Source organism: Festucalex cinctus, chromosome 11 (genome assembly GCF_051991245.1).
Source record: "Festucalex cinctus isolate MCC-2025b chromosome 11, RoL_Fcin_1.0, whole genome shotgun sequence".
Taxonomy (NCBI): Eukaryota; Metazoa; Chordata; class Actinopteri; order Syngnathiformes; family Syngnathidae; genus Festucalex; species Festucalex cinctus.
Window position 1 is genome coordinate 8,450,849 of NC_135421.1, and position 252,204 is coordinate 8,703,052.

Here is a 252,204-nt window from a genome sequence, read left to right on the forward strand (position 1 = left end):
CCCAATTCTTGATGCCTTTTTGATGACATGTCCAGATATCCAAGAATAAACTTCTGCTAAATTTGCGATTGAAGCATAAAGTGCACCCCACCCCCTCCCCCTTTCCCTAGTAGTTTGTTTCGTTGGAGCAAAAGTGCACCCCGCAGCCCTCCCCCTTTCCCTAATAGGAACAAACTACTAGGGGAGGGGGGGCACCAACGTAGACCAGCGATACCGCTCCTCCAGTAAATAATGCTACGTTATTTTTTGTATTTATTAACATGTTTACAAGCTTTTATTTTAAATATTAGACACCGATATTATAATTACTAATATGATTATTTTTACGGGCTTGATTTGTTTTTTGGTGCCCCCTTAGGCAGTTGGTGCCCTACGCGCAGTGCGTGATCAGCGTATGCGGAGCGCCGTGTCTGCATAGAAATGTAATGTACAGAGGCAGGAAGCCACCAACTTACTGAACGCTGGTGTCTTCTTGCCACTGTTTTATCTACAAAAATGTCCAAATGTTTTACTTTTTTGTTCAAAATGTCTTTAAAGCCACAGTATATAATCTTTGGCATATACCCCATAGTGTCGGACCCAATAGGTCGACCACCGCTTACCTTCCACAGCTCTCACTAGCCACGCTTGTTAGCTGCTCCGGCTAAATGTGACTCACTCTGTCTTTCGGCGTCACTCGCTGAGCTTCACACCGGCTGCCAAGTCGCCGTCGCTTGCTGAGATCTTCATTCGTTCACGCAAAATAAGAATTGGTGGTAGGCTTGCAAAATGTGGTCTCTCTGAGCCACCAGTGTGCGTACACTTCGACATGTATGCGCTTCGGCAGCATTCAATAATATACCGACATCTAGTGGTCAACTATTACACACTGTCACTTTAACCAGCATCCCGCTTTGCATTAGGTAGAATCCATGTCAGTCATTGGGCCTATATAAGTCCCATTTCCTGTTCTACGGCTTTCATCCTCATATTGTATCCTTGCCCTCACTCACACACTTCGCCACTTTTGGGGAGTTGAACATTTGAGGTTTCCTTATAACACAAATTCCTCTTTTGCACGTTTGTCTTCCAATATGTTGTCCTCTCAACCTTTATCACCATCATCATCATCATCTGTGTGTGCTTGCATGTGTGATAGAGAGAGAACTGATCTGTTGACAGTGAACCTTTCACAGTAGCAACAACACAACCCTTTGGCTCACTGGCCTACTTTTGTGTGTATGTGTCTTGGTACATGTGTGTGTAGGCACCCTAAGGGGTGTGTGAACCGGTCATGTGACCCCAATGTTTGCATTTGTGCACAGAGATGCATCTTGTGTGTCTTTGCGCGCTGTCAAAACACACACGTGTCACATGGACGCATAGGCACGCTTACTCGCTGTGACAGTGTAGCCACCATTTTACTGGGGCCTCCGGATCTCATGTTTTTGACATTATTTATAACATACGTTTTGATTATGTTTTACTGTTTTATATGTTACTATACATTGTTTTAGAGTAAAATTTTCCGTATTCGAAAAAAACATAAAAAAAAAATGTGTATTGCTGTTTTGGATAGGCTGTTACAGATTTTTAGAGTAAAATTTCCATTCATAGTCAGTGTGCCGGTGAATTGTATTTTGAATAATTTGCTTATGCGGTGCTTGACATGAGTTTAATTCCTTCCTTCCTAGTTGACAAATCAACAAAAAAAAACAACAACAACAACTTTTTAGAGCTTCATTCGCCCATCTCTGAGAAATTCGAGGTCATTCTGCTCTCCAAGAAACAGTCCCTCCCGACCTGAGAAAATGAGTGGTTTGCACTTGTTGACGTCATAAGGTGCGGACACCCCCCCGCACCGCCTCTGCGGACTAAACGCACGCCCACATTCTCTGAGACCTCCATGGGATAGTAACAAAAGTAGCCCTTATCAGTAAACATTTTGTCCAAATGAATTTATAGCAATCAATTAACCTTCACATTTGCAATGCCAAAGTGCAAAGACAATTGGCAGTCTTAAAATCTGTTCTGGCTGACACTTGTGTAAACTACAAGTAAAACGTTTGAGCTGCTCAAACTAACTGAACGAATCGTATAGTGTTTAACGCACTCACCCTGTAAACAGCAGGAACCTGGTTCACAAACCCGCTCGTTTTTTTTTTTTCTTGCTTCTTCTTTGCTCTCTCTTCTTGCTTGTCCTCCTCGCCTCCTCCACAATTTCCGTTTTGTTTCAAAAGATTATTGCGTGGCCATTCAGAGGAATGCTCAAATGCAGAGTTCGAGTAGCAGGCTGCGGCCAGCTCTCTGGGGGCACGGCAACCACACGGGGAGAGGCGGGGTTTTACTGAATCGGGCGTTTTAGAAAAATAACCATTAAGACACCGAATATTTAATTTTAAAATGTATACATCACCATTGTGTCAAAGGTAAGATTTAATCATTATATGCCCGTAATTAACTATGGAAGGGCTTAAAATACCGTGATGTAATTCCTTTAATAGCATCTCACACCCCCATGACCGCACATCATAATTTGGGGGTGGAGGGTGTCACAAAGATACACGATTGAGGGTGCAAGGCAAGAACAGGCAGTTTCATTTCTATAGCACATTTCATACACAACGCTGCTCAATCTACAAGCATCAACAAACTCAACACTTAACAATATTCAGAAGCAAAGCAGAGAAAACAAATGTAGCTTACATCCATACATCCATTTTCCGAACCGCTTATTCCAAACATCACTAAAAGAACCTACATTACAATGTTAAAACACATGATCAGAAAACGTTAAAAATATTTAGAGTAAAGCAAAGAAATAAGTCTACTTTTCTAAAATAATTAAAATAAAACACCACGATTTAAAAATGTTCAGGGGACCTTCATCAAAGGGAAAGGAAAAAAGCAAATTAACCTATAAAAGCATTTTTACGGCTGACGTCACTTGTGTTAGCAGCTTAATCCATTTGTGTGCAGCATAACAGCTAAATGCAGCTTCACCGTCTTTACTTTGAACTCTGGGTTCCGCTAATTGTCCCAAGTCTGCAGATCTCAGAGCCCAGATGGATTTATATTCAATCAGCTTTTCTTGAATGTATTCAGGAACCATTAAACAATACTACCTGATGCTCTTTTGAGATAGTCCAGTCAGAAGACCGTTACAATAATCCTGTCGACTGCACAGATGCTTCTCAGCCATCTCGACAGCAACATTATCCGACTGAAACGCTCATCACCTGGCCGGCCCGGACTGTACGCAGAGGACCACTCAGAAATAACGCTTTTTTTGTAGAAGGGTGACAAAGTCTTGCTCCAGTATCTCTGACTGTTTTTTCAACACGTCAAATAACTCCTGTATGAATTACAACCGCTCAGTAGCAATCTTGTTAACTTTTTCAGAAATATCCGACACCATGCAAAACAGAACCTTTGTGTCCTTTCTGCTACACGTCGTTTAACATGAAATAAGGCTTTGTCACAAGTACATCACCCTCAAGGGAACAGTTTTTGTGTGGATCAATATATAGTCCTACAACCCACATGAACTTAGCTACTAGTAGGAAAAATAATACAATTATTTTGATTGATACTGAAATCACGATTAGTAAAACGATTTTCATTGATTTTAAAACTACCAATACTCCATCCATCCATCCATCCATCCAGCCATACAGCTGCTTGCTCCTCTCAAGGGTCGCGGGGGGGGGGGTGCTGGAGCCTATCCCAGCTGGCTTCGGGCAGTAGGCAGGGTACACCCTGAACTGGTTGCCAGCCAATCACCACCAATGCTCGACTACTTAAAAACTGTTTCCTGCCTATTCATCCATGGATGTTGAACATTTTATTTTTGAGCACGATATTCTTTTTGTCAAGTACAAAATGACCTTGTAAATATGTGAAAATCAAGCCTCTAACTTTTTCATTCTGCTGTAGCCACTTTTCTATTGGACTCACACAACTTTTCTGAATCTTCTTCACACAGCACATTCCCATATCTCTTTATCGTACTTATTTTATTGTGTGGTTCTATTTTATTTTTCACAATTTTAGGACTTACTGGGCTAACCTGGGACCTCGGGTATCTTATTTTGTGCCATATCATGTGGAAATATGTGTAGGTATGACAATAAAAAAAATAAAAATCCTTAAAATCATTGAAAATTCAATTTTAAATATAACTTGTTAGAACAACCTTAAAATAAATAAGTATAAAGTAAAATAAGATTTTTAAAAATTAAGTGAAAACGAATACTGACTGCTGTGCTAACGTTGGCCTCTCAAGGGCAGTGTGGTGCTGTGTCTGCAAGGAGTACAAGAAGAAAGTTATGCTTAAGCTGTATTAATATCACTCCTTTTTCACAGATAAGGGAAAATATAATGTGCCTTCAGGTATTGTTATGTAAGCTGACCTGTCTGGATTTACCACAGCGTTTGTGAGTGAATATATCATTATTTGAAGGAATATCACTCCAAAAAATTATGCTAATTGCCATTAGCATTAGCACTGGTGGTGTTTTTAAAAACGAAGCATGTCTCGTATTTCAATATACAATGTGTATAATTCCTTTTGGGCTATAGCGCTAATATATGATCACAATATTGCTTTAATGTTATAGGCAATGACTTCTATCAGGCCAGTTGGTTAGAGCATGGAGACTCCATCGGAAGAGGCAAGTTGGAGGGGGAGCGGGCGGTGGCTCAATTTGCAACTGCAGACTCGAGGCAGGCAAGGAGGAGAGGAGCAAATGATAGAAAGACTGCTGCCAAATATATTTATTTCATAATAAATGTAGACCCATATGCCTTACACGCAATTATGTTAAAAAAATATGTACATAAAAAAAAACTTAAAAAAAAAAAATTCTACGTAAATGTTTACATCACGTGACTCCAGACTCCAGCGTGGTCTTGGCCATCGTGTTATGGTGTCGAGATGAAGATGATGGATCAAAAGTACAAGAGGAAAGACGCCATCAGGTGCCCAGTTTAGAAAAAAAAAAATAGAAGAAGAGGAGAAATGTAGGCCAATTTCTACTGAATGATGCGAGTGAGGCTTTTTATTAGCCTCTTGCTAATATGTTGGAAAGCCACAAAAGACGACTGTAATTCATTTGGTGCCAACGGAATATTTCGCCCAGAACACTAATCTAGCCAGAACCACCTCTGATTTCATCCGAACATACAAAGGCCTCCTGAGAACAAAGTTGCTCTTTTGCATGAGGCAAAACCTGTCATTTAAAACGCAGCGACATTTTGAAAAACGCCAGTGATAAATCAGATTATTTTAATGTTATTGTAGTGGTTAACCCCCCCCCCAGCATAAATCATTTAAGGGATATTAATTTGTAATGGCGACAATTAAACACACGAACGGATATTTTTAAATAAGATAACGTGAATTATCAACAGAAAGTTACAATCAAATGCGGATATAATTGACATGTCATGTAGTTAAGTCTCACCCCTGACCCATATTCACACATAAAACCTTCATCGCCCATGCTTCGCGCTCATTGGTCCTGCAGGGTCGCTCGGGTTCGCGCTCACGTGCACGCACACGGCCCATGTTTCTAGGAGATTCTCCCTCGTGCATGCGCGCGTGCGGGCATTTATAGTTTCCCATGCAGTAAGCGAACGAGATCACGCGCTCGTCGTCAATCTGTGCCGGGCGTACCCGCCGGTGGAATGCGCGCCCCCGCGGACCTCCACGCCGGCCCCTCCCCCTTGCTTCCACTGCCGCTTGCATCCGGGCCGATAATTTCGCAGCAGCACGGCGCCCATGTTCGTGTATAACATTGTTTTCATATTTGCGACCGTTTTTTTTTCTTTTTTTTTTTTTTTTTTTTTTGGTCTAAGTTTTTTTGTTTGTTTGTTTTTTGCCATCTTTAACTAGGATGCAGCGCGCGTGCGTGTACCTGGCGCATCTTTTGTGACAGCCGTGGCCGAGCGTGGACGTGACAAGTTGAGCGTGCGTGCTGGAACAAGTGCATCTATCCAAATGGGACAACTATTGTGGATTATCCCGACCTTCATGGAGCATTTTGCTGCATTTTAAAAGAGGGGAAATCCGTCCAATTGGGAGCTCTCTTCGACCGCCACGCCTGCGGTTTCCTTCGATTCTTTTTTTTATTTCAATATAACATGTTTTTATAGCGTTGATTTGTTGGAATAAAAGCGGAATATTTGCGCTGGTCGTCCATGTAGCCCAAAGAGGCGCAGAGTGTTTGCGGCTCATCAGGCTTACATAAGCAGCAGCGTCATGTATGCAGGACGCAAGAGGAGAAAACCGGTACAGAGAGCGTAAGTAATTAATTCGATTTTATTTTATTTTTTCCTTATTATATTTACTGCATACGTTAATTAAAATACTAGTGGAAAATATTTTTTGAACAGAAAAAATATCACATAAGTCACCAATATGCAATTTCACACCTTTCAAATATGCAATTTTCTAACTTAAAACGGGAGAAAAAACATTAACAACATACTGTAAAGAATATTTTTCAATTTATATCGAAAGTGTTGTTTGTTTACACGAGCTTTACAGTCAATGTTGTGCACCAGGCTGCTTTAATGCTTGAGGATTATATTGCAGGCCTGCCATTTCCAAGGCCGGATTTTGACCTTCAAAACAAACATGCCATGGAAAAATAAATAAATCCGCGCACAATTTTAACACATTGCTTCAAATACATGGAAACGAACAATGTACATTTTACTCTTTAGATTGCTTTATTCAGGCTGCTTAAATTCGTTCGGTCGAATGTGTTCCCGTACGCCCTTTTGAAGATTATCGTTATTTAAATTATTGAAAAAACACGCACGATGTTTTATGTAACATTAAAACAATACATGCATTTTAAAGTAAAGTAAAATATTTGTATGGCTTGCAGATTTTGTGTTTTCCCCTGCAGCATTTTCAACTAATAAAAATAATTGACGACGCATATACAATTCATGACCATGAAGTAGCAAAAAAAAAAAAGGGAAGTTGACTATATTGGTGAATACAATATGTTTTTCTGCTTTTGGAAACGTTCTCGGCTGTTGAATACATCCACTTTAGTGAGCATATGCGACGTGACGTGTCAGTTGAAAACAAATAAAACAAGCATGAAGATAAAAGGCCAGCAGAGCAAAGCAGGCCAAGTATGCTGACATCCATCACAGATGCAGTCTAAACACATCTCATGGTCACTGATAAAAATGATAAAGGAACTTTTTTTTTTTGAAAGGAAGAAAAAAAAAATAATCTTGTTTGCGTATTTTTGTAAGGGACAATGTCTGTTCTTTATAGCAATTATGTAGTATGATATTTCATTTAATGTGCCATCTAAATATTTTCGTTCCAGTCATTTTAAACAGTATATTGATTTTTTATAGAGGAATACATATTTAGGCCCAATTGAAACATTCATCTAATACTGAATTACAAATACCTTATAGCAATGTTCACTTTTGATTGATATTGATTGGTGGATGCAGGGCATACATTGCAGTCGTCTCCTACCATACATTTGTAATTCCATCAATGTGCTACAATGGTGTTCAATTGTACTGCATCATAATGACATCACGTTATTTTTTTTTATTTTTTTTTAAAGAGCTCAGAATTGTTCATTCGGTAGTCTTACCGATTCAACGTCTTATCATCATTGCTCTTTTTTTTTTTTTTTTTTTTGTGTGTGTGTGCGTGCGTTTGCGTGCGTGCGTGCGTGCGTGCGCGTGCGTGCGTGCGTGTGCGTGCAAATACGTATAAATTTATACTCATTAATTCACCTAAAGCCTTATAAATATCCCATTACCCTTCGCCTTAACCAGGTACTTCAGAATCTTGCCAGAGTCGTGAGGTTTAAATGGTCAGGAGACCAGAGAAAAGGTCAGAAAAAAATAAAGAGAAAAGAAAGATAAATCAAAGTGAAATCCAGCACCGACCAAACACTTCCTGCCTTCCCCATGATTACAAAATCAAAGTCTTACGCCAACCCCGGAAGCCTCTAAATTCCAGCAAATTTAGCGAGATCTCAAGAGACCAGAGGAAAAACTAAAGAGAGGAAGGAGGGAAGGATCGATAAGGCAGAGTGAGATCCATAGAAGCCAGTACATCCAATCCATCAAAGTGAAATCCAGCACCAACAAAACCCCTCCTGCGTGGTTACAAAACCAGAGTCTTATGCCAACCCCAGAAACCTCAAACTTCCAATAAATTGAGATCTCAAGTGACCAGAGGAAAAACTAAAGAGAGGAAGGAGGGAAGGATAGATAAAGCAAAGTGAGATCCACAGACACCAGCACCCACTGATTCAAGGGGCTGTGGGAGGGAGAGGCTACTTCTGTTGAGTTTCAGTAGATGCTGGTGCGACGGATCTGGCATGCATAAGGACCACCACCAAAGAAAGAAGCCGTCAACCGCGGTCCAGCAAAGCGAGCACCGCCCCCCTCCCCAAAATCCCCAGGCCGCGGCAGCACCAAGGCCACCCCCAAGCCACCCGAGCGGACACCGGTCGGCGAGCCGACCCAGACGCCCGGAACACCCCCGCCCCAGCCCCGGCCCACACCCCCGAGCCCAAGGCCGCAGAACGAGGCCCAGCGGGCCCCCACAGCGCCCCACCGGTCCCCAGCCCCCATGACCCCCCCGCACCCCACCCAAACCCGCCACCCACCATGACCCAGGCCCCACCACCCCCGGCCCCCAAACCCCCGAACACACCCCGACCCCCAACCCCCCACCCACCCATACCTCCACCCCACCCAAACAAGCCCCCCCCCCACCCCCCCCAATTTTTGTATTTAACAATTGTTTTTTCTTTTGTCATCACTTTCATTTTTGGTTAATGTATGACATCTTTTTTTGTTTTTTTAATCTGAGACACGATGATGACCACAGAATCACTACTGTTTATATTTAGTTTTTTGGGCTGTCGTAATCGCGGGCACGTCTCAGTTCTCCGATCTGCTGCTCATGCTAGTTGTAGACATTGACAGGGAGCCACAAACTGAGAAATGAGATACTTGCAGTGTGCTTTTAGCTTAGCTGGTGTGTTGGCTGTGGGACATACCTGTGTCGTTTGAATCCATGCATTGGATCGTCACGGGAGTTATTCTTTTTGGCTCGCGCGCAGTACCAACGCCGGCCCGGGACATACAAGTGCACCGAGAGGACTCGATAGCCATGGGAAATACCGAGATGTACGGCACCGGCTTCTGCTAACTGTCTCCATTTGTATGTTGTCACTCGTTGCGCGCGCGCGCGCCGTGTCGCGAGCACGGAAACACGGAAGTAGCTTGAATGGTGATGCTACTGAAATGTAAACAAAACAAGTAGAGCATGGCGCAGAACTCTTGCTATTGTTATGAAAACCATAAAGCCTCACTCGCAACCGATACGGTCGTTTAGCTCCCCTTGACGAACGATGGTTCGGTCAATCGTTTTTTTGTTCCACCCCTACTGAAAACGTAACTTGTCTGACGTCACTCCCCCTGGCGAGAGGGCGGAGACGACCTCATCCCATAATGCTTCACGGACCAGTTGAGGATGGAAATAAATTATTTTTTTTACCACTTTTATGGTCCATAATGCACACTTTTTTTGTTGTGTTGTGTGCCTGTTGGTTAATAAAACTAGTAGTAAAAGTATCATCACTTTTGTTTTGAATGTGCAAACCATTCATGACCAGACCATGGCTGAATTCAGTGTGGTGATCAATGACTTCTGCCTCATCTTCGTAGTTAGCAGTAGTTGTTTGTGACTGTTACAACAGTGAGATAGTTTGCCTTCTTCATGAAAATGTGGAGTAACGCATTGATTCTCTGGACAGTAACTTTAATCAGACTACTTTGTAGAATAAAGTAACGCGTTAGACTATTAGTTACTTTAGAAAGCAACTTTTTTGAGTAACGCGTACGCGTTACCGGCAACATTGCTAGTGACACCTAACCCTGTTACTGAGTCCGCCAGCTCGCCGACTGGCGAGCTCTACACTTACACCGTGAATGTGGCCCCACCCAGTGTATATACAAGTGTGTGTGTGTGGTGCATTAAAATTGGGAGCATAAAATGGGGAATGACATCACGTTCTAATATTTTGGTGAACTTTAATCTTGTCTCCAAAAGCAAACCAAATAATAAAAATATCAAAACCAACTGTCAATTTGGCAAATTACAACCACAATCACCCATTAATGGTCATTGTTATGCAGTGTGTAACCTTCCCAATACGGAATGAGAAATTATTATATGTTAATTATTGGGCAATATTCTACCAATTACAAGCGCTAAACATACATACTTTTCTATTCAAAGATGTCTACTCAAAGTCAAACCAACAATTTAGCATAAAGTACTGAAAAGTAATGCACATTCGAAAACATGGCAACAAAAAAGAAAGTGTGCTAGTATAATTAATAATAGTTTTGTCCCATCTGGTAGGGTGAAACAGCCGCCTAATGAGGGGGCAAAGTCCAATCCGTCCAAGCGGCACCGGGATCGCCTTAATGGAGAACTGGAGAGGCTGGCCAGCCTCCTGCCGTTTCCTGAGGAGGTCACAGCCAGTCTGGACAAACTGTCCATCCTGCGACTAAGCGTCAGCTACCTGCGAGCCAAGAACTTCTTCTCTGGTACGTTCGTCCCAACGATGCGACAATGTCAGTAGCTGAATCGATTGTGTTTTCTGCATTGACGTATCTCTATAGATTTTGAAAAAGCGCACAAAAACAGGACAAGGGACAGGACAGGAACTAGATTACTGCAAAAGGGTTGCAAAAAACTGAAACAAAGTAATCAAGAAGATGTACAGCTTTTTAGTCTACTTCTTAAAGGGTTTCGAAAACAATCAAAACGATGTAAACACGTAGCTAGCAAGACAATGGGAGACCATTTGCTACTTGGCAGCAACCAGCTGAGCTCAAAAGTTGGCCTCTTGCCTGAGTGGGTTTCAATAGAATTCAAAACAAAATGCAGACAAGAATATGGCAAAACTGGTGCAAGACCTTGGCAGCAACCATCTGAGAGCAAATGTCAGTTATGCCCCACAAGCTTGCTCGCTAAATGGGTTGCAATAGAAATCCAAGCAGAATGCTAACGAGCAATTTGCATAGAAAATGTGAGATAATGGGGAACCTCACGATACACGTCACCACGCTTAATTAATATTCATGAGTCTAGCAAGAAGGGTCAAACTCGGCATGTTAAATGGATGTAAACAGTCTTCTAGCGAGATGCCTACTGCGCAAAATCTACTAATTCTGTCCGAGACTGATATCCCTGGTGCCAAATTCACTGGTATAGACGTCAAAGAACATACTAATGTTCAATTGAAGAGATGGCTTATGTGTAGAGGTCTGAAACAGACGAGGAAAAGAGCCAACCTGAGCCACAGGTAAAGATTGTTTTCTCCCCCTCGATCCTCCGCAACCGACATTGATATTCTCCAGTTTCAACAAGCTATTCTTCTTTTCCCACCATATGCCTTGTCTGTCATATCTGGTTGTCTTACGTCTTTGATAGTTGTTGCGGGTAGATTTTGATTGCTTTTTTGTGTGTTTGTGTAACGTGTGTGTGCGTGTGTCTCTTGTGCACAACCAACAACACTGCTATACGTCAATTCTTTCAATTATTATATCCTTCCCACTTATAAACCTGTTTCCTTAATTCAGAAAAGACCCTGTGGATAAATTTGGCAACGGCATTTTTCCTCGTCATTCATTATTGTCGTCCGGCAGTCGGGGTAGTGCCAAACGCAAAACAAAAAAATACATGGAAATAAAGACAATCGCTTACTTCTTCAGGACAGCGGTGGCCGGCAAGGGCAGGATTGTCATCTCGAAGCAGGCATGCATGCCCCCCAACAAAATGTTTACTCCATATTAAGGTGAAAGGCTTCACTTCGTTGGCGTTAAACTGCTCTTTTGGACGTCCACATAAGTTGATCCCCGTTCACATTTATGACTCTGAATTTTTGGCTTCGGGAAACAAATAAAGAATACATACTTCATATGTGGACGGTTGTAGTGTCTCGAGTGGTTTCTGCAAGTACCATAACAGTTGTACTTACTCGGCACGTTGTTTTTCCGGAGATAAACGAGAACAAAACAAGCACTATTTGCATGGCTCGTCAATGAGCGGTCTAAAAATAGAATTTGTGCGGTTCCCCATTGTGTTGTATATGCAGTATTGACAACTATGGAATTGCTATACCACTGATTCTATTTATTGAGCTAAGTTAGGCTAGGCAAGATACCAAATACAACGGATAAACAATCGTTTGTTTGCTTTGTTTTTTGTTCTGATGCTGGGTGTGTTTGTTGGCCAACATCTTCCAGTTGATCGGAGTTGTTGTGATGACAAGCGCAAGCAGCCACCGCCTTATTCCGATGATTTCATCGCGGGGGGGAAGTAGCTCTCAATATTTAATTGAGACAGCATGTCTATGCCCGGCGGTGACGTCAAGCGATTCGAGGGCGAGGATGAAGGGCAACCATTAAAAGTCGGCGAGCGCGTGCGCGTCGCACGCCAACTGACGAGTGCGTACGCTCTCCGGTCTACCAATCGCAAAGGCGTTATTTCAGGCAATGATCTTCCGGAGAGAAAAGCTGCAATGCGGCCGTCGGCTGCTCTCCACGGATGAATAATTCACAGGAACTTTTGACGTTTAAAGAATTTATGAAATGGAGGCAGAGCAATGTTTGTTTAAGGAGACTGCTGTTTGGGGCAAGACAGAGGCGGGCAGGATAGAAGATCCTTCGATACGAACTCGAGTACACGTATACGTTGCCTTTGAAAGTCCTCTGAACAGAAACCAGGGTCTTCATTTTTAATTTTTCATAATCTTCTTTAGGTTTCCTCTCCATCAACATATGGACATATTCAGCTTCGTCTGACTGTATTATTGATTATGGGTTTTTCCATAACGATAGGTCAAAATGTCTTATTAGACACGTAGACGAGTCCTCTTGTCTAAATGCATTAGCCTACTTCCTGTACACGCTTGCTAAGTAATTAACGAGCTCAAGGACGCTTTCGTTAAGCAAGCAGCTCCACTTGAGGGCTTCGTCGCTTTGGGCTGCCTTTGCGGTCAGCCATAATTTGTTGTATGTAAACACACTAAATCTCGGTTGTCAGAGGCATCGCAGTGCAGACACTCCGAGGAGGAGGAGGGGGCGGTGGGTGCGTGTCATCTGCTGGGTCTGTCGCGATCGCTGTTGTTATAAAAACATCTAAACGCTTGAAAATATGCCTGTTGTTTTCAAAACAAGATGGTGATTCTTCTGTATGTATCCTGCGCGGTTTTGAACAAAGCCTCAGCAGTTAAGCTGGCATTATCCAGCCTGTCGGCCATTTTGTTTGTTGTCAGGAGCTATAATGGACTGGCACTTCTCGACCAGGCTCAAGAAGGAATAGCTGGGGTGTTTGGTGGGGGATGGAGGGAGGAGGGTTAACGCATTAAAGCGTACAACGCAACCTAGGATGAACCCAGCACAAGCATCATCATCATCATCAGCAGCAGCAGCAGCAGCAGCAAGCTGCCATTTGAATTGGAAAGTGTTGGATTTTTTATATTTTTTTAAAGGTGAATAACTTAGATTAGCATCCACTTTTTTAGGTCTTAGTTGTATCTGTAAACAAGTGACATGTTTAAAAGTAAAACAGCCTTACAAATCTAACAGTGAAGTTTTAAGAGGTCCACATTCCAGGACTCCTCAATGGGATGCCACGGGGTCCCCAGAAAAAAAGGAAAGACAAATTTGTGACAATAATGTCCAACTCCAGTAACAATTCAACACTCGTATGAAATGAGCACTCATAAACTCCTCCCTGCCTCAGTCATAACAGACGCAGCCAGTAGACTGGTGTGTGACTCCCGTGAGCTGCCAATGAGCAGAGTTAGAATGTTTGGAAGACAGTAGCGAGTGTTGCATTTAAGTCATCCAATTTGCAATTATTGTTAAGTTGCCCTGTTAGCTTTTCTTGGAAGATGTCAACAAACTTTTGAGCGTGGCGACATGTTCGTTGTTCGTCGCACACGGAAATGTTGCGTGCGTGGTGACGTGACGTCATTGTCCCACACGGAAACAATAAGGGAATCGTTAGCAAAAACGGGATTCGATGCCAAGGAATTGAAACACTGGGAGCCGGTTCCTAACAAGAACCGGTTTTTGATTCCCATCCCTAGTGGGAACTGTGTAGTGGGTTCGTCATTAGGACTCAGTAGATGCCTAACTCGCCCTCAAAAAACAAACAAAAACCGTTTTTTTTTGTTGTTGTTGTTTTTTTGTAACAGCCTCTACTTCCCGCATATTCACTTATTGCACATATATATGTGTGTCTTCAGTGTGACTTTTTGAGTTCAGTTCACTCGTGTCTTGTTGGTTGATCGCCATTTTGTCATTTATTAATGAGGCACAGCTGTGTACTGTAGCGCTAATGCTATCCAAAATGGCAGCGCACATGGTTGCGCTGGTTAACAGATAGATATCTTTTCCGGTGCTCCTTTCATACTATTTCAATGCTTGTTTGTTTATGCATTGCTGGTTCTGGGATGCCTGCCAGGAACTTAAATAGACTTGTAAACTGACGATTACCAGATATCTATTTTGAATGCCAGAATTGACTGCAAGACTAGCGCTAGTGTACCAATTCTGTCTCTCTTGAAGGCAAGATATCTGGTGCAGAGAGATTTTGAGTTCAAGGGCCGTCGCTATCATTTGGGACCCAAGGTGAACACAACCAACACACGCCGCCCCTGTACTTTTAGTCCAGTTTTGACAAAAGCGAGCCCGCTGATTTTCTCTGAGTCGAACCACTGGTGGTTCAGACCAATCACAAAGCGACAGTGTCTTTGGGGGGCGGAATATGCGCCTGTGATTAAAACAAAAAGCGCAGAGGCCAGGGGAAACAAAGAGACCAAACATAGCGACACTTTTGGACGATTGCATGACCGCTGCAATTAATTCTGTTCTCGCAAGATTACCCACAGTTTCCTTTTTGAAAGAACAGCGACAGGCACTTCGTGCATTTTTAGCTGGTAAAGATGGTGTGTGGGGGTGTGGGGGTGTGTCTGTGTTTTTTTTGTGTTTTTTTGTTGTTCTTTTTTTACGACGACAACGTTGATGATGTTTTCTTCCGTTGCCGTGATTGGTCAAAGCAAAAGTTTGGTCGGCGTGCACCAGTTGCCGCATCGACCAATCGGCTCGAAGTATTGAACTGAGTGTCCCGCCTTTGCGAGAAAATCACCGCGGAGCAGTCACAGATTGAGATTGTGGAGAACTCTTTTGAGTTATTCACTTTATCAATCTGACGTTTGTCAAGTTATTACCTCCTACCACCTCAGGCATTGTTGATCCAGATACATTTTTTTCTGTAGTCACTCTCCAAGAGGGTTAATTCTTCATACTACATTACACTTTGCTGCTATAAAAATATAATGCTCCCCTGGTGGGATGAATAATATCTGATTATATTCTCTAATCTACTCACTTTTTAGGCGTTAGCTGAATGAGAAGATATTCTAAACAGTTTGGCTTTGATGGATCAATTGTTTGTACAAAGTAGGCTACGCTCTTTGTTGTTTATGGTTTTCCCAGCAAGTGTGATATGGCTGACAGATTAGGATTAAAGGGAAACAAAGATTGAAGAGTTCTAAAATCCATTTTGCTGACTAATGTGTGTCATTATCCAATGTGACAGATGGCTTGCTTGTCAGGGTTTGCTGTTACACACATCACTTGTTCGAAGTAGTTCCTGACTGCAACCTGATATTTTTGGTCTGGTTGAAGTTAATCTGGTTTGGACTGCTTTTCATTTGGTATATTTACAACATGCAGAGTCAGCGGTGGTAGATTTGTGACCTGATTTGCCCAACCTTTTTACACAACCCAATCAGACAAGATGGATCAGTACTTCTGTTTCTGGTGGTGTTGCTCCACCGCCAAGGTCCTGATGAGATCCAGGATGACACAAGTAAGCCAATGAGGGCTTTCCTAACTTTCTCAGAAGTACCCCACTCCCCGTCACCCCCTCCTTGCTTTAAACCCATGGTCACATGACCACCACAGCATAACTGCCATTCTTCCCGATGCATGCTGTATTTTAATATTAAGTGTTTACTTGATACAATGTCCTATGTGCCGCTGTGATATTGATACCATTATTGAGAATGAAGACCTTACCGGTGGCATAAAACAATAACAGATACCATGTTGCAAGGCCTTCTGCTTGACTAAATCACATTATTTAATAATTAGTAACCTACTTTGTCCTTTGGAAATGAGGTTTTTCCACATATGCTAACACATTGCATTACTGTATTACAGATGAACAAAAATATTTTATAAATTTAAATTATTTCATGTGTACCTATGTCTTTTCCCACAGCAATGGTGCACAGGTGGTATTGACAGCTATTGTGGCAGGCCATATAAATTTACAGGAAAACACACTGGTGTGTGATAATTATGTAAGGTTTTACTAACATAGATTCACACGGTACAAGCTGGCATCCCTGACACATACATATAAATTGCGCTAACTTTATATTAGGAAACTATGTTCCCAGGTTGAATTTGCCTGGAGTCATCCTTAAACTGGCTAATTACCTGGCTATCTAGCAAGATGACTAGGTGGCAAATTAGCCAGTAAGCTAACAAACCAAACCAAACCAAACCAAACCAGCTAGCAAGTTCAAAACTAAAATGACAATAGATATTGTGAACAAGTTTCATTAAGTGCATCAGTGAATGGCCGAGACAAACAAACAAACAAACAAACAAACAAACAAACAAACAAACAAGCAAACAAGCAAACAAACAAACAGATTAATATCTGTATCAGTGTTTGTGTGTTTCAATGATAATGACTAAATGGCTAGCTACATTGTTAGCCCAACTTACCAACGGGCCCTAACGATACCACACTACTTCAATCAGTAACGAAACACAAACAATGCGAGTTAGCGTTCACAAAATCATGAATTTATCTTCCCTAGAGGATAAATTCTCTCAGTGGTAATGTGTGCCCTCACGGAGACTGGACTGGCCAGGTGAGGAGACTTAACTTGAGTGAATGGAAGTCTGTCGATGTAATTCCAAAGCAAGACAAACCATCTTCCAAGTCAATGCCAGATACTACTGGGTAGAACATTTTATAACCCAGTGTGTGAATACATCAAATAATATATATTGGATAGAGGGATTTTGATCTAGTGCCCTGCGATTGGCTGGCAACCAGTCCTGGGCGTCCCCCGCCTACTGCCCAGAGCCAGCTGAGATAGGAGCCAGCACCCCCCGCGACCCTTGTGAGGAATAAGGGGTCAAGAAAATGGATGGATGGGAATAAGCGGTCAAGAAAATGGATGGATGGATGGATTTTGATCTAGCTAAAAAACAAAAAAAAAACAACTAAAATGGATTAAACATGTAATAACCCCACAGTTGGGTAGATAGATAAAAGGTATAAATATTTAACCCATAGGCAGTATTGTGACCCGCCTTGGGCTTTATGATGGTTCTGACCAAGTCATTTGAAAATAAGATACTGCATAGGCGTTTTAATATGTATCCGTAAGGTAGTGCATTATCCATCCATCCATCCATTTTCTTGACCGCTTATTCCTCACAAGGGTCGCGGGGGCTGCTGGCGCCTATCTCAGCTGGCTCTGGGCAGTAGGCGGGGGACACCCTGGACTGGTTGCCAACCAATCGCAGGGCACACAGAGACGAACAACCATCCACACTCACACGCACACCTAGGGACAATTCGGAGCGCCCAATTAACCTGCCATGCATGTCTTTGGAATGTGGGAGGAGACCGGAGTACCCGGAGAAGACCCACGCGGGCACGGGGAGAACATGGTAGTGCATTATATTACTTATAAATGCATTCCATTAATAGAACGATGGCAAACGTAGTGTTACGCACACATTATGTAAGTCAATCAATCAATCAATCAATGAACTTTATTTATATAGCACCTTTCATACATTTAAAATGCAACTCAAAGTGCTGGACATCCATAATGCAATAAAAGAAAAGAAAGAAAAAGCCCCCCCATCCCCATGATCGTACCCACAGACACACCCAAAACCCAACAAACACATGAAAACCACAACATGGCGGGGCACAGATGTACCCTGTAAGGAAAGGCACCCAGGAGGAGTTCATCCACAGTGAGATGGATGAAGACCAAGCATCCCTCTCACTGTGGAGGCTCCCCCATGAGAAAACACTGGAGCTAAAAATTTTATAACTACCAAATAAAAACATTTAAACACTAAAAGAAAACGGTTAAACACGATAGAAAAAATAAATAAATAAAAACAAAGCTACAAGACAATATAGATTAAAAATTAAATAAATAAAAGGGGATAAAAAAAATAAAAATAATAATAAATAAAATAAAATAAAATAAAATAAAATAAAATAAAATAAAATAAAATAAAATAAAATAAAATAAAAATAAAAAAAAGGTCAAACTAAAAAAGTAAGTCTTAAGCCTCCTCTTATAAACATAAATATTCTCTGCAGACCTGATGCTCTCTGGCAGGCCATTCCATAGGTGAGGACCATAGTGGCTAAAGGCAGCTTCACCATGTGTCTTGGTCCTCACCTTTGGAATAGTTAAAAGGCCGCTGCCAGAAGACCTCAGAGGCCGCGAGGGGTAATAGGGTAAAAGCAAGTCAGATAAATAAGATGGGCCAAGACCGTTAAGACATTTAAAAACTAATAAAAGCACCTTAAAATCAATCCTGAAACGCACGGGGAGCCAATGCAGCGATTTTAAAACTGGTGTAATGTGCTCCCGCCCTCCGGTCCCCGTCAGCACACGTGCAGCTGAGTTCTGAAGGAGCTGTAGGACTGAAATATTCTTTTTGGGAAGACCAGAGAGCAGGGAATTACAATAATCTAAACGACAAGAAATAAAAGCATGCATCAGCACCTCCGTGTTGGCCTGTGAGAGAAACGGGCGGACTCTGGCAATATTCTTAAGATGGTAAAAACCGATCTTGGCTACATTTTTAATATGAGGATTAAAAGTTAGCTCAGAGTCAAAAAGGACGCCCAAATTCTTTACACATTGTGTGGGTTTAAAATCTTGTAGTTTAGGTAAAAGTTTCTCTCTCTGACCTTCAGGACCGATGACTAAAACCTCTGTTTTGTCCTGGTTGAGCTGCAGGAAATTTTCTGCCATCCATGACTTAATATCTAAAATACAATTTAAAAGGGTATCAATAGGCCCCATGTCATCAGGTGACACGGCGATATACAGCTGTGTATCATCAGCGTAACTGTGGAAGTTGACGGCGTGTCTCCTGATGACTTCCCCAAGGGGAAGCATATAAAGATTAAAAAGTAATGGGCCTAAGATTGAGCCTTGGGGAACCCCCCATTTAATTTCATGGGTTTCAGAGGAACATGTATCCATACTTACAAAGAAATATCGGTGTGTGAGATAGGAATAAAACCAGTTAAAAACTGTACCAGAGATGCCCACCAGGCTTCTAAGTCTGTTTAATAAAGTGTGGTGATCTACTGTGTCAAAGGCAGCACTTAAATCCAGTAGCACCAAGACTGTAAGCTTTTTCATATCTTCATTACACCTGATATCATTTAAAATCTTTAAAAGGGCAGTCTCGGTACTGTGGTTCATCCTAAAACCAGACTGATATTTCTCTAAAATATTATTTGTATCTAAAAATGAATTCAATTGAATAAAAACAATTTTTTCTAAAATCTTACTTAAAAAGGGTAAGTTGGATATAGGTCGATAACTATTAAAACTGCTGGGGTCCAAATTGCTTTTCTTCAGAAGGGGCTTCACCACCGCCGTTTTAAAGGCGGCAGGAAAGACACCCGTCTGAAGAGAGCAATTGACTATAGTTAAAATCTGTTCCTCAAAAAATCCATAAAATGTCTTAAAAAGTGATGTGGGAATCGGATCTAAAAGGCAGGTTGTTGGGTTGACCTGGGAGAAAACTCGACCAAGTGTCCTTGCATCAACCAGGGTAAAACTTTCCAGTGTTTCCTCAGGTAAAAGTGACTGTCCATATTTATTAAAAATTATATTTTGATCAACTAAAAGACTGGACCTAATGCCATCAATTTTACTTCTGAAGTGGTCTGCAAAGCCATCACAGAGAGTGTTTGATGGAGTCTGTGATGGCTTTTTAAAATCAGGATTGGTTAAAAGATCGAAAGTGGAGAAAAGAAATTTAGGATCTTTTGAATGAACTGCGATTAAATTTGAGAAATAAGATATTCTTGCCTGTTTGACTGTTTTATTGTAGGATTTAAGTTGTTCACGTAAAATTTCATAATGTATTGAAAGTTTAGTTTTTCTCCACCTCCTTTCAGCACACCTGGAGATAGCCATAGATATGGACAATTAATTATGCACATTTCCAATAAAAAAAAATAAATAGCGCATACTCATGAACTTCTGCGACATATTGAACAAGTTAAATATGGCCTGCGTCAATGTAATTTAAACCCATATTAGCCTAGTAGCATTTCCCAAGTCATAAGCGAACGTTCAGACAAGAAAAAACAACAAATTCATCAAACAAAAAAGTGTCTAGTTGATTTGATTGTACTTTTGCAGATAATTATAACCTGGATGTCTTAGAATTTAAAAATGCATCAAGAAAAACATAATTTTTAGCAAACGCTCCGTTTTTTGTTTTTTTTAATTTATTTATTATTGATTTAAATGGCAGCTATTAGGCTAATGATAGGTGAATGTGGCGACATAGCACACTCATGTTCGCCATACAGCTGCAACGAGACGGGGCCAGCCATGTTTTTTGGAGCATGTGGAACAACTCGACTTCGCCGCTGTGATCATTCCCCCCAGCAGGGTTGCTTACGTAAGCTGTAAAGTCCTAACATGTCATGACATTTGTTTGTTTTGATGTCATGTATAAAGCGACCATCCCCCATATCTCCCTGTAGGGAGGGCTATGTGGGCAAAATAATCATCAGTGGGTCATCTCATCATAACCAACCCCCATCCTGCCCTTCTGTACGTCCTTCCCCCACCCTCCCAGCGACATAATACGCCATTGCAAGGAATGCAGGCTAACAAAAGGGAGAACTTGTTAATCACCGGTGACCAAATCCCCCCCAACACCCATAAGCCAATATGCAAGCATGTGATGGAGAAAACCTCAAGAGATACGAAAGCCTTAGTGACTGTGTTCTTGTTCATGTATGTTCCATGCATCCATGTGTATGTGTGTGTTAGGGCAGTGGGGGTGGTACGCGTATATCACATGTTCAGTTTTGTAATGTTTGAGTTGAAACGTTCTATATTTACTCGCTGCCATTCACACTCGCTGCCATTCACTTTTGTGAATCAATTACCGGTACTTCATTTGAGGAGCAACTTTCTAATTTTGTGAAGCAATTTTATTTTGTTGTATTCATTTTTGACGTAGTTTTGTTATTCAGTGTGTTTAAATGAGGCGCAAAATTCAAATCTTAACCTGCAAATTGTGAAGCGAAAGTGCTTATTTCAAGCCTTGAGGAACTGAGACGACGTAGTCAAAATTACACTTTGCTGTACACAAAACGACTTTTAAATGTGGAAGGAAAAAATTGGCATCTGTGTTCTTAATGTTATTACAATGTGCGTTGTAATTGAATGATCACCACACGACATACGGCAATATCTCCACTGATAATTGCGAGTCTCCTCCACCAATCTAGATGTCTGTCGTTGTCCGAAAACTGACCAGTGAGGAATAACATGGTGCATAACAGACTTCTGGAAATTAGGGATGCACGATAATATCGGTGGCCGATAATTATCGGCAGTTATCGACGAATTTGACGTCAAACAGATAAAACAGATAATAAAGAACTCTGCCGATAATTATTGGCAGTTATAGACCAATTTGATATCCATCCGTTGTATTTGTGGCTCAAGTTGTGCCCAAATCTTCAACCCCTCCCCTCTCCTACGGTTGTGTTGCATATTTGTGATGTCATGATGACCTCATATTGACAGACGGTGCATCATGGTGACATGGCAGTCACCAGTGTGGGCTTTCTTTATTGTGTCTCCACAAAATGAGTTAGTGTTTGTCTTTGAAGCAGAGATATCAATAAAATCCTCTCATCACCCACTCTTTTTATTTGGTTTTCACGCCCATAGTTCCATGGATGTTCCAACCCTAAAAATGCAAATGCAATGCACAGTTGGAACACAGTGTTGAGTGGAAGATTGCTGAGTACATGTGGTCAAGTTTGTAATCATTCGACTTATAGGGAGGACTCGAAAGTACATTTGTATTTAAGTTAATTTTGCAAACAATTATCGGCTTACTTTTCGGTTATCGACATCGGCACTTTCTAAATAATTCGTTTATCGGTATCCGTTGAAAATAGTATTATCGTGCATCCCTACTGGAAAGCATAAAGAAGAATAAGGAATAGTAATAGTTGAAGAAGAAACAGGAGAAGCTAGATATCTGGAATATATATTGTAAACTTCTCGTCATTTATACTGTTGTGAATGACTTAGGAATTACGTTAAACGAACGCTCAACAGAACCAGCTGCTCCTCTATTTGTGTCAAGCAACAGCATAACCTCGGGGTCACATCCTGATTGGCATTTATCATTTCACATCACAATCCATCCTTTCAAAGATTGGCCCAACTTGGTGTCTACTGCATTCACACAAATAACGATTTGTGATCGTAAATGTTGACCAGGTGCTTTAAGTCTTATAGACACCTCCAATGTTAGTGACAAGTAACTCTACTGACCATGTCAGTGTGGCAGCTGAAATGCTGCCGAGCTCTCCCAATGCTACGCTACTCTCCGGTCGCAATTAGCTCTGCGTCTAAGCAGCATGGAAGCTGAAGGCAGCTTAAGCGTGTTTAGTTTCGACTCTGGGAACAGCCAGTAATCCCAAATCAGCCGACCTCCAAGATGTCTGCAATGTTTTGTAATGGGTCAGGAGATCCGATAAGTATTTGGGACCTGAACCATTCACTGGTTTTGTTTTGAGGTTGATTCCGTGAGAAACTGGCAGTTAGTTAGTAGCTCCAGTTGCAGACTCAAACATTTTAGTTTTTTACTGCTAATATTTCCGGCTACTGAAATTCTTCATAAGTCGTATCAGCAAACGTAAATATTCATCATCCAGGTAGGCAAGTCTGGGGATTTCAAATTAATCAGCCTTGTGGCTTCTTGCATAAAACAGCAGCAACGTTCTTTTCTGCACAATGATGCCTACTTTGTCCTGTGGCCTACATTTTCAACTCTGGCTTGCAGCCACGACCGATTGCAGTCAACTTTGCTGAACTCACGGATTTATTTTTAATTTTGGCACACATTCTGACATGTTGCGTCTCGGGACATTGGATTTGGATCATTTGCCATAAATCTCTGAATGACTCTCGGTTATTTTGACCTGAGAAATGATCCTTGGATTCTGAACATATTCTGTAGTCTTAAAAGCATTGTTGTCACACCACTCTATTTCCATCCAATACGCAATTATTTTGGTCTGTGTGGGCGGGGTTCATCTTGTAATGGCCCCTGTCGCTGTTCATGGCCAGCCCCGCCTTTATCAAGCTTAATACGGCAGGTTAATGCTGTCCAAATATAGCAGCGTTTCATGATTCAGAGCGCTGCTATTGTTATCTCATGTGACCTGACAGTGGAAACATGCAATATGCGATGAAAACAAACAAGTTAACTCTCCACAAACAGTACAGCGGTTGAATTATGTATCGTCTTTTACAATTTAAAGGCACCCACCACGCCACAATAGGCTACAACATAACAAAATTGTGTCCATCTTGCTAATGTCAAATGAATCCATCCATACCTTCCATTATAGGAACCTAAAACACTTCCTTAATGACTAATAAGTGAAAATGTTGTCTTCATTCCAAAACAGCAGCTTGTTGTTGTTGCACATCCAAAGTTAAAGAAGATTTTGCTAAGTCTCCTTTGGCTGTGTTGTATGTTTTTGTTATCAAGTGGCATGCTGGAGTGACGCCAAGATGACATGTAGGGATTGGAGAGGGAATTGAAGCAGCACAAGGCCAGAACATCCCCGCTAATCCGGTTGGAAATAGCATGATGGGACAAATTGAAAATGGTCAAATATTTGGTAAATATTTGCCCTTGCTTAATGTTTTTATTTTAATAATGGCTAACCGAGGTTGGCGCCGGCTCTGCATGACGCCATGTTACTAAGCTCGTGCTGGAGGCTGTATGACCAAAGCCAAGATGGCCTTTCTGCCAAAACAATAATGCTCATATGCTCGCAGCAATTCCTTAAAGGTCTTTGTTTTTCAAGCACCATTTGCTTAATATTTAGCAAAGACAATGTTTGACCATGCCAATGTATTCACTGGAAAAACATTTCTACAAACCACATACATGTGAAATCCATCAGTAAGTAGGCAATGTACAGTTTTGGTTTTCCATGTGAGTCAAATGTTTTACATTTGCCATGTTATTATATATGGAAGGGTGGAACTTCCTATAGTAAACAGTTTTGACTGGGCTACGTTGTTTGAACGCAATACAAAGTCATTTTAGCGTATTGATGTTATTCAAAAATATTGGGAAAACATAGGCTAAATGCGAAAAACATTACGGCCTGGGGAATGTTGGTCCATGTTTTCAGCTTTGAGGAATTGTTTAAAGCAGGGGTCTCCATGTTGGGTCCTCCAGAGCCCCTATCCAGCCTGTTTTCCATGTCTCCGTCCTTCAGCACAGCTGAATCTAATGATCAGCTAATCAGCAAGCTTTGCAGAAGCCTGATAACGATCCCGATCATGAATCAGGTGTGTTAGTGGAGAGAAACATGGAAAACAGGCTGGATAGGGGCTCTCGAGGACCGAACTTGGAGACCCCTGTTTTAAAGGGTCTTGCAGTGCTGGAGTAGTGCATTATCATCATTATCAATGGCCTCAGAATTTCATCTGTGTGCATTCAAAATGCCATCAATAAAATGGAACTGTGTTCGTTGTCCATAACACGTTTGCTCATTCCATAACCTCATCTCCAACAAGTGCCACTCGATCCTCACCGTTGACAAGGAGACTGAAAAAAAGCCTGCCTGAGAAGGTTTTGAGATGATTGATAGAGAGCCTATTGGTGGAGATAGTTAGCCCATATCCAGGTGGCTCTCTCAGAGGTGAAGAAGTGTTCTGTGGTTGTGTGTGAGACTGGTTGGATCTGTCAAATTCTCTGACGCGCCTTTGACGATGTCCTTTGAGAATGTCATGGCAGAAAAATGAAGTTTGAATTCACGGTCCCTCAAAACTTGTGACGACTGTGGCATTGTGCTATGTGATACAATAACCTAGTGTTGTAGTTCTCGAGACCGGTCTCAAGACCACTTTTTAAGGGTCTCGGTCTCATCTTGGAGCCAAAGGCATCTTTACTTGGTCTTGTCTCAGTCTCAGACAGGACGGAGATTGAGTGGTGGTGGGCGCGCCTGGGAGACAAAGAGGGCTACATTCCCCGCAACCTTCTTGGGCTGTACCCGAGAATAAAGCCACGACAGAGAAGCCTCGCTTAAGGATTCCTGCACATTTCAACATGCACACTAACACGTACACACATACACTACTTGGTTGAGTATGTGCTACTACTGTAATCTGTGAGAAACAGAATGTAGAACGCAATGTGCAACTTTTTTCAGGACATTGAGAGGAAGCATGAAGACGGGTAAAGTAACCGTTAAATTAGCTATACTGGGAAAGTTAAAATCAGAACACCTCATTCTAAGGCAATGAATGAAAATAAGCTCTTTCTAGACCTCCATCACTATTTGATAATATTCAGAGCTAACGGTGATCAATTTGTTCTATTTTTCATAATTTTTCATTGATATATGCAGTCTTGGTCTTGTCTCAGTCTTGACCTCCAAAAGTCACTATAATATACTGGGGTTTATTTGACAAAGCAGGTTTAGTGAGAACCCTAGTTCAAGAAACCCTGAAATGTAGGTAAGTCTGCGTTTTCCCTTTCAGAAAGGGAGGTAACTGAAACTGAAGCCATATGAAAATAGGTAACAACTCTTCATAATTTTCACGTTTCATTTTTGTTTGCATATTACTGTCACATTAGGTTTACCGTAAATGTGTAAAATTGATTTTTGGCTATAACTCCAAAGCTCCCCCCAAAAAATACACTTCGTATTTATAGATCTCTATCATAATTATTCTTTGTTCCGCTACAACCTCACTGATGTTTATAGTGCTTCTAATACAAAGTCAACATCATCAAGGACAAGCAATGAATTAAAAAAGCTCCTTCAGGCAGATGATGATGATGATGTCTGATTTTCAGGGTCACTGCTCATCTGTCAACTTTCATGTATCAATCATCAGAGCATACGTCAAACCTCATTACATCTTCCTTGTCGTTCAAGCACATTAATGATGATATCAATATCTTAATGCACTTCATTTTATTCAATCAGGATCATCGTCTGACAGCAATCAGGTGCTAAGCTGCATTTGTATGCTAATGGTTAGCATGCACAGATGCAGTAGCCTTAAGACTTTACTTATCCACTCACTGGTAACATTTTAATGAAGAAATAGCCTACAGAATTCCACATCTCGACCAACGTCTGCTTGGATAGGCTCCTAAATTACTGAAAAGTCTGTTCGTGTTACAGTCAAATAACTTGTATTGACATACGATTAACTTTGTTAAATTTCAAACGACCAGTAATGCTTCAAAGTTGCGTTGCACTTGTTTTCCAGCTTTACCTTTGTGACTTTGATTATTGTCTGCTTACCATACTGTAAAGTAGTGATGTGCTTCTCGGGTCGAATCCCTGAAGCGTGTGCCGAGTAATGCAGATGAGTGGTTCATGAACGGCGTGTCAATGCGTGTGTTGATGACGTACGTGGTGACGTTTGAAGCCCCACGAAGCAGGTGTACCACGTGACTGATTCGCTAGGTTTGAGTGTAGTTCGAAATAAAAGCGGCAAAGAAACGCTATGGATTCCCCTTCACTTTTTGTGTTTTCGGGTCCCTTATTGCGCTACTTTTTTTGCTTTTGGCATTCGATTTGACGAGCCTCTTTTTGCGATGGAACCAGCAAGAAAGAGATTTTCCCTTGTTTAGGAGCACTTTGAGCAGATCTCACCTCAGAAGGTAATGCACTGCAATTACGGTACTATTTTAACAGATTCCAATAATAAAATAAAATAAAATGTGACAACACATAAAATTCACATTTTTCTGTTCACAGTTGAAAGTCCCCTTCAGTACTGGGAATCACAGAAATATACGCGTCCAATTCTATACAAACTTGCTATCTCATATCGATGCACCCCTGCTTCATCAGTACCATGTGAAAGAGTTTTTTTCCAAAGCAGGTGAAATTCTCTGCAAAAAAAAGAAACCGCCTGAGTCCAAAAACTTCGGAAAAAATATTGTTTTTAAATAAAAATGAATAGGCACTTTATTTTACCTCATTTCACATTTTCACTTGTTGCATAAGCACAAACATAGACAAAGTAACACAGAACAATTCATGTTAAAACACTCTTCAAATATATATTCTTTTGTATTTAGAGCATGTATTTTACACCCCACCATTTTATTGCATGCACCAAGCATGTTATACATTTTCTGTCCACATGATGGCGTAGTCGAGGAAATGAATCATCTTGAAGCCCCTACGTGTGTGTGAAGCATTTCACTGCAGGGCTTCACTGCTTTACGGGGCTTCATTTTGCCATCACTACTGTAAAGTGTGACCCTTCAAAATCAAACCCGTTCAAAGGAAAAGATCACGTTTTAATTGCTTAGCTAGCTTCTTTTGTCGTAAATTATTGAGGTGCAGCGTAGCAATACAAACGTAGTGATGACACAATGTAGTGCCGTGTCATCCGAGGTTACTCGGGTCTTTTCCATGAATGTTCTTTGTTTTCATGGAACCCTATTATGCTAAGGCAAGCCCATTTGGGAACGGCAAGATGTTCCATGCAGTTGACTGGAACCGCCCGTGGGTGACTGCTGCAGCGCTAGCTATTATGCCACATGTATGTTATGGCAGCGGGGAATGTAAATTTTTCATAGCGTACACTTCTGCCCACTGAAGCTTGCTAACGAGATCTGCTCTTTGTCCTCCTCTGGCCATTCAAGAGGCTTTGTGCTGGCCCACTTTTAAGAGCAGTATTCAGCTACTATCCACATCAACACATACCTGCAATGTACCATGTGCTGGAATCAACAAAGAGACTAAACAATATTAATAGTAATACTATTACTCTATAACATTTTACACCCAGGGTGTAATGAGATTGAAATTAGCTTTTTAATTAGGAAACAATATAAGTTCCCATGTCTGTAAGTAGATTTTCACCTATTTTCTCTATCGCTGACTTTGCACAGGTGGCAGGGCACACACCATAGGCTTGTTCCAAGCCATTTGCAAGGCATGTCTAGTATTAGGGCCCTATTTTCGTGGACAGGCGTCCATGCACTTGGTGTAAAAACGGGTGTATCTTCATTTTCGTGCTGGGGCAAGTCTAGTTTAGTGTGTTTGGGATTTTGGGAGATCGTGCTACGCCTTGATAGGCGTTCCGACATATTCTATTGCACACCCCCAGCGCATCTGGCAATTTGGTGACCAAAAGTAGACTAGATATTAGACTACCTACAAGCATGTCTAAATTTTGGCGCAGATGGTGTAACATGATTTTGGTAGATTTTTAGTGTAGTTTCAATCATGCTTGCAAGATTTTATCATAGCTAGTCAACCTCATCCCGTTTTTATTTAGTCAACTATAAATCTAGCATTTCAGTCTTTATTTTAGTCCATTAATACATAATTGCATCCGTCTAGTTTTAATCAACAAAAACTGTCAACATTTTAGTTTAGTTTTAGTTAGGACAACCATTTCAAACTATAGTTTACTCTTTTTTTGTTGTTGTTGTTTTTTTAACCTTTCATTGTGAATCCACCTCCTGTCCCATGTTTGCGCATGCACTTGCTCGCTGCAGATTTGAAAGGGGGTGTGTCACTATGTGTCACATGACAGTGTCACAGTGACAGATTAGCAGAGACAGGATTTTACAAAATTAAATAATTTTCATCTCGTCTTTGTTTATGAACTAAAGCGTCCATAGATTTTAGTTCAGTTTTTTTTTTTTTTTTTTTTTTTTTTTTTTTTTAAGTGGATACATTTTCTTCTCGTCTGCATTAGTCGACGAAAATGCATATTGATTTACTCCCAGTTATTTATTAATGAGGATTTTAGTTTAGTCTAGTTTTTGTCCGTTGGAAAATACGTGTTGACGAAAATATTATTATTATTATTATTATTATTATTATTATTATTATAACACATTCGCCCTTTGACTCAACTCAACATTTTTATTTTCTTATTTTATTTATTTATTTATTTATTTTTTACAACACTTTTACAAGAGATGAAAACATAAGCTAATAGCAATAATCAAATAATAAATAACCAAACAAATCTCTATTTAAAATGCACCAGAACTCCTTCCACAATTAAACGTCGCATATATGTGGCGCAATTTCATTACCATTTTCTGCACGTTGTTTGACGTTGTTATACTGTAGAAGAAGGATGGGATGAGATTGGAGTTATCTTTTGTCCAGACAATGTCACCGGGATCATAGATGTTGCGATCATGGCCCGCATGATGTCATTCATGTTTGCTACAAGCTAATTTTGAAAAGAAATAAGCAAGTGGAGCGTTCCATCATCAGAAAGTTGGTACGTTAGTGAGCGGACCAACAAATATTCACCTTCACGTCCTTTGGACAATTTCGCGTTTTTAGGGAAAATCCACACAAATTACAAACAGGAGGTCCTGAACCGAGTTTTGACGCAGGACCTCTCAACTCTGAGGCTGGGATGCTACCCGCTACTTGACCACAGTGCCTCCCATCTTTAATTGTGATTATTGATTAATTCAAGATTAATCTGAAAGAATATTTGATAAACAGCAAATATCTGCATTAAAAGTTCCCAAAATGGATATGAACTAGAATGCTCATGAAGGAGGTCTCAATGTGAGACAGTAGGCCTCGTCAGGCTAGCACATTAATCTGTGACCCTTGCAGGAGCACTGTGCTCTGACCCATGATGACCGTTGACCTGGGGGCTGAGGGGGCATGACGTATGACATGATGGGGCAATGAGCTTTCTGGGTCAGCTCTTTTGTTGTCTGCAAAGGAGGGTTAACAAGGAGTCCATGTGTGAATGGCGGGGTGAGCTTCTCAACTATGGACTTGATGCGGCGGAGTGCTCGGGCCTTCACACGGGACACGGCTTTGGTCTGACACCCCTGACCTTATTCTCAAACAAACTGCATGTGACATAATCCAACACGCTCGTCAGCTAATGGTGTGGGGAGTTGTTACTCATACTAACTTGTTGCTGTGATTGCCTTGTTATGACTTTTGGAAGCTCGTGGCAATAAACCCATAACCCCAAACCGTAGGAGCATTTTAGCCAGTCACGATCTTGTATAATGTCATTTCCAGAGGAGGCCCAATAACTGTGGAAAAGGGCATTTTTGCATGTGGACTGACAATAAACGCTATGAATGGAAATACTACCTTTTGAGTGGGAAATGACAAAACTAATTGACCACTAGAGTTAATTGGGATGCAGTAAGACAGCCTGTATATACGTTCACATAAAATAATTCAAATAAAAATGAGGTTCAACTTAGATAGGCTAAAATGGAACTGTTATTTGCCAGGCTCAGCTCCAGCGTTTGGGAATCTAGGTCCAGAAAGTAAAAACCCTGAAACAGTTTGGCTTTCGCCACAGGTGCTTCTATTCAACAGGTGGAGATGAGCATGTTTACCTCTCAGTTGAGGAGAAGCACCTGTGGCTCAAGACAGGGTTTTTACTTTCTGGACCTGGATTCCCCAAACCTGACCCTAATGAGGACTAGTAAAGATCAATGAATTATATTAAACTTTTTTCCTATGATGACATCTCAAATACTACTACGGAAAGTAGCAAAATGTCAAAGTGGTAGAAAAAAATAGTACACAATTTACCCCAATACTGTTGTGGGCATAAAGTCTTAAAGGCGGGGTCTTCTGTTTTCATTCAGGAAAATGCACTATATAAATACAGGATGTAGATAAATATGGATTTTTTTTGAGTGAGTGAGTGAGTGAGTGAGTGAGTGAGTGCAACAAATTAGCCCAGGCCCGTCTGCAGACAGTGACTGACACGCCCCCCGCTCTGTGATTGGCTGGAGGGGTAAACAACTGTCTGTCCACATAAACGCCCCGCTGTTGACAAAACAAACACAAAATGGCAAAATACACCACCACACATTAACAGAAGCCCAGGTGTAGATTGAGAAAGAGTTCACGGGTATACAGTACATCCTGTATTTATATAGTGCATTTTCCTGAGTGAAAACGGAAGACTTAGACTTGACTTTATTGATCCCTTTGGGATGGCTCCCTCTGGGAAATTTTTTCACCCACTCGCCTTTAAGAATTAAGGAACATTTTTTGGGTCATTACATGCAAAAATCCCCCCCCCCCCCCCCCCCCACACACACACACACACACACACCCACACGCCCCACACCCACACGCCCACACACACACACTCAATCTCAAATTTTAGGCCAATCAGAGAAGGAATTTGGGATCAACAATACACTGAATTTTGCCATTTTTTGTGTCAAAAGCAGCGTGGCCAGTAAACGGGAAGCGATAGGTTGAATCCCACCTTAGACTGATTATAATTTCTGTTTGTCTTTTTTTTTTTTTTTAATTTATCCTTAATCTACAATTGATAGTAATTTTCTAATTTTAGTCATTTATCTTTCAGTTTACTTTGTAAGCATTTCACAAGCATTCCACATGCATTCATCTTTTATTAGCATTCAGCTTTCAGCATTCACACGCAATTTCTACAGAAATTGCACTTTGTCTAGTTGAATGATGATTTTCATTGAATATTCAACCCACTGGGTGATTTAGCATGAAAAACCCCAATTAATATTTTGTCTCTAATCTTAATAATATACAGTATCATTGCAACCCCATCAAGTTAGCCAACACATTTTTGATTTGTGAATTAAAAACGCATTGCGCAAGAGTAGACTGGCTTTCGCATCCTTAGGATCCTAGAGCAAAGCGTGTCTGCACCACATCACCCCTCTCCAACCCAGCTTCATATGTCTCCTCTCTCCACAGTGGCCCTGACCAACCGGGACAGAGTCACTCCAGTCAGCGTGAACAATGTTGATGGAAAAACAACAGGAGCCGTGGACGCCAAGATACCTGAAGGAGAACTTTTACTGCAGGTCAGTCAAGTTGGAAAGTGATCAAAAGATTATTTTATGACGTCACTGAATCCCAACAACTGTTTATGGTCCAACAACATGTCCCAATCTCCCCATGTATTTTTCAATCTCTGAAAAGTCCCCAAAATTCTATTTAGGCCATCTATTTGGATGCCAAAATCCTCAGGGTGGCTTTTCAATCGACACATCTGGCGCTGTCTGCCGCGCGCTCATGCAACAATACCGCACTGTTTTGTGCACTTGCACAGTCTGCTGCTTGCTGACTAAAATACTTCTAATCTGAACCTGCACTAAAGCACTCAGTGTTTGCGATTGCTTACAGTGACCTACATTTGTTTGTTTGTCAGTAGGATAATACAAAACTACGACTAGGCTGGTTTTCCAGACATTTTTGGGACAAAATCAAGTAGGAAGCCTTTACAATGTACGGCAGAGGTGTCAAACTATGTTTTCTCTCTGGCCACATCGTAATTATGTTTTCCCTCAGAGGACTGTGAGCCCATATAAATGTATCATCGTCTCATATTACTACTGCATACACAACTAATTGATAGATAGTTGGTTCTGAAATTTATAATCCGGTACACATGCTACCTTCTTAGTCGCCTCCAGCCAGCGTGATGTCACTGCCCATGCACAAGCCATGTAAACTGGACTCGAACAACAAATATACAAATTCAAACAAATATAATAATTAAATTGATACTTGACTCATTTAGCCATTTTCAGCAGTAAGAAGTTCATATTTTGTCTATAATTAATTTTATTATTTTTCATGTAACACATTTTGCCACTTGCTGTCAACTGAAAATGACATCAAAGCTCAGGTCGGGTAACAACCAATCATGGCACTGTTTGCGAACATCACATGACCAAACTCAGAAAACAGGTGAGTCATAGTTGGTCGTTACCTGAGCTCTGAGCACCTGTGATGCCATTTTCAGTCGACAGCAAAAGGCAAATGTGTTATTATTGTAATAAAATTTATTCTAGACAAAACATTAACATCTTACAACTGAAAATGGCGAAATGAGTCAAGTATCCCTTCTAAATTTATAGAGACTAATATATTATTTTCCCTAAAAATCGAGGAATTTGGGGTGTTTTCCATAAGCTGTCTGGCTACCAAAAACACAATGAAAAGAAACATATTTCAATTAGGGTGTGCGCAATTGATGACTTTTTCGAGACAAACAAAAATGTAAACAATGCTGAATACTGTGATGGCAGGAGCTTTTTCCAAAGCGAACATTTTGACAGTGCTAGTCATATTTTTCTTTCCCAATATCAAGGTAGCGTCACATGTTTTCTACTAATTGGTTGATCTAATTGAATGGGACACAACCACAACCTTTGATTAATTACTTTTCAACTTCCTGTATTAGTGCCTTTCCCACAACTGACATTGGGACAAAAGCGAGCTGACAATTTCCCAATTTTGGTGGCATCAAAGGCTCAAAGAGAGAAGGGGAAGTGCACAAAACTGGAACGGGGGGAGTTTAACACCTGACTGACACTTATTTTTCCCACTCTGTTGTATTGGAAGCAATTGTTGCTTGTTTGACAACTCTTTTATGCATCACACTAGAGACTAACTTTGTCACAAGACTAATTATCTGAATGCAAAATTCCATATTAAATGTGGCACACAATCTAGGGACTATCTAGTAATACTGTTGTCATGCTTCAAATGTGGTGGATCTCTGTTGTAAAAAAGGCTTTATTGAGTCACCTAGTGTAGGTTCTATGGGCTCTTTTCCATGTGGACAAACGGTTTTGTGATACAAACCATCTGGCACATCAGGTTAATTAAATCTGTCTGATGTGAACATCTGCTGGAAGTCTAGCTTCAACTTTGCCCCAAATTCAACATTATTTATTACTCTACTTAATACTGTCTGATCTTATCATCGCACAAACATTTTAATGACAGCTAATCATACATTAAATTTGGCCATACTATATTGATACTTAAAAAAAGGCTAAACAATGCATCCAGTCTTGGTTCATGGCAGTTTTGGACTGTATGTGTGATTGGATGGAGCGAAAACCCACTGGCTGCCAGATCGCTTTTGATCTGCTGGAGTCATTGATTTTCCAGTCCAATTCCCCCCAATGTGCACCAAACTGGCATTCCAGGAGGGGAAGGAGCCGCCTACCCACTCACAGCAACCCGATCCTACCGGGGAGGTTTCGTTATGTCGTTCTAGTCTGCAATTCTTTTGGCTCGCCCGTAATGAAACATGAAAGCTCATATGGAGAAACGGGCTCGGTCAGGAGGTGACCATTCCAAAAAGGGGGCCTCTTCCTGCTTGCTTCTGCTTGATTTGTGAAAACAATATTTTTTCTTTGATTCATATCATTTTATATATGTCTGAAATACATAATGCCGCTATTGCACATACAAGTGAAAATTCTCTGTTGGCCAACCAAGAACAAGTTGATGAATGGGAATGTTTATGATGCAGATGATTAAAAATGGGTTTGACATATTAAGTTCATCCAAAGTACAGACTCCAGTCCATTTTTTGGTAGTATAGCAGGTTTACCAATACAAGTATAAAGTAAAGACGGCCAATTAGACCTGTAATGTAAGGGTGCTGAAATGTAGGAACGTAATTAGCAAATTTGAGATTTTTGGGAAACAAAGGAAAATGCTCACCATGCCGAACATTTCTGTATAGTACTGCTCGTTTGGCTACATAACATTATTACTTCAATAATATGTAGTAAAGCCATCAGTGGTGCTGTAGTTTCCCCCCGGCAAAAATAATCTTTCTAGGAAACAATCCCTCCCCCAGAAAATATCCAATCTTAACTAAATAGTGTTGGTAAATGAAAGCTGAATGCAAATAGCTAAATGCTAATAGTTGAATGCTAATGAAGGAAATAGATAAATTTTGTGAAAATTACAAAGTAATTAACTATGAATTACTAGTAGTAGTAGTAGTAGTAGTAGTAGTTAGGGCTGGGTATTGCCGCTAACCTCACGATACGATACGTATCACGAAACAGGGGTCGCGATACGTATGTATCCCAATACTTGATCGTCAAGGCGATACGTATCCCGATATATTACATTACAAGTTTCTTGCATTTTATGACAACAGTCATATGTATACCTAAAGGATATGTTTGTTATGCTGACTGACAAAAATATTTTTGTTAGCAGCTCTTCTGGTTTACCACCTATCGGCATGCCTGGTCTAAAATATGTGCAGAGCAAGGAGCAGCTTTCACAGACACACCGGGAACATTTATTAATAGGCATGAGCCGATTGAGCAAAAATATCAAAAGTATTAAAATTACAGCTCTAAAATTCTGAAATCTGAAATTTTTTTTCACGTAACACATTCTATTTCGTTTTTAAATAAAATATACGAAAATTGGTACATTAAGACACATGCTATGTTAAGTTTGTAAGTAAATAAATGTTGATATTCTTCCTTGCTTTCATTTTTCTTAGCAAAACACCGTGTCCAATCACTGGTAAGCTATTTTTGCATTAATTGAAGGCAATTAACTTCAAAGACGCTGCTGGTTTTTATTTTTTAGGTACAATGCAAGCTGCAAAGGCAAACGTTAACTGCCTATTTAAAGTTAACGAGCAATATCGATTCTGACGCCAGTGTATCGATACATGTATTGTAATGAGGCCCGCAACGATATATTGCCGTATCGATTTTTTTGAGCACACCCCTAGTAATAGTAGTAGTAGGAGAAACAGTAGTAGTATTACTAGTAATTATTAAGTAGTAACTTGTAGTTAAATGACAAATACAAATTTACAATTTCTGATATGCTGCGATTGGTTGGCATCAGTCCAGGGTGTCCCCCGCCTACTGCCCAGAGCCAGCTGAGATAGGCGCCAGCAGCCCCCGCGACCCTTGTGAGGAATAAGCGGTCAAGAAAATGGATGGATGGAAATTTCTGATATGATATTCAGTTGGGATACATGTATATCCCTTAGCATAATGTCCCTGAATATATTTGCAATGTACAGTCGGAGGGGAGATTTGATCTCTCGTCCTCCTGGGTACTGAACAACGCACTATACCAAGTGCGCTACTGAGCAGTATCAGAGAACAGCTAATGCCAATCAGTTGTTTGTATGGCGTGCAAAGTGGGACTTAGAAAAAAATTCAGTGTCAGTCCATTGAAAATCAATGAGGAAAAATGTATCTTTAACGTTAAATTGTGCAAGTACTGTAAGTAATGTGGAATCAGACGCTACATAGCCCGGAAGGTGTGAATTTTTGAAGCAAGTTGAAATTTGAATGGTGTACATTGGAAGTATTATGTGGGAGTTGTTTCTCTGCAAAAAAAAAGTGAGGAGAATAAAAATACGAATAACATATGTGGGAATCGCAAAAGTAGCTTATGTTTCTTTCATACAAAACTATACCCTTCGTATCATTAAACTGCTTTTATCAGTTTGGTGGCCGTTAATGTGAAATCCTCAGCTTTGACATTTAGGTGTTGATGTTTATCGTGGAAGAAGTGTGGCAGATAATTGCAGTGACTCTGTGTGTGTGTATGTGTGTGTCCAAAAGAATAACATGAAGTCTCCAGCATTAGTCACTTGCTGAACCCCCGCAGCCGCCCCTGGCCTGGTTTGGGAATGAGATGGCTGTGCTTCTATGCATGTTAGTGTTGACATTTTTGTGTGTTTGTTGTGACCCGTTTGTTTACGGAATGTTGGTAAATGCAGAAAGGGCATGTGCGCGCTAGGTGAGCTGGAAATATCAGTGCTCCGATTCACCTAAGAGGCTTCTTTACATCCTTTTTCAACCTTTATAGGTGTTGCCATGCTTAGCAACAAATAGCAATAGATAACAAAAAAAGAAAAAATACAAAAGGTCAATGTGTTGGGTGAAAATGACGCAAAGTATACTATATAACTAAAGGTGGTGGAGTCAGGTGGACAAAGCCAGGCAAAAAGGACATGGCAAATGCTAAAATTTCGGCAAAATGTCAAATTGGACCTGCGCAAGAGACAAATGAAAATCAAGATGTTCTTACTATAAAATGGTGAAAAAAACAGTACACACTGAAGAACAGTAAAAATACACAGAATGCTAAAGACAAACAGTTACGAGACCAACGGAGGTTAAAATTTGAACTATATCGATGTCTCCTTTCTGCCACAGCTGCACCTATAAACCAGCTGATTGCCAAATGGAAAGCAGGTGTGCAACAAGGAGGCTCCACCCACCAATACTCATCAAGGCAAATAAAACACAAACTATGCAACTATAGCCAATAGTACTCTAATTACCCCGGTTTAGTGCCTGTATGTTGAGTAGCTTCTCTCTGTAGCTTCTGTTTGTTCCTATGCACCGATGGAGCAATTCTTTTTGGGGTCCTTCAAGGAGGTGCTGCTCTCCCACTTGGGAATCCATCGTTCTGCTAGGCAACTTCAATGTACAAGTCCCCTGTGGGACTCAGGACAGATGATGGGTACCTGTAGGCCAATGAGAATGAGTCTTCAGCGGTTGCTTTGGCCAAAATTCAGGAAGTAGTTCAATGAGGTCATGGAGAACAACTTTCAGGCAGTTTTGAGGAATTCCTGGTCCATCATTAAACGCCTAAAAAGGGGTAAACAGTGCACCATCAATACTGGATAGGGCACTAAAGATGTTGTGGTGCAGAGTAAGGGAGAGGGACGTTTTTGTTGTGGAGTTCTTCTAAGATGGGTTCTTGATGCTTGGGTCCTGATAATTCCTTGGTGAGTGGGTGTTTTCAGTTGCTGTCATTGGACTATGTTCATATGTCATTCTACTACTTCTTAACAATAATCTGAATTCTGTGGCAGCTTATATCTTCATGTAGGCTTCCACTTATACAAAGCACCAACACACTGCCATCGCCAGACAAAATAAATAAATAAAATCAAGGACATTGCGTGCCTTAAATATATTTGAAGAGAAACACTTCTTCTTAATAGCCAATTAATTGTTAGTGACATGACCCCAAAATATAATACTCTTAACAGATTCCTTTGCAATGCATGTTATTGTACCTTGAGGTGACCTAAATGTGCACACTGATGTTTGTTGTGTTAATTTCATTCTGGGTAAACATTATGTAACAATCATATGTGACTAAAATTAGCAGCATGACTTTGCCACTCTGTTCACTGCTGCTAGACTTAACATAAACTCTGGGTTTCTTCCTCTAGGCTCTCAATGGGTTTGTCCTGGTCATCACTGCCAGTGGTACCATCTTCTTCTCCTCGCACACCATCCAGGATTACTTGGGCTTCCACCAGGTCACTGATCACATTTATCATTCAGCTTTATGATTTATCACCTCACTTTTGGATGAATAGGTTGCATGCAGCATCTGCTGTTAACTGCTCAACATAGACGTGTCGTCGTCATTTTGCGCAACCTCCTTAGCTTGTTTATGTTTTTACAGCAAAATGTTTTGCGTGAAATTGTACTTGAATCTCCCAGCATTGTCACTTCTCCTGTGTTCATCTCACTGATCTGTATATATTACTGGATATCCGATAGCCCAGAGACGCCCGCACAAGCCGTTGAAGCGACAGGGCAGCCATCTTACTCCTCCCGTCTCGCGAGCAGACTACTTTTTAAACCACTTTGAAGACCCAATTTCTTTTATCACTCTGTTGCTAGACCCCTGTTGTTTCTACTAAGTACTATCTTAAATGTTCTCTAATTTCGAGACTGTGAATGTATAGCATCGTATGCCGAGAAACGTTTCTTGGGAGGAGTATTATTATATATAGGAGCTATTCAGATCAGTGGTTCATCTTCTTCGCTGATTATTCTTCTACGCTTTCCGTTAACTCCCTGTGGAAGTGCTACAGCTCCACTCCAGACTTGGCATATGTATTACAGCCGCTAAACGTCCTAGGCGTCTTCTTTTGGGTACTTGCATATCTTGAAACATTTCTGTCTGTACAATATTTGTTTGAGGAATGAAGCTTCCGTGTGAACAGGGCTTTTATGAGTTAGTATCAAAAATCTTAAAATTGCATCTCAAGTGGACTGGGAGCCAAAACAAATAGGCTAGTATCAGAGTAATATGATGAAACCTTCTTTTTCTCGTCAGGAGTCTTGCTGCAGCAGTTTGTATTAAATGCTGTCTTTTAATAAATATGCAGAGATATAATAAGGCAACTCTGCCAATTCAAGACATGCATTGTTTAATCTCAGCAAGGCATGCCTACAGATTGCAGCAATCGCGCGGGTTAGTTCGCTCTCATGATTTATACTGTATAATTAGGTATCATTGGCACATATTATATTTATGTATAATATGAACAAGCAGAAGCATGTAAATGCTGAGCAATTGAGGACTGAGTACTGATCCCTGTGGGACTCCACAGAAAACATTGCAATATTAGAGGTCATATTTCCATGGATTAAACAGTGTGTCATTCCTTAGAGAAAAAAATCTAAACCAATAAAGTGCTGAGCCTGTGATAGCAATGCACATTGGATTGCTGATCTCTTAAGCCTAATTTATGCCTCCACGTTTGCTCTCGCGTTGATGACCGGCGTAGATCACATGATCTACGCGAGCCATGAATTTCAAGTGCCGCGTAGCTCGTGGCCGGCTGCGGTGCACACGTCGCCAATCCTTGCACGCCGTAGATGGCGGGGCGTAGCTCGCTCGTGATTGGTCCGTTCGATGGTGTACTCGGCTTTTTTTTTTCCCTCTTCCCACCCCCAGCCCAGATAGTTTCCGTGAAGGCAACTGGCGACGCAAATCGACTTCCTGCTCGGAGACCATGGCTGTGCATGTGTATATGTGCCTGGGACGAGAGGCGGAAAACAACAACAACTTAATAAATAAAAAAAAATAAATAAAAAAATGTGTTCGCTAAGCGCGTGGCTGTTGTGTTTTGGCGAGTTTACGGCCGACACCGGTGCAAATTGGCAATAATTAATTGCCACGGTGATGAGCCGACTCTCCCCCCGGCTTTGTTTCGTGTTTCTGAATAAATTGAGCTTCCTGTATTCGGCATAAAATGGAGAGGAATCTCCACTCTGTGGCGTCCCAGCCATAGCGACAGCGGGACTTGGTGTGAAACTCCAGCAGACACCGATGTGTATTGCGCACAAGTTGGAAGGCAAACGCACGAGCGGAGCTCCGCCGTGACGTCTCCGCGTGAGGGTGCCACGGCCCTCTGGATCGGAATCACTGATCTCGGATTAAATTCATGTATCCAAATATATCCAATTACTATTCTTCAACTAACTGGAGGGGAATACCATATCTGTTAAATTTAGGATGCTGTCATGCCTCACTTGGTCGTGGCTCAGAATTTGACTCCCCATTTCATCCTTTTTTTTTTTTTCTCTAGACCGATGTCATGCACCAGAGTGTTTATGAGCTGGTCCATACGGAAGACCAGCAGGAGCTCAGGAGGAACTTACACTGGGCGTTGAATCCACCTCCTGCAGCACCGGCCGCCATCAGCCAGGATTCGCCTCCAGGTTGTTGTCTCTTCTGGATGTTATCACTTCATCAATTAAGACCATATCAGAAAGAAGATCCACAAACTACACAAGGGGGCATACAATCTTGAGGGTCTTTCCTCCTGCTGCCTGCCAAAGTGCAAGAGTAGGACTAGTTAAAATCTCTCAAGATGCCATGGCACGTCTAACAACTTTCTTATATTAATAATGAGTCAGAGAATGATTCTGAGATACAATTGAGAGAAGGCTCAATTGTTATATTATATTTGTACTGAACCAGTTGAAATACATTCTCTTCCTTCCTCTTCTTCGTTGGGACAAAAAGGGGACTCCCTTTTTCGATGATGACTTAACTACAACAAAGAGCCCTTGTTGGCATACACACATTGGGAATTCAAAATCAGACGGTTAAGTACACACAGTTTAGGCAGTAAGCCATAAGACTGTCCCTCAGGTCAGGTCACATGACCTCCTAATCTTCAGCGGGCTTACGTGGTGAAGTGGTCCCCATCTGTATTTTGGTTGTAAGATGCTTATGTCTGTGTCTTTGGATTTTAGCAATGTGTTCAAGATAAGACCTATAGCTCTGGCACAAACTGTTGATCCCAAGCCACAAGTGTTATCGCTGTAGTACAACTTGGACAGTGCAACAAGGTGTTTTTAGTGATAAATTTGTCATTAATCCAAAGGTTGAACATGATTCGGACATTAGGGCAACCAAATCTTTTCTTTCTCTTGAATCTTACAGCACAATTGACTGTGTGAAAGACCGGTAATAACATTCATCATGTTTTGTGCTGTATTTGCTAGCAATTTCATTTTCTTGCATTCATAGAGGTGGAACCGGACAACAGCTCATCCATGGTCACATATAACCCTGAGCAGCTTCCTCCAGAGAACTCGTCATTCCTGGAGAGGAGCTTTGTGTGTCGCTTTCGCTGCCTACTGGATAATTCCTCTGGCTTCCTGGTAGGTTATGCAGCAAACCATGCTATATGTACAATATCTACAAAGTCATTAAATGAATACTGAATAGACTCCAGTAGGACTGGGAAATTATTGATCAAGTAAAATCTTTGGCTCATTTTTTTCCTTCATGCCCAGTTAAAGTGCAAATGATTATAATACAAAAAAACATGGTCGCAACAGATAAGAGCTACTTTCGAAAAGGGGCACCATTTTGTCGGTAAAACCCCCTGTAGCAAAAAAAGATCCGCAAATCAGCAATATTAGTTTTGAATTATTGACAAACATACATTTTTGGACAAAAATCTCGATTTTGAGATTTCTCAAAAAATAATCCCTATTGTGAAGGTTGTTAAATGCCTTGTACGTAATAATGTATTATCAATAACAAAATGTTTTGATCATTTCTTGATGTCGTCAATTTCATGAGATGCCTATGGAAGATTACATGCCACATCATCGATGCATCACAAATGAACCGTTTGCTTTGGTCGCAGAGTATCACCACAAATTTCCACTTTATGCTTTTCTAAGTGGGGTGAAATTAAAAATTAAAATCAAATATGAGCTATAAAATGTGAAATTTGAAGATGAGACAAACAGTCTCTTTCAACCACTTATAAATACTGTACACTATATAGTGTTCCTTATGTATTTAACTGAAAAAATATGCATTTGAACAATTAATATATTTTCTTTATGTGACCAAATGCATTTGAGAAAATCACATACATAGACTATTATTGTCATAGGCCAGCCAAATCTTTTAATTAACACAATTATTAAAAAAAAAAAAAAAAAAAAATCACATTGCGGTAATTTGACCTAATGTAAAAAAAAAAAAAAAAAGGATCAACAATAACCAAACTTTGGCTGATGCTGCCTCAGAAGATGAATTGTAATGTGATCTTCAATGTTGAGGCTGCTTTCATCTGTTGAGTGGTCAGACTTCTGAAATTTTTAATGCGCTGAAATCTCGGACAATGTCCATATTTGGTATTGGAATTGACTTTCCAGTTGCATGCCAACAGTTCCTGAAGGTTTGGGGTCAATGAACCTTTGAAAGATGTATGTACCAAAACTTTAAACCTTTTTTTGATAAAACTAGGGATTTCAACTCTGTAACGTTGCCAATTTTTGAGATATGCCCATGTATTATGTTTGTCTGTGTGCCCTGCGATTGGCTGGCGACCAATTTAGGGTGTACCCCGCCTACTGCCCATAGCCAGCTGAGATAGGCTCCAGCACCCCCCGCGACCCTTGTGAGGAACAAGCAGTTCAGGAAATGGATGGATGCCCATGCATTATGCATCTTTTTAAATGGAATTAAGTGTAGAATTACAATATTAAATAGATATCTCAATATTTATTATATTTATAATATTTTAGGACCCTTTTGCCATAGCCGGTCACAATTTGGAATTGGTTCAGGTTTGCAGCAGTCCGTTGCAAAGTATGTTTAAAGGTTAAAGCAACCAAAGGGGGGGTAGGGGGGGGGGGCATAGCCTGACCAACTTCTTTCTAGGGATATTGATAGATACTGCAACCAACAATCTCATTATTAAGAATGTAACCACTTTGCAGTGTAATCACACCAAAATGATATTCAATTAATGTTTTTTTTTTTCTCTTGTTTTTTTTCTCAACCGGCACCCTCTCACTCTCACTACACACACTCCCATTCCACTTCACTCATCCAATCACAAGCCACTGTCACCTTTTTCTTCATCTCATATCAACTGTATGTACTGATGTCCTTTTGCACAGTGCCCCTTAGTGTTCGGACTGAGACACCACATCACTCAAGTCCACCCAACTCAGCTTTATTTATAGAACACTTTAACAACTGCAACTATAACAGAGTGCTGTACTCAATGTTGAAAATAAAACATAGCATGCTACCATTTAGCTGAATGTATTCTAAAACATGTAATATTTGAGTGAAAGTTATGCCATGTTCAAGAAAAGTTTGTAGTGTGTATGTTTACATTTAAAAAACATTAAGTATCAGTGCTACCCTGCATCGGCAAGCAAATCAAATGAGCAACCAAGTGTCTGTATTTTGAACAAACAATCAAACTAACATAAATCGATCCATCCCATGGTTTTTAGCATCTAGTTTTTATAAATGCTAGCTAAGGTGTGACAATAAAGTTACAAATCAACATTCCCTTGTTTGCAGGCTCTGAACTTCCAGGGCAGGCTCAAATTTCTACACGGACAGAACCAACGGCAAGAAAACGGAGGAAAGGCGCCACCGCAGCTTGCGCTTTTTGCCATCGCAACTCCTCTGCAACCTCCGTCCATCCTGGAGATCAGGACCAAGAACATGATCTTCAGAACCAAGCATAAGCTGGACTTTACACCGCTGGCTTGTGATGCAAAGTAGGCTTCAAAATATGGTTCCAGTGCAGGAAATGGAACATATTCAGATTGCGCCAAGACCACTGATTTGGATTGTATGTCTCTCTTCAGGGGGAAAATAGTCCTGGGGTACACAGAGGCTGAACTGCGGGTACGAGGATCTGGTTATCAGTTCATCCATGCCGCAGATATGTTGTACTGTGCAGAAAATCATGTCAGAAGTAAGTTTTGTTTTCTTTCAATTCAATACACAAAGCATACCATGAGTGATCTAAATCAGCGTTTATGTGTTGCGTATCAGTTTCACATTTTTCACCGACTAGCCTCTCACGTTCGCCTCATCGATGAGTCCAACATGTCTTCGTATTACTGTAGGTGCTGAATCATCACTGTGGCGTTTCTGACAGGACGTCACGCTTTGACAAAGCCTGTAAACAATGAACTGTCTGGTATTGTACAGCGTGAAACGATCCACAATTTTAAGTTGAATTATTTTCCTCGGCCATGTTTGAATCCCGTCACTGTTTTTCTTTACTAGCTGTTTTCGCAATAGATGATACTCCTGCCGCTACTCTGTTCACTGTGTTCATCCCCTGGCATGGCGGCTGACTGACGTCATAAATGAATCAATAACGAAATTTGTTGCCAATACTTCAAAAACATATCAATTTTTAGTAATTTTAGCGATTTGTTGCTGCTGCCCTTATTCAGCCTTTCTTTGTGTGCGGCCGGTCGACTACTAAATGGTAACCTTTCTCTGCAAGGTGAATTCCCTGCGATATTTGTGAGAATACATCATGAACTAAACCCCCATGATTGTAGTTTGGACCAATCACAGAGCACATTGTGTTTGATGCGTAATATGCAGCTGTGACGAAACCAGGAATCCAGCGCCGATGCCAGGGCAAACAAGCAAACCCGAACGTGGACAATGGACTCTGCAATTAATTTTGTTCTTGCAGATTTACTCACCGTTTCCTTGTTGAATGCTTTGTGCATTTTTAGCTGGTAAAGATGTTTGTGCTTTTTTTCCCCCTTCGAGGAGAACGAAGACGACATTTTCATCCATGGCCGTGATTGGTCAAAACAAACATGTAAAATACTACATCGTCCAAGCAGCTCGAAGTATTGTACAGAATGTCCCGCCTTACCCGAGCAAATCACCGTGAAGTAGTCCCAGATTGATATTGTGGAGTGAGTGAATCACAATTTCAATCTGGCTATTGCCAGGTTTACCAAATGGCTCGCTGATCAAAATCAACTGACACTTACATGCTAGACAGTGTCAGTTCATGAGATGTCCGTTCTATGGAATACGTACGGAACACAGCATATTTTGAATGTAGCCTTGTCAAAAAAGTTGAGGATGCCGGTCCAACCCTGTCAGAGAGTTAAAACAGCTTTTGCTAGTAATCCCCGGGGATTACGGAGCAGATTGAGTAAAGCTGTAGAGCTGCCAGAGAAGAAGATGGGAACGGGAGGGGCGGGGGTCTACAAATCCACTGCATAAGCAAAGCATCACAGATGACCCAGCACTAACACATTGTAAGGACAAATACCTCAGAGGCCAGATATGTTACGCTCACCAGTGCGGTTCAAGGGTCAATGTACTACTTTAGTCAATGTGCAAAACAAACAAACACAAGATTAAACATGAAACCACACTGCCATCCGTGCATGGGCCACCCGATGCAACAACACTGACTGTATGTGTTTGTGCTGCAGTGATGAAGACTGGGGAGAGTGGACTGACCGTGTTCAGGCTGCTCACCAAGGAGAACCGCTGGAAATGGGTGCAGGCCAACGCTCGTCTGGTTTACAAAAATGGCAAACCCGACTACATCATCGCCACCCAGAGGCCCCTTTTGTATGTTTTTTTTTTCTGTTAAACTCAAAACTGAAAATGAAGTTGTTATTCGTACACGACGACCAAACACATTCCACTTCATAATCTTGTTTTCTTGTTTGCAGGGATGAAGAGGGAGGAGAACACTTGCGAAAACGCTCCATGCATTTACCCTTTACATATGCTACAGGCGAGGCCTTGCTTTACCAGTCTAACCATCCCATTGCGGGCTTCAGAGATAGCGTTTCTGAAAAGAACAGTACTAAGTCAAAGAAGAGTCGGACTGACAGGTTGTTGAGGGATGGTCTGGACCCGGGCTCACTTCTTGGGGCCCTCATGAGCCAGGATGAGTCGGTGTACGTTTGCCAGCCTGCCCTAGAGCCCAAAATCTCCTTTCACAGCAGCTTTTTTGGAGACCAAATGGGCTTCTCTGACTCTAAATCCGGTTTGCACAGAAGCTGGGACACACCAAGCAATGGTGAAGTGGATCAAAGTATCACAGAACCTGTTACCAGCTTTGACCCACTGCTTGCTACTCTGGACTCTCTCTCACTGGAAGGGCAAGGTGTCGTGGATTCGGAAGATGGCGGCTGTTCAAACGGGGAGTTGTTTGGGGCTCTAGAGGGTTTGGGGCTGAGCGCTGAGGATCTTGAGCTTCTCCTGTTGGATGAAAGGATGATTCGAGTTGAGATCGACCCGGAGCGTGTGCCCACCTTGGATGACCTACTAACAAATGATGAAATTCTTTCATACATCTATGACTCAATTGAAGGAAAGACTGATTCGGCTGACCAGGGAGGACAGGTACCCTGCAATCCCTCAGTGAGTGCAACAACTGTGTCAGTGTCTGAAAGCACTCTCACCTCTGACCCAAATGTGAAAATGCAGTTTCCTCACCATAAGCCTGCTGTGGCCGGGAAGGCTCCCATCGTCCAGTTGTCCCAGCAGATGCAAAAGCACCTCAGCACGTGCTCAGGCAAAGGGGCACACAACTGGGACCACCAGAGTGAGCATTTGACCAATACCTTAGTCAACGGAGACCTGATAGGACATGTTGAAGCTTCCCCCAACCGACAATGGTCAGCCCAAGACATTCTCATGAATGTGGGGATACAATTGGAACACGTGAACTCACCTCAAACTGTTTTCAATGGCAAGACGTCAGAACTAGATGGGGAACTTCTTCAACAGCATGCAAGCTACCTTCAGCAGCAGCAGCAACAGCAGCCCCTGATACAGAGCCCGCCCTCACAGCAGTGCCATGCCAAACAGAAAGACGCCAACCTAAACGGACTATGTGGCATCTCCAGCACAGAACAGTCGGTAATAAAATCACAGTGGCAGGACTTTGGCTTCGGAGAGGGTTTGGGTCCGTGCCTCAATAACAGCCAAAAAACTCATGCGGACACATCGTTAGATTCCTGCATGGATTACAGCATCCCTGACATTGACAATCCGGATTACTCTGTTAACGGCGGTGGTTTGTTCGGGAGCAGTGGACTTCAGCACAGGGCCGAGTCCACGGTTTCAACATTCCAGGGGATTACCCAAAAGCGGCAGCAGGAGCCGATTCCGGTTCCTTTAGCCCAGGTCATCTCCAGCCTGTCCCAGTGTCCGCCTCCGAATGCCTCACTGGAACAAATCTTGGCAGTTGGCAAACCTTGTCGGCAGTTGGACCATTACAGCATGGTGGCCTCGGACATGCCTCACGAACCCAATCACGGCAAGGTAAGAAACAATGAACTTGGATCTTTCAGTACTCAGGGAACCGCATGGTCAATCATTCTCAGGACTTTACTTCAATTCTTCAACACCAAGTTTTTTTCATTAATTAATATTTATTTCAGGTAGCCAGGGACAGACTAGCAAATAAATTAGTCTAGAAACCAGCGAACGAGTCTGGACACAGCTGCCCTCAAGCGCATTTCTGAGACCAAACAGACAGCAGAAAGAACCAATCAGCAAAGAGTGGAAGTTACATTTTTGGGAACTTCATATGTATTTTGAGTTTTGACCTAGTGGAGTTGCCGTAGCTGACGAACAATTATAGCCTCAGATCATGTAATCACATTCTTACTAATTTAATGTGCATGTTGCAAGTTGTCTCCGTCCTATTGGTGGCATTTTCACCGTCACCACGGAAAATAATGCTGCGGAGAAATCAATTTAATCATGTTAGGTGGCCTTAGCGATAGTGTTGTTCCGATACCGTTTTTTGGTCCCCGATACCAATTCCGATACCTAGCTTTCCGGTATCGGCCGATACCGATACCTAAGGTTTTTTTTTTTTGCAGTGAACATGTCACATATCAGTGAATGTCGTGCACCAGCAAGACACAAGATGCTGCATCCAAAATCCTATATTAGCGCTGGAATTGTTTTAATGCAGTATCGGCGCCTCTGCCGACTACTTAGTGAGTGGCAACCCAAAATGGTCACCGGTGGCTTCACTTTTCGCGACGGCGAGTGAGCGTCATTATTAGTCTTGACACACGTTATCGTTTTAAATAAATGCTTCCAATGACATCAGCTGCTGTTTTTTTTTATTTTATTATTATTTTTTAATAACTATGTTGTTCTGGTCGTTTAACTCATTTGCTCCCAATAACGTGAAAATACGTTGTTGTTGTTTTATGTTTTAAGTGTCCCAAAGACGTATTTATACGTTTTTCTTGTTTGTTTGTTTTCGGTTTTTTTTTTTATACTAAAGCATACAGAAGGCTTTGATGCAGCTCTCAACTGCAAAGAACGGTTGCAGAAATGGTAGTTATTACACAAAGTGCCAGCAGAGCAAAGGAGATCAACCAGGGCCATCTAGAAAAAAAGCTGAATTACTTACAATTTTAAATAGATTTGTGAAAACTGATTAAACTTAGCTCTCTTCTAATGCTATTTTCTGCATAACGGAAACAGATCGAAACATACTTTTTTTTTCCTGATGAAAGAAGAGACTTTAATCTTTCTTTTGATAGGTGCCATGCTTTTATAGCAATAGAACACAATATTCTGCGGGCCATGCAAAATCAGTCAAAATCCAGTAAAACAGCCGGGAGTGAACGGGACTGCTTCTGTGAAAATGGCTGGGAGTGAATGAGTTAAAATTGAGTTTAATGCTGAAGAAGAAAAAACGGCGTGGGGGGGGGTCGGGGGCTTATTGAGGTCTACGAGATGACGGACATGCACCAAATCGTATTTGTCAGTGAGATGACATGCACAGAAAATGATTCCAAAAGTACTGACTCTTGGCTACATATGTATAAACTTAATACTGTTGTAATCAAGACTGCCTCAGCTGAGACCAAAGACATAATAAATAAACCAATAAATCTCCTCTAAATGTCAAAGTGTTTCAATCCAAAGCTACATAATTTTACATACCCGCAGCATTGCATCACTTCCCGCCCTTTTGTTCTTCCCTCCCGGACTGTGCAGATGGAGAATGGCAGCATCCTGACCACAGCGTACCCAGCCATGCCCAATGGGAATGGCACAGCGCCCCCTGCTGTCCAGATACCCTGCCCGGAGACTCTGCCTGGCCTCCCCGATCCGCCAGCGACCGGCTTCTACCTCTGACCAGCTGGCCGGTTCACTGCAAATGGCCAGAGACATGAACACACACGCACACACCCACATCCATGCGCGTGCACACACACACACACACTGACTGAACCAGCCTTATAACACGCAGATAAGACAACAAACAGAACTAATAATTGCTGTCATGTTTTTTTGTTTTTGTTTTGTTTTTTTTTGTTTTGTTTTTTGTCTGTTTGTTTTGGCCAAGGGGGTTCAGCGATCATTGTATTATTTTTATTATTTTTCAAGTCATATTATCATAAGAGTCCTTTGTTTACAACAATGCAGTTCTAGAGTTATGTGAATGAATACAGATGATGACAGATGATTCAGGGTTTTCTTTTTAGTGAAGGAGTAGCAGATGAACAAACGGGTTTGGTGTCGGGGTTGTTTGTCTGCGCTTCATGAATGTACAGACACTCAAGCGGAAAAAGGGAGGGAGGCTTTAGCACTAAATGAAACTTTTACTTTATCCATACTTCCATCAAATATCATTCACGTTCACAAACACTTCCTTAGATACACCTGGGTAATCAAATACAATGTCAAAATCTACCTTTTTGAAGATCATGATGCTCATTTATGGTTGACATGATATAGTCAGATATGGCTACCTAAGTCACCATACGCTAACATTTGGAGAGGAGTGGTGCATGTTTAAGATGATGGATGGATTTAAAGTGTGACCCAAAATTAACCTCTACTTCATGAAATTCACAAATCATCATCGATCATGGAATGTTTCACCTGCAAAAAGTGAAGGAACGTTGCAATTTTAACATCAAAGAAAACATCATCACCTTAGTGGAGATAATACTTGATCATGTTTATGTTTGAGAAGGCAGACTTTTTCACAGCTTGTGCAGGCGTACCTAATGAAGTGTCAAGGATGGGCTTCATTTGGTTAGAATGCTGCATTCCAGGATTGTCGGAAGTCGGAAATATCCGAGTTGAAATTTCCCAGTTCCGACCTCAAAGCGTTCGAGGTGAAAGTAAACTACCAAAATGGCGGATAGTGATAAATTGTTTTTTTTATTTTGGTCCTCAAAACTCAATTTGACCTTCAGAAAACTTACCTTTTTGCAATTTTGCTTCATTTATTGTTTTAATCTTATTTCATAAGCATTCCATACAGTTAATAGTTTACCGTATAATTTCATGCAGGAATATAGCGGCAATTGACCTTTCGCATAAGCTCCGCCCCCCTTAGTTACTGTTGCTAGTCCGTCAAGCTTGGTGACTCCGACAGCACAAGCCGTGACGGGAAGACTTACACCGGCGTGTATTAGTGATTTCTTTTGGAGCAATACCAGTGCAATATCCTTCAGATCGAGGCAAAAAGGTTTACAATATGCAGTGGAGGGTTATAGTCATAATATTAAATTAGCCAGCGAAGGGGACATACAGGACGCACGCTAAATCTGAGAAAACCCCATGACCTATACTTCAGATGCAACCAGCACAGCATTATGGACCAGTCGTGCTCTTGTACTACTGGGTAAGTTTTCTTACTTATATTAGTCTAGTATTGTTAAAATATGAGGATTACTGTTAGGTCAGCAAGTTAGCTAAACCTCGGTGTTTATAGCTAGCTAAACATTAGTGTTTTTGTTTTTGTTTTTGTCTTTGAAAGCATCAGATCAGTCATTGTTATTCTTTGTCCATCATAAAAAAAATATTTATGTCACCCTAGCCATGGATTTAATTAAGGTTAACAGCCTTCGAGCTGCTCCCTTGTCTGGTTCAACACTTGTACAGCAAGCACAAGGTTGGGATACTCCGGAGACGGGTGTCCGTTCACAAAATGCTGCATGAAAAATGAAAACAAGATAAGCTCGGGGTACTTATTAGGACGCTAAGTTTTCCAAAATTGACGAAGCTTTGTGTTAACGTTAGCTCGCAACATTTAGACAAATGCAAAAGCTAACAGAAGACATTAAACTAACATTAACCACTGACTGAACAAGCTTAACTTAGATGGCAATGACATTCTAGTAATATATATTATTGATTAATAGTAACTACAATAACTTTGATATCGTTTTGTTATTGCCCCGAAAGCAAACTACACTACAGCTAGCTAGTTAGCCCGATAGAGTTAGCATAGTCTTAGCTTAGCACAGTCCGATTTACATACTCCGTAGGCACACCGCTTCATCATTTTGGAGGTCCGGAGCTTGTTAATGGTTGTCACTCTTCTTCCGTAAAGTTTTATGGTGGTTAGCTGTCTCGTAAGCCATCAAATAAAATCAATCAGACTATGGACGTATCGAGAGCTGAGTAAAGCGTGACGGACTATGCTTACATAGCAACGGTTGATAAATGTGTGATTGGTCAATGCTCGTTTGGGGGCGGAGTTTGCGAAAGGTCAATACTGTCACGTACGTTGCGTTACTGAAGTTGTGTCAAATATTTATGAATGAAGAAAGCTATCCAGTTTTATACTCGAGTAAATTGTGTTTTGCCATTTAGAGTGACGTCACATTGTAGTCCGCCGGTGAAGTCGGGGTCCTTTTTTTTCTTCCAACTTCGCAAGTGGAATTTCCGAGTTCAAGGGGGCGTTCCCGCACACACTTCCTGGTTTGAACTCAGAAAATTCCGACTTCCGACCGTCCTCGAATGCAGCATTATTTGCTTCATTTTACATCTCAATGCTCCAAAAAAAAAAAAAAGCACAAAATCGAGCAAACAAACCAGTTGTCCATGCAACAAGAATGTAGTGCTTCATTTCATTGTTGAATAGTTGTCCCCCATCAACAATGAGATTAAATGTTTGAAAGAAGTATAGAAGATGGAGGAAATGCTTGGATGATATCCCGCACTTTATTTCAAGCAGCCATTCAACGCAGCAGCTCTGCAGTCAGGTCATAACAAACTGATTTGTTTTGCTTTTATGTGATTTCTGACTGATTTATGACATGACTAATGGCATCCACTTTCAGTAGACGCCCACACAAGCACAAACATTTCTATACAATTGTTCGTGTTCTCTTTATATTTCTCAAGTTGAATTATACAGTATATATGGAGTTGTACTTTTTATTATTATTATTATTATTATTATTATTATTATTATTATTGTTGACCATGTTGAGCAACGTTAACCTTGAGATGATTTTGGTGCGTTAATGCGTTGAACTGACCTGATTAGAGGATTTATTTGGAATGTCTGTATTTATTCACAATAATGGGTTCTTGATTGCTCTGAAGATTTAAAACAACATTCTCATCTCACCTCAAATTTTTGGAACAATTGCAAGGTGACCCACACTACATAAGTATTAATTAGCATTTTAAAAATTCAAGCCATACACCATCCTTCTTCACTTTGATTTTACTTTACTATTCACAAATACCACGAGAATTCAGCTAGTTGGCAAGGTTACTCTTCATCCACGCCAGAATCCATCGCAGTGCCAGTTAGGAAACTGGGAACCGAAATGAATAGTCAATGAATTGATTGTTAAAAATCTGGGTGATTGTTTGGTAGTGATGTTTGACAAATGGGCGCAAAGGGGCGTGCATCACTCAGCTGCAACCAGAAAAGGCGTCGTTGAGGCAGTCTTGACTAGTTTGTGGTCTGACGAGAGTGACCTCAGCTCATGCCATTTGTTCCATTTAGCATTTGTTGATTTTTGTTTAAAAAATATAAACAAACATATCTACGGGGAAAAACATACATTAAACATTTAAATTAACATGAATACTATTTTACACATAAATACGTAAATGATCAAGCAAATGTTCATCATGACCCCCCTGCACGAGTCATAAGAACTGAATATAGATATATACAGTACAAGAAACTCAACACACAGAAATAAAAATATTGTGTCAATCTTGTCATCTGAGTGACAAAGAACCTACTTCTCAAAATGGCACGCTTTTTAGAGCGATACTTTTGTGGCAAAAAGCATCCATCACCAATATGAGTTTTGGGAGCAGTTAACGAGCAGTTATGAGCAAAACCAAATGTGAGGATTCAGTGGAGAGCCCTAAAGGAAGGAACACAGTTGTGAATGTTTCTTATTCTTAGCTAAAAAATAAATAAATACATAAATAAATGTTTTTTTACAGAATGGCTGACGAGTGGCGTTGGGCGGCGGCGGCGGAAAGATGCTGAAGAGATTTTAATTGTTGAGATAATGTCATTACTAGTGGTATTAATATTATTGTTCTCTATGTTTTATGTTAAAATGTGATTTACACGTGGTTACGTCATTCGGATTGATTCATTTCCCTTCCCGATATTTTTTTCTTATTTTTTCTACAGCAGAACAGTTTGTTTGTTTGTTTGTTTTGTTTTTTTGCTATATTTAATATGATTGATGTGACTTATTAAAGTTGTGAAGACAAATATGTGTTATGTAAATATATATTAAAAAAACAAACAAATACAGGCGTGTACATAGTTTGGCGTCACTAGTTTCATACACTGTTTTCGCGACACTTGCTCCTTTGTCCCATTTTTTTTCTTTTTGCTTTGCTATTTTTTCTTTTCTTTTTTAAAGATGTGTAAATAGTGCAGCTCACACAACTGAGAACAAAACACTATGACAGCCTGGAAATGGTGCCATAATGCTGATGCTTCTAACGTAGGCGATATAACGTGAAGTCAAACACGCTAATGACAGGATAAAGTTGTTTGTCTTCTCTTCTTCCCTCTTACAAAAAAAAAAAAAAAAAGTTCTCAGTGATCATTGATCATGTTGTTGGACAAATTAACACCATCATGTTTGAGAGCCTGTTTGACTGACGCCCTCCTTCCACAAGGGGGCACCCTACAATATCTGTCAGTGTCGCTTTCCTGTGTGGAGCCCAACATGTGAAGGTGCTTTGTGTAGCATTTTAATTAACATCAATAAATCATCATTGCCACATTAAGCATGGGGAGTGTGTGGTACTGTTCATTTACTTGTCTGGAAAGAAAAGTGCTCCACCAACTTCACGTCAAAATTGTTTAGTTCAGTGAAACACAAGCTAATGTTAGCTAACATAGAAAGAGCGCTTAGTGGCTGGCAAGAAAATAATGGATGGTAAAGTATCAAAATCTATAGACATGCCTTGGATACATGTGAATTTATTTAGCTAGGAAATTTATCTAAAGTTAGCAATTTTGCATTATTCTACAAATATGACATTTTCAAATTATGAGAAATCCTGCAAAACTGCTTTCCTTTAAGCTATGTGCCCACTGGCAACCTTTGTTGCCACTCACAGAAATAAGCGCATGAACAAAATATATGTATCCATTCCCAGGTACAATGGTTATTTTTTGTTTTGTTTTGTTTTGTTTTTAACTCCAGTTACCTTTTTACAGGTAGATTTGCATTCGCCATGTGCTTGGAAACTTTTTTTTAATTGTTTTTTTTTTTTATAAACCAAAACCTTTGCCAAAGTTGTCTACTAGCATTTAAGTAGAAAAAGTTGTTTTGTTTTTTTTCTGTGAAACCGGGCCTATATGTTTTGTGACAAACTTCCAAAGGATTGAGATGTTTAAGAATTCTCTTCATGAAGCATTACATTGGTTTGATGAGATTTCTGAAGATTCCTGCCAAATAGGGGTGTTAAAAAAAAATCGATTCGGCGATATATCGCGATACTACATCTCGCGATTCTCGAATCGATTCAATAATCGGCAGAATCGATTTTTTTTTTTTTTTTTTTTTTTTAGGATTCACACCTTGAGCATGGAATAATGTTATATGAACGGCACATTAAGCCTTAATATTTTTATTTTAATGCTGTTCAAACATGAAACAGATTACAACCTCTATAAGACTGAAATTTCAGATAAATAAATAATAAATTTTCATATAAATCTTACACTCTACAAGCTTACTGATTAGTATTTTCTAAATATGAATGAAAAAAAATCGCAACAATCGACTTATAAATTCGTATCGGGATTAATCGGTATCGAATCGTGACCATTCGTATCGGGATTAATCGGTATCGAATCGAATCGTGACCTGTGAATCGTGATACGAATCGAATCGTCAGGTACTAGGCAATTCACACCCCTACTGCCAAAAATAAATAATGATCTTCAAAACCCGCCTGGTCAACCAATTCTAGCCATTATAGGCTCGCTCACATCGAATTGGTCTAGCTTTATAAATTATATTATTCGATTTCCAACAGGTTTTGCTTCTTGTTTAAAGGACACTGAACAAATTAATTTCATCTTGTATGATGAAGAATTGTATTCAGTCTCATTTGTTATTAATTCTATGTATACATTTATACCCCATGAGGAAGGAATTGTTAAAGATTATATCTATAAAATTGATTATGGATGTCAATTTACATATACTAACTATTTTGAATTTGATTAAAAAGATACTTTACTTATTTAGCCATTTTTGGCAGTCAAACATTAATATTTTGCCTATAATAAATTTGATATTTTCATTATTTTTCATATACAATTTGTACCTTTCAAAACACATTTTGCAACTTGCTGTCGACTGAAAATGACATCACAAGGGCTCAGGTAACCAATTACAGTTCAGCTTGTGAATGTCACATGACCAAACCTAGAAAACAGGTGAGCTGTGATTGGTTACCTGAGCCCTTGCGATGTCATTTTCAGTCAAGAGCAAGTTGCAAAATGTGTTTTTAAAGGTAATAATTGTACGTGAAAAATGATGAAAGTATCAAATTAATTATAGACAAAATATTAACTTTTTATTGCTATTAATGGGCTAAATAAGTGAAGTATCCCTTTAATCTTATACTGAAGCACAATTATTGGATTTTTTTCCAAATGTCTTCTATATTCAAAAGCATGCTGTGCCTATGGTTAGGCCTTTTCCCACCATCATTCTGTAATTTGTATATGGTCTTTTTGAGGAAGACGTCATCTACAACCCAACTGGCTTTCAGGAGAATGTATATTTTTGGAAAAGCTATATGAATTATATATATATTTTTTGCCTGTTCAAAGGAGTAAAACCTGATCTTGAGACATTTATGGCATATTTAATTACATTTCTGTTGTCCATTTTTTATCATTTTCCATGGACTATCACAAACAATGATTAAGCTTTTGGGATTTATGGATCGTAAGAATCGGCTGGATACAGATTTGTTTAGTGTGACAAGGTGATTGATTTCACCTGCACTAACTTAACATGATCCTCTATTGGTTAGTCCAGTTCAACGTTGACTATAAAAACTGGCAGATTACTAGTTTGCGGACGGACTCTTTGGCGTGGAGGCCCACCCACTTCCGGGTCTTGCCATCCTCGGCGTTTGTTACCATGTGTGCATCAGGTAGGTTAGCGAGCGTCTTATTGATCGCTTTATTGGTGCGATATATTTTTGTTCTTTTTGGTAGATTGTGCATGCCTGGTTTACCAGAATTCTCCTCCCTGCCCTGCCTTGCGGTCTTCATTGAGACTGTGCGTGAAATGTTGCCGTCTCCTGCGGGTGCTGCGGGTAGGTGGATTTTATTGTATTTGTAGGATTTGATATTAATCGCTAACCTTGTGACAGGGACGGGCGTGTTGTGGGGAGCAGACGGACATCGCCGTTAGATCGCGGCTGCTTTGCTTTGCTTACTTGTTGCTGTGCTGTGTAAAACATTTTGCTGCTGTGTGAAACCTCGCCGTCTGGAGCGCGGCTGATCCCCGTGGTGCCGCACCGCCTTCCCTTCCTCCTGGGCAAGCCTGTTTGGCCTCTCGTCGGTGACAGCCAGCGAACTACTCAGTGGTGTCGCTAATGCCGATGTCAGACTACAGGAAAACAGCCCGATTTCAGCCCGACCGACGTGTCGCCGACAAACGGGGCATGTCGTAAAGGATTTTGGGTTGTCTTGACGTAGCGTCGCCCGTGTAATGTGACACGTTCAACGACTGGTCGCCTGTTGTCCGGGACGGATCACGACGAAAGTAGAATTTTTGCTCGTCTTGACGCATAATGCCAATGTCAGACTACGCGATTTTGTCTTACACGACAGTTGCGCTGTCACATTACCCGACAAATTCGCTCTGTGTCGTAGACGAACACAACAAGACACCCGCCGATCGTGTGTTGTCTTGCCAAGAGAGAAGCGTCGGCCACTGGTTGTCGGGGAGGTGGGACAAAAAAAAAAAAGATGCAGAGACAGGGAGTGTTTGCGTGAATGGAGCACGCATGGGACAAGTGTGATGTGAGCGCATTGCTTGCGTTCCATCCATCCATTTTCTTGACCGCTTATTCCTCACAAGGGTCGCGGGGGGTGCTGGCGCCTATCTCAGCTGGCTCTGGGCAGGAGGCGGGGGACACCCTGGACTGGTTGCCAGCCAATCGCAGGGCACACAGACGAACAACCATCCACACTCACACACACACACCTAGGGACAATTCGGAGCGCCAAATTAACCTGCCAAGCATGTCTTTGGAATGTGGGAGGAGACCGGAGTACCCGGAGAAGACCCACGCGGGCACGGGGAGAACATGCAAACTCCACCCAGGAAGGTCCGAGCCTGGACTCGAACCGGAGACCTCAGAACTGGGAAGCGGACGTGCTAACCACTCGACTACCCTGCCGCCATAACTTTTTATATTTTGTGAAATTCAAGATCAACACAACAATTTTCAGTTTCAAGTTTTATTTTTTCACGTACAAAACTTTTGGCCCCAATTTAACTCCATAGACTACACGCCTCGTCCACGACACGGAGCGAATTTGTCGTGTAATGTGACAGCGCAACTGTCGTGTAAGACAAAAAAAATCGCGTAGTCTGACATTGGCATTACACGTTCCAGTTCGGCTGACTTGGCCAGCGACCTGTCTGCGTGGACTGTATTTTAAGTAGCTTTCTTAAAAATATATATTTTAATATTTCCCTATTGTTCGATTGGGGTTAATTTGGGTGGGTTTGTTGATTTAAGTTGTTTTCGTTGGATTGATTTACTTATTTGTGTTTTTTTTGTTTTTTTCCTTTTTTCCCTTTTTATCCAGGCTCAAGGGTGGTGGCGACCGCTTTTTGTGTGCTGTGTCCCCCTGGTTGTGGGTTCACTTCCCCCTCCTTCACTGGCGTGAGTGTGTGACTGTCACATTTATTGGTGTGTAACTTTTTTTTTATAGGTTTTCTCCCCCCTGTCAAAGGGCCTTGACACAATTGTTGAGCTCTGGACCAAGTTTGTTTTTGGATGAATTAAATACATTTTCATTTTGTGTTCTTTTTGTATCAACACCGTCTCATGCTCAGTGACTGTCGAACCTGTGTGCCTTGTGTTTAAAGGGATCGTTCGGCTTTTTTAACATTAATCTCAATTTGATCCTCACCCCCCATGTGTGCGATCAGCACTGACTTACCCCTGACAGCGTTCGGTGACACCAGTTCTGGTCCGGCGTTGGACGAGAGGAAAATAGTCCAGCAAGCTGGCTGGGGTCTCGGAAATAAAGCGTTTTTCTTCTAAAAACTATTTGTTTTCAAAAGTGTGATACATTTCCATCACAATACTCATTCCTGAAAAAAGTCAGACGCAATTACCGCCAGCCACTACTTTTCTGTTCATTCGTATCACTGCGCGGCGCCCTGTAGAGCACTAACCGACGCACTGCAGCCAGCTAGCTGATACTTCCGCCTTCGAAAAGGCAAACAACTTCAGGCGGAAGGATCAGCTGGCAGCAGTGCGTCAATTCGCTGTCTACAGGGCGCCGCGCAGTGATACGAACGAACAGAAAAGTAGTGGCTGGCGGTAATGGCGTCTGACTTTTTTTCAGGAAAGGAGTATTGTGATGGAAATGTATCACGGTTTTGGAAAACAGTTTTTAGAAGGAAAAACGCTTTATTTCCGAGACCCTAGCCAGCTTGCTGGACTATTTTCCTCTCGTCCAACATCGAACCAGAACGCGTGTCACAGAACGCTGTCAGGGGTAAGTCAGTGCTGATCGCACACACTGGAGGTGAGGATTAAATTGAGATTCATGTTAAAAAATCTGAACGATCTCTTTAAAATCAATTCCTTGGGTGTCTCCCCAAGGTGACGTTGTCAGCCCATTCCATCACATTATTGTTAAGTCGCCACATTAGGAAACCTATAGCTTGTAATTCCTTATTGAGAACTAATCAAAACATGCTTCCATTTAGTCAGTTTTGTAGGATAAGATTACAATATGTAAAATTAAAAATATTGATACCAACTGAAATACTATGATGATGAACTTTGAACAAAGGGCTATTCTCAATGATGAAAAATCAGTTAATTTTATGTGGCTAAAACAAGTAGGGCCCTAAAGCATGCATTGCAAAAGAGAAGTACATTAAGATGCAAAACCTGAATTGTTGCAGTTGACATCTACCTGCGATTATGTGTTTCGCCACAAGAAGGAGCTATTGTTTCTTTATTAGCTATTTCTATATTGTTACGTCTGTTTACAATACCTAATCATCTACTTGGCTATGCTTCCATTCTAGTTCTTCACTTTCTTTTAAAGTAGGATGATATAAAATAATTTTACATGTTTTGTGATTTCCCTTCAAAATAGTCTTTTGACATTAAAATGATTCTGGAACATAAATTTGATTTCATGACACAAAAAACAAGGAAAAATGGCGTTGTACATGGCTCTAGTGCTAACAGAGGCTGAGATCCACCATTCCAGTCTGGCCACCACCAGGTGGTCGTTTTTGAAAACCTATACGTGCCTATATTGCCATATAAAATTACAAAAACTTCTAAAGTGCACAATTTGCTCAAATGTTCACAAATTGCCACTCCGCTAATAGAAAACTTTGTATACAAGCCAACCTGTTGATGATGATAAAAAGGGATGCTTGACAAGTTAATGTGTCATTCTGTGCACGACAGTTCATCGTTTGACTGTCATGTGTACTTCCTCCCACTAGATGGCAGCAACAGCTCATAACGGAATTAAACTGCTATCTCTTGTGCCGTATGTCGAGACGTAAAGATAAACCCAGGACCGCTGTTTTGCTTTTTAGAATGAGAGTATCTTCATAATTGCCTTACCTGGATGAATAAAGGTTGAATAGTACGCCCTAGATAGAATTGTAGTCTCTCTTGTGAGGACAATGAAAGTACTCTAAGGATATCTAATCAATGCTCAAACTCCTTTCCATAGCATAAAATGTTGGAAAGTTTGAGTGTCTGGATTTTAGTTGCTTCGTTGGTCCAAGTCAAATTTATTTATTAGGTCGTTATTGTTGGGGGGAAAAAACTTTTGAATCGAATTTCACTCAGGTGTGAATTTAAATCCAAACACCACATTTTTAGGGTTTAACGTTTCAACACTCAGAATGACATACACTGTAAAAAAATAAAAATAAAAAATAAATGCTGTAAGTCTTTGTAGAAAATCCACCATGATGTGCTAAGTTCTTTGCATATACATATATGTTTAGTCAAAAGAAGAAACAACGTTATGAATTGTCTATAATTTAAAGATATAAATTGCTGCATCATAACAGTATGAGTTCTGACCACGCAGGTGACTGTTCCATTGAGAAATAGTAGCAGATAGCAAAGTAAAGGAGACTGTTCTTGTTTGCTCTTCTGCCAAGTCACCACCTTTGTTCAGATTAAAGTTCAAAGGCCTTTTTTTTTTTTGTTAATTTTTTATTTATTTATTTTTTTTGTAGGATGATATAGTGTTTTATAAAACGGAGGCTAGTTGTGAGAGTTCAGACATACGACTGCATTTTGAGGCTTTTTTTGCAAGTCTGTGGGAACGGGGATAATTTTTGACAATGCTCTTGATATTACGCGAATCATGGAGAGAAACAAAACGGAGGTCACTGTCATATACGTACCCATAGATTTAAGCTGACTGCAGTGAACGCAATGTTTTCAATAGGATGCCGCACAACAATCTGTGACAAGATCTGTCAGACAAATAAACAATGGAGGTTTTCACCTGTTGTAAACGAACTCTGCAGTTAAAGATGATCTTGATTATGGCGTGACAGAGACTATCGATGAACAACAGACTGATGCTTTCTTGTTACCTTCCTGACGTTTTACCGCATTTGCTAATATGTCCTTTTTAATTTGTTTTCACTCCTTTGTGTGCATTTCCTATGTCAAAAGTGTTCAGCAGTATTGGAATAAGTCATCTGTACCCATTTTTGGCACCCTAAATTCAGTGCACCAGTATGGAAGCTTGGAAAACATACCCGACTGAAGAAGAAATATGAATGATGCCATGCAATGATTAGAATTGATCATCAGCATGCCTCACAGCTGTCTAATGAGGAATAATAATATTGTGTGGACACAAGCAGGACATTTTATTTTAAACATCCACTAAGCCGTTGCCGCAATTAATCAACTTGTAGAAACAGCAGGTCTTGATATATGGTAACATGTAAATGTATGCGCAATATTATGTGCAGCGCAACTTGAAATATGTTCGTCTTAACTGCACCTTCATGAAAAGCAAACCACCAAAGACTCCAGAGAGGTCAGCTGTTAGCCGCCTCATGATTCATCTGCTCCGCATATTTTGACAAGAGGAAGACTTAAAAAAAAGAAAAAAAGACTGTTTCCAGTCTGCCCGACGGCAAGCAGTCTATCTTCAAGTTTGACGAGCATTGACTGTGACATGTTGTGTGAAAAATGTGGTGCAGTTATGTTGACATGCCGCAACTGACTCCAAACTTTGTTTTTATTTAGCTCCTGTGGCTCCTTTGACTGAGGAACAACATTATCATGTGGTTCCCTATCACTTTTCTTAACGAAAAAAGAAAAGAAAAAAAGAATCATTTAAAACAGCAAAAGAGTGTCAAATTAGATAATGTTCATTTATGAAATGAACACTCCTGACTACTTTCTCAGTCAAACTAGTCAAAACACATAACAAAACAAGATCACTCAACTTGTAAATAAAAACAAAATGCAAAATTCTTATAACACTGTTAAAAAAATTATGTTTCAGCCATTATGTTATTCTAACTTAAGCAATACATCACTCAAAACTCATTTTCTAGTATCAAAACAATAACATACCCTCGGCAGCGCCATCAAATAAAAATATATTTTCTGGCAAATTGCTACATAGAGCAGCTTTAATGCAAGTTTAAAAGACCGGCTCTTGAAGCCACATTAACGCCATATTAACGCTTTGACCCTCAACATTCATACATGAAATAAACAACTTTATTTGATATTTGTTTGAATGATTGACATTTACTAGATTAAAAAAGAGGAACAGGGTTTTTGATGCATTTTGTAAATGATTCACTGTCAGCATTTATACAGTTTTGTATAGTTGTAGAGTTTTCTAATGCACAAATTATATCCATCCACTTTGTCCTTACACAGATGTCCTTATGCTCCAAATAATACGCATTGTCCTAAGATAAAAAAAAAATATATATGTATCAGCAATAATAGTTAGTCTGAAGGACAATATGAGTAGCGCATGGGTCTATTTAAAAAAAAAAAACTCCAGTGATGGAACACTGTAACTTACTAAGAAGAATTCGCACAGAATAATTTGTTTATTTAATCATTTAAATATTTATTTATTTAAAGTTAACATGATACACATTCTCACACTTTGCTGATCTTAATTTACTAGACAATGACATTTTATTTGCCGTTGCTTTGCTTATAGTTGTCATGACTGTGTTTTGTCTGTTTTGTTTGGGACAAGGGTTATGTTCGGGTCATGACTGTGTGGTCAAGTGTCTGTTTTGAACTGATGCATTCAGCATGTAACCGGCATCCAGTTTCAACTGGTAAGAAGCTATGTGATGTCAGGAATCTTTAATCGCTTTATCTGGTCAGAAACCAATCAGAGAAATCCATGTCAGTCCTGTTACCCACATGTCTAGCCACAGCCAATCTGATAGATTCACTGTCTATATAAACCTGACAGAGAAGTGTGTGTTTCCGTCGGATTATTCTTCTGTTCCTCTGTGCACCTCCACAGCCCAAGTTAGCTATGCGTCTCTTGATTTTAATACATTCTCGTTGTTTCTGGTCTAGTCAAGTTAGTTCCATGCCTCTTTGATGTTATGTGAATAAAGAGTTAAAATCTTATTTGTGTCTGAGTTTTTGGGATCCAATTCCAGAGCAGAACAATAGTGTACTTCTTTCGTGCATTTCTTAGCTAACAACCAATCAGTCAACACCGTTTTGTACACCGCGATTCATGGCCCATTCATTCAAATTATATCCAAAAACCTATTAATTCTTCTCATTTCTAAGCTATTTCTATGCTTTTTACTTAGGTTTGTTCCTGCTTGTATTATGAATGTGTTGAGCAATTTTGTGTGCATTTTATTGAATGACCATGACTAAGGATATATTAAACAATGAATTCTCAGCCATGTTGGTTGCTTGCTGTGATGTGAAAATGATTCAATTAATTGAACTTCACTGCAAGAATCAAACGGTCTATTCTAAACACATCCATCCATCCATCCATCTTCTACCGCTTATCCGAGGTCGGGTCACGAGGGGAGCAGCTTTAGGAGGGAAACACAGACTTCTCTCTCCACAGCCACTTAAACCAGCTCATCCGGCGGGATCCCAAGGCGTTCCCAGGCCAGCCGAGAAACATAGTCTCTCCAGCGTGTCCTGGGTCGTCCCCGGGGCCTCCCGCCGGTGGGACATGCCCGGAACACCTCCCCAGGGAGGTGACCAGGAGGCATCCGAACCAGATGCCCGAGCCACCTCAACTGGCTCCTCTCACACAGAGGAGCAGCGGTTCGAATCTGATTCCCTCCCTGATGACCGAGCTTCTCACCTTATCTCCAAGGGAGAGCCCGGACACCCTGCGGAGGAAACTCATTTCGGCCGCTTGTATCCGGGATCTTGTTCTTTCGGTCACGACCCACAGCTCGTGACCATAGGTGAGGGTCGGAATATAGATCGACCGGTAAATCGAGAGCTTTGCCTTCACCACGACGGACCGATACAGAGTCCGCATCACTGCAGACGCTGCACCGATCCGCCTGTCGATCTCCCGCTCCATCCTGCTCTCATTCGTGAACAAGACACCAATATACTCCACTTGGGGCAGGATCTCATCCCCGACCCGAAGTCGAACGCCACCCTTTTCCAACTGAGGACCATGGTCTCGGATTTGAAGGTGCTGATATTCATCCCAACCGCTTTACACTCGGCTGCGATATGCTCCAGTGAAAGTTGGAGATCGAGGCTTGATGAAGCCAACAGCACCACATCATCTGCAAAAAGCAGAGATGCAATGCTGAGGCCACCAAACCGGAACCCCTCAACGCCTCGGCTGCGCCTAGAAATTCTGTCCATAAAAGTTATGAACAGAATCGGTGACAAAGGGCAGCCTTGGCAGAGTCCAACCCTCACTGGAAACGAATCTGACTTACTGCCTGCAATGCGGACTCTGGCAATGGTCATATAGGGACCGAACAGCCCATATCAGGGGGTTCGGTACCCCGTGCGTACTCCCGAAGCACCCCCCACAGGACTCCCCGAGGGACACTGTCGAACGCCTTCTCCAAATCCACAAAACACATGTGGACTGGTTGAGCAAACTCCCATGCACCCTCGAGGATCCTGCTGAGAGTGTAGAACTGGTCCACTGTTCCATGGCCAGGACAAAAAACACACTGCTCCTTCTGAATCCAAGATTCAACTTTCCGACGGACCCTCCTCTCCAGTTCACTCTGAATAGACCTTACCAGGGAGGCTGAGGAGTGATCCCTCTGTAGTTGGAACACACCCTCCAGTCTCCCTTCTTAACTCATTCACTGCCAATGACAACTATAGACCTAAAAAATCCAAGTAAACAGCCAGTGTTAATTTTGGAAAAAAAATAAAATTAATTCATTAAATTAAATTAAAATTTTAATTAAAAAAAAGAAATTTCAATTTAGTTTTAGTTATAGTCTTCTGACTAAATATAATTAAAGCCTTAGTCATAACTTAGTCACCTGATTGTATTTGAGTTTTAATCCAACCTTTAGTCGACAAAAACAAGGAGCAATTTTAGTCGACTAAATTGACTTCTGGAGGTCGAGACCCAGTTTGTGGTCTCAGTAAGACCAAGACCGATCACTATGCACGATGGTAGCACTTAGCAATGAAATTGTTGTCATTGTTGTTATGAAAAACAATGGGGATTAATCACTATGAATGAAAACAATGAATAACTAAAACCAAAATTCAAATTTCTTGCCAAAATTTGCACTGGCTGTTTGCTTGGATTTTTGACGTCTATAGTCGTCATTGGCAGTGAATGAGTTAAAAAGGGGGACCACCACCCGGTCTGCCAATCCAGAGGCTCTGTCCCCGACGTCCATGCGATGCTGTCGAGGCGTGTCAACCATGACAGCCTCACAACATCCAGAGTCTTTAGGAACTCCGGGCAGATCTCATCCACCCCCGGGGCCCTGCCACAGAGGAGCTTATTCTAAACAGTTTCTTATAAAAAAAATTGTATTCACACATGCCGCCTTGCTGCAACGTAGCTCTGCCACTGATGTTGGTTGATTTAGTTTGCTGTCTACATGGTAAATGGATCAATGGGTTGCACCCTCTAAATTGTGGGCTGGTATTTTGGGTTAAAGTATAGGAATAGAGGTTAAAAAGATGCTGGCCCACTGAGCAATCAACCCTGGATGCCAGATGGCCAGCCCAGTCCTGAGTAACACAGAAAAGAAGACATTTGAATGTAATCCATGTGATTGGTTGGTTTTAGGAAATATATTTTGGTGTGCAGTATCATTTCTTTGAAACTTTTGACACTCAATTAATAAAAAGAAACAAGTTTTTCCACACAAGAGTGTGAATGGCTGACTTAGATGAACTTAAGCATAAACACAGTGAAAAGGCACTTATTTATTTATTTAGCCTATTTTTTTTTAACAAATGAGTAAACGATTGACTCTCATCTTCCATTAATAGTATGATGAAACAAAGTTTTTTCACGCACATTATGTCTGACTCTCATTCATCATGAAGCTCCTTCGTTGCCTGTCGAACTTTAACCAACACATATGATGCTAATAAAGGTCAGTGGACTGAATGGAGAGAGGGGAGGGGATGGGAGGGGAAGGAGGAGGCGGGCGGCTGGAAGGAGGGAGGGGGAGGCAGAGAGACCCTGGCGGAGCAGCGGGGAGGTTGGACGGGGAACAATAGAGAGGAGCGTCGCCAGCCTTCAGGCTCCAAACAATCGCAGAAGGCGACAGAAAGCGAGCCCGGGAGCGGGATGGAGGCCACCTAAAGTGGACCCTGGACATGTGAGGACTAACACCGAGTGGATTTTTGTTGTTGTTGGTACCTCCGCGTCTCTCTTTTGTTTTGACTCATTTGTCGGTGGGGTTGTGTCGAACCGGAATCCGGCATGAACCCCGCAGAAGCGGCCGAGGAGGCGCCCAGCGACCCCGACACTGATGCTTTCTTCAAAACAGGTAGGAAGACCGGGGTGCAGTGAAGGGAGGGAAGGACATGCCCAAAAACTGGGCCAGATATGGGACCTCAACGCCTGTTCTCAACGTGAGGAGGGAAGCTCGTTTGTTGCACATCAGCCTGGTGGCGTTCTGCAGCTTTTAACATCTCTCTGTGTGCTTCTTTGCGTGGGTGCATGTCCACTTTTTTTTGTGCGTGTGTGTGCTCAAATAAAAAGCAATACGACTCCCATGCTCGAATCAGCTGCTCCAAGACGCCAGGAAATGTGTTCCCTAATGTGCAACTCAATGACGTTATCGCAATGATGTTCAAGCCTCTGCAGACGGCGCGTGCGCGAGCGCGCGCGTGTCGTCTGTGTTGATGTCTCCGGTGTTCACGGAGACATCACGTGACGGCGTGTGTATGTATTATGGTAAAAAATATACCCTTTAAAAACCTCTCAACTTTAATTAATAAGGGGCGTCGCTGGAGTGTCAATCAATCGATGGGCTCGCTCTGGGATCGATTGGTTTTCTGGGTCAAGTGCAGAAATTGGTAGACTAGAAATGAAGTACTAAGAAGGGAATGAATAGCAGCTTCACTGCTGAATCTAGAGCATTTTTTGACATATGGGATATGGACCTAGATTTGACTGCTTCTCCGTTTTCTACTGCACTCGTGACTAACTGCAAGTTTTGGGCTTGCCTTGAGACTTGTTGACTTGCTTGAAAGATGTAAGCGCATAGTTACAGTAGTATTCGACAGTGCCCTGTCAGCAAGCCATCCTATGTCAACTTAAGCGGCACTGTGATGCTCTTATCAAAATACCTGCAAGCGGCAGGGCCAAGTTGCCACGGCAACACGATGTGATCAAGTTAAAAGCATGGAGCATACTTCCTGATGGGGGAATGATTTACATCCAAACCAAAGAAAGATTTAATTGTGTTGGTTTCTATTTGGGTTAGAGACAGCATTGATATTCACCGAAATGTGTGCCTTTCACTTCAAAAATCGGTGTACTGTTAATTATGAACTCTGCTGTGTTAAAAATCCCAACCTAGCAAAAACGTATTTTTCTCTTCTTGTGTTTTCATAAAGCCATAACGTTGCATAGCACATATACAGGGGGTGCACATCAGTGGTGCGCCGGTGAACAAGAGGACTGAATGTTGGGCTCAATTTCAAGTATGTCACCACACTTTGGCGCACCAAGAATATGTCAGGTGTGCCACGATGATTGCTTTCGAGGGCCAAATTAAAAAAAAAGCCTAAGTGCTAGGCATGTACAGTATAACTTTTCCCCCCATTTATTTTGACGTCGTGCTCTAGCTTATTTGAAGAAACGTGGTTTCTGCCTTGAATAAGCTGCCTCACTGCGAACAGGGAGGTGCTTATCTCTGCGTCTTTGTGCCGCGGTTTCGAGTTGTTCACAGGGTCCCGTGCTGCAAGTCAGAAGTGGGCATTTAATTTTTCAAATGAGCCATGCAACTCAATTGTGTTAAATCTGAATTTAAGTTTTGAGTTAAAAAAAATTATATTTAAATAAAACAGTAAATTGTGTTGTTTCAGTAAGCTGCCATTGTGTAGCTCTAGTTTATGGAGTTGTTAGGAAATTAATACTGAGAGCTAAAACAAAAACAAAAAAAACAGGAAAATGTTTATTTAGTTAGATTAAAATGGCATTTACAAATATTAACAATAAATGCCTATTTAATAAAGATTCACAAAAAACATTTGTGACCATATTTGTTTCCATTTTCTTTCTTTTTTTTTTTTTTACTAAATGACTAATAGCTACTTGAGTCCATTATGCAAGCCGATTATTAATAAATTGAGGATTCATAATCCTCATGTGTGTACCCGGCCTTACGTTGTATGTCAGTCATGAGGAGGGGCCTATATGGTTAGAAGTAATATGGTATAAAATCTTAATCTTATCCAAAATGGTATTTGTTTGTTCTCACAATAGTTTTCCTCAGTTTTGATTTTAACAATTGAGGACTCATAAACACCACAAATATTCTCAAAATTACACACAAAAAAATATCAATTTAGCTTTGCTTCAAAACAAGAAAATACAGTTTTCTGCTGCATTCAATTTCAATTTATGGAATTAAAAACAGCGGATTAGCTATATAAAGAAAAAGAAAAGCAAATTTTCATTTATTTTTGTGTCTTATTTTTAGTTTAAGATTAACCTGCAAAAAATTTGCTCTAGGAAATTACTAAATTGATCCTCAAATAGTCATTGAGTCATTGCAAAGAAAAAAATTAATAAATCATGCAGTGGTCTTTTTTCTTCCCTTTTTGACAAGCTTGTTAAAACCATCTTGACAGAGAAACATAATATTTTATCAACCAAAATACAGCACCCCCATTTCCAAAATGGTTTGATCCACCTCATTCCTCCCACCTCTTCTCACTGAAGCTATAGGTGCATGTGTGCACTCTTCCACATGGGGAGTTTGAATGAGTAACCCACCCATACCTTTTTAAACAAGGATACAGTATGTGGCAAATTTCTTAACACATTATCATTAGCAGACCGATGCTAATGTTGTTAGTTAGAAATTAGCTGGGTTAGCTATCTTAAAAACAAAAACAAAACATAATTTACGGGTAGTTTGTCCTTTCTGAAATTGCAATGAGAAAAGCACGTGTTTGACATGCTAATGTATTAATAATAAAGCCAAAGTGCTACTGAGTAGCAGGATGCCCATTGTCATTGAAATGCATGTTTGTGTGTGAGTGTACATGCGTTCTTTTGAGCTGTAAAATGTGAACCTCCAGCTCTTGCCAACCTAAACCTGAAGTAGCCATATTTCAAGTTTCGTAGCAGCACATCTGATCCGTTGGTGGCGCCAGAGTGCTCACAGCACAACAAAACGCCGCGTCACTCGCTCGTTTGTGCATCTGGGCATGCGGAGCTCGTTAACAAGGCGCTCATGTATCCATTTCCTTCAAGTTCCCGGCGAGGTCTCGTTAGTTGTCTATTATTCATCTGAAATGTATCTCGGCTCCGCTGCCGCCCTAATGGATGCTCGCTCTGCGTCTTGAGTCCGTCAGATTTAATAACGTCTTTTCCGTGCCAATCCTTCACTTGACACTTTGGCGAGATCAGATTAGTAGTGGTGGCAGTGACTCGGCTCCTTCAACAACCCCAAACTAGCCCTCATGGAGCCTTATAACTAGGTCAGGCCAGTTACTTGCTACTTATTGCTATCAAAATAATAGTAAACTGGCTTAATTTTTTACTTTTTACATTCATGTGACAGTTAAAAATATTAAAATGTTACATTAAACCAGGGGTGTCAAACTCTATACACATCGTATAAATACGTCTTTGGAACACTGTTAATATTTAAAATAGAACATATTTATACGTTTTTGGGAGCAAATGAGTTAATGATGTTATAAGGATTTTAATCCTTCTCATATCTATTGTGTTACCAGTAATTAATTTGTGTCATACTTAACATGTTTATGTCGGTCTATGATTTAAAAAATAAATATAAAAATAAACAAAACGTAACTAAGTTGTGTGTAAAATAATGACATCCAGGACGATTCCCCATACAAGTTGCACTGCTCATCTGAGGAATGCTTGTGAAATTATACATTTATTTGTTTTGATTGTGGCCAGCTGATTAATTGATCTGACATTACAAATTATTTTTTACTTTACAAAATCATCGGGCCTGGTTAAACCCCTTTGCGGGCCTGATCCGGCCCACGGGCCACATGTCTGACACCCCTGCATTAAACACTATCTGTGTGGTTAATAATGAGACTTTAATGAGACCCCCATATTTTTCTCATATTCACTCAACCTCAGTAGTTCCAGTTCTCCTACAAATGTGTGCAAATGAGTCACATGTGCTGCTGAATGAATTGACAAATGCGCACAAGAGGAGTTGATTGCGAGTATGTTCACATATCGGCACACAACAGAAAAATGCTGCATGTCAATGCTAATCAGCCGTTTTATAAATAGAAAGTAGAGTTATCAGTTGGAGACAGGATGTGACGCACACACACATGCCTTCATATCTACATGTTCTCTTTAGCAGACGTCAGCTGCTAAATGCGTTAGCATGTCAATGCTGTCCCTTCGAACTTTACAATTGAAGACTCACCTGTTGTACTAGCAAAGGTTGACGTGTTGAGTTAGAAAGTCAAAGAACAGGATTATAGTTGGCTCTTTGCTGAGAGTTTGTTGGGTCATATAATTCATGGGGTTTCTGACATATTAAGGATGCATATTCAGGAGGGAAACACACTGGGTTTATGTTGTCTTCCGATTGGCTAGCAAGGCCAGCGAATGGGGGCTGCGGCAGCTTCATCATGCTGAGTGGCATCTTGTAGCCTGGACTGAGATGATGTCATCGCTCTTAAATTCACCTCAGATGGGACATTTTAATGATTAGGTGATCTATTTCATCACAGGGTATCAATAAACTCCAACTGAACATCCATATTTGCGTTACATAAGTGCACTCATGATTTATTTGGAGCGTCGAGTGTGATTTCATTGCTGGCTGCAAATGACACTTCAACATGACACAAACATTGTCGGCCCATTTGTAGATGCCAGAAGTTCCCATAAGATTATTCACATGTCAACAAGCTGCAGCATTAAAATGGGTGCATCTTCATTTTCGTACCGGGCAAGTCGAATTTAGGTGAGCAAAAGTAGGCTCGATTTTAGAGTAGCAAAAAGGAGGTCTAACTTGTGGCGCTGGAACATGATGGTGGATTTGATCAAGGCGGAGGCAGACAGATCCCGAGCTCCGTGGACGTATGTGGTGGACATGATTGTATTTTATTGCCACCTTATGCATCACAATGCATTTTGGCTGGACACTTTCATAGACATTGACCTGGGCCTGGAAGTGGTTCAGTCTGCGTGTGTGTGGTGGTTGGAGTGGGTGGAAGGTGTATGGGTGTGTATGTGTGCCTGGTGAACAGAGACATTACACGGCCGGGTAACCAGTAATCCGTTCATTGAATTGGATTCAGGCACACATAAAGCACATTGCTTTCCTCCATCTTTCAGCCAGATGAACCTTCAATGTAAAGCAGATGGGGGAGGGAGCGTGTAACAGCGTGATTTATTTGGGAAAGGTTTGTGGTGGGGTTCATATTACTAATCAGACTCCCAAAGGCGGCACAGCGTCCAATTTGTCGGTTCAACTTAATCAATTAGTAAGTTCATGTAAATGAGATCATGCGTGTGACAAAGACTTTTGTTTGCACACACAGATACGAGATCAGCTCAGGAAGAGATTAATATAAATCAATTCATATGCTAATCAGTTTGAAACCGTTTCCCCCATCCGTGTTAACTTTACAGTTACACTTATAGTAAAATTTTAATTGTTTTATAAGTGCAAAAAAGTGGTTAGGTTAATAGTAAAGCCAATACAACCTTAACCAAGGTATGTTTCAGATAAGCCTCATTCATATAATATCTTTCACATTCATAATTGTTTTCAACTTTAAACATACAACAAAAGTAAAAACAGCTAAACTAGTTTCACTCTGATAATAATTATAGAAATTGTCCGTTCAGACAGAACTCATGGAGCCTTTTATTATCGTACTTGTGTTGTTTTACAGTATGTAGCATTGTGATAAAGATGCAATGACAGACAACTGATTGATTATCAAATTAATTGATAATTATTTTGATAATCAACTAATTGTTTAGAGACGTTTAATATAAACCTCAACAATAAATATTCTTCAATTTCTCGACTCATCCATGAAGGGCTGATTAGCTTTGTTTATGTGTGTGTGTTTTTTGTTTTTGTTTTTTTTTTTTTCAAAATAAGACATTTGGAAAGTAACATCTGCTTTTACTTTGCAAAACAATGACCAGCATTTGTGCCAATTTTCTGATGGATGTTTCGGACCAAACCAGAAAATGAATCATCAACAATTTCATCATCATTTGTTTATGCATTTTCTGCACTTTTAATATGAAAGAATGCCCTGGTTTTGAATAAAGGAATAGAAATTGAGAGAAAAAAAAATCTGATTCATGTACATTGCAACTTGTTAACTGTAAAGGCTTTTCACGTGTGATGTTGGTGTCCAGTGCAAGTCTTGCACAATATGCGGTCAAACTGTGTACATGTGTGAGGTTTTCTTTCTTTTGCTATTTTCATGGATGGGTACAGTTGCGCCGTTGTGGGAGTGAACAAAGCCAGCTTGTTTCCCAGCCAATGGATACGGCTCCCCTCATTCCCTTTATTAATTTCAGCACGAGAGAGATGACTACATTCGCTGGAGTCCATTCAAAAGATCAAAGCATGCAAAGTACACTTAGAAGGAACTGCAGCCAGTAGGGGTGTCACGATTCGCCAACTCCACGATTCGATTTAAATTTCGATTTTGGGGTCACGATTCGATTTTTTTTTCGATTTTTTTTTTTTTTTTTTTCGATTTTTTTTTTTTTTTTTTTTCCGCTCCCCCACTTTATAACACAGAGGCATATGCTTCTGTAGGCTAAGGCTAGTCTATGATCATTGGTTCTATTCATTGTACAGTAAATCTTATTTCAAAAGATCGGCTACATATAGGTGATGCAATTTCCATATTATTTTTGTGTAAATTTATGTAATATATGATAATTGACATTAGGCAGGAATGATCAAATTCAAAGAATTTATTTACAATATAAAGTTAACCGTCTTGTTCTTACTGAAGTGTAAAATAAAAAATAAAAAAACAAAAACAAAAAGTCACAGTGGGTGCCTGCCATCTATTGACTGTTTTTGGTTACAACAGTGTGCTGTGCGTTCCTCTTAAAATAATGTGCAACAACAACAAAAAATATATTGTATCCAAAGTCATGGAACAAATACAGCCTGAACAAACTATATCCCAACATTTACAGTTGCTGGGCATACTGTAGCGTGGTTCAAGTACACTAATTAAATGTTTGAATCCAGCGTTTTCCAAGGCTGCAGGTCTGATGCTATAAATAGACCTATGGATCTGGCGTTTCGCGCGAGCTGAAGTGTGTGGAAGTTTCACTGTAAATGAGGATGAAATAGTTGGTTGGACCGTTGTTTTCCCACTTCTAGTTGAATTTGATAAATCTAAATCTTTGTGATGCCTGCGTAAATGTCCCGTCATGTTTGTCGTGTTTCCCGTTGTTACGGCTGGCGGCTCGGGCCCGCCGCCGGCTCCGCTCCCCTAGTATGTATGTGTGTGTTTGTGTCGGCTGGTGCCCGTATAATGGTACTTCAGTTTGAATGCGCCAGCGCGACACTCTGATTGGAGGACTGTGCCAGCGCGACACTCCGATTGGACGACTGTGCCAGCGCGACACTCCGATTGGACGACTGTGCCAGCGCGACGCTATTGTGTATCCGTGTATTATACCCCTATTGGTTATTGTTGTTTCTCCTCCGTTCTGTCAGTTCTGTCAAATGCGGTTATTATTTGTTCACCTTCCACTTTCACTCCCTTGTCAAACCCCTGCCTGAAATTTCAATTAAAACTACTCAGATGTTAAAGTCGACCCGTGTTTATCTACTCTATATTTTCTGTTATTGTGTTACTTCCCTTCCCCTTGACGAGCCGGGCGTAACACCGTGGCCGAGTACAGTACGCGCACATAGCATATCTTGCAACTGTGGTCTTTTTATCGACAACGTGAACGTTGTCGACATAACTCACCGGGAACGCAAAATGTTTCCAAACTGGTGACGAGAGAAGCGGGAGCGGCTTGAAGCACCATTGCTGTGTCTGTCCGCGCTTGCCATCATGACTGCAGGAGAAGTCAGCTAACAAGTGCCGTTAGCTAGTAGCTGAATGGCTGCGTCTCATTTGCTTTCCTGGGAGGTGGCGGTGGCGGCGGTGGCGGCGGGCGCGGGGGGGGGGGCATCGAATCGTGTGTCCTCTCTTCTATTTCGATGCTCGAAATCGTGACGTAATTTCGATCGATTTCGATAAAAAATCGAAATCGTGACACCCTTAGCAGCCAGACATCCACAGTTTGATGATGCAAAGTTGCTGAGGGTGATCACAGTTCATTGCTCTGAAGTGGGCACTTTGGAGACCGCCTTCCACCCCCAACACCCTTGCATATCTCTGACGGGGATTTTTTTTTTTTTAAATAAATGTAATAAAGATGAGAATAGTAATGCAATCACGCCGTTGTCAATTATGGATTCAACACACTGACATGCAATGCACATACCAGAGAATCTGTCAAGAATTTACAAAACTCATATAACAAACTCAGGTAACACCACCTGCGTCGCAGCTTAAACTTGTTTTCACCTGGTTTTAGTCTATTCTACTTTCACCAAATTGTCAGGTGTGCCGGGGCGTGTAACCGAAAAGACCCTTGGTCCGCCGGACACACTAAACTAGACTTCCTGTACAAAAATGAAGAGGCACCCGTTTTTGACGGGATCAAGATAAGTCCTATGACGAGGGTTGCCAACTTTCTCATCCCAAAATAAGGGACAGGTGCACGGCACGGTGCCATGGTGGTGTGAGCATGATGTGTGAAATCAGTGTGAATCTGATTAGATTTGAAATGCATAAAATTTGTACATTCCCTTTAAGCCATCATTATGTAACCTCATACAAAACCTCAAAGAAACCAGAATTTGCCTCTTTACCTAAAAAAAACAGGTGCAAAAAAAAAAAAAAGAAATGGAATAGAGGAGCGTGACTCACCAAATCTACTTTTTCATGGAGACTTTTCTTTCTTTTCTTTCTTACAGGTTTATCCATTCTCTCTTCCCCACCGACCGGACAACACTACACATTATTACCGTATTATTTTTATTTTCTAGCCACTACACCGTATAAGCCGCCTTAACAAATGCACGTGACGATGCCTGATGCCAGTGATTGGCTGACAGGTGCCGTGCTTCGTGACATTGCCGTTTTAGCTGCTCTAGGACCTGTAGAATGCGATTTGCTGTGTTAAGCGCTGATTGCGAAACTTGCCAGCAAGCTAAATTTTTGCAGTATTTGTTCATAAATAGTACGAGAATACATCTTGTATCGCTCCCGCTAATACGTTCGCAGCCGACGTATTAAGATCGGCGTTTAGAGTGTAGGTGACATGAAGCTGTGACGAAACCAGGAAGTGCCTCACTCTCGCTCTAGTTGCCTCTCTTACCTTGTAAGATCTCCACATAACGTCACACCCAGCGACTCATTTTATTGGCAACCTACGGGAGCAGCCATGGTCCAAAAATGGCAAATATGCCGTTCGTGTAAGAATTGCTAATTATTTTACGGGACTTTTGAGGTCCCATACGAGACATAACAATTTAGCCCAAAATACGGGGCGACACGGGACAGTTGTCAACCCTACATATGACTGAGATTGAACGATGTTGTCTTGCAGGTACAAATTACATGTATCATTGGTTTAACGTTTATTTTTATCAAAGTGTAAAACATGGATGAACTTGCTTTGCCACGCTAATGCATAAACTGGAATATTGTGTCACTGTTGTAAACTGAGGACCCCTATACTAAAACTTGAAAGTTGAAACAACCAGGTTGATTTACTGTACACTAGGTGCGCATTACGTGTACACATTTAGCTGGGTATGAATCGGCACACCAGCTTTTACATGTGTAATCTCCAAGCGGTTTAATTCCCACAGTTGTATGATCTGCTAGCTAATGCCTTGCACGACAATGTCATCCTCACAATCCGTGTTGGGTGTCATCTAATTCCATACATTCTATAGTCGACGCCGAATGTGTACAATAAATCAGATTGCATCAATTATAAACATGAGAATAAAAGAAGCGGAAGAGCTATTTCAAGCTGCTTGATCCGGGTACTATTTAAAATCAATGGAGTTCTTGCTTTGTTAGCTTGTTGAAGCTTGATTGAAAAGCGTTCTGGCTCTGTTATTACCTCAGAAAGCAGCAAATGGCTGCTTTCTTTGTTTCAGAGTTGTTTAAATAGAATAACAACATGGAAAAGTGGAAATGGTGCCTTGCACAGACAATGTAAAAAGGGCTACAGATGCTGTGACCCCCTTTTTGTTGCAGTGACGTCTTTGCAGACGGTGTAAAACACATTAGAAACATGTCTGCTCCAACTCTGGTACTCACTCTGAATGCAGATAATAGTCAGGTCAACTAAATCTTTTTATTTTTGGCAGCATGTGCAACAATTGGTCAAGTGTCCAGACTTTGATACTATATCAGAAGGCAGAATACTGTTCGGATGATTTTGCCCTCCACCCCACACACCATTCCATGTCAGTGCCATTTAGACACATACAAATGAATGTCAGCTTATACAAGCAGTGTAAAAGGAGCTACAGCCACCATCTCTTGACCATTTTACAGCTCTGATACTGCCTCAGAAAGCGGAACATTCCTTGCACAATTACCACTCTCTATCACGCTCGACCCATCCCCATATTGTGTCAGTGTCATTCTTCTGCTGCGAGAGCATCACAGAAGGAAATTGGAAAAATGTCGGCTTCGATAGACGGCATAAAAGGTGCTGATCCCCCTCTGTTACTGATAATACCTTAGAGGTCCGACCACCTCCCATCCCATTCCATGTCGGCACCATTTATACTGGCCAGAGGGAAAAAAAAAAAAAAATCATGCATTTTACATCCACGTGATCCAATCACTTCCTGTCACATGTTCAGGGTCCAAATGTTCACCAGCAGGCCACCGCCCTGATTCCTGAGTCACGGCGAGGACACACACAGGGAGGTGCTACTGAACTGTGATTTATTTATGTGTATGCGTGTGCGCGCCTGGCGCGTGCGCGTGTCCGCTGTCATCACAGACAATGCGGTGGTGCTGAGGAGAGAGCAGGGAATCCCTCCCTCCATCCATCCCTTTGTCTCTCGCCTACACACCCACTGGCAGATGGGTGTGAAAAAGCGTGTGCGTGCGTTTGTGTGTGAGTGTCAAGCAGACACAAGTGCTTCTTATGTGGATTAGCCCTTATTACCCACCGGGGGACGAGTGAGAGTGTTAAATAGATAAATACAAAGAAAGGACTTCCTTTCCTCCTCTTCTTCCTCCCCCTCCTTCTTCTCTTTGTCTGCTCTCTTTCCATAAAAGCTTCCTTCTCTCCACGCACACATGCAGCCATATGGTGTGCGCGCGTGGACTGTGTGTTAGTGTAATGAGCATCTGTTTTCAATGTAATCGATCACAAAGAAATCTGGTGTGTGTGTTTGCGTGCGCGTGTGTGTGTCTCTAGCCGGTTAGCAGTGCTAGCTAATCGACGCTGATGTTATTAACCGCTGGGAGCAGGTGTGTGCGTGTGACCTGTGTCACAGGATGCTTTTATTTTCATTGACAGCTGATGGATAAAAGCCTCACATGATTATATTAACCCACTATAAAAAAAAAGAAAATACACTGGTGACTTGAGATGCTTGAGACATAACATCCATGATGTTACCACACTGCAAATTAAAGCTATCTAACCTAGACTTAAACACTTATATCAAGCCATAAAGTCTTCTTGATCTTGTTATGAGAATTATTTACTATACAAGAGCAGAATTTCTAAGATTATTAATTTTGTTTTAAGATTGTCTTTTATTTCTTACTTAGTTTGTAAATCCTAAAATTTGTTAATTTTCACGCATAATAAGCTAATATGCTCTAAGAGTCTATGTTCACTTAAAAAAAATAAAAAATCAGATATCTAACCTAGACTTAAATGCTTATATCAAGCCATAGTCTTATTTGTCTTGTTTTGAGAATTATATACTTTGCAAGAGCAGAATTTCCAAGATTATTAATCTTGTTTTAAGATTATTTGTCTCATTTCTCAAAATTGTTTAATTTTTATGCACAATAAGCTAAACTGCTGTAAGAGTTTGACAAGTTATTTTTACTTAGAATAAGATTGTCAGATATCATTCTGCTTATTTTAAGATACAGTCTTCCCTCGCTATAATGCGGTTCACATTTCGCGGTCTCGCTGTATCGCGGATTTTTTTTTTAAGTGCAATTTTGCATATTTTTTTACAGTAATATACCCATTTTATAAAATTTATGAAGGTTTGAACATTGTCAAAGTTTGAACAAGAGAGAAATGTGAGAACATGTAAATGCCTCAATGAGAAAAGTGTATAAATTGTGCGGTCGGGGATTTTAGAGCCTTAAAACATTTATAAGAATTGTAAAACATAAAGCTAACTACTTCGCGGATTTCATTTATTGCGGGTATTTTTTGGAACCTAACCCCAGCGGAAAACGAGGGAACACTGTACTTATTAGCCTTGAGCCTTGTTAACAGCCTGTTTTAAGGACTGTGAGGCTCAAGACAAATATTTTCCACATTTTAAGATGACTAACCAACATCAAAGGGCCTGAACTGGGCTTTCATAAATTTAATTTTCTTATTTTAAGATTTTGCAGAATGTACTAACAAGATAAATGGAAAATATAAGTGTGAAAACAAACAAAAGCACAATATAGTAGGGCTGCTGAATTGTGAAGAAAATATTAATCAGAATTATTTTGGTAATAATTGAAAACACGAATAGGAAGATCATTTCTTTTTGGTAGAAAATAAAGTGTTTAAACATAAAAATATTCAGACAAATAAAAATCTTGACACTATAATTATGCAAGTTCCCTAAACTAAACTAAATTGAATAGTTATTTTAAAATAAAAAAAAAAACAAAAACAAGACGCAAATGTATAAATTTAAACAACTCAAAATTAATCTCTTTTTTTTTTTTTTTTTTTTTTTTACAATTATACTGATTTTGTATATTGTGGAGTATAATAGTATAATAATTAGGGCCCGAGCAGCGACCGCTGCGAGGTCCCTATTGTTTTTGTAAAATTTCTTCTTCTTCTTCTTCTTCTTCTTCTTTATTCTCCGCAAACGAACGCATTTTTGAGGACCTAAACATTTCCGAAAACTCACCGAAATTTGCACACTCTTTGGGCCCGGCGGAAAATTTGATATTCTGATGTTGTCATAACAACAAGACTCTATAGCGCCCCCTATCAAAAAAAAAATCAAAACCAATCCCGGCACGTTTGACCTAGAGCTACGAAAATGGGCAGGCACTTGTAGCACCCCGGGACGCACAAAAAGTCAATTGGGAACATGTAGCAAAAATGTACAGCAAGTGAGTTATGAATTTTTGAATGTCCAATTTTGGCCCATTTTTGCACATTCACTGTGGTCATACTTTTCCCCCCGTTGCAAACAGTTTTAATCCGATTGACTTCAAACTTGGCATGTATCATCTCAAGACCTGAGACAACAACTGGGCAAAATATCTTGACTATTCGAAATACTATATGACGGGGGCGGGGTATCAAAAATTGCCTTTCAAATTTCATTTGTCCAGAAAGACAAAATGCTTAATAACTCCCATGTACAAGCTCCAAAAAATCTCAAACTTCTCATGCAACTTAATAGTCACGGCCTGAAAACATCTATATAATAAAATTCAGTTATACATTTAGCGCCACCTAGTGGTGACAATAAATGTCATACTTTACGTTTTTAGCTACTGTGCCGAGCTTGTTGAAGGGATCCAGTTGAAAATTGGTCAGAAAAGCCTTAAGATGTTGATCTGAAAATCTGAAAATTTTTCGTGACAATAAAAGTTGCTTTAACTTGACCCAGATGATCCTATCTTCTCAAAATTTCACACATTTGATGAGAGTCCAGGCCTTAAGACATCTACGAACTTATATTTCATCTTACTTATAGCGCCACCTAGTGGCAATTTTTTTTCTTATGAATTTTCTTCAACGTTTTTCTCCAAACACATTAACTGGACCTACCTCATATTTGTTCAGAAGAGGGTTTCGGCCTTCATGATGTCACAACACGAAGTTTGTGAGTTTTCGCAAAACGCTGTGGGCGTGGCTAAGCACTGTTCGCCAAGAAAACAACGCCGATTTAGAGGGTCTAAACATGCACAGAAAGTCATGAAACTTGGCACACACATCTGGCCTGGTAAAATGAGTAATATTTTATCATGTATTGTGCTATTTTTACAAAAATGACTCAATAGCGCCCCCTAGAAATTTTTAACTAAGCAGCCCCGCTTGTACGTTTAAGCAAGATCTTTGGAAATTTTTTAGGTGTATGAGGGAGCCCAAGACCTACAAAAAAGTCTCATGGACCCATGTGCTAAAATGAACAGGAAGCGAGCTACGAATTTTTTAATGTCCCATTTTTTACGATTTTAGCACATTTACAGGGTCATAGTTTTGCCCACTTCTGCTACACGTTTCATCCGACTGACTTCAGACTTAACTTGGACCATGTCAAGACCTGAGCCAACGACAGTGGGAAAAATCTTGACTTTTCGGAATACTATATGATGAGGGCGGATCATAAAATTTTGTGTTTCGCAATGAAAAAGGATATGCTTAATAACTCCCCGGTACATGCTCCAAAAAATCCCAAACTTGACATGTGTGTTAATATTTAAGGCCTGAAGCTATCTCTATGACAACATTCAGTTATATATGCAGCGCCACCTAGCCCTTGAGGAATGAAAAAAAAATACCCCACTTACGGTATTTTTACAAAAAATGTAAACTCATTCTAAGTGTTATAACTAAGTCATTTATGAATATTCTTGTACTTTCCACCACTCAAAATGTTCACTGGCATCAGACCTAACCAAACATACATATTTTTGTTATTTAGTTTTATTGATTTTTGATAGCCTCTATGGACATTAAAAGCAATGTTGTTAATGAAGGATATGCTTAATAATTCCCAGGTACATGCTCCAAAAAATCCCATACTTGAAATGTATATTCATAGTCAAGGCCTGAAGGTATCTCTATTACAAAATTCAGTTGTAAATACAGTGCCACCTAGTCCGTGAGTCATAAAAAAAATGCCTCACTTAAGGTATTTTTACAAAAATTTTAAACTCATTGTAAGTGTGATAACATAGTCATTTATGAATATTCTTTTACTTTCCACCACTAAATATGTTCACTGGCATCAGACCGATCCAAACATATGTAATTTTTTATTTAGTTTCATTTTTTTTGATCGCCTCTATGGACAACAAAAGCAACATTGTGCAATGAGTACGAGCGATGATGTGTAAATGTACTTTTGCAAAAAATAGCAATCAGGGCAACTCATTGCCTATAAATAAAAAAAAGACGCTGATTTTTGCAGATCTTAACAATCACCAAAACCCATTGAGTTTGACACACTCATCACACCTGGCAAAAAAAATAAAAAATAAAAATCCAAATGTAAAGGTTTATCATGGCATTGTCAAAGAAATTCTGCTTCCAACGTGCAAGTACCCCAACGTGGCCCGGGCTGCGAGGGCCCTTTATAGCTGCTCGCAGCTCTAGTTGAAATTGTAATTGAATTTCGATTAATTGCACAACCCTACAACATATACAACATACGGGACTGTCTCAAAAAATTAGAATATTGTGATAAAATCCTTTATTTTCTGTAATCCAATTAAAAAAAACAAAAATGCCATACATTCTGGATTCATTACAAATCAACTGAAATATTGCAAGTCTTTTGTTATTTTAATATTGCTGATTATGGCTTACAGCTTAAACAAAACTCAAATATCCTATATCAAAATTATAGAATATCATCAAAAGTATACTTGTAGGCTATTCAACTAATCACTTGAATTGTCTAATTAACTCAAAACACCTGCAAGTGTTTCCAAGTGAATCCAGAATGTATGACATTTTTGTTTTTTTAATTGCATTACAGAAAATAAAGGACTTTATCACAATTTTCTAATTTTCTGAGACAGTCCTGTAGCAGTTTATTGTAAGCAATTTCCTGGTTTTGTCATACTTACTAAGCTCATTTGCCCTCTTTACGGTGACCAGCCTACTAGCTCCGTGGTCTAGTGGTAGCGTGTCTACCCTCAGATACAGGGGACGTGGGTTTGATCCCAGGCTGAGACAAACCTAATACAATTAAAAATGGTGATATCTCCCTGCTTGACAGTCACCTTGAAGTTAGATGTGCTTCTCTGTTTCAATAGTGTTTTACGCTTTTAAAAAACAAAACAGATTTAATTTACTTGAAATAAGGCCATTTAATAACCTTTAAAAAAAAAAGTGTTTGTGGCTTATTTTAAGATTTAATTGCTTGTTTTGTTACTTAGAATAAGTGCATACAGCTTATTTTTAAGATTTAATTTCCTTGATTTGTTGCTTAGAATAAGTGTTTAGTTTAAAGCTCATTTTAAGATTAATATAGAGCTACACATTTTTCTTATTTCAAGAAATCTAAGTACCGGTAAGTAAAATGATCTTACTGCACAGGCAGATAATTTCACTTGTTTCTAGTAAATTTACACAAAGAACAAGTGTATTTTATCTCATATTAAGCAGTCGTGTTTTTGCAGTGCAATAAACTGACTTGTGCCACAGATAACACCAAATGTCAAATAACTTTTTAACTAAAAATTAAGTAAATCAAATTTCCTGTGGTAATACGATCTCATTTAAACAGGAAAATATCACAAGGAGCATCAATAAAAGAACCAAACATCTGATGATGATGCCTCAGAAGATGAATTGTAAGCTGAGTGTGATCTTCAAAGTTGAGGCTGATGTCATCTGTGGAGAGGTCATCCATCCATCCATTTTCTTGACCGCTTATTCCTCACAAGGGTCGCGGGGGGTGCTGGCACCTATCTCAGCTGGCTCTGGGTAGTAGGCGGGGGACACCCTGGACTGGTTGCCAGCCAACCGCAGGGCACACAGAGACGAACAACCATCCACACTCACAAGCACACCTGGGGACAATTCGGAACGCCCAATTAACCTGCCATGCATGTCTTTGGAATGTGGGAGCAGACCGGAGTACCCAGAGAAGACCTACGCAGGCACGGGGAGAACATGCAAACTCCACCCAGGAAGGCCGGATCCTGGACTCGAACCGGAGTCCTCAGAACTGGGAGGCGGACGTGCTAACCACTCATCACCGTGCTGCCCGTGGAGAGGTCAAACTTCTTACATTTTTAAAGGGTTCAAATCCCGGGTGATGTCCTTCGCTGCTATGGGAATTGACTTTCCAGTGATCTTTCAACAACTCCTGAAAATATGGGGGTCATTATTTTTTTCCTAAGGTACTGGTTGGTATTTTACATTTGAAAGATGATTAAGTGCAGAATTCGAATATAAGAATATCTCCGAGGACCCTTTTGTCAGAGCCAATCACATATATTCCAATATGGCAGTTTCCCTTAATATTGCATGTAATTTACCTTTCGCAAACAACAATGATGTGTGAAAGGATGGTGTGTTTTTTTTCTTTTGGTATTTTCCTATAGAGTAGTGCGGATAATGTTGACATTTATTCCATTGTCCACCGTTGTGGGTGGGAACGTAGCTGACTGAAGTTGTTATCCTCATTCCCTTTAAATGCAGGGTAGCGAGAGAGCTGCACCGTTACTTACTTACATTGGATGTTGTGGTGGTGATGATGATGATGATGATGATGATGATGATGATGATGATGATGATGATGATGATGATGATGTAAAGTTGGCCACTGTGGATGAGCAAAAGTCTCCCTCCACCACGGATCGTACGTCTATGTGTGTTTACCACTGCTCTCTTACATTTGCCCATCAGAAAATTTCCTTAATTCATTCACCTTCATCTCAATTTGGGCGTTGATGATTAAGTTTTCTAAAATATACATTTTTAAAATTCTTTTTGCAAGGCATTAGAGGTTATTTCATGCTTCACGGCAATTATGCATAAAATATTGGGACTGGTTTGATAATGTGGAACAATAGTGTAATTTCCCTTTAATTCAGCCAGTTTGGTCCAAATGCTGCATTCGAGGAAGGTGGGAAGTCGGACAACTCCCACTTGGAATCTCCCAGTTCTGACCTCTCAAAGTGTTGAGGAAAATGTAAACAACAAAGATGGCTGATTCTAGGGGTGTGAATTGCCTAGTACCTGACGATTCGATTCGTATCACGATTCACAGGTCACGATTCGATTCGATACCGATTAATCCCGATACGAATTTATAAGTCGATTTTTGCGATTTTTTTTCATTCAAATTTAGAAAATACTAATCAGTAAGCTTGTAGAGTGTAAGATTTATATGAAAATGTATTATTTATTTATCTGAAATTTCAGTCTTATAGAGGTTGTAATCTGTTTCATGTTTGAACAGCATTAAAATAAAATATTAAGGCTTAATGTTCCGTTCATATAACATTCTTCCATGCTCAAGGTGTGAATCCCCAAAAAAAAAAAAAAAAAAAAAATCGATTCTGCCGTTTATTGAATCGATTCGAGAATCGCGCGATGTAGTATCGCGATATATCGCCGAATCGATTTTTTTTTTAACACCCCTAGCTGATTCCGATAAATTGATTGTTCTTCTGGTTAAGACAATCAGTCAAAAGAATCGTGTTGGGGTACATAAAGTTACTTTTTTTTTAAATAACTAAATTAATGTTATAATAAATAAATAGATACATACGTTTATAATTGTGTAAATTTTGTTTTGCCATCCACAGTTTTGTCTCTATGGGTTCACCATTGTTGAGTGATGTCCGATTTAAACCAGTTGAAATTAAACCAGTTAAACCAGTGAAGTCGTGCACCTTCATTTTTTTCTGACTTTTCAACTCAGATTTCCGAGTTCAATGGGGCGTTCCCATGCATAGTTCCTGGTATGAAGTGGGAAAAGTGTGATTGAATCCCACCTTCTTTGAATCCATCAAACCTGCTTGAGATAGTGATGTCAACTGACAGAGGCAAAATATACAAAAACGGCCCCAGAAAAACTGCAGTGTTTTTTTTTTTTTTTTTACTTAAATCCTCCTATGTGCACAATAATCTTGTTTCTTGCCCATTCCCAGTCTTTGTGTAGGTTTTGTTTGGTCCATTGGGATTGACAAAAATGTGCCTCGAGAACGAGGCAAGAATATAAATGCGCTTTCTAGCTGAGCCTCACCATGTGCGAGAAACCCATCACAAGTCATTTCTTCTTCTTACCAGCTCATCCCAGCAATCTCGACTTGACCATTGAGAGCGTGCCTTGAACACAAACACACACGCGCACAAACGACCAAACATAAACACGCTGTCTAAATAGAGCTTGCTTGAAAAGCGACAGCATGCTTGACCCTGCGTAATTACTCTACACCATTCATTTGAGTGTGTGTGTGTGTGTGTTTGTGATAACTCCCCCGTGACTGGCTGAGTAGATAAGAATCCGTGAAGCCCGTTGGAACCGAGCACCATTTAGTTGACGTCCAACACTCTTCAGACCTCTATCACATCCAGTAATTGTGTATTACCTCCACAAAGAAAATGAAGATATAAGCGCATTTTTATGTTTGTTTATGACATCTTGGACTTATTTTTTTTGATAGCAAAACCACACCAGCTGAAAGAAATTGTAATTAGTAAAGAGCACAGACTTATGCCAAATTCCTCATTAGCTAGAAGGCTATTTGCTAGTTCATACAGGATGGCATACAAAAAGGAAAAATGGGAACAGTTTTGATTCTGAGGTTCTGAGGAGAATGATTACATTATGACTCAAAAGACAAAAATAGAAAATATATTCGTCAAGTAAAATTGACAAAGCTTCTTATGTATGTTTATACCTATGAATCCACTTCCTGATTAAGGAGAATGATTTAAGATGTTTAGAATAGACTGACCGATCACTACTGAATTCTATGTGGAAATGGTAAGATGGTGGGACTAGATGATATGTGTTGACTTTTTGGGTCATATCAGGTGGTCTTTGATTTCACCGATGACTAATGTTTAAGCCTTGATCGGCATTTCTTTTTGCCCCGTACTGCTGAAGCCACTTGTCAATAAGCGTGTGTTGTACTACAAATGAGTGATTCATTGTCACGGCTTGTCTTTGTGTGCAAGTATGAACGGTACATTCATTCTCCATTTTTTTGTTTTAAACAAATGGAGAGTTGATGAAATTCTGCTCATGAGTTCTACTTGGAAGCGATTAGGCTACGTTCACAATTGAGCTGCAGTGTGAATGTAGCCAGAGTTTAGAAATAGAAACAGAGAGATCTGAGCTATGCTGTCACGTGGCTCAAAGTGTTACCAATTAGGTTTTGGTGCTTTTGAGGTTTATTGCGGTTTGAATTACGAGCCTTCACATAGCTTGCAGCCAATGCTAATTGGCGCGTTAACCCGAGCTATGCCGCTAGCAAAAGACTTAATTGACTACTTTGAATCAACAAGGAAATGACGCTTGTAGTATGTATGTGCTGATAAATGTGTGTTGTGGAGAGACACAATGCAATTAGCATGTGTTCTTTATAAAATTTGACCACAAATTAAATGTAATTCTTCTTTGTATCTTTTACACATTCACAAGTTAAAGTTATAGTCTGCTAACAACTGCTCATTAGGAAGTGTTACGACTTGAGGACTTACTGATGCTGATACCTACATTTGTCTCACAAAAGATGGCACAAATTTCAACTTTGAACTTTCAAAATAAGATACCCCAATGGAATCCTGCAAAAAGCTAAGACGCACAATATAATTGGAAAGTAATTTTGTTGTTTTGAATATGAAGCGTACAATTAAAAAAATAAAATAAAAATCATGCCTCTATAGAGTTTTATAAGCCTATAAATCTAATCATATTGTACCCGATACTTATCAAATAGTCTTTTATTGGAGAGTGCACTCCCCTATTTTCTATTCCGCTTGTCTTTGCTAGGGGAGCGGCTGCGCTGGTGTTGGTACCAGATCTGCTTGGGTGGTTAGATCGGCTCGAGGGTCCTTTGCTGTTGATTACATAACGCTATATGATTGGATATTGGATATTATATTGGAAATTGGTTAGATGACGTTGAAGATTGTGGTTGGTCCAAAGAAAACATTTTTCGCGGGAGCAGGTTTTATCCGATTTATGTATTTATTTAATGCTTTATTTCGGAACACAAAACATGACTACATATTGATGCAACAGCCAGAGGGAGACAAACACGTTATCACTGGAGTGGGGTAGAAATTCTTTGGAGCAACGGAAAAATTTTATGGCTAAATTAAACAAATTAATCAAAACAGACTTTTGCTTCCAAACGTCCTGAAAGGTACTTCATACAGTGTGTGGTATAATGTTAAAATGTTTTGACTTTATGGTGGGTGGTCACTGCCTTTGATTAACAAAGATATATATATTTTAAATATTGGAAATAATTTGGTCCAATAAATACATCCCAGACTGCCCATGTTAAATAAATTTAATTATCTATAGACTCAAATAATTTGCACACAATAATTTGCCAATATGTTTGTTACTATTAGTAAGAGTTTTTTTTTGTTTTGTTTTTTTTGTGTTTTTTTTTTAACGTATTTCAGGATCATTTATAAATGGTCTAACACATGAAGTCATAGAGGCACATCATTAACCAAATCAACGGAAGAATAATCAATACATGTCATTCAAAAGGGTTTTACAGTATCTGTATGGTGTTTGGAAAGGTTTAGGAAATGTGAAAAAAAGCAAATAGCCTATCAATTTATATTTCTTGGTACTTTAAAAAAAAATCATGTTTAGAAGTTTTTATATACAATTAAAACCATTTCAAAATTATAATAATTCTCTGTAGCCTACTCTATGGAGTCAAAAGTTTGATCGGAGAGTAATTGACACGATACCAAAATTTTGACTTCGATACTATACCTGCATAAAATACCTCGACACCGGTACTGAAGTGGTACCTCAACAAAAATTGAAAACATCAGCAAAAACAGCAATATTAAAACTGACAAAAGAACTTCAAATTATTTTTTATTTTTTATTAATTCAAAATAGTATGATGTATACATGTTAATTTATGTACATACTGTATTTATGTATATACTGTACGTGCTTTCACATTGCATGCCATATTCTTGAAGTACTCTATTTGACTGCATTTATTCCAAACCAGCAATCACACTCACATTCACACCCCTATGGACAATTTAGATTGGTCACTTAATCTAACATGCATGTTTTGGGAACCGTAGTATCTAGAGAAAACCCAAAGAAGCACGGGGAGAACACTACATATGAAGGTCTGAGCTACGAGTTGAATCCCAAACCTCAGAGATGCGCTAAGCACTGGTGCTGCCCTCACATTTTTCAAGCTTTTTTTATTTTTAATGCTTTGTTTGTAAAATGTTTAAAAAGATATTAATCCATAGTATTGTTGCAATTAAAACACAATCAGCAAGAAAAAGTAATGTTTTAAATGTTCAAGTGCATGTGATAATTGAATTAAATCCGCAAAACCTGTCATTCATTATATTGTACATTTCTCTTATGTATATTTGTCAGTTTTAGGCTCTTATAAGTCGACCGGGGAGGGATCACTTTCCATTTTTTTTTTTTAACTTTGTGCGGTTGGACCTTTAGCATGATGTTCAACTAACCTCCATCTCACCTAATGACGATGAAGTCAGAAGTGTAATTGCTGGCAAATACAATCGTGAGTAAGAAACGCAGTGGAGCGGCAAAAGAGAATGAATACACGTCTTGATTGGTTGCAGATACAAATCCGTGCAGCGTGTTTCTGCGTCCGAAAATAGCCAAACCTTCCTGGATCTGTTCCATTCTGGGGAGAAAAACAACAACAAAATCAGCCACAAATCAGGGGAGGTCAAATGTGGGAGAAGCAAATGCAGGAAGAAAAGTACCTTGTAAAAGAGTCGGGATCATGTTGAAATTGTCAAGAGCTGCTTGCAACTTGCTTGCTAAACTTAAAGACGTTTTATAATTTAAACCACTGGATTTTCAATGCTGATCTGAATTAAGAGTAGTGTTGTTTTTTAGCCCCCGATACCGATCCCGATACCCAGCTTTGCAGTATCGATACCGATACTTAAGGTGAAACCAACATAAAAAAGCTGCCCTGCCATTGGTTCAGAGCATTCAAGGGCCAATAGGATATCTTAGATCAGCATGCAGTGAACATGTCACATACCAGTGAATGTCGTGCACGAGCAAGACACAAGATGCTGCATCCAAAATCCTATATTAGGGTTGGAATTAATGGTATAGGCATGTTACTTGTGAGTACTCACCGATACCGATACCACTGTTTTAATGCAGTATCGGCGCCTCTGCTGATACCATTATCGGTAACGGAACAACACTAATTAAGAGCTATGAATTTTTATGCTCAGGGGGATAAGTAATATTGAATCTCCACAATTAAAATTGATTAGAATTGTATTGAGGAAAAAAAAACAGCTGGCTGGGTATTATGTAGAAATGCGCTTTCAGGATCAAACTAGCATGGCAGCGTAGAGAGTCAAAAAAAAAAAAGACCGTTTTCAGATTCTTTAATGAATTTTGGATGAGTATCATTAAAGCATCAAAAGGCGAGACGTCGTTGCCAGAATATCTGGCAGATCACAGCATAATTGCGCCCTCCTCGACCTGCTCACAGCCCGGATGAATGTTTCCACTCGCACTCGCTCTGTTCTATTAATATGCTACACCCAGCCAGGTTCTGTCCGCTCAATTACTGCCTGACACATATGTTCCTCTGCATGTGCGTGTTGGCTCAGGTTGACTCTGCTTTCATTCCAAATCAAATGCAGGATTAGAAAGAAATGAAGCCATGACAAAAGAATGGAGGAAAAGGCTGAGTTCCATGACAACGCAAAGACATACAAGAGGAAGGAGATGGAAGAAGGCGTGTTGAATTGGGCCAAGATGATTCATTCATTCATTTACTCACAACTTTTGGAAAATGAATGAAAATCGGTTGGCTTTAAAATGCATGATCACACACCATTGCGGCAGTATGATGCTGCAAAATGTGGGTGGTTATGATGGAGTTCTTGCCAGCTGTCACATACGCACGCAGACACACACTACACTACACAACGGTACATTCCCTATGCGCTTCTGATGCGCCATATTAACATCGCATTTAATGTTCTGTACAATCTAATGAGCCATAGTTACATCAAATTTGATGGTCTGTGCACCTCTAATGGACCACATTTACCTCATATCTAATATCACTAACACAATATTTGTTGTGTGCTCAGAGGTTTGGATCCCAAAGGCGCAGACACAAATAAGATTTTATCTATTTATTCACATCGAGAGGCACAGAAACTCTGAGACGCTGTACACAGGAACAGGTGGACAATAATCTGGCAAAATACACACAATTCTCAGACTCATATAGACAGTCAATCAATCTCATTGGTTGTGGCTAGACATGTGAGTACCAGTACTGACATGGAATTCTCTGATTGGCTGTTAAACCAGTAATTACAGATAGTTCCTGACATCAACAAACATCATCTAGCATAAAAGATTCCTGACATCACATAGTCCAGACATCATATGGCCTAAACTAGTTGAAACTGGATGCTGTTACATCAATACCCAAAAAAGACGTAATGGGTCGTGAACTCTTCTCAAACTTAAGCCAGGCGTGACCCCAAGACATGAGACAAGACCCAACCATTACTCCTGCATGACTCGAGTCATGACAATATAAATCAAAATCATAATACTTGTCCAGCCATTCACTTTCTATACCATTTATCCTCATTTGTATTGGCGAGGCAATCACAAAAAAATAATCCACGCCCATGTTCACATTCTCATCTATGCACATTTTTTAGTCTAAAGTATGATTTTGGAATGACAATGGATGAGAAAACCCACACTAGCATGGGGAGGGCATGCTAACACCATACATGATGGTCAGAGCTGACATTCGAACCCTCAAACTTCAAAATTGTGAAGCAGACGTGTGCACCTCTTTGTCACTGTGCTACTCTATAGTACGCATAATTTATCTAATATTTAATGCTGTGTAATGAATCAATACAGTACATACTAACAAAGTGTTTTGCTAGCACAAGACTCAGTAGGTTTGCGTATTTATGTGTAATTGTTGTCTTTTATCGAAACCTTTCAGAAGGCACACACAGCAGCTTGGGAATTCTCGATGATGCAATAAACTGCTTTGTGTTTTACAGATTAAAAACATCTAACTTCCAATGTCCGTCATCTCCACAAGCACACCAAACTGCAACCGTCCTTTTTTACACACGTGTACACAAGCACACATTCCACATTTGACCACTGCGTCTAAGTTTTTCCTCTCCACGGACAGCTGCTGTGTCTGCACACTTGAAAGTGGATCTAGCGGGTGAGAGACATCGGAGCAAACAGAGCGTTTCATTTGATAGCTGCAACACGTGTTGCGTGTTTTAATGTTCACTTCCTCTAGGCATGCACCTATATGGCATACTCTTGACCTTTGACCTCACCGCTTAATTGAGCCCACATGTGTGTACACAGTGAATGCTTGTGTACACGTTGGGTCCTATTTTTGTTGACAGGAGCCCATCCGCTCGGTGTAAAAACGGGTGCATTTTCATATCTCAGTTCTAGGGTCAATTCTAGTGTGCTCGACCTTCAAGATTGGATCCGGGTCTAGCGCGCTATCTCGCATCATCAATTCAACAAGAAACGGAATATTTCTTTTTTTCCCGTTAACCTTGTTCACTTGTCTCTATACAAACACAGACAGTTGCATTTGGATGACTGTTTTAAATACATCACTTTCTTTTTTTATTTTCTTTTTTTCTTGTGAGAGCTCAATTTTATTCATTCGGCAGGCTTCCCGAATCAACATGTCATCATCATCATCGTCGCTCTTTTTTTTTTTGTGCGTGTGTGTGTGACTGTGTGTGTGCGTGAGTGCATGCATGCAAGTTTGTGCTCTTTAATTCACCTGAAACCTGTTTTAAATCCAAGACCCTTCACCTTAACCGGGTACTTCAGAGTCCTGCTAGTGTTATGTAGTTGTCAGGAGGCCAGAGGAAGGATCAAAGGAAGGAAAGATGAAGCAAAGTGAAATCCATCACCAACCAGGCACCACCCTCCACCCACAAAGTTACAAATCTAGAATCTTTCACCAACCCCAGATACATCTGAGTTCAGGATTAGGGAGACATCAAGAGACCAGAGGAAAGACTAAAGGAAGGACAGGTGAAGCAGAGTGAGATCCACAAACGCCAACCTCCACTGATTTAGCGACCAGTGTGTTGGATCTGGCATGCATGACAACCTCCACCAGAGGGAGGCGCCGTTGATCTTGGCCCGACAAGGCAAACACAGCCTCCGAGGGTCCCCCAGGCCAAGGCAGCACCAGGGAGCAACCCCCCGGGCCCCGCATGTGCCACTGGTCAGAGAGCCCACCCAGGAGTCCGGAGCGTCCCCTCCTTCAGCCCAAGCCCCAAGCCCAACCCAGTAGAATAGGGCACAGCAGGGCCACACAAGAGTCGGAAGTGTTCCATCCCACAACAGCGCAAACGCTTGGGAATGCTCTTTTCTACCTTAGCCTGATTTACCTAAATACCAACAACCCCACCAATGATCAAAGTTAGACTGCACTGTCTTTGCGCTAGGCTTGCGCTGGTCTTGAAATAGGGCCCAAAACTATATGTGTAGAAGTGAACAATTACTTTCTGTTCAGGTGTTGACAGGTGATGGCTCAAACACGAATAGCAGATAATTAATGCACTTTATGTGGCTAGCTTCTATATTTTGTGATACTGGAGTGTTTATCTTGCTCATCCCAAGGATAAAATGTTGAATACTGACTAATCACTGTGGGAGCACTCTGTTATATATGTGTGTGTGCGTTGTGCTGAGTCAGCAGCATCCAGATGGCATCCCTGTGTGTGGTTCGATCGTCGCACAAATGACTTCACCCTGCACCATCAACGCAACACACTCCCACCATCCGCTATTGACGCTTGATGTGATTGGTTCAAGCTGAATGACTCACACGCTGTCAACAATAAGAAGAGCGGATCGACGCGCATGAAACGAAAACAGACACGGTTGTTGTTGTTTTACAGGGCCGTTGAGAGTTGTTGTGTTGGTCTGCATTTAAGGAAGCGTGTCACTGTGCATGGATGCCAACCTTGAAATTTTAATAGGAGGAAGAGACCATTGTTATTCTCTTTCTTTGGAAACATAAGTCAGTGCCAACCTAACCTGACACGAAGGAGCTAGCTAGCTAGCTAGCTGCTAGATAGATGGAACTTTAGATAGCTAGATAGCTAGATAGCTAGATAGCTAGATAGATAGATAGATAGATAGATAGTACAAACAACAGAAGTAATAGTTTGTCCCCAGCTACACGCTACTTTTTATGCAAATACCTAGACAGCAAAACCTCTGGCTAGCTTATGTCATCGCTAGCGATATCCCTCCTTTGGCAGTACGTCAAGCATGTTAACTCATTTGAAACGGAATCACAGGATCGCAGTGCAAACGCAACTCCTAGCCTCTTCCAGGCTCTTCAGATCAAGGCAAATAACAACAACAAATGCCATTGGTGTTTTACAGCGTAATAACTCAGGCTCTGGCTGATACAGTTTTGTAAAAGGGGAGGATTTAAGATGTTTTATGAAACATCACAAAAAAAGTAAGGACATTTGTGTTTGGTAGATTATTTGTTTGTTGCAACAGTGCTTTTTTGCCAATAAATCATACCGTTAGAAAGCCTGTTTATTTCACTTTGAGAATAGAACTTGACCATTGTGGACACAATCAAACTTTTAGCAGCATCCATACCTTCCGCTCTATTGTAAGGAACATGCATTTCTGGGATGTTGCTCTTGCTTTTAGCTTTTGATGCCCCCGGGTGAACTTGGGCCCTGTTACAGTGGTCAGTTGGTGCCTGCTCCAAGCGTCAGCACGCCACATTTGTCTGATCTGTATAGGGCTGAATAGGACAGACTCAAGTTGACGTTTGCCGAAGCCAAGTTACTTAAGCTTTTGTTTGGAGTGAGCACGTAAAGAATTTATTTATTTATTTATTTATTTTTACCCTTACTAGACCTGTCAAAATTAAGTTTTTAATCGACAAGTAATCAATTATCAAATTAATCAGCAACTATTTTAATAACTGAGTAATCATTTGGAGCCATTTTTTATTTAAAAGGGTCCAAATCTGCTGATTTCAGCATACCAACAATAATTGTTCAATAATTTCTTCTGTCCCTCAGGAAAGAAGGCTGATTATCTTCTGTGCTTAATCAAAATTCAACTTTTGCAAACATCTGTTTTTACTTTGGAGAACAATGACTGAATCGGTAACAGTACAACATCAACAACTCCCCCCCCCCCCCCCCTTTTTTTTTTAAAAATCACTACAGAAATATGAAATAAACACCAATCACTGGCTAATAAACAGTAATCAATTTAAAAAATGCTTTTGTAATTCACCTTAATGGAATATAAAATGAATCTGATTAGTCGAGTAATCGATTGAATAATCGATAGATTATTCAATTCTAAAAATATTTGATAGTGAGAGCACGAATGTGAACCAAACCATGTCCTTTAAACCAAGGCACCTACTGAACTGTGGTTTTTGGCATACTGTTACATCACGAATACTTGATATCATAGATTGATACGATAAATACATGCCATAGACATACCGGGTATGTGCTATATGTCATTGATACCATATTCAAAATTCTATTGGTTGATGCCATAGATCGATCCCATATTTTTTTCTGCAGTGTGATGCCTGGCAAGCACTTAAATGCTACAAGCACTGTTTCTCTTTGTGTGTGTCCACATGCGTGCGTGTGTGTGAGATCAGTGTGTGGTTTGTGTTCTGTAGAAGACTGATGGATGTGGTTTTCCTCTGCAGTGAAAACCGGAGCCAAGACCATTAATGTTTGCGTGTGCGTGTGTGTGTGGCAGGAAACTGTCACACTGAGCTTGGAGCATTAAAAGTACATTCGCGTTTTGTAATATGTTATAATGTTTAAGAAATGAATGATCCTGCATGGAGGTATCCATTTGGTTCCTTGGGATGAAAACCACTGTCATCGCCATCGTGGAATTCTGATTCATTATCATGCAAAGATATACACCAAATACCTCCCATCGCTTTGAATTTCACCACATGGAAACTTTTGTCATCTGTGAATTGATTTAGAGGCACTCACTTATTTAACTCATCGACCAGCACGAAAAGGTCACGATATGTATTAGAAACAGCCCTTTGACTCAATATGATGCAAATCATGCATAGATGTGTTGATAAATGAAGACCTCTGACAGTGTACGTAAGTGAGCAGTATTGTTTGTACTGGCATAGTAGACCTATTTGTCGAAGAAAAAAGGTCCATAAGGATTGTTGTGGAATAAAGTTAAGTAAACTACAATTCCCAAATGACTGTTCGACCTTCCGTCTTCTGAATGACTCAACAGTAATAACAAAGTAAATCCATTTAAAATGAACCCCGAAAGCTCATGTATATTAATTGACAAAAATGAAAATGAAGGATATGTTCGCTATATAGTTAGTTATAGTTTTATGAGTATAAAATGTTTCAGCTAGTTTTGTTTTTTAAAAGACATTTTCGTTTTTATTTCATTGATGGAATTGTTTCTTCAATTTTACAATTTTTTTTTCCATCAGTTTTCGTTAACCATAACAACCTTCCTTGTAATGCAGATAAAGAAGAGCCACTCTCTTCTCTGTTTGTCTGAGTGGATTTATTAGACTGCCCCTGGTGGCCAAAGAGAGACATCGTTAGGCGTAGCAGAATGTATTGAATTAAAGCATGAAGCCATGTTGCACATATACTCTTCAGTTGTTTTATATTTGTTATTACTCTATGTTTTTATTAATAGCAATATGATAGAGTGCTATTTTCCTCAAAAAATAAATAAATAAATATATTTTTTTTATTTTTGTTGGGGGGGGGGCTTTATTTCATTTCTATTCATTTCACTCGGGAAATATGATTTTTAAAATGATTTTTACATTTTGCAGTTTTGAGCATGGTCATCGAATGAATTAAACTCCTATTTTAAAGTATAACTGTAGTGTTAATTAACCATTTTCCATGTAATATAAGAAGATGGTAGCGGACGCACAGTATGTTAATATTGTCTGCATTTATACATATCACAATTATCTTGTTATGAATAATTTACACTTGTTCTGCTGTACGTGTGTGCCGTCTGAGCTAGTGGATCATCATCCTGCGAGGAACACACTAGGGAGGCCTGGACCATTGTTATTATATACTAATGTCTAGGGCTGCACAATATATCGAAAAAATATCGATATCGCGATATTGTCCCTTGCAATATGCATATCGCAAAGGCACGCAATAAGTTTTATATGGAATTTCATGCTTTTTATATGAATTTGACCAGTCAAATGCTAACTAAAATGTGCATCGCCATTCAATAGTTGAAAATTATCAAGACATAATTACAATTAATGAACTACGATTACATGAAGGTTGCTTATTTTGCCCCATGAAAAATGTTTTTCTTTCATTAGGTAATAAAAATGTAATTTCTTTAGGTAAATGTTAAATATCGCAATAATATCGATATCGCTATGTTCAGCAAGTATATTGCATATCGCATGTTTTTCCAATATCGTGCAGCCCTACTAATGTCTATAAATATGATGTTAATTGGAAGCATACGTTTTACATACATAATGGTACAAAGTTTCCTGGTGAACATAATAGGTGACACAGTTTTGCATTCTTGCACGTCAACAGGGTCTCTGATTCAGTCGGCCGCCTCCTGTCACCGTGGCAACACAAGTTCTGGCAGCCGGTTGTCGTGGCAGCTGTTTCTAGGCTGCTCGCCGCCTCACCTGTCGCCCTCGAAAGACACGTAGACATGCAGACACACACACAGTCGAATGGGCGTGTATTATTCTTAAGTGCCCCGCCAAAATGTCTGAACAATAAAAGTTGACATGACATGCACACGCACACACGCACATACAATTAGTAGTATGAGCGTCATCAGTGTGCTGATATTATGTGAGCAAAATTTGAAAGCTGGGAACTTATCACCATCCCCTGATGCATTATGGGTAAAATACACTGGCAGTTCTCCTACAAGTAATGCTGGGTGTAAGTGTTAATGGCTCCAGCAGGACTGCGTGTCAACCTTTTAACATGGACACGTCTGGACACATTGAGTGGGTGTGTGCGTGATTGTGTGTGTGTAGTAGCTGCTACCATGACCTTAACCCCGCAGTTTGTCATTTGAGCAGTCAGCGATAACATACCCCCCCCCCCCCCCCCCCCACATACACCCACACACCCACACACACACACACACACACCCACACCCACACACACACACACACACACACATTAGGTACACTAGTGCAATCTTTTGACCTCCTGTTTAGTTTAGCTAATTGAAATATACGTACTTTTCAACATGTGGGGGCAAGACTTGGAATTCGGCACATGGTTGCTTTCTGTTGTTGACATGTGACCTTGTATACTTCAAACATACACTAGAGTATGATGATTGATTGGTCATGTTTTCATTTGTTAGTTTTGTATCAAAGGTATATTCGTAAAATCAGCCACCAAATTTCGAACATTGAGGGGGCTTGACTCACCGACCGACAGCAAGTGATTACTATTACAAGAATCGGAATTATTATTATTTTTCTTTGCTGAGCCATTTTGCGAATCAATGACTTCCTTTGACGAGCAACATTTTCAGAGTAATTTGTTGCTTTGTTTTTGCAGCTGGTTAATTCCACAGATGTAAAGCAAGGGTTTGATTAATCAATAATAAAATGATAATATAGTCAATGAACATTTTTTTTCTTTTTTATATAATAAACAGTTTTTATTTCTTAAATTCACGTTGTGTAAAGTAGCAAACTATTTTCTTGTCCAGTAGCAAAGCTAAACAGGCTAAAAACAAACACACTGTTACGAAGTTTTAGGAATGTTTATTGTGCAGACCTCAAAAGTCAAAATCAAAATCCAGGGCTCTGTTGTGAAAACAAGCAAATAACATTACTGCTGTTATAATTATTCTATTCTAATACACTGTAGCGAGGGTGGAACGATGGATGACTGGTTAGCCTCCCAGTACTGAAGACTCGGGTTCGAGTCCAGGCTCCGGCCTTCCTGGGTGGAGTTTGCATGTTCTCCCCGTGCCCGGTGGGTCTTCTCCGGGTACTCCGGTCTCCTCCCACATTCCAAAGACATGCATGGCAGGTTAATTGGGCGCTCCGAATTGTCCCTAGGTGTGCTTGTGAGTGTGAATGGTTGTTCGTCTCTGTGTGCCCTGCAATTGGCTGGCAACCTGTTCAGGGTGTACCCCACCTACTGCCTGAAGCCGGCTGGGATAGGCTCCAGCACCCTACGACATGCAACTCGCTTTGGGGAGGGATGAGTTGAAATTGCAGATATGAGAGAGGACATTTGGACCCTTGTCTCAATACCTACACTACACACACTGCGCTATTCAATGAAGTGTTCACAATATATATATAAATAAAGATGACTTGACTCTCGAATATTTTTAGAATCGATTAATCTACCGATTATTCAATCGATTGACTTATCGGACTCATTTTAATTTTGCGTTAAAGTGTATTACAAAAGTATTTTTTTCCCACTGACTACTGTTTATTAACCAGTAGGCATGGGATGAGACACAAATCCCACGAGACGAGATGTCACACGAGATTGAGTCCACAAAAACGAGACAAGATTTTCGCAAAATTTGTAATATAAAATAAATCCTAATATACATTTTCCAGTTTTCAAAATGTTTTCTTTTGATTGAGCAGACTGCAACAAAATTAATGACCTAGCTCTAAAGCACAAATGTAAACATAAACAGGAGAGTCACTTTTGTTACAGACTCATTTTTCAAATGCTGCTGCAATAATTGCACTTCTGGCTCCAAAAAAAAAAAAAAAAAAAAAAAAGGAAAATAAACAGACTAGCATCAACTTTATGTCTGGCGGGCCGCTGATCTAATAAAACGCTGGGGTAAAGCCTGCTTCTTCACCTTAAAATGTGTATTTGAAATTCATGAACAACATATTTAATATGACAGCTCAAACTGGACCAAAATATATTATTTCTCCTCTCAATTACTGATCATTCATATTTTTTTCAAATCTAAGGTCCCATGAGCTCAACCGGAAGGGGCAGCAAACAGCTTTGTCATTGATTTATATGTTGAGACTTTGTTCTCAGAGAAAAGGAAAAAGGCATCTTCAGGTTCAGTGCTGAGTTCGGTTACGTCATGTGACTTACCAGGGAATATTTGAATAACAATATTACACTCTAATAATACTGTTGAATACTGTGGAATCATGTTTTTACTATATTGCTGTGATATTACACACCTTGTTGTGATAGAACAGTTTTTTTTTAATTGCAGGATATTACTGTAAAATAACAGGTAAGCTATTCAATATTTTGAATGCTGAAACAAGATTGCAAACTTTATTGAAGTTAAAGAGCAAATTCCTTTTGTTTTTGGAGCTATACTGGTCATAATTTCCTACCAATTTGCAAACTTCAATGGTTATAACTTATTGATCAGTCGGCACATGTACGCTACGCTCTTGATTTGGACTAATCCCTTGCACACACGGCAGTGTACTCAATGGTCAGATCACATTTATTTTTGGTGCTTACCGGTCACAGTCCTGAGTCTAATGTGCCTTGATTGAAGCAGGCCTAATTTGTATTCCCTCCTTTCCTCTGCTGCCATGTAATTGAGAGTGAATGTTTAGTTGGACCAGTCATTCATTCACGCTTATTAGACTTTCATTCAGTCCGTGTTTTTATGCTAACTGGAGAAAGTCAAAGAGTTCCAGCTTCACAGAAAACAGAAAAGAAGCTGGAACTCTTTGTTTGTTTCTTAGCAATGTTTGTGTGAGTCTGAAGGCTAAAAAGAACCACGAAAAATACAGATTGTTGTCTTTTGTGTCTTGTATTCACTGAAAGACATAAAGCATCCGAAGGTTTCCAAAATATCTATTCTATTCTGTGCCGTTTTCTGGGACCCGTCCATCGAGATTCTATAGGCACAGTGGAAGCCTAACGAGAGAGCTGAACTAGACACTTGGGGACAGAGAAAGGCCACTCGCAGATTGGGAAAATGAAAAAAAAAAAAAACCCAAAAAAACAATGCTCATCTTCTTGTAGAGTGATCAAATCAAATTACAGTAAAGTATAGAGTTTAAAATATAGAATTTAAAAAAAAAAAGTATCACAGATTTTAAATTTGTATTTTACTATCGTCATTAAAGGAGGTCTAGTAGGCCTTTTGGAAAAAAATGTCCACATTTTGTGGAGCCCTCAATGTCTCTGTTAGGGTATTCTAGAGCCATTTTAGGGTAAGTATTTCACTGAGGTAGGCGGGGGCAATTTGCTTAATGCATTTATGGGTGAGAAGGAGCTAGTGTATTTTGTATTGGATTGGCAACCAACGGAAGGATTTGAAAACTGGGTTGATCATGGTCATATTTGCGCCTCCTCGTCAGGACAGTTCTGTATGTGGTGGAGTTAAGCTTTTTGAAGGCTCTTGCCGAGGAGGGATTGCAGTAATCCAACCTGGAGGAGACAAAGGTATGGCTCAATGTTTCAGCATCCAGATAGGAGAGAGGGGGGCGGAGTTTGGCTTTGGTTTTGAGGTGGTGGAAGGAAATCTTCCAGAGGTGGCGGATGTGGGTATCAAATGAGAAATGCGAGTCCACTCCTAAGTTTGTAATGGAGGAGGACAGGGAAATATTATGACCAAAAATGGGGATGTTGCTGAGGGAGAGTGTTCTGGTTTGATGTAGGTCTTATTGCTGTTGTTTGCCAGCCAGGCCTTCATGTTGGATCCATTTTCATGTACAACATGAGTATACAACTGAGTACCATCAGCATAAAATGTGGAAAGGAACATTGTGTTTATGGATTATGTGACCTAAGGGGAACATGTAAATTGTAAAGAGAACTATACCAAGGACTGAGCCTATAATCACCAAGGTATATAGCCTTTATTGACCGTCCCAGGACTGCATGCTCGACTGTGAGGTATCACTGGAATCAGCTTAATGTGGTCCCAGAGAGTCCAACCAATAGTTTGGAGCCGATGTAGCAGGATGGAATGATCCATAGTGTCAAAAGCAGCTGACAGGTTCTGTAGGAGAAGAGATGGTGAGCCCATATCAGCAGATGTGGAAGAAGGACGTACCAGTACAAATGATACAACAATGAACTAAACTACAATTTGTGGTAGACATGGGGATTTTGGTGAAAACGAATAACAGTGTGAAAAAACATGGTGGATATGTGGTGAAAACATGTTGAGAATGAGAATGTGTTTGTAATAGTGCTTTTTTATTTTTACTCAATCGATCAATTGCCACCCACCGCCCAAAAAAATCCACTAAGGTTAAACGTGAATTGAATTTATCCTCTGCACACATATGCACATATTACACAAACACCAACAAAATTAGCCCATGCTAAATGATTAACAATTGCGATTAGCATTAGCACCGAGTAAACTTGAATGGTAAAACTAGTGCACTTAAATAGCGCTTTTTCTTCATCACATTTACTAAGCCTGATTTTTTCGCTCGTCTAGTTCAAACATATTGAGTTGTCGAAGCTTACAAGGGCTATTGATGCAGCATGCTAACCTCACAAAAAGGTTTTTCAAATAACTTACTTTATGCTCCAGGATACAGTCCATTTTAAATCCATAAACGTCATGAGTACTCGCTTATTGTAGCTTCGTACTTGATGATAGTTAATGGTGTTGCAAAGTGAGTTCATGTCTAAGGTTGCAAACTCCTTGCGTCTGTTCTTAAGCACATTGTTTCCAACTCGGTCAATTTAGCTCGGTTATTGCACACTTTGGTGGTGTGAAACCGTAGTAATAGTCCTTATGGCAAATGCTGGATGGTTTTGCCTGCATGCTACTTAGAGGAGTAAAAAAAAACAAAAACAAAAAAAACTTGGAGGAGTGAGTCTTGCACCATATTTAAGATAGTAGATAGCGCCTTCCTGTTGCTGACGCACGTCGGGCCAGCATCTTATAGTCCGTGTGTTTGGCTCCAATAAATTAGTGGGAATGTTGTGGAACCATGGTGAAAAATTAGTGGTGCCGTATGTAAAACGTGACAGGAAATCGCGGCAAGTGGAGGAAATGTGCTAATGGGGTATATGTCACGGAGGAGGCGGGACTTTTGACTTCTGTAAGTCACACACACCTATGCTGTTGTCATGGTTTGGGTTGGGTTTTTGTTATGTTTTGTCTTTGTTGATCACTTCAGTTGTTTTCCTTGTTTGTCAGTGTCTCGTTTTAGTGTGATAATATTCACCTGTGCTTGTCATCCCACACCCTTGTGTTCAGCCAATCAGTTCCCTCACCCACGTGTGTCTTGTCCAGGTGTCCCTTGTCATGTAATTAGTTTGTGTGTATTTAGTCACCTATTTTCAGTTCGGTTCTTGTTGGTCCATTGTGGATTCCATGTTTTGCTGTTTCTCCCGTCTTGCCATGCTAATTGAGTTTGCTTTGATTTAGGATTTTTGTTGTCATTGTTTCCTGTCTGCACCTTGTGCACCACCTTATTTTTATATAAGTTTTTGTTTGGACATTGCCTTAGCCTCCTCGCTCTGCCTCCCCTCGCTTGGGTCCGCCACCTCCCGCAAACCCTGACAGCTGTTTCCGGTTACTGTTGCAACATAATAGGCCGTGTCCGAATACTCACACTGCCACCCTTGTGGCCCTCAATTGCACGTTCCCGTTCAATGGGTGCGAGTGTGTCTCAGAGTGCTTCGGAGAACTAAGACACCCTACACACTCACACCCATCAAGGGGAACGCGCAATTGAGGGGCACAAGGGTGGAAGTGCGAATGTTGGGACACGGCCTAAATGTCGTAACAGTCACTGCAGGAAACAGGGTAGGTGTGTGACTTGCGTAAGTCGGAGGTCTGTGGCATCTACCCTATTACACAGCAGTGAATTACACAGCCATTGCCATCTGGAACCTTCCAAATTGTACCGGTAGAATCTTGGCGAAAACTGTGAAAATATATCCATCCATCCATCCATTCATCTTCTTCCGCTTATCCGAGAGTGATTTTTTTTTTTTTTTTACACCTTTGTTGTACCGTTTAGTTTATTGTGAGGATTTGTTTTAATGACGAATTCTGCTGCCATAAGTACATAGATTCAGGGGTGGTTGAGCTCATTAGGGGCTGGGGTTTGTATTTATTTATTTTTTGTGAGGCATAAGAGTTTGTCTGCTATCACAGTTGTCACCTATTCCTTTTTCTACATTGTCAGTACCAGGATTTTCTCATCTCATATTGTTTTACCACATTTTGTATGTCAGAGTGCACGAACAAATGTTAGACCTCGTTTCAGCTTTTACAGAAATCCTTTGTTTAATTTATAGTGGTACAATGTCAATCAAAATTCCGCGTTGGCAGCATGTTTAAGGTTTGACCAGTTAGAGGGCACTTTGGAAAAGGCACTTTGTGAAAATATATTGGAAATTTTAAAAAAACATTAGAATCGTAGTAAAAACTTGAAAACGTGGAAAACATTACTAAAACGTGGTTAGTAACATCGTAGTGGAAATACTGGAAACACGGTGGAAATCTCTCACCGATGATGTCATATTTCCGTACATATTGTATGTACGTTGCATGTAAATGCTATTTACGTAGCAGACACAGCTATTGCATGTCAAGATTTCTACTTCGAAACTGTGTTGGGATGTGGTGAAAACTTGGAAACATCATGGCTGTGATGGTACAATTTAGGCAGCGGATGCCTCTATCGACATCACAATTATTTACCATTCCAAACTACTGCAATATGGAAACATTGGGGAAATGCAGTTGAGAGATACTGAGAAAGGAGATGTGAGATCATGATGTGGTTAAAACTTGATCAAACAACAGTGAAAGATTAGTAGAAATGTGTCGCTTGGTTCCTCAATGAAGTATTGCATTTGGTGCTGCGTGATGACAATTACGATAAAAGTCCAAGTGTGAATGTGGAGGTCATTTGCTTTCTTAGCAATGATGTTTTTGTGTGTCCAGACAATTCATGGCCACGAGCTGTTTAGTTTAACATCCATATGCATATGCAATCAAGTCTGTAATGCATGGCTACTGTGCACACACACGGATGGAGAAAACATATGCTTGATGAAAGTTGTGTGGATGAGACAGAAGAAAAGTGTAAAAAAAAATATGGAAAAAATATTGTAAGAACAAAAAGGTTTGATGAGAACCATAAACACATTGGTGATAAAATGCGTGGATGCAAGAGAGATGTAAGGTTGAGGAAATGGTAGCTTCGACATGAAAGCAACATTTTGGCCATTCTTGTCCTGCGGGAGAAGCAGCAGGAAGTGTGTATTTTCAGTTTACTTTACTTCCTGATGTAAAAAACTTCCACAGACACCGTCACAGTCAAAGCAAATCTCAAACTCGCCTATTATTATTATTATTATTATTATTATTGCAGCTTTCTAATGTGGTGGGAGGCACTTAGACAAACACTCAACACAACCAGCTGCTCAGTCTGTTTCTGTCCGGCAAAAGTGCAACTCTATCCTCCCTTTCACGTTACAATCACGGAGTCCATGGGTAGGATTTGCCATTATTAATGCTGAACATACATACAGTTGTCAGCTGACTGCAGAAACTCAGCGTAGTTCAAACGTGCTGTTCAGTGACGAGTCATTCGGACTGCCCCAAAAAGTGAATGCCTGAGCGCGCTTTAGACTTTCCACCTGGGGTAACGTAGCGCCCAGACCATCAGGCAGTACAGCACTGATGGAAACAATTTTCACAGTTCTCTTGGAAACAACATTCATTGGTAGTATTGCACCAAGTACCAGTACCAGTATCGTACCATGTATTTTAGCTGTCAAAAATGACACAATACCATAATTTACAAATACTGGTCCTTGGTATGCAAAAAAAAATAAATAAATACAACAGTTCAATTCTTTGTCAGGGCGGAAGTATATAAATAAAGATACCTTGACTTGACTTCTTGTTGCCAGCCATGATTAGCTAAAGAGGCTTCTATTTTTTTTCCCAATGAACCAGAACTTTACTTAAACAAACAGTATACATAAGTTACACAACATGTAGACTCCGGGAGGGATAAGATGGCCGCCCTGTGGCTTCAACGGCTTGCACATATAGGCTATCGACTATCCAGTAATACATAAAGATCAGCGGTGTGTGCAAATGAGTTGCTCCGTGATCTGTTTCTTCTTCGGTAGCTACTTCAGGTATTTCCGGCGTTGCTGTTGATATAGCGCCTCCATAGTGGCGCAATGCTGCACCTGCAGTTAAAATATGTTGCTGCCGTGCTTAATCAACACAGTGCTGTGTTTAGCAATATCAGTCGCTTTGGCTAGAGGCGGCACAAAAATTAGCTGGAGGCAGCCGCCTCCAAAGTTTGAACACAGGAAAATCCCTGTAAATGCCCGTCTGGTTAAGTTTAATTGCGTCCACCTGTGCTTGTTGAGCTGGTCCCTTGTGTCATCCAAGCAGCTCGCTCGACTACGTGTCTTGTCCCGGCATCTCTCGTTATCTGGTCAGTTTTTATGTATTTAGTTCCCTTTTTAATCCTTGTCATGCCAATACGTTTGTTTGTGCCTTTAGTTCCAATCTTGTTATAGTGTTTCTGTAGTTACTTTGAATCCTGTTTTTTTTCTTTTTCTTTTCTTTTTTATTTAAGTGTTTATTATTCCAAATTTGCAGTCAGCCTGGCTGCCTTGTTTCCCTGCATTCGTGTCCACATCCACACCAAATGTGACATAAACTAACCATCCAAGCCAGCCATCCATCCATGCCAGCCACCATCCATCCATCCATCCATCCATCCATCCATCCATCCATCCATCCATCCATCCATCCATCCATCCATCCATCCATCCATCCATCCAGCCAGCCAGCCATCCATCCAGCCAGCCAGCCATCATTTGCCGCTTATCAGGGTCCAGTCTCAGGTGCAGCAACTTTAACAGGGGAAGCCCAGACTTCCTTCTCCCCAGCCACTTCAACCAGCTCCTCCGGCGGGATAATATTCATTAGGTCAATATTTTTACAGTATTTTTTTTTATTAATATAAATAAAACAAATTTGAAGTTGTTTAGCTGAAAGCTATTATTTCACTACTTTAATTATGTACAGGACTTAGCATAGCATCCACCCTCAAGCAGCTCTTTTTGTGCACGGAGAAAAATCAGATAGTTTCCCGTGTGTGTTAAAATGGCAAAATAAATAAATAAATAAAATCTGCACACAATTTCTTTCGCACTCAGACATATGCATGCACTCTCATACTCACACAGCCACACGCGCAGTTGCGCACACACATGCCCTCGGACTTGCTGATGTTGGCAGCAGACTCGCTGCTCACTTTTCCTTCCTTCATTTCCTTAACACATAAACAGTTTTCTAATGCGCATCAAATCAGTTCTAATGTCAAATGACTAAGGGCAGCAACAGCATATTTGTGTTCTAACAGCTGTGAACAATGGCTTTATCACTGAAATAGTGTTTCATTTTTTGTTTGGACAAACATTTTGTGACACATAATTAACTAATGAATTAATCAAGTGTTGGGTGAAATTTTCATTTGCCAGTTCATCTTATCAAGATATGTTGGACAGATGCATGCTTTTAGATTTTGGGGACAATTTGAGGGCGACACTTTTTTTGTTTGCACAAAGCAAGGTCTATAAAGGTATGCTTGATTGAGTTTGCACCTCAGGTCTTCAAACTGAAAAACTCACATTTTCTTGATTCTTCAAGTGCAAAAATAAGTTACCTATAGGAAAATGGAAATATGAATGGCAGAGATGATATGCAGTTGCGCCTCACTTTTAGCATTCCTAATTGCAAGTGCAAATCTACTGGTGCTATACTGGGAAAATTTTCAATGCAATGCAGTAAACAACATTTTGTAAGTGTTTCAACGTGTCAAATCGTGTAACGGCAGCAGTGAGAACTCCATCTTGTAATCCAAAGAGGGATTTAAAAACGTTCATCTTTATCACAGCAGGAGTTGGACATTGGGTCACATCCCCCAGCCCTCATGAGAAATAATTACGATCTTGAGAAAGTGCAAAATGATGGTGGATTACAAACCACATTCTGTGTGCAGAACTGTCCCGCAACTGCTGAAGTTTCAAGCGTTGCTGTTATGAAACACAAAAATGTTGTTTGAAAGGCAATAAGAAGCAGCACGGGAAAGCTTTTTCCACCGCATTTTCAGAAAGCGCTTGTGTCAGCGTGCGGCGCCGAGTTTTTTCCCTCACAGGAATGTTGATCTGATAATTGGATTAATTATAAAATCATAAAGCTCCACTGACTGTCTCTTCGTGTTTTTTTTTTTTCATCTTGCTGCAGGGTCTCTGAGGACTGAAGGCATCAAGGCGTCTGATGTTCTTCCTGTCTTGAAGGAGAAAGTGGCCTTTGTGTCCGGTGAGTTTCACACAAATCATCACCCATTAGTAACTGTTGCGAAGGCTGGTAAACTTTCAATCTAACACTGCCAAGAGAGAAATATGTTTTTTTTTAAAAAGCACATGTAAATGTCAAGGTGTACAGTATTACTTCCATCAAATCAAAGTGATACAATGAAATAATTCAAAACAAAACAAGATGGAAGCTAATGTAGTAAACAGATTACTGAGGAAAGTCATTTAACACAACGATTCACAATGGAAACAGCGGTAGGGATGTAACGATTGGGCAATATCGTGATATCGTGATATTAAAACTGCCACAATATCGTTGTCGTCGTCATGTTCACAATATTTAAAAGGAACACATATGTTAAAAAAGTCAGGTTGATTTCCATTTGTGCAGTTCTAGCACCCTCTAGTGGCTAGTTTATTAGTGCAATTTTATTTTCATTAGGGATGTTTTGGCCTTCTATGTTTAAAATCTATGCTAATTTTCAGATGAAGGAAATCTAATTTGCTTGTGAAGCAATAAATGTGTGCTTGCATTAGCAAATAAATGCCTCAATATTGTTATTAGAGATTGTAGGTGGTTTATGTGCATTGCTGTTATGTACAAAAGTACAATATTGTGCTTTTTTTTTAGTATGAGCTCTTTTTTTTTTTTTTTTTTTACAATATTGGAATCTTTTTTAAAGCAGCTATATGTAAGATGTAAATTTCAAATCTCTACTGCCACCTGTGGCCGAAAACAAACTGCACGCTCGTACACGCTGCGCGCACTCGTACGTGCACGACCTCAATACTGAAGACTGGGCTCTTCATATCCAATTAAACTATGTTTTCAGAGGTAAGAAGTTTTATAATGTTATACAAAGCTGGTCACTTCACGGAATGAGACTCTCGATCCCCACTAAACAATTGATGTCCACGGGACGTGCAGATCATATTGCTTTAGTCGGTCGAAGTCCAGTCCTGTGCTGTACTCCAAAACGATGTGCAAATTACGGCAATTAATTGGACCTCATTCCGATGTTAATATGCAGTTACATATTGTAGTCACCCCGCTCGACGGACGTCAACCGGATTCTAGTCATTATTAGTGTATGTCGCCCCCAGGCTAGCGTCATTGTGCATGAACCGAAAGGTGGGCTGTCATTTATGGGAATTGACGATTGTGAAAAACATATAGACCGATTCACTACTTAGTGTGATATGGCCGTGAATGTTATCGCCATTCAGTAGTACCGTTCACATTCCGTTAGCATAATGTAGCTACAATAGGCTGTTTTCACGGAGGAAAATAAGGCAACATTTAGCCTGATTGAAACGCCGCGGAATGGAACATCTGTTCTTCATAAAGTCATTATGTTCTATTACATTCAACTTTGCCGCCCCTTTCACGCTAAATGTTGCCGTCCACCTCACTTTCGCCCCAATAGTTACGACCGAGAAGTGATCGATCTTGAGGTTACTGCTATTTGAAAACAACCCATTTTTTTTCTAAATGTCAAGATACTCGCTTCTTACCGTTTGGAGGAGAAAGCCAGCTGTGAATCACTTTTCTAATCCAAGTTCGATCTCAACTCTATCCACCGCTGAAATGTCAAACCAATGTTCACTCTCGGTCTTGCCCGACGTCGGTCACTATCAAGTTTAGATTTTTTTTTGTCTTGGCACTTGACTTTGTTTTCATTTTTTTTAAGCAGCCTTCCGCGGAGTAACAGCGGGTGTCTGGGGCAGCGAAAATCTGTACTAGTTCCGTATTCGCGACTACAGGAAACAACTGACGATGACGTGCATGACGTCACATCCCGCAGACAGAGGGCGGGAAATTCGAAGGATTCGGACCGGACGCTTCCTAAATAATATTGGCCAGAGGCTTGTCGGAGTACCCATTGTGAACAGCGAAGATGTTGATCTACTAATTAGAATATGTTTCAGTCATAAATGGTCAAATAAAAAGGCTATTGTTAAGATTCTTTTTTGGGAAATCCGACATAGAGTAGCTTTAAATATCGCCAACTCCCCCACAATATCGTGATAATTATCATATCGTGATGTGATATCGTTACATCCCTAAACAGCGGACACAATTATTTAGGTTCAAGACTATTACAATTATTCAAAGCCAAACCAATAGGCCTGAACAATTGGAACCAAGAGCTGGCCTTCTTAGCTCAACTTGCTTAGCTGATGGGCTGGTATAGCCTACTACTAACTAGGCAACTAGCATAACCTTAGTATTTTGGTTAAGGAGCTACCAAAGGCATGGCTTTATTTTACAGATACTTATCTTGGAGCAAAGGTGTACCTTTGGTTTTTGACCCATTCAGCTAACTTTGTGGACAGCCTAATATTTTTTTTCTATGACTGCCTGAGCTATTTATTACCGTAATTTGGACTGTATATCAAAACATTTTCATTCCAATTTTCTCGTGCAGGTGCCCCAAGACCATTGATTAACAATAAGATGTCAAACGCAAAGGCACCCATTAACCTTTTTTGATTTGAGTAACATTATTATTATTATTATTATTATTATTATTATTATTATTATTATTACTAAGTTACTAATTTTGAAAAAAAAAAAAAAAACCCAAGTGGCTTCTGAATTATTTTGTTGCTTCAATTAACCAAATTGGTGTGTAAATTACAAATTTAAAAATACATTACATCAAAAATGGGTTAATGGTTATTACGTCCGCCTCCCAGTGCAGAGGACGTGAGATTGAGTCCGGGCTTCAGCCTTCCTGGGTGGAGTTTGCATGTTCTCCCCGTGCCTCTGTGGGTTTTCTCCGGGTGCTCCGGTCTTCTCCCACATTCCAAAGACATGCCTGGCGGGTTAAACTATTCACGTATGCAGAGTGTTACAAAAATTCATCCATTTATTATCTGAACCGTTTATCCTCATGAGATAAATTGTAAAATGCAATATGGAATGATGCCGTGATAGGCAGTATGCTAGTAGGTATTGCTGTATTTTTTTCTTGTCAGCTTTTGTGTTTGAATTCTTCAGTCGAAACCGTATTGAAATTTTAAAACCATAAAATGTGTCATTTACTTCAAGTAAGTATCAAATCTCTGTGCTGTAATGTTATTGGCCATTTAGTTTTTCTTCTGATCCTCTCTGTCTATTTAGTAATCAATAAACACTAAAAGTATCTCAAGGTTTTCGGCATTAACATGTCCTTTTATTCATCCATTTTGGAGAGCAATTGTCCTCATTAAGGTCGCAGTTGAAGTCATTTGACTGAGCATCAGTCAGTCATGGGGTAAAAAAAAAAAAAAAAAAAAAGCCATTCACAGACATATTCAGACCTACAGTATATAGAATTTAGAGCAGGCTTCGCCAATCCTGGTCCTTGACATCCTGCAAGTTTTAGATGTTTCCGACCTCTATTAAGACACCAGATTCTAAAGATCAGGATATTTATCAGCCTTCTGCAGAACTTGCTGATGAGCTCATTATATCAATCAAGTGTGTTGGAGGACAGAAACATTTAAGACCTTCAGCAGTCCGGCCCTCAAGAACCAGGATTGTGAAAAACTGATTTGCAGTCTTCACTGAAGTCTTCTTTTGCAGTCTTCACCTAGCATGCATGTGTTTTTAAGTGAAAACAAAGCAGAGTACTCTGAAGCGAGATTCAAACAGACCCACAGAACTGTGAGCCAGATATGCTTACCACGGTCAACCATGCTGCCAATAATGTGTCATTTGATTCTTTGATTGAATCCAACATGCTTAAAAGAAGTCTGGAACTCGCTCCTCCTGGTCGCGCTCATTTGACCGATGTAATGAGGCGTCAGGAGTACAAAGTGCTGCGCTCAAACCATCAGAAATGTGTAACAAGAGAAGAAAGACACCAGAAGCAAGCTTTTGAGCTACTTTACACACAGAGCTCCAAAGGACACATTTGCATATTTCTTTTGTGCAGAGCTAAATGTCAACACTTCTTTGCTACCACAGTATGGTTTAGGGTAAACCCTAATCTGGTGTACAATTTGCTGTCTACTAATTTTGCAGAGCGCTGTTTGTGTAGCTCCACACTTCTACTTGCGGTGGAGCAAAATACTTATTGTGGATGGGCATAATAGCATATTAATTATTAAGAATTTCTCTGTATCTGTGCAACTGACCATTGATTAAGCCTGTCACGAAGTAGTTGAGGCAAAATGTGGTGCAATACGTGGTCACAACCAGCAGAGGCGCTGTTGGTTCACTCACAACTACTTTCCTGACTAAAGTGCAACGTGATGTCACTTATGAGAAGTTGAGCTAAATCAAACGTGGCATGTTCTGCTCAATCCGTTCACTTTGTTTGGCTGGCAAATGAAGAGACATACTTGTTTTAAAGGAGAATAATTTTGACAATGTTGTAAAATGAAGTTTAAAGGTTTGGGGCGACGACACTATCAACAAAAAACATTCACCCTCACGTTCACACCTAAGCCTTAAAGGGATACTTCACTTATTTAGCCCATTATAGCAATACAAATGTAATATTTTGTCTATAAATAATTTGATACTTTCATTATTTTTCACATACAATTAGTACCTTTAAAAACTCATTTTGCAACTTTCTGTCGACTGAAAATGACATCACAAGGGCTCAGGTAACCAATCACAGCTCAGCTTGTGAATGTCACATGACCAAACCTAGAAAACAGGTGAGCTGTGATTGGTTACCTGAGCCCTTGTGATGTCATTTTTAGTCGACAGCAAGTTGCAAAATATGTTTTTAAAGGTACTAATTGTACATGATAAATAATGAAAGTATCAAATTAATTATGGGCAAAATATTAATGTTTGACTGCCAAAAAATGGCTAAATAAGTAAAGTATCCCTTTAAGTCTTCAATGAACCTTACATACATGTTTATGGAATGTGGTAGGAATTCAAGTCAGAGTACCCAAAGAAAACCCAGATAAGCATGGGGAGAACGTGTAAATTCAACACAGGTATGCGTATGACTCAAACCTCAACACTATTAGTGGGAAAGTGTAAGTTTAAATTGTGATTTACATAGCTGTAAATTTATTTGTTTCATGCTTTAAAAAACAAAAAAAAAGGCAATATATTTATCGTATTGTGTGGCTTTTTAGTTTAGTTTTGTAACTAATTGATTATTATGTACATGCAATGTGCAAATAGGCAATATAGCTTTTCAATCACAGTTAAGCATTTTGACAATGTTTTTGCTGAATAATTAAGTTACTTTGCGATCTCCGTACCAAGTGGTACGGAGCCCCTAAGGTGACATGGTAGAAAAAAAAAAAAAACCTTTGTGTTCCCTCGCAAAACATTTTGCGTTCCCTCGCAATCTTTGCGAGAGAACGCAAAGTTTTTTGCGAGGGAACGCAAAGTTTTTTCTTTTCTTTCTACCATGTCACCTTAGGGGCTCCGTAAAGTGGTACCAAATTGTGGTTCCAGTTAAAACATTTGACAATGGAAGGGCAAAAATAAGGTTACCAACATTGAACAAACCGTACCTTTTGTTGGAAAGAAGGCAACAACTTTTTGGAGGGGGTGCTAACTATAGTAGACAAAGTAGACAAATGGGCTTACAGAAAAAATCATTAGCGTTCTCCCTCCCTGAAGGATTTGCCCAGGCAGGAAACGGCCAGGGAAAATCATCCAGGGCGCTTAGCACCCCGAACATATGACTTATGTGAAATTCTCGCATCTGGCAGGCGTTACACATGAGAATGTGTGCCAAAACAAGCAGATGCGAAAAGCGCCTCGCTGCACTCGCCACTCAGCTGACCCAAACGCGATTTGCACGCTGAGCTTTGTGGCTCCTTTAGGCCGGCGGACATAATGCAAAGGCCCTCTTGTAAATTGCTTTGTTTCTTCGTGCTTCATTATTATTATTCTTACGCCAAACTATTTGTCTTTTTTAGAGTTTTCCCACACTCAAAAGAACACCAAATTTAGCAGTCATGTTCATCCAGGTGAAACTTTACATTGAAAAATTGTCTCAGTAGTTGGTAGCATCCTCTTGAACTGTCAGCCCCGAATGCCATTTTAACATCGCACCATAAAATTTGGTAGGCATGTCAAGCACGGGTTTGGGCTTATTGGGTGTAATTGGTTTGTGCAAATATACCTATAATTGACACGATGAATGTTTGTGTGAATCCTGAGGATAAATATATGTGTATACACGCAGGTGGGCGGGACAAACGAGGAGGACCCATCTTGACGTTCCCTGCACGAAGTAACCACGACCGAATAAAACAGGAGGACCTGAGAAGGCTGGTCACATACCTGTCTACTGTTCCCAGGTAGACACACAGACACACACACATCAGTGAATGCATTGATGGAAAGAATTATGCCAAATGGAAGGAGGATGAAGTGGCCATTGGAGCGCTTGATGGTGGAATCAAAGCAGCAGATGGAGTCCTGCGTTTGATTTGCATCAGCATGAAAGCGCTCCAGTGTTAGCAGCAGACTCTTGTACACACACTGTGTCACTTCAAGCCTATTTAGTGCCTTGGCTAGCTAGTCTGAACAGTCCAACAATATTACAAGACAGACTGAAGACAGCTACTGAAAAACAACCCCCCAAAATTGTATGTTGTCATCAGGTCCTTGGCATGTAGCTCCAGTTTATTCAGTCATTTTTCATGTTATATGTGTACCTTAACGATATTTCATGGTCTACCTACTGGTAATGTCCCGTATATACATCATGTTTAATAAGCTACTCACCTGTATTGTACCACATGTATCATATTTAATGGTATGTCTTCCACTAACATTTCACTATATTTCTGATTTACCATGGTTTGTTGGTTAGGCGTACAGTATGTGTGTTTATACGTCAGTGATGATGTATTCTGTCATACATCAGATGCCTCTGCTGACACGGACTTCACATTCTACCTGCACACTCCTGGAAGTAAAAACTTAAACTAGATCACACTGTATAAAACATAGTTAAAAACAACAACAACAAAAACAAAACAAAACGGTAATTTTCTGGTTGCTGGGGCGCCAGAAAAATACTGTGAAATAAGAGAAAATTACTTTATTGGAACATTTTTTTAACAAGATTTTGCCTTATTTTCAGTTTTTTAAAAATGTTTAGTTTTCACATTTTAAAACGATTAAATTAATTAGAAATATGCTAAGTAATTGTATTATAAAAATTTACAGAAATGGGATGTTATTAGTTGTTTTACTGACATTATTTAATGTAAAAATGTTTAATAATTTGTGTTTGATGTAATAACAGCACGTGACAAAAAAATAATGTGATTATTCTTTCAAAACATGGCCAATAACTGTTGAAAAACTAGATATTGGGTTTTAAGTTGCAACAGTTTAGTGTTCGGGTAATTCATGTGTATAGAATGTTTCCACCTTACAAGGCTCTTAAACCACTTTGCATTTTGACTACCGGTAGTCATTCACCTTCTGATGACAGCATTACAAGTTCAGTATTTTGTATACTTAAGTATACTTCGACATGTTCACAAAGGGATTTGAACCCACAACCTCAGGGATACTAGACAAATACTGTACCACTGACCCACGCCACCACTGTTGTTTATGACTTTAAATCACATGCTATGTGTACTTGGTAGTCCTGATGCCTTAAAGCAGCATCCATAAGTCTAATTCTTTGCTTTGCATATATTCACCCTCTCAAGCTTCCGCTTTCCCTATATCTCATTATTTATTTATTTATTTATTTATTTATTTATTTATACATTTAAAATATTTTCACATTCAAAATAAATGTTAATACAATATCAATGAATGTTACCGGGCGGCACGGTGGATAACTGGTTAGCACATCCGCCTCCCAGTACTGAGGACTCGGGTTCGAGTCCAGGCTCCGGGCTTTCTGGGCGGCGTTTGCATGTTCTCCCCGTGCCTGCGTGGGTCTTCTCTGTGTACTCCGGTCTTCTCCCACATTCCAAAGACATGAACGGCAGGTTAATCGGGCGCTCGAAATTGTCCCTAGGTGTGTTTGTGTGTGTGGATGATTGTTCGTCTCTGTGTGCCCTGCAATTGGCGGGCAACCAGTTCAGGGTGTACCCCGCCTACTGTCCATAGCCAGCTGAGATAGGCTCCAGCACCCCCCACGACCCCTGTGAGGAATAAGCGGTCAAGAAAAATGGATGGATGGATGAATGTTACTATCTAGGACATTATAAAAATTGTAGTTATTTTCACTTAAAAAGAAGGCAATTCACAAAGAAATTATGGTAACATTACACATTTTTGCTGTTAATTTTTCAGTAAATATATATATTTAATATATTTATTTCATTTTTTTAGGGTTTTACTGTAAAGTTGAATTTTATTCCATTAAATAATAGACAAATATTTGTGAAATTCCTATGTATTTGTGAACGTATTTAACAATCAGTATTTGTATTTCTAATTGAGGTTTTTTTTTGTTTGTAAAAGAACAGAATGGGCTCTTTGCACAAATCCACTACTTCCTGAACTCAACACCACTCCTTCATTTCCTGTCTTTCATGAGTGGACAAGATGATTAATCCAGGTGTGCCTGATCTCAGTAACTACAACGACATTGGTCAGACACACCTGGATTAATCACTCATGAAAGACAGGAAGTAGTCAAGCTGTGCAAAGAGCCCATTGTGTGTTTTTACAGTTACAGGGATTTTATATTTTATACTTGACATGTAAAATCAGTTTATTTTTATAAATTAAACATTTTTTTTAAATAACGAAAAAAAAACTGCAAAATAAAAGTAAAATTGTTATTTTACTTTTTTTTATTTTATTTACAGTGCAGGTCAAACTATGCTGTTTTGTACTGAACTAGGCAAGACTGCTTGGAGGGAACATTGGCAAACATTAATCAAACTTCTGTGTTGTGTAGTCCACCTGAATTGAATTCATAACAGACATACACACAGTTAATTATGTTCATGTCAAAATGAAAAACATCTTCTCAACAAATGTACCTGGCGAGTAGAACACAGAAGAGCAGGACTAAAGTGGCCTGTAATTGGTGTTATTCTTTTGGAGCAACCACGCTGTGCTAATCCAGCTGCAGTTTCCATGGTGACTTGGGGAACCTTGAGTTTCCTTGAGGCAGACTACATGAATTTACATGAAGAGTGAGCGGGGTGAGGGTGACTGCAGGTGACTCCAGTTGGTAATATGTGGAACTGAAGTGCAAAATGATTTGGGATGGAAAACATGACAAAGTGGTGTCCTTTCATATGTTAGTTTATACGCCTGCCCATGTTTCAGACAAATGAGAAAAGCCTTCTTTGGTAACACCTGATGCGCTAACAAACATACTCTTGTCTTGTCTTGACTGTAGTGAGGATGTGTGCAAGAGAGGCTTCACTGTCATCATCGACATGCGGGGCTCCAAGTGGGAGCTAATCAAGCCTCTGTTGAAGACGCTGCAGGAGTTTTTCCCGGTCGAGATCTGCGTGGCGCTCATCATCAAACCGGACAACTTTTGGCAGAAGCAGAAGACCAACTTCGGCAGTGCAAAGTTCTCCTTTGAAGTGAGTAATCTCTTTAAACCTGAAACGCGACACTTGGCTCAAGAGAATCTGCTTCTGAGGGCTCTCTAAATTGCTTTCCACCAGACCAGTATGGTGTCAGTGGAAGGTCTGGCCAAGTTGGTGGATCCCTCGCAACTGACGGATGATTTTGAAGGCTCCCTGGATTACAACCACGAGGAGTGGATGGACCTGAGAGTCTCCCTGGAGGAGTTCATGTCCAATGCGGTTCATCTCTTGTCCCGATTGGAAGACTTACAGGTGGGATGATGGATTGATACTGAAATGATGAACCGATGGATTGGCTTGAATGCATTTCTGTGAATGCCTTGATGCATAGATGAAATGATGGTTGGTTGATTGGTTGGTTGGTTGGTTGGTTGGTTGGTTGGTTGGATGGTTGGATGGTTGAATGTCATTGAAAGTCAAGGTGCTTTGATTGTTCCATGGCTGGATGACCATTCATCAGATAGATACATTGCTTAATAGATGCCAATAGTTTGATTCATGACCGTGTGACTTCATGGAAGGATGATGTGATATAAGGAAGACTGAAATGTACTAAATAATTTGCCTCATGTCCAAGGAGGTATTGTCCAAGAAAGAATTTCCTTCTGATGTTGAAGGATCTCGTCGACTAATAGAAGAGCACACACAGCTGAAGAAGAAGGTGAGCACTAACAACATGCTACTGACTTGCCTTGTGAAGAAAATTATTCAAAAGGTGTTAATCTAGCTGAACTAAAACATTCCTCATCATACTTCACCTTGTTTTTTCCTGGCCCATCTATCAATATCACCATCATTTTTGACGTGCTCATCATCTTTTCCACCAACTCTGCTGAAGGTGCTGAAGGCTCCTGTGGAAGATTTGGACCGGGAAGGCCAACGCTTGCTACAGTGTATTCGATGTAGTGACGGTTACTCGGGGAGGAGCTGCATCTCCGGCTCTGCTGACTTCCAGAGCCTCGTTCCCAAGGTAACATGTTCCATCACTCCCATTTGGTAGTTTTCGATAGCTTGATAGCTAGATGGAGAAATACTGTATTTTATTCATCCCATAAGGGAAATTACATACAGGGCAGCGACATGGGGACTGCGAAATTGGCACATCAGAACTGTAACAGAAGATTTACCTGTGCCTTTTAATGACCAATTCAGAATATTTCTGAACAACACAAGCCAGGATACTTCAAAGTGACTTAGTGCGAGTGACTGCTGTTGAACTGATTTGAAACGATGACCAAAAACCCTAAAGTTGTCGTTCTTTTGCTATAGTATGGTATAAGAAACATTGTATGTTTTGTTTGTGTACGTGTTTGTGCTTATGTCAGGTGGCAAGTCTGCTGGACAAACTCCACTCCACCAGGCAACATCTCCATCAGATGTGGCATGTCCGGAAACTGAAGCTGGACCAGTGTTTCCAGTTACGGCTCTTTGAGCAGGACGCAGAGAAGGTAAAGACGGATACACTTTCTGAACACTTACGGAGAGTAATTTTGCAGTTGTGACTCTAGATTCAAGATTATGTGTACATGTTAAACATCAATGCAACACATTATAAAAGATTTATAGTTGTAGTTGACTAAAGATGGTCATTTTCTTGCCTCTCCTTCACATTTGTTTGGGAGAACTCGAAGTGTTGATGTCTCGTGTTCACTTGCACACGCACAAAACCGACAGACAGGAGTGCGGCGACAGGGGAGCGGTCCTCCAGTAAATATTTACAAAGCTTTCAGAAGAAATGCAGCACTTTGGTGCACATCAGTGTGAGGGTGCGTGAGGACCTTGGCCTCACAATGATGCACATTTTTTGGGAGGACATATCTTGAAGGTTGTGTTATTACCACGATAGCAACACATCTGTGTTGCATTTACCGATTCATTACAATGTATCTTTTATGTTGCACAAAAAACCCAAAACAAAAACAAAAACAAAACAAAACAAAAAAAACCCTAAAGTTTATTGAAGTGTGTATGACAACTTTTGGAGCGCAGTACAACTTCCTTTTTGTCTGTCGTCGACCACAGTAATTCAAATAGACATGAAATTCATGAACAACACAGGATGTTTTAAATATTTTAGTGTTCTTAACTATTACACTCACTTCAACTCAACTTTATTTTGAGAGTACTTTAACCCAATAAGGCCTAAAGCACCTGGCAACACATGCCTCTAAAACCTATGGTCACCCCCGAAAACCTGAAGTTTACCTGGAAATTCAACAATTTTAAATATAATTGACATCTCAGCTCCTGAAGCAGATAGAAACATAATTACAAAAACATTTCAGAGCTTTACACTTGTGGCGTTCACACAAACATAAGTTTATTATTATAAACCTTCAATGTAAAAAAAGAAAATAAAAATCAACGAACAAATGTCGCATCTGCGGGTATATTTACTTTCAACACTGGAGCGCACAGTTGTAATAACCTCGGGGAATCGAGTGGTAATTATTCGTTGTCCATTCTGTTACAAAGCCGTTGAAATTTTCAATGTCCTCATTGTCTACAACGCATATTTATTCATAATATGTCACTGTCGACTGATTACACTGATTCGAAGTCCTCCCGTGCTGTCGTTAATCGTAATTAACTCCCGCGAATCTGCGCAAGCTATAAAGCTTGAATAAAATTCCAGGACATGCTACGAGGTCCACGTCACCCTCTCGTGTATATTCTGATGCATTTCATTGGCTAAGAGACCAAGAATTGGTCATGACACAACAAAATGACATATCTGCTCCAAAGTCTTTGAAGAGAGAAGCGTATTCGCGTGCTCCCGGTCTTAATGGGTTAAAGGAGGTGTCCGACGTTTTTCCATCGCTGTTTATAAACACAACATTCAAAACTGACGTTCGAGGAAGCCGAAGACATCAGCCAACCAGCTAACATCACACAGCTAACTTTGTAAATATTTACTGGATGACCGCTCTTCCCATTGGGGGTGGGTTGGGATAACGCAAAAGCAAGTCGTCACTGCCATCTAATGGCCATAGTTAGTCATTACAGTACAGGATCAGTTTAAAACTGAGACCACAGCTGGCCAAGACTTTACTCTGTAAATTCCCATTAAAAGCGTAGTTTTTGGCAATTCCCGTCGGTGGCGCTATAAGGTCGGGTTGTACGGTTCGGGAATTCCCGAACCTGGCAGACAAAGAGTTAATGTTATGCGTGATTTGCCAAATGTGTGAAACCGTTCTGCCCTCATGGAGAAGTGAGATGATGATGAACTAGCTGTTAGCGATAATCAATCCTTCTGTTTGCAGATGTTTGACTGGATCAGCCACAACAAGGAGTTGTTCCTTCAGAGTCATACCGAGATCGGGCGAGCGTACCAACATGCCGCCGAGCTGCAGACGCAACACAACCACTTTGCCATGAACTCCATGGTAAACAACATACAGACACACTCCTTCAACTCACACAATGATTCTGTATAGTATACAATAGATGCCATATTGTTGCCTTTTTCTCCCTTCTAGAATGCTTACGTCAATATCAACAGGATCATGTCGGTAGCGAGTCGTCTAGCGGAGGCAGGACACTACGCCTCCACGCAGATTAAACAGATATCAAGTCAGCTGGACCTGGACTGGAAAAGCTTTGCTGCTGCTCTTGATGAACGCTCGACCATCCTTGCCATGTCCTCTGTTTTCCACCAAAAAGCGGAACAGGTGAGCGGAAGAAAAAGTCCTAGACTTTGTTCAATAGAAATTTTGACGAGAATGAAATGCCATTAGCAGGTGAGAACGATCAAAATAAAATAGATCTAATAAGGAGTTACCTAATACCACGTTTGATACAATTTCTTTGTCTGTTTAGTTCTTGTCGGAGGTGGAGGCGTGGTGCAAGGTTTGCAGTGAGGGGGGACTCCCAACTGAGATGCAAGAGCTGGAGCTGGCCGTCCACCGCCACCAGAGCCTCTACGAGCAGGTCACACAGGCCTACACTGAGGTAAAAAAGCACCAGAACCTCAAGAAAACGACAACCAGAAAAGCCCATGACCGCAGCAACAATTTCTGTGGTGCGCTAAAGCATTTAAATGTCCTTTCAGATTTTAAGAAACACATTTTAGTTTATAGCCATCTGAATTCAATTTAAGTCAATCGGGCTATTGCTCCACCAAAGAACAACAATCCTTACAAAATGAGAACTTAATATTTTTAACTTGTAAAAGCATCATCTCCTGATTTAACCTCATTTACCTTCCTGTCACAACTTTATTTCCTTATCATGATGCCGTGAAAATGTTCTGACCAAAAGAGAGCTGTAAAGAAAGCTGTAATTCTTCAACAAATTTTGTCAGATATCCTTCAAACTAAGTAGTGTTTTTCTTTTCTTTTCTTTTTTTTTTTTGGGTGGGGGTCAAAATTAGTGCGTTAATTTTGAGTTAATTTAAAGTACCTTTAACGCCACTAATATTTTTTTAGATTAATGAACGCCCCTTACTTGGAAAGCCTGTTTGGGGGAATTCCAGTCGCAACACACGTAAAAATTTAGCAGCAATACATTAAATTAATAAAAATGCATATTTTTGTGGAGACTGGGGTCAAAGTTATGTTTTAAAATAATAAAAAAAATGCAGAATTTCACAAGTTTCTTCACATTAAAGATTAGCTTTTAATATGAAATGAAAATTGCACTGAGCTGTCACCATTTTACAAATGCAATTATGCTATGTTATCAAATCTATATCACACGTTTTTTGACAATACAGTACATCTTCTTAATTTTAACTCAGTGTTATGAATTATTATGAAATTGCTGTATCAATGACAAAAAGATACAGCCATATTTCTATCATTTATCACTGGACTCTGTGTGGAGCTCGACTTTGTCGCTTGGTGTGCGTCTGGCTTATTTGTCAGAACACTGAAATGTTCTTTCACTAGATGGTAGTAGGTCCAATTCACGTCTTGCGATTCATACAACACTATAATAGCTTTGTGTTCAACTAAACAAGCCTAGATTTCATGCTGAATACATACATTTGGGAATAGATTGAGACAAAATCATCATTATATAAATATTAATGCTTTTTGTGACATTTTTGTTTAGTTGTGTTCCATGAGATATTTCTATTGTAATTTGTTTGCCTTTGTGTATTAAAGGTTGGGCAATGCTGGCTTAGAACAACTTCTGTCGGTTCGTCTCTCACCGCATCCTCACTTTTCATTCATTCTTACTTGTGTCCAGGTGAGTCAGGATGGAAAAGCTCTCCTGGACGTCCTGCAAAGACCTCTCAGTCCCGGCAACTCAGAGTCTCTGACGGCCACTGCCAATTACTCCAAAGCGGTTGGTAACTTTTCAAAACAAAATTTCAGGAAATTTAACATTTATCTTTGGAAGTTTTCTCATATTTCTCAGTATTTTTGAAAACTTTCATATTTGGCGTGAGTGAAAATAACAAATAATTGGACATTTTTGGCTCTTGTATACAGTCATTCATATATATCATATACAGTATAAACTTACCAAATATATTGTCATAGGCAGACATGCACATTTCTGTTGTATTCGTTATTCCTGTACATTAGCATGAATTTTGATAAATGCATGATTCATTGAGAAATGTAAAAAACAACATCTGCAGAAGAAACCTTAAAAAAAGAAAATCTATTCCAATCCATCCCTTATCCGAAGTGCTTCTAATTTATGAAAAATAAATATTAGCCAAATGCCCTAATTACATTTTCTTGATATATGTATTTATTTGCAGAAAGGAATGAGTGCTATATTTTTTTGTGCAGGTTCATTGTATACTGGATGTAGTCCATGAAGTGCTCCACCATCAGCGCCGTCTGGAGAACATTTGGCAGCATCGGAAGGTCCGACTGCATCAGAGACTGCAGCTGTGTGTGTTTCAGCAGGACGTCCAACAGGTACACGGCAGGCAACACACACACACACACATACTTCCGCACTTAGTAAGTGCAAACAATACAAAACAAAGAGGGGAGAATATTTCTTGAAGCCGCAGTGGAGCGTGTCATCCTGTGGCGACATGTGTTTCCCATCAGTTCTCTTCATCCGTCAGTTTCCCAAATCCCGGAAAACTTCTCCAATCCGAGTGGATCTTTGCTCCGCTGGCACCGCCGCTGACGCTTCGGCAGACAAATGAAGCATGGAAACATGTCTGAAAATCAGGAGATGATATTTTAAAACCACCATAAAAAAAGCCACTATCAAAGGATGCCCAAATATATGGACTAAAGCACAGAGACAAATTCTTTAACAAATTGGATTAATCAATCACAGGTTTCCATTCACTTACCCCATGAACACAATTTTTTCCTCCCTCGGCAAGATCCAAACGTTTGAGACGGAGAAATCTGCTAACAGGCTGTGACGTGAATGCCAAAGCAACAGGTGGTGATATAGCAAAAGCTATAGCTTTGTTGTATACAACAACTACAAATCTATAACCAACCAGAAACTTGAATCCATTTCTGGATAAGGCAATATCACAAACAATGCTGAATCGAGGAAAAGACTTGAAAACTGACCACACAATTAAAAACAAAAAATCCATAACAATAATAAAATAGCATAGTGAACAGGGATGTAACGATAACAGCAATATCGTGATACAGTATCACAATAAAAATTACCACAATATCGTCATTTCGTGATAATAAAAACAACACATCTGTTAAAAAGAAGAGGTTATAATCCATCTCTGGTGGTTAGTTGACTTGTGAAGTTAAATTTTAATTAGGAATGTTTTGGCCACTGTGTCGGTTAGCACTCTTATATTGCAGTCATACCAGCAAATATTTCAACGTCTCCGTCAATTCAGCCGAACTTTGAGCCGAGCATTGCATTGTGAACTACGCAGGCGCGTATGACAATGACATGGCCAAGCCTATTTCTCCATCACCCAATCACTATTATTATGCACAAAAACACAGTTTTGTTCTTTTTTTTTCAACAATACACTATCATGAGCTTTTTTTTTTTTTTTTTTTTTTAAATGTATATCTCCAACCTATGGAGCCCCTAAAGTGACATGGGAGAAAAAAATATTTAATATGTTTTAGTACGGAGCCCCTATATTGAGATGGGGGAATAAAAAAAAAAATTAAATATGTTTCTTGTCCGGACGAGAAAGTTTCTTGTCCGGACAAGAGTTTCATGTCCAGACGAGAAAGAGGAAGTTTCTCGTCCGGTCTTGTCCGGACAAGAAACTTTTCTTGCCCGGACGAGAAAGTTTCTCGTCTGGATGAGATACTTTCTTTCAAGAAAGAGGAAGTTTCTCGTCCGGACGAGAAACATATTTAATTTTTTTTTCTCCCATGTTACTTTAGGGGCTCCGTACCAACCCCTCCAAAATATCATAAAAATTATCGTATCGTGAGGTTCATATTGTGATGATTGGATATTGTTACATCCCTAATAGTAAAAAACATCATTCCTTAATAAAAAACAAAAAAACAAACAAAAAAAAACCCAAAAAAAAACAAAAACATTATAACATAATCATACAACAAAAACAGGGGTTTCTTACCAGGGGATGAATACAAATCAGTTTTCATTGATCCATTAAATCATTTTTAGATAAATAAAACATAGAAAATTAGAAATATAGTTTGTTTTCAAAATAATATGCATTTTAGCAAGACATTGTGAACAATGATCTGGTTCCAACTTTGTGGGAACAGTTTGAGCAAAGCCAATCCAACTGAACTAAAAATGAGTTAGTTTCGAGTAGAGTTCTTCAGAGAAATGTTTGCGGTCCATTTGACATTCAACATTCAAAGTCTCCTCGTCGTTGTTGCAACGACATCAAGTCAAAATAGGAAAAAGATTCCACAGACAGTCTAAAATGTTGTGGAAAGACTAAGATACTACAACTGCAAACAACTCCATATTTTCTTTACTTGACACTTTATTGTCGGTGGAATTTGTGTATCATCTCCATTTTTCGGCGACATTCCTACATCCATCCAAAGTAACAATTTGGCACAATTTTGAGTGGAGTCCCCCAAGAAAAAGTTCTTAGTACTTTTATGGAACTTGATAGGAAACCAGAAATGTTTTTCCTTTTCATGTATTGGCATTCTTTCATAGCTCTTTGTTGACATTTCTGTCAAAAAAGCTACTTGAGGATGCACAAACCTTGGCCGGAATAATACATGTAAACAAAGTTTTCAAAATGCTTTAACTTCTTTTAGTACACTGTCAGGTTCATCAATACTGACATTTGTATAATAAGTTTACACAGACACAAAAAGGAGAGCAAGACACCATAATACCTTTTAACACGCTAGCGAGGAGAGCAGAGGAGAACTGTGACACACAATTCAAACCTATGCTTCTAAAACAGTCCCTCTGCCCCCTCTCTTTTTATTTGGATTGCCTGGCACACAAAATGAAAATAGGGAGGGGAAGCGAAAGAGATACTGATTATCTTCTCCATCCAGGTTCTTCTTTGACGTTCGATCATGACTTTGCAGAAACTCAATAAACATCACGTTTCATGCAAGGCCACTCTCGATTCCGGGCGGTATGTTATTTCGGTCTCCCAGGCGAAAGGTCTTCGAGAGCCGTTCTGCCAGCCTGGCAAAACCCTTTCCCCCAGCTGCAAACACTTCCCCTTTTCACAGCAAACAGTTGATATGCAAAATGATCTTTTTATGGCAACACAGCAAATATGATCTTGATAGCTATGATTATGAAAACTTAGCAAATGTATGATAAAACAATGTTAATTAAATCAACCTTTCAAGTTCTACAAACCACACGTTAGTTAATTCTTCTTTATTCAACAATTATCCTATCATACACAATGCTTAAATTCTAAAACAAAATCAAACATCACGTGTGAAAGAAGAAGGTGAGAATTCCTATGTGCAAATGGTATAAAAGCTGCTTATGGAGTCCCGGAGTGGAGGACACGAGCGAAACACCGTACAAGAAGAGATCCCATCGGCGGAGGCCGTAAATTCAGCGGTAGAACTCAGTTTGGCCAAAAACAGCCGTCACGTATCGGCGGCCACGAGGCCCCTGAGACACCCGCGGTGCCTGGCGCAGAGGTGCGCACGTGGAAAGTGCAGCTCGCTTCCAACGGCAAATAAATCACGGCCAAGCAGCAGATGATGTTTCCCCCTGAGAGAAGACGCACAAGTTCAGGTGGAGCTGCAGCTTATGAGGTGTGCAGTTTGATTTGGCACGTACGACCTTCAACCGACCTTGTGCTCCACCAAACAAATCATTTTAAAAAGAGCTGATGACACATTCATGTGCGTTTAATACTCATTGCTCGTATTCATCTTCCAATGCTTGTTATGGATTGGGTTGCTTGCCAAGTGTGACGCACGGGTGAACTTTAACCTTTCTTTTCAAAATTGCACTCGTAGTTTTCCCCATTTTAGGAATTCTTTTTTTTTTTTTGTTACGAGCTGTCACATTTTGTTGCTTTGTGATGCGAGCCAAAATTTGAGTTATGGGCAAGCTCGACATACGCTGCCAGTATCGATTGAAGTGAAAATGGGACAATCAGTCAAACACACAAATACAAATGGAATCACTCACAAGCTTAGATGCTTTTGTTTATATTTTATAGTTCAGTGGTATAAAATGTGGTGGTAACTAAAACTAAAGTAACTAAAACAACATTTTCGCTATCAAATAAAAATAAAAATTAGAGCTTAAAATTAAAATTAAACTAAAAATTGACTGAAACTTCATTTTACCTTTATAAAACTAACTAATACTCACTATAATTACAGTATAGCAACAACTTTATATGAGTCTAGTCTATGAGGCAGCTATATGGAAGATTTAAAATTTCAAATCTCTACTGCCACCTGTGGCCGAAAACAAACTGCACGCTCGTACACGCTGCGCGCACTCGTACGTGCACGACCTCAATACTGAAGACTGGGCTCTTCATATCCAATTAAACTATGTTTTCAGAGGTAAGAAGTTTTATAATGTTATACAAAGCTGGCCACTTCACGGAATGAGACTCTCGATCCCCACTAAACAATTGATGTCCACGGGACGTGCAGATCATATTGCTTTAGTCGGTCGAAGTCCAGTCCTGTGCTGTACTCCAAAACGATGTGCAAATTACGGCAATTAATTGGACCTCATTCCGACGTTAATATGCAGTTACATATTGTAGTCACCCCGCTCGACGGACGTCAACCTGATTCTAGTCATTATTAGTGTATGTCGCCCCCAGGCTAGCGTCATTGTGCATGAGCCGAAAGGTGGGCTGTCATTTATGAAAATTGACGATTGTGAAAAACATATAGACCCATTCACTACTTAGTGTGATATGGCCGTGAATGTTATCGCCATTCAGTAGTACCGTTCACATTCCGTTAGCATAATGTAGCTACAATAGGCTGTTTTCACGGAGGAAAATAAGGCCACATTTAGCCTGATTGAAACGCCGCGGAATGGAACGTCTGTTCTTCATAAAATCATTATGTTCTATTACATTCAACTTTGCCGCCCCTTTCACGCTAAATGTTGCCGTCCACCTCACTTTCACCCCAATAGTTACGACCGAGAAGTGATCGATCTTGAGGTTACTGCTATTTGAAAACAACACATTTTCTTCTAAATGTCAAGATACTCACTTATTACCTTTTGGAGTAGAAAGAAAGCCAGCTGTGAATCACTTTTCTAATCCAAGTCCGATCTCAACTCTCTCCACCGCTGAAATGTCAAACCAATGTTCACTCTCGTTCTTGCCCGGCGTCGGTCACTATCAAGTTTTGATTTTTTTTTTTTCGTGGCACTTGACATTGTTTTCATTTTTTTTTTTTTTAAGCAGCCTTCCGCGGAGTAACAGCGGGTGTCTGGGGCAGCGAAAATCTGTACTAGTTCCGTCTTCGCGACTACAGGAAACAACTGACGATGACGTGCATTACGTCACATCCCGCAGACAGGGCGGGAAATTCGAAGGATTCGGACCGGACGCTTCCTAAATAATATTGGCCAGAGGCTTGTCGGAGTACCCATTGTGAACAGCGAAGATGTTGATCTACTAATTAGAATATGTTTCAGTCATAAATGGTCAAATAAAAAAGCTATTGTTAAGATATTTTTTTGGGAAATCCTCCATATAGTAGCTTTAACTGATTCTGTAGTTCATTTGAAATGTATTTATTTTTGTATACAACTGTAGAGAAGAAACAAGAGCAAATATATTTTTAAGGAAATGCAATAATAGGATTTCCATCCCAATGGTTCAAAAGTTTTAAGCAAATTTAGTGAAAATGTGCAAGACCAACATGCACATGTGCCCGTTTCCATTTGTTACTACATTCCATTCCATTTGCATTTGATATTACAGTATTTTGCATTAAAGATTAGAGTAGACTGAGCCTGAGTTGATGTTATTTGGGCGTGTCTCTCTGCCGCAAGACACTCGGCTGATTGTTAACAAGCGTGATCATGGACAGATTGCTGATAGAGATTTTGTGGAAGAACTCTCGTCACAATTGTGCCAACATTCACTGCATACCGAGCCGTCATGAAAAAGAGACGGCAAAGAAGATTGTCATCGGTCTCCGTCTCTATGGTAACGCAGGCACGGAAAAGGCTTCTGGGAAAGTGATTGATAAAGCTTCATTGATGTTTTCCATCAAGCATGGCTTTAATGTTTTTCTTCATTTATTAATTACAGAAATATTTCAATTTCTTCATCCAAAAAAAAAAATCTAAATTCAAATTTCACATTTCCATTTTATCGATACGCTAAAAAATAAATAAATAAATAAATAAATAAATAAATAAAAATAAAAAATCAACCACTCCCTCCAAGCATAAGAACTGTTTCGTAAATTCAAAAATTTGTATTTTATTTTATTTTATTTTATTTTTATCATTTTAGAATTTCTAGCATTTCCATTAAGCTTTATTTTCTCAATTCTTGAAAATTTGAATAAAACTGGGTGGGTGAAACCCAGCTTGTAGCAGTGGCATGTAGATGGGCTTCATGATTGGATTGTTGATGATTTCTTATAATTTTTTGATTACCAGGTACACAGATACACTTATAGTTGGTTGGTTGTCAAAGGTGATTGCTTGTTGCTAGGCAGAATTAATTGGCCATTTAGAACAAAATAAAAACAATGTTGCTAATTAGTCCCAATGACCATTTTTACTGGGTAACTGACATAAACGGCTCCCCGCACAAGGCTTTGGCGAGCCAGAAAGAACGGGAAAAATAACATCAGAACCATAAAGAAAAGAAAAGGCAAGTCAAGTTTATTTGTATAGTACATTTTATACACAAGGCAACTTAATGTGCTTTACACAAGAAAAGGCAACACATAAGCATCAACAAACAGTAGTTAACATTTAGAGAAAGAAGAATAAATAAAAATAGGTTACAAAATGTACTAAAAAGAACATACAATAACAATATTAAAACATTATTCAACAAATTTTAAAACATTTAGCATAAGAAAGTTTAAAATAATAATAAAAATAATAATAAAACAAAAACAAAAAAACAAAACAAAACAAAAACTTACAAACCTTAATTAAAGCTTTTTAAAAGTCCCTAATCAAAGGTATGAGAAAAAAGCAAACTTTTTAACCTGGATTTAAAAGCAATTACCGTACACTCAGGGCTGACTTCACTTCTATAAGCTTCTCTTGGTCTGCTTGAAGCATGCAGAACTTCAGTCTGGATATGTTTTTCAGCTGGTAAAAGGCTGTTTTAGTGATGAATTTAATATGATTGCTGAAGGTCAGGTCTGAGTCTATTAGTACCCCAAGATTTCGAACTTGGTCTTTAGTTTCTAAAGACAGTGACTCAAGCTGTTTTTTTGTTTTTTTTAACAGCAATCCTCTTTTCTTTATTGCCGAAAACAATGAGCTCCGTTTTGTTTTCGTTTAGCTGAAGGAAATTTTGGTTCATCCAGTTGTTAATTTGCTCTAGAGAATAACAATACGTAAAACACACCAAAAATATTACACCCTCAACATTTTGAAAGTGAGTGTTCTTCATATAGCATCACAACAAACTGTACAAAAACGGGCAGTTTGTTATACTGTTTCTATTCCTTTTATGATTGAAATTAGGTATTTTTTTGGTACAGTGTTCCCTCGTTTTCCGCTGGGGTTAGGTTCCAAAAAATACCCGCAATAAATGAAATCCGCGAAGTAGTTAGCTTTATGTTTTACAACTCTTATAAATGTTTTAAGGCTCTAAAATCCCTGACCGCACAATTTATACACTTTTCTCATTGAGGCATTTACATGTTCTCACATTTCTCTCTTGTTCAAACATTGACAATGTTCAAACCTTCATAAATTTTATAAAATGGGTATATTACTGTAAAAAAATATGCAAAATTGCACTTAAAAAAAAAATCCCGCGATACAGCGAGACCGCGAAAAGTGAACCGCGTTATAGCGAGGGAAGACTGTAGTCATTTTTAACCTTTTTTTAAAGTGAGTTTTAATCATTTTAAATGTATTGTAAGCATGCTGCGATTGGTTGGCAACCGGTCCAGGGTGTCCCCTGCCTACTGCCCAGAGTCAGGTGGGATAGGCTCCAGCGCCCCCCGCGACCCTTGTGAGGAATAAGCGGTCAAGAAAATGGATTGATGGATGGATGGATGGATGGATGGTTGGATGGTTGGATGGTTGGATGGTTGGATGATGGATGGATGGATGGAAGCAGGTGTGTGAGGAATGTATGCCTACGATGAACGGGGTTCACAAAAATTAAGCTAAATTCAAAAAGGAAAACAACAGATATTTGATACACATTTATTTAACTCTGTGTTTGGTTTTGTGTGGTGGCTACTTAGGCAGACGTGACTCGCTTACTTGGCCTAAATGTGCTCTAAATTGCGAATTCTTTCTCTCCCATCAGGTAATGGATTGGATCGAAAACCATGGTGAGGCTTTCCTCAGCAAGCACACCGGCGTGGGAAAGTCTCTTCATCGAGCTCGAGCCCTGCAGAAACGACACGACGACTTTGAAGATGTCGCTCAGGTTGGACATTGTTCTCTGAAAAAGCATTTGTCGCGACCAGAATAGTAATATAATGATCATTTTAGAATGCCCGGCAGGATATATTAGTTTTTTTGGGTTTTTTTTTATGACCATCCATGTCAGGTTTAATAAAATAATTTTTGTGGCTGGTGTAGCATGGCACTACATCACACAGAGCTGTTTCTACTAATTCACTACTCTGATCATTTGAAGGTTATCAAAATATTACCAATAGAATGGCTCTCAGTAACATTCAGCACAGTAATAAAACATTTTTAGAAAGGCAGATGGGAAGTGGCTGGCCAGTTGGTCTACTGAGAAGATTTTGTGTTAATCCTATAAAGAATGTGCAGTGGTGTAATCTACAATCTACATTATTTCTGCGGCTCAACACTTAAATACAGTTCAGGTCGAATTTGACCCATTTTCATATTTGATAGCAGAAAAAAAAAACTGAATGCCATTCTAATCTTGAAATTATTAAACTGTACATGTAAATGTGTGTATTTTTTTATTTTATTTTATTTTTTTTATGTATTCACAGGGAAATTTGAAAGAAAAGACTGTGTCCCAACTTTATTGGCACAGGTTACTGCGGAAACAAGCAAATCCTGGTCTTAAAAGGATCATGTGGGAAACTGGAAACAATGAAAGCATAAAATAGCATAAAAATGATCATATGTATACTACATACTAAACATTCGGAACAAAAGTCATACAGATTTCATTGAGTGCCTTGGCAAGATCTGGAACCTGCAAAAAAAAACAGTGCCGTGCAAAAACAAGCTTAGACTAACTTTCTGCCACTAAATTGTCACTGCGCTGGGGACCTCTCATGGGTGCACCCTCATTGTGATGATTATAGCCAGCTTGGCCGAGACCGGTCTGGCAAATTGACAAACGCAGAGCGAGCTTTGCAAAAATCGGGACATGTCGGCATCTGTACCACGGAGCACGTCTATGAAAACAAGAGCCCACAATGTGTACATGGAAAATGAACAGTAATGTTAACCACTTCGTATGCTGAGCATCGCCATTAATTGGAACAAAGATGTTGTCTAATGAGCGCTGATGTGACATACTGCTGATAAAAGTCATCCATTTTGCAAGATGCGAAATAGAAATGACGATAACACATGAATGTTTTCAATTTGGGTCACGGCTATGACAATTTTATTGCTTTTAGTGTAAGATTTATACGTATATGTTGTCGAGACGGCCATTTTGTCTACACACAGAAATCACGGTTTCTATCTTTCGCCATCACTTTTTGGGGGATGTTTGTATTCACGACATGGATGATTATCCATTTTCAATAATCCTTCATACCCCCAAACTAAAGCAGTCATGCAGCACAAAGTATTAATCTCCTGTAAATTATAATCTTTATCTTCTGACTAATCCTCCCTTTTACATGCGGGGATATCCAGACGTCTCATCCGAGCTGAAGATGCCGAGACGTGAAGTGTGTTTTAAGAGGAAGAAGTGGAAGTATGGCAGTTGTGATGTTTCATACTTGGCAAAACAGAACCACACTATCATTCATTTGGATCATGAGAGATTTTACCTTCAGTGAAGGTTTAATCTCTCACAGGCACATAGAGAAATGTTTAGAGATGAAAATGGGAATTAACATTTGTTATCATAGTCTGTGTGTAGAAGAATGTTTAGTCTCCAGCAGTGTTTAAAAGTAAATCTTATTAATCTATGTCCAAGGTGATGAAAGGCTTTGGTTTATTTATTTTTTTATTTGTTTTTAAATGACTTGTTTTTAGCTCTTATTTCATGGACCTTGCCTTTGCAACGTTTTGGGCATTTTTTTTTTTTTTTTTTTTTTTTTTAAACAATAAAATTTGTCTTAGTTTTACATGATCTCATTTTGTATTTTTTTCATCCCTGTCAGCAGTGTTTAGCAGTAAAGCTCATTGAGGATTCATTTTAGGATGCCATGATGCACAAATAAATTAAGCCAATAGAGTTGAATTAAAATTCTGCCAAATTTATTTATAAAAAAAAAATAAAAAAATAAAAATAAAAAAAATTCTGTCAAATGAACCATGAAGTTTTAATCCAGTCTCAGATCTACTGCCTGTTAAAGTTGACATTCGTACACATGCTGTTTTTTTTTTTTTTGTTAAGCTCTCCAAAAGTGTGCTCCTGAATCATTGCATTTTCCAAATCAGTCAAAGCAATGGTTGTGTGTTTCCCTTCCAGAACACATATACTAATGCAGACAAGCTACTGGAGGCTGCTGAGCAGCTGGCTCAAACGGGCGAATGCGACCCGGAGGAAATCTACAAGGCGGCGCGACACCTGGAAGTTCGAATACAAGATTTTGTGCGCCGTGTTGAGCACAGGAAGCTGCTGCTCGACATGTCTGTGTCCTTCCACACGCACACGAAAGAGGTGATACACTTGCACATCAGCATCAAAAACGTATCTGTGTAGGCACGGAGTGTAATGAAAACCGGTAATGATTTCAAATGTATGATTATTAAATCATATTGCATGACACGTGAATGATGGTAGCGCGTAATAGTGTGTTTCTGTGTGGCTTCTTTGGTTAAGAAGCCTTGCCACTGTGCCGGAAACAGATACCATGGGTGCTTAAGCACACCACTACTCAATAACATTGTGTGTGAGCACTATTTTCATCATGTGCTGAAGGTTGGATCCCAAAGTGCAGACACAAATAAGGTTTTAACTATTTATTCACATCGAGGGGCGTAGAACAAACTTGACTAGACGAGAAACAGAGTTGCACAGAGGGCAGAAAGTAATAATCCGGCAAAACACACACAATTCTCAGACTGCACCGACAGACAGTGAATCGATCTGATTGGTTGCAGCAAGTAAAAGACTAAAGAACGACATCACATATGTCCAGACATTACCTAAAGGATTAAAGGTCGACATCACATAGCCTAAAACTAGTTGAACTAGAAGATGGTTATATGATGGTTACATCACTTCAAAACACACTTGTTATATCAGTACAAAACAGACACTTGACCTCATTGTCTTGAACCCAACTTAACAGGTCATGAACTCGAACTTAACCCTGGCGGGACCCCAGACATGACAATTTTGGGTCAAGTGCAGAGGTTACATTGTGTGTATTTGACAAAAAAAAATATGATTCTAATTTCTTCTTCATATATGGAGATAAGCATTGAACCATCTGAGAGATGTAGACCTCAAAGTCTGTCTCCCTGTGCCTTGATCAAATCCACTAAAATCGCGTTACACCACCTGCATCACCTCTTAGACCTGGTTTTAGCGAGTCTAAAATCTAGTCTACTTTTTAATCACCAAATTGCCAGTGTGTGGGTGCATGACAGAGAATACGTTGGAACGCTTATGGGGGTATCGCACTGTCTATAAAATTCACAAGCATGCTAAACTAGACTTGACCCGTCATGAAAATGAAGATGTGTCCGTTTTTACGCTAAGCGCATGAGGGGCCTGGTTACGAAAATAGGGCCCCAAATGTGTGGCTAGTAGGAGTTGTACAACTTTAGATTTACAGTAATCACAGGAGGAGTGAATGGTGTGCAATAATGTATATTCACCGGCAATGAACAGCTCATATACATATAAACCGGTGGAACATAAACGAATTTGACGAGGACTGGATGAAGGCTCGCCTTGGGCCTCTTCATATGAATAATTCTATTTTTCCTTCCTCTTTTGATAGAGCGGACTGAAAACTTGTTGAAAGTCTTAGAGAGTGAATAAAGGTGATGGATTCATGTCATTCAGCGCACTCATCTGTTCCTCCAAGTGTCTCTCTGCCAAATACACGTGATTAGTGATTTGTGGATGGCGTCTGGACGGGTTTTGTAAATTTATGAAAATGTCCGGTTTTCATTGTGCAGCAAATTAAAGGTGGAGTGTACCGTGTTACTTGGGGATGTAACGATATCCAAACATCACAATCCGATATTATCACGATATTATGGGGGCGGCAGCGATATTTAAATAAGATCACAATATTGTGTAAAAAAACCCCCAAAAAAACGCACAATATTGTGCTTTTGTACATAACAGCAATGCATATAAACCACCTACAATCTCTAATAACAATATTGAGGCACTTACTTGCTAATGCAAGCACACATTGATCGCTTCACAATCAAATTAGGTTCCCCTTCATCTGACGATTAGCATAGATTTTAAATATAGAAGGCCAAAACATCCCCAATGAAAATTAAATTGCATTAATAAACTAGGCACTAGAGGGTGCTAGAACAGCACAAATGGAAATCAACCTGACTTTTTAAACAGATGTGTTCCTTTTAAATATTGTGAACATGACGACGACGAGTTTTAATATCACGATATCACGATACAGTGGAACCTCTACTTACGAACGTCTCTTCATACGAAATTTTCGAGTTACGAAACGCCTCAACGGGAAAATATTGCCTCTTGTTACGAAAGAAATTTCTAGATACGAAAGGTAAAAATACATTACCGAACGCAACATACTTTCGGCTATGGCTATTTCCTACCATAGGTACCTACGAGCGTAAATACTAGATCGGTGTTTGTGCATCGTTCTGGCATCCCATTGGCTAAGAGGAACCTTCTACCATAGATATGAGCGTATACTAGATCGGTGTTTGTGCATGTTTCTGGCATCCCATTGTCTAAGAGGAACCTCTACCATAGGTATCTATGAGCGTAGATACTAGATCGGTGTCTATACAGCGTCCTCATCATTCATCCCGCGGCCCATGAGGTGTTCCGTTTTTCATAAATGTATGAACTAACGGCCAACGAATTTGTGCAAAAATTCAAACAATTGGTGATTGATGAAGGCACAGTAAGTTTTTAATTGCGACGAGACGGGCCTTTTTTTGAAAAAGATGCCTCGCCATACCGGAAGTTTCCATGAAGTTTCGGAATTTGTTTAAAAGAATTGCCCAGAAAAAGTGTTCGCCAGTCGGGCGTTTGCTCACTATAAGATGATGTTTGCCTTGGACATTTCCAAAGGATTGTTTAAAAAAAAAAAAAAAAAAAGCAAACATCCATGGATCAGTTCTTTACAAAACACCAGGCAAAAAAAAACAACAACACTTCTGAGAGAGGAGAATATGAACCAAAGAGGGCAAAAAACGATGAAGACAGCATTTAAAAAGGTAAATGAGCATCATTTTTATTCTTTACTCTATTCTTTGTTTTTTACATTACGCACAACTCTCATTTATTGTGCAATAATCTAATTGTAACATGTATTTGTTACATGTTTTGATGCAATTTTTCTGCTTTATAAAACATGTCTGAATTCTGGGAGGCTTGGAACGGATTAGGGCATTTACATGGAAAATGCGTCTCTACTTACAAAATTTTCTACTTAAGAACTTTCTTCCAGAACCAATTAATTTCGTAAGTAGAGGTACCACGGTATTGCCCTTATCGTTACATCCCTAGTGTTACTGTGACTAATAGACCGCGGACTGCACCCAAGTTGATCACAAGGGATGTTGGGAAAAGTTAAAGGCAGGTTTTTGTGTGTGTGTGTGTGGGGGGGTTCTTGTACATAATACATAGTGAGGACCAAAATACGTCTTTATCCAACAGAATGAGGACATTTTTTTGAAGTGAGGACATCTTGGTCCGGTCCTCACTTTGCAAGACGTCTTTTTGAAGGTCAAGACTTGGTTTTAGAGTTTAGGTTTGAATTGGGTTATGGTTGGGGTTAGGGTAAGGGTTAGGTTTAGGCAATCATTTTTGATGGTTGCGGTTAGGGTAAGGCTCTAGGAAATGCATTATGTCAATGGATGTCATTACAAAGATATATGTACAAGGATGTGTGTGTGTGTGTGTGTGTATTATTATTATTATATATTTTAAAAGTATTTTTTCTTATATAAGTAGGTCAGTTTTACATACCTCAGGTTCTTAGCGTTCAAATAACGTCCTGAGCTGTGATAATGACCCAGAACTGTATGCTGCTGTAATGGAGGATGGGTGCTATCTCACTGGAGGACGTGGGTATAATCCCTGCTTTCCCACTTTAAAATAATTGAATAAGGTCAATCACAAGAGCCAAACAGGTTGCGGTTGCAACATTGTTTCATTCTTGAAGCCGTCCCAAGTGTCCTGTGACGCATGTGCTTTTGTGGAACAATAGCGCTAGCTACAGTGTAAAGCATGAATGGTTCTTTTTTTGCAACATTGGTGTTCCTCACTGCCTCGTATTCTGATCCAGCTGTGGTCTTGGATGGAGGAACTCCAAAAGCAGCTGCTGGATGACGTGAGCTGCGACTCTGTAGATTCTGTGCAATCACTCATTCAGCAGTTCCAGCAGCAGCAGACAGCCACTCTGGAAGCCACGCTCAATGTCATCAAGGAGGGGGAGGAGCTTATGCAGCAGCTCAGGTAATATCAATAATCTTTTTTTTTTTTTTTTTTTTCTTTTTTTTCTAAAGAGCTCAGAATTGTTCATTCGGTAGTCTTACCGATTCAACGTCTTGTCATCATTGCTCTTTTTTTTTTATTTTTATTTTTTATTTTTTTATTTTTTTTTTTGTGTGTGTATGTGTGCGTGCGTTTGCGTGCGTTTGCGTGCGTGCGTGCGTTTGCGTGTGTGCGTTTGCGTGCGTTTGCGTGCGTGCGTGTGCGTGCGTGCAAATACGTATAAATTTATACTCATTCATTCACCTAAAACCTTATAAATATCCCATTACCCTTCGCCTTAACCAGGTACTTCAGAATCTTGCCAGAGTCGTGAGATTTAAATGGTCAGGAGACCAGAGAAAAGGTCAGAAAAAAAAAGAAATAAAGAGAAAAGAAAGGTAAATCAAAGTGACATCCAGCACCGACCAAACACTTCCTGCCTTCCCCATGATTACAAAATCAAAGTCTTACGCCAACCCCGGAAGCCTCTAAATTCCAGCAAATTTAGCGAGATCTCAAGAGCCCAGAGGAAAAACTAAAGAGAGGAAGGAGGGAAGGATCGATAAGGCAGAGTGAGATCAATAGAAGCCAGTACATCCAATCCATCAAAGTGAAGTCCAGCACCAACAAGACCCCTCCTGCGTGGTTACAAAACCAGAGTCTTATGCCAACACCAGAAACCTCATACTTCTAATAAATTAAGATCTCAAGTGACCAGAGGAAAAACTAAAGAGAGGAAGGAGGGAAGGATAGATAAAGCAAAGTGAGAACCACAGACACCAGCACCAACTGATTCAAGGGGCTGTGGGAGGGAGAGGGTACTTCTGTTGAGATTCAGTAGATGCTGGTGCGACGGATCTGGCATGCATAAGGACCACCACCAAAGAAAGAAGCCGTCAACCGCGGTCCAGCAAAGCGACCCCCCCCCCCCCCCCCCCCCGGAATCCCCAGGCCGCGGCAGCACAAAGGCCACCCCCAAGCCACCCGAGCGGACACCGGTCGGCGAGCCGACCCAGACACCCGGAACACCCCCGCCCCAGCCCCGGCCCACACCCCCGAGCCCAAGGCCGCAGAACGAGGCCCAGCGGGCCCCCGCAGCGCCCCACCGGTCCCCAGCCCCCATCCCCCCACGACCCCCCCGCACCCCACCCAAACCCGCCACCCACCACGACCCAGGCCCCACCACCCCCGACCCCCAAACCCCCGAACACACCCCGACCCCCAGCACCCAACCCCCCACCAATAATCTATATTCGCATATAGAGAACCCCCGGTTATCACAGGGGATACGTTTCAGGCCCATCTGGGATAGGTGAAAATGTCCGATATGGAGAAAGCACATGCTTTAAACACTTTAATCTTTTAAAGTATTCCTTGGAGTAGAAACAATCAAAAAGGCTCTCGCTTCTAGTTCCCGCTTCTAGATAAAAGGCATGCTTGCTTCAAGTTCTATATTCTGAAGTTGAAGTTCATGGTAAATCCATTAGGAACACAGACTTCAAAACCCTCCTCAAAACCCACCTGTTCAAACTGGCCTTTTCTTAATCTTGCTGTCTTTTATTATTGTGTCGTTGTCATTTATACTCTCTGCTGTGTTAAGCCTAGTGCCCAAATAAGTGCTTTATAAATGAGGAATTAATATTATTATTAAAACTGACATAAAACAAAAGTGTTTTATTTGCATGCCAAAGTGTTAAACCAATGTAATTTTGTCTGAAATAAGTCACCATACAATGAGAACCCCATAAACCATAGCATTAATATTATTGTTATTGTAAACCTACATGCAACTTTAACACACATGGAGCAGCATTGCATACAAATAAAGCATTCAACAATACTCACAAGCACACAGTATATTCTGTCTGCTCTGTGGTAATGCCCAGTACTGAAGCTTACAGTAGTTGGGATTCGGAAGATTTTCTGCCTTGACTTCTTGCTGTTTACTTTGCTGCATATCTTCCAATAGACTTCAGCGCTAACAAGCATGTCGCAGCACAATGTGGTATGACAACAAAAGGCATGCCATTGCAAATTCTGATTTTCCTGTATACAGTACTGTAAAACTTTTTAAAACAAACAAAAAAACAATTGTGTATAAATTTGTTATATATCGGCTGTGCAATGGATGATTTTCAAGATAGTGGGGTAATCTGTATTAGCCTTCAGAATGCCATATTGTTTGTGTGGTGTCTCCATCTGTCCTGCGCTCCTGCAGAGATGCTGCCATGTCTACCAATAAGACGCCACACTGCAGTTCCATCGCTCACATCCAGGGCGTGCTGCAGCAGTTGGATGAGGCCCAAGGCCAGATGGAGGAGCTGTTCCACGAGCGCAAGATCAAACTCGACATCTTTCTCCAGCTACGTGTCTTTGAGCAGTACACAATAGAGGTAGCCATGCCATCCTTTCATCTCTTTATTTATGTATTCATTTTCACGTTAAATTTAGTAGTTAAGTGACTCCATTTTACATCCTTTCCTTGATACCTCAGCATCCCTGTAGTTAAGTCCGAATTGTTGTTACCAAATAAATTTTCATTTTTATGATAGTAAATAAATACAATATTTCAATCTGCTATTACTGTAAATCTTCATTTCAAAGTTAAATTATATCTACAAATTATTCAAATCTGAATTAAAAAATTGAACAAAACCCGATACCATCATCCTTTAATAATACCCTAAAAAAATAAAACTAACAATATACTGTGTATAGCTACATTATAATTTTTTTTTGTAAAAAAAATAAATAAATATATATATATATATATATATATATATATATATATATATATATATATATATATATATATATATATATATATATATTTATTTATTTATTTATATATTACAGCTTTTTGAAGAATGAAGTGGAATGTGATTTATTTTTAACCACAGATAAAAACAGAGCCGTAAATGAAATACTGTTCATCTGTCTTATTTCAAATTTGTAAAATTTGTATTTAAAAAAAAAAAAAAAAAAAAAAAAAAAAAGTATGTAGTCAAGTCTACACCCTTCCTGTTTACTTACTAGCTTGAGTTCTACACCAGCCTGTTTAGGCAACATACTAATCTGGCCTGAATTAATTAATCGTGATTAATAATTAATTTTAATATTAGTTTAAAACAGTTATTACATATTTTATTGAATAAAAAATCTATTTTATTTTAATTTGTTATTTTTACGTTTATGATTTTTATTTTATGTACAACATTTGTATGGAGTCGTGGTTATTTTTACATTGCTTTATCAATAAACTTAAGTTGAGTTGATTTTTATGTGGCATAACTCATTTTTTAATAATATAAAATTATCTTGATGATGATGATCCCTACATACTGTTTTGATTTAATCTAACTTACAAATTTGCCTCATGGATCAATTTTTGCCAACATCCTTAATTGTTATATAAGTGTAAAAAGAAGTTCAGCACTGCCACATTTTCCTACAAATGTTTATAATATGAAATGCCTTTTTGGAACAAAAAAAACAAACAAAAAAACAAAAAAAAACTAAATAAATACCACCATTTATGTTGGTATTTATTTTTTTAAACATTTATTTTTTAAGCAAATTTTGGTACATTTGAGTAAAAATTAACATACAAATATTTTTTTTTAATAATTTTATTTATTTATTTATTTTTTAAATACATAAAACAGCCCATTTTGGCCATCAGCTAGTTTGGTCTGCTGGTTGATGTCGTCACGCTTCCATTGCTTTTTCAAACTTGCAGTACAAGCTTGTTGATCCAACGAATGATGCGTTTGCTCAGGTGACGGCTGAATTAGACGCCTGGAATGAGGACCTGTCTCGCCAACTGAACGATGCGGGACGCTCGAGCAGCAGCAGCAGCAGTAATAGTGGTGGCAGCGGGGGGAGCAGCGGCACTTCATCTGGCGGAACGGAGGACATCGGCCTGGCTGAGCAGAGGCTGAAGAGGCATGCCGAGAGAAAGGCAGCCATGAACAACATGACTTATGAAGTGATGCAGCAAGGCCAAGACTTGCACCAGTATATCATGGAGGTGCAGGCCTCGGGTAGGATCCTCAGTCCCTTTTCATGGCTGTCTTTCGAAGCGAATGAATTGCTTTGATCATTGGCTGGGAGCATTACAAACCAATTATTGAGTTGAACACTGAAATGAGCACAAATCCTCTTGTCTATGTAGATCCTCCTCCAGGTCTGACATAATACACCCCTCGCTATCTTCTGCCATCCTTTTCAGTTCTCCCCCGAGAGTTACCAGTATCTTTTCTTCTTCCTCTTCCCCATTTCCTTCTATCTTTACTTCAATTATGTACATTATAAACTCAATTACTCAACATTTTCAGAAGTTCTTTTTTCACTCCAACTTCCTGTAATACGTTTTCTTTTTTTCTCCTCATCTCCTGTGTCACTCTTAACATCCTACTCCAAAACCACACACATCTCCAGTGCATCAATCATATCCTCTTTCTTCTGTAGCATCCATGTCTGTGCTCCATAAAAGGCCACAGTCCAGACAAAAGCACTTCATGAGTCTTCATTCTTGGTTCTTTGGGTAGTAGTCATTTTTATGTCAGTATGCTTATCTTTCTTTCAAATGCAGATTTGACTATTGTTATTCTAACTTATTTCTGGATTGTTCCATCAACTGATAGTATGCTTAGATACTTCAATTACATAATGTCTTCCAGTCATGTCCATTACTTTTCAAGGGCTATCCTCCTTCCTGCTTATGTGCTGTACTTTTGTTTTTGTTTTGTTTTATTTTATCATTTTTTCCCCCCTATTTCATTTGCATTCTCATTAACCCTGTCTATCACTCTGCCTTGTTCTGTGTTGTTGACTTGGACCTTGGTCTGCATGCAAACCTCAGATATTTCTTTCCCTTAACTCATTCACTCCCAACCATTTTCACTTCAGTGTTTTCCTGGATTTTGACTGATTTTTCAAGGCCCGCGAAACATTATGTTCTATTGCTATAAAAATATGGAACATACCAAAAGAGAGACTAGAGTCTCTTCTTTAATCAGGGAAAAAAAAGTATATTCCTATCTGTTTCCGATGTGCAGCAATTAGCAATAGAACATAGCTAAGTCTCATCTTTTTTCACAATTCTGCTTAGAACTGTGGGGTAATTAGCTTGTTTTAACATGGCCTGGTTGATCTCTTGTACTCTGCTGCCACTCAACCATTTTCTGCAGTAGAGAGACTGCATCAAAGCCATCTCTATGCTCTGGCATAAAAAACAAAACAAAAAAACGTATAAATATGTCTTTGGGATACTTAAAACATTTAAAATATGACGTATTTACACGTTTTTGGGAGCTAATGAGTTAAAGGAGTGAGAGTAGTGGTCCATTTTTCACTAACCAACCATTTTTTTACTCAGGAAGAATGAACTGACATTTGTTTTCAATGACATCAATATGTTCTGAAGATCTGTAGATAACTATTTGCCCCTGAAAAACCCTTTTTCATCTCTTGGTGTGATGTCAGCGGCAGAATTGGACACCAAATTTGCAGTATATGCAGGTGTGGCCAAAGGGATATACTATACTATCATGTGGCAGTATTTACTCATAGTTTATATATTATTGCTGTTGGATGGAAACACCGCTTTGTTCAAGATGGTTATGCTGTACTACTATCATATATTGTTGCACACTCACAACAGCACCCCAAAATTTGGCTATGTTTAATTGCTAGTTTATAATGTGGGAAAAAAAAGTGAAATTATGCTCTTATTGGTTAAAATATTGTAGTATTTGGCATTGCCGGCTGGAGGTAACTTCATTACACACAAGCTTCTCTTACAAGACGCAAGCCACCATCTATCCATTCTCATCCGGCTTGTGGATGTGCTCATATAAAAAAAAAAAATATATATATTAAAACATTTATATATGAATAATAAGCGAAGTGCGCATCTCGAAATCAAAGTGCATTATGGGTAATTCAAGGTGCATTATGGGTAGTTTTTAGGTAGGTGAAACTACCAAACGGTCATTGAAAATGAATTGGAGCCAATGGAATCAGCTCTGATAGAAATGTTTCAGCCGCTGGAAAGTTGCTGTTTTTTTTTTATTAACATGCATAGCATGTGGTTTACTGACATCGGGTAAATTGACTTGCAAGCTTTAAAGTGTACAGTTACGCAAAGATTGTCACCACTCTAATCTCCGCCATTCAAATTGATAGGATAGTTGGTATGCGCAAACTTAATGCGCATTTCACTTATTAAATACATTTTATATTCAATTTAAAACTTACAGGCAGAGCAGACATCACGTTGGCATTTGGCTGACAGCAGGAGTTTTATTCCCTGTCGTTTCTCAGTCTAATATGTCGTGTGGTGCTTTTCGTACACAAGAGAGAACAACACAATTGCACTGACCAGTATGAGGCACAGTATACTGAAATTGTAATCTCGCAATTACAGCACACATGATCCCACTCTCGTTGGCTGCAGTGTCAGAAACTGAAGGTTGAATGTAAACAAACAACTGCAATTTTCTATCACCTATGAGTTTGGCTGATTTTGAGTAACTTCAAATTCCCGTTCAATAGAAGAAATGGTTCAAATCTCCTCGCTAATAGGGTGTCGACTGACAAACACACAAGTGCCAATATTCTCCGCCGAAAAATATCACGAAAAAACGATGATTGTCACAATTGTGTCTGCCAGGCATTGAGCTGACAGGGGAGAAGGACATGGACTTGGCGTCTCAGGTTCAGGAGCTGCTGGAGTTCCTGCACGAGAAGCAGCAGGAAGTGGAGCTCAGCGCCCAGCACACGCATGCTAGACTGGAGCAAAGCCTTCAACTGCGTCACTTGCAGGCTGAGGTCAAACAGGTACGCACATCTCTTGTGTGGTAGCAAATTTAATGGCACTATGAAGAAATATTTGCACTTTACCATAAAAAAGTTGCTGTGGCTCGATAAATATATGACAAGCTCCGATCGGAAGCATACTGCCACAGTTGCGGATGGAGGCAACTGAATTATTGATCAGCTTTTATGGCAAATTGCTAATAAACGTGCCGCTGCGTCGCCGCTTTTCGCTTCTGCAAATCATGGTCTACATTTCTGATAGGTAGTTTTGTCTCTGGACACAGAACTGTGATGAATCGCATAAAAACGCCCTTTCAATCATGAAATACTGATCTTAAAGAACAAGAATCACTCAGTAGAGTGCAAACTTTTGTCCAAATTTGACAATCCTAATTTGGATTTTGCATTCTTGTCACACTTCCGAGGGTTGCAATCTTGGCTCGAGCCTTCCTGTGTGGAGTTTTCATATTCTTCTTGTGCTCGTGTGGCTTTTTTTCTGGGTTCTCCGGCTTCCTCCCACATTCCAAAATCATGCATGTCCGGCCTGCGACACGCCGAGCAACGCGGCCAAAACTGGTTTAACTGTTCCGCAATGTGTGGAGTTTGGCAACTCATTTTCATCCATCAACCACTGGTTTTCCTGAGATTCAAACGTTTAATTGCAAGTGAACGGCGTCAGACATTCAACATTCAACAGGACAAGAATGGATCTAGTCCTACCCCGTATTACTCATATAATTTTAATACACTTGTAGGGTATTCATATTCAATAATATATATAAAAAATAGGGGTGTCATTTATAAGTGCTTTTTTTTTTAGTTAATTTAAAATTTCTTTAATGCCACTAATTTTTTGTATTGCGATATTAATGACTGGGGATTTCCATTTGCAACGCAGGCAGACACGTGTTTGTCAAAATTTAGCAGTAATAAATTTAATAATAATGCATATATTTGTGGAGGCTGGGGCCAAGTCGTATATTACAATTTTAAAAATGTGCAGAATTTCACAAGTTACTTCACGTTAAAGATTAGATAGCTCTTAATATGAAAAGAAAAATAAACTGAGCTGTCACCGTCTTATGAGTGCAATTATGCCATCTAGTGGCTGAAAATGACCTTAACACAAATCAATATCACCGTTTTTTTTTACAGTACAGTACATCTTTTTAATTTTAACTTGATTTTATGAATTATTATGAAATGACTGTATCAATGACAAAAAGATGCAGCCATATTTCTATTAGTTTAACATTTTTTGACACGTTTTTGTAAACAAGAGTATGAAAACTTGATAATATTTTATTGTACATTTTATTGTACATTTAGAACAGATATAGAATTTTTAATTAATCGTGAGTTAACTATTGGAGTAATTAGGAGTACAAATTTTAATCGCCTGACACCCTTTAAAAAATCAAACAAATCCTTCCATACTATTTTACACATTGATACATTGACATTAAGCTTTTAGCATCCTGATAGGAGTTGATTTTTAGTGGAAGATGGAAAAAATGTGCTCTTGCAGATCACTTACTGTATCATCTCCTCTTTGTACCCTGAAGGTGCTTGGATGGATCCGTAATGGCGAGTCCATGTTGAACGCCAGCATGGTGAATGCCAGCTCGTTGTCTGAAGCCGAGCAGCTGCAGAGGGAACATGAACAGTTCCAGATGGCGATAGAGGTCCGTTCATGTGCATACGCACACACGCAAACACACAACACCCACACACATGCATAAAATGACGGCTTCTGCCAGTCTAACTGTACTTGAGCAATAATTGTTTCTACATGTTTTCAACAGTAGCAGATGTGCAATCTGTCATACACCCACACACTCTTTTGAACTTAAAACACATTCACACAGGCACACACATCAGACGCAACACTATGCACACATTGAATCAAATAATCATGTTGTCTGTTGTTTCAATTAATTCATTAAATCATTTCCTATTATTCCTATTATTTCTCTTTTAGTCTCTGTTCCATGCTAACTCCCTCCAGAAGACCCATCAGAGTGCTCTGCAAGTCCAGCAGAAAGCAGAGGTGAGGTTTTCATGAACTAAAATTAAATTAAATTTAATTAAAGAGACATTTATATATATTATAAAAATCAGTGGAATTATTCATTGGGCCTTCCTGGTTCCAGATGATGCTTCAGGCCGGCCACTATGACCCAGAGGCCATTCGCAGCTGCGCTGAGAAAGTGGCCGTCCACTGGCAGCAACTGATGCTGAAAATGGAGGACCGCCTGAAGCTGGTCAACGCCTCGGTGGCCTTCTACAAGACGTCCGAACAGGTACACACGCACGCTCGCTGGTGTCTGACTCACTCACAGTCACAGCATCGCTAATGAGGACGCTATGCACGTTGTCTAGGTTTGTAGCGTGTTGGAGAGTCTGGAGCAGGAATACCGACGGGACGAGGACTGGTGCGGAACTCACGAAAAAGTGGGAACGCCGGCCGACTGTGACCACCTCGTGCCTCTGATCAGCAAACACTTGGAACAGAAAGAAGCCTTCCTCAAGGTCAGTTCACGCCTCACATTTCACTATCGACAAGATAACATCAACTTTGTCACGTATGGTGTGGAATTTGGACCCAAAAGCAGACAGGACACGGAAGTTGAAAAGCAGAGAGTCAAAAATAACGAGTAACAACAGCAGGACTGGATGTAGAATACAAAAATAAAAAACAACCACAAAGAGCAGGACTGGATGGAGATGGCCTTGAAGAAAAAACTTGACAAAGAAACCTTGACGTACTGACAAATGTGTGCCTATAAGACAAAATAAGGGAGACAAACACAAGTCCATAGCAACTGCATAGCAACCGACAACATCAAAAGGACCCAATCCAAAAACACAGTCACAACATGGCCAAGGCTTAAATATTAAAATATTGTCACCTCTTCGTTGCCTGGGCAGGGTTATTATAATTTTGGATTTTGTCATTTTAGTTAGTTTTGATTTCGATTTTGAGTTTAGTTTTTTAAAATTTAGTTAGTTTTAATTAATTTTCAGGGTGGTTCTGTTAATTTGTATTAGTTTTTGTTATTTAATAAATGCTTAGTTTTAGTTTAGTTTTAGTTTGTCAAACATCTTTTTTCCAGTTAATATCAAAATAAATCTGCTTAAAATCACATTTCAAATCATCCCCAAAGGCTCATGCATTAAATTAATTACCAAAGACTAAAACGAAGGACATGTTTGCTATAATTATATTTAGTTTTAGTAAGTTTTATAAACATAAAATGTTTCAGTTAGTTTTCGTTTTTTTAAAAAGTATTTTCCTTTTTATTTTATCTTGTTAACGAAATTGTTTTTTGAATTTTTGTTTTAGTTGTTTCGTTAGTTTTCGTTAACTAAAATAACCTTGTTCTTGGGTAGCACAATAGAATAAGATAATAAACAAATACAACGTTATACATTATAAGTGATATTAGTTTCTGGACTGTTGGATTGTTTCACTTCGTTAAATTTATCTTGTGCCCAATCTGGATCAGTTTGGGATTAGATTAAATTTACATTACAGCTTCCAACCCTGAATTCACATGTCTCAATCACAAAATAAACAAATGAAATAATTTATGTAGGATATGATACTGTACATGCTATCCTATCACATGAGATAATTAAGCACTCACCATAGGTTACAATAAGATATGAAATAATGTGGCTAATATGTGATACAAAACAATGTTTTAAAACATGAAATAACGCTGATGAAGATAGGAGACGTAATGATACTATGGGATGCCATACCATGCAATTCTATGTAGTGGTAAAATGATGACTTAGTATGATATGACCAAATAATTGGTTACTGTTAAATAAGATATGATAAAATATGCAATATTATATGATGCTATATGTGTGAAATGTGCAAAAAAGTTGCTAAGAGATACTCTGATAACATCTAACATAAGGTGGGTAAGATACGACGTGATGCAATAAATATATACGGTGTGATATGATACAATTACGTAAGATATGATACAATTAAAGTGATTGTGATTAGATATGGTACAACTACTTAGTCTATAACAATATGATAAGCAATAAGGTAAGTATGATATGATAAATTAAAATTATGAAATGAGATAATAAATAAATAAATAAATAAATATTTTATAATAAATAATCAAATATAAATATTAAATAATAAACTTAATCGGTAATAGGTAAAATATAGTTAAAACCTGAAAACCAGTAGTTACGAAATGCTCAATTTCATATATATGGTGATGTGAGCCTGTCATGAATGACGTGTATCAGAAGTTTGTTAGCTTTTTAATTGTGTGCCACTGGTCCTCAGGCATGCACACTGGCCCGTAGGAACGCTGAGGTTTTCCTCAAGTACATCCACAGGAACAATGTGAGCATCCCAGGAGCCGCCAGTCATGCAAGAGGGCCTGAGCAGCAGGTCAAAGGTAAAACGATACACATTTACACAACCACAACATTTTAATACCGTTCTAACTTGACTTACAAGTTTCATTCATTTTGTGACCAAGCGGGTTACTCAAATTACTTATATCTCAAATCAAATTTCTCCAGTGAAATGAATTGAAATTCTATTAATCTAATGGCACATAGATGACAATTTTTTAACCCCAAGGCAAATGAATTGAGGAAAATAACAGAGTTTATTTCCCAAGGGAACCTGACAATAGTCGTTTTTCCACCGCTGGAACTTTTGGAGAACTTTTCAGTTTACCTTGGTAAAATTCAGTTCTTGTGTTTTTCCACCAACAACAATTACCAGGGTAATTAAATTTCCCAGCGGCCATCCAAGTACTATCAGCAGCAAGGTCTTGTTGAGCCAGGCAGGAACTTTGAAGGGGCGGGTTGCAATGGCCACGGCTGATTGGTCAAATTTGGAGACGTTGTTTTTACATCAGCTGGGTTCAATCAAACTCATTTTACTTCATTACCGAGAACTCGAAGACGCTGTGGAAACACAATTCTAAATCCTCTGCTGAACTTTTACAACCAAGAACTCTCTTTACCCAGAACTCAAAGTTCCTGGGCTTGTTGGTGAAAAAACGCCCAATGTGAGAAACACAGTTAACAAAACACAACAAAAAATGGTGAAAGCCAATAACTTGAAACAGTAGAAAACTAGCAGAAAGAAGACACACTCTTAAAACTGTTGGGTCAAGCTAACCCAGTGCTTCTCAAATAGTGGGGCGGGCCCCCCCAGGGAGGCGCAAGGCTCCATCAAGGGGGGCGCGTTTGACCTTGGGGAACATGCTTTTTTATTTTTTTATTTTGATGTTTTTTTACTGTCCTAGAATAAAGTGCAATTGCACCTCCACTACATTAGGGGGCAGTGGAGCTGTCATTATTGGAAGAGTGTGCGCAGGGAGCATTCGCACGGTGGTGTAGGGGTTTTGTTTGCACCAAGCATGCATGCTTTGCACACAGCAAAAAAAAAAAAAAAAAAAAAAAAAAAATTCAGCACAAATTATTGTATGTATTTTTGTTTTGCGGGTTAAAGTTTTTTTGTTTTTTTTTTAAATATTGTGCGCCTGAGTTAATGTTGGTGATCAGTTTGAATGCGTTATTATTTATTGATTTTATGTAATTTTATTTTTACGTATCATATGGTTTGACATGGTCAATCAAAAAATGTTTATGCTTTAATTAAGGATTTAATTTTATGTTTGAATTTCAGATGCACTTTAAATCTTTTCATTCGTTACAGTTAATAAAGCTATTCTTTGTTGTAAGTTGGTCCATAATTCTTTCTTTTTTTTTAATTCTCTTATACGTTAATATGGATACAGTGTTATGCATATGCAGAGGTGTGCTTATAACAATTTTACAGACAAATGATACTATTTATAGTCGCAGGTGGGATGTTTTCTTCTTACTTGGGGGGGGGGGTGCATGACAGAAAATAATTGAGAAGCACTGCGCTAACCCAACACAATTCCGGATTATTTCCTGTATATCCAGTGCATTGGGTTGAGGATTTTACCCAGAACTTTGGGTCAAGATTTTGATCCGACAAGGGGTGAAAAAAGGTTGAGAAAACTACCGGTAGCAAAGTGTGTTGCAAAGTATTTCTATGAGCAATCGACCAAGGCAAGACTTGTTGAATTTGTTTTCAGCTATTCTGAATGAGCTGCTGCAGAGGGAGAACAGAGTGCTGCACTTCTGGACTCTGAAGAAGAGAAGGCTGGACCAGTGTCAACAGTATCTCGTCTTTGAACGCAGCGCCAAGCAGGTGCGTGCGTGTGTGTGTTTGTCTGCTACATTGTGGGGCCCATACACGCGCGTTTTTCCAGGTTTAAATACCATTGTGGGGACCTCTTTTTGAGGGTCAAGACTTGGTTTTAGAGTTTGGGTTTGAATTGGGTTATGGTTGAGGTTAGGGTAAGGAGTTGGGGTAGGCAATCATTTTTGATGGTTGAGGTTAGGGAAAGGCATTATGTCAATGAGAAGTCCCCACGATGATACAAAGACAAACTTCGGTGTGTGTGCAAACTTTGAGCTAAAGTTCAGCACCGAAGAGACATCACATCTGGTGTATTTTATGATGGGAACATTTTCTTAAGAGCCACTATCATATAATATATTTTACGTTTGTGCGTGTGTGTATGTATGTGTGTGCGCAGGCTTTAGAATGGATCCAGGAGACAGGTGAGGTTTATTTGGCTACGCACGTTTCACCTGGTGACGGCAGCAAGGAAACACAGCAGCTCCTCAACGACCATCACCACTTTAGACTCACTGCCAAGGTACATTGGGTGTGTGCGTGCGTGTGTTGCTCTTGGCTTACAAGGTCACTTCATTAAGTACTACTCCACATCTGTTCTAATGGGATCCAGAATAGTTTCATATTTATTATAATTATTATTATTATTATTATTATTATTATTATTAGTAGTAGTAGTAGTAGTAGTAGTTATCATTATTATTATTATTATTATTATTATTATAAGAAAAACAACGTTGAAATTTTACATCAGGAAAACAGATGAATACATGACATGATGCCTGTAAAATTTTCAACTTTTTTTCACAAATGACATTTATATAGAAAAAATACCAGTTTATTCTCATGAGATTAAATTTTTATCTTAAAATATATATATATATTTTATAAAAAAAAATAGTTACTTTTTTACTTTTTGCAGTGTGTTCCGATCACTCCTTTGTAACTTTTAACTCTTTTCCTGCCAAGAACGGTAATTAACGTTAACGGAAATCCCAACGAGTTCTGACAATAACATTAATTGACGTCAACTGTGTTTTTGTTTTTGTTTTTTTCCCCAATGGGCACCACGTCTTCTGCAGCTCTGGTTTCTGGAATTAGTTGAAAAAGAAAAAAAAAGAAAAGAAAAAAAAACACTATGGCCAGCAGATGGCAGCATTGTATCTCTCTTCAGTTGAGTCCTGTGGATCAAATTACATAAAAACATGGTGGATCTTAAGAAATGTGTTTTCAAAGAATGATCAAATCGGTTGTCACATTAAATCTAATTCATAGAGCGCCACTAACCAAATATTAGCGTCAAAGTCACTGTTGAGCATAAAATGTATCATTTCACAAAACGCTTTTTTTCCTCTTTTTTTTTTCCCCCATTATAACGTGCTATCACTCAAATTATTTATTTTCAAATGGGGATTACTAAAGAACAGAATAAGGTGGAATCATACTGTTTTGTTTTCTAATGAGAGAATGGAATCCAATCCTTCATATGGAATCCACCATGTTTATGTAGTCATAGTGCACAATATTCTGATGGCATTCTTGTGGTTGTCTTCTTGGATAACGTTTGGCAGTAAAAGAGTTAAGAGTGGACTCCTAGCTTGGGGATCCTTGCATTACAGTGTAAAATGGTCCTAATTTTTCGGAATGGACGGGGATACCTTATTTAACCCATGGTGAGAGCCCAAATACAAAAGTGAGCCAGTGTTTGTGTGTTTGTGTCACTAGCAAACAAAGGAGAAGGTGAAGCTCTTGATCCAGCTGGCCGACAATCTTGTGGAGAAAGGTCACGTCCACGTCGTGGAGCTGAAGCGATGGGTGAGCACAGTAGACCGCCGTTACCGCGATTTCTCCCTGCGAATGGCCAAGTACCAGGAGAGCCTGGAGAGGAGCCTGGGCGTCTCTTCCGAGGTGGGAATATCTCCGCGGTTACTTGTCATACATGTAACTGTTTAGTCATGGAATACTTTTTGTTTCCATCTTCAGGACAACAAAGACTTAGAGTTGGATATTATTCCCGCCAGCTTGTCAGATGACCCCGAGATCAAATTGCGGGAGCCCAACGATGAGGTAAACGAGGAGAAGAGGAAGTCGGCGAGAAAGAAAGAGTGAGTACAACTCGGAAACAAATAAATCAGAGTCATGAGTCAGCATTTTTGCAAAATCGTCTCTTGAACTGAACTCGCAATGTGAACACAAATTGGTCCAGGTTCGCTTTGCCTTGTATTAACATTTGAAGTGTGAAATACATTCCAAATGGTTCTCTATGGAATTCACACGTCTCAGGAAAGCTTCACACTTGCAGGCATCCGCATAATTTAATGGGTCACACCTGTTCAGTGACTGCGCAAGTTTTCACATCTGGGTCAAAACGGACTTCGGTAAAATTTCATTTGATCTCAGTGCAACCTTTGACAATGGTGACCACCAAATTCTTCTTGACAGACTGGGAAAAGTGGGTAAGACTTGCGGGTACGGTCGTCAGCTGTATCTCGAAGTCAGGGGTTATGTTGTTTCCATTCAACATTTGAGCAGGACATTATGACATGCGGAGTCCCCCAGGGTGCGATACTTGGCCCACTTTTATTTAACATGTACATGCTTACGCTTGGTAGGTCATTCACAACGATGTTGCCCATCATAGTTATGCAGATGATTGACTTACCTTTGTCACCGAGTGACGATGGTCCCATAGATTAAAATATGATCCCATAAACGAATGAAATCTAATTCCATACTGCTTAATAAAGATACAACTGAACTGAAGTTATTGTTTTTGGCTACAAAAATGAAAGGAAGGTGTTTACTGCCTAGCTTGATTCTTAGGGTATAAAGACAAAACCTCAAGTTAAAAACCTTGGTGTTGTAATTGACTCTGATCTGAATTTTAAGATTCATGTCAAGGCCATAACTTTAAGCTTTCTATCATCTTTCAAACAAAGAGAAAGATTCACAGATCTCATGTACAGTCCATTCTTAAATCCCTACACTGGCTAGTAGCTACCTGTTACCTACTGAATTGATTTTAAAGTGTTTCTGTTAGTTTAGAAAACATTATGCATGTCTGATCTCCTTGACCAAAATAAACCCAGTAGGGCACTGCGATCCCTTGGAAGTGGTCACTTGGTAATATATTGATTCAGGACTAAACGGTGATGCTGCTTGGCTTAGTGGTGGTGCTTTTTAGCCACTGAGCTTCACTTAAATGGAACCAGCTCCCTGATTGTCTTAAATGTGCACCAACCAGCCACTTCCAGATCCCAGTTGAAAAAATTGCTTTTTTCTTCGACTTTTTCTGTTTTCGTTACAGTATAGCAGCCGTTGGTCTTTTATTTAGATCATTTACTTGTTTTTCCCTTTGCTTTATTTATCATTTTAATCATGGTTTTATTTTTTGGTATTTTACTCTGATTTTAATTAATTAGTCTTGTACGTGTTGCTCACTGTTCTTTGTTTTCTGTGAAGCACTTTGAATTTCCTATGTATATGAAAGGTGCCTTACTTTGCCTACAAGTAACTATTAGTATACTAAATGCTAAAAACATCAACAACGAACCTTATGTGACCACTCGCCATTTTTATTTATTTTTTTAGTTTTATGGGTATTACCATTTCCTTTCTGGATTATCATGGCATTGCTTTACTTATAGTATACATGTAGCTAAATACATGTATGCATATACCGATACATATACACAGAGCAAAAAAAGCACTGCTTTGTCTCATCTTGTCTTCCACTTTATTTTTCTTGAAATTCTAGTTTGTATTCTGAGGGGTTTTATTTCCCGTTTCAAATGGGCTCTATATGTAAAAATCGTCTTTCTTTAGGTTCATCATGGCCGAACTCCTGCAGACAGAGAAGACCTACGTCAGAGATCTACAGGAATGTCTAGAGGTGAGAAAACCAGCCTTAAAACTCGGATTTATGTATAAGCAACTTCCTATCTACTGTTTTAAAAATAAAATTAAATCTCAGGTTGCTATGTATGGTCACATTTAGTCCACATCTGATCCAGATTACACATTTGGTAGCAATTTAACCAATCCCATAATAACATATGAGTCTGTAAAATGCCATCTGGTCAGTTTGTAATTTTTGTGTATGTTGCAACTTATGACATTATACCTCTTTTAACCATGAAGCAAAACATATTTAAACCTTGGCGGAGGTCCTGTGTTTTTATTGGTAGTGCTTTTGTAAGAGTAAATGTTATCTGATAGTCGTACATGTTTATTCCAGACCTACTTGTGTGAGATGACCAGGGGCGGGGATGAGATCCCGCCTGCCATCGCCAACAAAGAGAATGTCATTTTCGGCAACATGCAGGAGATCTATGACTTCCACAACAAGTGAGGAACTTTGGAAATGTATTTGTTAATTTACATTTGATTGCTACTTAGTAATTGAATGCACTTTATCACATATTGCTATTTTTAGAAGGGAAAAAAATGGCAGCTTCCAACTTTTAAGAATACTAGTGAACTCTATACAGAAGGAACTCCACGCAAAATTGTATGAATTTTGAACAATTGCTGGACAGAATTATGTACTGTAGTATGTTACAAAAAACAACTGTACATGGACTAATGTTGAGAGCTATAACAGCTTTCACTTTGAAGCTCTCACAAGCTTTAAGTGTTTCACTGATGTTGCTAATGGCAAAGTAATCATATTTATAAGCCTTTAAATATAGTTGGTTTAAAAAGAGTGTTTTCGGGGAGAAAAAAAATATAGGCTATTCAAGTTTTTATTTTTGACTCAAAATAGTGTTTTCATGGAAAAATAGTTCATTTCTGGAGGAAACGACCACTTCCCTGGCCAAATCAGTCTTTCAGGTTTTTATGGAAATTTGTCCTCTCACTGATAATTGGGAATGGTAAGATGTTGAACTTTGAGGCAATATAAAGGGTCTTGTATGACCGTTCTGTCATCAAATGTAGTTTTTGAATGGAAAAATAACTCTTTCATGGGGAATTTAGCCTGCTTGAACAAAAATCCATCATTTTAAGAGTGAAATATTGCATTTTGAGGCTAAATATAAATCGTTGTTGTATCCTTTTAATAACTCCATATAATGTTTTGTATTTTAATGGCAAACATATTTTACGTCTTGATTTTTCAAACAAAATGCATCATTTTAGTGACAATATAGCATTTTTGTTTTCAAACTGACTCTTCTACAATCTGCATTTTGTTCATCCGAAAGGGTGTTTGGTCATTCATACCAAAGCCATCCAAACATACTTTTTGGTTTGTGTAATGAGGTGAAGAAGAAAATTAAAAAAATTAAAAAAAAACTTCCACAAACCATTCCCATAAAACTGAAAGAATACTATTGTCCACAATGACTTGATAAGACAAACAATTCAGAATTAAACTGTCAGCTTTAGTGGATAGTGTGGACTGGTGATAGGTCTGGCAACACCGATGCATCAAGCTCATAAAGCAAACCGCGTTTTGGCGTGCATACCACGTGACGGACACAGCCGCTGTATCACTAATCATTACCCGTTACTAAGGCACTGAACTTCATAAGGAAGTGTTTCTGTCAGTGATTTGCATCAAGTTCAGTGTGATAGGGAACCCAGAAGGGGAAGAAAGAATTTCACCTTGTGGGACAATTTTGATCTAATGTCAGCAAATATTTTTCCGTTTCAGGGTTTGTCTTTCCATACCTTCCCAGTAGGTGATCCTCTCCTTAGAAAGTACTGTGGGAATTTAGCTCATTAATACTCATAAAGTATCTTGATAACTTGTAAAACTCCATGCATTTCATTTATGCACTTCGTTTACCTTACTTACTGTTTACACTATGCATTTTATTTATGTAGGCTCATGCATTAAATGAATTACCAAAGACTAAAACGAAGGACATGTTTGCTATAATTATAGTTAGTTTTAGTTACTTTTGTAAACATGAAATGTAGTTTCAGTTAGTTTTCGTTTTTTAAAAAGCATTTACGTTTTTATTGTATTTCGGTAACAATATTGTTTTTTGAATTTTAGTTTTGTTTTTTTCATTAGTTTTATCCATCCATCCACCCATCCATTTTCTTGACCGCTTATTCCTCACAAGGGTCGTGGGGGGTGCTGGAGCCTATCTCAGCTGTCTTTGGGCAGTAGGCAGGGTACACGCTGGACTGGTTGCCAGCCAATCGCAGTCATTAATTTTAGTTAACTAAAATAACCTTTAATGGCACCTGTTTTTCGATACCCTCCCTTCTTACTTTGGCCATCTCCAAACATTTTTGTTTTGTTTATTTTATTTAAACTGAGTCAAATGCCATGTTTAGCATATGTCGCGGGCCACTAAAAAAAGGACGGCGGGCCGCAAATGGTCCCTGGGCCGTAGTTTGGACACCCCTGATGTAGGTCATTTATTAGTTTTTTGTTGTTGTTTTTTTTGTTTGTTTTTTTGATGAGACAATTCTGAATTTTGAACCCACATTTTTCACTGATATTTTCTTTCATCTTGACAAATTTCCCATTTATTGACTACCTAAAAATATCAAAAACATTTTGACTTTAAATGAAGAAATTAATACAACAGAAAATACAATGACTTAAATGATTGTATGAGGTCATCAAATCATTGTTAGTTGAGTCTGTCAACTGGATTGACTGTATGGATTTATAAGGCCCAGCAGTTGTGAGAATGGGGTATATGCCACGGAAGAGGCGGGACTGTTTTTGCACAGCTTTGGTTTTGGTTTGGTTTGCGACGTGTGGGCTGCGTCAAAAGAATTGTGCTTCCGACTGTGTGCCCCTCGGTTGCGCTTTCGCAACCCGGACCATAACCAAACTCATGTGCAAAATCACGGAAGTAGGAAGTCTACTTCCGCCTACATTCCGCCTCTTCCCTGGCATATACCCCATTCAGTGACACAGTATTGACACAGTATCAATACAGTTTTGCAATGTCGAAACGGTACATGATGCCTCATTTACCCATTACTAGTGTGAACCCAAACAGAGTGAAGCAGGAGGTAATGCAGGTGCTGTATGTGCTAAAAAAAAATAAAAATAATAATTTAATTACACAAAAATGAAAAGGCAAACAAATACTCCGGGAAAGACATGGCAAGAACATGACATTGCCAATGAACCGACAAGGACTAAATGAAAGCATGGAATGAAATACACTAATGTGACAATGTGAGGTTGGATGAGATTGAGATTGGGTGACACAAGGGACCGGGATGACAAGCACAGGTGGACACGATAAAACTTGATGAGACAGAGAATGACAACAGGGACATAAGGATAAACATGACAACCCAAAATCAAATCAAAACAAAACCATAACAACAGATCATGACAAAACCAACCTTTGTTAATATATTGTATTGGCCAACTGCTTGTTCCAAATCTCCATATAAAGTATGTAACTGCTCCCCCGAATGCTTGTTTGGTTGTGTTATGAAGATGAAATCCATCTAAAAACCTCTAATTAGTGACATGACAACTCATTAACAAAGCAAATGTGTTTCTGCCTCTGTGATGTGGAAACTTTGTCGCTGTTCAACATGAACTTCAAGTGAACTAGTGTTTTTGTCATCTGCTAGATTTCATCTTTAAATCCATTATTTCCCAAAGTTTCTGGCCTTCACTGGCATTTTTTTCTTTTGGGGGATTTGTCAGGACATGCTTGTTTTTGTTGGAGAACAAGTTTATAAAAGTAATGCTGAATAAGTTCCCAGTGTGATCATTGGGAATATATGACTACTGTACTATGTTTGTTCTATGTGCACTTGCAGTATTTTCTTGAAAGAGCTTGTCAATTATGAACAGCTGCCCGAGGATGTGGGCCATTGCTTCGTCACCTGGGTAAGACTATTCGTATGCATTTGTTTAATATTAAAACTAATCACATGTCACAAACGACCATCATCACATTCCTTCTGATTTGATGCAGGCTGATAAATTCCACATTTACGTGGATTACTGCAAGAATAAACCGGATTCTAGCCAGCTCATCCTAGAGCACGCCGGCACCTTTTTTGATGTAAGTATTTGAGTTTGTTGATGACACCTCAACCTATTCAGTTAATTGAAGTAATTACAAAAAATATGCTCCACTTCACCTGTTGCCATCAAGAGAATGTGTGCTACAGTAAATGGATGGAAGAAACACAATTCAATAAAAAAAAGTAAATATTTATCTGTGTATCAGGGGGCCAGCATGGTGAGTGATAGTGGTTAGCACATCTGTGTCACAGTCAAAAGGTTCAGGGTTCGAATCTTCAGGTTCCTGTGTGGTGCTTACGTATTCTCCTTGCTTGTGTGACTTTTCTCAGAGTACTCTGACTTCCTCACACGTTCCAAAATATGCAGGTTAGGTTTAGAGAAAGACTCAAAATTGTCCTCAGTTGTACATTCAATATGAATGCTTGTTTGTCTATATCTGTCCTGTGATTGGTTGGAGATTAGATCAAAGTATTCTCCACCTCAAACCCAAACTCAGCTGGGAAATAGTGGCAGGACAAGCACGATAGAAAATGGCTATCTACATAAGACAAATGTTTAGTGGTACAGTGATGAATTTGTAGTTACCTTAATTTTCCAGCAGAGGGTAGTATTGTAATGTAAGCTATCAGTAACAGCTCTCGCAGCACTTTTAATAAAAATAATTACAGTACAATAAAACAACTAAATCAAAGAAAACTAAATATTAATGATAATTATACATGTATCATATAAATATTTCAATATTTCAATATGTACATATAATACATACAAAAGTTACAAGTCTACATCATTAATTTGTGATTCTTTGTGTATTGCGTGAGCAGGACATCCAGCAGCGACGCGGCCTGGCTAACTCTATCTCGTCTTACCTCATCAAGCCAGTGCAGAGAATCACCAAGTACCAGCTGCTGCTCAAGGTGGGACAGGTGTCAGAGTAATTATAAAAGTAATATTATACCTATGTTTACTGCATGTAAAATGGTTCGCCGTAGGAGTTGCTGTCATGTTGCGAGGAGGGTAAAGGGGAGATCAAAGACGGTCTGGAGGTCATGCTCAGCGTGCCCAAGAGAGCCAACGATGCCATGCACCTCGCCATGTTGGAAGGTACCAGCCCAGCCACAGAGAAAACACTTCTACAATAATAGATGCAACATCTCAATCACTGCTTTAGGAACTGCCTTTGCTCAAGTGCACAAAGGTTCAATTTCCTCTTTAATAAACCTTGACTTGTAATAAGGCTCAAGTTGGTATGAACTTCCCCTCCAGGTTTTGAGGAGAACTTGGAGGTGCAGGGCGAGTTGATCCTGCAGGACAGTTTCCAGGTTTGGGATCCGCGCTCTCTCATCCGAAAGGGGCGGGACCGTCATCTCTTCCTGTTTGAATTCTCGCTGGTCTTCAGCAAGGAGTTCAAAGACTCGGCGGGCAGAACCAAGTACCAGTACAAACACAGACTACTGGTGAGTGTGGCCCACTTCTAAACAATTGTTGCCTATGCTATTTATTTATTTATTTTTTTCATTTTTGTTTTATTTTTATGTCACTCTTTAAACAAAAGACGTAAAACTTGTGATATCTGGCCCTGGTCAACACAAAATGAATGACAACCAGCAGTCAAGATGTCAACATAACACATTTTAGAAATTAATTCAACAGCAATGTATTGTGCCATATAAGTATCTTTTTGTATTATTATTTTTTTAATTTGAATTTAAATTTTCTTAATTAATTAATTTATTTTTTTGTTTAGTAATTGCGCTTTTATACATTATTTTAAAAATACAGATAGACTGAGATGTTTTGGTTTTACAGTCCATATTGCGCCACAAACTGACACCTTGAATTCAAATTCATTTTTCTTTTTGTTTTGTTCTGTGTTTAGGTTTGGAAAAAATATCGTTCCTCTTTTAATTTGGTACTCACTGCCCCCCCCTTTTTTTTATTTTTATTTTTTATTTTTTTACAATATATCTAATTTGAATGTTATTATTAAAATTTCATGATGGGCTTTATACATTTTAAGGTGGTTATACCCCTTCAGTTCAGTAAATTTTAAACTTTTTTTTTTTTTTGTACAAATATTGGTTTAGTGTGATCTCTCTATCCACATCCGAAAAAGACTCGAATAGCACGTTTCTGTGGAAGAATATCAAAAAGAACTACAAAAACATCAGCTACTGTAGATGTCAGTTAGCACAAAGAAAAAAAGTACTCCAAAGAGTCAACTGCCTAGTTGACTTTTTGGAGTACCAGAGGCATAACAGAAGATGGCTTTCATGAATCTATATTTGATGTCACTTTCTTAATTTCTACTGCAGACATCAGAGTTGGGGGTGACGGAGCACATAGAAGGTGATCCATGTAAATTTGCACTCTGGGCCGGGCGAACCCCCTCCTCCGATAATAAAACTGTACTGAAGGCAAGTAGAAAATGAATGCCATTTATATTTCGTAAAAAGAAATACATGGGGTACATTTTATGGTTCTCATGCAGGCATCCAGTGTTGAAGCCAAACAAGAGTGGATAAAGAACATCAGGGAAGTGATCCAAGAGAGGATGACTCACCTGAAAGGAGCCCTGAAGGAGCCTGTTCATCTACCCAAAACTGCAACACTCACCAAACCTCGCAATAACGCCAAGAGGTGACATATTTATGACTTAACATAACACAAGAACCGGGATTTCAATTTTAATGCTTGTCATCACAGCTATCCCCTCAGACCCATCAAACATGCTGCCTGTTAGCTGCTAGTAGCATAGCGCTAAAGTTTGATTGCATTTTAAGTTTTCACATCTTCCAAAAGAAATACACCTTATTGAATATTTTCATATACAGATTAGACAATACACTGTATACAGAACCCCCATTCATGATGAGAAAGTTCCAGACCTACCCATGATTGGAGAAAATCCATGATATTGACACGACTCAGCTGAGTCGGTGAAAAACAGATCCCAGAAATGCAGGCTCAGAAGAGGAAAACAATCTCGATTTATTTTTGGTGATAAACCGATTGCAAAAAGCTTGCTCGCAGGCAAGTAGGCGAAATTTACAGAGGTGTCCCTGCACACAGGCGAGGGACACGGAAGTAACAAAAGGCACTTGCAAAAGGCAAGGAGGAATTGGAAAACACAAATCTCCTGCAAAAGGCAGGGAACACGAATGTAACAAAAAGCGCTTGCAACTGCAAGGAAAACTAACATAACCAAAATCGCTTGCAAACGGCAAGGAGAACTAACGTAACAAAAAACACTTGCTAACAGCAAGGACTAGAAAAAACAAAATCACTTGCAACCGGCAAGGACGACACGAAATGCACACGGAATCAATCACACGAGAATAACAACAAAAGGCGACGCGGAAACACACACGTGAATACTAGTAAACTAAAGACGACGGCAGATTCAAACAACTTTACCAACAGGGAAACGCGGAGAACACTTGGACATGAAGATGAGCAAATAATAATCCGACAGCTTGCTGTGCAGCTCGGAGTCCTTTTAAAGGCCTAATTGCCAACGCGATGCAGGTGCGGGGCTGGGGAACGCCCCCCTCGTTGTTGGCACTGGAACACACACACAAAAAAGCACAACAGGCTGAGAACCGAACCATGACAGTACCCCCCCCTTAACGGACGCCCCTTGGCGGACCACCTGGCTTATCTGGATGAGCAGCATAGAAGGTGTCGAGCAAAGACGGGTCCAGGATCCAGGAGCGGGGGATCCATTGCCGCTCCTCCGGTCCGTAACCTTCCCAGTCGACCAGATACTGGAAGCCCCGGCCCCTGCACCTTGAGTCCAAGATTTCTTTGACCGTGTAGACAGGATCCCCATCGACCACTCGGGGAGGAGGCGGCGCGGGTGCAGGTGGGTTCAGCGGGCTGGGAGTCTCTGGCTTGAGGAGGGAAACGTGGAACACTGGATGGACCTTGAGTGAAGGCGGCAGACGGAGTTTCACAGTTACGGGGTTGATGATGGTGAGTATTTCAAATGGTCCGATGTAGCGCGGACCCAACTTCTTTGAGCAGCCAGCCAGACGCATGTCCCGGGATGAGAGCCAGACCTTGTCTCCTGGCTGGTACGAAGGCTCCGGACGCCGCCGACGGTCCGCAATCTCCTTATTGCGGGCCGCTGAACGGGATAGCGCCGCTCGGGTCTCCCGCCATACCTTGTGGGCCCGCCGGAGGTGATGTTGAATGGTGGGCAGCTCGACGGGACCTTCTTGAGAAGGGAACAGAGGTGGCTGGTAGCCGTACGCCGCCTTGAAGGGTGAGAGACCTGTCGCAGAGGACGGCAGAGTGTTCGAGGCGTACTCGATCCAGGAGAGGTGCGACGACCAGGATTCCGGGTTGTGCAGGCAAACACATCGCAGAGCAGCTTCAAGGTCCTGGTTGGCCCTTTCCGTTTGGCCGTTGGTCTGGGGGTGATATCCGGAAGACAGACTGACTGTGGCGCCCAACAGCTTGCAGAATTTCCTCCAGACCTGGGAGATGAATTGAGGACCACGGTCGGACACCAAGTCCACTGGAATGCCATGAAGACGGAAGACATGACGAACGAGGAGTTGTGCAGTTTCCCAGGAAGATGGCAGTTTGGCGAGGGCAACAAAGTGAGTTAATTTTGAAAATCGGTCGACCACTGTCATGATGACCGTGTTTCCCCTGGACCGGGGGAGGCCGGTGATAAAGTCTAGCGAGATGTGCGACCAAGGCCGCGCCGGGATGGGTAGCGGCCTTAACAGTCCCATCGGCGGTTGGTGGGACGATTTCCCGCACGCACAAGCGGTACATGCCTTGACGAACTCAGTAACGTCCTTTTTCATGTCGGCCCACCAAAACCGCTGGCCGACCAAGGCAAGAGTCCGGTTAATTCCCGGGTGACAAGCAACTCGTGAGGTGTGACCCCACTGGAGGACCTCAGCCCGCACCGGCTCAGGGACAAACAGTTTCTCAGCCGGGCACTCCTCCGGAACAGCAATCCCTTCCTGTGCTTCCATGACTCGTCTCTCGACCTCCCATCGAACTGCCCCCATAAAGCAATGTGCGGGTAGGACCGGTTCCGTTTCTGCCTCCGGCGTGGCCGCATCGTGGATCCGGGACAAGGCGTCTGGCTTCTGGTTCCTGGATCCCCGGCGGTAGTCCACGACAAAGTTGAACCTTGTGAACAGTAAGGCCCATCGTGCTTGCCGCGAGTTGAGTCTCTTGGCCAACCGAAGGTATGCCAGGTTTTTGTGGTCCGTCAACACTCTAAAGGGTTCCTTGGCGCCCTCCAGCCAGTGTCGCCACTCTTGAAGAGCCAAGACGATTGCCAGAAGTTCCCTATTCCCGACGTCGTAGTTCGCCTCAGCTGGACTCAGTCGCCGGGAGAAGAAGGCGCAGGGATGGAGCTTCCCGTCTTCTGGCGACCGCTGGGACAGGACCGCCCCCACTCCTGAATCCGACGCGTCAACCTCGACCACAAAAGACAAATCTGTATTAGCGTGGATGAGCACTGGCGGGTTTACAAACTGCTGTTTCAATTTCAGAAATGCATCTTCAGCAACAGGTGACCACCTAAAGGGTACTTTACTTGACGTCAGTTTAGTAAGGGGGGCTGCCCGTAAACTATAGTCTTTGATAAAGCGACGATAAAAATTAGCGAATCCCAAAAATCGTTGTAGCTGTTTACGGGTTTTGGGGGTCGGCCACTCGACCACGGCTTGAGTTTTTACCGGATCCGCCCGCAGTTGCCCTCCCTCGATAATGAAACCCAGGAACTGCACAGACTTGGCGTGGAACTCGCACTTCTCTGCCTTCACGTAGAGCCGGTTTTCTAATAGGCGCTGGAGGACCAGGCGGACATGTTGCCTATGCTCGTGAATATCGCGTGAGAAGATCAGGATATCATCGAGGTACACAAAGCAAAAAGTGTTCAACATGTCTCTAAGGACGTCATTAATTAAACATTGGAACACGGCTGGGGCATTAGTCAGCCCAAAAGGCATGACACAGTACTCGAAGTGTCCGAGTGGTGTCTTGAATGCAGTCTTCCACTCGTCCCCTTCCCGAATTCTCACCAAATGATAGGCGCTTCTCAGGTCTAACTTAGAAAAAATTCGGGCCGACTGTAACGGAGCGAACGCTGAGTCGAGCAAGGGAAGGGGATATTTATTCTTAACTGTGATATCATTTAGGCCCCGGTAGTCGACGCAAGGGCGGAGTGTCTTATCTTTTTTCTCGATGAAGAAAAATCCCGCGCCTACGGGAGACTTGGACGGGCGTATCTGACCAGATGCTAGCGACTCATTAATATATTCCCGTAAAGCGTCCTGTTCTGGCTGGGACACCTGATATAACCGTGACCCCGGCAACTGTGCCCCGGGAATCAGGTCAATCGCACAATCATACGGACGATGGGGCGGTAATGCTTGTGCATGATCTTTACTAAAGACTTTGCGTAAATCATGATACTCCTTGGGGACGTGGTCTAGGCATACCGGTTCGGGGGTTAAACTTGCTGGCACCGATGTAGTCCCTCCTGCCGACTTCAGACAGTGGGCATGGCAGAAGGGACTCCAGTTCTCCAAAGCCGGCTTCTCCCAATCTATATCCGGATTATGGGTTCGTAGCCAGGGAAGGCCCAACACTAGGGGCGCAGAACGGGACGGCATAATAAAAAACCTCCTTCTTTCCTCATGATTTCCCGAGAGTTTTAAGTTCAGAGGACCGGTAGACAGTCGGACCTCCGCCAATAAGTGCCCGTTGAGGTCGAAAACCTTTTTAACCTTTTCTAAGGTCTCTACCGGGCTTCCTAATGCTTCCACCACACACGGGTCTACAAAGCAATCATCCGCCCCAGAATCGATCAACGCACTCACCCTAACACTCAACCCGTATCCCGACAGCTCCCCCGACAATTCTAGCCGTCTATCACTAAGTGACGACCCCGACGGTGGGTTGGGTTCGGTTCTCCCCGGTTCGTGCTTACCCAGGTCAGCTTCCGGCTCGGCCTTCAGGAGCTGATCGGCCCGGCCCCCTAGTCGGGCGGTCGGTCGCGTCTTGCGGGTAGGTCGTGCTGGGCACGACGCCACTCGATGCCCCGGTTGTCCGCAGTACAGGCAGGCACCAGCGAGCCACCGGCGACGACGCTCCTCTGGGTGCAGACGTCCATCACCCACTTGCATGGGCTCCCCTCCATTGTCCGGCGGTCCAGAAAGGGTGCGGGCGGCGGCGTCGTTGAGGAAGAGTCTGCACCTGTCCTCGTTCGCGGCTGCTCCATGCCGCTCCACAGCGCGTTCTCGGCCCCGTTCCCGTATCCGATTGTCCAAACGGATCGTGAGTTCAATGAGACCGTCTAACGAGCTTGTGTCGTCGCAGACTGCCAGTTCATCCTTGAGCTGTGTATTAAGTCCTCGACGAAAGACACTCCGCAACGCACAGTCTCCAAACCCGCTCTCGGCGGCCAGTATGCGAAACTCGATGGAATAATCAGCGACCGATTTCTTCCCCTGAACTAAGTCTAGCAACCGACCCCCGGCCTCTCTCCCCCTAACCGGATGATCGAACACGCGTTGAAACTCACCCACAAAGTTGGAAAAAGAGGACCGAAGGTCTGGTCGCGCGTTGCTCACCACCATAGCCCAGGTAGCGGCTTGACCAGTCAGGAGGCTCATAACGAACGCTACTTTGGACGGACCACGAACGTAAGTCAACGGTTGCTGGTCAAAAACGAGCGAACACTGATGCAAAAATTGACCGCAACCTCCAGGCTGTCCATCGTAGCGTGACGGGTGGGGCAAAACAGGTTCTCTATGCGTAACCGGGAGCGCCGACATGGCAGTGTCCGAACGCGGAAGTTCCGGGGTCTGCACCCCGCGGGAACTGAGCTGTTCGAGTTTTCCGAACATCTCCTCACAACGATGAGCTAGCCCGCCGACCACCTCTTGAAGACCGATCAAGGTGGTCTCGGTTTGCCCGACCCGTTGTCCCTGGCTGGCCAAAGCCCGTCTCACCCTTTCCGAGTCTGCGGGATCCATGGTCGGATTATTCTGACACGACTCAGCTGAGTCGGTGAAAAACAGATCCCAGAAATGCAGGCTCAGAAGAGGAAAACAATCTCGATTTATTTTTGGTGATAAACCGATTGCAAAAAGCTTGCTCGCAGGCAAGTAGGCGAAATTTACAGAGGTGTCCCTGCACACAGGCGAGGGACACGGAAGTAACAAAAGGCACTTGCAAAAGGCAAGGAGGAATTGGAAAACACAAATCTCCTGCAAAAGGCAGGGAACACGAATGTAACAAAAAGCGCTTGCAACTGCAAGGAAAACTAACATAACCAAAATCGCTTGCAAACGGCAAGGAGAACTAACGTAACAAAAAACACTTGCTAACAGCAAGGACTAGAAAAAACAAAATCACTTGCAACCGGCAAGGACGACACGAAATGCACACGGAATCAATCACACGAGAATAACAACAAAAGGCGACGCGGAAACACACACGTGAATACTAGTAAACTAAAGACGACGGCAGATTCAAACAACTTTACCAACAGGGAAACGCGGAGAACACTTGGACATGAAGATGAGCAAATAATAATCCGACAGCTTGCTGTGCAGCTCGGAGTCCTTTTAAAGGCCTAATTGCCAACGCGATGCAGGTGCGGGGCTGGGGAACGCCCCCCTCGTTGTTGGCACTGGAACACACACACAAAAAAGCACAACAGGCTGAGAACCGAACCATGACAGATATAGAGAGACCATATAACATACAGATATCTATATTTGTGTCACGGGTGAGTGTGTGTAGATGTGGTGGATGGCCCGAAGTCGGAGAAACACGGCAGGGAGACAAACAGGAAGGACAATATAAAGAACTTTATTTTCAGTGACTAAGTAAAGGACTGGATGGGACGTGAGAAGACTGGGGACCACGGCTTGACTGGGAAAGGGGGAGCTGGTTGACGTGACTGGACTGAACGTGGACAGACTTGGCAGGACAGTCTTGGCAGAACCTGGACAGACTTGGCATGACATGGACAGAGAGAGAGAGAGAGAGAGAGAGAGAGAGAGAGAGAGAGAGAGAGAGAGAGAGAGAGAGAGAGAGAGAGAGAGACTTGGACATGAGAGAGAGAAACACTTGGCTTGGAATTGAGAGAGAGAGAGAGAGAGAGAGAGAGAGAGAGAGAGAGAGAGAGAGAGAGAGAGAGAGAGAGAGAGAGAGAGAGAGAGAGAGGCTTGGACATGAGAGAGAGAGACACTTGGCTTGGATGTGAGAGACATTTGGCTTGGAGGTACGAGAGAGACACTTGGCTTGGACGTTAGAGAGACACTTGGCTTGGACGTAAGAGAGAGACACTTGGCTTGGACGTAAGAGAGAGACACTTGGCTTGGACGTGAGAGAGAGACACTTGGCTTGGATGTGAGAGAGAGACACTTTGGCTTGGACGATAGAGCACTTTGGCCTGAACGAGGGAACACTTTGGCCTGGACAAGAGAACTCTTTAGCTTAGACGAAAGAACAGTTTGGCCTGGTAGAGAGAACACTTTGGCTTGGACAGCAAACGACACCCACACAGCACCCCAAGACAAGACAATGTTGCCACGACGCGTGAACAAACACCAACAAATACAATACTAACGAGACACTAACAAGACACACCTGGGAAACACAGCAGGCAGAGGGCACTAATTAACAACACATACGGGGAGGGGAGACCTACACACACAGGTGGACGAAGTTAACTAAGACGAGACAAGGGGAGACAAACAAGACAACAGACGACATAAACACCCAAAAACTAAACCAAAAACCACCCACCCCCCCACGAACCGAAACATGACAATTTGGTCTTTCAGCTTGGTGATGAACTCGCTCGCATTCCTTCACATGGAGTTTCAGATTGTTACGTAAGCTACTTCTTATTTATGCATATGTGTGTCTGTGATTAGGGATGGAGGTGAAGACGGAGACAGTCAAGGAGACGGCAGTAGCCAACCGGACACCATATCCATCGCATCCAGAACCTCGCAGAACACCGTGGACAGTGACAAGGTAAGGAAGCAAGTTCATACATTTGACTCATAAGCTGCGTCACTCCCGATCCACTATACTAGTGTTTCTCAACCTTTTTTGAGCCACCGCACATTTTTTTTCATTAACAAAATCACCACCCATAGGAAAAAAAAACAAAAAACTCACTGAACAAAATGGCTAGAGAGTTACATTTTTTAATACTTATCTACTGTATATCATTGAACAACAAGTTCACATAACTTGGAAAAGAGCAAATAATATATTAAAATCAAAAGTGCAAATATTCTGACAGGTGCATTATGCGCATTTTAATCAAACTATAAACGATGCAGAAATATGAGAAATTAGAATATGAGAAATATAAGAAATATGCATTTCCTCCTCAAAATCATCAGCTTTAGCTCTCTGAAAAACATAATTTTGTATAATTTGGTTTCAATTAAGAGTGTATGGTGATATATCTTCAGGGCATAATTCTACATATTTAAAGAGGTGTATAATGATTGATTTACGTCAGAAAACTGTCCAACTCCATGCACATACAAATGTTATACAACTGTGCACCGTTTCTCACTTTAATTCATACGGTGCTCCCGACAGACCTCGACACCATCGCCTCCATCAGTGTAATTTGCCGTGACTGCATATTTCTTTCAATATTTTTCACATGTTTATCTCTTGTGAAATAAGATCAATACAATTGTTGGCGCTATTAATTCGTGGACTTGAGCGTGGCAGTTTTTCACTCTCTACGTTTTTGCGTCCTGTACAAGAAAAGTTGAGGTGTTAAGCCACATATTTCATTGCATTACTCGTGTAACCTGACTTATGACTTACTGTCTTAAGTTTATGCCACACTTGTTCGGCAGAATTTTGTGACGTTGTCGTAATGAATGCTTGAAAAACTGCAAGTGAAAGTTTAAGATTATTTTTCAAAATTGTTCAGCCCTAGCTTTCACAGTTCATATATGTCATATACAGTCAATATTTTTAATATGATATTGCTTATTTTTCACATTAAAAGTCAAACGTGTGTTCATTTGGATTAAGAGAACGGCAACAATTAAGTCCCCAATTATAAACAATGATTATGAAGTATGTTATTCAAAATACATTTTAGTTTATTGTCATCTATGTACTATGTTATTCAAAATATGTATTAATTGCTTTATTGTCATCTGTGTACTATTTCACTAATGCGCGTGCACGTGCACACGCACACACACGATCACACTTACGCTGATGTGAACCATGGCCAACTTCTGTAGTAGTACACAGTGTGGCCTTTTCTGAGCAACCCCACGCCCACGCACTGCTTGGCCCTTAAATGTCAACGCTGTAAACACGCACGCACACATGCACGCACGCACATTTTGTGACGCGTGTTGTTGCCGCATCTTTTCCTCTCTCCTGTTTTTGCGTTTTTGTGGGGGAATCTTTTTTTTTTTTTTTTTTTATGCCTGGGACCGTTCTAGTTTTTAAATACACATTTCTGCTGAATTCATTGGGGTGGGGAATCTGATCGAATAGACGATTATTGTTTCACATTCGGAGCATTTGTGGGTTCAATGTTTTGGGTATTTTTATAACAATATTTGTGAGGTTGTATTTGTGTTTAGCATTGTTTATTTTCCATAAATACGGAGTATGACTGAAACCGGAAGTGGGCGTGGTTTGATCAGAAATAAGTGGGGCTTACATCGATTCGGTAGTATCCCCTCCCAATTTCACACTTAAAATAAATGGTAAATTAAAGTGTGAAATTGATATAGATTGATCAAAGTTGCAATAATTTTTGTTGTTAATTTGAAACTATTGCCAAAACAGCCTCATGCAGATTCAAATCAGTGCTTTTGATCACAAAGGTAAGAACGATTTTATTTATTTTTATTTTTTTAATAAACTCAGAAAATGTATCTGTATGAAAAAAAAAAAAAAAAAAAATATATATATATATATATATATATATATATATATATATATATATATATATATATATATATATATATATATATATATATATATATATATATATATATGTATATATGTGTGTATTTATCACAATAATAAAGGAACTATTTACAGAACAAGTTTTTAATAAACTCAGAAAAAAACATTTGAAAATAATATGTAGTACTGCTGAATACAGCACATGCAGTAGGAAATAATGATGAACTACTAAGTATGCATGAACAAGAGTTGTCATATGCAACATAGCTTTTCTCTTAATGTGCACCGAGGCAGCCAGTGAGAGTTACTGGCGCATCACGAACAGAGTTTAGCGAACGTAACAAAACAAATTCACAAAGTAACTTTGACATATATATATGAATCGAAATACGGTTGAGCTGCAGAAAATTGCGGAGAGATGAAACCTTACGTCGACGAAGCTTTAAGCAGTAAGCAACAAGCAGGCACTGCTGAGAGTCTGCCTGTGGTGTAGTGTCTGGGAGGTGGAAATGGGTGGAGCAACTGGCCAATCACGTCACCATATACTAAGGAATTATATCCGGGTTATGTTCGTATCCAGAAGATATACATTTTCCGTACCAGATACTCATGTTGTACGGATGTTCGGCTCATCCCTGTCATGTTTTGGTTCAGTGTAGTTGGGTTTTGTTTAGTTTTAGGTGTTACTGTAGTGTTTTGTCTTGAGATCTCTCCTTGTCTCATTATCGTTAACCTCGTCCACCTGCGTGTCTTCCCTTCCCAGTATCGGTGCCCTCAGCCTATTGGGTTTCCCAGGTGTGTCTCGTTAAGTAATGTCAAGTTTATTTTTATAGCCCTTAATTACACAAAAGTCTCAAAGCGCTTCACATGCCCGCAGTTGACAAGCAACAACATCCCCTGATCAAACCACAAAAGGGCAAGGAAAAACTAAAAAAAAAAAAAAAAAAAACATCAGGGGAAAAAAAAAAAAAGAAACCTTGAGAATGGGCCGGAGATGTGGTAATCCCCCTTCTAGGATGACCAGGTTGCAATGGGCAACAATTTACATAGTTTATGATACTAAACATTAGTAACTAGAACAGTGCAAAAGTCCATTGAGGAAGTTGAAGCACTGCAAGAAGACGTCATCACGGAAGTGGGTCATCATCCAAAACCAGCCCTGTCGATCGGGGCAGCTATCTCCATGGCAGCGACATCAAGGTAATGGTCCGCCCCGGATCTCATCTCGACCAACCAGCGCAGAACCAGTAAAATAGGATCCAAAACGGTCATTGACACCTAACTCCCTCTCCAAGCCGCGGAGATGGGAGGGAAAGAAAGCAGCGGCAATCACCAGGCACACAACATGTGTGTTAAGACGTGATTTAAACATTTCTACAGAGGTAGTAGCTCTGACCATCAAGGGTAGGGCATTCTAGAGAACTAGAGCCTGGGCCTGGATCGAAAACGCTCTTGAACCTGCGGACTTGTTTTTGGCTCTTGGAATCACCAAAAGATCAGCATGTTGCGAACGAAGTTTTTGTGTCGGAACGTACGAGTTAGTGTTGGTATATTTAGTCAGTGGTGTTTGTTTAGTCCGTTTCGGAGCCTTGTCATGTCGTTTCATGTTGTTGCCGTCACTGTCGTGCTGTCAGTCAAGTCAAGTCAAGTTGTAGTTATGGAAGAACTGCATTTTTGGTCTCTGTCAAGTTCCTCCTCGTCTTTGTCACGTCCATTTGCCCACATCACCATCAAGTCTTCCTCGTCTCCGTCAAGTTCACCCTTGTCTTCGTCACCATCAAGTCTTCCTCGTCTTCATCACGTTCAATCGCCCATGTCACCAAGTCTTCCTCATCTCAGTCCAGTTATGGCGACCTGTCCTCTCTCATTCAGTCTGGTCATGGCGACCAGTCATCTCTCTTTCTGTCCCATCATGGCAACCCGCTTCCCCTTGTCCAGTCAGGTCTTGGCGACCAATTCTCTCACGTCCCATCCCGTCTTTGACTTGTTTTATGGAAATAAAGTTCCTCACAGGGCGTAACGGTGGCTGACTGGTTAGCACATCCGCCTCCCAGTTCTGAGGACTCTGGTTCTAGTCCAGGCTCCGGCCTTCCTGGGTGGAGTTTGCATGTTTTCCCCATGCCTGCGTGCGTCTCCTCCGGGTACTCCGGTCTCCTCCCACATTCCAAAGACATGCATGGCAGGTTAATTGGACGCTCCGAATTGTCCCTAGGTGCTTGTGAGGGTGTACCCCGCTTGCTGCCTGAAGCCAGCTGAGATAGGCTCCAGCACCCCCATGACCCTTGTGAGGAATAAGCGGTCAAATAAATGGATGGATGGAAGTTCTTCACATTGCCCCTCCTGTCTAACTCCCTGTAATGTGTCCATCCATCACATCCACGCACCACCAACCATGACAATCTCTACTATATATCTCTCAGTCTAGCATTTTTCCTTCAAATTTAATGAAATTAGTGGCAAATGTCTATTCTTCTAATTTCTATTTCCTGGTCATAAAATGGCCACAAAAGGGCGGCCAATACTGGTATGGAAAGTGCCTAAGAAAGGCGCATAACAAATTGACTTAGGCGCAAACAGAATATATGCCCTTTTTTGGTCACTGACAGTGTAGTAGTGTAGTAGTATGACCTAAATTTAAGGGTGGGGTGGTAAAACAAATTTATTATTATTATGACTGTGGGTTGAATGTTTTGAGGGTGTGAGGTTGCACATGCTTGTGTGAGAGTGACATGCGTTAATGATGTCGTGTTCTGTGTGTTCGTCTGCTTTCTGACAACGTGAGCATCTTTCTTGGAATTGTGATGGGCCATTTTACGGTCATTAGGAAAGTTGTGACTAATTTTTTTTCTTTTAATGTTTTGGATCCTTCTCTGCTGTTTTCCTAAAAGCATCAAAAGGGAGTGGAAAAAAACAAGTTCAGATCCAATAACATTTTATTCATTTAAGCAACTTGTTAGACGAGGTTATCTTGGGCCACGTCTCGTGCAAAGCAGCATGTGTGCCTCATTTTATCACGCTACATAATGTTGTATATTTAACTGTCTTTTACAGTCAAGAAAGGCTGACAATTAAATCTAGAATCATTTAGGTTTAAGAGTCATATATTATTGTGTAATCCCCTAAAACAGAGTGTACAGTGAGGCTTTGTCAGAGGCAAAACTCAAATCTGTTGATGGTGTTATGTAAAGTGTTTTTAAAATATCACGGCCGGAGCACCGCAACTCACTCCCATGAAAAGACTCCAGACTGAATGATAGCCGTATAACACTCGCATAGTCATATGTTCCACTGTGCATGCGCGTGCGTGTGCAGGGTGGGAGGCTACTGTTTCTGGAGTTTGTAGGAATTATTTTTTTTTTACAACCCTGTTTTTTTCTCTTTGTTTGAGGGGAGACTGAGTCAATAACAGTGAAAACACTCGAATAAAACACTGTTCCACATTAACACTTTAATTGCCATCCACGTTTACACACCTCGCCTGATTTAGCAGGTACACATTTAGTGACGTATTCATTTTTGACATAAACTTAAAGGGATACTTCACTTATTTAGCCCATTATAGCAACAAAAAGTTAATAGTCTGTCTATAATTAATTTGATACTTTCATTATTGTTTACGTACAATTAGTACCTTTTAGGGATGTAACGATAAGCGTGATATCGTGATATTAAAATTGCCACAATATCGTCGTCGTCAAGTTCACGATATTTAAATGCAACACATCTGTTAAAGTCAGGTTGATTTCCATGTGTGAAGTTCTAGCACCCTCTGGTGGCTAGTGTTTTAGTGCAATTTAATTTGATTAGGGATGTTTTGGCCCTTCTATGTTTAAAATCTACACTAATTATCAGATGAAGGGGAACATAATATGCCTGTGAAGCAAGTCAATATGCGGAGGAACTCAATGTGTGCGTGCATTAACAACATAACATAATAATAATAATAATAATAATAATAATAATAACAACATAATAATAAAACAATAACATTGATAATAATATAATGACGTTATGGACAAAAGCACAATATTGTGCTTTTTTTTTTAGTATGACCTCATGTTTTTTACAATATTGTGACCTTTTTTAAATATCGTCAACCCGTCAACCTCCCCCACAATATTCTGATAATTATCGTATCGTGAGCTTCATATCGTGAAAATATCGTATCGTGACATTTGGATATCGTTACATCCCTAGTACCTTTAAAAACACATTTTGCAACTTGCTGTCGACTGAAAATGACATCACAAGGGCTCGGGTAACCAATCACAGCTCACTTGTTTTCTAGGTTTGGTCATGTGACATTCACAAGCTGATCTGTGATTGGTTACCTGAGCCCTTGTGATGTCATTTTCAGTCGACAGCAAGTTGCAAAATGTCTTTTTAAAGGTACTAATTGTTCATGATAAATAATGAAAATATCAAATTTATTATAGGCAAACTATTCATGTTTGACTGCCAAAAATTGCTAAATAGTTAAAGTATCACTTTAAGCAAGGCCCTTTAGGAAAAAAAATCCAAATCCATACATTGATGCATATACATAACCCGATATGGCTTATGATTACAGATGGTACAGAAGTACTGATGTTCTCGACTTGAGTAAAAGTACAGCTACTTATGTATAAAAAATAACTTTGGTAAAAGTGCTCACTCAAATGATTACTCAAGTAAAAGTAAAAAAAAAAAAAAACTACAGGCTCTAAAATCTACTTGATGAGTAAACGTAAGAAGTATTTTTACTAGATGTTTCCTCCTTCGTCAATTTGAAAGCTATTGGCGAATGGAGCAAAAATTGGTATACATTGGCCAATCGACACTCTGACTTGCTAATAAGTTCAAATTATCCTCTATGGTGGCGGTGCGTATTACCTAGTGATGTCGGTCACGAACGAATCGAGTCTTTTGAACGGCTCTTCAACGTGAACGATGGGAACCGAGTCTTTATCGAGAGCCCTTCATCCCCCTTACAAATGCTATTTTCAAAAAAAAAACAAAAAAAAAACATAAAAAAGCCAGTCTTTTGAACGGTTCTTTTACGTGACCGGCTCCCGAATGAACGGCTCCCCTGAAAGAGCCAAGAGTCCCATCACTAGTATTACCCCTCATATTTATGGGTTGTGTTAATCGAGCCAGTTGAATGTCATGTGATGCGGAGCCAATCAGAGGCTGGGATGTACGGAACCATGTGTAACGCTTCATATGATTGGTGGAGCCAGGAGACATTGACACTGCTTTTTCTTCCAGGTCAAGTATTTTAATCGTTTTCATGCACTTAAAACCAAAAGTACCGACTTTGTTTTTAATGTATCGAGTAAAAAGTACAGATAATCATGTTAAAAATGGAACAGATAAAAGTAAAAAGTAGTCTTAAGTACTTTGTTACTTCCCATCTCTGCATATCATCTCTTTTACCATTTCTGGTCAATAGCGTTCTTGCTTTGACTAGATGAAGGGCCACATTGTCTGACGTTAAATATTCCATAATTTCATCTGTAAGCGTGTAAATTGCAAGGAAGTGCTAGGAAGTAAAAGTGTGACCAGTCGAGTTAATGTTTTGTCCAATTTGCTCTTCCTTGAAATGGCTCGCACGTGTTCTCATGTATCAAATGCATTCAGTGTGGCACAGCAACCATCTGTTGGACGGATGACTGTTACACACACGCACACACACTGAGCAGCAGCGGAGCGCTGTTCCCGCCACACACACTCCAGCTGTTTGTTCATCAAGTGAGCGAGGGAGTGAGTGAGCGAGCGAGCGAGCATGAGGGCGTGTTTGCGAGGCCAAAAGTGCTCGCTGGTCGTAGAAGACGAGAAACGACGAGGAGAGCTGGACATGCCGAAGTGGATGAGATTCAAACTGTTCAAAGAGAGCAGCAGAGTGAGTACGTGCGCTGGTGCAACTTCGACTCAACTGCGGGTTGTGATGTTGCTCTTTATCTGCATTGCACTTCTTGTGCCGGAAGTTACAAAAAGTTATTGATAAATGAATGAATGAATATGGGATTTATTTGGAAATCTAACTTGGAGTAGTTTGTAGCAAAAAGACAATTGAAATGGTTAAATCACTTTTCTGATCATATTTTAATACTACTTTTAGTGTTGAATCATCAAAAACTAATTTCTATCTGGTAGATACGCTGTGTGGAAGTTGTTTTTCTTTATTTACAGCAAAAATAAAAAATAAATTCAAGTTGAGCCTTGGTGTGTTAAAAAGTGCTGCCAGGGGGAGAATTTGACATGAATTTGAAAAGAAAATGTGAAATCATTGATTGCGTAGGCAAACGTGGATCACGGCGGCGTGTTGACATTCACTTAGCGCGTCGTAAAAGTGCTCGGCTGGTGGGGCGGCGTCATGCATGCGTGTGTGTGATTGAGGGGGGAGATTAATGGTTAAACAGGGCGTGTGTGCACGCGCCTGGCAGGACAGGCGCGGAGACAGGAAGCGGGCCATTAGCCACGGCCGCTGCAAGACGGCTTGAGTGAAATCTGAGCAGCTTTTGCATCGGGCTTGGCCATTTATTCAACTCGTCTTTTTGACACTAAATAGTCAAATATCAGAAACTTCAAGATAAAGGTGGAGCTACTCTACTTGTGTACTTGTGTGTGCAGGTTTAGTATATTTAGAAATGTACTGTACATTTTCACTGGTATTTTGAAATATAAACGATGACCTAACAAAATCTCAATGTACAGTATATGCCGGCTAACAATTGCTAATTGCAAGTCACATACTCAGACAAGTCTGTTACTGTTGCTTAGGGATGTAACGATAAAGGGCAATATCGTGATATCTAATATTAAAACTGCCACAATATCATCGTCGTCATGTTCACAATATTTAAAAGGAACACATCTGTTTAAAAAGTCAGGTTGATTTCCATTTGTGCAGTTCTAGCACCCTCTACTGGCTACTTTTTTAGTGGAATTTAATTTTCATTAGGGATGTTTTGACTTCTATGTTTAAGATCTATGCTGTCAGATGAAGGGGAACGTAATTTGCTTGTGAAGCGATCAATGTGTGCAATAACAATATTGAGGCAAGTAAGTGCCTCAATATTGTTATTATAAATTATAGGTGGTTTATATGCATTGCTGTTATGTACAAAAGCACAATATTGTGATTTTTTTTTTTGTATTAGCTCTTTTTTTTTTTTTTTTTTTACAATATTGTGATCTTTTTTAAATATCGGCAACACACAATATCGTGATAATTGTCGTATCATCACCTTCATATCGTGATAATTAGAGGTGTGCAAAATTTCCGATTCTTAGATTATTCACGATTCGGCCGTGGAACAATCGAGAACGATTCACAAACGTCCAAATTCCGATTATATAAATATCTCAAGGGAAGCGAAACTAAAGGTGAACCGGAGCGAAAAGTACGCGGAACTGAAACGCAGTAGCGCGCGCGGTCTTCGGGACGCTTTTGGGACGGACCGAGAGTACACATCCACAACTTACGCCTCGAGATTCAAAACAACAACAAGCATGGCTGAGCTGACCAACCCACCTCTTCGTGAGATCAGACCTGCTCCGCAAAATTTAAAAGCAGACGTGTGGAATTATTTTGGATTCTACAACGTTGATGGGGGGAACGAATTGGACAAAAGCTACGTCATATGCAAGATTTGCCGCGCCAAAAGTAAATACTTTGGCAATACAACAAATATGAGAAGCCACACAGCACGATTCCACCCGACAGAAGGAGTGAGAAAGCCGGCCATTATTACTAGTAGCAACCAGAAAACCATCGAGGACACTTTGCGTAAACTGCCACCCACGTCGCAAAAGGCAAAACAAATTACGAAAGCCATCGCAGGATTCATTGCGATGGGTTTGCAGCCTTACTCCGTTGTGGAAAATTGTCTGCATTACTGTACAGCGCAGCACACTTTCATCTGAGCATGTGGATCAACTCCTGTTCTTATACAAGAAACATGGCATTTTCTCAGTAGCTAAGCACACTTGACCTGTCTTGCATACTGTTGAGGTTCGGATGCAAAAGGACTTGAGTTTTTTTATTTTTTTTTTATTTTTTTTTATATATATATATATATGTGTAACCCAGGGGAATTTGTTAATGTTTACACGTTCATGTTTACACAAGTTAAAAAGCAGAAAAGCGCTTGAGGGTTTTTTTTTTTTGTACCTCTGAGAAACTTTAATGTTTACATGTTAATCTTTACACAACTTAAAAAGCAGGAAAGCACTTTTTTTTTAGGCATTTGTATTGAAGTAGTAGTTCACATTGTCTTTCATTTATACCTCAGTGCACTTTTGAGTGGATAAAAATAATGTATTTTTGCTCAATGCTATGTTTTATTCTGTTGAAGACTGAATATACTTAAAAGCTGCTGTTACAGAATGAGGACTTGAGTTTATTTACTGTTTTGAACTGTTAACTTGATACTGAAATAGTAGTTTATTTAGGCCTGAGAGGACTTTTGTACTGTTTTTGTAACTAATGTACGAAACATTAAAAGCACCAAAATACATTGTTTTTTTTCTGCTGCCTGGGGGGGAAATCAATAATCGTTTTATAATCGAATCGTAGCCTCTGAATCGTAATCGCAATCGAATCGTGAGGTGCCCCAAGATTCCCACCTCTAGTGATAATGTCGTAGCGTGATGTTTGGATCGTTACATCCCAACTGTGCCACAACATATGAGTTTCAGATATGCTGCTACATGAGTGAAATGGAAGAAAACACCACCACCACCACCGTTGCTGGTACACTTTGAGACATTTATTGATCGTTACAATCAAACGCTCTCTTCACAATGCAAAATGAAAACACTCACAATCAATCAATCAATCAATCAATAAAACTTTCTCATACATGATAATGCAACTTCAAATGTGGACAAGCAGAATAACCAGCCATGTTCCTCACATCACTCACTAGGCCACGCCCCGTAAAGACCACATAGTATACGAGTATTGTTGTGACTTTCAATTTACATTTTCTTTTATTATGGTTTATACAATACAGTGCTGTTTTGCTTTATTAAAAAATTGGATGGATGAAGTCAAGGTACCCATTATTTTCATGCATACATACGCTAAACATTATTAAGTTTACCATAGACAAGCTGATATTGAAAACTGTCAAATCTAAAGGTGGCAAAAAATATTTGCACAGCCCTAAATTGAGATATGGCTCACGCAACTGTAGAAGAAGTTGATGTAAATGTGTTGTCAGTCCAGACAAAACAGACTTCCTGAGCTGTTTTCTAGCCATTGTTGCCTCTGTGGTTTCTCAAGCCCCATTTTAGTTTTCTTCTGTTGCGGTTACGTTGGAGTTGCAACATACAGCCAATTTTGGTCACACTGATTTTCTTTTTGTTTTCTTTTTTTGTTGCACATTTTCCATCCGTACAATTTGAGTGAGTTGGAAAGGCTGATTGTTGAAATGTCATGTGTCATAACTGACCTCAATGACTCTTTTCTGTCAATCAAGCAACTTTTTTGGGGGGTTCTTGAACTTTTGGCACTTTCATGGAAGGTGTTGACATGACTGACACAAATGACAACTGAGTTGCAAGAAGACTTGAAAGTTGTAGATCACTGACGGGGGGTTTGGTAGGGGGTTGGGTTTCGAGTCAATCCTGCCCAGGGCTAGGGTTAGTTTTTAGACTAAAAATGATGACAGATTTAACACTTTTATTTGTTATTGTTCTTTAATAAGTGCTTAATTTTAGTTTAGTTTCAGTATTAGTTTTTTTTTTTTTTTTTTTTTTTAAATGTGTATTACTTGTGCGCAATATTCAAAAAACACCATGGGAGCAACGTCATTTGAAGATGCTTTTCTATTGGCTGCTGCTAGATGACATCACTTCTGTGTGACATACTTTCAATCATCATTATTCTGGGTTATATCAAAATAAATGACTAAAAATCACATTTGAAATCATCCCCAAAGGCTCATGCATAAAATTAATTACCAAAGACTAAAACGAAGGACATGTTTGCTATAATCATAGTTTTAGTTAGTTTTGTAAACATAAAATATAGTTTGTTAGTTTTCGTTTTTTAAAAAGCATTTTCATTTTTATTTGATTTCGGTAACGAAATTGTTTTTTAAATTTTATTTTTTTCGTTAGTTTTCGTTAACTAAAATAACGTTTAATGGCACCTGTGTTTTTCGACACCCTCCCTTCTTACTTTGATCATCTCCAAACGTTTTTGTTTTTATTAATTTATTTTAACTGAGCCAAATGCCATTTTTAGCATAATCACGGGACATTGAAAAATGGACGGCGGGCCACAAATGGCCCCCGGGCCGTAGTTTGGACACTGCTGATATAGAGCTTTATGGCCCAGCCGATTAATTCGGCTGACCAATTTAATCGGTGGCTCTTTTTGTCTTTTCTTTTTTCTGATTATTCCCCCCCCCCATACATTACAACATAAGACAAATATGTTGTTCAAAGATTACAAGAAATCGGCCCCTTTTAGACAATTTTTCTCTCTGTTGGAAAGTTAAACAAATACTAAAGGATGCAGTATTGTAAAACACTGTAATTTTTAGCAGGCTTATGCTGCTCCGGGTCACAGATTTTTTTTAATAGTTTTTCGTAATATACAGTTTTTGATTAATCTGCTGATGTATCAGTTGTAGGACTTTTATTCTGCCAAATCTGCTTTGGCTTCCAAAGTCCATTAGGGATGTCACGATAAGGACAATATCGTGATATCGTCGTCGTCATGTTCACAATATTTAAAAGGAACACATTTGTTAAAAAAAAAAAAAGTCAGGTTGATGTCCATTTGTGCATTTCTAGCACCCCCTAGTCACTAGAGGGTGCTATAAACTAGAGTCTAGTGGCTAGTTTATTAGTGCAATTTAATTTTCATTTGGGATGTTTTGGCCTTCTATGTTTAAAATCTATGCTAACTGTCAGATGAAGGGGAACCTAATTTGCTTGTGAAGCAATCAATGTGTGCTTGCATTAGCAAGTAAGTGCCTCAATAATATTAGAGATTGTAGGTGGTTTATATGCATTGCTGTTATGTACAAAAGCACAATATTGTGCTTTTTTTAGTATGAGCTCTCTTTTTTACAATATCGTGATCTTTTTTAAATATCGCCAAGGCCCCCACAATATCGTGATAATTATCGTACCGTGACCTTCATATCGTGATAATATCGTATCGTGATGTTTGGATATCGTTACATCAGAAGCTTGAAGGAAGTCCCTCCTGGGAACATCACATAGACCATGGCCAGTTGAGGAAAAGGCAATTATTTCACAAAAAACAATACAGATAACATAGCAATGCATAATATCTGAACTGTCAATGTCATACATTGGAACTTGGTTTTGCGAAAAAGTCAGTATTTTTTACCTGAAGATAAAAGATGTTTTTATTTTTTTTTTTTTATTTTTTTTTTTTTTTTAGTAAACATTGCCTATTAGCACTGAATGAATAAGGATTGCAAATCAGAGAGTTGCTGCTTCCTTCCTGTCACACATTATGGTTGCTGCTGGGCTAACTTAGCCTCTATCATGCTTTTTTTTCCCTCTCACACTAAAACCCTTACAAAGTGAAAGACTTGCTATGTCAGCAGTAAAGTGATACTTGAGGGGTGCAAATGGGATTCATGCCCCACCACGTCTGGTCTCGTGACTGTCTAATGGCGGCTGTGGCGATGGATAACATGGGCTGTCCCGCTCTCTGAGGTTATAGTGGGAAAAGCACGTCATGGTTGGCGCTGCTAAACCAGACCATCCCAAGCGTTTTGGAAATCCCCCTTCAGTGCATCACGAAGAGCACAGTCATTCATTCATATGCTTGCTGCTTTTGCTGATAAACAAAAACTCATTTTGCAGCAAATGCAATATATCAGGCAATAACACGAGCATGTGTGGCGGTAATTCAAAGGCTTTACTGTGCACAAAGCCACAAGCACAATAAGTAAAATCAAAAGTGTGATTGTGCGGCGAGCAATTTCATTCACTGTGCTGTTGTCACGCTGCACCCTCGAAGCATATGACCCTCACAAGCCGGTGGCGCGCGCACGTGTGTTTCCTGTTGTGTGCAATCACAAGACAGATAACAACAAGGAACGCCCACCGACAACAAACACGAGTGTTTGATCAGACTTGAGGCTGGAAAAAAAAGAGATGCAGTAAGATAATTGTTGCATGTTAATTAAGACTGTACAATTATGACAAATAATCTAATTGTAACCCCCCAATACTACAATTGAGATTTAATATGTGATTATTTTTTTCAAGGTCCTGCTTCCTATGCATTTTTTTTTTTAATGCAACAAACACATGAACCTCTATTACAATAAATGATCAGATTTATTATACATATACTGTATATGTGTTGGTCTTATAGGTTTGGCTTGTGCTAAAATAAAAGCAAATGAACCATGAATTTATATGAAAGACAGTTTTTATACTTCACTTAAAGTTCTTGACAAAAGAATTTGAATTGCAGTCTTTGAAGCCTTCTCTTCACAAAACTCTTACAAACAAGTGTGGTGTATAGTTACAAAGCCATAAATTAAACTCCAACAGTAATGTAAACAAATCTGTGGCCTAATCACTTCAACTTTTCATGTTGAATGAAACAATGCTATGTAAATATGTGGATTGCACTCAAGTGCTGAACTTATTGAGACACTATATAAATAATAAATGCATAAAATGTACATACAGTACGTGTAAACCCTACCAACTGACTGCTTGTTTTTTCCACCTAAAGTCAATTTGAATTTGATTAATTGTTCAGCCCTTTGCAGATCTCAATCTTTTGGATAATATTAAAGGTATGGTCCGACGGATTTCTCTTGCCGTTTGTAAACACAACATTCAAAACTGACGCTCAAGGAAGCTGAGGACAGCAGCCAAGCAGAAACAACTGTGAAACCAGTCAACCAATCAGGAGACGGAGTTCGCACAGCGATATTTTCCTATGCCGCTTGCCTTCGCAACTTGGCTGGTGGTAAAATGTTGAGTCTCCGCGCAGAAACATTCTGGAAAGGCCAAAATAAATCTGTCGGACTATACCCTTAATGGTGGAAGCATATGCATAATAACACTTCAGCCGTTAATATTATCCAAAATAGTTTCATTCAGACTATGATTATCACGTGTATACGTCATCATGAATTTTGGTGACAATCCGTTCTTGGACATAAAGTGACATCGTGTTTTGCATCTACGATGCAAGGAGGAGAGCCAACGTTATGACATGAGTAGAATAAAAAATGTTGCGAGTTTTGTTCTAATATTTTCAGACTATGATGTACTCATAAATTTGAGGACAATCTGTCATGTTTTTTGTATATAGCACTGAAATTGACCGATTGCACACCACTGTACAGTGCACAGCCGGGTTGTTTGCCAGTCACTTCGACGGTAAATGTCTTGAAAAGTGAACAGTGCCGCGTTTACGCACGCAATACGTCACAGCGATGAAAAAATGTCCAATATCGCATACAGGGTAAGTCATTATTTTAATACTTAAAACGTTTTTTTCAGGGAATCAGATGACATTGTATTTGCCCTTTTAATGTCTATACACACTGTCTCACAGAATGAAGGAAAAGGAAGGTCGAATTGTGTTCCTTTAAATATAGGTGGCCAAAAGATGCCCAATTAAAATTAAACCCCACAAATAAAATAACCACCAGAGGGTGCTAGAACTGCACAAGTGGAAAACAACCGGGCCTTTTTAACAGATGTGCTGCTTTTAATATAGTAACATGACAATGATGATATTGTGGCAATTTTCGCTACTCAGTGGAAAACGGGTTTTAAAGTGTAATTAAGAGTCACACATGTCAGAGACAACCCTTCTGTAGTATAGTCAGTCATGTGTTGGTGTTCCTAGAGCCTGACATGTTTTTCCGCAGAATGGGAGTGAACTTTACCAATAATGGCAGGATTTAGTGATGGTAGTTCTTTAAGGTGAACTGAATCACTAGAATCAGTTCTTTTAAAGGAACCATTCAAAAGATTAGTTCACCGACTGTCACTCGCTCTAGTTTGTTTTCATGCGCTTGTCCCCAGCCCCAGTACGTGGATTGACACCACATTAGCCGTTAGCTTGGAGAAACACATGACAATGAAAGCTTGTCCCCCCCGCCAGCACGGAAGTAGTGGCGTTTCGAAGATGGACGGCATAAGCGTGGCTGATCTCAAATGAACTGAGAAAAGAACGAATCACTTCAAGAAGTGACCCGTTCACTCACGTTCACTGAAAAGATTCGTTCTTTTTGAACGAAATGGTTGTGAACGACACAACACTAACGGGATTGGGACGGGACAGGATAAAAACTTCACGGGAGGAGACGGGAGTGGAATTAATTCAATATCCGTTCGGGGAAAACCCTTGGACAGATACATACTTGTGAGGCCATTTGGAGGAGAAAGGGGGCAACAAACCAGTCAATAAATGAGTAATTTTTTTTTGTTTGTTTTAATGATGCAGTTGACCTCCATAATGGGAGCGGTACGGAAGTGGAAGTAATTCTGAATGGAAGCGGGATGCGACGGAAGACGTTTTCACCGGGAGTGAGACAGGACAGGATTGTTTTGTTTTGTTTTTTGTTTGTTTGCTTGTTTTTTTTTTTTCACTATTGTTCAGGACGGGACGGGAGGGGATTTTTGTGATGGGAGTGGGATGGGAGTGAAAATCCACTTCCATGCCACCCTCTCGTGTGGACTAGTGAGTGAAATCAGGAGCTTTGAGTCAATTTTCACATCTACGTGAGCGATTCTCACTCTAATGGTACTTGAAGTAATCACTGCTCAAGTACAGTTCCTTTTTTTTTTTTTTTTTTTTTTTTTTTTTATTAATTTTTTTGCTCAAGTACAGTTCCATTGTATTTAACTTTTTCCTATACTTAGGCACAGTATCTTATGAACTGAGGTGTGGTGGTGGACCCAGGTGCAGGGAAAACAGGGCGTGGAGGCAGAGGTGCAGTCCAAAAGATTTAATTAAACAAAAACAAGGAGCAAAAAAGGAACTATACAAAAAGAGCAATACAAAACATGGGGGAAACTCCTGAACAAAAACTGGCAGCACGACTAGAGGAAAACTCAACAACAACAATGAACCCACAAGAACTGAACTGAAAACAGGCGACACACATTACTTGACAATGACTAGACACAGCTGGGCAAGACACAAGTGGCAGGGGAAGCTGATTGGTAGATACACACTGGGAAGGGAAGAGACACGCAGGTGGACATGGTTAACAATAACGAGACTCGGGGAGACAAACCGGACAAAGGATGACAAGCACCCAATAACTAAACAAAACCCAACACCACCGAACTGAAAACATAACACAGTAGTAATTTTCAAACTGCATAATATTAGAATGACTTGCAGTATTATTATTATTTTCATAAAGCTGCTACATTAATTGATTTTAATGTTGCTCATTATGGTGGTGCTTGAAGCTCTCCGTATTTTATTTATGTATTTTTTTTTTTAAGTATGAAAGTGTTGAGAATGACTGGTCTACTCCTTGTGAGAGTTTTCATTTCAGTCATGTTTGACTGTTTATCTAGCTGAAAGTGCATCGCCAACTGTCGCTCTCCTCCAGTTCGCTCGACGTCTCGCTGGTACATTGATTCAAAATTGTTACACCCGTAAGTCAATGCACCATCGTAATTTGAAAATTAGCGTTCAAGACTGAGCATATTGTGCTGAGGTTGCTTCAGTCAGTCAAGACACCTGCTTTTGTCTCGCTGTTGTCAGGTATAAAGTAACGCGCAGCTGTGGAGTAGCCAGGCTGGCTGTTGCTATGCGACCTTAAGCCTGATAAAGAGCGCTTGCTTGCGCACATTAACCAGCACGCATACACACACTCAACCTGACATCTTTAAAGGAGAAGCAAATGATTTTCATCATTTACTGTGTTTTCAGAATGTCTCAGGAAAGTAAATGTTAGCTTTGCATCATGCTAGCTGTGTGCACCATATGTGACTCTTCAAGCCACTGCAAGGCTTTTTCTTTTCTTATTTTCAAGAATCACATGCTTGTTTGGCTTGTGGCTTGAACACGGAGGACTCATTTCCTGTGTCAACATTGATGCTAATCATGACTTAGGGCCTTAAGGCCTTAAGGTAACACTTAGACCGCACAAACATCGGTAGTTGTTGCAAATTTATCTCAACTTCTGGGTCATAAAATGTTAGAAATGCAAAGCAAGAGGTAGTGCCACAGTATACATGCTGCAGAATTGGAAGCTATTGCAGCCAATCACAAAATTGAGAAAGTCACTATTACAACATATACGTAAAAATGTAGTGAAAAGTTGGAAAAATCTGCTGAAATTAAATGGTGGCTCAGTTTCAAATGAGTACAATAGTCCAACCCATGTTTATGTGTACAGCTCTCTGGTGGTTGCGAGTTGACGGTGATCCTTCAGGACTTCACGGCAGGATGTAGCAGTGAGATATCCGTCAGCACCGGTAAGCGTCTTTGCCCGCGGCCTCGTCAACTTGTGATCGTGTGTTTTCTGTGACATATTTTCTGATGACATCGTGTCCCTGTCTCTCTCGCTGCAGGCCAGACAGTGGAACTGCTGGAGAGGCCCAGCGAGAGGCCCGGCTGGTGTCTGGTTCGGACCACCGACCGCAGCCCGCCTCAGGAAGGTCTGGTCCCCAGTTCCGCACTGTGTGTGTCCCACTCGCGCTCTAGTGTGGAAATGGACTGCTTCTTCAACTCAGGGAAAGGTAGGCAGAAGTGAAATAGCCTATTTAAATACCCCCGGGTATTTCTTTATAAAACAGTTACATTGTAGAGTTTGTCACTTTTTTACTCGCAACTGCCGCCTCTGGCTTAAAGTGTAACTGCAACCTCTTTGTCAAGCTTGTGGATGGTGCACGTACGAGTGCGTGTGCACGTATAAACTCTTTGTTTTTTCAGTTTTCTTGGAGTTTGAGCTGGAGTTTGGGCTGTGCTAGAAGCGGGCCACTTGTTTCAGTGTCAAGTCAGGTCTCTTTGTGCTAATCTGGGCATTGGTGGAGCATGCATGATCTTTTACCCTAATTTTCCCCATTGATTCCCAATTGTAGATTGAACGTTACACATTTACAACATTTTAAAGTGATATTCAAAACACTTAATTCATTCATTTCACTTTAGGGATGATTATTAGGTCCATTCCCTACTTGATTTTTCACACCTTACCCCATTTTCCACTTGATTCTTCACACCTTACTCCATGCACATAATTCGGCAGATTTTCATCATTACAACATTTCAACATGTTCCAAATGTTCATGCCATGCTAAGGTCCATTTTATTGATTCCAAAAATTCATGCCTTACCCACAGTTTCGGATTCTGTACCCTAAAATTCCCCAGTCATTCCCAATGGCAGATTTAACGTTTCACACTCACATTGTTTCAAGTTTACATTAAAAACATTTAGCTCACACTTTTAAAATAATCCAATCACATTTAAACACATACAATATAATGAGTAGTGGATAACACAATAATATTGTACAGCGTACAGATCCCTCTGTGTTTACAGTAAACAAGTCTCGATTCTTCAAACTTCGCTTAATCTCACAACATGCACAATAATCATGTCCAAAGATACACATACAGCCACTTTCGGTAGGCATAAAAAGAACATTTAGAGAGGATTTGATGTTTCACAGATCTCCAGCAAAAAAAAAAAAAAAAAAAAAAAAGAGAGAAAAAAAAAAGCAGAGGTTAATACAATACGTCTCATTTTAATTCTTCTTTCAAAATTGCAGTGACAAACATAATAGTGTGTGGCCATCTATTGGCAGACTGTGTAATTATGCCCAAGATCAGCATAAAAATGAACAAAACAATAGTTCTAAACTACACAAAAAATAAAATAAAAAAATAGCAAAATAGTGGGACTTCACACCCAGACCCGGCGATGGAGGGGGGTTTAACTCTAAACAATAAGCACTAAAATTTGTTTTATGCGTTGAGATCATGTGACTCTGTTACATTTACAATTAGAGTAGTGGTGCCACTAACGACCTTTTTAAAAATCGAGTCGCCTATCGATTATTCCGTCGATTAATCGACTAATTTTCCCGCCCCCAACTAAGGTTGAACGTGTGTTAAATTTAGTGGATATAAATACTGGTTATTCCTGATCTTCTGTACACATACGCACATATTATACAAACACCAACAAAATTGGCCAATACTAAACGATTAACAATCGCGGTTAGCATTAGCCTTGAATAAACTCGAATCACTTACTTATTGTACTTTTCCTGAAACTCACTTCATAGTCCAACATATGACAAATCTAACTTGATCAAAATATTAATGGAGTGCACTTAAATAGTGCTTTATCTTCATTATACGTTTACTAATCCTGACATATTCGCTTGTCTCATTCAAACATATTGAGTTGACCTAGCCTAAAATGGCCATTGTTGCAGCATACGAACGGTACCGCACACTCACAGAAAGGTTTTTAAAATAACTTACTTTATGCTCCAGGATCCCTTGCTGTCACCCTGATGTTTTTTTTGTTGGTTCCATCCCATTCAAAGCCATAAACGTCGCCAAGTGTGTTCGTTTCTACCGCCAGCTTCCGTGTTTACAAACTCCCTTGCGTCTATTGTTAAGTGCATTGTGGCCAAGTGGATCAATTTGGCTTGGTTTTTGCACATTTGGTGGTGGAAAACCGTAGTATAATATTCCATATGGCAAATGCTGGATGACATCACCTGCACGCAACTTGGAGGAGTGGGGCTCTATGTTTAACATAGTCCATACCTCCTTCCTGTTGCTGACACACGTAGGGCCGCCATCTTACGTGTGTCTGGCGCCAATAAATTCATTAGAGCCCTTTTATTTATTTTGTGATTTTGACACGGATTGTTTTGTTACAAACATAAGACATGTAGTGATGTTAATATTCTCCCTTTTCAGTCTAAAGAGAACACAAACAAACCCTAAGAAGCATCTTAGTTAGTAGTGGTGAATACTGGTCGGAGTACGTCAACAATAAGTGTCCTTGCGGAAACACGAAATATTGGTTCCGGGCCTTCCGGCAAACTTCAGATACCGCAAATATGTTTTTTAAATTGATTAAATTAGCTTTGACGCATGCATTTTTGCGTCAACTAATTTTTGTGGTCGACCAACTGACTTGGTCGACTTTTTCCCCAGCACTAAATTAGAGTCAAACTTGACAAATATGAATTTAATATTTTATAGCAGTTTAATAACTTCAAGAGTCCATTTTTTTTTCTCACAGAGGTAATAAATAATGGAATTAATCTGCTTCAGGGTTTTACTACTGCTGTCATAAAATTTTAATTAATGATAGATGCAATGTTTTTGGTAATACTTGAGATCATTTTAATATTTCATACACATAATCCAAACACTTTTAATCAATTAAAATACTGTACAACAACATAACCTTCAAGCTCAACTTGAATGACAGTCAAAAGAAATTTGGTTTGCTGTTACATTGTATACAACTGTATGTATGTAAAAATGTACATGTGTTAAAAAAAAAAGAGCATTATTCACACAAGAAGAAAATTATAACGAGAAACAAAGTCATTCACAGTGCAGATGTCATTTTTAACATTACCTGCATAGAAGTGTAAAAATTAAGTTAAACACTGTTAAACACAAACATAGTTCAGCAATTCTAACACTTGGAACTGTTTAAACTTGTTTAAAAAATAATTAGTTCTGAATAATTCTTAATATTAAAATACAAAATCAATAAAAAGTGTTTTTAAATTAAATTTTGTGTGCCAAAGGTGAGTCACTTTTCAGATGCTCATCTTATTTTTCAAATTTCTTCCTTGTCACGCAAGTGTAAAGCAAAATTAACCACAGCGAAAGATACAAATGATAAAACGTTTCGTGTTTGTGAAGTCCTCAGGTCTGTTCAACATGTTTACCCGGAATTAATCTTCATATCAACACAGTTTCACACCTCAAGCAAACGAATACCTGGCTTGTGTCAACTCCAAGATTATGCTTACTGTCATGTGCTCGGCAAGCCAGTGCATGTGTCAATATATTACTATGTAATAGAGTATCACTAATCAATTACAAAGTACAAAGTAATAGAATGTGTAAATATATTACTGTGTGACATTATGAAGGCGTATTAGGTACACACTGAACAAAAAAAAGTTTAAAATTACAAAAAAAAAAATTCAAAGTGACTCTGACTCTTTCTGAAACTTTTTTTTTTGTATACTGGGAATAGAAAAAGAACTTACCCACATGGTTCCCACAAAGTTACAAGCATATAGTTGTCCACGATAACTTGTAATAGCCCTGTCCCAATATTTTTGCCCTTATAGTGAGTGTGTGTGAGTGCAACCTTGCCTTTCTGTTTCGTTGTTTTGTTTTTAAATAACTCCAGGTAACTTCCAGGTAATCTTATCTTTCCTATACTGACCTCTGTTGTTAGTTTTGGGACATTGCAACATGGTTTAGTCTGCCATGCAAGCAGACATACCCAAGATTCTCCACTTTACGCAGTTTAAAAACGGCTTTGCTTTTTTTAAAGATGAAAATTAATTTCGTAGCATTTCCACTCTGTCATAAATTTCTTTTTCTTCCCTCACAAACGATGTCCTCTCTATCTCTGGCACAGGACAGTTTGCCCTCACCATAGGGCATGTTCTGCCCAATTATAATTGTTTTGGATTTTTCATCACAATTATTATTAACTCTTTTTTTTTTTTTTTTTTTTTTTTTTTTTTAATCCAATTAGTTGTATTTAGTTTTAAGAGTGGGTATTTATTTATTTATTTATTTATTTATTTGAAAATGGTTTAGTTTCTACTAGTTTTAGTGTTAGATTTACTTTTTAATATAATGGAGTATTTGTTGAGTTTAAGATTACAAACAAATTTCACATAAGTATTGTGTAATAAAGTAAACTACAATTCCAGAAGGATTGCTTGACACTACTTCTGTACCACCAAATTTTAATACCGAAATAAATACATTTAAAAATAAATGGTGATTTTATAGAGATTTTATAGCCATTTCTAGTTATCCTATAAACGTAAATAAAATGTTGCAGTTATTTCTATCTCTTTTTTTTTCTTCTTTTTTTTAGTGCTCTCGTTTTTTTTTTTTTTTTTATTTCTTCAATGAACAATGTTTTTCAATTTTAGTTTGAATTATTTCATTATTTTTCATTAACTGTCATCACCTTGATTCTCCTGTGTGCTTAAGTCAGGAAGCATGCCCATTCCGCTGCTAGTTCCACATTCTAGATGGAGCAACCCTGAAATCTGGCCGCTCTCTGTCAAATCTGACCACGCTTGCATTCTTGCACAAATTGGAGCACCTTCCTCCTCTGCCATTTGGAAGCTGTTGTACATCTAGCGCCACTTGGAGGTGAAACATCATATTGCCCAATGGCTGTAACGTTTCCCAGGTAGTGTTACAGACTTCGTAATAGTACAGTGGTGAGTGCAGATGTGGTGCGCAAGCCATGTGCAGAAGGAAAAAAAAAATAAATTAAATGGTAGAATATGTCCCTATGGGGAACATTGACCTAATTGTCCAGTGATTAATTAAATTTTCTTTCAAAATAGTCTGAGAATTATCATAATTTGTCGCTTATCAAAAACTAATGCTGCTTTCTAACACAAATCTGTACAGCCACCAAAACTAAATGCAGCGCTGATTTAATGCTTATCTTTTGGCTTGACCTGGTAACGTAGCCGCCGAACTGCAGCTGTGGCTTGAAAGTAGTGGATCTTTGCCCCTAAAGTCATGAAAGATAAAGAAGATAGAAGTTGTTGTCGGATTCACTGAGTAATCGAGGAAAGTAAAATAACAATCAATACATAATGAAATAATAATTAAGACAAATCTTTTAATGGTTATCAAAAAAATACAAACTACAGTCAACCTCCATTATTGTAAGGATATGTTCCAAACCTGACTGGCATATGTGAAAATGATATTGAGAGGCCATTTTGAAAAACAGTTGCATCCCACACACTTATTAAACTATCCATCCATCCATCCATTTTCTTGACCGCTTATTCCTCACAAGGGTCGCGGGGGGTGCTGGCGCCTATCTCAGCTGGCTCTGGGCAGTAGGCGGGGGACATCCTGGACTGGTTGCCAGCCAATCGCAGGGCACACAGAGACGAACAACCATCCACACTCACAAGCACACCTAGGGACAATTTGGAGCACCCAATTAACCTGCCATGCAGTCTTTGGAATGTGGGAGGAGACCGGAGTACCCGGAGAAGACATACACAGGCAACAGGGAGAACATGCAAACTCCACCCAGGAAGGCCGGAGCCTGGACTCGAACCGGAGTCCTCAGAACTGGGAGGCGGACGTGCTAACCACTCGCCCACCATTCCGCCCCTTATTAAACTACACTTTTAAAATGTATCCTCCTGTTGTTAACGAGGCTCTTCCCGGTGATGTTTCAAATTTAGAAATATGTTTTAGTTTTACATTCAGGAGACTTTTAGTGTCGATGAAACGTAGCTGAAAATGAAACTCGACTTGTGCAGGTTAAGGGAGGGAGATGTAACTGCAGCTCCTCCTCCTCCGCCTCCTCCTCTTTTTACAACTCCTCTCTCAATCTCAGTCCACTCGGTCTGGCTGTCTGAACTTGTAAAGTATGCTTTTGTGTGTGTGAGAGGTACAGGTGTGTAAATGTAGCCTCAATCGTGCGTGTGTGTGTGACAATGAAGCGACGCTGGCATTGGTGTGGATGGATCTTAGACCACTGCTGTTGCTGCTGTGCAGGTGAGCTGAACAATGCGTTTGTCTGGGCGTGTGACTTTGTGTTTGCACGTGTAAAAAAACAAAAAAGAAAGAAACTACAACTACAATAACAACTGAATAACTCTGTGCACTGTGTGGCAAGGAAGGGAGGTATGTGTGATCGGCTTGTCTCACGATTCTTGACTTTATCTTCACAGTTTGATTGTTCCACTTAAGGAACATTGTAGGATAGTGTCCTTTGACCTTATTAGTCTATGAACGCATTTGGTACTCTATACATGTGAGTCTGTTTTGTTTTTATATCTTAGCCTCAACAACCCTTTAACCATACCTATTTTATGACATTTACACTGGTCCACACAAGCAAAATGTTTTGTGTGTGTACCAGCATGAGCAATTTTTCAGAACTTAAAAAAAAGAGCAGTGAGCACACTTATTCAGTTGGACCAGCTCCAGACGTTCCGTTGAACTGAAAGTTATTTTTTTTCTTTAATTATATGTTACACATTTTTATGGAGGTAGCAATTAAGCAAGCAATTAAGATATTTGAACCTTGGTTTGAGTTTACTTCTTTTTTTTTGTCCTCGTGTCAAAAAAAATCTAAATTGAGATATTTGTATATTCAAATTCTACACTTAATTCCCTTTAAAATGATATATAATACATGGATGTACCTCAAAAATTGACAAAGTTATAGCAATTTTATTGCGTGCAAGTTGAAATCTCTAGTTTTGAGAAAGGACGGGACCTTCTTCATAGTGGGACAAAAAACAATGAAGTTGGCGAAATGGGCCAAGACTCGGGACCCAAGTCTGGTCACACTAGTCATGGCTGATGGCAGCCATAATGATTTATTGTCAGTTAATGAGTATGTGTGCTAACTATGTAGCTAACTATGCTTATTAATCGATTCATTCAATGAAACGGGTGCCATTTCCAATTTGTAAAATTTTTCAAAATCATGCTAATCATGCTAATCCTCTAAAAAACAAAAAAGAAACAAACAAAAAAAATTCCCACCTGGGGCATAACATATTTATTATTAATAAAATACAATAAAATAAATAATATGAATAAATATATAAAATTAATTAATTAATGAATAATAAATAAAATAAATAATATATATATATATATATATATATATATATATATATATATATATATATATATATATATATATATATAAACAAGTAAATAAATAAATAATTTATAAAATAATAAAATAAAATTAAAATATTTATTATTAATAATATCCTTTTTTTATTTAGACCTTATATCCATTTTTGTACCACCCCGTCACGGACAATATCTACCGTTAGTTGAGTGATGGTACATTAAATAAATTTTAAAAATCCAATGTTTCGTTACTAGTAAAATGTCCTTTTTTTAAAACAATAAATAGACAGTATGTCATTTAATCTCTTTTTTTATTTTTTTTATTTTTTTTTTTAGGCTCATTAGCCATGCAATATGAATTCCACGTCATCAGTGTTATTGTCAAATATATCAACTTCAAAATCTGAAATCAAACCCTTTGATTAGAATAACATTGTTTAGCGTTATTTATGAAGCATTTCACTCTGTTTCCTTCATTTATTTTTTTATTTTTTATTTTTTTAAACAAGATGCCCCTGTGACTGGGTGGTTATTGCTGTGACGGGGTGGTATGGACAAACTGTGTCTGTTTATATGATATATTGATTTTAGCATACGTAGTCATGATGATGATGATAATGATACAAGAGCCAAAACAAAAACAAAACATATATATATGTGTGTATATATATATATATATATATATATATATATATATATATGTATATACATATAATCATTTTTTACATTATATATTAGATATAAATGGATCGATGGATGCTGCATTTGAGGATACAGACTTTCAGGACAAATGTTTTACTTGCTCATAGAAGTAAGTAAAAAAGCCCACAAATAAGTAAATATAGAAGCCCCAATTTGCCTCCATTGTTATTCGCTAGCTCGTTGAAGTTGCGCGTTCAATGAAACATTGATCTTGCCAATTCACGCAATACTTTGGATTTGAAAAATCAACCCTTAGTCTGATTCTTTGATTTGTGTGTCCAATAAAACAAGCCCAGGTATGTGCAATGTTTATCCACCGTGCCAAGCTAAACGTTAACCGCAGCGGACTTTGGCCCGTGATTGCTCCGTGTTGTATCGTGACTGTGCACGATTGCTACTGTATGGAACCAAACCGGTTTTACTGGTTGCATACAGTCAAGCTAGTGCTAGTTTGTAACTGTGCGGCGAGAGGATCAGCGTCAAATGGGGACAGCTTCAATCCCATTAAACTTGTGAGTGAGAAGTTACAGGCAATAAATGACATGATAGCTGTGTCTGGTCTCATTAAAGGGAGCGGCTACTGTGGAGAAAAAAAATGTGTTTACCAGCAGGAATCACATGACAAAAATCTGTGTTTATGCAAGTCTGCAATAATAGACTTCCCGTTTTCTTCTGCGTGATTTTTAATGACTCATTTAATACTGTAAATGTTTGCTTGTTTGTCAGAATACGTCCCGATATGATGTCATCACAAGAGCTGTCAGTAACCAAACATATTATGGGGGATTTAGAAATTGCAATCGCCCTTTGGAATGTCCATTACTGAAGTAACAATATGTGCTGACTCATCTTCATTTACAAAGTCTTCAAAAGGCAACATGCCGACATATGTCAGCATTTTATCTAGCTGATATTATAATAATCATGCAACACGTTCAAGTGTTTACTGCGCAAAGTTCTCTGGAGTACGACTGAACTCCGTAAAAGTTCCTCTTTTGATTACCTGTCAAGAGCAAAATATACAGCTTTATTTTTGAAATATTTCTTTCCTTTTTAAATGTTGTATTACATTTTACTATTTGCATGGTATAACGGTAGTTTAATAATTAGCTCATCTACCGTACAGACAATATGTTCTGGGTTTGAAGCTCGAATCTCGCCTTTTAAAATATTGACTCATCTGCGTTTACTCCTCCCGTGCATTTTTTCTAATTGATACAAAGAAGACACAGTGGATTACTGTGTCTTCGACAGTGGCATTCCTTGCATAGGTCCCTTTTGCATTCTCGAATGCACAAGCATAAACTTGAATATTTGCATTTATCAGGCAAGGAAGCATATTTTTAACTCAGGTAAACTCAGGTATTTTTAACGACAATAAACAAAGACGCAGTAACAACAGATTATAAGTCCCAAACATAAAAATTATCAGCTCATCAGCAAGCTGTGCAGTACCCTGATAACAATCCTAATCATTTGAATCAGGTGTGTTGAAGGAGGTGAATCACCTAACATGCATGACCAGGTTTGACACCTGTGACCTAGTCAAACTTGTCGGCTACCCTGAATTAATTAATAATAAAAATGAATCTCAAAATATCATGCTACTTTTCCCTGTTGCAATGAGAGTGCATCAAGCGCTCCATTTGAGAGTGTTTGCTGCCAAACCCGTCACCAGAGCCCAAGCTGAAGGGGGGCACATGAAATGCATGAGTGGGCCCAATTTTTATGAATACCCTAAAGACAGCATTAACTTAACCCATATATTTGGATAAATTCACGTAGAACTGCCATGCATCCTTCCATTGAATGCCGCCTGTTGACCAGTTTTATCAAAGACAGCATTTACATCCATACACATACAGGAGATGGCAACACCGCCGTATGTTGATGCCGCAGCCATATTGGATGAGGCAAAGTGAAGTTATATGTGGATGCCACGTTCAGTTTTTCCTCGGAGGTGTATCATCAAGCCACAACTTATTGGATTAATAAGGAACCATTACCTTTGATTATATTATCCCATTGTAACGCAATCGTACTAATTATTTGCCGATTTAATTGCAAATACAATTGCCACATCCAATATGTCGGATGCACTGACATATCGCTTCCAACGGGCCACGTTTGAACAGTGTCTGCAGCAGAATAAAAAAAAAAAAAAAACTGGAAGCAAAATCCAACCTCATTTTAGATGCCCAAGTGATATGTGGGTCCCGTGGTTCAGTTTTTCAAGTGCCTCTTTAGTTGCAGAGACTAATGTAGTGTGTAGTATGTCCCTCCTTACTTGCCGTACGCTTGGCCAGCTCCTTATTTGCAACTGCCGCGAGCAAACGTTGTTTGGTAATGTCAATGTTGAACAAAAGGCTGTTTGTTGTAGCCGTCGCCGAAAACAAGAACAATTCTCGAGCGGCGAGCAGTAGCAGCAATGAACGAGACAGTCCTCCAATAAATACGACCACATAGGTCATTTTGAAAAGGTGCCAAATTACGAACAAGTGTTACGTATTTTAGTATAGCGACCTCTATCCGACATGTTCAATCGCGCAAAAATACTAAAGAGAGTTTTGAACCCAGTCCGTCTGGTCCAAAGACAAGTGCATATCTCACTGAGCTATTTGTTCAGTGACTGTTTTAATATTGACTAAATCTTTTTATAGTGTTGACTACATTTTGTACAACCTCACTGTGCCTTTTCCTAATCTCAACCATTCGTGTCTGATGTAAAGACGTCCAGTGATTGTTTTAATGTTGACTACATATTTTCTTAGTGTTGTTGAGTAAATGTTTTCTAACGGTCTATAACCTCACTGTGCCTTTTCCTAATCTTACCCATTAGTGTCCCATGTAAAGACATAACGTGTACTGTACAACCTCACTGAAACCTCATGATTACCCCAACCATTAGAGTAAAAATGAACACTGTGATTGTTACTGGACAGTTAGCTTAGTAAGTTTAATGTTAGTCTTTTGCACAGAAGATTCGAGTCTCAGTTTGGTATTTTTTCGCTATTTAACATAACCGATAGCGGTCGCTAAACTACAGTATGTGACACATCGTATTTTGGTGCATGGTAAAATGACCAAAATGGTCGTTATTGTTGGAGGACTTGTTGTAATGAACGTGAATACAAGTAGCCAACACGAACGTAAAGTACCTCCTCCGCCGGGAGACTTGTGTTGCGTTTACTGACACTCGGACTTTAGAGTGCGAAACAGAATGAATAAAAAATATAATAATAATAAAAAAAGGAGAACCATTTTAGAGATCCATGCCTCAAATGGGGGAGGGCACAATCATCTTGGTGTGCGGCCACGGACCCCTATGGCCCGCCCATGGTGACAGGTGTGTCTACCGCCATGGTAGAATCATTATGAGGTCGTATTGTTTTTGTTGTATTGAACTAATTTGGTAGTGTAGTGCACAGTTTGTAAAGCAAAGCAATTGATGAACTACTGTATCTGGCTGGTAGTCAAAGTGGAGAGATGATCCGTGAGTGTTGTCAATGGAGCTATTCACAGCGTCGGGTGGGGGTGGGCCACCGTGAGGTGTGTGCGGTGTAATTACAGAATGAAACGGACTGTGTGTCGAGGCGTGCTGTGATCGAAAGCGGGTCGGAATGAGACAAGAGGGCTGTTCTGTTCCAAGAGACTGAGTGACGGCCACGGCGGCAGTCCACCATCTGTCTTTTGTGTCAGCTCGCAACAGTAGTGCCGTTGTTCCATCTCACCTGATGTTTAGCGGCTCGCTCTTCAAACTCTGCCCTCTTTTATCCCGTCAGATGAGAAGAAGGTCATAACTGTAATAACCTCAGTTCATCGATGGTATCAGTCACGTGGACATTAATAAGTTAACTGCGACTTGTTAAACAAATCAGCAGCACCTACAGAGGCGTACAATAGTCTTTGAAATGATTTAAAGTGTGCGTGCAAGTTTATGTTTCTCAATTCTTTGCTTCTATACATCTCTCCATAGACCGGGAATGTTGTAGTGATATTGCTTTATAATATGCCATCATTTCAGTTGTGCAAATTAAAGCCCAATACACTTCCTGCTATCTGCAGTTAAGTAGCAAATTGTCCCAGGCCACTAAAGCGAAAGTATTTGACGTGTGAAGGTTTACAATTTGTATTTGTTTTTTGTTTTTTTGTTGGCCTTGAAGGAGGTTCACGCTCTACTGAGTGCAGTCATGCTCGGGGAGTGGAATGTTATCAATCAGTGTGCGCGTATTCGTGCGTGCTTTGTGTTGTCAAGCAGCTGTTCAAGGACGTTCAAGAGCTAACATGGCTTTTGCTGAATACGCACATGTCACATGACACTGCATTTGCACAACAGCACTTAAGGGAGTAACGAGTGAAGTGTTGAACTAATGTCAAGGCAGGCTTGCGCGGTTGCGGGTGCGTGTGTGTGTATCACATGATTTTTCAGCAAATCTTGCTAATGCAGAGTTTCTCAAGGATGAAGTGTTTTTCTTTTTCTTTGGCTTTTTGTGATACCCCACAGAAGATATGGAGGACCAAAACTGCCAACATTCAAAGTAAATAAATGACTAAATAAATGACTAAAAGTGAACATTAAAATGAATATAAAAAAATATAATTCAAAAATTATATAAAAAAAAAAATAGAAATAGAAATATATCCATTTTTATTTTCACTTGTAGTCATTTATTTATTTATGTAGTCATTTATTTATTTTGTCATTTAGTTGTCTATTTATTTATTTGGTCATTTATTCATGTAGTCATTTATTTAGTCATTTATTTATTTTGTATTATGGCAGTTTGGGGCCGTACTGCCAAGTCGAAATGTTATTCAAATGAGGGGGCGGTCCTAAGCGTGTCTTGGGTTAGACTCCGCCGTTGCAAACTGCCTGTCATTGGTCGAGTGAGATCGTGTCCACTGTCACCTCAACTTGCAACTTAATTTGCTAGACAACAAGTGAGAGCAGACAGTGGACAAGATGGTCGTCCATTGCTGGAGCTCTCCATTGCAAGCCGGCGAGACTTCCTCGTTCGGCGAGCTGCTCACTCGACCAATGACAAGCAGTTTACAACGGCGGAGTCCAACCCAAGGCACGCTTAGGACCGCCCCCTCATTTGAATAACATTTCGACTTGGCAGTACAGCCCAAAACTGCCAAAATTCAAAATAAATACTAAATAAATGACTAAATAAACAAATCAATAATTAAATAAATAAATGACTAAATAAACGACTAAATAAATAGATAAATAAATGACTAAATAAATAAATAAATGACGAAAAGTGAAAATAAAAACGGATTTATTTCCATTTATATGTATTTTTGTATGTAATTTTCTAATTGTATATTTTTTTATATTCATTTTTATTTTCACTTTTAGTCATTTATTTATTTATTTAGCCATTTATATATATTTAATTTTGTCAGTTTCGGTCCTCCATACAGAAGGTGCATGATGATAGCCATAGAACTAACTGTGCAGTATTTTAACTGCCATACAAATAAGTTAATGGTGTACTTGGTAAAAAAAAATAAAATAAATAAAAAATAAATAAAAAATAACAATAGGCATAATGAGGAAAAATACATTTCAGTTGCGTGATTAAAATGTGGCAATGTGTCTTTTCCTTAAAAATAATCAAATGGTATATGCTTGTTTGACACATTTTAATTAAATGAGCCAATGCCGTACATGTTCAAATTAAGGAATATTGCAGCCAGTCATTTTGTGCATTGTGATGCCACCACAAAATGTGTGATGACAACCATAGAACCAGAACTAGTACTTCCTGTGACATTCTGCTTAGTTCAATAAAAGAAAATGCAGTGAATTAAATCGTAATTGCATACACAAATTAATTTCACCTTAACTGCCTATGTATGTACGCATGTGACAGTTTGCAACAGCCACACTAGTTGTTCCCCTCTTTCACTTTCTCCTGGTGTCGGCATGTTTTAATCACACAGTTTCAATCAGGCCTTACTGGAAAGTGATGCGCATTGTTTTTGGGAAACCAAAACATATTTTGGGCGGTCACAACCATCTCCAAGGTGACACAAACACACACACAATGTCCAAGTGGCGGATTTTCTTCTCTCAGCTGAATGTGAATGAAAATAAGGTTCCTCCTCCTCCATTGTTTCTTTGCTGTTCATTGTTAACTGTTTTAAGATGCCTAAGTGTCACACAAGTGTACAGAGAAGTTAACCACTACAACTGATAGAGTAAAAGCACAAGTCACATGAATAGATGTACTGTATAAATCAAAAATATGCCATATCACAAAATTGAACAGAATACGCACATAACGTCCATGTTGCCTAACAAAGACAGTAATATGGCACTTTACTGTACTGTAATTTAATTTATTTAATTCAATCTCCAGTGTAATAACCTTATTTATTGATTGATTGAATTTTTATTTTTTATTTTATTTATTATTATTATTATTATTATTATTATTATTATTATTATTATTATTATTATTATTATTATTAAATATCTGGTGTAATAACCTTATTTATTTATTGATTGAATTATTTTTTATTTTATTATCTGTTCTTATTGCTGCTTGATATGTAAATTTAAACGTAAACCAAGTGGCAAACCAAGTGGCAAATAGTCTTTTAGTTGGCACCAAATTCTCAATTCCAATTTGCCATTTTGGTAATTTAACCGCATTAAAAAAAATATATAAAAAAAAATTCTATTTTTTTAAAACTTTTTGTTTTTTGACCCATGAGGACTATTCAGCCAGCCAGTCACATATAATGAAAATATTAAATATTTGTGTTGATGGAAGTCTTTCTGCTGATGTGTGTTTGTTTTGGCTAATACACAAATATTCCTGACGAAATCAAAATGTTCCAGACAAAATATCCAGAATTCTCCTGAGAGGGGATGAAAAAGATTGAGATCTCTGGGCACATGACATTATTAAACATGAATTCACAGAACTTATATAGTATTTTGCACTCCATTCAACTACTTGATTCCCTTTTCACTACTGTGACCGCACGTTTAGCAAAGTAGAGACAAGCTGATTTAGAGGAGGGAGGACAAACTGTACGTAGCAGTGAGCAACATGGGGGTAAAAAAAAGAAAATAGTTTATTGTTCCGCGAAGAACACCTCAGGAGATCCTCCTGACCCTTGACCTTTCATTTCCTGTCTGAGACACACTTGCACTATACGCACGGCCGCACCCATTCCCTCCCAGCTGTGCGTGAACGCAGCTGATCCACCACACTGCTGACACATGACTGCACACACACCCACTGACTGTCGAACAAAAATGTTTTTTTTTTCCCCCTTCGGCATTGCTCTCCACATCCTGTTCCCTCAGATGAATGACAACTGTTTGCAAGAAGTGAAACTACGCAATAGTGTTTAAAGTCTGTGTCATCTTGTCAGTATGTGTTGACGCTTGAATGAATTGTGCAAATTCTGCAGTCACATTGAGCAAGGCCAAAAATAAAGGCAATCAAGTACTCTCAAGAAAAGGTTTCTGGAATTTTTTTTTACACTTCCTTTGATCAAAAGTAAATGTACACAACATTGGACTTTTAATCCAATAAATAACAACAATAGCTTTTCTTTCCTTTATTTTGGGGCAAAAAAGTTTCTGTATTAGGGGAAAAATGAGAATTAAAAACAACTATAATTAAAAATAAAATAAAGAAAATATCTTTATTATATTATACAAAAATATTCAGTTTTGGATGACTGAACGGTTGTCTAATTTTAGTCTGGGATGCTACGTTCAGTTCTGCAACCATTGCAATCATATTTCATTGGAACATTTTTAGTTTCAGTTCTACTACAAGTACTCTTTCAGGAGGTGTGCCTGATGTTGACATTTTTCTTGTTTTTCTTCTTCAGAAAACTATCCTGTCAGTGGCTCTGATGGGAAGACTGAATCGGTGGCAAACCTCCAGCCGCAGTCGTCCCTCAACTCACTGCAGTCCAACTCGCCAGGACCCAAACGCTCGGGAAACACGCTCCGGAAATGGCTGACCAATCCCGTCCGACGCCTCAGTCACGGCAGCTCGGTTAAGAAACTCCCCAGCAACAAACAGAAGAAGACAGGTAAAATGCCGCAATTCTGACATGTATTTCCATCCATGTGGCCAAGTTCCAGTGTCATAATAGTTTTTGATTTTTCATTACACTAGTCAGCATTTTTTTTCCTTTTTTTTTTTTTTTCCAATTAGTGGGTCAAGTAAACTTTTCTAGATATTTTTTTTTATTACACTGATTCCGAATCTGCCCTTCTCTTTTTATATAGCAATAAAAATAAAAAAATAATAAAAAATAAGGGTCTGCAACAGGTGGATGCAAAAACAAAACGTCAAAAACCTGATGGGCTTTCAAAAAGAGACTTCTTTTTTTTTTTAAGCCATGTCTGAATAGAATTTGCTGTAAACCAGTGTTAGTTTTCTTATAATTATATTTATTATATGTATATATTTTTTTTAACTTTGTTTTAAGTCAGTTAGATTTAATTAGCTTTTAGAGCAGGGGTGGCAAACTGCGGTCCTCGAGGGCCGGAGTCCTGCAGGTTTTATAGATTTCCCTATTCGAAGTGCAGCTGATTCCAATTAACAGGCTCGTTATCAGGCTTCTGCAGAGCTTGCTGATGAGCTGATCATGAATCAGCTATGTTGAAGAAGGGAACCATCCAAAACCTGCAGGACTGCGGCCCTTGAGGACCGGATCTTGCCATCCCTGTTTTAGAGCAAGTTTACGGAGGCCCTAAAGTGACATGGAAGAAAATAAATAAATATGTTTTTTGTCCGGACGAGAAAGTTTCTTTTCCAGACGAGAACAAACTTTTTTTTTTTTTTTCTCCCATGTCACTTTAGGGAATCCATACAAGTTTATTTGTTGTTTTTTGTGTTGTTTTGTTTTTGTTGTTTTTTTTAAAACGCTTTGCTTTTGTATAGTTATTATTTTTAGTTAGTTTAGCAAGATAAAAAAACAAGGGTCACTCAGTATTGTGTAAACTACAATTGTCATACAGCTGATCTTGGTTCTTCTGTAGCTACAGAGATGTAAAACAATACAAAATAAATAGATTTTAAAATTAAGCCCAAAAACTGTATGTTATTAAGTGACAAAAATGAAAACAAATTTTCGCGATAACTATAGTGACTTTTAGTTAGTACAATCTTATAAATGTAATGTTTAATTTCAGATTTTTTTTTTTGTTTGTTTGATTTTTTTACTTTTAAAATGCTTATTTCATTAATGAAAATGTTTTTTTCAACTTTAGTTGTATTTTTTCCCTTTCTTTAATGATAATAACTTTGCCATGTTCATATATGTATTAATTAAACATCACAGGGGTGCCATAAATCAGAATACATATACCAAATGACGAAGTATGGAATAGCATCACTTTTCAAAAGGGCATTTTTGTTCAACCATTAGCATTGAATTGTCAAAGGGTGGAGTCATTTTCAACACTAAATTAGTCCTACATGTGTGGACTAACCAACACTATAGAGTTGTGAAAAAATATTAAATTTAGATTGAGGTTCTGGCCCGACGGCACCGATATGTATGTCCACACAAAACTTAGCTGGGTCCCCAATTCCAGCAAGCTAGCCGCACCAAAGCTAGCATGAGACACACTACTGGTACTCTACTCTAAAAACAATTAGGACACCAAACTGTTTTCTCATGCTACTGTCACATGTCGAGTCCATTCATGTCAGCTGACTAATACAAAGTGTTTGCCTTACTGCATGACGACATCGACCCAGCTCAGATGATTTGGATGGTCATTAGCTAGTACTTTGCTAACAAAGATGTATGCACACAAAGGCACCATTGTTATCTCCTGACCGCGTACCCTTCGGCGTAACACACAAATAAGCTACATCCATTAAAAAAAAAAAATGCTTGTTCATTTAAATTCAATAAACACTGAGTCATGAGTTAATATGTGTACTAATTGATTGACAGGTCCTGGGGGTGGAAGAGATGAGAACAGGAAGGGCCAGCCGGACCTTAACCCGCAGGATGACATCATCGATGAGGTAGTCAATCATGAAGACAAAACTCCTGTTATATACTGTACTACAATATTTTTTCTGCATTTAATAATTTCATTCATGGAATAGCACATCCTTGGCAAGGAGGGTAACCTCCTCTCCAAGACGCCGTCCGGTATGCAGAGTGGCGGCGAAGAGGAACAGGATGAGGAGGCTCACACGCCACTGCCTCCGCCCATGGAGATCATCAAAGACCCCTCAGCGCAGGACGAAAAGGTAATTCATATGACAAGACAAAAAAGTCAAAAATAACTATAAACTGCACTTCCCATTTGAAAGAAATTGTGAATGCTGAGATAAAATGAAGTACAGTGTTCCCCTACTTAATTGTGGTTCATTTTACACGCCACACGTATCACATCTTTTTGAGTCTTTTTCTTCATTTTATTTTTTTTATGAGTTTCTACAGTATGAAGCAGTGGTTCATAACCTTGTTGTTTAGCAAACTCCTGAGACTGACTCACGAGCACCACAGGGTTAGCACTTTGCACCTGTGAATATTGAGGGCAGACATTCAACTATATTAAGAGGCTAGAAAAAGATCACTCAAAATAGTGTATGCTTGTGAGCGTTGTATGTTTTGTTTGTGTTTCTGCTCTAGCAGTTGTTTTGAAGGTTTAGAATTAGCATAACAGTTATGCTAATTTCCATTAGCCGGTCCTTGGCATTTTCCATTGTATGTAGGGTTGCCAACTGTCCCGTATTAGCCGGGACGCCTCGTATTTTGGGCTAAATTGTTTTTTTCCCGTACGGGACCTCAAAAGTCCCGTAAAATAATTCTGAATTCTTACACGAAATGCAGCAAATGGCATCTTTGCCATTTTTGGACCACGGCTGCTCCCGTAGTTTGACAAGTGACAAGGAAGTTGCTCGTAGCCAATAAAATGAGTCGCTTGGTGTGACGTTATGTGGAGATCTTGCAAGGTAAGAGAGGCAACTAGAGAGAGTGAGGCAATTCCTGGTTTCGTCACAGCTTCATGTCACCTACACTCTAAACGCCGATCTTAATACGTCGGCTGCGAACGTATTAGCGGGAGCGATACAAGATGTATTCTCGTACTATTTATGAACAAATTCTGCGAGAATTTAGCGTGCTGGCAAGGTTTGCAATCAGCGCTTAACACAGCAAACCGCATTCTGCAGGTCCTAGATCAGCTTAAACGGCAATGTCAGTAAGCACGGCACCTGTCAGCCAATCACAGGCATCAGACATCGTCACGTGCATTTGTTATAGCGGCTTATACTACACTAGTAGCTAGAAAATAATAATAATAATAATAATAATAATTTGTAGTGTTACATAATGATGGCTTGCGGTAAGGATTAAAGTGAATGCACAGGGAATGCATTTTGAATCTAATCTGAATATACACTGATTTCACACATCATGCTCACACCACCATGGCACCGTGCCGTGCACCTGTCCCTTATTTCGGGATGAGAAAGTTGGCAACCCTAATTGTATGTTATATATCAGCGGCTAATGCATACTGTAAAGTTAGTTTGAATGAGTGAACCGTTAACTGTTAACGTGTTAAAGTGTGACGGCGGTGTAAAACTAGTATGTACTATAACTAACATTGCTATGGTGTCTCTGTCACAGAGTTTCACCTGATGTGTGCGGGTATGGAATGTATCCCGCATGATAAATTGACCTGATCAGACTTAATCTGTTTTTGTGGGCCACAATCTCATTGCTGATCTTCAGGCAAAAGAATTTCAGATATCTTCAGAACTGATAAGAGTGATGGTTGAGAAAAACAATAACACAACTACGCAAGCGAGCAGCATTTTTTTCTGTTTGTGTTCTCAGCGAAACTGTGATAGTATTTATGTGATATTTAGGTTTGCTTTCTAGTTGAAAAGCAGCATATTGTCATTGGTTGTCCCTCAGCATTCACACAATGACCTTATTTTATAGTTATTCGAGTGGCAACTTTTATTTTGTCCCTACTACTCACACTCTCCTCCTCCAGTCAGGTTTCACTTTACTATCAATTTTCACTTTCCAAACTTTTTCCTAACTTGACTATCGCCGTCCCTCCTAACACGCTTTTTTTTGCCTCCTCTTGTCATCCTCCTCTTTCAGTCGTCGTCCTTGCTAACGTCTCTGCAGTCGTCTTCTGAAGTGCCCTGTGCTGCTGAACTGGTTAGCGCCATAGAAAAACTGGTAAAAACCAAGATGGTGAGTGCAGGCTTGCGTGCTGTCTGTCTGGTTAACTTAGACATGAATATTTTTTACCTTTCATTTTATACATTCTTATGTTTTAATGCTGTCCTCTGCTGGCTAACACTGGTATAAAAAAAATGCCGCCTTCTACCACTCACAAACATCAAGAACTAATTGGTAACGGATTCAATGAATATAGTACATATTAGGGGTGTTAAAAAAAAAATCGATTCGGCGATATATCGCGATACTACATCGCGCGATTCTCGAATCGATTCAATAATCGGCAGAATCGATATTTTTTATTTTTTTATTTTTTATTTTTTTAGGATTCACACCTTGAGCATGGAAGAATGTTATATGAACGGAACATTAAGCCTTAATATTTTATTTTAATGCTGTTCAAACATGAAACAGATTACAACCTCTATAAGACTGAAATTTCAGATAAATAAATAATACATTTTCATATAAATCTTACACTCTACAAGCTTACTGATTAGTATTTTCTAAATTTGAATGAAAAAAATCGCAACAATCGACTTATAAATTCGTATCGGGATTAATCGGTATCGAATCGAATCGTGACCTGTGAATCGTGATACGAATCGAATCGTCAGGTACTAGGCAATTCACACCCCTAGTACATATATTTAACCGTCTATTCCAAAATTCTGGATTTTACCAAAGCTACCGCTTCATTTGTTGTTGACCCAGGGCTATATTACGAGTCATTTTCAAATATTAATTATTAAGTATTGTGGCACACCAAAGATACATACTAAAGTTCCCACAACTTTTAATCCAGATTGTGTTGGTTTTGTGCAAAATTGTTTTGTGTTACGGAACAAGAGCAATCTAGTTATCTTTGGGTCATACCAAATGTCACATACCAAAAACAGCAGTAACATTTTAAGTAGGGATGTTCGATACCACTTTTTTTCAGACCGATACCGATACTCAGACTCTCAGTACTCACCGATACCGATACCAACTGCCGATACCAGTAGTACATTTTGACAAATAAAAAAAAATCACTAAAAGATATTTCTAAACAAATATATTTCCTTTAATTTTGACAAAAAAACAGCACAGTCACTCTTCAATAGTCTTAACGCTCAAAATAAAACACAAAAATGCTCTTTTAGTTTAAGATTCACAATTCTGAAGTATTTCCAACCTGGTGAAGTTTTGGTGAAAAACTGCTGCAAGCTAGCTCCAGTTACAGGCAAGGAGGACTCACTTAACGTCTTCCCCCTCTGCCATCGGTCGCTTGTACTCGTCTGCGTCACGAGTACTCGAGTACTTGAAAAAATGCTGGTATCGGCCCGATACCGATACCTGGTATCGGTACTCGCCCATCCCTAAATTTAAGCTATGTTTGTTTTATGCTGATGAAGATTTAGGATCTGCACCAGATCGTAATCATTGTTCCACACCAAACCTCACTCACATCCGTCACGCACGAGTTTTGTTTGTGTGGCAAAAATAATCCACATCATGCGGTTTTGTATTGTTTTTTTCTTGTTCAAATCTATTGGCAACTTTTTTTTTTTTTTTTATGATTTTTGTGTGACAGTATGATCCTGATTTAGAATGCAGATCTGGATTGAGTATCCAGAATGTTAATACAGTCTTATTAGCTAAATTATGTTCATGTAAGTAAAATAATTGTATTGCTCAAAGAAATAATACATTGCTCAAAGATGAATGCGTTTGAACTTGCATCACAGCAAAAGCAATACACCAAATTTCATCAAACATCTGTCGACAACTCTGACTTTAGTTGAATCACAAAAGTTGAAATCCTGATGAGTGGAAGTTAACAAACAACTGAAAAGAGTAACAAACAACACAGGCCATCTCACGACCAAACAAAAATGTCAAAAATCACCACCTTCACCATCTTGATCCCACCTAAAATTGAATGTGTTCTTCATCACATCACACATATCTAATCCCACTTGTATTTGTGCATAATCCTGCCAACAAACACATTCAGGAACCAAAAACATTGCCTTCTTGGCAGATATAGCGACTATTTAGCTGTACTTTAACCTCCATCTATCTGTTTTTTGCAACAGACCTTAGAACCAGGCGCACACCCGGTCTTCTCCCCACTCTCCCCACCGGAACAAACCACACCAGTCCAGCCCCGGAACCATGAGCTGGAGCAGAGAGCAAAAGCCATGAGGGGGCGCATGTGAGTCCAACACCCGCCTCACTTCGTCACACATGCTCTTGATGCATTTCCAATAATTAAGTGACCTTTTTGTTTGCACTTAGGTTTGTTCTTAATGAGTTGATCCAGACGGAGAAGGACTATGTCAAAGACTTGGGTATTGTGGTTGAGGTGAGTTAGTCATCACTCATTTTTAACACCATTTTAACTTTATTGAAAAGTTTGTATTTAACTCATTCACTCCCAGCGATGTTCACTGAAGCAACCCCCTTCGCTCCCAGCTGTTTTCCTGGATTCTGACTGTTTTTGCAAGGCCCACAGAATATTGTGTTCTATTGCTATAAAACCATGGAACCTACCAAAAGACAGATTAGAGTCTCTTCTTTCATCAGGAAAAAAAAGTATATTTCTATCTTGTTTACATTTTGCAGCAATTGGCATTAGAATATCGCTAAGTTTTATCATTATTTACAAATCTGTTTAGAACTTGTTTTAACATGGCCCTGGTTGAGCTCTTGTACTCTGCTGCCACCTGTTGGCCGTTTTTGTAATAACTACCATTGCTTCAACCATTCTCTGCAGTAGAGAGGCTGCATCAAAGCCTTCTGTATGCTCTACAATAAAAAAAAACATAAAAAACATACGAGACTTTGGGACACTTAAAACATTTAAAATAGAACGTATTTATACGTTATTTTAGAGAAAATGAGTTAATGACGTGGCTACTTAATATGTATGTATGGATTTCTGGAAGGTTAACAGTCAGAGGGTAGAAAATATTGCGTGATGTCATCGTCTTTGCAGGGTTTCATGAAGAGGATAGAGGAAAAAGGTGTTCCAGATGACATGAAAGGAAAAGAGAAAATCGTCTTTGGCAACATCCATCAGATATTCGACTGGCACAGAGAGTAAGGCACATGGGAAACTAAGATTTGAACATTTGTGGCTGTAGCTGATAAATGTTGTTCTGTGCTGGCAGCTTCTTTGTGGTAGAGCTGGAGAAATGTCTGGACAACCACGAGCACCTCCCCGAGCTCTTCATCAAACATGTGAGTGAGAAAGACGAGGAGGCCATTCTTCTCCCTGCTGAACTTTTCTGTTGTTGTTTTTGTTTCCCAGGAGAGAAGACTGTACATGTACGTGATCTACTGTCAGAACAAACCCAAGTCTGAGTTCATTGTAGCAGAATATGACAATTATTTTGAGGTAAGTTAACTTTTATACTCGGGTTTACAAATATTGTGAAACATCTTTCTATTGAAAAGCACATCATGTAAAGAAAGGTAGATTCATCCAAAATAACTTCCTCAGGGAAATGTTTTAGCTCCACCCATTTCCTTTATTCTCATTAACTTCCCTATGCTCTTCCTATAACCACAGTTGTTCCTGCACTATTTCGGGTTGACTTGACTTTGAGGTCCTTTTTGTTTCTCCATGCAGGGAGTCCAGCTGGACATTCAATGCCGGTTGACCATTAGCGACTTCCTTATCAAACCAATCCAAAGAATCACCAAATATAAGCTGCTACTGCAGGTATGTCATCAGGTCTGTTTGGTACTAATGGCGACTTTGTACTGTATATATTCATGCCATGCCATAATTTGTGGTAGGATTTCCAAAATTATAGCTCCAAGGCAGGAATGGACTGTGAACAAATTGAGGTAAATACTTGAACTTATTTGCACTAGACAGAAATACAAAGTATCTTTACATTATTGTAGTTGCCTTCAACACTTCTTGATGTCCAATCACTGTCTTCCCCCCACAGCAAGCAGTTGATCTGATGTCTCAGGTTCCCAAATTGTGTAACGACATGATGAACTTAGGTCGGCTACAAGGATACGAGGTATGGTCTTGTTTTTTTTTTTTGTCTGTTTTTTTTGGTACCTAAAACTGGTACCACACCCACTCACATTTGGTGAAAATCTGTGATATAGAGACAGACTATATAAAAACATTGCAGCGCACCATGGTACTACACTGAAAGCATTAAACTCTCTTCATTGTTTTTACAATCTTTGAAAGTATACTTAAGTTGTAACCTTCAGACATTGCGTGCCTTACGATAAGAACCTTAGGAATAAAGAGCATGTGGTCACCAGGATGTACTGACCAGTGTTGTTCCTGCCCAGGGCAAGCTGACCAATCAGGGCAAGCTGCTGCAGCAGGAGACGTTCTTCGTGACCGAGCAGGACCCCGGCGTCTTGTCGCGCTCGAAAGAACGGCGGGTGTTCCTCTTTGAGCAGATCGTCATCTTTAGTGAGCTGCTCAGGAAAGGCTCGTCCACTCCAGGATACCAATTCAAAAAAAGCATCAAGGTACTCGACGCACTGCTTACGCCACATCCACGGCAACTGTATCAAAAAAAAAAAAAAAAGTATTTTATTTCATTCAATACATTTGCTTTATTTTCACGACTGTGTACATTGTAGACTCTCACTGAAGGCATCAAAACTATGACTACAACTAACGAACACATGTGGAATTATGTTCTTAACAAAAAAAAAAAAAGAGAGAGAAAATAAAATAAGTACATACATACGTTTTGCTTTGGCTTTCCAACAGTCTTGAAGGCGTTCCCAGAGGTAAGAAAGCCTAGAGTATTCAAAAAAGTAACCAGAGCAAAGGATGGCTATTTTGAAGAATCTATAATATAAAAGTTATATAAGTTCAGTTCTTTCACCTTTTATTTTGTTTGTTAAGTACATGACTCCACATCAGTTCAGACATAGTTTTGATGCCTTCGGTGAGAATCTACAAAGTAACCAGTCATGAGAATAAAGCAAATGTATTGGAAAAGAAATTGTGTCCTAACTTTTGACCTGTACTGTATGTACGTGTGTATATATATATAAAAAAAAAATGTAATACTAATTATTTGCATGACCAATAATTAACTCACGATTAATAAAAAAAAATAATAATAATTGGACAAATTTACCAAAACAATGTACCATAAAATATTTTGTTCTAATTTTTCATGCTCTTAAAGGCCCAGTCTGTCGGTTTCACTCAGGAAAATGCACTTTTTAAATACAGGATTTAAACAAACAAACTACTTCTCAATTTACAGATCTGGGCTTCTCTTAACATGTGGTGGCGATTTTGTCCAGTACACCAGAGGAATCTGTAAAATGAAGTGCCAGGATGAGGCAGCCATTTTGTATTTACCCAAAAGCAGACAGCAAAATGAATGGTGTTATTTCTGAGCTATGTATAGATTTGTAAACGTGTTGGAATTATTCTATCATTACCATTATTGTGATTGTACAGAGAAGAGTGATTAGTTTGGATCATTTATAGACGTGTATCTGTAGAGTGAATGGCAATTCCTGGAAATTGTGCATCATGGTTCCTATGAGACTTTGACTTCAACAATTTGCAGTTTTGATTGTACGGTTATGCAAGACGTATGTTTCTGTGGGCCAACCACTGTTTGCTCTGTCAATCAGGTTTGCCTTTGCTATGTATTCCTAACTTTTTAAACAATAAAGTTGTGAAAGTAGGACATTAAGCATAGCTTTTTCAGCATAGAAGACATTTACAGGTATAAAACCAAGGCTTTTTTTTTTTTTTTTTTTTTACAAGTGTCTTTACCGCCTTTTTAATCATATTTATTATTTGATATTTATATCATTCAAATTTATATTTATTGGAGTATTTTGACTAATTGTCATCTGTATCTTCAGCATTCAAATGTAAGAAGGAATTTCTAGTCGTATGGTGTTGCCTTCAGGTGTCCTACTTGGGTCTGGAGGAGAGCGTGGAGAACGATCCATGCAAGTTCGTCTTGTTGTGTCGCAGCTCGTCGGCAAGTTTCACCTTACAAGCTGCCAACGCTGAAATCAAGCAGGTCTGGGTCGAGCACATCCAGGCACTACTGGATGCTCAAAGCAACTTTCTGTCCGGTGAGACCTAATCGCTCACATTCAGATTATCCCGGAACTTTTCAACTTGGCGCTCATTTTTCATTACATTGTCCTCCAACACAGCACTCGTGTACCCCATCGAGTACCAGCAGAAGCGCGGCGGCAGCTCGTCGCTGACCCGAAACCGCTCAACTGCCAGCAATCGCTCAACCACGCCCTCTCACAGCCGGCCCTCGTCGGTGGTCGGCCTCGGCGAAAAGGACGGTGAGAGAGGACGGAGCCAGTTGAGCACGTCGACCTCCAACGGCGGCACGTCGTGCTTCGACGCCAGGGTGAGTCTGGTTGATGCATTGGCAAAACCAGGTACTATTTTTAGTACTGAAAACCTCTGCATTTTCCCAGTCCGTCATTTGCCAATTCACCTAATCTTGTTTTGTTTTGTTCAACGTTATTCACTGAACTATATCTATTTGATATTTTTGTAGTCAGGCCAAAACAATAAATGTAGCAGCATCTTGGTGGCAAGGAACTACATTGAAATGATTTAAAGAGCTTCATTGTGCCAAAAGTAGTGCTTTGCCGCTATCTTATGTTGTCTTAGCGTGAAGGAACCATACTGATGTGAGTTGAGGAGTTTAATTTAAGCAAAACTGGTATATTGCTGCCATCTTATTGCCAAATTTTAGAACTTATTCTAGCGGTATTTCTTGCGGATTTTCACTATTCATGACAGACCTTGTATAAGTGGTGGTTCGCTGGACCTGGATGGATTACAGACTTCCCAAGTTGATACCAAGTTGGAAAATATGATCGTCAGTTCAGTCTTTGATAAATGACGCAGTGAATGGTGTTTCTTTTTGTAGTTTTCTGCCAGCGTATAAAGCCAAGCTGGTATTGTGCAGTGGAATGGGTCAGTCCAGGCCCATTAATTAATGTGTAACATTTTGTATTTTCATTATAATTCACGCTCGCATTGGCTTGTATCTCCATCGTTATTATTCTTTGATCATTTTGAGGGCGTTCCCGTACTAAAAACATATCTTATTTTGATAGCATGCTCATTATATGTTCTTTTATTATGCTGTTATCTAGGGGTGTTAAAAAAAAAATCGATTCGGCGATATATCGCGATACTACATCGCGCGATTCTCGAATCGATTAAAAAAAAATCGATTTTTTTTTTTTTTTTTAAGAGCTCAGAATTGTTCATTCGGTAGTCTTACTGATTCAACGTCTTATCCTCATTGCCTTTTTGTGTGTGTGTGTGTGTGTGGGGGGGGGTGTGTGTGTGTGTGTGTGTGTGAATCGATTTTTAAACTTCCATTTTTAATGGAAAAATATTCAACAAAACGTCTGACTTCGGGTTAGGATTCACACCTTGAGCATGGAAGAATGTTATATGAACGGAACATTAAGCCTTAATATTTGATTTTAATGCTGTTCAAACATGAAACAGATTACAACCTCTATAAGACTGAAATTTCAGATAAATAAATAATACATTTTCATATAAATCTTACATTCTACAAGCTTACTGATTAGTATTTTCTAAATTTGAATGAAAAAAAATCGCAACAATCGACTTATAAATTCGTATCGGGATTAATCGGTATCGAATCGAATCGTGACCTGTGAATCGTGATACGAATCGAATCGTCAGGTACTAGGCAATTCACACCCCTGCTGTTATCCATTACAGTGCAATTTTCTTTATTAACTGTTTGACCGCCAAAAACGTTTAATGACGTAAGCTAAAATCCTTATGAATGCCGCCATAAACGTTAATTAGCGTCATGTGCGTTTTTTTTTTTGTTTGTTTGTTTTTTGTGTTGTTGTTTTTTTTAATCAATTGCCAGTGCAACGTCTAAGTGCAGCGCAGCCTGGTCAATGGGTTGTGGAATCAAAAACAGCCACTAACTATAGCCAGCAGATGGCAGCATTGAAACTCTTTTCAATGGGCTGCCAGTGTACGAAATTACAATGAAACATGACAAATCTGATGAAATCGAACATTTTCAAGGATGACGTGTATGATCAAAACCACAGAGCGTCACTGAACAAAAAATATTAGTGTCAAAGTCACTGTTGTGGAGCAAAAAGCTTGATTTTTCCTTATCTTTTCAATTTTCCCTCATTGCCACTCAAATGACCTATTTTCAAATGGTGATTACTAAAGAACCGAATAAAGTAGCAATGTACTTTTTTTTCTAATGAAAGAATGAAATCCAATCTTTCATATGGTATCCACCATGTTTATGTAGTCCATGTGCACAATATTCTGTTTGCCTTGAAAGATGAGTGAAAATGCTGAAATCGTTAAAACGTTTGGCAGTTAAAGAGTTAATAAGTGTAACACAATTTTTTTTAATTTGAGGAGGCTGGAAGAGATTAATGTAAATTAAATTCCTTTAAATGGGGAAAAGGGATTTGGTATACAATTGAACCTCAATTTGGCATACAATGCTGCATTTGGGGTTGGTCGGAAGTCGGTTGGACTTTTCCGAGTTCAAACCACGATGTGTTTAAGGGAACGCCCTCTTGTACTCGGAAATTCCACTCGCGAAGTCGGAAAAAAAAAGGACCCCGACTTCACCGACGGACTACAAGTGATGTCACTCTACAATGGCGACCCCTTTGGAAACACAGATCGTGAATGGTAAAACTAGATAGCTTTCTTCGTTCATAAATATTCAACATAATTTCAGGTAACACAACGTATGTGAAGTATGCGCTATCTCCCTGCATGAAATTATACGGTAAACTGCTGAACTGTATGGAATGCTTATGAAATAAGATAAAAACAATAAATGAAGCAAAATTGCGAGAAGGTCAGTTTGCTGGAGATCAAATTGAGTTTTAAGAGGAAAAAATAAATAAATTACCACTATCCGTCATTTTGGTTGTTTACTTTCGCCTCGTACGCTTTCAGGTTGGAACTGGGAAAAACCAACTCGGGTATATCCGACTTCCGACCATCCTCGAATGCAGCATAACTGGGGGAAAGCTTTCTTTTAGAACTGAAGTACTTTATTATATGGCCCCAAAACACCCAATGTAGGACAACATTATTGTTTTGGTTTGTCCTTTTTTCCTAGCTTAAAAATTTCAAAAAGTTAAAAAGTTCAGTACAAATGATCAAAGATGGGGGACTCAAATTGACTGGAATTGCTATGACTTGTGACTTACTTGGCAAAAACTTCTGAAAGACTTGTCTTGACATTGTCATAGCATTCGTGAGATTCGACCTAGTCATTCTGTTTACATCTAAAAAATATATACTGGTATATTGTACACCTTTTGTTTTTGAAATGTTGTATTTCTTTTTCTGTGTGTGTGTGTGGTGCATGCCGTAAGCCAGCCACTGGTAGGATACGCTATGAGATGAGGGCAGAGGCTGGCTTGTTTAGCGTCGCAGATGACACTCCCAAGACAAATACATTAGGATTCAAGGATTAGCTTTTTGGTGAAACCGGCAAAAAGACAATAGCAACATGCAAAGTTTGCGTCTCAAGGATGAGAAATAATATCTATGGCATTTACTTTCGTCTGTTAGAATTTAGTAAGCTAAGCTAGGTTAGCTTGACAGTTTAGCATAGCAATAGCTGCTAAAGTAAAAACAAAGCTTTATGTCAGTTGCACATTTAAGTGAGAAAAGCAAGTAATAGATTAACTTTATGAAGACTATTATCTTTGAAATGCCACCATTAAAAAAGCAATGGTGGTTTAAGCATAGAAATGTATACCTACTCAGTCAACAGGTCCACCATATTTGATGTGGCAGAGCCACTGTAAAAGGAATGCACATAAACTTGACTGAAAATCACAACACGAAAATGCACAAAGTTGAATATGGATGACATAAAAATATTTTGCTGTTCTTCCTCCTTCCTTGATCCCGACCTCCACCCTCACCCCCCTCAGGACGACATCCGTAACGGCATCCCAGTCGTACGCCCCGTTGTCCAGCCCTCGTAGACGCACCCTGTAACCTTGTCCTCCTCTTCTTCCTCTTTTTCTCCCCATCCTTGTCGCCATCCTCCTCTTCCTCAGGAGAACGACGGCGGCTGCTGCAACGGCGCCTCGTCCACCATGCGCGTGGTTCAGGACTACTCTGCACTGAAGGAGAACGAGATATGCGTGAGTCAGGGCGAGGCGGTGCAAGTCCTGGCCACCAACCAGCAGAACATGTACCTCGTTTACCGGCCCGCCGACAGCCAGTCGCCCGCCGCCGAGGGCTGGGTGCCGGGCCACGTCCTGGGCCCGGCCCACAAGCCCTTAAAAGACTCCTCCTCCGCCACATCTTTCTCTGCAGCAGTGGCCGACGCCAACAACATCAAGTAAGTCCCAGCCCCCCCCCCCCACCTCAAACCCACCACCACCACAGCACTTGTTCACCCGCAGCACTTGGATGGGATCGGATGGCCTCTGTTTTTACAAATCTCCTCACTGGCGTCTCATTGCCCACAGTGACGCTTTTTGAGTCACTGGCTGTCAACAAACTCTAGAGCTAGACTGGATAGAATCTCGTAGCTGATGTGGAATGTGGAGCGTCAAAACCGGACTTATTTCATTTCCTAACACCCTGCTTTATTTTCTTATTTTGTTATTGTTGTTGCTTGTTTTCTCCTGTTTTTGTTTTGTTTTTTTAAGAAAAAAAAAAAAGGACTGTTTTCTCCGCAGTGGAGATTTCTGTTGTTGTCTGTGGCAATCTCTAAGCGTTTTTGTGTTAAACCCTCTTGTTGCCTTGTTATGATTATTAATTATTTTTATTTGAGGAAGTTGGATCCTTTTTCTCCTCCATGTTGGTTTTTCGTTGCTGTTTATGTCGGTAGTTCACTGTACAAATATGTCTCGACTGAGGCTCTAGAGCATTCCTGTTTATAAAAACAAAGACGGAAAATCCTTTTTGCACTATTTAAGAAAAATATGAAGTCAAAGCTGTGCAATATGTTTTTCGTCAAAATGGCCACGGGCAGTCGTGTACTGTTGCTAGTCTCCAAGAAGAATCATTTTAAATGTATTTTAAATATGTAAAATAGAAGCTTTTGGATGGATGTGAGCATGTGGTAGCAAAATAAGCCAATGTGACGGGAGAAGTTTGTTTTCTTCTGGGTCACGAAGATGGAGGACATGGACAGTTTGTAGTTTTTAACAGTTTGTAAATAAACTACAAGAGCGAACATGCAGCAAAAATGACAAGTCGGCTACTTCTTTCATTCAATGTAAGTCATGTAATTGTTTAGACTTCAGAAAATGTTATCTTTATAAATCGATAAAATACCTTTTATACCCTTATTATCACCCTTATTATTTATTTTCAAGTATTTTAAGTTTTTACTAACATCACCGGTTTGCAACTCCACAGATGTTTTGGTGCACAGACATTTTAAAAATATTTTTTGTGTCCATATAATCATATAGAAATAAGTAGTAGCTGTTTACCTTAAGCTCATTTATTAGAAAAATATTCTTTATTTTATGGAGTTTAATTTAGAAAAGGCCATTATCAACAGTTAATATCTACTTTAAAATATTGATCAAAGTTTTTAATGAATGTCAATATTGTAACATGTAATGGTGGTAATGCGAAATGTGTAATGTTTTTTTTTTATAAATAACAAAAAAATATGGACTTACATGTCTTTGCTGTCCAAAGAATGTATCTCTAAATTTTTATTTAGAGCACATTATGAAAACATTTTTTTGTAGGTAAATATTTAAAACTTGGACAAGTTTTTGTTTAACAGTTACAATTAAAAATTCTGATTATTTGTGGCTGTTGGTGCCAGCTGTGGTGGTTTGAGCCAGAAGATAAATAAGACTTTTAACATCTTCCTGCCGTACTTCCTCCCCAATAATTATATTTAGTTTAATGTAATAATGAAAATAGTTAAATTTTAAATATTTTAGTTGTATTGATTGTTATGTTATTAATAGTAATAATAGTACATGTATTTTATTTTTTACCAAATGTATTCAATTCATTCAATTTCATCTGAAAATAAATCAATTCAAGGCTGAACATTTTATGTGAAACTTTAGCATTGGTGTTATAGTAATTCATTCATTCATTTTTCTAGGCTGTTTAAACAACTTTCTACTCCAACACTCATGGAGTCACAACATATAAACGGATAATACAGTAACAATGAGCAATACAGTCAAGGTTCGCCATGTACAGCAAATACAGACGTCAGAATTCGATCCTAGCTAACAGCTACATGGATTTAATATTAGCAGTATGACAAATGCTCACAATTATTAATCCTGAAATAATGAAAGTTTTTTGTCACTATCTCGAGCTCATAACAAATATACAAACCCAATTCCATTGAAGTTGTCATGTTGCTTAAAACGTAAATAAAGACAGAATACAATTATGAGTAAATCCTTTTCAATCTATACTCAATTGAATACACTACCAAGACAAGAAATTTTATGATTAATTTATATATTTATTTATTTATTTGCAAATATTCTCTCAAATTGAATGTGATGACAGAAACACATTCCAACAAAACTGGCACAGTGGCAAGAAAAAATGGCTAGAAAAATTGAGAAATGTTTGGGGGGTTTTTATCACCCGTTTGAAACATTCCACATGAATTACATGATTGGGAATAAAAGGAGCATCCCCAAAAAGCTCTGTTGTTCACGAAAAAACTCAAATAAAAGCCATATATCACCAACACCCAGATATAACACTGGCTTCTCTTGGACCAAGCTCATCTGAGATGGACAAATACAAAGTGGAAAAGTGTGCCGTGGTCAGACAAGTCCTCAATTCGAATCGTTTTTTTGGAAGTCATCATCATCATGTTCCTCACAAAATACGGCAATGGAGACCCCGGACTGTTGAGCAACTGAAGTTGTACATCAAGCAAGAATGGGAAAGAATTCCATTTACAAGACTTCAACAAGAATGTCCAAGGTCCCAAAATGCTTATTATGTGTTGTTATAAGGAAAAGTGATGTAATACAGTGGTATACTTGCACCTGTCCCAACTTTTTTTGGAATGTGTTGCAGACATCCAATTCAAATGAGTGAACAACAAAAACGTTTGAATATTAAATGTCTTGGTAGTATATTCAATGGAATATATGTTGAAAATGTTATGCAAATCATTTTATTCTTTTCATATTTACATTTAGCACAAATGTCCTAACTACATTTGATTTGGGGTTTGTACTTGTTGCATATGTATCTTACATCATCTCCACTCAAACACTTAACAACGCACACGTAATAATTGTATTTATGAAGTTTACAGTCTTTTTCTGTGTTATAAAAGCAGCCAAAAGCATCTGGTCACGTCCGGGCTCATCTGTGACCCTTCATTGACATGTCTTGTTCCTGTACCGTACAGGAAGTCTCTATCATGGAACACGCTGCGCGCTAGGAAACGCGCTGAAGCCAAGGAGGTCTCGGCCTTTGGGGTCAGAGGTCAGGAGAATGGCCTCCTGCGTAAGACAAAAGAAACCACGCCCCCTCCCCCACTGCTCGCCTCCCCTGTTGCCAGGGCGAAGGGCAAAGTGAGTAACGGCGACGCGCGCCTGTCGCCTGCCTGCCCCTGGCACACTTCGCAAAACGTTGGGGATATTCGGCTTTCAAATGAAATTCAAGATGAAATGAAAAGAAAATATGTGGCGCATTTTAGGTTCATCCTGGATTTTCTACCGAAAGTAGAATATTGCTAACTGTTTGTGAGTAATGTCGTTTTATGCTAACGTGTGTGCGCATGTTTGTGTGTTGTGACCCCACAATGACACAGCACAACTTTTCTGCCCGACCCCATTACAATGCTTCTCAACCAGGTATTAACTTAGCTAGCGTGACAATTTCATTTGTTTGAAATGAAAACTGTTTTTTTTGTTTTGTTTGCTTTCTTATATTTTATACCTGATTGGATTCGCCAAAGGAAATATGTTAAGTAGAATACGTAGTTAAGCAGAAAGAGAGCTAGCGCTAGCTTGTCCATACTAAACTTATAATCTAGCTGCTCATTAATTTTGTTGTTTAATGTGAGCAAAGAAAATCAGTTTGATTATGAGCCGTTTCTTTTGATGATGTGAAGAGATGGCCAGCAGTTGAGAACCACTGAATTTCCAATTATTTTTCATTTATAAGCTACTATTTTTTTGTTTTCATTTTCCCAATTTATTTTCTTTAAGTGCACTGATTTTAAAAAAATAAATACATAAAGTTTACAGATTTGACGCGGCATAAAAAAAAATGGTTCATTTAAATAGAAAATGTAAAATATAAAAATGTAAAAATAAATAAACAGTGCTCTTTATTTAGAAAACCCATGTCTACATTTCAGAGTCCACTTATCACAGACATCCTTAATATTATTTCAATATTTATCATTACAAGCATGACAAAACATTGTCTCTGGTATCTTGTCAGCTTTGGGTGAATGAGCGGCATTAACTTTATGCTCTTTTTTTTTGTGTTCAAATGTTTTAATTTACATACATATATATATATATATATATATATATATATATATATATATATATATATATATATATATATATATATTAATATTATAACATAATACACAATAACACAATACACAATGAAAAACAGCACAAACATGTAACCCATACCCACCATTGGACCTCAACAATTCATGTAGGCCTACAGTACTGTAATGTATGACAAGAATACAGTAAATACTCTGCATAAAGTCATGAGAAATGCAATAAGGCATGTAATGTATTTATTTATATATTTATGTATTTATTTATTTATTCATTGTTTTGTATTATGGATTCAGGCCATTTCCAAACAAATAATATCAAGTCCCAAAACAATCTGAAATACTGTACGTGGTAGTTTCCATTTCACTGCATTTATATATTTATTAGTTTGTTTATTTATTGCTGCTGCTGTTAGAGCAGCCTATAACATTTTTTTTTGTTTTTTGGTTTTTACATTGCAATATATTAATTAAGGACAACTAAATTAAGTAAACATAAACAAATAAATATTCAAATCATTATTTACGAGTTTAAAGGGATAGTCTGTGCTAATATTAATGATAAATCAGAAGAAACCTGATACCAAACGTTGGCCATAGATTTGAAATCACAAACAATTGTCTTAGTGCTCTTAATAGGACTTTATGATGTTCAATTCATTAAGCCTGCTTCCATTAATTGACAGGGCAGATAATAGAATATAGTGGACGTACTACCGTATAGCAGCAGCGTCATCTACAATATGTATGTCCACTCACTGTATATATTTCTGTGGTTGGATAGCCAGTTAGCTGCTAGCGTACCCAGATGAACCTAGCTGGATAACTTTTCCTGTGGTGAACTTAGTGGCTCATTTATTGTTTGTTGTTAAAGTGAGTCAAAATAGTTAGTTTGATTGTAAACGCTAACATTTGATCTGCTAGCAATGCCGGCTGAACCAAAACAATTGAGCTGATTACACTCAAGTTGACTGTGCTTTAAACTGTTGTAGGCATTGAATTGTTCCATTAAGAGGTTAAAACAAGCATTGGTTTATTGCTCATATGAAGACCAACAGAGCGAGAGAGAGAGAGAGGGGGGGGTGGAGTCCTCAACTGAATTTTATTTTGTATTTCCTTTTTTTTTTTTTTTTTTTTTTTTCTGTTTCGTCTTGTTTGATATTTCTGTCACTGTGCATGACTGCAAGTGATATACTTTTTGTACTTAGTTGATTCATTTAGGTTTGGTTTTGATTGGTATATTTGTTTTTGGACTAATACACGTGAGTACAAATGTGTTAATGACTAACATCAAGTATTCATTGAAAGCATTTCAACATCACACATGAAAACATCACACATGAAAACAAACTTTCAACTAGTTTTCTGGGTCAAACAACCAGATTCTCCTGTACTGATGGACACTAACTGCAAAAGAGACCAATTAAATCTTCTCAATCTTCACTTTTATTTCCTCCTGTATTAGTTTTCTCTGTGTTCCTACTTGGTCTTTTCCACACTTCCTCTTTACCCCTTTACTATTCCTTTAACTCCACCCCCACACCCTTGTTGCCCTCTCCCTTGCTCCTGCCATGCATTTCCATTATTGCATAATTGTATTTTCCACTGCTTCGCCTTCTTCCCCTACCAGGAGGTTCACACTTCAGATGAATCAGACTGTGACGACGACCTTGACCCAAAAACTGGCATGGAGGTACTTTGAAAAAACAACAACAACAAAAATAGACATATATTGTGTATCTCTGGATGTTTTCTCATCAGGAAACAAAAAAATAAATACATTTTCTTTGCGTAAATATATATGTTTTGTTGTTATTTTTTTTTAAATAAAATAAGCGGGTGGGGTTCACAAATGGAATAAATGCTTGTTAATGTCTGTTTTCCAGCTTCTCAACCCAAACTTCATACAGGAAGGTAAGAGAGCTCTATAAGAAAATAAAATATTACTGTACTTTAAATGCTTTGTTAGAAACATAAATTACCACTGAAAGTGCTGAGAAAGGATCTCATTGAATCAAAGTGCAAATAAAAAAATTAATAATAATAAGAGGTGGACATTAGTTGATATAGCACAGAAATGTGCCACCTCATGCATTGGGATGGCATTGCAAGATTTTTTTTATTGGGTATATACAGTACATTATTGGGTTGAATGTGTGATCATCCACAAATGCTTAACGTAATTACTTCTTCTTTTTTTGCATACACAACAGTTTGTACATATGTCTTCCACTTTTTAAGGGAGCAAAGGTAATGGGACAAATGACTGCTCAGCTGTTCCATGACCAGGTAGTGTTACAGGCAGTGACGTGCAGTTTGGGTAGGCAGGCAGTCGTAAATTGAAACATACACACCAATTACAAATGTGTGTGTCGGCAGGCGAGTGTACAACATATCCTAGGGTGACCCTATTTTAATCGGGAAAAAAAGGACAGTTAGGCTTAACTAATATACTTAAAAATGATACTGTTTACTCCAAGATGTATTCATTCAAACTATTTTAATGCATGCCTCCTCTGTATTGTTAGAAACAAAAATTACTTGACAAAAATGATTATGACAGACAATGTTTTAAGCGCATTTTTTGTTCAGCAAACAAATTGGGATGAGCGAGGTTCGTGCTCTTCGCCTCCCGTGAGGCAGCTCATCACTTCGCCACTCAGCTAAAACTCTGGCCACCGTTGCAGCCGAGGACAATATTCGAACGCTAACTGCTGTACGCAAATGTGGGTGTGCCCGTCGCGATAAATTTAACACTGTGCAGTGCACTCCGCCTCCCATTTGCCGCACAACAAAACTGGACAATTTCATTCATTAAAAAAACCCATCTGGACGCCCGGAAAGGATGTAATAGAGTGGACATCTCAAAGTAAAACAGTCTAATTCCTTGCAAAATCAAGCTAGCAATAGCAATGTCAAACATTATGTGAAATGAAACCATCCACAAAGCCAGTATTTCCTTTTGTAGCATTCTTTGTGAAAAGTACGAATAATTCTCTATCCCTTACTTTGCTGAAGATCCGGTAGCTAAGGCGTCGGTCTCCCATCCTTCAAAAGATGACATTTTTCCTCAAAAGAAAGGCGTGAAAATAGTTTTATATTTTTCAGAGTGGCGTCACCTTACCGGCGTACTGTGCACTAAGTGTGTTTTGAATTCACGAATAAACTGTGCAAACGTATGCTCGCATAGGAATAATACAGCTACGTAAAAAGGCTGCGTAGCAATCTGCCTATTTGCCTAAAGGACTTTTCTACTGGGAAACTGACTACGCATGCGCGAACACACATCACTACTCAGAAAGGGCTGCTGGAGGCATTGGAGGCGTGTGCCTTCAGCAGGAGAATTTTGCAGCATTTTTGCCTGCAGGCCAGAAGAAGTCGTGAGTCCTTTTTAATTGAGCTATGAAAATCGCCAGACGTCACTTTCAAATCTAGTGTAGGCTATGTGAAGTGCAAAAATAATTTAAATCAATAGAAGAAGCCAATTCATTTTCGTTTCATTTCAGCCTTGGTCAGGCAGTGCCTACCTTGCTTGCCCTGACCACACGTCACTGGTTACAGGTAATATCATCTGCTCATATACAGTCAAATAAGTCATTGGATGTTGCTTCACAGTGCAGATGGACAATGACCCAAACAAACCAAACAGCAAAGCAACCAAATATATATATATATATATATTTTTTTTTTTAAGGCATATAAGTGGAGTGTTATGCAATGTACAAGTCAGTCACCTGACTTGAATCCAATTGAGCATGAATTTCTCTTGCTGAAGACAAAACTGAAGGGAAAATGTTAGTTGCAATTTGGTTTAGGATTGTTAATTTGTCCCATGACTTTTGGTGTCTTAAAAAGCGGGTGGGATATAAAACAACTCTTGTGATTCCTACCCATCACATTCAAGCTGAAGTCATCAGTTAAATATCATATTGTTGATTTCTTTTCAAATCCATTGAGGTGATGGTTAGAGCCAGAGAGATGAGAATTGTATCCATGTCCCAATATTTACAAACCCGACTGTAGAGTTGCCTCTACAATGGGGCCATAGTTTGGACACTCTTGCTTTCTCAGCATTGACACGATCAATTCTTTATCTGGAGACACACTACATGTTCTCTGTCTTTGATCTTATATGATTGCGCATAGTGGCTCCAGAGTTCCTGGTGCCGCTCTCAGACGTGGTGTGTGCCTTCGGGGAGACGGTGGTCCTCTGCTGCAAAGTGTGTGGACGACCCAAACCCTCCGTCACCCTGAAGGGCCCCGACCAGAACCCGGTGACCAGCAACAGTCGTTTCACCATCGACATCAGGTACCGTCGTACCGTCTCCTGTCCCATGTGCTCCGTTCTGATCTATTTGTCATCTTCAGGGACACGGGTGACATCTTGTTAAAGATTTGCAACCTGATGCCGCAGGACACCGGCATCTACACCTGCGTGGCCGTCAATGATCACGGCTCGGCCTCCTCATCCGCCTCCATTAAAGTGCAAGGTAATGTAAGCTCCTCAAAGCTCCTTTAAGTTGAAGCATATGTGGTTAAAGACAAACTGTGGCCGGGTTTTTACTCTCAAGACCTGGATTTGCCGTAATTTGCTCTGGAAACTGATGTGCAGCATTATTTTGTTGCTGCGAAGGTATCCCAGCAGCCCCTGGGAGACCGGTGGCTCAGGAAGCTAGTAGTACAGCCGTGATGCTCCATTGGCCTCCTCCAGCCTCCTCTGCTCATAGTGCAGTCAGCAGCTACACGGTGGAGTACCGCCAGGAAGGTACGAGTCCCCCATTTAGCTTTGGGTCGTCGAAGTATTTCCCTTGACCTTTCCTCCTCTTTCCAGACTCACTGCTATGGCAACAGGTGTCCACCAGCACGGAAGAGTGTCTTCAAATCGACACTCTCATCCCCGGCGGGCACTACCAGTTCAGAGTGCGAGCGTCCAACCGCTGGGGGCTCGGCCCACCGTCAGAGCCCTCTAATATGGTTTCCCTGTCCAGCAGTAGTAAGAATACAACACACACATATAAACGAAAAAATGAATGAACAATCAATGTTGAAATTAAGTTGGAATGCTAATGCTAAATGCTAAAACGAAAAAAATGCTACCATGTTAACTAAATGATATTTAAATAATATGTTTCCTTGTATAGACTCGGCTTATGACGGAACAGGAATCCAGTGGAAAGAAAACTTTGAGTCAACATTCTCTGAGATTTGTGAGATTGGAAGGTAAAATGCACAAAATGTAAACCTTATCGTTTACATTTCAGTTGGATAATTGTGTGAAGCGTAATTCTTTTGCTGTTTTCACCAGGGGACGTTTCTCAGTGGTGCGAAAATGTCTCAACAAGTCCACAAAGAAAGAGGTGAGATTTTAATTCCGTTTTAGGTACAAACGTACCATCCAACACAAACAAATTGAAATATACTGTACTATACAATACTTGCTACTTTCAAAAGCTACAGTATTCGGCAGTAATGTGCCGAGTCTATGCCCCCATTAGATCAACGTTGCCATTGGCAAACAACTAGTGAGTCATGGTGTCAGCCCACCTTGGAGGCTAAATGTCTTTGGGTAATTTGCTTTTGCATACAAGAGTGCTTGCTGTTTTTTACAGCGCAGCTTTATAACGGTTGCATGATGGGGAGACGGTATTGTGGTAGTGTTTGAAATGGGAAATGTACATTAATGTGATAGAACTTTTTTTTTTAAATATATTATTGAAATCAATAGTGTGTTTTCAAAATGAATGAATTATTAGTTCACCACTAGATGGCGCTAAGTATTACACACAGTCCTTTTAAAATCCGGGACGTTATAATTTTGCTGAAAATCAAACATACAATAAATTCTTATCAGGAACTATTTATAACTAATTGAATCGCTAGTCAATCTGGTGACTGGTAATTGTGCTATTACTTTAGCTAATGCTCAATGCTATCTTGCCAGAAACGAATGCCAGAAACACTCAGGAAATAGTTGTGGTTCCGGTATGACACAAACGTGAATGTGAATGTGAAAGTAAATGGGAAGAAATTTAACAGTTAAATTCCTTTCTAATTGGTGTATCGTATGAATCGCTATGACAAATGTGTATGGCCCAAACAATTGGTGACTGGACTTTTGAAAAAATAAAAAATAAAATAAAAAAAACTGAGATGTGACCTGCGAAAAAGTGGGACTCGACAGTGGGGCTGGCGAAATTGGCCGGGACTCGAGACACAGGGCTAAAATTCTGGGACTGTCTTGTTTAACCGGGATGTCTGGTCACCCTAATTAATTGATCCTCACTCGGGTTCAATTTATCAAATAATGTTCGGCTAAGTTGTTGATGTTTGAAAGTTTTTATGTTCAAATATGTTGTGCTCTCTGTCACTGGCAGGTGGCGGTGAAGTTTGTGAGCAAGAAAATGCAGAAGAAGGAGCAGACGGCTCATGAGGCCGACATCCTCCAACATGTGCAGAACCACCAGCTGGTGGCGCTGTTGGACACCTACGAGTCCCCCACGTCAGTGATGCTAATCCTTGAGCTGTAAGTAACCACTTTATACAAGGAACTACTACAAATCTAGCTTGTGAAGGATTGGTTGTAAATTGCCGTTCCTTTCAATCATTGATTAATAAACAGTAATCAGGGGGTAAATATTTTTTAATACACTTTAATGCAAAATCACAATGAATCTGATTAGTCAATTAATCAATATGTTAATCGGTTCTAGAAATATTTGATAGTGACTGCACTAGTTGGGACGAATATTTGTGGTTGTCAGGCTGGAGGACGGCCGTCTCCTTGACTACCTTGTCGCCCACGATGAGCTGATGGAGGAAAAGGTGGCCTTCTTCATCCGAGAAATACTAGAAGCCCTGCAGCACCTTCACACGTGCCGAGTTGCACACCTGGACCTAAAGGTGAGCACACATTGTGTTTCTGTTTCCAGCTGATATCAGAGGATTTTTTTTTCCCCTTCACTCTCCAAGCCTGAGAACATCATGGTGGAGCTTCATTCTCCCACCCCGTGCATCAAGCTCATTGACCTCGGTGATGCTGTGCAGTTGTCGGCACACCGCCGCTACGTCCACCTGTTGCTGGGAAACCCGGAGTTCGCAGCGCCCGAGCTCATCTGCGGCACCCCGGTCTCTGTCGCTACCGACGTGTGGAGCGTTGGCGTTCTGGCTTACGTCATGCTCAGCGGTGTGTCGCCCTTTCTGGACGAGTCTCCCGAGGAAACCTGCGTCAACATCTGCCGCCTTGACTTCTGCTTCCCAGACGATTACTTCAGGGATGTGAGCCAGGCGGCGAGAGATTTCGTGTCCTCTGTGCTCCAGCAGGATCCTAGGAAGAGGCCGACCGCTACTTCCTGTTTGCAGCACCCGTGGGTGGGTCGCGGAGGAGCTCACGGCGGGGAATACTCCAAGACACCTCTGGACACGACGCGATTGGCCACGTTTATTGATCGAAGAAGACAACTTCATGATGTGCGTCCCATCACCAATATCAAAGGACTTGTGAGCAACAGTATGGGGAACTCACTGTGACAAAGATGAGTATTGGGACGCTTGGTAGCAAAACCTGCCACAAGATCGTAAATATATTTTCTGGATTTAACTATCAGATCTATTTATTAATATACTGTATGGATGCCTAAATCATGGATTTGTTTGCTATTACTGGCCTTTCCGACTTCCCAGAACCAGATAAAAATGTTGCTAATCTTTCTTCTGTTCTGTTGTTGCATTGTTCCAATCTTGACTCTGGTCCTCAAGCTGCCTGGAGCCCAAAGATATTTGCCTTTACGTTCAAAGACACTGTGAATGCTCTTAGACAAAAGTTGTGGTCGAACTCTGATCCTTGAACCTGCTGAATGATCTAGAAACAACGTAGACAACATTCTGTTGCTTACTCAAAAAAGAAAGAAAAAAAAAAAAAGATCAACATCGAGACTGCTCCTCTTATTGCTTGGCCAGAAAACCACACACCATCTGGCACGTGTTGTCATTCTAGGACAAAATGGAGGAGATGATCTCCCTCTCTGGTCTTTAAACCTGGCTAGGAAAACACATTACTCAAAGATACTCGGACAGTTCTTCGATGAGATCTGAGGCAACTTTTGCAGTCTTGTGGACAGAGAACTCATCCCGACTCAAGGACCACAGGGAGTAGGAGATCATGCCCTTGAAGTTATTTCACCTTGACAACCTGTCGTGCTTAGTACTTGACTGGAACTTGGATCAGCAGAGGTTGCTTCAGTATTCCCCTGGCCACCTGAATGATCCCAATCAGTGATGAGTGAACAGTGGTGATCTTCGTTTCTGATTGTCAAAAACGACTGGGGTTATTGAACCTAAAGACACTACTAGCTGTTGCTCAGGAACACTCGGAATGGCGTTTAAATCAGGAATTGATTTTTGTCTTTTGCCTAAAACCCGACCAGTTATTTCATATGAGGCTAACATGCTATTGCTCAGTCAGGAACATTCGGACAGCACTTGTGTCAGCATTGATGTTGCTTTGGAGTCTTCAAGCCAGCAGACGGGTCTCTTGAGGAGAGTGTTATCACATAATGGAGAAGTGATAGTCATTATTGGACCTTAAGACAGCCTTACATATGTTTTACCTAAGGATAACGTACAGTTGTTCAGGGTCATTCGGACGGCATTTGGATCACCGCCCTTCGTAGTCTGTTGGCTGGTAGGGTCAAGAGCATTCTAACTCGAGAACAACTCAGTCATGCCAAATTCTCTGTTTTGTTTTGTTTTTTTACACAACTGTTTTCTATCAGTAACGGATTAGTGGGTGTCCCTCATGTCATTGATACCTATACTCTTCTTTCTTGTGTTGAACAATCTTCAGGCAATCAGGTGAGAGCCGGTGAAAAAACATAGCAATCCCCTCGTCAAAGCAGATCTGTCAATGAAAGTCGAGGCTTCGTCATGAATTACAGTACTCGTGCTGTTCAGCTAATCATGTCCGATATTATGCTAGCTTTAGTGGCGCTAACATTAGCTCTGCTAACTAATAGAAGGAGAGTAAGGGCCTTTTACATTAGCACCCTTATTTCATTTGAATCAAACTTTGTTTCCCAACCGGTTCGCTTCAATTGGTCACATCTGAACACAGAAAACTGGTGCAACTCTTCGGATATGATATTACCTTAAAAGTCTTCGTCCCCACTCAACTCCACTCCCCACTCAAAAATGTCAGAGAGATTACTTCACGGACACTTCTGTGTGCATGTGTAGATGTAGACTATGACAGCAGCAGGTTGCCTAATGTTTTCACCACGTTGATTTGGATAATGTTCCATTCCAGTGTTTTTATAGTACACTCAGCTACTTGCTGCTGTGTTGTATCCTGCCTGGTTATCTAGATTAGTTATTGAGAGCCAGTTTTGCTCTATTCGTTGTTCACTTCACAACCTTCCTGTGATATTCTTGCAACCAAGAGAAGAAGTATGTGACATCATATGTTTAGTTTTAGAGTATTTTAGTGGATTTTTTATTAACTAAAGCGGGGGGACAAAAACAATGGCTGTGTCCGAATGGCCACCCTGTTCCACTAGTAACCCCTCATTCACTACATAGCCCCGCACTATATAGTGGCTAAATATGTCGTGCCCTCATTCTGTTTGGCGATTCGGACAGCCAGCTCACTACTTTCTCCTTGTCGCATATCACATGACCACCGTAACTGGCATGACGCACCGGCGCATAAATCTATGACTATTTATTGTGAATGAAAATGTTTTAAAACTGTACTTTAGTTCTTTTGTTATAAATATTTTCAACTACAACGCATTAAGTATTTCCATAGTATATATTAATGCATCACTTGCGCCATGTTTTTTTTCATACTCGCAATGCAATGTGGTCTATATCAACCCATTTGAGTGAACATTGATGTTCACTGCTTTTCAGAGTGCATTGTGGGTAATTTTGAGTGCCCTGCATTTTCCCTCCCTGAATATTCGGACGGCACTACAAAATGGCGTGACCCCTCAGTAGGGCACTCTGTAGGGAGTAGGGTGCCCATTTGGACACAGCCATTGTTCACAAACCCATCTACTGATTTGAACCATCAGATAAAATGAGATACAGGTGCGAAATCATCCTGAGTCAAAGCTGTTGGCAAAGATTTAGTCTTTAGATTTGTATGTGTACAGAATACAAATCACATTGTTCACAAGATCTCAACATGGTCAAAAAGAATAATAATTTGTATTAATTTATTTATTTTATTTTCTATTTATTTATTTATTTTTTGGGGGTGGAAACCAGCCTCAGTTTTTCTTTAAACAGTTTATGGGGTTTAAAAAGCAAGGGTCCACTGTATCTCTGATCCTAAATAACCAACTTCCCCACTGCAACATAAAGAATGTAATGTTAAGAATATACAATGTGTAATATGGTTTGTTTGTCATGGTTTTGACCCTGATGGAATTTGAGGTGCTTACAACTTTTTCTCCAATGTGTCTCAAACTTACGCTTAATCAACATTTCCTCCATTTCTTTTCAACACATTTATTATGGATGTAAAGTTTTTTTGTTTCTATGGTTATGGTGGACTGAATCCATTCCATGAACACTGAATGTTTCCGTTTTTGACGGTATATTGTATGTTAATTTATACTTATGCTGTGGTTTGAGTCAAGTTTTTAATCATGATTTTGTCTGGTCTGGTCTGGTCTGGTCTGGAATCATACAAACATGACTCATTTCAAATAAGCAAAAACTAGTTCACGATAGACAGAATTGCGCTTCACTCCCTCCACTGACCAATCATGGACTTTGGGATTAACTGCCTGGACCACATGGAGGTTGAAGCATTCCTTGATTGTTTGAAAGGAAAATGAGTCCTGGATCTCATGTGAACAGTGCAACACCACCATGGATACTTTAGCTTTGATGCTCAATGTTTACAACTAAATGTATGGTGTCTTATGTAGAATGTAGAATCAGAGGCACTGTGCATGTCAAATCACAGCTGATGTTTAAAAGAACATGTCAATAGTGGGAATGACTTCCCACACCGTAACTTTGTGCTTTTTATCTACCAGTGTCTGAAGGCTTGTATTTAGCGACTAAATGTAATACCATTGGTAATTTAGTGCTTCTCATAGCTGGCCCGAGGTTCTGTTCTGTTTACTTGTAGAATGATCCTGTGATTGGTGACTTGTGCAGTGTGCAGTCCACCTTTCGCCCCAAGTCAGCAAACTAGAACAGGATATACGGATATATTAGCATTTTATACACAACTGTAAGCATTTACTTTGTAACAGCCTTGGATGGCTTTAAAACATGTATTTGTTTTGCATCAAATTTCTGAGGAGTTGTTAAGCTGCCACAAAGTTGCGGCAGTAAACCTCAACTTCCCTTCTCATCCAAAACCTGCTGATCTGAGCTGTATATTCTGATGATGAACATCGCAATCATCAAAGCTGTTAGTCACGTTGCTGAATGAAACGACCCACGTCTGTACATTATATCTTTAGCCAATCATCAAACCTACTGGTTTGCTACTCTTTACTAATAAAAAATAAATAAATTTCAATCTGTGCCTGATGTGATTTCCGTTTTAACTGCATGAGCCCCTAATGAAATGTTTCCCAACCAAATCAAATCAATACAACTCAAATCAAATCAACCTTTTTTTTTTTTTTGTATGTGAGTCTCTGGGCTTTTGCTGTTTTTGTGCTGGTTGTTCAATAGAGGGCAGCACACACTTATTTACAGTACAGTATTGTAAGAATAAAATAGCTGTTCTTTTATGTATGTACTTGCACAAATAGTACAATCTTTACTGTACTGTAGTGTCAATTTAGTCATAAAAAGGTTTGTTTACAATTACAGATAAATGTCATTCAAAATTTCTCTTACGCTCAACCCGTTCCCACAACACAGTTGAATTTTAGCTACCAGCTCAGTGTACTAGTGGAACGGTGTCCGCCCTCAGACTGTGATTTTGTGGGGTCAATTCCTGGCCAGGTCATACCAAAGACTATAAAAATAGGGCCGATTAATTTTGAATTTGTTGAGTAGAAAGGCACCCGAATATCTCTTTAAACTGTACAAGAACGTTTCTGCCTCCAGAATATAAAATGTATAGACCAAGTGAAAACTGTCATGTTTGAAATACAATCTAACTTGGGAATGTTGTTATTCTTGAGAACGTTTTCTGTTGGCACAGACCTCGATTTCCAACCAAGTCAGCATCCAGTTTGTCTATTCTGAAAACCGTGCATTTGGCTTTTGGAGAGACATGAAAGCATAAGCTTGTGTGAAGAGGAGAAGGCAGCGGTCCGCTTTGTGTCACAAGGACTGGAAGTCGGAGAGTTTTTTGGAAGGTCGCCGCTCCTGCCACTCATGCTTAGGCAGCATTAGATGCCTTTTGCTGGTGTGAACACACCGCTACAACGGACGTTTTGTCCCATAGGCCCTGACCCCCTCCTTCGTAGTCCAATGTGCCAATGAGTCGAAAATACCCCCTGCAGAAGAATGTTAAAGAAGCACGCAAATTCAAGTCTTTCTTCAACTTTTTTCCACGATTTTGTTTTTCTCTTTACTCCTCCTCTTCTCATCTCTTTATTTATTCATTTCATTCCAGTCACAACTCTTTGACGCTAATGAATGAGTGTGCGTGTGACAGTGCATCATTGCTTTCTGATGCCATGATGTCTCATAAGCCTCATTTTCAATAATACCTAAATGTTCGACCAGGATGTAACCATGAGTTCCCTTAAAGCGATACAACACTTAATTATTTTCCAGTATTGGATTAGGCATTGTGTACAAAGAATAAAAGTGCTAATATCTTGGCATTTCCATCCATCCATCTTCTACCTCTTATCCAAGGTTGGGTCGCGGGGGCAGCAGCTTTAGGAGTGAAACCCAGACTTCCCTCTCCCCAGCCACTTCAACCAGCTCATCCGGAGGGATCCCCAGGCGTTCCCAGGCCAGCCGAGAGACATAGTCTCTCCGGCGTGTCCTGGGTCGTCCCCGGGCCTTCCGCCGGTGGGACATGCCCGGAACACCTCTCCAGGGAGGCGTCCAGGAGGCATCCGAACCAGATGCCCGAGCCACCTCAGCTGGCTCCTCTCAACACGGAGGAAAAGCAGCTCGACTCTGAGTCCCTCCCGGATGACCGAGCTTCTCACCCTATCTCTAAGGGAGAGCCCGGATACCATGCGGAGGAAACTCATTTCAGCCGCTTATATCCAAAATCTTGTTCTTTCAGTCACGACCCACAGTTCGTGACCATAGGTGAGGGTTGGAACGTAGATCGACCGGTAAATCGAGAGCTTCGCCTTTTGGCTCAGCTCTTTCTTCACCACGATGGACCGATGGATCTCCCGCTCCATCCTGCCCTCACTCGTCAAGACCTCAAGATACTTGAACTCCTCCACTTGGGGAAGGATCTCATCACCGACCCGGAGAGGACACATCACCCTTTTCTGACTGAGGGCCATGGTCTTGGAGGTGCTGATCTTCATCCCAACTGCTTCACACTCGGCTGCGAACCTCTCCCGTGAGAGTTGGAGATCACGGCTTGATGAAGCCAACAGCACCACATCATCTGCAAAAAGTAGAGATGCAATGCTGAGGGCACCAAACCGGACCACTCAACGCCTCAGCTGTGCCTAGAAATTCTGTCCATAAAAGTTATGAACAGAAACGGTGACAAAGGGCAGCCTTGGCAGAGTCCAACCCTCACTGGAAACTAATCCGACTTACTGCCGGCAATGCGGACCAAACTCTGACAACGGTTGTACGGGGACTGAACAGCCCGTATCAGGGGGCTCAGTACCCCGTACTCCTGAAGCAGCCCCCACAAGACTCCGCAAGGTCGAACGCCTTCTCCAAATCCACAAAACACATGTGGACTGGTTAAGCGAACGCCCATGCACCCTCGAGGATCCTGCTGAGGATGTAGAACTGGTCCACTGTTCCACGGCCAGGACGAAAACCACACTGCTCCTCCTGAATCTGAGATTTGACTTCCCGACGGACTCTCCTCTCCAGCACCCCTGAATAGACCTTACCAGGGAGGCAGAGGAGTGTGATCCCTATAGTTGGAACACACCCTCCGATCCCCCTTTTTAAAAAAGAGGGACCACCACCCCGGTCTGCCAATCCAGAGGCACTGTCCCCGATGTCCACACGATGTTGTAGAGGCGTGTCAACCACGACAGCCCCACAACATCCAGAGCCTTTAGGAACTCCGGGCGGATCTCATCCACCCCCGGGGCCCTGCCACCAAGGAGTTTTCCCAACCACCTCAATGACTTCGATACCATAGATAGGAGAGCCCACCTCAGAGTCTCCAGACTCTGCTTCCTCAAAGGAAGACATGTCCGTACAATTGTACGGTGGATCACTGTATTTGGTGAGGGTTAGAGTCTTGGCTGGCCAAAGAATGGTGAAAACCCACTAGGGCTGCACAATATATCGAAAAAATATCGATATCGCGATATTGGCCCTTGCAATATGCATATCGCAAAGGCATGCAATAAGTTTTATATGAAATGTTATGCTTTTTATTGAATTTGATCAGTCAGATGCTAACTAAAATGTGCATCGCCATTCAATAGTTGAAAATTATCAAGACATAATTACAATTAATTAACTAAGATTACATTAAGGTTGCTTATTTTGCCACATGAAAAATGTTTTTCTTTCATTAGGTAATAAAAATGTAATTTCTTTAGGTACATGCTAAATATCGCAATAATATCGATATCGCTATGTTCAGCAAGTACAGTATCAGTCAAATTAGTATGAAGTTACAACCTACTTCTTACAGCCACTAGGGAGATATAATTGCATAGTATAGCTAAGATGTGGTGTGACGTGGAAAAAGCAGCAGTCCATGTTGACCGTCTCTTTATCCGTACTTTTACAATGTTTTGGATTCCTAACACCTGAAGCATAAACAATGGGCGTGCGTAATGCATTAGAAATGAAAACAGCACTGAAGAAACGACGGTTACGACTCCCTGTTCCTCGACTTAAACAAGAAATGGGTGGAATATTCAATTAAAACGATCTTTCACAGATGTTCTTTCTTGTTTGTCGTCTTGGAACAGGTGTGCGTGTGTCTGTGTGTTGTATAAATGCACAAAGGCACCCACACACACACACACGCACACAAACACACACGTCTGGCGTCTGGACTCAATACATTATTCAGGAGCCTTTTACTATGATTTATTCACAGTGTGACTGGAGTGTGTGCGCGTGTGCGCGTGCGTGCGTGTGTAAAGACAAGCTGCGTGCAGAAAGAGTAGACGACAATAAAGGAAAGAAGGGATGACAACACAGACTCATGATTCAGAGAAGTGAAAGGTCACGGGGAAGTGATAGACTAAAGACAACAACTCGCAATGTCTTCGATCAAGTCTCTGATCTGATATCAAACTGGTGAAATATTTTCCAATCATTACAGGCTTTAATCATGGCTCAAACGTGTATAGATGTGTCTACATAAGACAAGCCCACATATTTTGAGAGCAGAGACAGGACCTTGATTTTTCATGATTTTGAAGCCTCATTTTACTGTATATGTTTGTTTGTTTGCTTAATAATTCTAATTTGCCAGGGTTCTTTCTCTGTGATGTGTCAAATTTACAAGATAAAAAAAAATGTTCATTTTCATCAAGCATTTTTTTCTAGCAACTGTTTATTGAACTCCAAATTGTTCGACTTTCGGATCTTTTGACTTGAATGCGGCTGTCCCCACACGCACACACACGCTGACCTGACATATTGCTACTTCCCAAGCCTGCTGCGTCTTTAAGGTGCTCTTGGTGCTTTTGTCGACATTCATGTGACTGTTTACCATATCAAGGGCGAGTGAATGTGTCAGCCTTTGTGGAGGCTTTTTCCCATCGACGCGCACACACACACCCGCACGCAGACACAAAGTATTTGGGTGCCATGTGCACAAAATCACACTAAAAATGGCCTCCACCGAATGGCAACGATATACAGTGAGGAAAATAAGTATTTGAAAACCCTGCGATTTTGCAAGTTTTCCCACTTTGAATTCATGGAGGGGTCTGAAATGTTCCTCATAGGTGCGTGTCCATTGTGAGAGTCACAATGTAAAATAAAAAAAAATCAGAGAATCACATTCTATGATTATTAAAGAATTTATTTGTATATTAGCACTGGAAATAAGTTTTTGAAAATAAAAGTTAATATTCGATACATAAGCCTTGGTCAAACCATTTCCTGTAGTTCTTTACCAGGTTTGCACACAATACAGGAAGAATTTTTGCCTACTCCTACGTGCAGATCTTCTCTAGATCACTTCAAGTTTCGGGGTTGTAGCTGAGGAACAGCTTCCTGCAAAGATTTTCTTTTGGATTATTACTTATTTTCCTCACTGTACAATATATATATTACAAATACAGTTGTGCTAAGGGTATGTATGTAAACTTATGAGCTCACTGGTGAGAAAAAAGCTTAATGCCCATAAAGTTCAAAGTACTGTAGCAAATGTTTTGATATTTTCACAGGTTGAAGTTGACTATATGTGCATGTGATTGTGTCATTAAGCAACGTTTAACTTTTCTACAGTGCTTATAACTTTACATACCCTTGACATGCACATGAGCATAACTATTACTGGCAAGACAAAAGTTGAGCTTTTTGGACGGTGTGTGTGTCTCATTACATCTGGCATAAAGAAAAAGATCATCAGACCAACAGTCAAACGGTGGCGGTGGTAATATGACGGTTTAGGGTTGCTTTGCTATTTCAGGACTGGATAACTTGCTGTAATTGATGGAACCCTGAATTCTCATCTTTACAAGAAAAGCCTGTTTGGCCATCAGTTTTTTGACCTCAAGCAGAAGCACATTTGGGTTTTGGATCAGGACAACGATCAAAAAGGTTGGTTGGTACTTGGTTATATTTGTATAATATTTACATATACTGTTTCAATCAGAAGGAGACGTGGTGTACTAAAAGAGGAAACACGAAAAGAAAAAAACCTAAACGGCATGCTGTAGTGTAGATCAAACCCTGTGACTGCGTGTGATGACCAGCACATACATTATGTAACACTAACAGGAAGTTTCTGTCATCTACAGTCAAGCTCAAATAGCAAATTAACAAATACAGTAAGTGAAATTATTACTGTCATGCTTATAAACCATTACATCGGAAATATATTTAATCAGGGGCATATGTGGGGCCCTCCAGATTCACATACTGCAACGACTGAATGCTAATGTTTAAATGCTAATGTTTAGCATGAACTAAAAAGTGTGAATTTGAGAAAATTCTCCTATTTATGGAGCTAAATCCTTCAAATCCTTCTTGAGGATTATTATATCTAACAAGTGAATCATCTGGCATTCTTACCAATGCAATGTGCATGTAGTTCTTCCCCAGACTAATTGGTACAACCATACATCACAAACTGTGACATTTTTGCTATGATGACAAAAAATCATGTAAAAACACCACATGTATTCAAGTACTGAGCATTTGCTTCACTTTTCACTATAGCAAGTAGGCAGCATTATGAGTTCAACATACAATTGTGAGTTCATCATAAGTCCGTGGTGCTCTTCCGCTGCAACCTTGACAAAATAGAAATCTTTTGGAATTAATTAAAGTAGCGAATATTAATGTAAGTTTAGATGGAAAACAGCAAAGAAACACTACAGTTTATCAAGAATTACAAACGCAAACTAATACGATATCAGTGCACGGCGCAGTTGCTTGCTGCCTGTTCTTCTTCTTCTTCTTTTAAATTCCTGGTGGATCCCATCTCTACGGTGTATACCACCACCTACAGCGGTGGAGTCTTCTCTCATTATGTGCAAAAGAAGAACAGATGGAAACGGCATAAGTCCGTCTTGCGCATTTTCAAAAAATTCCTTTTCAAATTTCAAAACACTTCGATGGAAACCTGACAATTGTCTGGCAAACAATCCAGGGTGCACTACGCCTCCATCCTTTACAGAAAATGGTTGGAATTGATGGTAAAAAAGTAGAGATGTTCATGAAACGACCACAAGAGGATGGCCAATTCTGATATTGAGTACTTATACCTTAAAATAAGGCTGGTATCGGCACCAATAACACTGATTCCTGACAGGGCTCTAAGGCAGTGGTTCGCAAATGGGGGTTTGAGTACCCGTGGGGGTACGTGAGGGCACTCCAGCGGACACACAAGACTTAAAAGACGTCTTAAAACACATCTGTATTCTTTGGTTTTTGGTGCAACATGAGACTTGTTCTTGGTGTTTTGTGGTGTGTATGAGTTTGATGTTTAGTCTACTTATTTATGTATTTATTTATCTCTTTATTCACTACTTCTCATTTGTTCACTGATGTATAATGTATTTACTTGTAAAAAAAAAAAAAAAAAAAACTATTCACACTTCAAAATGTTTGCTTTGTTCTTGTTTACTGCAAAACTGATGTTTATGTACAGCACTTTGTGTACAGCAACGGCTGTTCTTAAAGCGCTTTATAAATAAAGTTGAGTTGAGTTGAGTTGAGTTGAGTTTAAAATAAATTCAAAAAGTAGCATCCATGCAAAAGTACTTTTAAAATAATTATTAAATTGTGTCAATATTTCAAGAAAATGCAAGTTCATAAAATGAATTTTAGATTCAGGCTATTCAATTTCTTTTTGCTAAAAACCCAGTTTCTCCAAATCAGAATGGTTCGACCCAACCTGTCATATGCCTGTCAATCATTTTATTTAGAATTAAGTTATTGATTTCTTTTTCAGAACTGATCTTTACTATGATCATTTTCTGTACACAAATCTTTATTTGTAATTAAGTTAATTCTTTCTTTTTTTGTTATATCTTTTGATTTCCAAATAGTTCAACTAGTAGCTTTTTAGCAGCAGGCAACGGCAAAACGATTATTAGATAAGACCATCAAGATGATATATCAAGTCAAACATTGCCCAGAAAAAAACGAAGGAACAACTTCCCTTCACTGTTCAGTTCACTATTCAAGTTCAAAATAATTTTTCACAAAAAAAAAACGGCTTTAATGTCAACCCTACATACAGCAAGAATGCTGCATGCACCACTGGAAAATGCACACAATAAAATAAAATACAGAAAATGCAGACATCTTTTTTTCTTTTTTTTTTCTTTTTTTAAATAAGATTAAATCTAAAATTGCTGTGTTAAATGTGATGCAGTTGAAAATTTTGGTGCACCTAACTTTCGTATAAAGTTGGTTGCACCAGTGCAATCGGAAAAAAAGTACGTCTCGAGCTTGAGCCCTGCCTGATAAAAACTAAAGAGTCAAAATTTTGATAACCATACAACATGAAACTGAGTTTAATGTTGCTGCTATGGGAAAATAACTGATTGCTAAGTACATTTTCCTAACTAGATGCGAAACGTAAATAGCATGTAGCTTTTTATTAACCTTTTAAAGTTAGTGGTTGTTTAGCAGCACTACTGAAGACTGTATGTGTGGGCTGTCTGTTTATAAAGTTTGACGCTGTATTAATTGTGGTCAGTATGACGAATGACACGTTAAGTACAAAATTGATGGGATAAAAGCAAGATGACGTTTGTGTTGGACGGGAAGATGGATTACTTACAGTCAACAAAAGAGACATACGCAAAGATTAGGTGACATGATGACAGTTTGACAAAACAGAAACAGATGTCTGGTGGCTCAGGAGGGGGATGTACCGGTACTGTATTCCATACACTCTACATTGACACTCTGTGAAATGAGTATAGTTCTTGCTTGGACAATGAAAAATAAGCCCCGAATGTTTGGGTTTCACCATGTCAGTGTCAAAGAGACATATTTTTTTTGTGCCCAGCACAAGTCCAGCACAACGTGTGGTCTATTCCATTGGCTCCAAATGGTACAGCATCACACCACAATGCGCGGCCAGACATGACACCCACTGTCGTAGTTGCTTTTCAATTCCAAAGCTGCACGGCAGGATGAGGTTGGGATCAATTTCAATTCAATTTATTTAGTCGGGACAGTGCATGTTAATGAACTTCACATGGGACACATGCATGTAAACGCACCACACCAGATTATTATGGAGGACCAAAACTGCCAAAATTAAAAATACAAGAAAGAAAGAAAGAAAGAAAGAAAGAAAGAAAGAAAGAAAAGGGGCGGCACGGTGGGTGACTGGTTAGCACGTCCGCCTCCCAGTTCTGAGGACTCCGGTTCGAGTCCAGGCTCCGGCCTTCATGGGTGGACTTTGCATGTTCTCCCTGTGCCCGTGTGGGTCTTCTCCGGGTTCTCTGGTCTCCTCCCACATTCCAAAAGACATGCATAACAGGTTAATTGGGCGCTCCAAATTGTCCCTAGGTGTGCTTGTGAATGTGGATGGATGTTTCGTCTCTGTGTGCCCTGCGATTGGCTGGCAACCAGTCCAGGGTGTACCCCGCCTACTGCCCAAAGCCAGCTGAGATAGGCTCCAGCACCCCCGCGACCCTTGTGAAGAATAAACGGTCAAGAAAATGGATGGATGGATGGATGGATGGATGGATGGATGGATGGAAGTTCAGGCAGTAGAATTTCATATCCATATTTCATTCTTCAACATCAATAATTTTTTTTATCCTAATAATTCAGTGCATTGGCACAGAAATATTCCACGTTGATGCTTCATACTATTGAATCTTATTAGCTAATTGGATGGGGTTTTTCTACATGTAAGACTTTATACTTTGGAGAAAGGGGAGTCATCATAACATCATATCTTTTATGAGGCCTATTCGCTGGCTAATCCCTTCAATGGCAGCACCAGATGGACTCTTGTCTTTGGATCAAGGCTCCATCCATTTCTGATATTGGATTGAGAGAACACTTTGTGTGTTCCTGCCAGCTGTCTGTTGATAAAATCCAGCCCTAGGTACAGTATTCTGTCCTAAATCTAATAAAAACAACTTATCCTCCTGACTACCAGCAATTCAAATTTGTCCTCTGTAGTGGACCTTTTTAAACCTGAATATCTCCCACCCAGTGCATACGATTGAATTAACTCCTTTTGTGCTCTATAGCGAACATTGAGAACTTTCCAATGATACCAAATGTGTAGGGGTGGGGCTTCCCTCAGTGCAAGCACTTTTTAGGGAAGAGGGAAAAGTAAGTGTATAACACTTTTTATTGAACAAATGTAGGCTTTAAATGTTGTTAGCATTTGTTCTATAAGACTCTTAAGAACACATTACAGTATTGTTTGGATTAATTTAACTGTATTTGAGCCTAACATTTAAGTTTTTAAAAATGTCCTCTGTAGTAGACACATCATAGCTTCTTTTTTCTTTTTTTTCTCAAAAAATCTCTTTTGCAGTCTTCCAGTTACTTCACAAAGATTGGGGAATATCAAAATAAACATGATTGGACAATATATATATTTTTTTCCTGGTAGTCAGGAGGTTATGAAGGTTGCACATACATAAGAGAGGGGCATAAAGTGTTGTTTGACATCATAAAATTAATAAGTAGTGTTGCAAGTTGTTTCCAAAATTTTATTTAATAGTTATTTGAAAGTAATGCAATTCTTTACAATCTGGACATTTTATTAACTCATTCACTCTCAGCCATTTTCACAGAAGCAATCCCGTTCGCTCCCGGCTGTTTTACTGAATTTTGACTGATTTTGCAAGTCCCACAGAATATTGTGTTCTATTGCTATAAAAGCATGGAACCTATCAAAATAAAGAAAGTCTCTTCCTTCATCACTGAAAAAAAATGTATGTATGTATGTTTCTATCTGTTTCCGTTTTGCAGCAATTAGCATTAGAAGAGAGCTAAGTTTCATCAGTTTTCACAAATCTATTTAAAATTCTAAGTAATTGAGCTTTTTTTCTCGGTAGCCCTGGTTGATCTCCTTTGCTCGGCTGCCACCTGCTGGCCGTTTGTGTAATAACTACCATTTCTGCAACCGTTCTTTGCAGTTGAGAGGCTGCATCAAAGCCTTCTGTATGCTCTAGCATAAAAAATAAAAAAATAAAAAAACGTATAAATGCGTCTTTGGGACACTTACAACATTAAAAAAAAACGTATTTACACATTATTGGGAGCAAATGAGTTAAGGGGAAAAAATGGCGATTATACATGATACACAGTCCATACATGAGTCCTTACACATTGAGCTACAATATAATAATTACATGTACTGTTTTCATAATTCCCAACATGTCCTGTTTATTTACTTATGTAGAAAGGGAGACATCTAATTAGGTCGCGGCTTTTATTTGCAGTGCACAACTCACCCAGAGATTAGCTGTTGGTTTTATTCAATTCAGAGCCACTATATACATTCATTTTGACAACTTTATATTCAATAGAGTTCTATATGTCCACTTCACTTGACACTCCCGCTATAGTTAGATATCATAGCATTGTGTTATGTTTTGGCGGACAATTCCAGCCTGCAAATGTGTTTTCATGTTTTGTTATATAACCTTGGTGTACATACGGATCTCATATATTTTAGTGTAGTTTAGTATAGTAAAAAATACCCATCACCATAACCTGAATATACGGAGAACAGAGCCACAGAGTCTGCAGTCTCTGTGGGGGAGACATATTTCTACCTGTGACCCAGGTTTTCTATGAAATATTAACTTTGGCCATCCAAAGATAGCCTCGCTGTCATGCAAGGAGAGTGGCGACTGACGGCATCTTAAAGTGACATTCGGCCTTTTAGAAAATGCATAAACTCACTGTATGCATTCAACTTTCTATTTTCTAAAATACACTATGTTATAATGGCATATAGAGCTTCATTAAAATCTTGAAGGAAAAACCTAAAGGTTTCGCACAAGTATATATTATCTGAATCTTCACTGGGTTACATCAAGAGGATTTCAACTGTAATGAGTATTGAGGTAAATAATTTACGTGTAAGTTCAAACACAGTTCTCCATTTTTTTTCTTAATGTTTGGTGCAAAATATTAGAAACAGCTCTCAGTAAAATGCAGTACAATTGTGCACACTTTACTACGACCACAAAAATATTGTTAATTTAGTGTCAATACATCCTGAGTATTTTTTTTAAGAAATTATATTTTTCTCATGTCCAAGCTAAACAGACAATAATGGCCTCCAGGCACCCTATACACACTTGTTAATACTATTCCAACATGTGTGGTTGTTTTAAAGACCTGTCAAGCCTCAAATCATTTTTCATTCTCATGGCTAAGATATGCTTGAAGTGTTTAACCAGATTGCTAATTTTCAGATGTGCCTTTTTGATCACAGTGTTAGCAAAATAGTGAAGTGACAAGCCGCCCCAAAAATACTGTGAAACAACACAATCAGCATTGACACGGAAGATGACATCAATGAATATTGATAATCTAGCCCAGGTTACCATTGTTGGATGTTCTTAGCATGTTTTTGTCGCATCCCATGGAAGTCACTCATTGCTGACCCTGCCAGAGTTGGCACATGGCTGCACATACCTTAAAGAACGTCAAAACAAAGTTGATTTGTAGCCAATCAAGGCTTGAGCATGAAGTCCCACCTGTAAATGACTCAGCAGATCAATTCATGGTGCTCATTTAAACTCTCTTGACCTGCATTGTGTCCTCTGTGCAGTGGTTGCAAGGGCCTATACACATTAACTCATTTGCTCCCAAAAATGTATAAATACGTTATATTTTAAATGTATTAAGTGTCCCAAAGACATATTTATGCGTTTTCTATGTTTTTTGGGTTTTTTTTTGGGGGGGGGGGGGGGGGGGGGGTGCTACAGCATACAGAAGGCTTTGATGCAGCCTCTCAACTGCAGACAATGGGTGAAAATATGGTAGTAACTACAATAACGGCCAACAGGTGGAAGCAGAGTATAATAGATCAACCAGGGCCATGGTAAAAACAACCTGTTTCCCAACAATTCTAAGCAGATTTGTGAAGAATGTCACAGTGTGCATGTGGTGGGACCCAAAGGCGGAGACAACATGGGAAAACTGGACTGAGATGACGACAAGACAGCCATAACAAAAACCAACCCGGACCACAAAACAACCTAACTGGGACAATGCTCCCACACAGAGAGAACATAGTACACAGACTAAATAGACTACACTAACAAGACACTAACACGGCACACCTGGGGAAGACAGCAGGCAGAGGGCGCTAATTGGAAACACACACGGAAGGGAAGACACACGCAGGTGGACAAGGTTAACAATAACGAGACTAAGTGAGACAAACCGGACAAAGGATAAACACCCAAAATCTAAACAAAACCCCAACCCCACCGAACTGAAAACATAAGAAATAATGATGAAACTTAGCTATATTCTAAAACTAATTGCTACAAAACATAAACAGATAGAAATATACTTTTTTCCCCGATGAAAGAAGAGACTTTAATCTTTATTTTGGTACATATATATATATATATATATATATATATAGATAGATAGATAGATATAGATATATGTATATGAGAGAGAGAGAGAGAGAGAGAGAGAGAGAGAGAGAGTAAATTACTCTCTTCTAAGTGTAAATGTTACCTTAAAACTGAGTCTATTTAATAAAATTTAATCTACAGAATGTGTACATGTTGTGTGCATATGTATGTAGTAATGTATAAATAAAATAACACACCAGTGTATCTATAACTGTTTTTGCACTTTGCTGCATTGAAATCCAGTCGAAAAGAGAAAGGTAAGACAAATATTTCAGCTTTGTGCCTGTGCCTCTGGGTCAGAAAGACACCAGATGGTTTTCGGCTACACACACAAACAAATGCAGATAGTTTTGATCTGTAGATTAATCAGCAAGCACAGTCAATCAAGCATGTCTCACACACACACACACACACACACACACACACACACACACACACACACACACACACACACACACACACACACACACACACACACACACACATGAAGAGCCACTTTAACTGCTGAGGCGTATAGTCCTTTGATATAAGAGATGAGTATAAGACTTCCTTTCTCACGCAGGGGTCACACAAAAGTTCTCTTTTTTTTGTGACCAACTCCAGTGACCATGTAAAGTAAATAATGTAAATACTTCACTTTACAACCAAGTTAGATGAATGCGCTCTAATCAGGCATCTGATGAGTAAACTAAAGTAATTGTACAATATATTGGTGTGTAATATACAATTGCGAACAAAGGTACCAGTAAACATCCATGTAAATTATTAAATGTTCCTAGTACCTTAATACTCCTGCAAAACGTAATTAGTCCTCTGTGTGTGATTAATTAGTCCCGATAGTGTCCACAAATAAGCTGTGTGAGTGTTGATGAGAAAACCATTCATCTCTTGATTGGCCTGTGTTGTAAACATAAAGACAAATCCATTTCCCTTCCGGTGTCAGAATACTCCAGCCGCCGCTGCCGCACACCAGCATATGATCACACATAGGCGGGAAGTAAATGTTCATCCCATCCTCAAGCTGAGTTTAGTGGCCTTTCTTAAGACAGCCCATCCCTTAATCCTGTTAATCATGGCTAAAGATCACTGTCAACACACTTAGTTTAAAGTTTTAAATAAATAAATACATACATAAATAAATAACAATTTAAAAAGTCAAGTAAAAATTACTGTCAACACACTTAGTTTAAAGTTACAAAAATAAAATAAAAAAACAGCAAATGTACAAAAAAAAAGGCCTTCCGGTTTTCCCCACCAACCTCTATAGTTCTTTGCATCATCCATTTATAAACTTTTTTTTCCTCTCCTTCACTCCGTCTGGCAGCTCAGACACCAGCAGACTTGTGTTTTTATTAATTCATCGTAAAGTGGCTTCAAGTCTGCATGAGCATTTTAGATCGTGCATGGTTTTTTTAAAGCATCTTCCCTTGCTCGCTCTTCTTTCCCTTCACTCTTCACTCAACACAGTAGAAATCTTAAAAAAAAAAAACAATGAAAACTTTACAACAACAACAACCAACAGTGTCCAAAATGCAGTTGATCTACTTGAGCCACAGCTGCAGATGAGGAAATGGGATCATTAGTGGTGAGGCCTTAATTGTACACACATGTACAATACTAAGAATAATGTAAAATTGTGACAAATCAAGGAAAATAATGTATAAATGCAGTTATAAATCATAGCACACTGGGTGCTGCTGTTTTGGTTATCAAGGACTTCAAATGGGCTTAGCAGTTAAAGTCTATACATAGCATCAATGAGCTGAGACAATAAACATATAAACTACTTTGACGGTTAAAGAAACAAGGCAACAAAGGAAGGAAGTGTCTGTCTTAATTGACCTTACCGTGGCACCCCCCCCTAAATGCGACAAGCAGCCCCCTCGGACATTTACCGGTCAAGATGAGCTAAAGTGCATCCACAGTAATTGCAAAGTTGTCAAATCTTCCTTGTGATTTCTCGGTCAGGTATTTTCAGGACGCCGATATTTCTTTTCAAAGCAAGCAGAGGGGCTTTAAATTTTTTAGCGAAGGGCATCTTCACTGCCTCACCATGCAATTTTGCCCGAAAAACAAAGGAAATACATGTCGCTGCCTGCTGCTACAGAAATCAGAAAAAGACTGAGTCGCCTCACTCACTTCGACCGATTGTCGGCAAAACCGAAGTTTTTGGACATTATTCCTGTCAAGCAAGGTAAGAATGAATTTATATTACCTATAGTTTCAATGTTTTGTTGGCATTTATAGTAAATGGTATTTCAACAAACGCGTGGAAGGTTAGCTACCCGGAGCTATCGTTAGCCTTTGGCTAAGAAACAACAAACAACAACATTACCTTCGTGCAGACGTACAAATTTCTGGTCATATTGGAGGGATTCAACTGGTCGTGTGGTCTTCCACAAAGTCTAATGACATTTTTCATAGTTGTTTGAGGGTTTAGGGAAGGGAATAAACTGGATAGTGTCTCTCTTGTGTCTCTCTTACACAAGCCGTGACTACAGCATTACGCCGGTTAGTCGATCGGGATAACACCTATCACTCTTACACAAGCCGATTAACCATTTTTATTGATTTTTTTTTCTTCTTGGTTTTGGATAACCACGTAATGCAATACTGGATTGCTTTGTTTGTCCATAGCAAAACGCACATGATGATGCAGTCATGACGTCTTGCGTGTTGATTGGTTTACTAGGTCATGCTGGCGCGGTTTACGGTAAGGTCAATTGGCTGACGTACCGGACACCTAAATTGACTATTTGAAGACATTGAGAAATCATAACCATCCATATTTTGAACAGTTCAAAACAATTGTTGTTTTGACACACAAATCTACACAAACAGCATCCATATATGGTTTCAAGGATCTTTTTTTTTTCTGAGCTAACCAACGTCTCTGAATCGTGTGTTAACTTGAACCGCTATGTTTGGTATACCATTGTGTCAGTGTCAAGCTGCTCATTATTCGCTGAGCTGGTTGTGTTACTGGGCTTGTTTTGGTAAAAACATCCTGAATGGGCCGTGACTGCCAGTGTCAAAGGTTAGTGTTTGGAGTAAAACTATATGAGCGGCCTGAGGGCCATTTTGACAGAGACAGATGGCGCGTTGCTGTGAGAACAGTATCTCAAAGGGTTCCTGCTAGAAAGAAAACAAAACAACGGGCCACATAACATGCCGTGTTTTTCTTGTCGCATGAAACTGACGCATGGCAATGGACCAATGATCCATTTCAAATTGGGTACCCAAGCTAGAGTGTCTACATTATAGCTTCTACCAGTTCCGGTGCTCACTTTATTTGTATTATAACAGGTAAGTCAACCCAAAAATGTGCCACTGCTCGTCTAAACATGGCATTCTGATTGATATTTCCTTTTTGGAATATGAATTAAGTACGGAGCAAAATCCAATCAATTTTTATCCATCTAAGTGGGCGGCAATTTTGTTACCGGATGACATCATAGTTGCTCAGGGCTCAGTTAACAACCAATCACGTCTCACCTGTTTTGTGAGTTTGGTCATGTGATGTTCGCAAGCTGAGGTGTGACGTCATTTTCAGCCGACTGCAAGTGGCAAAATGGCCACCCTTAACTCATTAGCTCCCAAAAACGTATAAATACGTCATATTTTAAATGTTTTAAGTGTCCCAAAGACGTACTTATACGTTTTTTATGCCAGAGCATAGAGAAGGCTTTGATGCAGTCTCTCTACTGCAGAAAATGGTTGAGTGGCAGCAGAGTATAAGAGATCAACCACAGCATGTTAAAACAAGCTGATTTCCCCACAGTTCCAAGCATAATTGGGAAAAACGATGAAACTTAGCTATGTTCTATTGCTAATTGTTGCACAGCGGAAACAGAAAGGAATATACTTTTTTTTTCCCTGATAAAAGAAGAGACTCTAATCTCTCTTTTGGTATGTTCCATATTTTTATAGCAATAGAACATAATATTTCGCGGGCCTTGAAAAATCAGTCAAAATCCAGGAAAACACTTTAGTGAAAATGGTTGGGAGTGAATGAGTTAAGATGGATAAAAACGGCTGGATTTTGCTGCTTCGTTCAGATTCCATGACGTGTTCATGAGAATAGCATGTTTAGACGAGTGGGGCTGCACTGAACATATTATAAAGGACATTTTTCGGTTAATGTTTTGACAACTGATCTTTCCCGTATCACTTTCGGAAACCCTTCTGATGTGCTCAAAGATTATTTTCATGCTTTATTTTTTGACTGCAACTCATGAACTGCCGCCCAATCAGAAGCATCCAGTAATCAGACCTGACTCATTAAATATTTTTCTCTCTAGTCTTAACCCCTTCATACCTGCATTTTTTTTTCTGCTGGGCATTTTTTTCCCCCCTTATTTTGACTCTTTTTTTTTTCTTTTTTTTTTCCCCCCACATAAGAACAACACGGGGGAAAAAAATGGGTTTATCTCATGTTTTTATTTGTTATAGTGGATGCCAGGATAGTATGGCTGTAACATGTTGTAGACTTACCAAGTTTATATGTAAGATTTTTAACATTAACATCGTGCAAATCAACTTGCGATTGTGATCAATCATGAAACAGAAGTGTTGACATCATCCAAATTATCTGTTTTTATTGGTTTAGACACACAAATATGTCATGTCCACTCCACTGCAATCATCTGTGGGTCCGAAGGGGTTAAGGAAAGAAAAATCAGTCCTGCTGTAGAAGTACAAGCCCAAAATGGACATGCCACGATGGGAAGCAGGCACTCATGAGGGTCCAAATATGGTAATTCCATTAATTTACATTTATTGTAAATTGATGAGAAGAACAAGCGCTGAAAAAGTGAAGCGCAGATATACAGTGTAGGTTTCTGTAAGATCTTTATTGACTGGATTCTGTGAAATACTGCATGCCACTAGAAACATTACTGCTTAATTTTCATTTAATAATCTGTACATAAACTTGTGAATTGGACACAATCTTAATGGTTGGTCCAGTCTGTCAATCCACACATTTGTGAACGTTGTCCTCAGCGTCCATCTCGAATAGTTTGTAAACATCAACACAAAACAATTGCCATACACTATCTGAACAAAACGATTTAGACACACATCTCTTAATCAGTTAAACAAGAAGTATGGGATTTGTTTATGGGAGGTCTCTTTCTGTTCCTATTTCCAGTGCACAAAGCAAGGCCAAGTCATGCTTGGCTGTTAAAAAATCTTATCGACATGCCAAAATTCTTCCCAAAGGACACTTATATAAGGAAAAATTTCATTTCATTACTTGTAAGGTGGAATGTGTCACATCACATTTGTCAATGTAGTGTACACTTGTTGTTAGTTGGAGGTTGAAAAAGCACAGCAGGAGGTCAGGTGCAGGACAAAAACAATTAAAAGCAAGACAACATGTTTTCAGTGATGAGTTCCTACCAGAGTGAGCATCACTTCAAGTGATTCAGCATTCATGCACACACATATACACACACAGGAGCGGTGCCCTTATTAAAAAGCCATGGCCAGCCGGTGTAGCAGTGAGGGCAGTCT

At 39.7% G+C, this 252,204-nt stretch overlaps 2 protein-coding genes and 1 long non-coding RNA gene across 7 annotated transcripts; all 3 read left to right on the plus strand.

The window, feature by feature from the left end:
- Window positions 1–5,609: 5,609 nt before the first annotated feature.
- LOC144030196 (aryl hydrocarbon receptor-like) lies at window positions 5,610–54,379 on the plus strand. Its single transcript, XM_077536273.1, has 11 exons — window positions 5,610–6,282; window positions 10,412–10,599; window positions 32,180–32,289; window positions 38,472–38,561; window positions 40,629–40,761; window positions 41,579–41,712; window positions 43,892–44,094; window positions 44,185–44,294; window positions 45,799–45,940; window positions 46,045–47,647; window positions 49,352–54,379. Exons 1-11 carry the CDS (start codon window positions 6,242–6,244, stop codon window positions 49,490–49,492), a joined length of 2,895 nt encoding a protein of 964 aa, XP_077392399.1. The 5' UTR covers window positions 5,610–6,241; the 3' UTR covers window positions 49,493–54,379.
- A 2,328-nt stretch (window positions 54,380–56,707) lies between these two features.
- Window positions 56,708–58,762, plus strand: LOC144030839 (uncharacterized). The gene is made up of 3 exons (XR_013287373.1): window positions 56,708–56,773; window positions 56,838–56,938; window positions 58,446–58,762. It is a non-coding gene; the product is annotated as an uncharacterized LOC144030839 (long non-coding RNA).
- A 7,787-nt stretch (window positions 58,763–66,549) lies between these two features.
- On the plus strand, window positions 66,550–233,851 carry kalrna (kalirin RhoGEF kinase a). Of its 5 annotated transcripts, XM_077537456.1 has the most exons (68): window positions 66,550–66,852; window positions 108,076–108,150; window positions 114,305–114,419; window positions 117,452–117,644; window positions 117,729–117,902; window positions 118,228–118,311; window positions 118,489–118,620; window positions 118,976–119,098; window positions 120,914–121,036; window positions 121,130–121,321; window positions 121,470–121,601; window positions 122,844–122,942; window positions 123,398–123,529; window positions 131,497–131,619; window positions 133,834–134,025; window positions 137,837–138,006; window positions 140,243–140,417; window positions 141,803–142,067; window positions 144,701–144,867; window positions 146,412–146,531; window positions 146,828–146,896; window positions 147,000–147,149; window positions 147,229–147,378; window positions 149,168–149,282; window positions 150,969–151,084; window positions 151,476–151,598; window positions 152,801–152,983; window positions 153,059–153,180; window positions 154,901–154,967; window positions 155,313–155,422; window positions 158,831–158,900; window positions 158,989–159,078; window positions 159,866–159,958; window positions 160,034–160,145; window positions 160,308–160,498; window positions 161,357–161,458; window positions 161,533–161,681; window positions 168,968–169,070; window positions 187,376–187,454; window positions 187,551–187,718; window positions 203,424–203,630; window positions 205,512–205,585; window positions 205,670–205,816; window positions 207,690–207,785; window positions 209,855–209,973; window positions 210,057–210,123; window positions 210,757–210,860; window positions 210,932–211,001; window positions 211,072–211,158; window positions 211,393–211,485; window positions 211,563–211,613; window positions 211,721–211,798; window positions 212,085–212,270; window positions 213,689–213,860; window positions 213,945–214,153; window positions 217,872–218,158; window positions 221,189–221,354; window positions 223,938–224,000; window positions 224,194–224,221; window positions 226,454–226,616; window positions 226,676–226,797; window positions 226,941–227,072; window positions 227,139–227,300; window positions 227,449–227,527; window positions 227,613–227,664; window positions 228,682–228,830; window positions 229,069–229,207; window positions 229,277–233,851. In XM_077537456.1, the coding sequence occupies exons 1-68, from the start codon at window positions 66,786–66,788 to the stop codon at window positions 229,832–229,834; spliced, it is 9,075 nt and encodes a 3,024-aa protein (XP_077393582.1). In that variant the 5' UTR covers window positions 66,550–66,785; the 3' UTR covers window positions 229,835–233,851. The 5 variants fall into 5 exon arrangements, with proteins under 5 accessions (XP_077393582.1, XP_077393583.1, XP_077393584.1 ...); XM_077537457.1 differs by lacking the exon at window positions 207,690–207,785; XM_077537458.1 differs by lacking the exons at window positions 221,189–221,354; window positions 223,938–224,000; window positions 224,194–224,221; ... (7 more) ...; window positions 229,069–229,207; window positions 229,277–233,851 and having other exon boundaries at window positions 217,743–217,889.
- Window positions 233,852–252,204: the final 18,353 nt, after the last annotated feature.

Bases quoted from the DNA above. Each gene is read 5' to 3' on its own strand.
- LOC144030196 (XM_077536273.1), top strand. From the start codon at position 6,242: ATGTATGCAGGACGCAAGAGGAGAAAACCGGTACAGAGAGC. The intron at 6,283-10,411 runs GTAAGTAATTAA...CCCATCTGGTAG, and splicing joins AGAAAACCGGTACAGAGAGC to GGTGAAACAGCCGCCTAATG. The intron at 44,295-45,798 runs GTAAGTTTTGTT...TTTGTGCTGCAG, and splicing joins TGCAGAAAATCATGTCAGAA to TGATGAAGACTGGGGAGAGT.
- kalrna (XM_077537456.1), top strand. From the start codon at position 66,786: ATGAACCCCGCAGAAGCGGCCGAGGAGGCGCCCAGCGACCCCGACACT. The intron at 210,124-210,756 runs GTGAGTTAGTCA...TCGTCTTTGCAG, and splicing joins ACTTGGGTATTGTGGTTGAG to GGTTTCATGAAGAGGATAGA. The intron at 211,799-212,084 runs GTATGGTCTTGT...GTTCCTGCCCAG, and splicing joins GTCGGCTACAAGGATACGAG to GGCAAGCTGACCAATCAGGG.